Source organism: Aulostomus chinensis, chromosome 3 (assembly GCF_037954235.1).
Source record: "Aulostomus chinensis isolate RoL2024-O1b breed Wild chromosome 3, RoL_Achi_v1.0, whole genome shotgun sequence".
In the NCBI taxonomy this organism is placed as follows: domain Eukaryota; kingdom Metazoa; phylum Chordata; class Actinopteri; order Syngnathiformes; family Aulostomidae; genus Aulostomus; species Aulostomus chinensis.
Window position 1 is genome coordinate 28,080,340 of NC_141322.1, and position 231,885 is coordinate 28,312,224.

General features: G+C 44.0%; 5 protein-coding genes and 1 long non-coding RNA gene across 20 annotated transcripts; 2 read left to right on the forward strand and 4 right to left on the reverse strand.

Moving 5' to 3' along the window:
* Positions 1-14,960: 14,960 nt before the first annotated feature.
* On the forward strand, positions 14,961-58,532 carry LOC147268481 (uncharacterized). Of its 4 annotated transcripts, none has more exons than XR_015112160.1 (6): positions 14,961-15,187; positions 17,257-17,348; positions 39,347-39,518; positions 46,498-46,665; positions 52,151-52,267; positions 58,275-58,532. It is a non-coding gene; the product is annotated as an uncharacterized LOC147268481 (long non-coding RNA). The 4 variants fall into 4 exon arrangements; XR_015112159.1 differs by lacking the exon at positions 14,961-15,187 and adding an exon at positions 16,502-16,800; XR_015112157.1 differs by lacking the exons at positions 14,961-15,187; positions 17,257-17,348 and adding an exon at positions 37,516-37,594.
* On the reverse strand, positions 45,197-161,438 carry arhgef10la (Rho guanine nucleotide exchange factor (GEF) 10-like a). Of its 4 annotated transcripts, none has more exons than XM_086200107.1 (27): positions 161,172-161,438; positions 148,358-148,636; positions 146,650-146,677; positions 140,778-140,929; positions 138,372-138,464; positions 138,166-138,296; positions 136,836-136,931; positions 136,056-136,164; positions 134,545-134,645; positions 133,287-133,364; positions 131,969-132,148; positions 129,829-129,945; positions 126,203-126,295; positions 124,332-124,502; positions 121,059-121,204; positions 118,790-118,962; positions 115,192-115,307; positions 113,964-114,091; positions 98,052-98,152; positions 90,059-90,180; positions 73,011-73,097; positions 65,679-65,893; positions 64,052-64,209; positions 60,574-60,716; positions 52,468-52,639; positions 48,930-49,052; positions 45,197-48,504 (listed from the first exon to the last, which is right to left on the reverse strand). In XM_086200107.1, the coding sequence occupies exons 2-27, from the start codon at positions 148,629-148,631 to the stop codon at positions 47,960-47,962; spliced, it is 3,852 nt and encodes a 1,283-aa protein (XP_086056233.1). In that variant the 5' UTR covers positions 148,632-148,636; positions 161,172-161,438; the 3' UTR covers positions 45,197-47,959. The 4 variants fall into 4 exon arrangements, with proteins under 4 accessions (XP_086056233.1, XP_086056234.1, XP_086056236.1 ...); XM_086200108.1 differs by lacking the exon at positions 161,172-161,438 and adding an exon at positions 151,386-151,590; XM_086200109.1 differs by having other exon boundaries at positions 45,198-48,504; positions 138,166-138,293.
* Positions 161,439-162,891: 1,453 nt separating this feature from the next.
* chd5 (chromodomain helicase DNA binding protein 5) lies at positions 162,892-202,491 on the reverse strand. 8 transcript variants are annotated; one of them, XM_086200113.1, is made up of 40 exons: positions 202,334-202,491; positions 193,157-193,308; positions 186,919-187,137; positions 185,513-185,631; positions 184,740-184,981; positions 184,533-184,645; positions 184,239-184,365; positions 183,784-183,950; positions 183,292-183,510; positions 182,210-182,416; positions 181,732-181,943; positions 181,432-181,563; positions 181,138-181,246; positions 180,749-180,940; positions 179,865-180,065; positions 179,563-179,700; positions 179,346-179,467; positions 179,052-179,225; positions 178,031-178,172; positions 177,715-177,846; positions 177,507-177,624; positions 177,269-177,393; positions 176,937-177,183; positions 176,479-176,651; positions 175,911-176,085; positions 174,982-175,047; positions 174,640-174,728; positions 173,855-173,988; positions 172,301-172,445; positions 171,936-172,095; positions 171,778-171,851; positions 171,448-171,640; positions 171,267-171,356; positions 170,984-171,127; positions 169,625-169,733; positions 169,277-169,409; positions 168,930-169,125; positions 168,075-168,238; positions 167,176-167,302; positions 162,892-165,956 (listed from the first exon to the last, which is right to left on the reverse strand). In XM_086200113.1, the coding sequence occupies exons 1-40, from the start codon at positions 202,470-202,472 to the stop codon at positions 165,829-165,831; spliced, it is 6,048 nt and encodes a 2,015-aa protein (XP_086056239.1). In that variant the 5' UTR covers positions 202,473-202,491; the 3' UTR covers positions 162,892-165,828. The 8 variants fall into 8 exon arrangements, with proteins under 8 accessions (XP_086056239.1, XP_086056238.1, XP_086056237.1 ...); XM_086200112.1 differs by having other exon boundaries at positions 171,448-171,637; positions 174,982-175,068; XM_086200111.1 differs by having other exon boundaries at positions 174,982-175,068.
* Positions 202,492-203,122: 631 nt separating this feature from the next.
* Positions 203,123-205,254, reverse strand: rpl22 (ribosomal protein L22). Its single transcript, XM_086200869.1, has 4 exons — positions 205,207-205,254; positions 204,699-204,809; positions 204,374-204,498; positions 203,123-203,308 (listed from the first exon to the last, which is right to left on the reverse strand). Exons 1-4 carry the CDS (start codon positions 205,216-205,218, stop codon positions 203,167-203,169), a joined length of 390 nt encoding a protein of 129 aa, XP_086056995.1. The 5' UTR covers positions 205,219-205,254; the 3' UTR covers positions 203,123-203,166.
* Positions 205,255-206,678: 1,424 nt separating this feature from the next.
* Positions 206,679-225,648, forward strand: rnf207a (ring finger protein 207a). 2 transcript variants are annotated; one of them, XM_086200872.1, is made up of 17 exons: positions 206,679-206,938; positions 213,346-213,478; positions 213,608-213,752; positions 214,701-214,782; positions 214,857-214,932; positions 215,470-215,595; positions 216,118-216,164; positions 217,497-217,569; positions 217,645-217,713; positions 217,957-218,025; positions 218,896-219,002; positions 221,927-222,104; positions 222,747-222,932; positions 223,166-223,217; positions 223,309-223,426; positions 223,686-223,778; positions 224,219-225,648. In XM_086200872.1, the coding sequence occupies exons 1-17, from the start codon at positions 206,748-206,750 to the stop codon at positions 224,367-224,369; spliced, it is 1,896 nt and encodes a 631-aa protein (XP_086056998.1). In that variant the 5' UTR covers positions 206,679-206,747; the 3' UTR covers positions 224,370-225,648. The 2 variants fall into 2 exon arrangements, with proteins under 2 accessions (XP_086056998.1, XP_086056999.1); XM_086200873.1 differs by having other exon boundaries at positions 221,972-222,104.
* On the reverse strand, positions 209,935-212,283 carry zpr1 (ZPR1 zinc finger). Its single transcript, XM_086200871.1, has one exon. The coding sequence runs from the start codon at positions 212,095-212,097 to the stop codon at positions 210,757-210,759; it is 1,341 nt and encodes a 446-aa protein (XP_086056997.1). The 5' UTR covers positions 212,098-212,283; the 3' UTR covers positions 209,935-210,756.
* Positions 225,649-231,885: the final 6,237 nt, after the last annotated feature.

A 231,885-nucleotide genomic window follows, 5' to 3' on the forward strand; every position in this document is an offset into this window, starting at 1 on the left:
TGGACATGAAATTCCCAAGTATGTTCTAAATGCAGTATTTTCCTGCATCGTTGCTGCGTACTTTGGCACCGTCCTGCATGCTCCATCTACCATTACTACTCTCCTCGGTCCCTTTCAATTCTCTGACATTATACTGAGTATAATCAGTAGGAACTAGTGAAGATAAAAGCTTTATCACTCATCCGTGTTCCACTTTCATTCACTGAGCAGAATATATTATATAAATCATATACATTTGAATTATTCCCATATCAGTGGTTCAATATTTAATTTTGGGGATACTTGGCAGGAGGTTGGTTTCCCCTGACAGTGCTTTATGATGGAGGACATGCGCACACTTTGAAATCATTGTTACACAGCCACAAGAAACGGGATAATATTTCAAAAGGGAAGAAATGATTACATGACCCATGAACTTTGACTTCACATGGTCTGAGGAAAGTTAAAAGAGGGATTAATGCACTGCAGTCTATTTCATTCCACTTTCTAAGACACATTATGCTGCAGAATAATTGCTAAAAGATGGTCGCCCCAGCTTATTTCTCTTCATTTCAAAAGCATGTCTGTAATTAGACTTTATTTAGAATTAGCTCCAGTCTGTCCGTTTAAATGGAGTAACAGAGCAAAGTATGAATCAAGCTTTCTGTATCCTTGGCAGAACAGCTGGCCTGGCAGATATTAGCTCCTCAGTGTGCTGACCACTTCACCAAGTCTGATAACATAACTCTAAAAATTGGATATGGTCACTGAGGGACAAGCGGACTGAAGAAATCAGAATTACTCCTCATTTGTATGTGATTTACAATTTTTTCCATTGGCCTTTAAAAGGCCAGAATTGGACTCAATAAGAAGATTAAAAGCAAATATATATTTGTCAAACCAGGGGCTTGGGTGAGAGCTATTCACTTTCACGTCAGCTTTAAGTCCAAGATTTGCTGTCAGGCCTGGTTGCTACTGTAGCTTCTTGGGGGGATTTAGTTTTCTTCTCTCTCTCTCTCTCTCTCTCTCTCTCTTTTTTTTTTTTTTTTGGCAGAAGGATCTTTTTCGGCAACCGCACTTGATGCTAAAAGTCTTCATCTATGTAACTGTAAGTTGTTAGATGACGAAAAAATACGCACAAAAGTTCTCTCCAGTAGTTATTATTAAATTAAATAAATATTGTGTGTGGCTCTATTCATGCCGTACACTGAATAAATAATCCTAAAAAGTGTTTTCACAGTTGGGAGGAGTAGTTTTGCATGTCTTAAATAATTCATCCAGCAGAGACGCCGTGCACTCCTGCCATCCTACATATAAATTCTTATTGTTATAAAGATAAGTCTTATTTCAACTTTCTGCAGGGGCTAGAAACTTTTGGTGGAGTGCAGTGAGTGAATTCCTTCATACAACCCTCCTGCTCTGTAGGTTGTACCTTTATTTTTGCTCCCTTGTGATGTACTTTGTTGCATTTGTTTTGAAAAGTGCTATGTAAATAAAGGTAATTATGCATGCGTCAAAAAAAAAAAATCCCAATATCCTTTGCTGGCTCGGTACATATTTGCAGCTACTTCAGAACTAGGTTTGTGTATTTATGTGTTGCGGTGCAAACTTGGCCGTCCTTCACTGTTTGGAGGAACTTGTGTCATGTCTCACAATACTGGTTGCAAACAACAGAAGAGGCACAGAAATATGTCCTTTCTTTATCCATCCACAAAAGAGAAAAAGGAAAGAAAATGCTTTCCATCAGAACCTCCGGCAACGTCGCTGTTGGCGTTAGCCAGAAGCTCAACCGGACCAAACGTTGAAGGACAGTCCAGTCTGAATTGTCCCTTCTTACACAAAGTCCTGGTCCTCTTCTGTCTTTACTAAGTTCAAAAATGACACTGAAATAGAGAAAAGACTTAGTTTTTTCCCCGATCAAAAACATTGGCATGGACAGTGTTGTAGCTAAACTCTACATCCAACATAAGGAAGAAAGACAACAGAACCAAAGAGGACCTCAAACAAAGACAGACAGAATCCCCTTGGCTTCTGCTGCTTTTTGTGCCACTTTATTCTCGATGGAGATTGTTTGAAATTACCAGCTCTTAATAAATGAACCCGCCAGCTATTTAGGAAATGCATTCATCCAGAGCCAGACAAGAAGATAGTAACCTGTCCTTCTCTCTTTGTGTGCATGAGGGTGCTGGGACCCAAAGTGCTTGTTAGCTGAGTGCTAATAAGCATTGCTTAGTCAATAGACTTCTAAACACCTTTCACCAAACAGTCATTAATAAAACAGAAACAGGAAATTTTAGAAGGTATGATTCCGGAGTCAGACATGTAGCTGGAACTTTCCAGACTGGGTGCAGAGATTAGACGCAACACCTCAAAACCCCTGGTTAGCAAAGCAACACGATGAGCAAAGAGCTAATCTGCTACCTTTAATTGTAGCTGGCTTTGACAGCGAGAGTGAGGATGAATACTTCTGGACAAACCAGGATCCTGAACCATCTGTTAGAATACAGAGGAAGAATTACAGGTTTTGGAAGCTATAAGCGCCCGAGACAGAGGTACGCTATGCAGGCCGTGGGCTAACATGAGTTGTGTTAAGCTAAGTAGCTCTCAGCAGGCTCTTCATGGTTAAAACACTTGTAAATCCTACAGCCACACGGAGATGATGACAGATAAAACTAAAATGATGAAATATGGAGATAAATCATTTCTGTCTAGCATCAATATTAACAAGCAAAGATAAGCATCGTGACACTCCTGCCCTCAGTTTCAGAGACGGCCACCGAGAGTGGGGCACTTCTTCCTGAGGACGTGAGACAAGGGGAGCCCTTCATGTGGCAACTAAAAGTTATTACTCGCAATGCCACTGGACATCCTGTTGTGCCCTTTTCCCGTTCGCCTGAGCTAGCATGACATATTCAATATCAACAGATTCACTAAAATAATGAGTGCACTGCATTCTCCTTGGAGTGAGGTTTTTCTTTTTTTTTAGTTTTCTATGACGAGCAAACAGCCTTCATCAGGTTGAACTTGTCACATTCGCAGTGACTAACAGCGATGGACTTTTAGATTGGGACTCAGTTTGGACATTTTGTTGTCCTCCTGTGGTGTCATCAACTACAAGTTCACCCATGTTCCCAAATATTATGACAACACAAGTGATAAAGAAAAACTAAAAAAAAACTAAAAAAAAAAAAAAAAAAAAGCACATACACTCTTTTTAACAACCTTGCAACAAAATGAAATTAGCACAAACAGCTAACTGTGTGTATCCAATCAAATTTGTACCAAAAGTCTACTAAATAAAATGGCAATTCAACTAAAATGAGTGACTCAACACACACGCAAAAAAAGATAATGTATGGGCAAACAATGAGAGGAGTATTCTACACAAAGCCAGGCTGGACTCTTATATGCTAAATTTTGTAGCCTTATTACACATTTTTTTAATAGCACTTATTACATATTCTCTAGATCAGGGATGCCAAAACTTTTTCTCATGGAGGACCAAAACTAAATGGTGGGTTGTGGGCCAAAAGCCAACATGTACTTTTCTTTGCCTCTCAAGTTCACTTGCGCCAAACTTCATCCTGTGCAAAGTGTCAAGGCCGCATTTAACCCTGTAGCAGGTCGCCCCGGGCAGCAACGCTCGAGATCAGTGGGTTGCTTTTAAACGTATATCTTAATAGATGATGATATTCAAACAGTTCAGTGAGCATGGGAGATGCAGCCACATACTGGAGTCTTTCCGTCTCTGACTTTTACTAATGTCAAGAGCTGAAGACACAGTGACCGGGTTAAAAAGTTGGCAAATATGTCACAAGAGGGTGCAGCAGAGATCCCAACATAAGCCCTAACAGCTTAGGACAGCGGTGCTACTCTGTCTCCTGGCAGGGAAGTGTGTGCCACAGAGACATGTGCCCTGGGAGCCAGTCAAAGATCCGACTAGACTGTCATTTGGTTGACAGCTGACCCACGTCCCTCAAGTCCCCTGCAGTCATTGCAAAGACGATTTCACGCCATGAGTTTCCTGTCCTACCTGACTTACAGAATTCCAATGAGATGACAAATAGCGAGACTGACCTCTAGAAATGCTGAGTCCTGCAAGCGTGTCATTCACACCCTTCCTATCCACACAATATCTCATGTAAACACAATTACTGAGCATGTGCCACGCTGGTATTGGGTGAACTTGTGTTTTAATGAAAAGTTCTGGGGATTTACATGTATTTTCTCTGTTATTGTTATCAACAGAAATTATAATGTATGGAATATTTAAAGCAGGAGCTAAAGTAGAAGCCAAGAATACCTAATGTGCCTTCTAGTCTAAAAGTGTTTTCTTCTTCTTCTTCCTCCAGAGATGCTTATTGAAAATTTGATTCTAAGAGGCGGATCTATAAGAATGACTCGCGGAGGCTGTTCTCATTCTGTCTTTGTACTTATACCTACAAAAAGAAACGCGCATTTTATAATTCCAGAGGCAAGACATTGGGATATTTACAGCCGGTGGCAACAAACCAGTGTTCTTATCGAGACGTCGGGACACAAGTGTCTAGATTGGTGGTGGTGGTGGGGGGGTGGTTCAGAGAGAGCGAGCGAGACAGACACAATAAGCTGCTGGAGCTGGAGAGATTGTGTTCAACAGAAGAAAAACACATGTAGACGTTTTTACAACAATAAAAAATGAATATAAGATTCAAACTTGACATCATGAGTGCCTGAATACATGACCACTTGCGTGTCCTTAACAGCTCGCCGGTGTTTCAGGTTAGTTTGAAGTCAGTTGCAGTTGTGCAGTACTTTTTTTTGTTGTTGAAGTTTTAGTCCTGCAGTGCCCTTTAGTTCAAGAATTTCTGTAGTCTGGGTGCATCCTAAATTAAAGTGAGGAGAAGGTTATCTGGTCTAGTGACTCCTCTGAGTAAGGAGGCAATCAGGTCCAGAGGTCGCTCACCACCTCCTTCGTCACTGAGAATCCAAAATCTAAAAGCTGTTTATTCTCCAGGGAATTTCAAACCCGAGCCTGTGCAGAAACAAAGCTGTTACCATGTATAGACATCCCCTTCCCATCGCCGTCTGAACATAGTTTAATAGCAGCAGAACACGTAATATTCCAATGGGAAGATGGCCTCATGCAAGGAAGATAACGTCTCCCTCTAGCTGGTGACGAATGGTGATTGGCGCTCTGTGTGTTTGTGTGTGTGTGTGTGTGAAGGTGGAGCTAGGAGGCGAGCAGTATGCTTGTGTATACAACAGTGCACTGTACTTTTTAAAAGTTTGTCAGTGAATAAATGCTCCTACTTCACATTCAGAGACGTTTCTGGTGCAGCAGCATGTCGCCACGCCGAGCCCCATTAATCAGCACGAGCGGCCGGAGCTTTTTAAACTCCTGCTTACAAACCAGCTTGACCCCTCTTCTTCATGGATCTCACGCCCTGCAGCCCTGCTCCTCTCCTTGTGCCCACTCACCAAAACTTCTCTGTGGCCCCAAAAGAACATGATGGACGTGATTGGATCAGGTGTTCAACGGGAGTCACTGATGTTTCACTTATTTGTGTCTGTCCTTGCACTTTTACCCACTTCAGCTTGGCGATCACACAGAGTGATGATGGGATTATGTGACGATGGCGCTGCACTGGAGTTAACATGGGATGATGGGGTGAGCGATAGGTTGCATGTACGTATTTACACTTGGAGCTTTGGTAGTTTAGTATTCCTTTGTGCTCTTTCTTCCTGCCTGCCTGGTCTGTATTCATGCAAGATCACCTACAACAGAGAAACACTATTAAACACAGAGGCAGCACACACACACACACACACACACACACACTCCCCAGTGTGATACTGGCCAACAAACACTGCAAGCTACAGGCTGTGAGTTCTTGAAGAAAGTTTGCCTGCAGGTCGCCTCTGTGGAGGACCAACTGTTGCAGGCTCCAGCTTGACATCAGGAACAAAGTAGCCTGCCTCACAGACACCTGGCTGTCAGCTGAAGTACCGGAACCAGACCATCAGGCCTCCAGGATCCTCCGTCCATCACCCTGACGGAGACGAGTGAAGGCCCAGTAAAAGAGGGGCAAATTTGTACTTGTGCAGTACGTCTGCAGGATTGTGGATTAAAGAAAGCTTAAGATCACTTTAGTGAAACAAGGTATCACTGAAAATAATGTTTTACCGATTTTCCTCTAGTTTTACTGGAAGTGTTCAGTGAGCTATGTTTGCCTTACATGCAAACCCTCATTCTAAGTCAAATCCACATTGTTGAAATTGGCTCCAGCGTGGACTCGGTGTTCTGCACGCTTCGTAGGTCCCGCTGTGACAAAGTGTGTAGAAAACTAACACGCTTCAAAGTTTAGCTTTGCTGAGATCACTTGTGGACCATGATAACGTTTTTAGGAGAATCCGATCAAGCATCTAGGAGGGGTTGGTTAAAGTGAGACCGCATGAATTGCCTCAAATTCAGTTCAAAATGGTGGTTTGAGGTCATGTGCCTACTGAACTGTGCATGTAGGTGAAACACACGGCCAGTAGGAAGTACACACCTACATACCGAGTGGAAGCGTCCATACCTCCGTCAGCAAATCTATTTTCTCTGGTTCTTGTGTGCTGAGACGACAGCGCTCCACGTGAAATTGCCTAATCCAGCTGTAACTGTAGCAACTGCGCATGTAAACCCTCTTAGCCGAGGCTATGAAATGACCCAAACCAAAAATGTTTTCAAACACAAGCCGCCTGCCATGACTCAACATATTCCTCTGACAAACAACAAGTGGATAAAATGTGTTTTCTAAATAGGGGTGAAGGAGAGGAAAATACAAAGGCTCTGAGAGGCGCAAGTAAATAGTGCAGTCAAAAAGATAAGAGCAGGGACAGATGTGCCAGGTTTCCAGAGTTCTGCCGAGGTAAATAAAAGAAAAGTCTTGTGTTGGTGTCTTATTAAGGGCTACAATAAGCAACCAGAACAGCTTGACATAGACGTTATGAGTCTCTGGGACTACACTGGAAGGATGGAACACTATTATTCCGACAAAAAAAAAAAAAACTCCCCTTATTTTTGAGGATGTGGTGGAGAGTGATGTCAGAATAATTGGAAAAATTTTGTTTCCGACCTGGGAAAATGCATTGAGAACATGTTGGAACTCAGGGAAAGTGGAGCAGGAGTGGATGGCTTGTGATGTCACACGTGTAGATGAAAGTAAGTGTCATTGTGGTAGGAAACTTTTCAGTGATTCACATCGTTGTCGTCTTTTTCTTTTTGCTGGCATGTGGGCCTAATTTGGAAGATAATCATGATTAACACCACATAAGATGTCACGTTCTCGTATTGAAACCTAGAGGAGTAAAAGTGTGTTTCATGCAAGTGATTGCTGGCTTAAACGTGCTGCAAAACTCTGGAGTTCAGGTTTATTTCATTACTTTGTGTCAAGGCTGAAGACGATTTAGTCCTCCAACTTTTTGTCTGTTTTATATCGCAGTGGATATGTTCGACCTTTTGTTGTTGGACTCCATGTGACTGACGTTAATCTGTCTACACCAGGTTGAGGATTTTATCGTCTCCCTTTTTGACAGATTAAACGGAGATGACCTCTGGAGGGATCCAGGTGTGTGTCTGCTCCTAAACCACAACGCAGACACACACCTGGTTGTCACTCAGTTTGTAGACTGGCTCTCTGAGAGGAACCCCTACGTCACCAATGCTGAGAGGTAGTTTAAAGTGTCTTTACAAGATATTTAAATGGTAATTAAACTTTTTTTTAATGAAACCCATCAGACGCACATGACTGATCCCAGCAGAGAATCATTATAAATCATAACATGTCTGCAGGGGATGTTTAACAATGAAGGTTTCTCTTTTTCCCCTTCGCTTGCAGCATATGGCACCTGAAATTGAGGAGGTTAGGGAACATCAGGGCAAACAAACTGAGCAGCTAATTTTACTGTGGTTTAACGGAGCTACCAGCTATGTTCTGATCTATTAGTCATTGGACTGTTGCTTTGCCCGGTGACATGGCTGGTGCCCGTGTGAGCCTCCTGCAGACGGTTAGCGTTGTTGTTTGTGCTTCGTTGTGTCAGTACTCTAAGGATGCTGCGTCTTCTCGCTGGCGCGTTCCACTTCAGAGGACGTATGTGTTTAAACCAGCTGTCATGTTGGGTGCTCTATCACGTTTGTCTCCAGCAAACCTGACATCGTGAGCTAGTTAGAAGGGGCTGGCAGTGGTAACGTCTGACGCAGCCCCCAACGTCGGTCCTGCCCTGAGTTTCGGGCCCTAAGAGACCACATGCAGGACATCCTCTTGTGCGTGTGGGACATGGAACCAGGGATAAAAACGCAGTGCAGTCTTGCAGAAAACAAAACACACCATCTTCCCAGTATCCATGTTGTTTCAAGTTTACTCCCTGAAAAACACAATTCGGAACTTCTCAACTCTGGAAAATGGGAGCATCAGTGGAGTGCGTGAACGCAGCATAACGTGTTGGGCCAGAATCTCCCGTGGGTGTTCCGTTAGGCAGAGATCTGTGACCGCGCCTTCACATCCTCTCGAGAGAGGAACCCTCTCCCTCAACGGAAGCATCTGCGTTCGCTCTGTTTCTGCACTTTTCTTCTCTAATTTCTCACCCATTTCTTCTTTCATGCATTGTGCCTCAGTGATTCACAAGAAGTTAAATAATCAGTTTTGCAAATTGCTTGATCACGCCACGATATTCATACACTTTGCCGCGCATGGTAATGTCCTGTAAATTGAGAGAGGCTGCATCTTTTTGTATGCCAAGGTGGAGGGTGAAAAAATAGCATCATATTGACATTACATGGTCTAGTTTTCCTCTGTCAGCCTCAACAGGGCTTAATTAGCCATACTTCAGGCGGACAATGATCCTAAGCCAAAGTTGCCTTAGAAGATTATAAACTGTGTGCTTGCAATCCAGCAGATGTAATTGGGTGCTTAAAAAGTTAATAACTTTTGAATGAAAGTGCTTGTCAGCTTTTTAGCACATCACATGTAATCTGTGACCAGGGCTCCACAAGCTTGCATGCTAATGACAACTATAGGGATTTAATTAAACAATTTTCCTCCGCTCCTCGTATATTTGACTTCACGTCCCAAATACATTCCAACTTAATTTCTCACACGGAGTGATTTGAATAATGCCTGTGCGTAAACCAGTTTGAATTTAATTAAGATGCCTGTTTGTCTTCCCAAATCAACAGATGCCCTGGTCTTAGTTCAGAATTTGTGCTGCTTCCCAGAGAGAAGATGAAAAAAAAAGGGCCGGGCTTTTGTGGATTACAAAGTTTTCTGCTAAGAAGGCATGTAGGCACTCCATAAAATGTGAATCCTTAACCTTTGCCATTACATTTTCTTTCTCAGCAATAAATACATAATTGCATATTTTATTACTTGGGGCAAGGGAAATGTTTCTCCGTGAATCACACCGCCAGGAGAGAGTGCATTCTGATGACAGCCCCCCTTAAGTTTCAGTGGAGAATAATTGAGCAATGAAAATCCAAATCAGATTGCCAAAAAAAAAAAAAAAAAAAAATTGATTTGTTCTCTGCACACACAGTGTCGTGGGAGCTGTAAGGATATATCAAGTCAATTCAAGGTGTTCCAAATGTATTTATAAGGTCCCTTTAACGAATAGGATCATTGTTAACTTCTTTACCGACCAACATGACCATAAACATTTACAGGAGACGGAGTTAAAAACAAACCTGTGAATGTTTAGCAGCAAAGTGCTGGCGTGTAGCTGAGGAAATCCACAGAGGCGTCCAAGGAGAAACACGCTTCAGGATTGCAAAGTAAAAGGTAAAACAGTTCAGCCCTACTGAATCAAGGGTGTTGCATATTTGATCCTACTTCCAATCCCACTGTCCAATGGAAGCCCTCTCCCCAGAAGGCCTGTTAACACACACTTGATAAGCCTTCTTGTTACCTCCATGACAAAGCCATGAACCAGCAAACAGAAAAACCACAACAAAGCGACCCAGCAACAAAACAGGCCATTGCTTTGTTTTGTATTCATAAGCCTGATAAACAGTAATAATCACAGTAATGATGTCTGTTCAAGGGTGTTGGGGAGCGAGGGAGGTGGATAAGGTGCGTGCATAAGGGGAGCAGGGAGGAGACATATGTTGTTAATCTGAGAGGCTTGTGTGGAGTTTAGACGGATAGGGAGGGGTGCTGGGGCTGCTCGCGCTGAGATAAGGCTGCCTCCCTGCCTCTGGTTACCACAGCCCCAGCCCCTTCCCAATAACACTGGCCTAGTTGCGTCCTTCTCAGGCCAGGGATTTTGCCTGCGTGCGATAAGATGCTCCTGAGCATTGCAAAATAGCACAGGTATTAGCCTGCCCTCATCTCCACAAAGGAATGCCGTGGAATAGCATGAGGGGACGCAGAGGATGAACCTAGACGGAAGCCAGCCACTACTCTGGGTGAACAGATAAGTGGTGCTCTGACAAGGGGTTCAGAGAATGGCAGTGCCCAGCAGGGCTGCCAGTGGCACCCCTGCTGGGCCAGATGAAGACGAGCTCACCATGAGGTCCCATCATCCGCGGCCCACTCTTTACCCAGAAGCAGCAGATTACTTTTATGTGTTTATCTGCTGGTTTGTGAATGGATAAATGGAATCATCCTGGTGTTATTTCTCAATTACGTTTTGTTAAGATTAATCTGCGTGTCTTCAACCATACATTACAATTTCTAATTTGACTGAGATAGATTTTGTTACAACATAATCTATAATCTGCATCCAATCATCATTATCTATATATATATACACATATATATATACATATATATATATATACACATATATATATACATATATATATGTTAACAGATGCCGTCAGAGATTTGAGAGTGTAATAAATAAATGGTTTATATGCAAGACATGAGGGGACATAACTCAGATAGATGAACAGCAGACATGAGGAACGAGTGTTGTGTGTCTGTTTGTGTTTGACTGCATAATTGGCACCCAGCGAGGAGCCACCGTATCGTATGGTGCCACAAATCAATGGAGAAAGCTTTTCCCTCTCTGGAATTTGACAAATTCAACCATTTTGCAGGGAGAAGCACTATTAATTAAGGGGTGTTATTGTTTTTTTTTTTGTGTTTTTTGTGTGTTTTTTTGCATGGCAAAGCAACAAAGAGGAGAATGAATAGCAACATGTCTAACGTTTGACTATGTCGGTTAATCTTTATTCAATGCAACATGAATACTCCCATAAACTCCTGCAACACAAGCAACTGAATGGGGTAAAGGCTCTGGAAGTGCTGCGTCAGGGCTGTATGCCTTCGGAATGTGTGACTATCACAGTAACCTCAACCTTTCACCACCAAAAGTTTTCCTTGTGGATGTTTGTAGAATATTTGCAGAAATTTCCTGAAGGTCTCCCTCACCTCTTTTTATCGGAGGTATTCAATCCCACTGGATGTTTCAAGCAAAATTAAGAGACATTCCCTCAAGGCGTTTGAGCGCGATCGCGTTTATGTGAGCTTGACCTTTGACCCTGTAAACTCTGTCAGGTCAGTCTTCAGTCCCAGTGGATCTCTGAACTGAATTTTGAAGAAAAAAAACAACACCACCACCAACAAAAAAAGTCACTCCAGGTCTTCCTGGGATGTGGTGTTAACAGGAATGGGACAAATATCGTACACGTGTGAGGCGACAGGAACTCTGCCCTTAGACCTCTGAATACTTTGATTCTTGAGTTCCAGATGGACCTTTGAGCCAAATTTGGAGCTCTCAAGGTGGTCAAGAGACAGTGGGTCAGACAGATGTACAGGGAACCTGACAACATAGAACCCCCTGCATGTCTGTGGAGGCTTTAGAACAACAACAGATGCCCAAACGTCCTCAATAGCGGCTCCAGGCTGACTTTAACGTTAATAGTGAGTGATTGCCAGGCCATTAAGGAGTGTCGAACCCGCTTCTGGAAGATCGGCTTTACCCAAGACAGCATCTCTGTCTGCGGAACAAGCAGCAACACAACCAAGGACACTTTTCAGACAGAGAGGTGTCTTTCATTTAAAAATGTACTTTCAGGGTGACAACTCTAAGTGCCCCGGTGAACTACAGCGCTGACAGGCAGGAGGTACAACTCACTGCACCGCTGAAAGGGAGAAAAATAAAGCTGCTGATGCAGAAGCAAAGTGAATCACCAATAATTTTCAGGTGCTTGTAATTATTCTCCTCCATTTAAGCTGCAGACACTAAAATTCAATACCCTTGCTGCTCATCTTCAAAAAAAGAGAAGCACGCACATACACCCCCCCCCCCGCCAATGTATTGCCTATAGGTACAAGTAATGCCCTGTAGTAAATGCCCCCTTCCATGTGGATTTTTAATCTTCAGGGTATTCTTTTTTTTAATTCACACTGCATGAGAGGTGTTGATTTATTTCATGAATCATTTGTGGACTGTACCGCTTTATACCGAGAGTTGTTCTCCATATCATGACGGATTAACATAAAACGGCATGAACCCAAATGTTAGGAACCCCTCTGGGTACAACCACGACTCACGTTCTACCGAAAAAAAAATAAAAATAAAAAAATAACTGAAAAAACAACAACAACAACAACAAAAACCAAACAAATAAATCAGCTGATCCTTTCAAAGCTCCGCTCAAGTCATCATTCGTGTCCTCCAAATTGAAGCACATCTTCAACTTCCAGCACCCACATGGATTCCTTCATTCATTCGCAATGCTGTTCTACTGTAGAAGGGGTGTTTGTGTGTGCGTGTGTGTTTGTGTGTGTGGGGGGGGGGGGGTGCAATCCCGGTCCATTACACACTGGACATATCACTGGTCAATCACATGACTCACGCATAGAGACGGGCAACTATTCACAGTCACGTTCACACCTACGAGCAGTTAAGAGTCTTCAATTAACCCACTGACACCGCCATGTTTTTAAACTGCGGGAGGAAGCTGAAGCACCCAGAGGAAAAAAAAAATCCCACGCACACACTCGGATGCCATTCATCTCCCTCCGCATCTGAGCTTTAAGAAACGCAAGGTCTTGACTCGACGGTGTTCATGTTATAGGGATGTTAAATACATCCTCATCTCAGGTTGTAAGACATACCAGCGTGTCGCACTTCAGGATGGAACCATTTGACATCTGGAGTAACTCCAGTTGTGTTCATACTGGGCTTTTGAGGAGGGAGAACAGATAACATCATGACATCATCGTGTAGGAAGAAAGCCTCCATAGGAAAGAGATTCGTGTGGTTGTTGGTTTCCTGCCACTCCAACTTAAGAGTGACGGAGACTGTTAACACTTAACGTTTTACAGCTTTGCTCTCATGAAATATTTGTGTATCTTGTGAAAATCTATTCTCCGTTTGTCAAGAATGATCCTACAAACGTCAAGTCCTGGACAAAAAAATAAAAAATAAAAATAAAATCCCGGACTTTGCTTTTATTGTCAGGCCACAGTTATACGCCTCCACTGAACCTTGTCTCGCGCTTTGACCTGCGTTCGGCACCGTGAGAGACCCTCGTCCTCCAGTCCTGTCATCACTGTCTTTCACCAGGTGGTTTTAGTCTGCCTCCTCTGTCCATCTCATAAGTGACGCTCCGTATCTTCTCATTCGGCGTCCTGGGGACATGACCTCGCCATCCCAGCCTACGACTCCTAATCTCCAGGAGTATGTTGGCACTGTCTGTCCTTTTAAACAGTTAACGGCTGCAAATGTCCCGACACCTTGTTCCCGGCTCCTCTTTAACACGGGTGAAACATGAACTGCAATGACTGACTCTTCATGCAGGTAAACAAAGGAGGACTGGGTGAGGAGGGCCTCTCATGCATCGATGGTGGAGGTTCGATTAAGCTCAGGCACAAAGAACTGTCTGCAGATGGGTTTTACATTTCAAGCTCCGTACATCTCACACAGACACCAAAGGGTGCAGTGACACCTGTGCATCAATATTTGAAGACCCAGGGTGAGAGCGGACTGGAATGTACTCGTATGGCATTTTCATAACCAACGGAGGAGCAAGCAGGAGAGAGTTGTGGCTTCCTTACCTCATTTGAACAAAATTCAGGTTTTGTTTTTATTGGGGAGATAAATATAAGAGATAGTGAAGTCTATTAAAATTATTGTAATGATAAAGAAGCCTAAAGCAAACTCGCTAATAAACAAAACACCTAGCAGGTAAATACGCCTGATTAATTAAAAGTTAACATGTAATTATTACAATAAATCCACCACTGACACACACACACACGCACACACACACACACACACACACACACACACACACACACACAGTATAGGTGGCGGGAAGGAGGCAAACCAAAGTCAGAGAGGATTCTTGTGTTTTTAAAGTATATGATTATTTTATTCGGCCATTATTCAGTTTTTCTCTTTTTCTTTATTTATGAAGTATGAATTCTAGTCTCATATTCACAAGAGATTTTTAGAGATCTTCAGATGTAATCCAGTCGACTCAGAACGCCTCAAGCACCTGCTTTTTAATCCTCACATTTTTGGCAATATGAAGCTTATTTTATTGGGATTTCATAGCACTGGATGAATTCAAATTAATATCATACAATAGTAATTGCAATGTCCCAGTAAAATCAAACCATGAAGCGTGAAAGATTCTAGATTATAAACAAAAATTAAATTGGAGTATGTTTTGTTGTTGTTGTTGTTTTTTTTTGTGGGGGGTGTGTTTGTGTCTCAGATGGTAAATAAAAATCTCTAAATATTTGCTTACATACTCAAGAGACGGAGAGTAAAACAGTGCTTATTTAACTCAAAGGAGGGGGGAAAAAATCCCACTTCTCAAATCTAGTGAGCCTCATCGCTGGCGTCAGCTCAATGAATTCAGTAATAATAAATGAGAACAAGACTAGGCAAGCCTACTTATTAAGCCCAGCCTGGTACATGCAAGTGGGGCTGTGGTGAGCTGTAATGAGCTGACACCATTTATTCATTTGAGTAAATGAAAACAGGGGTTGGGCGCACGTCGTCGGACTGTTTTGGTGTAATAAACTGAACTCTGCGACAAGCAGACCATCCTCAAATGGAGAACGAAAGTACAAGAGAGCTAAAACGCAGGAAAACGGCTAAAAAGTCCTTAACAGTTCCTTGTGACAGATGCGGTGAAGGGCTGTTTGTGTGGTTTTCTGACAGGCGTCGCGAGATCAGACCAGTTTGTTTCAGGTTTAAACAGTCGGAAAAATACATCAGGCAAGAGGTGGGTGTAGGATTCCCGTTACCCTCATATAAATGGTTCTATTCTTGTTTTAATTCACAGTTAAACTCCATCAGTCCCTGCCGTAATTAGAGCCTGCAGATATCCCATGATGCTCTAGGCTGAGCAGCTCCCCCTGGGGGCTGAACGCTAGCACTAGTTTCTCCAAAATATTTGTAAAACAGCTATCTAGCTAACAGCGGGTTAGCTAGCAAACAGTTGTCTATTTAGCTAGCAAACTGACTATTTAGCTAACTGACAATCTAGCTGATTAGCTTGTGAACTATCTAGCTAACTATCTATTTAGCTAACTGACTAGCTAGCTGATTAGCTTGTAAACTATCTAGCTAACTGACTATCTAGCTGATTAGCTTGTAAACTATCTTGCTAACTGACTATCTATTTAGCTAACTGACTAGCTAGCTGATTAGCTTGTAAACTATCTTGCTAACTGACTATCTATTTAGCTCACTGACTATCTAGCTGATTAGCTTGTAAACTATCTAGCTGAGGCAAAGATGCAACATTTAGGAATTCTATAGAATGCGAAAAGCAGAGAGGTTCGCCTTGCAATGGAAAGATTATGAGTAATACCGCACCGTACAGTAGTTTTAACAAAAGTGCCAATTCTAACCCAAGGTCTTATTATATTATTTCTTAAAAAGTGATTTGGAATACTTTGGGACATGCAGTGTCTCCAGTAAGGTTACTAATAGTTTGTACAGGAAACGTGCTTGTGCATATGAGGGTAACCAAAATAACTTGCATGGTAATTTGGGTTGGAGGACATGTCTGTCCAAGGGCGAGCTGAAACATGCTAATCTACTCTTTAAATTATTCAAGACATGTTATGAAATTGATCCATGGCTAAAACTATCAAAAGTTGAGGAAGCAATGTATGTCACCCTCCCTGATCTCCGCCTTAGCCGCAAGAACTGTTCTGGTGACTTTGTGGTTTGCCACAAAGCAATTAATTTACAACCCTGCACTTGTGGCTGTGTAAATATTCGTCATCAGAGAGGAGGCTGTCACCACTGCACTGTACTTAATCAAAAACAACCCGGTCTTGTCGGGGGCTAATGCGAAGGTGTATATCACCCCAGGTGTCTGCCCTCTGAGTTGTGAGATGCAGGAATTGTGGCATTGTTACGGATAATAGGTCTCCCAGAGGGACTCGGCTGAAGAAGTAACGTTCCTGCTTGGACCTGTTCACTGTTGTAGTACCATAGATTACATTGATGTATCTGGGTAGAATTGACGGTCATTCATTACAGATTGTTCATGTCAGCAGCTCTCCAAAGGCGGGCCCAGCTTTTTTTGCGTTAGCAGTTATGGAAAGATACATCTGCCTAACAGTGGCCATAACCGCACTAGTGAATAAGGGAAATAACCGTCCACAATTTGTCTGCGTTGTCTACATCTAGCCTGAAGTGTTTGGGGTGACCTCCTTAAGGAGCTGATATTGGATTAGGCTGTCATGCCACCGGACTGATGCATGATCAAACACTTCCATTCTCCTCAGCAGACTTTATTACACGTATCTTTAGGAGGATGAATCATAAAAAGCTGAATCATTTACAGATGGATGCTTAGCCTGCAGAAATGGAAATGACAATGTGAGATGGAGGCATCTAATTTGATTTCATTATGTGATGATTGTGCCATTATCAGGTTGCTTTTTTTTTTTTTTTTCTTTCCGTGAGCCATTAACACGGTTTGGAAACCAATTTTCTTTCTATAGTCTCTAAATGGAGGTCTAGATGAGGCCTGTGGTCTATTTAGAGGGACTTCCTGGGGGCTAATGAGCTCATCGCACTGCAAAAACTCAAATTCTTGCCAAGTATATTTGTCTACGTCCTAGTCAAAGTGTCTCATTACCCTCCATGTAAGACACAATCACATTAATACAGGACACAGTCACCTCCCAAGTGGCGCTGCGGTGACAAGTGGGGACGTGTTTAAGACGGTTATAATCAATAAAATGATCTGCCTATGAAGCAATTTAAATAAATTGTCATATTATAAATTTAAATAGTGTCTAAATTGGGTCCTTTACTCTCACTTCTCATCAGGTGATTGTGTTCCGCTGTCGTGTTCCTCGACTCATGTAGAGGCCGTGGAGGTGATCCTCCCACTGGCGAGTACTAATACTTCATCTAAACAGGTAGGTACTTTCAGACACTTGCTAAGTCGTGTTCTGTCCGGAGTGGTATTATCATCTTTAACCTTCCCTAACCTTATTGGCTGTAGTTTTTGTTGCTGTTGAAGTATTCTGAGTTTTAGTTGTATCAAATATTCTACCTATTTTGTCTCATTTATATGAATTAAGGTGGCAAAATGGTGGGTTCATCTCCCGTGACAGTTCAAGTAAGTAACTAATTATTCAGCCTGATAAAGTGCTTCAATCCAACCCCTTTTCTGCCGATCTTTATTAAAAATGGGCTGTTAGATGTTCAGCACGGACCTAAAATAATCTCATATCTGTACCCAAGGACAACGAAGCAAGTGCTCCAGCATAGAACACACAAAATAAACAACCTGTAATAGTTCAAGTGGCCAGGCGGGCCGATCGAGAAATACCAAAGGGCAAATATCATAAAATAGCAACTGCTCCCCGATGCAGTCATTTTGTGTCCACTTCCTTCATAGCACAGGGAGCGAACGTCTTCTTGTATATGTTCCGCCTGACCCTTGGGACCCATATGGGAAGAGCTCGTGTGCTGTAGTGAGTGGGAAGTGTCTGCTCTTATCTGTCGAGCCTTGCCGTGTCTACAGCACCGCCAAATGTGTTGCAAAGTTGTTTTTGTGACTGACCAATCACCCTCCTTTCGATGCCGACCACTTCAGCCAGCTTGTTTTTGCTCTCTCACACACAAGTAGACATAGCTGGCTGTGATTACCTCGGCTAAGGGGGTCCTGTTCTGGTTGGCGTTTGTCTGTCTGTCGAAAGGATCATTGGTAGAATGTGAGGCCGGTTCTTACCAAACATGTTGGAGGAGCGGTTACCATGGTGAGGTGGTCAGTTTTAACATTTGGCTGTGGAACATGAGGCTAACTGGACTCCTCAGATCTTCTCCAGACTCCACACATTCGATGAGCGACCCGACCTGAAGACATGCGCTGGATCAAGATAAGTCAGAGCGCCAACTAGTGGTTACAGGAAGTAAGCTTCCTGTAACAAACATCATGATGGTTTTCATGTGATGTACAGCAACATAACATCTAGTTAGTGCATTTGATGAAGACCCAGTGCGCCTTTATCAAAAATCCTAATATTGCCAGGTTCGGCCTCCCTCTTTCTCTACCAGACACTGTCACACTGGGATGTACGTCGGGATGCGAGCGCCATCTCACCGCTGCTCAAACTAAAGGCGTGTTCACGCGTGTTATTCACGTGAATTTGATCGCTGGATCGTTTATTTTTATTTGCGTCATTGGCGCAAACATTTTTTCCCCTGCCATTTTCCGCCATTTCTTTCCGTCATCAGCCATGGCTGACCTAACAACCGTTGCTGGCTTGTATCTGTTGTGGAAGTCCCACATACGGCAGAAAACCAAACGCCACCATATCTAGAATCAATGCATGGAGGAGCACACAGCTGGGTGAATTTCACTGCTTTCTACGGGAACTGCACCTGGACGACGGCCGCTTCCAGCGGTACTTCAGGCTGACGAGGGCCCAGTTTGATGACCTGTTGGCTGGGATCGGTGGCAGGATATCACGGACGGACACCAACAACAGGCGCTAGGACCGTTGACGTGACTTCACCGATGCCAGGGGAATCTCAATGCTGATAGGCTGTCTCGACACAACGTCACGCCAATGTGTGGCAGACGCGAATACGCAAAATTCATGACGCAAAATTCATGACGCAAATTTATTCGCGTCGCCTGGCGAGTACACATGCGAATTTGAGTCTAATCACCTCTCTACATAGACTTAACATGTAACCCTATCGCACAAAAAATTTGCTTCGCGTTTGGTGTGAACACGCCTTAAGGCCCGAACATGAAAGTGACAGGGGCCAGAAGGTTTTTTTTTTTTTGCCTCAGCTGAGCGCTGTGTGCTCCTGAGTGCTTTGCAGTGTGATGGATGCTTTCAAGCAGCCTCCTCCGTGGCATTTCTAAAGATTTGCAGCCTGATAAAACCTGTTGTGGTTAGTGAGATGTCTGTGGTTTGGCCTTCCACATAATAAAGAAACCCGGGATTTTTCACACTGATAAGGAGTCAGGACAGCTCCTGCTTTTAATTTTTGGTTTTAAAAATGCAGAAAAAGCATGGACGCGAGGCACAAACATTGTTAAAATTCTGCGTTTTAAAAAGAAGCCTTATTATTGTGGCTGTAGCTAAACTTACTGTATCTGTTTGGTACGACACAGTTTAATGACTCCTCCGTAGCAACACTCAAAACCTGGCCTTTTCTCTTCATCAACTATCGGATCTCATCTCATCAAATCAGCTCAAGGGAGCAGATACTCTGTATTTCCCTTTGGAGCTTCCAAAAGTCAATTTAGAATTCCTCCCATTTCAACACTGGCATTTTTTGCGTGAGAAATGAAAGCGGTGGATCTTTTTTACATTTCCAAATGCAAACGTTGGCAGCATCCTGAGTTACCCAGCCAGTGGAAGTTGTTCTCTCATTTCAAATTGTAACGCCATTTCATTTGTCCCAATTCTTTCCTGGCTGTTTTTCTCTTTACTTGTTCTGGGCTTCTACCATTTGTTCCTAATAAGCTGCTATTCTCCTCTTCAGACAGGCCTCCAACACTTATCTTCATTTTATAATGCACTTTGTCAGCCCCGTCTATATCAGTCCTGATGATGCCCTCTTCAATATTCCTAAATGTTGCCTCCTCTCTCCCCTCTCCCTCTCTTTTGTATATTACTCCCCTCTTCTCCCTCCACTTCTGTTCCAGCTCTCCCTTCAAGCTGACTCCCTGACACTGCAAATCTCTCACTTTAAAAGATGATTTTTGCTCTGGCAGTATCTCTTTGACATTTTCTGACTCCCCTACTCTGTTTCAATAAAAATAACATAAAAATGAAGAAATAAGTGTAGAAGTGCGGGAACAGAAAACGATAAGATCTTTTTTTTTTTTCCTTTTTCCCTTTTTCTTTTTTTAAAGAAGCATAAATTGTTAATTAGATGGACATCCAACATGTTGCTCCCTGCAAACCAGCCTTGGTGATGAAGATGTTCGCTTTCATGACTGTACATTCTCAGCGTCTGTCGGTTATCGGAAGACTCAAATATTTCCGACTCAATCTCTCGTTTCCTCTGTGCCGGCGACAGCCCTCAGGGGCGCTGTGTTTTCAGGTTGTCCATGTGACAGTCCCATTCCCGTTAATGTGATGTAACCGGAACTCTAATGTCAAACATCCACTGGGACTCAAGGATGAACTGAAAAGATTTCGGTGGTCAGAGTGGCTGTAACAGGCAGCTCAGCAGCCGACCTGTCCTATCATATATGTTGCTGATCAGGGGAATATCGGCACGTTCGTGGAAACACTCTCCTCATTGGCACCGTCAACACAGTCATTTTTGGACTAAGATTTAACATACCTGGGTGCTGGGTGAGAGAGGATCTCTCACTGCTTCCTCACACAGATTCATCAGTACAAAGACAGAGCAGCAGATCAACTTTCTTTGTAGGCTCACATCTCCTGGAGCCAGTGACAAGATCATCTCTCTGTTTTTCAACTCGGTGATTCAGTGTCACGCTCTACAGCCTGGCTCAGCAGCCTTTCGCTGAAAAACAAAAAACAAACTGCAGAATCACATTCATGTTTCTACAATCTGAGAACAAGAGCACGCTCAGGCTCGCTTGGAACAGAGTCTCACACTCACACAAAAAGCAACACCGAGCTTTATCCTCCTTCCATTTAATTGCAGCAGACTTAAGGATTCCTAATCAGTCCTACTGATGAACCAACTAAACCCACGCGCCACTAAAACATCACTTTAACACAGAGGATTTAATGTGATATTTGCGTTCGTCTCTGGGGATGCTGCATGTGTAAATATATGCATGTGACGTGTGTTGCGAGCTATGAAAATGTCATGTGTGTAAATGTTTGCTCAGTCAATGTGTAAATGTTCTCCATGCAAAACAAACAGACTGGAGGACTGCATTAAAGCAGTGTAATAATCCAGTGCAGCAATAAATCCTTGGTTTACGGCGCTGTAATGTTGAGTTTTAAATGTTGGAGAGGGGTGTTTACTCCGATATGGCACGCCATGAACACGGTATTTTCTTGGGTAAATCAGGAAGCTGTGTATTTCTTTGCATCATAACCAAATTTATATTAAAGCTTCAACTGCAGATTCAGAGGAATGAGCATGAATGGGAAGGATTATTTGCTTTTGTACCTGCTAAAGCTCTCTCAATGTGGCCCACATGTGAATTACAGGCTCTTTTGTAACAGCCTGCCTCTGTTGCGAGAGAATGTACCTGTCAAATCATTTAAATTGTTACAACCTTTGTTGAGACAGAACTGCTTGGATCGGCGCTTTGACGTCGTGGAATTTCCAAGGCCATGAAAGTATGCCTGGCTGACTTTTGGTGTCTTTGCAAAAGAGAATTGTGTTTTGTGAAATGTTTCTGTCCAAACTTTGAATCAAAATTTTGAAAAAAAGAAAAAAGAAAAAAGAACTGAAGCGTAACTGCATTTTTAAAAAAAAATAAAAAAAAATGTGGAGACGACAGCACAAAAATACACATGAATAATTCCCTGCCTTTGCATGCCCTCCTCTGACATGGTGTCCCTAATGAGATCAGCATACATACAGTACAGTAATATGCTGGCTGCCACATTAATTACTTAATTTATGTTGCCACTTTCAATCCACATCCAAGATTTTTCGTCCAAAATTTTGACTTTTTGAGATTCATGTTCAGCACATGTATATTCTGGACATAAATTCTTTCAAGCCTTGAATATTTTAAACCTTATTACTGGTATTTTTTTTTTAACTTAATATGTCTCACTCCATGGTCCTTATGCCTAATGGCACCTTGCAGATCCCTCGTGAATCGGAGCTTCAGCTTGGTGCCATGACAGAGTGAACTAGCGGAAGCTGTCACATCCATGAATCAAGTGAATGGGACGTATAGATAGAGTGAGACAGTAGAAACAGCAGCGCCTACAGTATTTGCATGTCATTATTCCATGTCTCTTTCCCAGAACGGTGTAAAGCTGACTGTTGGTAACGGCTTCGTTGGGATTGGCCGGCGCAACATCGTGAACGGCTGCATTTTTGAGCCTAAGCTAGAGGGAGAGGAGGAATTCATCTTTAAAACATGCACACATCCAGATAATGTATTCTGTTAAGTCTCAACAGCTTTAATGCGTTTAAATCATTTAGACTTGAACATCTATATCTGAATCTTAACCTCGGTGAATGATTAGTTTAATTATTTAAGTAATTCAAAACCACATTCTTGGTAATAGCTTTTATTACCTCAGAGAAGAAAACCTGGACCAGGAAACTGCGTCCCTCGTCTGGGTTATGAACGTGCAGCTACTTCCCTTGGAGACTTGAATCCAATCTGCAGGTTATCATTTCCAAACGTGATGAATCTGAGAAAAGAACAACCAAAATAACATAGTTCTCAAAACAAGTTCCATAATTACAAGATGCATTAAAAAAAATAAATAAATCACACGGCTCATTAAGTCTTTGTAGAAAATCGTCCCATCTAGTTGATGGTGGCACACAGTGTGTTCTTAATTCAATACAACACTTGTGCTAAATGCACAGTAATTCCCCTGTGAGCAAGCACTTCCAGGTAGCACCAGCCAGAACCAGAGCGGCGTCGCCTGGGACGCCGCCCCCCCCCCCCCCCCATGTGGCGAGCTCATCCTATCTCTGTTACTCCAAACACGTCACGCGACACAATCCAAAATCATAGTGATTGTTTGTGGTTGTTGTTGTTGTTGTTGTAGAAAAGTTGTAATTAAAAATTGAGAAAAGTATGGAACTAGAAAAGTACACGAGGCAAAACTGAAAAAAACACATCTGGAATCAGAAAACATCTTTAAACATGATTAGAAATCATAAGAAAAAAGAAATAGACACGACGTAAAGACGGCAGCAGAGGTGGCCAGAGTCCCTCAGGCAGGTGGTTTCACAGCCCGGGAGGCTAACAGCTCCCCCTTTAGTCTCTGGAGGTTCCCGTAAACGTCTGTCGGGCGCTGTTTCTTTACACATTCACTCGTTCCAGTCCTCCTGACTGGCATTTATATTTGATAATATCACTGAATCAATCACTGAATGCACAGAATTTCTCGCCGCCACCTTCACCCACGACTGCAAATCGGACCAACAAAGACTAAACGCATGTTCGAGCTCGCAACTCCTCCCTGCGATGGAGCCGGCGCATTCTAGTGGGAGGGGATTGTTTTTAATGGGTGCATAATTAGCACACGCCCCTGGGTGCAGGATGACTCATCAAATGTCTGCCAGGCACGTAGGAGATAATATCCCAGCACGGCAGCGCAGGATTAAAACTTGGACTCAGACATGGAAAGTGTAATTTTCTTGTCATGGGACCTTTGAGTGAGAGGTGGGAGCGGTCGGCAGGTTCCTGAGCATTTGCGTACAGCTTGGTGCAGGGGAGCAACATCCTTCTCCTCTAAGCCTGCCTTCTCACGTCAGCTCTGCCTCTCTTGGTCAGACCTCCTCACATATCCAGCCTTAGAGATTCTGGGATGTCTCTGAAATGTTTTTTGGAGGTCCACTGTTGTCAAGCAACAGATTCTTGAAATACTTGCTGAGTAAAGCCCCCGCAGGAAAAACCTAGAGCGCCTCTTAAAGAACTGCTGGTGCCAACGCTGCGAAAGAGACGTATGAGGCAGTGGACATCCAATTGATTTTCAGTCAACACATCCCTCACATAGTCTTTTATGTGTTAAATTATTTAAGCACTGCAGCTTGAGGCAAGCGAGTTTATATCCTCCCAGAGGAGCAGGTAACTTACCTGTGCCACTGAGTCTTTCACGTCAGGTATTTAAGACATTCCCCCGCATTAGTTAAATAGGGTGTCTGGGTTGGCCTTGTCACCCATGGGTGGAGATGGTGTTTAACGGGTGCCTCAGGGCCACGCACATTATCATCTTAGAGAAGGTCTTTATCATTAGCACCACGCGCTAGGAAATGCTCCATTCCAGCTTCACCTCTTCAAGCATTGTTTAATCATCAGACAGTGGCCCAAAAGCATACTGGGTAAATGACCATATTCATTATTCATCAAGGATTAGTGTCATTATCAATTTTGTCCAAATGGTCTGCATTCCACAATGTATTCTTAATCCTGACCCCGAGAGATGCTGAACTTTGTCACATCTACTTACGTCACACCAGTCGGCTTCACTGAGGCAGCTTTTACCATTTCTCTGTGACATGCCTGATAATTGGTTGCCCCCTCCTAGATTTAATCAGCATCCCAATGTATTATCAGCACGGACACACTGTTACCATGACAGCATGGCACATGACACCAAAAAAGGTAAAGTAGTGTAGTATATGAAATGTGCTTTCTAGCAGCTGTTTCTCTTTTCTTTCTTTTCTTTTTTTGTTGGTGCGATGATGACATACGAGTTGACTCAGACGAGCGCTCAGGCCTTTTAAGTCACTGTGTACACTGTGTGTGTGTGTGTGTGTGTGTGTGTGTGTGTGTGTGTGTGTGATGACCATCTTGTTCCACATTCCCAGCTGCAAAGATGGACCTGGGGTTCATGTGACATCTGTATCTGCCAATGGATGCGCTAAGCCTGTCAGCTCGGCGGCGCTCAGCCTGTCAGTCAGCTTAACCACGAACAGCCCGGGACCACAACTGTCATAATGATCCAACGATAGAAAAGAACAATCTGCTGATTTTCTCTCACCGCGACTGAAACTATAACTCCGCTTTAAACACGAGGCAGTTAGTCTCTTTTTTTTGTTGTTTTTTTTTCCCCCAGCAGATACACACCAGAACTTTCTCTCTTCTCTTCCACCTCCACTATGATGATCATTAGTATTTCAGTCAGGACGACTCTGGTCGCCAACAGTTGCAAATTGCAGAATCCTGAAGAGACACTACTTAAAATTTCCTTAGCCGGCGCGGCGAATCCCAGGGGGCTCCTTTGTCATAGTGGCAAGTATGATTGGACCAATTTGTATCAGCTGAAACCTCCGAACGGCCCAGCAGCAGCAGACAGGTGTTAAACAGTGGTGCGTATTAGAAAATACATATGAAGAGTGCAAGGGATCAAAGCCCGCTGGACGATACGTGGAGACATGATCACACACTGCAAGCTACCGCAGCCGCCACCACTCGTATGGGTTTGAAAAAGTTAAGGAGCGTTAGCAAACACAAGCCAATCATCATCGTCGTCGTCGCCGTCGTCATCATCATCATCATCATCATCATACACCCTTGTCTTAACATCAGATAACTGATTAAATCCAAACTTAGCGGGGAAACAAAAAACAAAATTCACAGTTGTACTATCAAAAGTGTGATTAGAAGAAACTCAAATTACAGGGAAAAAAATTATGTGGTTTCTAATTTGGTTGTGAGTGTTTAGCCTATAGGTGTCATCACTAAAATGGAGTAGGTGGGGCTTAATGACGCATGAGGTTTCCTCTTTGTTTAGCCAAATCTACAGTCAGTGTCACTGAATGTTACCATAGATGATTTCTGTAATGAGAAGTGGTTTGCCGTTGTTTACGCCCTCTGCATCCGACCTGTTCTGATTCATGTTCAGGTTATATTTTGTTTGTGTTCGTTTTTGAGACAGATAGTTTGAGATGTCTTCATGTCACCTCGTACAAAGGGCAGATCCCAGTACTGAATCGTGGCAAGTTTTGGAAATAAATCCCATTGCTGGCTAGAAGACGGATATAGGATCGCATTATGATGCAACTGGTGATTTACAGCCCTGCTATGCATCTGAAATATTAAGTAACAGAGTTACAAAAGAACTGAGTAGCAAATGGAAATAAAAACAAAAGGCAACACTGCCGTCTTTAACCCTGAGTGCTTTAACGGATGTGAATTATTCCAACCGCAGATGGTCTTCCTCCTGTAAGGAAGTGAAGGAACATCTGTACTTGTGATGAAATGACAATTCATCATCGTCATCGTCATCATCATCATCATCATCCACTGATCAGATAACAACCATATATCTTCACTCAGATGAAGACAAAACGATCGGAGCAGCGGATGAATCAGTCTCATCTTCCCAGAAATGTCTCGCGTCGGATGTCTCGTTTTGCCGAAGGCCGTCATCGTCCTCATCATCATTAACTGTCCATTGTGTTCACTTTGACCTGAACAGAGCCATTGGTTGGAACCTTCCATCAGTCACGTCTGACATGAAGCTAAAAAAAAATAGTTGGCACCCCCCCCCCCCCACCCCGTGTGTATAATTTTGTTTTTTCTACTTTCCTTCCTCTTCCTTTGGGCTCCATGAATAAGCGTGATTAGTTAAACGCACCCTGCTTGCACTGCTCAATCTTGAGTATTTACATTATGGCAGACCGGAAGAGCGACGGTAGTTCTGAAGCGTGAAAACTGAGCATAAACTTGCTGGCATTAACGCAACAGACTCACTCGCTGCTGCACGAGCATCAGATGCGCCGCTCTGCCCCTGATTGGCAGGAGGGAGACAATGTGATAAAATGGCTCCTCACAGGGGTCACAAGATAATTTCTGGGGGTCACCAACAGAAAAATTACATTTTTTTTTTTTTAGACCAGAAACAGTTTTTTCAATGGAATTAGTTTGCAGGATATGTTTTGGGAGATTCCAGGAGTTGCAGGTGCGGCACTCTGGGGGCTGGACTGACGTAGCAAGGGAGAGTGATGGCACAGACTTGATCATTGATTGTGTTTCGTTTTCTTGTTTTGTTGGACACATCCCAGATGAGAGAGATTTTTATATTTTGAGGAGTATTTCTAGAATTGTCTGTACTGTTGTCTTGGTCTAGCGTTGAATGTGTTCAGTGTTGCATTTTGTCTTAAACGGCTTTTTTTTTTTTTGCAAACTGTTGCAAAAAAAAAAGGAAAAAACCCAGTATATTTTTTTTCCCCAACGTAATTGAATATAACATTAAGTTGTTCGTTTCTATTGAAGAGGAAAATATTAAAGCCTCAAGTCTTGAATGGCCTGGATATATTACGGCCTAAAAGGGATCAGTTGGTTATCGAACATCAATTTTCTGCAGGAATACATAAATCAGACTCAGTAGATTGCTCAGAGACTCTATTTTTTATATTTTGCCATTCAGAGATGATGTAAAGGTTAGTGTGTCGGCCCTCTCGGAAGGCAGTCGGTGTGATGGTACATGTCAGAATATAGCTTACAAAAATAGCCAATTATACTTTAACAAGCGCACTCTAGAGTGCTGATGCCTCGTGGATGTACGGAGGTCTAAAGCCTTGAATCCCAGGGGAAGATTGTAAATGTATAACAAGCCAGGATAAATTCTGACAGCCACTCATTACACAAACTGCTGATAAAACTTGATGACTTCTCTTGTCTAGTTTTAATTGGGGTATGATATGATTATGAGCTTCTTCCTGGTGTGATAGTGATGAGAGGTTTTTGTTGTTTTTTTTTATGCACAATTCTCTTGTAATTGCCTCTTCTTCATCTACTGATGTAGTACCTCGAATGCACCATGAAAGAAATCACACTGGAATTACAGCTGTGCCTCATAAAGATAACATTGACCATGTTTTACTAAAAAAAAAAATATATATATATATATATATATATATATATATATATATATATATATATATATATATATATATATATACATATACATATATAAGTATAAAATTCACTGAAATGCAAACAATTGTACAGACAAATCCTCACCTCATGAGCTGGGTGGCACCTGAAAGCCTCCTGGTTGTCAGCTGACCTGCGGTGACTCCGGTGACTGTGAGTAAGACAGCTTGGAGCACTCAAGGAGGATCTGACTGGAATCAGATATCCACCCGGGTCTCCTCTGCAGTCAGGCAGGATGTCCCACTGATTGACGGGTGAAGTCTTAGTTTTACTGTCCATCATCTCCTCCTGAGCAGACGGGTTCTGGGAAAGGAAGAAATTTGTGACAGAGAAGAAAGAAAACGTTTCTTAGAACAAGCGGGAACTTATCAGAATGTGCCTGTGAATTTATAAATACATGTAAATACATCCAAATGAAATCCTACTTTTCAAACTTGGCCTTAATACCTAGTTGGTACTAAGTATCTTCCGTGTGTGCCACTGAGGCCAACAAGGAGCTTAAATAGCTAAGGGGTTCAAGGGGGAGATCATCATGGCCGGTGAACCTACAGTAAAAAAAAACAAAAAAAAAAACAAAACCTTTCTGGACGGAGGGTGAGACAGTGTTGATGCTCTGTCAGCCTTAGCAGTTGCCCATTTGTCTTCGGCTTTGATTTTAACTCTTCTTTTTGACCGTCATGCTGCTTCCCACTTGCTAACTTGTTTGGCGAAAGAATGAGGGGGGGGGGGGGGGGAGGGGGAGTCTGCTTGCAGCCAGCCACGAAGGGCCATGCTGCCACCTGCAGTTCCAGGCATAAATCTGTGAATTAAATCAATCTTTCACGTTACACTTTATATTGAGACATGACAGTAATTCAATTCAATGACCCGATTGTGCTGTAGCTCGACTGCAACTGTGCATCCAAACCACTTAACCTGATTACTGACTGACCTCAGGTGCCTCCAGTCACTGACGCTAAACCAGCCAGCGGGATCCGCCTGGAATCAAAGACTCCATAGAATCTAAAGACCTGAAACTCTTCTACAGACAGTCGGGGGGGGGGGGGGGGGGGGGAGTCCCACGGATCAATGAGGAAAAGTCCTCAAGTGTCTGCAGTCAATTCCTGTCACCCTTGATTCATCCCTCCTTTGATCACTCGGCTGCATTTGCTGTCCTGCTTACTGATGCAGGTTTATCCTCCTTTTATTCGTGGAAGTTGTACATTTTTTCTGGTACGGATCACCCAGATTGTTGTCCTGACAACGTTTTGAGACCCTCTAATAAACCCTACAGCGATTTGATATATTGTTTAGACAGACGTGGCGGTGTCACTGTTCATATCTCGGTACAACGTGTTCATTGACCCAGTTGCAGCACGTTTAGTGCGTTGGACCAAAGTAATGTAAAGGGCATTAAAATGACAGCTCAGATTGTTTTCCTGTGTTTTTGTTCAACGGATTCTGCAAGGTAATGAGACTAGGAGTTGTCTTGTTTCCTGTTACCAAAAGCCGAGTTTTAACAAGGGCGTTGTGAAGACACTGCTGTCATACGGCTGCGAGTGTGAATACAACATTGTCTGCATTCAGATTGCTCTCTCACTATCCCTGCTCAATGAATAATGCAAAGCTAGCTAGTCAGGTGATAAATTCTCAAGTGTAAATCCACAAAGCACATCAGTGAAGTGTATTTTGACAGTACATCATCAGATGGAGTGGGTTCACACTAATCTGCAGAGAGCTGAGACTGGAAAGCACTTCAGTCTTAACAGCTCCACTGAAAAGGCTTGATGTCCTGAAGGATAAATGTTCGGGAATGCTTTGTTTCTAATTTGGCCCCTCTCTTAGTGAGCAGATCAAAATGTAATGAAATTTCATTCGCCGATAATGTGATCACATTGGGACGGGAACATTGCACCAGTGGCTTTGGATGACAGACGCGGAGCTACCAGTTAGCGTGATGCCCAATTATCTCTGCTGCTGATAGCAAACACGAGCCGCTGGCAGCGAATCAGGTGATGACACAACACAAACCCATACGTGTCCTCTCTGTCAATCACAAAGCTCATCTTCATTAATCAAGGTCCACCCCAGTTTCATGAAATGATGATGAGAAATGTACGCTCCAGTGCTACACTCACCTGACCCAACTGACCCTAGGAACTAAAAACTAAAAGGCACAATGTTGGTGGCATGACAATCTTGCACAAACCAATTGAAAAAAACGGTTCTGTAGTTTTCCTGCTCTCAAAACGACACAGAACGTCACACAATTCCAAAAAAGATTAACACAACACTCGTTTTCGCTTCCATTTGTCCTATTTTCGAGTAAAAAGAGCCAAAACCACTTGCATGCATACAAGAAGTTTCTACCACACCATTTTTTTCCCTCGCCAGTTTCTGACTGGTCACGGTAAAAAGACACTCTTGCACTCCTTCCTATGATTCCTTGAGGGAAAAGAGTTCAAATTTAGCTTCTGCAATATATTTTTAGAGGGATTTAGGGATAAACAAGTGGCTTCCAACTGAGTCTGTCATTTAAATATCAAGCAGATGCATGAAAAAAGAGAAGAAGAACAAAATAATCTGAATTTATATATTTATATGCAAAAAAAACCTAAATTCTGAAGTTTTCTGAAAGGGCAAATGTACCTGATTCAGATTCAGAAAATCTTATCTGAGGGGATGCTAAAATAAAAAGAAGGCACAATGGTACAATGTTTTTGATTTGTTTTGTTGTTGCTTTTAAGAAAAAAAAGTAATTAATTGCAAATTGTTTCAATCACAATATCATGAAAATTAGAGCAATTTAACAGTTTTAAATAATTTTTGCGCTTGTTCTTTTGTTTTCCAGTTACACTGATGATTACTCAGAAGGATCGCGGTAAGTCCTTCTCCCAGGATCTGCTTCATTTTCACCAAAACACATCTAAAGATCATTTAGGTCTTTAATTAGTGTCCAGCTCCCACCTTCGGTGTAACTACTCATGAACTTGAATTTGACTGTGGTACAGAAATTTAATGACCTGAAAGTAATCTAGGAAAACTGCGACGGACTGGTGACCCATCCAGGGTGAACCTGGCCTCTCACCCAGTGTTGGTAGGGTTAGGCTGTAGCCCCACACCCTGAACGGATAAGCGGTGTAGAAAATGGATCAATGTATGGGTGATCTTGAAAAAATAGGTTGTGTTTGTTTTGTTTACTTTTTTGTTGAGGAGGATAACTTGTATGACACCCAGAGTGTCACCATAGTGTCACCCCTGGTGTCAGATATATCAGGTTCAATTCCAACCGCTGAGTATTTTAGGAGCATTGGCAGGCCAGGCTCCATCATCTGGCCGAGAGGGCTGGCTCTGCTCTGGACTGCCCTCCAGATTCTCTAGAAAAGGATGAGTGAGAGGAGGCAGCAGCCTGGCTGCACGAGACTGGGAGCCTTCACCGGTTCCTTCAGCAACAGACTGCTGCACCCGCAGAGGAGGCTGGACCTCTACTGCAAGGCTGACAGCAGACTCTTTAAACAGAAAACTTTAAAACATTATAAAGGTATACTTTACAGCATAGGGTGACTTGTCTGTTATTTTGTCATTTATGTATTGTCATAATTTCCAACTGGTGGTTTGACTGGGGTCTGGGGGTAGCAGGGGTCAGGCAGAACTTGTTAAATTGGAAGATCCACTTAGAAAAAGCAACAACAACAAAAATGTATTTTTGCATTGGCCTTTGCAAAGGTTTGCACTTCATCTAAAGAGCGCCCTTCCCCTTATCTTGTGTTTTCACCTGTGTGCAGGAACTCTACTCTTCAAGGCTACTATGCAGTTCAACATTTTAGCACAATGGGTATGTTTACACTAGCAAGCCATATTTACCTCCACTAAGCAGGTTTTCATCCACATTCGCTTGTCTGTCCATCTCGCTGCCAGTTGCTGGGCAGGTTTTCATGAGAGGAGGGCTAGCAGGGGCCGGGGAAGGGCAGATAAACCCTCCTCAAACCTGCATATTTTTTCACTGGCCTCGGTGGAGACGCTCTACAGAAGGCCCTTCCACATTGCTTGTTAAGTTCCTGCTGTTTTTGAACGGATAGAAAATAGATAATTTTTTTATTGCTTATCTATTCTTTGCATATGTGAATTTTCCCTGTGGGGATCAGTAAAGGTTCTTATTATTTCTGTGTGTATTGAAAAATGGAGAGAGGGTCAGAGGAAACCGTTTGTGTACATATATTTAGCTCACTTCAGTGCAGGCTCTCCTCTCATCGTCAGAATCAGCACAAACATTTGATGGGTTGGTTTGATATGGTTTTTAGTCCAAACTAGTACACGCACAAGTGGTTTTTAATTATCATCACCACAACACGCCGAGAGCTGAGTGGAGTACACCGGTAGCTCTCTTGTTAAGTTCTGGAACGAAGAGACAGCTTTACATGCAGGCTTGTAGAAGGAGCAATTAAGTCCCCATGCCAGTGCAGACTGTGCTCTTTCCTATCAGTTTACATCATTAGGGCTCAAAGGTGGTTCACTCTGCCTGTGGGAACTGTCTCCCTACAACTCTGAGTCATCCCAGAAATCAAAAGGATGTTTTGTGCGCTCCCACAGTTTCAGAACAGGTGAAGCTACAAAAGCTGCATTCTACCATGAAACAGAATATCCGCCAAATATCACTTTCTTTCCTTTCATGGGTATGTAACAAAGGTTGTGTGGACAAAAAAAAAACAAAACAAAACAAAAAAAGCAGTCCATGTCGGATTCAGTCACATGGCCACCATAGGCGGTGGACATATGAGTGCTACACTGTATCTGCTGCTAGCGTGCCTTCACCAAAACAGTATTTTTTTTAAAATTTGCCTTTCACGCAGTAATGAATAAAAGTCTCAAGCTCACAAAGTCTTTTTGCATTACTTTTTTGTGACTCCAGACTCTAGAAAGAGCCAGCCACATAAAACTAACTTCAAGAATTTCTGCTCAGCCTGCGCTACCATGGCGGCTGTGAGAGTCGTCAGCAAGTTTGCTCAGCTGAACGAGCTAGCTGGTCGCACTTGCTGCTGAAGTGAACAAATGCAAACTGGAGCTTTTTTTTTTTTTTTTAACACAAATAGAAGTGTTGGTGGATAACTGAGCCTACAACTGGTCAAAGAGGATATTGCCTAAACTGGGGTGAGAGGTTGAGGGTCTGTGAACGGAACTTTATGAGCAGTTCCTCTGTGGTTGTGTTGCTGTAGATGTTGTTAGCTGTCAGTCACATTAGCGCCAAGCTAAGTGTATGTGGCGGGCTATTTCTGCATTGGGAAGTGACGCTTGAGGGGGTCAAAAAGAGGCCATTTGTAAGCTCAAGACACCTTTTAGCGAGTACTTGTGAGGCAAAAAAACATTTGTGGCGAAGTATCACATCACTATATACTGTATAGGCTACTGTAACAATGGGGCGACATGTCCAAATCCAGTAAACGCCAGCCTTCTTCTTCCTGGTTCTCATTAATAGTTTTGAACTGCAGGCTTGTTGTTGAATGTCTCCTTCTGTCTTCCAATAATATTTCTCTAACACTGCCTTTGCCTCTTTTCCTGATAAATACACTAATCATAGGATGTAAGACAATCGTACTCAACGGCTAAAAATTAAATCTAAATTTGTCTACATTGGTGGAGTGTGCTCGATGTTGTTCCAGATAAAAGACACTCTGAGTGACCTCTATGAGCGAGCCATGTTGGTAATTAATGAACGGATATAACTGTAAATGATAACAGCAAGGACGTGAGTACGAGAATATCAATCGACAGTTGAATGCGGTCGTAAGAAAAAGCATGGAAATTAATTCTCCACATGTCCGGATATCTTTCACGGGCTTAAACAACATCAAACAAGCAGAAATATTGTGTGCGGAATCACTTGAAAACAAAAGGATCGGCAAGTGTTGTGCGGGACAAGGTCAGTGGGGATTATTAGTGTGTACCAAGTATGAACCTTGAGATGAAGGGATATTAAGATAACATATAAATCTTTCAATCTCATCCGACTTCACCTCAAAAATGCCAGAAACAAAGAGATATGGCACATCCAGTACTATAGCGCGAAAAAAAAAAAACCCAAAACCAACAGCCACTCTCTTTAAATGAATGAATCAAACTGAGCACTAAAGGCTTGTGGGGAAAAAAAAGGTAAAACTCATCCAGCCAGTAACCTCAGGTCTCATAACATCATTCTTGCCAAAGGAAAATGAAAGTGAAGCTAACCTGTGTCAAAGCTTAACATGCAGACTTTTTTTTTTTTTTTGGTAACAAATACACACGCGCTCCCGTTCCAAACTCAACCAGCAAGGCTCCACAGCAGAAGATGTCTCTCTCCTGAGTTCATTCCTAACTCGCCTGCTCACCAGGCCTCTGATGTAGATGCCCCCGGGGCAGGATCCGCACCAGGTGACAGATAAGTCTGATGAGTGACCTCTCGGCAGTAAATGACCCAGCCTGTCAGGCCAAACTAATGTCAGTCCTACACCTTGCCTCTTAGTGCTGCATTTAAAATGCTTACTAAACTGCCAGGGGTCATTGACTGGCCGTGGTATGTTTAATACTTTCTTTAGAAGTACCCACAACACTGTTGAATTCAACAAATCAATATGGAATCAGAGAGCCAACTTTGTTAGAATGTTGCCAGTATCCTTGGACATCCATAGTAAGTTAACTGTGTGTATGGTCCATTTTAAAGATAAACACTGGAATAGACACAGTGCTCTTGTTTGGAGAGCTCTGTACGCAACACCATGCAGAGTCAAAGAGCTTGAGTCAGTCACATCGGGACCGTACCAGTCTGGTAAACGCCAGATGGGCGATATGATAAGATGTTGACCTTCCAGCTGTATATCACTGCTGCTGCATCGTCTCTGACCTGCAACCGCTTTGCCCTTTGGCACAGAGAGCTGCAAGACGGGCTTATCGTTTTTGGGTTGACTGAATTAAAATCGTTCTTCATGATGTTGTTAGCAAACAAGATGCCAAGGGGCTCGTTTACAAAAGACCAGGTTGGGGCCTTTATGGTCTAATTCCTAGAAATGGGAATTTATTTGGACTTTCCTGTAAAACTTCCCGGTTTAATTGTTAAGTAATTCACTAGTGCGAACCGTAACAAAGACAAACATTTGTGCTTCTGGGGGAAAGTGAGATCGGTCTGCTCGCTTTTTCCTTTCTTTGCTGCAGCCTTGCTTCTAATTAAATGGCTTCTTTCTTCTGGAGTTTGCCACCATTCTGAGATTCAGAGGCTCTTTAGAGAATCTTTAAGTTCATGTGGTAATGAATGTGAGTAGAACAGTCTTCTCCGCAGCGGCTCGCTGGTTGAACCAGCTCCCACCCAGATGATGGAGATTATAGAAGTATTCTCCATAATTACCCAGTCAAAAACCAGGTCTGTCAGCTTTGATCAGGCAGCTTCGGGGTTTGGACATTTCCGACATTTTTGAGTAGAACTTGTTGCCCTGCTGATTGCCCTCTATAGCTCAGGTAAGTGGCTTTGACGGTGCAAGATTTTATTCAGACTCCTTCAGGGGAGTTATTGGATATGTGGACCAATTATTAAAGATTACTGAGCAGTTTAATATAAGGTTTGTAATAAAAATTTGAAATTAAATGTGAAAAAGTCTTCTAAAGAGCACATTCTCGGAAGATGAAATTTTGTCTGGGAGTGTGATTTGACCTGCATTGAACCCTGAGGCTTTCATTTGAGCAACAAAGGGGAAAATGAACAATTAAACTGAAACAAGAGAACATTATTGGAACTGAAGAAACAAAAAAAATTAGCAATGTTTTAAAAAGAATCGATGAAAGAGGGGAAGCTCTTTGGTGCAGGTGAAGAAAGTTGCACCTGAAAATGCTTCTGAAGTTGGCGAGAAAAATAATGAGGACCTGGAAAATATAGTCGTGTGGACTACGAGTGACCTACTTTGAATATCTAGATGTATGATACTATACGTTAGCCTGACCCAGCAGCAGCATATCAGCCCCTGTATGGCGATTCTCCACCTGTGCTGTGCATCAGTACTGCTCAGATGTTTCTCTCTCCGGCGGAGTGGTTTTGAGGCGCCGTGTCATGTGATCATCTGTTTTCCAGTGATTGCAAGCTTGACTGGCCTGTCATCTCGCCGCAGATCCAGACTGGTGTTGTCCCCGATGGAGCTTCTGCTTAAGCTTCTGGCTTATCTTCGACTGTTTTCTAACCAGCTCACTCCTACACTCTCTTTGTTCTGAAACCACTGGTATGTTGCCATTTCACCAGCTCCTGTAACTTTTCCCGTGGCAGCCATATTGGATGACTGTTACATGCTTATATATCGTGCCTGCTTTGATGGGTTTGCGAGTGTTGTGAGTGACAGGTTAACAAGGACACGCCCCCTAAACCCACCCTACCCCAACCTTTTAACTCTGGATTCTACTATTACAAATTTTCTCGTGCGTCAACAAACATCTTTCACCAACCAGAGAATCTGATTCCTGCCTTATTACTGTCTAACATGTCGTAAGAACCAAAATAAATCAAGTTTGTAGATACTTGCACGCGTGAGGAGGGAAGCGACATCCGATGCAACGCTCTACCGCCAGGAGTAAACTGAGAGCAGTCCACCTCCGGGTCTAACCCTAACCCGGGGCTTCAGTTTCACCAACATGTCCAAGACTTCCAGGGGTTAATCCACAATTACTGCAGATTACAAGGAAAAGTTCTTATCTCCGAGCTTCAGTTTGGAAAGAAACTGGTAAAACTTCAAAATTATTGTTTGCTTGCTGAGGAATGTGGCTGTTTGGGTCGGGCCTGAGGCTCTACTTTGGTCTGGTACACTTGCACATATTTGTCCGCAGAGTAAACAGATATTTGTATGCGCTGATGAATGTTTTGATGCAGTCAAGCCAAATCTGTCCCTCATGCAAACACATTGGTGATAGTGCTCCCACTGGCCCATCACCTGTGTTTGAAATGAACAAATCACCTACAGCCTACCTCCATGATGTCCAAGTGTAATATTTCCCTCTCCTCTTTGAGCCAGCCAACTGTCAGAGTTACATTTCAAAAAAGAGCACAGTTTAAAAATAGAAACTGTCATCGCTGGTTACTGTGAATGTCCACCCTATAAAACAGACAGCTTCTTAGCTGCCAAACTCCCTACGAAGCCATCCTCTTTCTCTCCTTATCATGAGGGATTGCATATTAAATAAATATCATCACCGCCACCACATATATTGATTTCCCATACCTTTGAAAAAGTGAGCCACCTTTTTTGTGGCTGTCGGTCCCAATGCACCATGGAAAACATCTCACTCTCCTTCCTTTTTAAGTTGAGGATCTCATCTTGCTACGCTGGACTGAATAACGCAATCAAAACACTGAGAATCTCAGGTTAGTAACACAGAAATACAGCATCATAAACCCAGGAGAAGACACTTCTATGACTTCCACTTGCATCCTAGTGCTGTCTTGGGAACAGTAATATTAAGCAAAACAAGACTGTATTATTTACAGGGATAGAATGTGTTTGAATAGCATCCATCTGTCATGCAGAAGAGAAAAGCACTAAAAGGTACTGTACCCCATGCAGGAGTAAGAGGGGGAGTTGCTGAAGAAAGTCTAAGACAAAAGTGGAATGGAGACACGGCTATCATTAAAAACAAAAGGTCAGAAATGAATATTGTTCAGTATTCTTGTGAATTCCTGGATGCAGTTGATGCAAGCGTTGCGTGAGTGTGGCACACAGACAGAACGTGAAATTGAAGATGAGATATCGTTGCTTTTGATGCTGAAAACGATTCAAGTCATATTTTGCTTTTCTGATGAAATGCGGCCATGTTACTGGCACACTCAACACGATGTTTACCTCTGAAATGTGTGGTGGCTGCGATCCAGATTCAACACAGACGTGGAGGAAGAATGGACCCGAATTCTAACCTTCTTATTTTGTTTGAATAGTCAGAGAAACGTTGGCATAAAAGCCACTTGATTCACTGCGAGACATAAAATGAAATTGTATCTGCTCCATGGAGGTCCCACAGAGATAGTAGCCTAGAGTTATAGCTGTAGATGCAGTATATGAATTGAAGGTCACCCTTCAAAGGCCCAAAGAGTCATAGAAAATAAAACACTGCAGGAAAGCGTATAAAACCGCTATGTTTATACATATCACAGTAAATACAAAGAGAGAATATGAGTATGCAGTCTGAGGCGTAAATGTGTTTGCAGAAAATTGCCCATAAAACCCCTCAGTTGCACTTAACCTATTATGATTTTACGGAGTGTAAAATGGTGATGTCATAGCCAAAGGAAGGCACAGCTGGGGTTTTTAACCACTGGTCCAGGACCTCTCGGTCGTCTGTGAAGGCTTTGCGTGTGGCCATTGATCATGTCTGCTGTAGTGTAGTGGCGCTCAGTGGGGTCGCATGCACAGCTGCTTCAAGCAGATAGAGCTCAATTAAACTGGACTACTGTGGTGGTCCCAGCAAACGTGAACCAGCAAGAATCGATTGGTTCGACCAAGCGTGTCCACCTTCCACCAGAGCAGCAGGGGGCGATATGCCCCCTTACAGCTGGTTGCGAAGGTCTCCACGATACATGTCAGCTATGTATAAAGCCTTCAGTAATTCACCTCCACGCTCAACACAGAAACGGTTTGAACAGCAGAGTCGGAAGGATTTTAGGGGAAAAGGTCTTTTTAAGATTTTCAGTGTTGTGACATTGTTAGTGATATTTTGTTGAAGCCTGTTTGAGAGTGTTTCTTTTGCGTTGTCCTGATGTCTTTAGCCTCGGAGTGCTGCGTCGCTGGTGTGTGTAACAAATTAATCTTTGTGTAAATAAAGAAACCTTGAAGAACAGGAGGGCATTGATAATTGATGTCCATCCGTCAAAGGTGTAAATCCACGGAATATTTGTGACAGTGAATTGGAATGTGTATAGTTGGATTGGGAAATTAAAAGTTTAAAGATAATGTGATGAACAAAGATAGTGCCTGCAATATTACAAGATATTACAAACCTGTTTTTGCTGCTTGTGCTTCCACTCCTGCTTGACAATATAACCTGTAGCTGCAGCCTGCACCTTTGCCATGTTGCTGTTGTTCTCAATGTTTGTGCTGATCGACTGAACTAAATTCATTCGTGGTTCTGCTTCACGTTTAACGTAGCCTACCGAAAAACGGACAGCCCCTTTCAAGTGAGGCAGCAGGAGACTTTGTCAGAAAAGTCTAAATGAACCTACAGAACATGCGTAGAACACCGGGCCAGTCTGGGGCTGACTGGCGTGTGTAATCTAGATATGGTAGCCTGACTTGCATTTACATGTATTTTCATTCATAGTTTCGGTTGGACTCATACAAAAGTCCAAAAGAATCACCTTTTTAAAGCAAGATTTCAACCATTAATTATCTTTCCCTGCAGATACAGACACACAGAGAAGCAGACGTGACTTTCAGGATTCAAATAACGCCAATCCGGTCTGTACTTGTTGGACTGGGATTTCCATAACTGGGAACGCTGGTCCTCGTTTTGCTGCTCAGTCCGGATGGCGGGTACCCGGGTCACCACCAGTTCAACCCCCCTCCACCCTGAGGTACCGCGATAAAACGAATCACAGTTACGCTGCTTCAGAGCAGTGCATTTTCATTTTCTGCTGTAGCTTCATGGAAAGGGACTGACAAAGAGATGAATATTGTGGGCGACTGGCGGTGTGTATGCACTGAACAGGCGACACTAGCAGGGGTCACAATGATCAGGATTACAACAATGTTTTGCATGTGCTGAATAAAACATTGTAGCACTTAGAGTGTGTAAAGGTAGGTCCACGCATTGAACAGGCATCGAGGGAATTCACTTCTCAGATCCAGAAGTCTTGTGAGCCTGAAAACAATATCTGCTCTTGAATTATAGAACATATACTTATTTATATATTTTTTTTTGGGGGGGGGGGGTTATGCAAGATTGATTTCGCTAGGGGAGACAGGCACCAAGATGTGACCCACCGTCTCTCTGTGGGGCTGTGACAGACATCAGCTCTGAGCATTGATGGAGGCTGATAAAAACATCCGAGCTAGCCTTGTGTGGGCCTTATCCTTGCATTCTCCTTATGCAAATCATTTGCTACTGCCTCCTTTGTTGAGTAAGGTTTGCACAGTGTGGCTCTTCTTCCTGTATCATTCGTACTGCCAAGCCTGTGGAAATGAAAAGCAATGCAAATATGCCTGGCTCTTAGGAGTCTGCAGATAAAGAAGGGAGACCTTCAAACTGCAATGCTTCATCCGATTCAGTTTAGCCTTGACCGAGGCATGCAAATTATACCTTAGACGTCAGGAGAGTGACGCCGCAAGCTGCACGGGCGCAAAGCTGGGGCTTGAGATTGGAAAATCTTCCCTGGAGCAGGGTTAATTGGCAGAAAATATCTATAGAAAGGTTTAGAAAAAGAGGGTTTGTGAAGTTCCACCAGAAAAAAAAGTAGCTATTTATGTCCCATCCTGTTTGAGTTCCGACAGTGTAACACTTCCACAGCATTTTGAGATGTGATCTGTTAGTGACCCCCGTAAAGAACAAGGTTCTGTTCCTCAATAGTTTGTGTTTCAGGATGTTTGTGTATTTGGTTCTTCCAAAGCAGCATCCATGAGCCAAAAACTTGGAGGTAAGTAGTAGGGGAGAACAGGGTAAGATGAGCCATATATATATATATATATATATATATATATATACATACATATACACATACATACATACATACATACATACACACACATATACATACATATATATACATATATATGCACACACATATATATACACACACACATATATACACACACATACACATATATATATACACACATATATATATATACACACACACACACACACATATACACACACACACACACACACACATATACATATATATATATATATATATATATATATATATATATATATATATCCCTCTCTCTGTATACACATATACTGTATATACGTATATACAGTATATGTGTATACGAGAGCGAGAGAGAGAGAGAGAGCCAGAGAGAGAGAGCCAGAGAGAGAGAGAGCGCCTCAGGGCACAACTGGCCCTGAGGTTGGGGGTAAATTGAACCTTCCACGGTAAAAAGCCACACTTGATTAAAATGTTTTTTTTAAACAGTGACATAAAGGGAAAATATGGGCACAAATGAACTTTAACGAAGGCAAAACTCGCCCTTGTGTGAACTTATAAACATGCTGCTATGTTTGTTGTTTTTAATTTTGAGCATAAAACACGTGTTTTAACAGCACTTAAACTTACACTTCACTAAACCTTTCAGGACCGCATGAGAGTACAAGCTGTGTTTTCGGCAACACCATTGACCCATTCAGCGCCACAACCTCCATGTTCTCTACACACCTCCACGCAGCCGCTCAAATCCACTATTAAGTTTATGACCTTGTTTTTTTTTTAGCTCGCGCTGATTTGAATTACAATTCATGTTGTGGGAAACAAAGCTATTTCACTGACGACACTGGTTTGCTTCCCACTCTCTCCATGAGGTGAACTTAATTTGTGATTTCAAGTGTACCTCCTTAATGTGTGATCACATGACTGTTTTTGTTTACGGTAATGTACGGGGGGAGGGGGGAGGGAGACTTCATTTACCCACTCTCCCCCAATAAAGTAAACCCAGCTCAGGATGTCCACACGCAGGAGGACTCGTATTACTGGAAGTGAACACATTTCATCCCTGTGTCCGTCTCTACTGTGACTTCATCCATGCATGACAGGACAAAACATATTCATGTGAGATTCTGTGTCGCTGGCCGCCTAACACTGATTTACATGCAGCTAATGTGTGTGATATCGTGGACAATAATGAACTGTCAAGGCTCACACCTGACCCTCCGTCTCAGGCCGCTCATTTAGCTCTTCATTTACGGCTCATATTAGCGTTGACCTTTTCTGCTCATTTCCTGTGGGCTACTGATGAGGGTCAGGGTCAATGAATTTTCTTCTTATAACCATTCAGCTAATAACATTGGTACACCAAGATTTCTCCGGAGAAACCAAAATCTGACCTATAAACTGGACCGCGTGACCCGTACTTTGACCCCACTGCACCCTGAATACCATCAGATGTAGAGATTGGATAATTAAATTATCAAACACAGACAAAAAAATGGTAGAAGACAACGCAGAATTACCAGTGCATGATAGCATTATTAGCGGCACAGTGGTCAGCACCGTCGCCTCACAGCGAGAAGGTTCAGGGTTTGATCTTCCTGTGTGAGTCTGCATGTTCTCCCTGTTCCTGCTGGGTTCTCTCTGGTACTCCAGCTTCCTCCACAGTCCAAAGACATCAAGAGGGGACCAGGTTAATCCAGACTCTAAATTGACCGTAGGCGTGGCTGGGAGAGCCAATGGTTGTCTGTCTATTTGTGTTGGCCCTGCCATGGACTGGTGACCCGTCCAGGGTGAACCCCGCCTCTCACCTGAAGGCTGCTGGGATAGGCTCCACCCCCCCGTGACCCTGAACAGGATAGGAGGTAGAAAATGGATGGATGGATAGCATCATTAGCATTAGCTCCGGAGTGTAGCTCAAAACAATCACCTCATTCAGTCACTCAGAATAGACGATGCTTTCATTCTTACTTAAAGATGTTCTTAGTCGACAGTGAGCTCATGTTCAGACAGGTGCTGAAACTAGCAGCACCTTTCCACACACCAGTGAGGGACGCGGGCCCACCCGGACCTCCACTGGTGTGTGGAACTGATCTTACTGTATTGACTGGTTTGACCATGGTTACCATTGCCATCAACAAGTTAGAGGAGCAGTTGGACATTTTACATGTCCAAATTCACACAAATATCCTCTGTAAACAAAACATGAAAGAAAAATAAATGCATTTGTATATATAAAATATATTCTCATATATATATTCTCTTAACAGAGAAGCAGTGTAGAAAATGGATGATGGATATGTATGTATGTGTATACGTAAATGTGTATATGTATGGTATACAAATGCATACAGTATACACACACACACACACATATATATATATATATATATATATATATATCAGGGGAAGTATTGTTATTTTGATGAAATTTTACTTAAGTAGAAGTAAAAGTACTGGTGTAAAAATGTACTCAAGTAAAAAGTAGCTCACCTAAAATGTACTCAGCGTAAAAGTTACTTAGTTACTTTTTGGGGGGGGGGGGGGTCAGGAGTGTGTGCAGCAAACCATGAGCCACCAATGCTATCGAGCTGTTAGTTACCGACCCGTAAGGAACAGGGCTCCTGCAAGCTTCAACAAGTCAAACCTACGACCTTTGAAGACCGTTTTTAAGACTTTTTGGAATGAAATCTCAGACCTACTGGCGACACCGTGGGACAGCCTTTGGTCATCAGTGGGATGGTGGGATGTGCTTCCCAACACACTCAATGATTGTTGTGGTGCTGAACCCAGTGGATCTATACATGAAAAAAGAATCTCCAATGAGGAGTGGCCGCACCGACCGATTTGAAAAAAAGACAGGCACAGAATTCTCAATTTCACCATTTATTTTGGCATTGGAAAATGAGCACTACCACACTCCTTCCCTACAGAGAATACAATTGGAGTCGGGGAGTGAATTGAAAAGTAAAAAAAAAATAATAATAATTTTTTAAAAAGTGAAAAATTAATAAGAATTACTGTGCATATCAGTGACATATGTTGTACTGCGGTACAGGGAACCTGGGCAGCAGTCGCGGAGACCTGGGTCGCTGGAGGAGGTCGAGGCATCGCAGCAGCTGCTGGGTCCGCTGCAGGCGACGTCAGATTTCTGTCTCGACGCAGCCTCTGACTTGTGTCTCATGTTTGCCGGACTTCGCCTGCGACTCCAGAGCCTTTATCCCGAGTGTTCCCAGTTGAACTTGTTTGTTTCTGCACAAAGCGCAGCGGGCCTCGAGTTCCAGGAACTCTCTTCAGCCAGCATTTAAATTCTTCTGTCCAGCCGCAGATCATTGAATCGGCACTCGCCCACTTGAGATGCCCGGTCAGACTCGCCGCGCGTATCCACCACATGTAACCTGCTGGACTTTCTGTGCAACACGGAAATCAGACCACACGAATGTGATACGCAGCCTTCGGATTTCTCCTTTCATTGGTTCCACCTTGAATAATTTTTCGTTTAGGTGGTCGAACTGATTTTATTGTCGCACACTCCTGCGGGAACATTTTTTTAACACGATATATGTAATGTCAATTTAAGACTTGGCGCCTCATTTTTAAGACCTACTACCAAAATTTAAGACTTTTAAGGGCCTTAAATTTCAGATCGTTGAATTTTAGACTTTTAAGACTTTTCAAGACTGCGCGGGAACCATGAAGGTAGCATTGCTGACGTACACGTTCATGGCAACGTTAGCTACTGTACTGGGCCCCTGATGTAACGGAACGTTATCTCACCTGTACGTGCACCTGTACAGCTTTGATGCCGAGTTTCTGAGCGCAGATATGCGGGTGTCTTTGCGACGAAGCTGACACGGCATCACCAAGCCAAACCAAGCTGCCCCGCCTCTGTTCTCGACCTCGGATATGTCCGTCCAACGTGGCCAGGGATTCACTTGGTTTTGTTCATCTTCGCCTTCCTCAGCAGCTTCAACCGTATCCGTTTCAGTTGCATTCATTTTTGAAGTTTCTGTGTCATACGTTCACTCTCCAATGTCTCGCGGCAAGCGGCTGACGTCACTGACGTGCACCTGGGCTGGGGCAGACGCTGGCTCGCGCTGGCTGCAGCTGTTACCAGGGCGACCGTCGTGAAACTCTGGATTTATTTTACTCTGTAACGGAATCGATTGAAAATGTAGCGAAGTACTGTTACTTGAAAAAAAAAATACTTAAGTAAAAGTGAAATTCCAGATTTTAAAAAGTACTCAAAAAAGTAGGAAGTACACAAAAAGCAACTCAATTACAGTAACAAGAGTAAATGTAATCCGTTACTTTCCACCCCTGATATATCATAATATACTTATATATATACTATATATTTCACCCAAATCCTAGTTTAAGTCAAGCCCAATGTATAATCAATTTATTTTGTTAAACCCTTTTAATTCAGTTCTTGAGTCTCATTTTTGACCCATTCAAACAAAATATTGCAAAAGTATAAATAAAAAGAAAGCCAAACTTAGTGCGTAGGTATGAAAATCCAAAATTTCTTCCTGTAAAACAAATGCAATGTACCAGTTTTAACACGTGACATCCTGTCCTACACCTGTCAGTCAATGTTAAGTTTCAGGGACGGACCTGTGTAAACGTCTACGAGCTACTCTAGCTCGCTCGTGCCACTGGTGCGTCCGCATTTCTCAGGCCGCTGAAACGCTGCAGTCGGATGGAATGTATTCACTCAGGACAGTGAGATGTGCAGCATGAGGTGGTCTTCATCTCCCTGAAGGATCCTGCTGGTATCCTGTCAATGCACCGTCCCAGCATTCCCATCATGTTCCTCCTAACGATATTTCCCACCTTTTTATCTCCTGTTTCACTCGGAAACACACCAGGATGCGGCCGGGCTTTAATGAAGGCGACAAAAACTGTGTTTAAGAGCTGTGTGATGTTTTAATTCTGACCAGCTTCACGTTTCAGACAGACATGAGAGTTTTAGAACTCTGTTCGAACAATCGCTGGATTTCTCAACACGGCTGTCTCTGTAAATGCTGAGAGGTCGGAAGATGATGACTTTGTTACAATTACTGCAAAAAAAAAATAAAAATAAATTAGCCAAACTAGTAGCATGTAAACAAGCCAACAGTTTAGACCATCATGATAAGTGGGAGTAAAAGGAGAGGTTAGTGCACTCGTGACGTCAGAAATACACGGGACTTAGGCTTGGAAAGTGGTCCGCAAACTCCAAAGACGCACATTTTGTCTCTTCTTCTTTCTTAAAAAAGTAGCAGAACAACAACGAAGAATCTGGTTCACCTGGTGGGTTGTTTACAAGCCAACTCTTTTTTTTTTCTTTTTTTTTAACCGTCCGTGTCACTTTCAGTTACAACTGTGACAACGTCGGCCAGAACTGCAAAAACAAATGCAATTTGTGAGAATAAACAGCACGAACACCATTTAATACAGCAGCACCTCATTGAAAACGACACTTTGCACCATGGAATATTAGTTTAATTACAGTGTCAGTTCTTATTACAGTATGACCAGTCATGAGTATTTAGACTCTTCGCGGGGGGTAATACTTTTAGATACCTACTGTCTGTATACTTACATACATGTAGTGTTAACAAATGATACATCTGAGTCCTTCAAAGGTCAACATACTTGTAGATAACGGAGAGAAAAGGTGAATAAAATACAGTTCAACAAGCCAATTCTTGTAAAAGGAAAATTGAAATTTCATCAGGAACTCGTCGGCGGTTCGAGTCCGACAGACGACTGCGATAATGACCGTCAGGGTGCTGAATGAATTAGAGTATACATTTCTGGTGTGACACTGAGATTTACATTTAGATGACAGCATCCCAGCCGACTTTACATCAAGTTGTTTTGTGTGTGTGTGTGTGTGTGTGTGTGTGTGTGAGAATAGATGGATGTTTTATCTGTGATGAAGGGATAAGATGGAAATTCATGTGAGGTGGGAAGACAAAGGAGGAGAAACATATGACCTTCACCCCTGCTCTGTTTATTTCAAATCCCAAAAGCTCTGTTGGACTTGTGTGGCCTCCTCCTGCATGATTACCAACAAATTGGAGGGGTGAGTTTGTTTGTTTAGTTTTTGTTTTTTTTACCCAAAGCAATGTTTCATATGCGGCCTCATATTCTGATCATCAAATACTGATGCCTGTAATAAACTCCACATATTTAGCAACGGTCAAAACCTGGGGAAAACTTGTGTTGATGGAACTATCTGATGTAGTGGTCTAGGTTATTTACACACAGCATCTATTAATTGTAAATGGTCGTATTTTACCTAATATCATATAGTATTGAATATTAATGAGCACGTAATCAGTCTAGGGAGGTCCCGTCTGCTGAAACGCGGCAGCTCGCGTGGCTCCCGACCGCATTTCCTCATTCTCTGCTGCAGAGTTTAGCCTCTGTTGTGTACCAGGAGTTTCTGGTTAGTGGGAGTTCTCTGTACACACGTCTGTGTACACATTTGTTTTGCCTGGCTGATACATGACAGGGAAGAGTGATACGGATATCTGGAATTTGCAGTACTTGGGGGAAGAAATGAAATTTAAAAAAAAAAAAAGAAAAAAAAGAAGGTAAAACAAATGTGGCACTAAGACTTTCGGTTCAAATTAAACATCACGGGGCTTTGACAGAGTAAATACATATCCTTTAAGGTAGAGCAATGACTATCTTTCACAACCGTCACTTTTGCAAACAGTACAAGATTTGATCAGTCTGTGCAAGCATTACCTTGTAAGTCCAAGTATTTTTGCACCAGCTGTGGGAAGATGAAGAGCAGGGAATCCACTCTGAGACACTATAGAAGGTATCTTACATTCACATTGAATGGGATGAGAGACAGGCTGGCAAAGCTAATAAAGTGATGCTAATGTGCTTTGTGATGCAGTGGTAGTCCCCAGCTTTTATCTCTAAACAGATGGGGTCTCTCCCACAGGATCAGATAAAAGATGTCCATCTCCAGCTCGGCAGAGCATGGCAGATTCAACAAAGGCTGCCTCTCAAAGGCATGCTGTCCATGGATGCTCACACACAAGTCCTTCGCATTAAATGAATGAGGCAGAGCACACGCAGTCGTGATGAGGTTAATCTTAACTAAGGCAGGAAGTGGAACCAGATCAAAACAATCACAGGGAACTAATCTGTGGCGGCCCCAGTCACTGCTGGAGAGGTGATGGCAGGATCCTGCGACGTGTTCTGGCCTGACGGTACCGCTTGTGAAACAGCACGTGGCTAAATCATAAAAGCTCTGCAACACTGGCAACACCTTCGCTTCACACAAACAAACCCTTCACTGCAGAAGCAGCTGACTCGAGAGCAAGCCAGGTAGGCGTCTGTGGCCCCGCTGTGGAGGCTCACACCGTCAGAGGGAGCTGCCATACCATGAGCGTGTTCTCCAACCCTTCTCCGCCGGTCCTCGCTGGAGCTCCTTCTCTCAGTCTACGGAAGCCTTTCCCTCCAGAAATAACGGCTGAAGAAATCACCCTGTCTCTGCGACCCCCGTCCGTCTCCGAGGGACGACCCCGCACCCACATCTCTGGGTCATCGCTGAGCTCATATATAGACCCGTCCTCCACGCTGTGCTCCAGAGACTCCAGGGAGGAGTCTGATGCCTCATCGGCCAGTGCCGTTAGTGGCCGCCCAGGCAGCCTGGATGTGGAGCGGAGCTTGTACTGCAGAAGAACGCCGCGTCCTTTACCCCGCCCCTCCACGTGGAAGGAGCTGGACTGTTGCAGGGATTCCTGAGAGGAGTTGTTGCTGTGGTCCTCGCCTCCACAGGCAGAGTCTGGGCCATCCACGACAGAATCCCTCTTCAGCAGCTCAGGAGACAGGCTGCTGGTCGTCGCCACCAGGAAGTCCACAGGACCACAGTGGGAATTCAGAGAGATCATTCCCTTTCCTGTAGGAGGCGGCAACACAAATATCCAGATCCAAAGATTTAGAAACAAGAGCTGCCGTAAAACCACACACATTTAATCACTTCTTATTGTTAACAGTTATTTTTCTGCAGCTGTAACTGTAATAAATGTCTGTATCTTAGAGTAAGAGGCTCATGAAATAACAATTGTTCAAGTCTACAAGTCTTCACTTGACAAAATAAACAAAACGCTTCCAGGCACTTTGAGGCCCTGCAGGCGTATATTTAGTATGATCTGTGTAATATTTCGCAAGATTCCCAAAGCCAGAAAAATGTCAAGTGTGGCCTTAATGATGAACATACAGAGAGATTTTCTATGGTGAGAAAAATAAAATAGCCTCTTTAGTTTTCTTGCGACTTCTCAGATCCAGCTCAGTCAGAGCATGCCGCCTCCCTCGGATCCCTACCTGTTATTTTGGGGATGCCCTCCAGTTTGGGAACGGGGAGAGTGATAATTAATCCCCGGGCGGTACCGACCCATAACAGCCCCTGGCAAATTAAGAGACTGGTGACTCGCATGCTCTTCTGACCTGCAGAGCAGAAAACATGGAGAGAAAGTGAACATATTCCAAGCTAGCGATAGCTACCTAGCTTTAACTACAATGGAAGGATGATAGATGCATTGAGCACCTTATATATGCTGAGGGGCTTCTTAATCAAAGTGTGATGAACCCTCCACACAAATGTGGACTGAAATGTACCGACTCAAACTGGGATTGCTAACTTTAGCAGATTATCTCTGCAATACAGTACACGAAGGTTTCTGACAGGCCCTGTGGTTATTTCCTCAGTTCTGGTCCATAATATTATCTCTTTTGTTAAACTCACGTAGTCACGTAAGCATCTTTAAGTGGACTTTATAATTTTACAATCAATTGATTCAGTTGAAACCGTAAGCTTCTTCAGTTCTGTCACCTTTATTTGATCCTACATTGAACTACCAAAAAAAAAAAGAAGGATTTCTCCACTTATCATTGACACATGCAGTTAAAATGAAAACTCTACTAAGAGCACAATATTTTATGAGAGTTCATGGTAGCTGTTGAGAGAAATTCTGATTCCTGGGAATGAAAACAGAAACAAAAAGAGAGAAAACAATTCAGCATCAAGGTTTAGGTCACTTACTGAGATATTTCACTTAAATTTAGAGTTTGGATTTTAAAAAATGACTCCTCACTCATCTCATTTACAGCAACATCAACATTACTAAGTGTTGTAGGCTAGATTGGCGTCACTAGAGGAAAAAACAAGGAGCTGCGCATTTTAACTGCATTAGTTCTTAATTCACATCTTGCAGGAGGCTGATATAAATATTATGCCAACATGGCAAACAAAGGTATTTATTTGTTTGTAGATTTGTTTATTTACTTCAACAGATGATCAGATCCAGTGAGATATAGCACGTTGGTATTTGCGCTTCAGACGTGTGAAGTAATTCAGGGAGCAGCTCTTCCGCCCAATGACTTGCGCTGATAATCCTTGAGGATTATGTAGTTATGATTGACTTAAGCGTTCCTTTCTTTCTGTGCCATGATGCAAGTCAGCAAACATTTACTGCACTGGACCTTTTTTTGTTGTTGTTGTAGCGCTGCATTTGTGAGGGAGAGAGATAATTGCACGCACTTATTATACATGCACATCCTTTGTTTCCAGTTAACAAAGGGGAGAAAAAACATTGTTTGTTATGGATTTATTTTCTGCGTTCCTTCTGTGGTCCCTCCGCTCTTGGCTCCCATTGTGGCCTAGTTATCTATAGAGCCATTTACCATAATTTCCATGGTAACCGTAATTGAATTACAGCAGCACTCATGATCACGACTAAGAGAATGTTCATTTACACGAGGAGGTGTATTTATGCGTGTGTTCCATGTCATGTACAGATTATTATGATTTGCATAAGTGGCTGAACAGTGTCATTAATTCATTCATTTCACTGCTGAGAGATTAATGATTCTGTGGAGGAAGCTGATGCTGAGTGGATGAGGGAGTCTCGAGGTAGAGACCTTGAGAGGGTCACGGCTGGATGCTGGTACCGGCTCCTCTGAGTGTATTTGCACTTTGGTTGGAGCTTTAGTGAGAGAGTGATGCTGGTGAACGCCCACTCTCGGGGTTACCATGAAATTTGAGTTGGGTTTGAGGATGTGGGCGCTAGACATTGTCTTACAGCACAGTGTTAAAGAGGGATAATGACAAAAGCACTTGAGATTAAGGAGGTGTATCTTAACCTGAAGCAATCCTACACCTCCAATCTTTGCAGCGACGCGCTCGAACACTCGGCAGTGTGGCGCTGCTTTCTTGTGGGAGCCAGTATTTGTCTTAAAAAAATGTTTCCTTGTGATATGTCACAGAGGATTTTATTTTGGAATATTATTTTTTCACCCCAAGGATAGAACTATTAAAGGCATTAGCAGAGAAGTGATCAGCAGTTTCCTCTGACACAAAAAAAACTTCTCTGTTGTTTACTGCAACTGGAATTCCCTGCTGAGTATAAATCACATTAAGGGGAGAGGATTATGGGGTATATCATTACTGCATGTCCCAGCATAAGTCAAGGAGAAACCTAGGGGAGCAGAGACCCGTTGACAGAAAGAAACTATCAGTATTTCACGAGTAGTATCTCGGGTTGTCGAGTGTCAGGGGATCGTCTTTTCTCTTGTGAGCTCAATAAATCTCAATTTGAGTCAAAGATCCTCTTCCTTTTGTGGACCCTGAAGACATGAGCCTTGCAACTCTTTCTTTTCACCCCTGTAACTTCCCCCCGGGCCAAGCCTTGAGGCTGCCACCCTCCCCTTGAATCTGCTGCATATTTCAAGGAGAAGGACTGGCACTGGGTGAAAATGACCTCTGGGCCACCAGTTTTCTCTGGATACCAGGGCTACAGAAGTCTGTCCGCCTTAAAGTCTTCTCTTGAGGGAAAGAAAAAAAAGATCTGAAAAGCGAAGCACCAAAGTGAAGTTTGGAGCATGAAACACATGCCAGTTTCTACTCTTCACTTCTTACTCATCTCACAAGAGAAAACCTTTTTTTTGTGATGATATGGGGTGCTACAACAGCGCCGAGTACTGCTCTAAATAAATCAATCACAGAGAAATGACTCAATGAAAAGGACAAAATTGCAATCCAGATTCTATTCCCCGAGTATTGTTCCAGCGAGTGAATGAGCTGGTGGCCTTCATGGGAGGCCAGGTGACGCTGGCTCTCACCTACCGCTACCGCTGCTGGACGGGTTCAGGTGTGTTTGCTGCTACGCATCATCATGCGTCCCTCATAACCAGGAAACTTGTACCGCACTGACATTTCCTTCATTGTGAGGGAAGGCACACGGAAGGTAATGGGCTATCCTAAACGGACTGCAGTGAGAAGTGAAATGGGGGTGAGAGGATTTACAGCAGAGTGGATGAGATGAAACAGCAACTGAGGGGGAGAAAGTAGGACAAATAGAAAGCAACAAATTAACTCGAAGGGGAGGAAAACGGAGAGGTGCATGTGGAGACAAATAAGTGGAATGGACGTGATACCACGGAGGCATGGATATTTTACTAAAAGGCCAGTGTTTCTATCAGAGCCCTTGGTATTTACCATTTTATTGCTCCTCAATGACTATTTCTTTTTTTATGATTGCTCGTAGGTCACCCCCATGGGCCTCTTATGGCTTTGTGATGGCCTGTGATGGATACTTGTGCAGGTCGGTCCCCAAACAGGAGGATCCAAGGAGCTACTTGGACAAGACCAGTATATCTTTAAGGTGAGGAGAGCATCGTCACCGATGCCCTTTCTGTTACAGCTGAACAGAGAACAAAACGAGCAATGCAAAATGAAAGAACTTTTTGTTGTTGATTTGGAAGCGGTGGGCAGTGAATGGTGACCAAGAGGGAAAAAAAATGCAAGATGTAGTAGACAAATAAGAGGGCGAAGAGCAGGATGGGTATGGAAGGGTGTCCATACCAGTGCTGAGCAGCGTCGACGGTGTCGAGATGTTGATTTCCTGCAGAAGTTCCAGTGTTTCTGTGTGAAAGAGACGGATGGAGGAACCTTCTGAAAATGCCATCCACACCCCCCCGCCGGCACACGCCATGTGTGCCACGCTGACCATTGGGTCTGGATGAACCTCGAATTTCTGTCATAGAAACAGCAAAACAGTTAGAGGCAGAGGAAGAAAATGCAGAGTTGGCAGTTGACGCTGTCTCATATCCACGGTTGTGGTGGCGCGGTCGTGTAGTGATGGCCAACTTGTGTGTTCTCAGGCTTCCTGCCACTCACCAAAAACACACAAGTCAGGTTAACTGGAGACTCCAAGTTCTCCTGACACTCTAAACTGTAGGTGTGAGTGGTTGTTGGCCCCTGGGTACAGCTGGGATGGGTCAAGCCCCAACTGAACTGAAGGGTTAGATGTGGAATGAGACAGATTATTCCTGCTATAAGATCTGTGGACTGCAAAACATTGGGGCAGCATGTTAGCTGAAATAGCCACCGCTCGTGTAAGAAACAAAGCAGTGCTAACATCCTTAGCTTAGGCTGGGCACTCCCAATTTACACCCGACATTCATCAATGGTCACAAGCTCTCAGTGGCGGAAAGGAGGAGATCAGAGCCTCGGCCTTAGTCACTCCAGCTTGCATGGGAGTGTAGGTGCAGCCCTTTGCCACAGCTGCAGCTCCTAGCATGACAGTAGCTCACTAATGCCGGGTAAAAAGCTCTAGAGAGGGATTGGAGTAGAGCTGCGGCTCCTTCACGCTACAAAGACTCGCCTCTAGGAACAAAGTGGTATTATGAGACTAAACGTACTGGTGCTAGCTTGTTCAGGTGCTTACAATTTATCCCTTGAAGGGGATCATTTCAGCTTGGCATCCTGTTAGGAGTTTAGCAACATCACCACTATTTTCCCCCTTCTCCTTAATTAATTTAAAATGCATTAGGTTATTTTTCCAAACTAAAAAAAACAACAACCCACAACTGAAGGAATACAAACAGTAAATAGAAAAGAAACTGACCAGAAAGGAGAAAATACAGCTTGCTTTGAGGATATGTAATGTTGGTAATATATTTTTTTGTGGTGAAAGTTGATTATTTAGTAGAGTTCATTAAAACAAGAAGAAAAAAAAAGAAAAAAGAAAAGATCATATCATTCATATGAGGTCAGAAGAAGCTCAGTGACCCCTGCAAGCAGCAGCTGATTTTCTGTAAATAAACTCTAACTCTGCCTCCTAGTTTTGTAATTTAAAGAGTTCCTGACACACAGGGCCTGTTTTGGATAATTCCCCTGGCTTCCATCTCTTAAAGCACACAATGAAAATACAGTGTTTCAGGCGCACGCTCTTAATGAGTAGCTTGAAATAAATGCAATTAGCCTTATCATGGCAACACACGCAGCCCTTGCGGTCCCAGGCGTGACAAAGGTTGGTTTTGGGCATCATCTTGGAACTCCTATCACTGTCAGTGCATGCGTTGCACAAGGCTGGGCAATTAGTGAGAGCGAGTGAGTGACGATGAGAAAGCAAACCCCACCACCACCACCACCACCACCACCACCACCACCACCAACCCCCCCACCCCCCCCCCACCCCAAACACAGGCGTTCAGGCGGCCAGGGATTACCACCTGTTTGTGTGCCCTTGCCAGTGGGTCCTCCTTTGTTTGAAATGAGGGAAAAGGAGAGAAATCTTTGATGTGTTTTCTCTTTTAATTGACTCCTCTGCAGCGGGTACTCGCTCTGACTGAGAACCCATGTGCACAGCGTCTCTTTGTGCTTTAAGTGCAGCCATCCCAAAGAAAAAAAAAAACAAGAAATTCGATATGTATAATGGAGAAAATAAAATACTTTGTTAGGCATGGCGATGCAGACGAGTTGACGAGCAGCACACGGTCTGAATGTACCGGTAAAACCTGGTTGATACTTCTCCGTCAAACTGACACTTGAGCCACAGCACCTTCGCTCCAGGTGAGCGTTTATACCTGCGAGGTGGTCCGGCTGAGCCGCGCTGCAATTACACCTCCCAAATTCTAGTGGGTGGTGGGGCGTCTACGTGGCTGTATTGAGGATTTTATCATGTTCTTTCAAAGATGTCAGCTGAAATGGAAGCAAATATGGGAAAAAAAGATTTTTATTTACTGAAATAACTATAATACAAAAAAAAAAAAAAAAAAAAAAAGGAAATGAATGTGCAGCATCAGAGTGCAGCAGAAGTGTAAACCAGGCTCAACCATTACTCTGACACTCCCTTAGTTCAGCCATGATATACTTGGGAATTACAGAACAGAAATAGATAATTACCAATGATATTATTAGTAAGCAAATAATGATGCACGAAGGAAAACCTCCACTGACCGAACCAGTCACAACTCCATAGTGCACAGCAACTACGAGGCTGAGTCATCAGTGGTAATCACCTAGTAACTAGCCAAGGGTTTTAATTGTGCTTCTGTTTTTACCCGTTTATGATCACCAGTAATTATCCTATATCATACAGTATATATATCACATAATGTCATATATATATATATATATATATATATATATATATATATATATATATATATATATATATATATATACATACACATAATCTACTGTGAATTCAGGGTTAAAGAAAGCTTCATTTTCTGTCACACTCAATGTTTTTACCAGGCTTTAACATTTGAAATACATTGGTAGAAAACACAATGGTATTGTACAAGGATGAGATGCTGAAGGCGAGTGCAAATCCAACAAGTGCCCTGTACACCAGGGTTAAAATGTCCTTGCCGGCATCAAATGTCCTGAGCTTCCTCAGCAGGTGGAGGCGCTACTGGGCTTTTCAATCCATTTACTGAGAGGAGAGACGAGGGGGTGTCTTTCTTTGTCCCAAAGTATTTGATTGTACCTGCTCTACCTCTCCACGGATGCTGAGGGGCTAGAAAAGATGTGGATGATATTCGATTTCTCTGCTCCCACAGCACAGTTCCTTATTGGTTTTTGGTGATGTTGAGCTCCAGAGAGCTTTTACTGGGTACATACTTGATAATTAGGGGACTGTTAAAGGAAGGGTTACCACTATAATGTATACGCTGTAAGATTCACACATTAATCTTTATCAAGTCTGGTGGCTTGAGCAGGGACTTCCAGCTAATCGCTGGCTGGTGTACTATAAATGTTGAAAGGCATCTTGCTGACCGTATGAAACCGCATGGCCAGTTTCAGATATTGAGTGTATTATTTTATCCAACTTTAATGCACGTTACAGAACCTCAAGACTGGTGAATATCTGTCGCCCTGTGTCAAAACAGCCTTCACTGTTGGAACCAGCCTGCAACCTGGCATTAGTCTGGTCAATCCAGCGTTGCTTACAGAGATGAGGGTGGTCAGTGAAGCTTGACGGCAGTAATGTGCCCTTTACACTCAACTCCACTGTGTCACAGTAACAGCAACATCCCATGGATAAACCCTCACCCCGAGTGGGAAATAAGAGCTGAGCTAAAGCCACAAACACTACAGCTGGTCTGAACAGCTCATTAGGCCTTCATTATAGCAGGAGACAAGGTGTCTTTGTCCTTTGCTGAGTGCTAAGTCCACTTTCACTTCCAGCTATGGAGAGGGAGCTTAGAGGACATGTGACTGATGGGAGAAAATGGGTAGAAGAGGAAATTGTAATGGAAGAGGATGGAACCAGGCCTGCCGGTCAGTACTGATCAAGGTCTGTATATCCATGGACATCCTACTTTGTTAGGGTTTGCTTACATGCAGGGGCTCAGACCTCTACAGGTGTGTGTAGCTCCGTAATCATAATGCAGACGCTGGGGTTTTGAAGATTACGAAAGCCGATGACAGAGATTGTTGGCAGTTTTGAAGAAATTACATTTGCGTAATCAGAAATTTACATTCAGATCCAAAAGACATGTCTGTGCGATTATCTTGTTTGTCCTTATTTACTCCCCAACAAACACATTCTCAATGTGCGCTCCTGTTCCTGCAGCTACCGAGCTCTTTTAGTTGGCCTTACGGGAATGAGAGGTTTTATCATTTGTAGCAGCCGTGACAGCGTGTGGCCGTTTGTTTTCACCTTGTGAGTTTTCGTGTGCGGGTTTGTGTGTATGTCTGTGTGTGTGCCATCATGGTAAAATGTGTTCCTGGAGACACCTGCTGTAGCGAGAACTGCCACAGAGACAGTTTTGAGTACTTTGGCAGGTGTTTTTATGCCTGTCTGTGGACACATTTTGTCAGAGCGATAGCATCACCCTTACTCAGACCACAACTATTTTTCAATGTCGGAGTTGATCTCAGCCACCACCCCACCCCCAACCCCCGTTAGGTCTGACTGCATCTTACACAGTTGTGAGGTCACCCTGGTGACAAAAATGTCCTTGGACATTCGTAAAAACACACTCAAAACTAGGCCCCGTGGTGGCACCAACAACAGAATGTCAACAAGAACACATTTCGCCATGATCACACACTCACTCACTAAAGTTTTGAGTGTCTACAAAGACTCATACTAACTTTCTTTGGAACTTATCCAAACCACCAGTTCATTCTTAGCATGTGAGCTTATCAACACTTGCATAACCTTGGCTTTGTACTTAAAATGAGTGCATGAACGCCTTAAAAATCACAAAAGCAATGTTCATTTGTGAAGATTACTTTGCAGAACGCAATATTTAAGCCTCATCAATGATCATCATAGTTTATCTTCTGCAAAAATTACAAACCCAATGCAAAAAAATCCAAAGGCCTCTTGTTGGAAGGAACCCATGGTCTATAGCAGCATGTCTGCGGTTGCTTGTCATTGTTTTATTCATAAATTTAGTTTTACATTTTCAGAGTTTCCCAGTCCAGCCCTATTTAACCAGTACTGAAAATGGGTTGTAAAGTTATTCCACACGTTGCTGGTGTGTTGACCTCAAACTCACTCAGTCCTTCAACTCATTTAGTTCATCAAAAAAAATATTTTCATGAAATTTTGCACACAAAGTGACGGCCCCAAACATTCATGTTCTCCTTGGGTGGAGTTACACTCCTTTAAAAGATCCCTTAACTTATCTAATATCTAATTAACCCGGCTATACTTGGAAACCACTCGTGGTAGAGAGACCACAAGACTAAGATGGCAAACCAAGTTAAACATGTCCACATTCTCATGTAGACCATGTTAGCATGGCGGAAGCAAACTCTTCGAAACTGATTTCCCTTCCAGAAAACGTTACCAACATCCAATAGTCAAAACTGCCACGTGTCATTCTGGGGCTTTGTTCGTATTGTAGCCTCTTACAGGATATTAGCGTGCTGTGACTGATGATAGAGACCCTAAATCCTCCAGCACAAACCCCCATCATGATATGGGTTTTGTCAGCTACACAGTCTTTGCATTCCCACTGGGGTGAAGAGGCACATAATCTAATTGTTCAAAGCTGAGAGTACAGAATGGTTAACATCCTTTAAGTTTCTGTTGTACGCGAGTCTGTCATCATTGTATGTAGGCTACGCAACCACGGTTATCCGACTGTAAAAGGTTAATATTTAAATAATTCCAAGTCATCAAAGCACTGGCCGTGAAGATTCGCAACGAGAGATTCATGTCAAGCAGTAGGGTGCAGGGATAAGTGGTGTCAAACAAGACAGGCTAGGGTTTTAAAGCAAAGTCACATAAATTATTCAAAAGCGCAGAAAATCTGACAAAGTGGCAAAAGTCTATAGCGGGAAATAATGGGAAGATAAAAAAAAAAGTCAATATAAGACCATGATCCTCCAGCCACACTCTAAGCCATGTATTCTTGCTGCAGGTGCCAAGTTGTGCTTCTGCAGATCCTGGATATGAAGCGCAGCCCATGTGAAGTCTGGCCTCGTGAGTCCGCATTAGTGGGGGAGACAAGGTTAGCCAAGAGGCAACCAGAGCTGACCTGTTAAGCTCAGTGGAAGATATAGTGAACCAGAAGCAGATACAGTGAACCAGAACCGGGCCTCAACTGCGTGGCCACTCAGCTGATTAAGCTCAGGTCTCATGAGGACGATGCTCGAGGGAAAAAAAGGTGAAGGCATTAAAGGACACATATTTTGCTCAGCTCGCTGCTCACTCTGCCTCTCATTTTCCTGATACTTTATGTGATTTTACGACTATGTGCCTATTTTTATTGCTGCTGCACATTTCTAACAGGATATCACGCAAAACGTCTGCCATCATTCATTGGTGAACAGTGTTAAATAACGGCAACACAGTGGCCCAGTGGTCAGCGCTGTCGCCTCACAGCAAGAAGGTTCTGGGTTGGAGCTGGAGCACGGGGTCTCTCTGGCTGAGTCTGCATGTTCTCCCTGTTCCTGCGTGGGTTCTCTCTGGTACTCCAGCTTCCTCCACAGTCCAAAGACATCAAGAGGGGACCAGGTTAATCCAGACTCTAAATTGACCGTAGGCGTGGCTGTGAGAGCCAATGGTTGTCTGTCTATATGTGTTGGCCCTGATGGACTGGTGACCCATCCAGGGTGAACCCCGCCTCTCACCTGAAGGCAGCTGGGATAGGCTCCACCCCCCCCCCTTAACACAATAAGCAGTAGAAAACGGATGGATGGATGGAACCTGAATTCCATTTGATGTGTAGATAATTAGCATTGAAGACAGCAGTTGGACGCACGTGTTTCATCGTTTGTAGTCTAGTCTTTCTGTCTGGCGTCAGCTTTCATACGCTCAGTCACACTTCTTTTCAAGTCCTTTTACCAATGTAAACAGTGACACACACACACACACACACACACACACACACACACACACACACCTTAAAGCTATTGTTTAATTTAATGGTAATGGTTTGCAGTTGGGCATATTAACGTTACCCAGGGGAGTCGGTTCTCTGTCATTCATAATCGTGTACTATCGCTGGAGAAGTCGCCCCGTTAACACACCTCTAATGACGCCCAGCACAGATGAGAGGGGCGATGACACAGAAATGCAAAGCATGACAGAGAAAACAAGCAGGCTAATTTTCCTGAGATAATGGATGACGAGTCTGGGGCTGAGCTTATCTCTGCGTGTTACTGCTCCAACAAGTGTTGTTTGACTTGATAAAAGTGGTTAATTGGATGTCTGTGCTGCAGCCACTGACACTGAATGTTGGTGACATCACAGATAGGAATGCCAGCAAAAAAAAAAACACAGAAGTAAAATACTGTATGTATATATACATATATATACATACATATATATATATTTATATTTTTTCTTTGTGTATCCCTATCTGCTTCTATCGTTACCATACTCTGGAAGGGTTATGTAAAGATAAAAGTGTCCAGGAGAAGAACAAGTCAGTTGCCATGTTTCCATTAATGCATTTTAATTTGCATCATAAAAGGTTAATGGAAAAAATGTGAACTTAACAACAACAACAACAAAAAACTCCTCAGTTTTACGAAAAAAAAAAAAAAGGTTTTGAAGCTTGTTGGTGGTTTTTTTTTTTTAACACTGCTAATGCACCTCAAGGGTCATGGAAACTGCTTTCAACATAAGTTACATTTAACTCACATTAGAAAATAAAAAAAGGTGCCTGGAACAGTTTGACTCGGAGCTCGGGGTGAACATTTGCTATTTAAAGTGAGTAATGTGCATTAAAGTGGTAAATGCAGACAGTCCCGGAGTAACTAAATACTATCTGACCAAGACTGGGATTCTCATACGAAATCTCTTCCAATTAATGCCAGGAGAGAAGCTTTGATATGGACTCCATGAACGAGGAAATGAAACTTTGTGTCTGTTTGAGGGAGGAGAGGCAAAAAAACTCGCCACTTATCTTGATGAACCAACTCCAGACGTTCAATATTTGACTAAAATCTGCAATATTTTTGATGGACACTTGCTGATTCTAATACCCTTTCTACTTCCATCCATCCATCCATCCTCTACAACTGACTCAGTCAGGCCGTGGACGTAGCAGCTCTAGCAGGAACCCCGAACATCCTTTTTCTCTGACATGATTGTTCTGTGTTTTTTTTTCCATTTTCACCCTTTAAAGAGGATCTTTCAGCATGATTTCAGAATGAAGTCTCATTTTGAAGCAGTGAGATGCGATGAAAACACGATGGGATCTGGTTATTTACCTGAGTGGTGAGGCTGGAGACGTCCATGACCGTGACAGAGTTCCCGCAGCTCGCCCACACAGAGTCGTCCAGAACCAGGAGCGTCCTCACGGGTTCTGAGCCCACACTCACTTGTCTGCATGGTTCCATGTCCCAAAGATCATCTAGAAAAAAGAAATATGAATGAACAGAATGCAGACAATGGATAAATATCCTGGGACAGGACAAGGTTCCCAAAAAGAAAAAGTGGCAGCCCCCGTCAGGGAGAACCCCTGTCCTCATATCACCTCCTCGTGAGTAAACCGTCACTGTTTAGCTCCATCTACAATTCAAGTGTACATCCCAGACATTTCATCCTCACACAAAGGTGAGAGATGACTTTATGCGCTGGCGCAGCAGTTTTGCAGTACCCTGCCGTGCGTGGGATTTACCCCGGTGCTCTGGTGTTCAAACGGCCCAAATCTCTCTCTGGATGCTCTCCATTAATGTAGCACAGCGTCAACAAAGAGGCCGAGTGATCTATGGAAGCTGTCAGTTGGGCCGTCCTGCCTCTCTAGAGAGCCACTCCAAGTCTGGAGCCCTCATGCAGCAACTCAGAGTTTACACCAGGTGACCAAACCAAGGGTGACCAGACGCAGACAATCAGATGCGGACAAAGAGACGGATCCCAACCACGGGGGGTGTTGACGCTTAGTATTATGATTATTGAGGTGGACAGGAATAAATCAGAGATCAGAAATCCCGGATTGCTTTTGTTAACAACAGATTTTGGTGAAGGAACCTTTCTGCAGAAGTGTGAGCCGTGTTGCTCACCAGCATCATACTTCGCACTGACAAAGATGCAACGTTAAACCACAGACCCTGTGAGACGAGGTTCTCTCTACTCTGCCGCCCAGAACTTCATCAGGATCTGCAGGGACTCTAATCACCTACGACTGGAGCACTACTTCCTCTTTCCTCAGGCTAACAGGAAAGAGGAATCCAAAACCTCTGGTTGAGAGTAATTAACTGCTGACGGTGGCTGAGAGAAGTTTGAGAAGGTCAGTTTGGACAAATGTGGAATTCTGCACAAGTACAGTACATACCTAACACCGTTCAAGCTAGTTTCTGTTGAGACGTTCGAGCCGAGTCGGGCGTCGTTTGGTGTTCATGGAAGCACGAGGGCGACCACGGCCTGATCACATGGCCAATCGACTTCAGAAACGCTTGTCAGCTTTTGCAAAGAGCCACTTCCCTGACTCTCGGCTCGATGTGCTGCAGCAGTCATAGCTAGCACGGCCAGCGACAGCAGGCACACCTGACCATCGTCCTCTCATCACCACACTCGGGAGCAAGAGAAACTCTGGCTTCAACAACTTATACGACCCTTTCAAAATGGACTTCAAACAAATTATCGTTCCAGGTGCAACGCTTGGAGCTTTCAAGCAAAGCTTTATTAGCAATAACCAAGAAGCAGAGCGGCTCCGCAGCAGTACTGCGAGAGTACTCTGAACGTCAGCTTCTTCTTCACACAGCAAACCCCCTCATCCTACATCAGGAGTTGGAATTCAGCTTGTACAGTTTAGGTCCACCTTCACTCTTAAGAGTTAGAGGGGCGAGTCCACCAGGTCCTCTATGGCCACAATTATCAGATCGTACTATTAAGGAATCAGTGGAAGTTCTCGTTGGATTTTTGTGTCATATTTTAATAAGAAATCCCACAATGAGACTGTGGACTTCATGTGGAAATGCCGCTCTTGGTGCGGCCCGGTATTTAAGACCTTACCGCCCACATGATAATAAGTGTGGTCCACACACTTTTTTTCTTCTTCTTCATCATTGTTCTCTCCTCTCTCGCTGGCGCTCTCGTTTTGCTTAATAAGTGTGAAAATGAAGCAGACCTTTTCCCTTTGAGTTTTAATCACAGGGCACACGTTGCAGCTCCTGCAGAAGCACATTATAAAGTGAATTACATAAGCATTTCCTTTGCTGTGCATTAATGAAGCAAAATTAAAGTAGGGAGTTCACCCAGCCATTTAATTAACATATAAGTTGTTTATTTCTGCCTTTTGTAGTTGTACAATGCTTTTCGGCTCTCACAGGTTAATTGCTTGGCATGATGTAAAGGTCATTTTTCTACCTTTTACAAATGAAGCCTTGTAAATGTCCCTCCAGTTCTGTGCACTGGTGACAGTGATGCCCCCCCCCCACACACACACACACACACACACACACAAGCAGAGGAGGCTTGTCTCATCAAACCTCTTTGCCTCGTTTCGTTAAATATCTTTATTTCAAGTTGATGAGATCTCAGCGAGGACAGCTGATCGACCAGGATGGGCTCGTCACATTCATTCTGAGACAAATCCAAACTGAAGCTGGCTCTCCTGGCTGCTGCCGACATGTTTTGCTAGTCAAGGGCAACACAGACGAGCCGAATCCTCAAACATCCCCTCACCCTCACCCTCACCCTCACCCAGAGATTTTTTTTTTCATATAAAGCATGAATAATAATATTTAATCCACAAGCAGTGACAGGTTGTAATTAATCACCCTTTTTTTCTTTGCCTTGGAGGAGAGAGGAGCACAGGAGGAACGTCAGACGCCTTGATGCATTACTGAGGAAACCAGTGAAGGAGCTCTTGTGGTCCTGCTGGTTACCACTACTGGGTGCTGCTCAATAAACACGCCGCGCTAACAAGCACAGGGTGACAGCTTCTCTTAGACAGTGGGTGCTGAAAATCACTCCCGGGGAAATGTTTGAAATGTAACACCGATTTCCTGACAAATGATTTTCACACCTCACAGCAAATCACTCTTTAAACAGAGGGTCAAATTAATGAAAGCAGTTTCTATTTGAACAAAGTTGATAAATACATACGACGTTGATGCCACGAGGGGCACCGCAGCAGGCTGACCAAAAGCTGATGGGGATTTTAAATCATTGCTGAAAATAAACCTCGGTCAACAATAGTTTGTGAGACTCAGCGCAGTAGACAGAAATGAATTCTGAGGAGAGAGGGCACAACGCAACGTTACGTTATGCACAAACCACAGCACAGACGTATTCGATTCAAACATCTGTAAAACTAGCTTTGGGCTTCTTCGCGGCGCGATGACATTTACAGTCATTCAGGTACTTGTTAGCAACAACAAACGTGTTTAGGGATGCAAAATATAGAGGTGGTGACTTGTTTGTGATATTTTTCTATTTGGATTTTTACTCAATGGTTGGTAAATGCCAGAATTCTCACGTAATGGCAGGCCACATTCCCTGCATCTAAAAATATCCCCATTCAAATAGCAGTTAGGAAATGTACAAATACACGCTACTTTGTATCTGTATGTTTTTGTTGTGCCCTGTAATAATTTCATTTTCCTCAAATGCAGGTGGGAAAAAGAAAGTCGTACACATTCTGATGCAGCAAACAACCCCACATGGAGAAGCAAGAGGCAATACTGTGACAGACACTAAACTATCCATCACTGTGAAACCAGAGCAACCCTGGAAGTACCTTACCACTCTTATTTCTTCCATAAACCATCAGAGTCCCGCTCCGCAGGCCCGCAAACAGGAAGCAAGACGAGTGCTTCAGGCACAGCACAGGGCAGCCCTCGGGGTTACTGAGGGTCAACAGGCATTGGGCTGCGGTGTCCACGCTACCGTAGACCAGTATCCTAGAAGAACAAAGGCAGCACAAGCCAACATGATAAATGAGCGTCATTTGAAATGACAGAGTGCCTCGTTTTCATGCAGTTTGATTTAAAAGTGCACTTTGGAGCAAAACATTGTGTATGTGCAACCACTCCGTCATTCTCATGTTGGAAATGCCACCTGAACTTTGCTGCATCTTATTGTTGTCCTCAGAGTGACAAATGGACATCGTTGTTTGTTTCTCTGGGAGAAGAAAATGTTAAGCAGCATCGAAGCTGACAGTCCTTTCTGTGTGTGATAAAATGATGAAAAAGTGTTTCATTTGACTATGTTTTTTATACTGGAAGAGAATGAGTCAGCATAAACACACTGCTGACACATGTCCTCTGATTTACAAATGACTTAACACCACCGCAAATGAAATATAAACTCGTGGCAGCATAAAGCTGGAATCTGATATTCAAGAATGTTCACTGTCTGGGGGGGGGGGGGATAATTCACAGAGATTAAGTGGGAGACTGAGATTAATCCCATCATCTATTACACACAGTGGGGATCAGGAGGTTTATTGATTTGAAAATGAAACAGTGATCCGAGCAGTAGCATTGATACTGTGCTGGGGTATCAAATCTGATTTCTTGCTTTGATTAAATATTGACAAACAAATCTATAACGCTAGAAATACCAGGGCCACCACCACACGTGAAAGGTATGAGTTCAACAAACCCAAATGAGGAGTATTTGGTGCTCCCTGTGATTCATAAAGAATATATACAGTATATATACAGAATATATACAGAATATATATATATATATATGTTGTCTTCCTTGTAAGACCCGAGGCAACGTCTCTGCCATTTTTAGTTGTTGTTTATTGATTTTATTTCGTGAGCGGGCAAAGGTAAGCTTTTCTAAACAGACGCCAACAGTCTGAGAATTTTTAGGGGTTTCTTTCACGTTTTCGTCCGCTTCAGAGACGGATGAATAAGGGTTTTAATGGAGGTTGACCTCTCTCTTCTCAGCAGGTTGTTTCTAGGCATGTTTAGGTCTTCTGATGTCTTGAATTTCCAGTAACTGTAACCCTTCTTTCTCCCACTCCCTGTGTGTCCTTCATCATCACTACCACCCAGCGACTGCAGCACCACATCGTGGAGCCTGTGTGACCTCCACCTGTGTTCTTCAGACCTCCTGCCTCGACACGTTCCTGCATCGGCTCAGCTTCCCTGGAAATTCCTTTGCCCGGCTCCCTCCTGCAAACTTCCCACCACCCCCTGGAGGTCAGTAATCCAGCTCTCAGCTTGGTGATTCCCCATCCTCAAACCCGGCCCGGTCCGGTCCGCCCTGACTCAGCGACGATGCACATTAACAAAACAAGAGCTCTAAACCTCCAGCGACCCAGCTGTGTCCGTCACTTGGGTTCACCCTTCCAGTCTCAAACAGAAAAGCCTGCTTCTCTGGAATATTTTAATTTTTTGTGATATCAGCATCTCACCGTCCATCGTCTAATCCAACACAAATATTGGCGCCGATCCCCGGAGCAGCCTTGGGAACTCCGGCGTCCTCTTCCTGAGTCTGAGAAACGTCTGGCACGTATTCCAGACACCGGACAGCAGAGTCTACTTGCAGGCTCTTTACTGCTCTTGGCACGGGCCTGTTGAGGGAGAATATCTCTATCTGCCCCTGGGAACTCTCTCCTCCACCAGCCACCTGCATGGAGAAAAGAACACGACGAACTAAATCATAATTATCATCATAACGATGTTGAGACAGAATAAATAACAGGTCAAGTAGAAGCTTGCTAATCTCCTTTAGATCAGTTTAGATTCAAAAGGAAGTCAAATCAATTATCTTTTCAGGCCTTGTAGTCCCTTTTCACTTGTTTTGAATACGATTTGGAACCTTAAACACACTAAGCAATGGCTTCACAATGACATCTCTGGAACATCAAACAGTTCTGAAAACTCCGCAATCTTTTCATCAGAGAGGAGACTAAAAAGAGCTCTGGCAAGTTTTTCAAAAGGTTCGGTGTTGCTTAACGACGAGGGTTTATACAAGCTCCAGTGACTGATCTATTGCTGCTGTCAGTTAATGATCATAAAAGATAAAAATAAAAATCATTTTCATGTCATTAAACTGGCATTTGATATTAACTTGTCCAAGATCACACTAAAAACCTGACACTGTTCCAAGAGCAAAAGAAGTAAACGCATGCGATAAAAAACAAGAGCTGTTGAACGGCTCAGTTTGCAGAGAGTCTCCAACAATTAACGCTTGTGAGTGTCTTTTGAAGAGGAGAAGTGGTGAGGAAGAGTTCACTCTACGTGAGCGCCAGAGTCGGCAGATCAGAGTAGGTTTCTGCTCCGCGGGGGGATCTTTCAGGGGTGTCGGGGTACTAGAAGTCTTCTCCAAACTGCTCGCACCAAAGCTACCGGTCTAAAGGGAAGAGCCTCCCTCGGGTTTGGCTCTCGTGGCCCATCGCCGACTGATCCAGATATCAAGTGTCTTGTGTTCAGCCACACCACTCCAGGCTGTCAACAGTTCAAAGCGCTGCACATATTTAGCCTTCAGTTTTCACTCGCCAACCGTTTTTGGTGCTCACTTTAAAAAACAAACAAACAAAAAAATGAAATCGGAGGCAGGTTGGTGTTTGCTCGACACTGGTGGACTAAACTCCAGGAAGGCTTGCAGAGGAACGCTAGGCGTACCCCGAGTACGTCGGGGGCTAAAACAGTCAGCTAAACCAGTGACTGACCAGACGACAGCAGGACGCGATGTGAGGAAGGACAACTAGAGGGCTGTTTTTTGGGGGGGGTTTCGAACAACACGGAGCAGCTACTTTGTTTTGTTCTGAGCTATGAAGCAATTCAACACATTTTTTTAATTGCAGTGAGCATTTTTGTTTTTATTTTGTTCTGGTTGGCTTATTTTCTTTTGCACATTCATTTTTTTTGCTAAGCAGCCCCAGCAATCAGGGGATTGCGTTGAAGTGGTCAATATCAGTGATAACCACATATTTTGGGAGCAGAAACATAAAAGTAGCTGAAAGTAGAATCGCTCTGTCACATCAGTGTTCAATCTATTTGAAAAACCAATGAGCACATTTTTCCAGCCTCCAGCGTTTGCGTAAGCCCCGCCCACCACGGGATTTGAACGCACGACTGATGGCATAGCAGGCAGACATGCTAGCAAGGAGGCCGAACACCTGCAGTGTGTTGCTTCAGCTTGAAAACATTACAGGACTGGTGTTTAAAGTGTGCCACCAGGTACAGGTGGTTGTAGTTTAGAGCCCCTGGTGGTAAACGCCATCGGAAGGCTACACGTTGAACACGTGTGTGCCAGCGGGCAACATATCAACCCTCTCTCTCTCTCTCTCTCTCTCTCTCTCTCTCCTTTTTTTGGTGCAAATTACTTGGATCATTCATTTCTTGGGGTGGGTTGGGGGACACCCATTTTTCGACGCGTAACTTCCGATTTCGTTTCTCACAAGTGTTGTTGTGATTTTTTAAAAAAAATGCAGTTTAGAGAGCAGATAAGCTGGTGGGGGACTCCTCCTCCTGGTGAAAGACCGCAAGGTGTGTAAACCACGACGACTCACAGATTTCAGTTGGAGTTGTGCGTTTGTGAGAGTGTGAGCGATACTAAAGTGGTCTGACAACTCTGAAAGTCGTGTACTTTGCTGTGAACTTGGCGTAACCTTAGACGTTATCAAAAATGGTCGACCAATCATAACAAGCTCCCCGAGGCCCTCGCGTCTACCTCAATAGAGACCCTATTTCCTTTCTACCACATTTATATTGGCCTTTCTGTAAGCCTGTCAGCGCCGATGCTGAGAAAATGAAGACTTCAGTAGCACCTCGATGTACCTCTGATGAAATTCCAATTAAGGTGGCATGTCTGAGTGTTTTCAATATGACTGCAATTCACTACCGCTGTGTTGGGCCTTTGTGGATGTCCACACAAAATAAAACATCCTCCTTGGGAACAAAAAAAAAAAAAAGCACGTCTGCTTGCTGCTAGACACCGAAGATTTATTCTCTGTATGAATGTGACATGAGCTAAATATAGTCTTTAGCTCTTCTCCTCCACGCTCACCCTTATTTGCATGCAATCATTTGTTTGATTTGTATCAGTGTGCAGAATCTGGACAGGAGAGATCCTGTGGGCTCTCGAGAACGAGCCAGAACAAATAATGGTCTGTTGCACAGGGTGAAAAGAAGATAGGGAGGACTTATCTTGCAGCGAGAAGCTCAAATGAAAAAAGACACACACAAAAAAAAAACAGCTGCGAGTGACTCTGTGTAAGTAGAGCCACAGGCAAAGCCCTTCATCAACCAGACTTCTCCACAATTTATACACTCACGTGTTCGTCTGTACCTCCAAAACCAACCAGTCTCCCTCTCAATGAACACAGTCGCCTCCTCATTTCCTCTAATTCCCCCTCACGACACTGCAAATACAATGTCCCGAGAAAGTCATCACTACTTATTTAGAGAAACAGATATCTGGAGTCATGCCCTGGACACATTGCTCCTCTTGCTTGGGGGTGGAGGAGTGTGTGTGTGTGTGTGTGTGTGTGGGGGGGGGGGGGGGACTACCCAAACAGTATTTACTTTGCCAGCATTAATTAGATTGGTGTGGATGCAGCGAGGGAGCGTGGGAGAACGGTGATGACACAATCTGCTCGAGTGTATTCACTACATCAGGAAGCCAAAAGCACGGGTCACAGGTTGTAGTCTGGAATGGAAGCGTTTCAAGTTTCCCGTGGATGACCTTCCTTATGAATGAACGGCTGAATAAAACAACCGGCACAAAGGCAGATTAAAGCACTTTCCCACAAATGAATAGGAGGGTGTTGGGGAAAGTAGAACAAGGTAGGTGAAGGGAATCGCTGGGGTATCAGGGTGATTAAACACAATGTCATTACCCTGATCAAAGCTGAGAAATCCCCATAGCCCATCTTACTTTAATATGATTAGTGTCATCCCTTTTTTGACAAGCCTGCCAGGGACTGGGGGCGGGAACAATCAGCCACTAATTATTCTTGCTGGATCTGCAGGTCTATTATTTCTTTCACCGGATCCCAGGTTCTGTTTGCTTTGCACACTGTATGTTGTATAATGTGTAATATTTACCAACGCCACAGCACACTTCTAATGTATTGTTAACTAAATTCACATTATTATTTAAATCATTCCATATGTATTGTCTCTCATATTGTTATTTATTCATTCAAAATATAATTTTAAGGGGTATGTTGTTCAATGCTTTATCATCAACCTCTAAAGATTTTCATCCATAAAATTCGTATCCAATTTCTATTCCTAGACCTATCAAAAATAAAATCAATACAGTGACAGGCAGAGATCATGCTAGCTGCAACCGTCCCTGATACCCTTGTTACACAGTGTTAATCGGCTCCATGGGCAGTTACGTATTTAAAACTGATATAATATGAAGCATTTTTTCTGCAGTTTCTTCTACAGCAGCAGGGGAAGCTAGCAGAGTTCCTGTGCTGGACTTGCATGTTTCAGTGACATTTTTGAGTGAAAATCCAAGGTCTAAAGCAGGCAAGTCACAGGCTTCACTTCACTCACTCAGCACGCCTGCACAATGGTGAACAGCGAGGTAGCATGCATCATTAGCATAGCCCTGCAGTGCTGTATGTAGCCCGTAGAATGCATCAAATAAGATGTAGCTGTGGCGTTGTTTGACTACCCACCACCGGCCCGGCTAGCACGGGAGTGTTTATGGCAAAGTTTCATATTAAACAGGGAGGAAATTGAGCAGTTCCGCCAGGGTGTCCGGTCCCAGCTGAATGGCATGGAGCCGAATCTTAAAGATAAAAGTGAGTTTCATGCATAAAAATACAAGAAAACAACCTGAATGCTGTTGTATTTGTGCGTATCCGTGTCATGGTGGAGTCCAAGAAGTCACTTACCGCTGCGTCCTTCACTCATGTAACCATTTGACCCGTTAAATCATCAAAGCTTTAATGTGGAATTGCATATTATGAACAACATTGTGTCCCCAAAGATCTGGATCTTGACTTGCAGTGCCTATTAATGACTCGATGACGTGCCTAAGTCTGAATGACTCTGCTGGCAGGTCTCTGAATGACTAATAGCTCCCTGTTCATGAGCGCATGCAGGTGGATAGGAAGTGGAACCTTTTAATACAACACTTCATGACTAGTGTAACACAGCAGCGCCTTACCATTGTTCTGCAAAATGGTTTGGGGGGGTAATTTCTAGCTAATTAAGCCATGTAATTTTAATACGGAAGCTTCTATATGACCTACATAACCAAACAAGACCACCACCAGGCAGGTCTGCTTCTCCTGCAGTAAATCAGCAGGAACTGAAGGATAAATCTGACAGCAGAGCAGAAGCGCAGTTGAGTGACCTTCTCACGAACATCCTGCGACCTGATGACCTGTCCTCCGTCCACTCGGTCTCTTAAACAGATGCATGACCTGTAACTAACAATAAGAACTAGCAACTTTAACGTCAGAGGGCTCTTCATCGAGGGCTCTTTCAAAAATTGATATGACAGTATCTCAAATTCCAGATTCACCGTATTTTCTGAGCATCCAGAATCCTTTCAAATAAGCCCACAAAATCTATTAAGTCTGAGACACTGATCCGTACTCTGTATCTTGAGGGGCCTACTTTCGGTTTAGCCACATTAAGGTCAAAGGAGGATTACCTGATAAATAGCCCGCCTTCTCCAAAAAAAAAAAGAAAATAAGAGGGGAAATGAAAATGTTTGAAATTCTCTCCTTGCAAGTTCCCACTTGTTCTGGATCCCAAAACTCCAGGGATGAAGTGAAGAACCTGAGTGAGACCTGAGAGCAGAGGAATCTGGACACTTTGCCGCAGGAACTTGATGAGTTCTCACGTCTCCGTCCAGGGGGCTTCTTCAGTGGACCTGAAGCGTCTCTGGTGTCTGGCGTCCGGGTAGGAGCTAGGAGGAGTCACAGACCTCCTTCCCTCTGCCCATCCGTCCGGCCTCCCAGCAGTCAGAGTGACAGCATCTTGCAGCTGCTTCAGGATTTCTGTTGCTTTCATTCTTTGCATCTGTTTGTTAGATTGTTTCTTGCAGGATTATCCACACGGTTCCAATGCACTTTGTGCTTTCTGTGCTTCTTCTGCTGTTTTCCTCGTTTTTCTACGGAGGAGTTGTGTTTATGTTCACAGGTGACCAGCTGTTAGCACTCAACAAAACAGCTCTTCAGCCTGGGGCTACAGACCTGTGATCCCAGTGAAGCTCAGGAGGAGATGCTGGGGGGAGCAGTCGAGGAGTGAAACTGAGAGCAGGAGGGGGAGATTGAAGCTCTTGGCTCCGTTGATGATCAGAGAAGTGAGATCTTTGAGAAACTAGATGGACGAACTGAGAGCGCTGGTTTGAACCCAGGGGGAGCACTGGGGAGCAGCCTTTTGTACTTTACGGAGATACGGCTGCACGCAGACCACACTGCCTCCTTACCTGGCTTCAAGACAGTTTGGGCACACAGGAACAATGCTGAGCCGTAAGAAGAAATGCTCAACCTGGTCTTTCGCCCCGGTTTGTTCCTTGGTTCAAAGGCAGCCTGGTCCCACAAGGTCTGTGGCGAGGAGGAGAGAGGCAGCCAGCGATGTACTGCAGGACTTATCCACAGACAGCTGCTCTGTAACTATGTGGGGATGACATAAACACCGTCCAACCACTTCTACTAACAAGAAGCGGCTCAGGATGAGGGTCCTCCATCTTCTGGATTGATGACCATCTCAGAAAGGCTCCAGTCTGCATCTGACGTCATGAATACAGGAGCGGAATAGTCCTGTTTCCATATCTATCCTCCGTTTACAGAAGAAAAACAACTGTGGCCGAACCCATGAAGACCAAGAATGGGGAGAGATGAGCTGTATTTTCTGAGGACACTCAGATCCTGCAATAAGCAACAAGGTGTTGGAGATCTTCTGCCGCCCGTGGTTGTCAGAGCAGGAGCAGCTCCAGAGATGCCAGCAGGATCACTAAACTCATTTGCACGACCAGAATTAACATTTGTCTTAACTTAGAGGAGTTTGAGTATTTGAGCTAGCTGCTAGCTCGCACCTCCTCCTTCTGTTCAAAACACACCGAGGCTTTGTGCACCTTCTGTTACGGAGGTGAACATACAGCACTTCTATCAAAAGACTTGATTCTTCCTTCTGAGTCTCTTGTGCTGTGGAGAAATGACAGCAGTCCTCGTTCAGTGGCCTGACAGAGCTGTAACCACCACGCTAATGCAGCTGTGCGTGTAAACCCTACCCAGCTAAATACAGCATCTCACTCACTCACACACACACACACACACACACACACACACACACCTAGGCTGCTGTGTGAGAGGCACGTCTCTTATTAAGTGTAAACAGGAGAAGCAGCATAATGGCAGGTTCATGTTTATGGCGCTGTGTAGAAGTGGCTATCGTCTAAGGCCACAACACAATCATCATAATATACCAGCACCACAACTTCTAGTCTTTATACTGGAGTGCATTAATCCACAGTCTCTTAACAACACTTTACAAAGAAAAGGCGTGCATCTCCCATTCTTGGCCTTGGGATAGATTGCATATTCCTTTTCATATAAAACAGAGGAGAGTGTAGAAAGGGCATTCAAAATGTCAAGGTAACTATCTTAAAGGCTAAGATTGTCAGAAAATGTAAAATATGCACTGCTATTGATTTGAGTTACTTTGCATTAAATTGAATGCGTAGGCGCGTTTGTATGTGTGTATTTATATATATACAGATATAGCTATACATATATATATATAAACATGCAAGTACATACACTTACCCAGAGGTAGCCTTGAGGTAAGGAGGTGCTGGCTGCTGAGAATCCCAACAATGCACAGTGAACGGGATTGTGGAGGGCAGCTTCAAGCTAAAGAGACAAAATCAATATTGATGTATTATCATGGCTCAAGAGAGGACCGACTTTTTTTTTTATTGTTTTTATGTAGTCTCAAGAAACTTCATCTAAGAAACCACAAGTCGTCAATGGTCCTTTTCACTTGGATGCTTCAGGTTAAAACAAATCCTGCAAAGTGCTTCAACTCAACAAGAACCTGGTTACTTTACACTTGAGCTGAAAATGCAGGTTACATTTTCTGTCTTTCTTTCTTTCTTTCTTCACAAAAGCTCAGTATGAAGTTAAGTGGTTTCACAGAAAATCTTGACAGAAAACTTGGACTCTAAATATCTTTTCATCTCATAACGAATTCTGATGAAGGAATGTTTTGTGGGATGCAGATGTTGCAGTCCTAAATTAGAACCATCCGAACAGCTTCAGTGCACCTTGGTAGAGATTTCCCGGGGCTCAACCTGAGGAGTGGAACAGTACGGGTGCAGGGGGACAGGACCCAGCCCCTCACCAGAGAAGCCTCCCTCTGCTCCGATCTGAACTAGAGGAGAGTCCCAGGCACTTATGGGTTTATTCAACACGCTGAGAGTTGTCGAGGTCATGTGATTTGCTGACCTACACGGCCATCATCTGAGTCAGTATACTGCTGAGCTAAAGTGTGGCTGCAGGCTGTTAAGCTGCCTGGGGAGGGATGCCAGTAATAAGGCCCAGATCCCAATATGAATTTGGGAAAGCGTGGATAATGTGGTAATAATTGACATTTTTACTGCCCAAATATTTAATTAATTCTCCAATTTTACAGTTTAGCTAGTGAGCTTGGCCGACATAACTGTCAGTCACAGACACGGAGCAGCAATGAGCTCCACCAGCCGCTCGAGTCACGGTGCAGCTCCATTCTGTGCCACTACACTGCATTGCCAGTGAATATAAGGTCAGAAAATACGACATTTACCTGATCTAACCTGACATTCTGTAATCTAAGTGTTATGTTTTTTCATGCTCCTGTCTTTCATTGTACAGTAATTGTTTCCTTCAGTACAAAGGATGTGATTCACATCGTCTTCTCAAACCATTCAGTGAGTCTTCACACCCTGCGGATCTGGGCGCTGCCTGTTTCCCAGCTCGTTTACTCAGGTTTTTCTAATTTCTAAGGGGATCATTTCAGCCTGAACAAGGTAGCGCTGATCTATTTTGTCTCATTATGGGTTTTTTCCTCTAGAGGCAACAGTGCATCGCTGTAGCGTGAAGGAGCCACAGCTCCACTCAGATCTCTCTGCGGACCTTTTCATCTTGTGCTAAGTGAGTAGCACAAAGGGAGCTGGGACTGTGCCAGAGGGCTGCGCTTATACTCACAGAGTTACGGTAACTAACGATAGCTCCCAGAGCTCTTCACCTGATGGAAGACAGTCGCAGTGGCCCAAGCTAGCAATCCCTCAGGAAAAGTATTTGTTACGTTTGATGAAAGTAAATTACATATAAAAAAAAAATACTACACTGACAAATTAAACTACCCCAGTGAGAAGAAACGGTGCAAAATTACCGTAATAGTTTCTTTCTTTGATAAGATTTTAAAAGGCCTTTTTTTGTTTCTACACTGGGATGTTGCCTCTGCCTCCGCCTCTGCCCTCTCCACCTCCCTTGGGGTGGCAGCGCCTGTTGGCTGCAGCCTGCCCCGCCCGGGCTTGGTGGCGCGGCCCTGCTGCGATGCCTCACTCTCACTTGCCTCCATTTGGTCAACGGACTGCTCAAGTTTAGCGTACATACACAACAAATGTATATGTGCTGTTGTTAAATTTCTGAAGTGTACCATTATTACTTTCAATCTGTAATAATTGTGACGGCTTGTGATAGTTGTATCAGGCTTTGAGTTGAGTTGTGTAAAACAAATTTACCCTCGGGTACAAATAAAGAAACCTTGAACCTTGAACTTTGTGGATACATGAAGCAATATTCAGGTTCACTTCATTCTCCTTGATACTGCAGTATTCCCATGCATCTTATTGTTACTTGACTCAGGATATTGTAAATAGTGCTCACACATCTGAAACTGCAAATGTTGCGTTGAATGCTTAAAAGCTGTTTGTTGCTGAGGTTGCTCAGGGAACCTTACAGCACAATAAAACAAAAAAACACTGGCAATAATATGTGAAAAGTATCTTTTCATTTTTCCGATTATTTTCATAAATATTGAGTTCATGATTACAAGGTTGTCGCAGACCGTGTTGGAGAGACGAGATGCACGGAGCAGTGACAGAGATGTGACATTTACCTTTAACACCGAGGTGGGTCAACACTGGGGATGCGCAGGCAGCAGTTATCAGTTTATTATCAATACAAACAGGTCAACATCTTCCTAAAAAAGAAGGGGGGGGGTCTATATTTGACATTTTTAGCATTGACCCTGTGGCTGATGCATCAAACCTCCTGCAGTGAAAGCTCAGGAGGAGTGATTACAATTTTGATGGGGACAGACAGAGCAGTTAGTTGTGTATTTTTGGGCTGGAGGTAGGTGGGAGTTGGCAAGACGTGCGTTAGAGGGAGGTGGGGGTGGAGAAAGGGTCACCGTTGACTGCTGCACATCTTTAACTGTCACCCTGCGCGGCGGCAAGCATCAATCATAGGTAATTTATAGTCTCCCTTGGCCAGGACACGCCCCCTTTTCTCATTGGGTGTGTTTGTAAACAATAAACAAAGAGGGGTACCGGCCTGAGCTTTCTACGTGCACAGCAAGGTGATTCCTCCACTCGTCTCTCCATCAAATCCACTACATAGGCCCACTGCTCGTCCTTTCTTTTTCCTCTAACTTTTTTCTCTCACTTCTTCTTCTGCCGGTCCTCCTGTAAGTGAAAGTGGTTTTCTTTTCAGGGTTAATTAATTGGCAGCCATAAGAGCTGACTATACAAAAGCCGTGGGGTTAAGAGAGAGAGTACGAGACACAGGGGCTGCTAGTGGATTTGATGAGTACTATTTGAATCCATCTAATCCGTCAGGGTAGTACAGCCGCTTCATCAGGTTTCCAATGTGCACGAGGGTGATTTTGGTGAAGAGCTGGCGTTAACGTGAAAAGGCTTACCCCTTAATTAGATATCCACCATTTAAAAAATTAATGACTTTGAAAACTACTGCGTGAGGCAGTATGTTGTGTGAGAATGTCTTGAAGTTCCTGAGGTGAGAATGTACAGTAAGCCCATCAAGCGCCCAAAAACGACCATGATCGATTCAGCAAAGCACTGTTATTGCACATCTTTAAACAGCCACCAGCAAAAGAAACAGGGCGAGCAGAACCAAGGAGGCTCGCAAGATCGTTACCAACCGTGAAATTACATTGATTGACACACAAGAAATGTGGCAGTTCAGCACTGGACACATCAGTGGCGATCCCAATGCAAATAAGGCATCAGTGATGCACCATTTAAAGACCAATGTGAGCCAAGCTTCCTCAAAGTCAATTGTCAGTCTTGTTTACAGATCTCTGCTCGCGCTTGTGTGTGTGTGTGTGTGTGTGTGTGTGTGTGTGTGTGTGTGTGTGTGTGTGTGTTTGAGTGCCTGCAGTGCTGTAGGTGTGAAGCTGAGAAGCTTAAGCGATCCCCAGGTGTTGAAGGCAGGATGAGAGAGGAAGGTTCGCCTGTAAGCTGGTTGGGGGAGGTTTGATGGAGGACTTCAGGGAGCGCTGGGAGGAAACAGGCAGGTGAGCTAATTAAAGGGAGATTTGTTGATGTGGTGAGGGGGCATCCTCCCAGCTGCTGGTTATCAATGACAGAGAGTCCACCCAACCCATTACCCCAAGAGGGCGCCAGTCCATATGCTGGTTCCAGGTGGCAATGGCTAGCAGAGGAGCATCATTGTCTGGGGGATAAATGTACCACGTTTACTGAGAGCCAGTTGATGTGAACGAGTGACCAGTGGCCGTCTTTGTCAGCAGCTGAGTTGCAGGCAGGTGGACTGGTTGAAGTTTTCTGCTGTTTTCTGAGAGGCTACTTTGGTTCTGAACTGAGTAGTCAGGAGCGGTTGTTGGTAATTAGAACAAAGGATCAAGGTTCCATTTAGGTTGCCTTCACGCTGCAGGAGAACAGGGTGACTCATCAGGGTTACCATTTGGGATTATATCTGTAAACGGACCTTAGCAGATCGGCTCGCATCAGGAAAGCTCCTGTGATTGTCAGAGGGGGCAAGTCGGACCCCAAATGTGCCCAATTATCCTGTGTTGTGCTCCCAGCTTAATATGACAGCTTGTGTTTTAATGATCCCTGCTCTCAGCTGTTTGGCAAAGCGCCGCCTCTTTAGAAGGAAAGCCTTCCTCAACACCAGACACTGTAGTCTTGCTAACAAAGGCTGCTCAGGTGCACTGTACTTCCTTACAGCAATATTTCTCTGCAAGCACAGTGAAATCTGATAATGTAGAGAATTCACCTCACACCAGATTTGATAGAATTCCTCCCCTGAAGGGCTCCATGCATCACAGTCACAGGAGGGACCCTGTGTCATACAGTAAATGACGAGACTGCTGCCAGCGCTGCATTGTTCGGCCTCCGCCAAGTGAAAGCCCTTATTGTCACTGTATTGCTTTGCGTACATCAAAATTGGGAGGGGGTTCTCCCTCTCTGGTGGATTGCTAACTCTACTTCAGTGTCAGGGGTTAGTGGCTTCAGTTATAACCGTCACTCAGAGGTTTGCGGCGATCTGTAACTCCAACTCCTCCAGTGTGTGAGAGACGGAGCCAACCTTGGTGGGAAACCTGCTTCAGCAGGGGATTGTTGTGTTTGAGGAGACTCGACCGGCAACTTGGCTTCCTTCCAGGTCTCTCCAGCGCTTGACGGGCCCAATAACTACTGACAGAGATAGTCTCCTGTGACAGGAGACGGTAACCCAATATCGGTTAAATCCAGGTTAACTTCACAAACCCCAGCAGACAAAAATGAAATAAATAAATAAATAAAAACTGCCGCCATCTTGCAGCGAAGTAATTTAGAACCACTGCATCAGGTGAAACTCAGCAAACAGTTCTGAACTGTTAAGCAGAAAGAAAGTTTGCAAATATGATCTATTACTGTGTTGAAAATCAAATAAAAAACATTATCTCCATAAAAAACGGGCATACAGAGAGCTTAGCGCTGTATATGAGACCCAGGGAAAGAAAATATCCTTTTTTTTTTTCAAATTCCACAGTCACAGTGCTTTCCCCCAATTCCACATACCAACAATCTTTTACACGCACTAACAAGCACTAATAGAAAACTTCCACTGTTTATTAAGTGGTAATTGACTGGTGCTGGCTCTCCCTCCCCATCGCAACCCCTTTGCCCCGGGCTGCAGGCGGGGACGGCTGCAGAGAGAGCCAGTCAACCTGAAATTGCTTACATCCAGACCACTGCTACAGTTTATGTACACTAAACAAGCTCCTGAAATGAAAAGATTTCATAAAGTTGCTGCTTGGATTATCAAAAAGCTTGGTCCTAATGGAGAGTGGCATCACGTTATTGAATGGTAAATGGACTTTCATCTATATAACACCTTCTCTACCTTTGTGTTACTCAAAGTGCTTTATAGTGTTGCCTCGTTCGCACGTTCACACAGTGATGGCGGAGGCTGACAAGGTGCCAACCAGCTAATCAGGAGCAATTTGGGGATGAATATCTTGCTCAAGGACAAGTAGACGCCGTCTCTGTGGAGCTGAACCAATAGCTTTCAATTTACCAGCCACGCAGCTCACGCCAACTTTAATGCTGAGATATCAGAAGCCGAATCATGTTTGGATGCCGTAAAACTGAATCCACAAAGGCCTTGGTAACTGATTTCTGACATTGTGATCCAGGTCTCCTCTGTGCATTGGGACAACAGATAAATATATAAGTAATAAAATGGGACCTTTTCTCCTCCTCGTAGACTTTGACATTTTTCTCACAATTTTAAAATCTAAGTGGACAGATCAACAGCAAGCTAAAGGAGTGACGGCGCATATTATCGGACTTCCCGGGTCGTACACAAGTTTCAAGTTGTACTTTCAGCCGTATTTTGATCATTTCATGTAATGATGAAGAGAGTCAGAGTAAGTATTTTATCATATCCTGTCACAATACATCCTGGTAAAACCGTGTTGTGAGGTTCCTGCTGATACGCGGCGCTACTTTCAAATACATTAAAGATAAGTAACTGCCCTACGCGCAAACTGCACCTTGTTTTCAAGACACATATCCAGCTAGGACAATAAATTACGATTTAAAAGTTGAACCTGCGGGCCAAGGAGGGGGGGGGGGGGGGGGGAATAGTATTAGATTTTGATATTCACAGCACTGCGTTTCGATCCACGGTGGATCTTTGTCTGATCGATTTGAACACCTGTTCATTCATGCTTGTCTACCTGCAACATGCTGTCACTTCAAGAGAGGACACGGGTGGGACGTACGCAGACGAGATAAGCGCTCGTGTGGGGCGAAATAGAAATAAGATTGAAAAACGCATCAGGAATTGCATCAGTAATCTGGAATTACTCGATAAGACTTGGGCATGTTTTCTAAAATTGTGCACTTTATGTGCTTTATGGATGAAATTGAACGCGCAGCTGCAGCTGCCAATATCCACATTATCAATTAAAACATGGGGTAAATATTGTATGCCTGTCTGTCACACACCACAACATTATGAGCCCAAACTAATGCAATGCAAAGCCTGTCACTGTTTGGTGTGTTTTACTTCTACGTCACTCTTGTGTCAGAAATATCTCCCTCGGTAACACACGTATTATTACCAGCGTAACACTGGTGAACCCCCACAGAACTGGTCAGATACTGGGAGGATATTTGTTTTCATTACCGACAATGAGCTAATCCAGTCACATATTTTCACCCCCTCCCCCTCCCCTTTTAGCTCAGCTCAGAGTGCAAATATGGATAAAGAAAATGCAGTCACACAAATTCACAGACAGAGCCTTCAGAGATGCTGACAAAGTGACAAACATGTCTGTCGCCATCCTGGTCTCTTAAATCTGTGGACAACTTTACACTTTTGAAAATGTGTGTATTGCGGATGCCCCAATCAAATGTTGTGTGTGTATATTCCTTGTTTACATATTCACAAAACTGAATATTCTGGTGTTTAAAGATAAGTTAATTTTGTCAAAAATGCTGCCAGTGGCTGACAACTTTTGAAAAAAAAAAAGTGCTGGTGGGGGAAAACGGTTAAAGATTAAAATTAAGTTGTTTGGCCTCAGTGAATTTATGAAGAGTGTGTGATATATATATATATATGTGTGTGTGAAAAGTGCTCTGAAATAACTTCAGCCGTGTGTTAAATGATGCTGAATACTTGAATTAAATGTATTTTAAATAATGTATAATACCAATCTTAATCAAAAGCATTTAACAAGTACTGCTGTATAACAAAGTCGATGCCCCTGATATTAATCATGCAGTTCTTCACACACACACACACACACACACACACACACACACACACACACACACACACACACACACAGGATTCAGAGACTCTCACATGATGCCGCCGCATGTTGTTTGCTCATCACTGTTTTTCCAATACATCATTCCCTCTAATGAACCTGATGCAGAAGGACAAGAGGATCAAGGTTGTAACTTGCTGTTCCTCTTATGATTTCATCAGCTGGATGTCACAGCAATATTTAAATTCCACCCGCATCTCCAAGCAGAGATCAAAGGGTCAACCACCTGCTGTGCTCGCAGGCCGGCGCCACGCTCAAAATATTCAAAGTCATTCCAAGACAATAAGATTAAACCACCTGCACGAGAGGGCTGACTAGACAGCCTGACTTTTAACTCTATAAGCCTGGATCAGGTGCTTTAGAGGGGTTAGGAATTTGGGGGGGGGGGGGGGGGGTATCAGTTTAACAAAAGCTCAGGACATTTCCTTCAATTTAATAATCACTGTCTGTACAGTAATGATTCCCCGTCTCCCCTGGCTATGCCACAGATCATATCATCAATAAGTGGAATGAAGTTGGAGAGTGGTTTTGCATATCGCTGCTCAGAGCCACTGCCTGACATTGGTAGGACATCAAACTCATATTCATGACTCGACTGAGATTTTCTTCCTCGTGTCCTTCACCGCTCCAAGCTGAACGACTGCAACACGCCCAATAAATGTGATGCAAATTCGCTGTGTCGCTGTGCCCTCTCTTCACACACACATGCGCGCACACACACACACACACACACACAAATCCATCCACTCACACTGCTGACTCCTGCGGCCATGGCAGTTCCAAGTCTGGATGAAAGCGGTGTACTACCCTAGCATTAATGGGACTACAGGCCAAAACGCCTCTGTGTAGTCAATCACTTCCTCCATCTTCTCTTGTGCTGGACAGGAGACGTCTGCACGGATGGAGTAATCTCATCTCGCAGAGAGACACAACTCTTTGTCAACACAGGGGTCTTAGATGAAACCCTGGACACAAGAATGGATGGAGCTTTCTAGAATCCTTAATATCTGTTCGCAGGTGTAAGGTGCTGAAGTAATTGGGGTCATTCACAGAGCTGTGCCATATTTAGAGGTGCAGGGTTTGATGTTAGCCAGGCAGGCTGCTGTCTGCATCATAAGGAAGCACTGAGCTTAGTTGGGGAGTCGTGCTGGCTGGACACCAACTATCTTCTGGTGCGAGGCCAGGTTTTTTCCCTGGGGCACTGAGAAGCTGAGGTGGAGGCTGCATTAAATGGTGAATATAACTTTGTTTGAATGTGGGCGTCGGCTTGTGCTTCACATTTGTTTGTATTGAAACAGTGTGAGGGTTTGGGGAGGGTCACCTGGGATGCAAACCTTAGTGACAGAGCTTGGAGACTGGGATGTTGGGGTGTAGGGGTCAGGTGATTAAACGTCTTGGTCTTTTTATATCTTCAGGGGGAGTGGAAGCGGAGTGTCTGTTGGAACCTGGAAATCAATGTGACTATATTAAGGCTATTGTGCAGAATTGTGAACCATATCCAAGGCCACACCAGATGTAGAAGATGCATTTTTGGCTGTGATGAACAGAAAGCACTTTGAGATGTACAGTATGTGTCCCTGTATCCAGCATTTGTAAATTCTTTTTTCAGACCTCAGTTTCAAGACATTGTGTCAGGAGGCTACACTGATGGCTGATGATGGTTTGACGGCATGAAATGCAATGCATCTTCCTGTGAAAGTGCAGTACTCGGGTGTTCCGCATATGTCCTGCAGGTGTAGGTGCAGCTGGCCTCCACATTGCTGGAGCTGAGGAGGCCGGTTGCTGAAATTCGAGGCTCTACACAAGGAAGTAGCAAAGCTCCAGGGCCAAATGTAGGCGGCCAAATCCTGTGAGGCAGGAGTTCGAATAGCATTCATCAGGTCTGCCCATCTCCTTTAGATGCCGTGGTGTAGCAAGGACGTGCATGGGAATTCTAGGATGAGGCGGTCATGCTGGGACAAACGGGTCCGTGAGATTCTGGATCTGACAGTTCTTACTTTTTATCATTCAAAAGCACAGGGGATTCGCTGGTTCAGTTTGAGAGAAAAGCTTTGTCGTATGTTGGAAAATTCTTCTCAGCTTTAGTAAGATTTTGCAAAGGTGCTGGGCTCTGGTCCCTTCTGGGTCCTTGTGCTCTGTCTCAGCCTCGCGTCAGTGATGGTAGAAGAGGTACCGGGCGAGGGCTATTCTTTCTCAAGAAGGGTTATGAAAGTAAAATGGCTCAAGTCTTTTGTATTGGTGAGCAAGGAAAAGCATGAAAACATGGCATTGCTTCATATTACAGTCTAGAAAACCATATAGACATTTATTCAATAAAATTATTCACTTTAGCACACACGACATGTGAGAACCAGCCTCAGCAGTTACAAAGACCACCTTGATCTTGTCATTACAGCAACAAATTAAAAATCACAAATCCTTTTCACCAACCTTGTTCCAGCTGTTTAGTAAATTAATTAAAAGCTTAGGTACACAGGGAGTTTTTACAACATGACTATATTAGCATGCCATGGCTAACACACCCTCTTGGGTATTTGTTTTTATTTTTTCAATACATTCCCGTTCATGTCAATAAACACACAGCAGCAACTTTGCTGACTCCCCTGGCAGCAAAATCATTATTGCTCAGTGAGTAGGAGGAAGAAAATCTGTACTGCTGGCAAGCAAGAAATGATCTCACTCAGATCTGCAGCTGCACGTCTTGGACAGTCAGGTGAGGAGAGGAGCAGAGCTGTCAGTGGCTTGCCAGCTGGTGGTTAGTTGGATCAGGTGGTGGAGAGGTTTTCCAGTCACACCTCACCAGGTGGACTGGGGATGTCTGGTGGAGGGCCCTGTCTGCTGAGGGAGTTTGGGGTCCTGGGATCTGAACAGACCATGTTTACAGCCTCAAATTTTGAGGCGGCTGATACAAGCCGCAGTCAGAAGGTTGGCATGTCTGTCATGGAGGCAAGCTGAGAACCTCCACTTCGGGGACCAGGGGTCTCCTGAAATTGCAAACAGATACTGGAGAGCTTGAAGGCTAAAGCTAAGAGCTAAAACGCTATTGTGGGAGTAGTTCAGGAAGGCCATCCAAAAGGACCTACAGGTGGATTTGGAACAGGAAGCAGGTTTGGCGGTGTGCAGCAAGGAGGGAGAACTGCTGTCTTGACTGGAGATGTTTTTGAGCAATGAGAAGAACAACATGAAACCTCCCACCCAGCTGGCATGTCCTCTGTGGAGGAGGAAGACTTGGACGACTCTAAGCAAGCACCACTCAGACCCCCTTCAGGGAGCCTTGGTGTAGTTACGAATCTCCTTAAAAATGCTGAAGGCTCTGGACATTGGGAAGTAATCTTGGCTGATATACCCAGCCCCAATACGTCACATCAACAACCCTTACTCCATCCCTAATTCAAGTGTTAAGGACTGTAGACTGGCCGATTTGGGTGGTGTTTCCCATTTTGCAAAAAAGAAAAAAAAAAAAAGCTAAAGGGCCATAGGTGATGCTCTGATAAAGATCTTGGCCCTCAGCCTCCTGCAGAAAGCTGAAATGGAGACTCAAAGATGCTCAGTAGATGAAATATAGATTCAGGAGGAAGAATGAGACTTCTGTCCTATCGGTGGACGAGTGAAGCAGCTGTTTACCCTTGCAGGACTCCTGGAGGGGTCAGGGGACTTTGCCCATCCAGTCCACATGTGTTTGGTAGACCTAAAAGAAGGCAGTGTCTCTCAGGGTGGCTTTCTGGTGTGGCAGTGGGATTATGGTTAAAATCCATCCACTCCCTATATAACCACAGATGGAGCTGTGTCCGTAATCTCAGTAGAAAGTCAAACACAATCCCAGCCCTTCCAGCTCTCTTCCTCGCCACAGATTCTGTTGGTGATATTCATTGACAGGATCCAAAGGGAGGAGCGTGTCCAGTGGAAGGACCTCAGGATCGCTTCCATGCTTTTTTGCAGATGATATGCTGTTGTTGACCCTATTAGACTGTGACCGTCACGAGGCACTAAAGCTGTTTGCAACCGAGTAAAAAGCCATCAGAGAACAGTCAACACAAACACGGGGGATTGCTTCGTCTATGTCTGTAGTTCCAGCATCGGAATTCAGATCTAGACCTAAAACAGGAACGTCTAAACTTTGCACACTTTGTGGCAGAAGATGCTGCCACTTGTCAGAGCACCTCAGTTTTTTCTCCCCAATTGCCAAAGTTTGACTTCTGCCCTGACCCCAGCAAGAGGTCCTCTTCGATCTCAAGTGTTAAGCAGTCAGAGCTTGTGTGCTGTCACCGTTGCCTGTAGACATGACAGTGACACATGAGGTGTATTTGGAGTGTGCGTTTTTATCCTGACAGGAGCCACGCTGACCAAGAGCGGGCATGCTAGATCAGCTGCAGAGTGATCCTCTGTCATCCAGCCTCACACGGAGACATTAGACTGATTTATAATGTTTATTCTGCACGCCAATAACTTGTCTGTCGATATAAAAATCAGAGAAGGAGCATTGCGCTAGGTGTCCAACTGTGGCTCATACAATTTAGGAGCAGAGAGATTTAATCATCATGGCAGGAAAATGATGCCTATTTGCAGGAACACACTGCAATACAGTATATTTTGCTTTTTCACAACTCATTTGTCCTTTACAGAAAAGCTTATGAGCTGTACATCATTCTAAATGTCTTATAGGCAGCACAGACACAAAAGATGTAGATGAGAATGAGGTCTGAGGGAGACAGGTTTACACTTGTGTGTTTTTCTGTCTGCCTGAGAATATTACTGCAGAGTTTGTGAGAGCCGTTACACCCAGATGGTTCTGTGGTTGGAAGGAGCTGTTTATCCATGCTGTGGCACCTTTTCTCCACAAATCAGAGAAATGACTGATGTCTTTTCTGCTGGAAAACAAAGCAAATGACCTTCAACAAAAAAACAGAAGGACAAGTATTTCGTAAGGTAGCAATTTGAGGGCTTTGCTTTCAAAAGACATCATCAGAGAGGCATTGCATTAGGGAAAAGGCACTTCCCCACACCTTTTTTAAGCATAATTTATAAAGCAGCATCTCATTTGTGGTTGTGACACACACGCACACACACACACACACACACACACACACACACACACACACACACACACCCTTCAAACAGAGCTCCTTCCCTTATCTTGGCTGTAAAACCTTTGAGTCATTATATTCATAAATCAGTCATTCACTGGACAATGCTATAAAGGTAGACATGAACAGTATTTGCTGCTGCCAAGGGTGCAGCTCAACAAGCTCATTTTCTGTACATGCAGTCACTTTCACGTGGCCAGCTGAAAGCGCAGTGCTGCCGTCTTACCTCTCCATCAGCGGGGAAGATGGATAACACAGCAAGAAAGAAGGGACATGCACAACATGCCCCAAAAACACCACCTAAATAACCACAGACCCCAGCGACCTGGAACAGTGTGGTTCCACGAGATGACACGACAGAAATAATCTATAACATTTTTAATGGATTTACAGGCTGAATCACACCTCCCACTAAAAGAAAAATAAACACATCAGTCACTAAATAAATAACGATGATGATCTGTAGTGGAGTGTATTAGGGGTGAGCGAGCTTTGTGGGTTTTTTTGAGCTAAGACACAGCAACTAATCCTCTCAGAAAAAGAGAAAGGAAGCTAACCCTGATGCAGCCCAAACCCTTTTCCAGTTTGTCATTCCTCACTTCAAAGCATACATGATGAAATCCCCCAAGGTATTATAAGAGCTCTGGCATAGCAGTCATCCTCAACCCTGTCCTCGCCTAATGCCTCATAAACGGAGTCTGGAAATATGTCCCTTTACTATTTAGAAAGTCTTTGCAGCCAGAAAAAGCTGCAAAGACTTTCTAAAAGGCTTTTTTAGAGTTGCAGAGGAAGAGTTGCTTTCCTACTTGAGGAGATACGAGGAATTTGTGAATCATTATGCAGAGAAGGGATTCCTGTCCCCCTCGCTGTAGAATACTACACATCCAGGAAGCATATGGATGCTTTTGTGACAGAAACCAGGTATAAGTCTTCAAAACATTGCTGATTGAGCATTTATACAGAAATACGGAGCACCAAGAAATATGTGTCCTAGATAGCGACAGGCAATTTGGCTCTCAATGCACTGTGATGCCATTGAATGCATCAACGTGTTATACAGCTCCCTGAGCTGTGAGATTATGGTGTTTCATAAGAACATCCATTATTGGTGCCCATGCTTGCGGCCAGTGCTCGAAGGGGGGGGAAAAATTGCGGGTACTCCCCTTATTCATAAATCACGTATTGGCATGTGTATCAGCGGCTATCAGCAAATCAAAGTATGACACTCACACAATCCTGCGGTTGATGCTCGCAACATGAATTGATGTTTGGCAGATTGAAATGATTCCCCAACTATCAAAGTATTGGTTTGGCACCAAATCGGTCCTGCAGGAACCCACTGAAGTGAGTTTGAGCTGACATTTAAACTATTTTTGTCGAATTTATACAAAAAAACCAAACAAAACAACAACATCAGCCCTGTTAAACTTGACAGCCTGACTATTTTCAACTTGCTAGTTTTTCCATTAAATTATGTTAATTATTTGGCTGATGATCTCAAATAGGAATCTGGTCCAGCTGTTACCCGTTCTACTAGACTATCTCCTATTAATCCCTTAACCCAACCGTTCCTTTGGGCAAACGACCAGCCTGCTCTGTTCCATCACCAGTAAAACCGAACATGCACTGACTCTTAAAACAAGGACTATGAGAAGGCTGGTTTGTTTATCAACTGAGATTATGCCAGTCACCGTGTGTGCGTGTGTGTGTGTGTGTGTATGTGTGTGTGTGAGAGAGAGAGAGAGAGAGAGAGAGAGAGAGAGAGAGAGAGAGAGAGAGAGAGAGATTCAGACATTTGAAATAAGCAAACAGGAGATATTTTGCCATTTAAAAAAAAAAGAGAAATGTATGTCGGTTGTGTTTCCATCAGCTGGCTCTGGGCAAATGAAATGTGATGCAGCCAGGAGATGGCAGTATGCAGCAGTTAATATTACCCATGAGGCAACAGCCACAGTCATGGAGTAGAACCACAAAGTAGAAGAGCGAAAAATAGAGCGAGGTCTTGAGGAACCACCTTTGGTTGGACAGCCAAACGTGTTGCATGCTGCTCGGAGACGAGCACAAAGTTTGGGAATGTCTGTGAAGACGAGGCCGGCAGGAACAGCTGATGGAGTTCAAGATTTGCTCCATCAGAGCTTATTTTGTTGTGCATGTTTATGCTTTTTTGAAAAATTAAAAAAACAAACACCTCAAACAAACTTTTTTTTTTTTTTTTGCTGTTTCCATGAAGCTTTGCTCGCGCGATGTTTCAGAAACGTGCATCGTCGTGTGTTGAGCAGACAGAGAAACTGAGGGAGCCTTTGCGTCAGCAGATCTGTGATCAACTTTTGTCTCGGTTCCTAACACCTTCACCCAGTCGCCCTCTCCAGCTCCCACCGAGTGGACGGGTGCTCCGTGTAGGACACAGCCAGCCATGGGTTGAGCTCCCTTAGGGGACCTGTGTGTGTGTGTGTCTGTGCGTGCGTGCGTGCGTGTGCGTGTTCATGCTATGCTGCTTTCGAACTTTATTTTCTGTAGGAAATGAATTTGGCCCCTTCGGCCGCATCTCTTTTAATCTCGGATTTCTTTTTTTTTTTTGACTCCCATTCTTCATCCTTTCTACTCACTGTAACTCAGACTGCCAAGAGAAGCTGCAGGAGCTGGAGAAAGGGATGCTGTGGAGCTTTGGCACAGAGAGGTGTGTGTGTGTCCCGGAGGCAGTAGCTGAGGCAAAGATGGAGACACAGAGAGGGAGAGGCGGGCGACTGCTGAGTTAAGCCTCTAATCACAGTCTGCTCTGCATGAAGGACTTAAAGTCACTCCATTTAATGCTACCTTCTCTTTAGTGAAAATGGGAAAGTAATACGACTGCTAACTTCTTCAGCTTTCTGATACCCAGGTCCCCATTCTCATCACACACACCCCCGCCGATGACGCGCAACAGCACACATATAGGTAACTGTATAAAGAGGAGGTAAACATATGTGTCCATGTGTAAATACATGTTTCTTCAAAGGCTGGCAGCCATGATAACACTTAGAGCAATAGCTCATGATAACCAGGAGCGCGCTCCTCACCTGCAGCTGCTTCGTTTGTTTGTTCAGGAAGAGGAGAATCTGAGCAGGTCCTCACCGGCTCACGATATATTCACTGACTCGGCGCGGATTCCAGACAGGTGCACCGCAACACAACCCTGACAAAGTTGCACTCGCTGGGCTTCCAGCCGCTGTTTCACCTTCCTCTCTCGTCCGCGTGGCTAGCTGAGAGTATGGTAAGGCGTATAGGTCCTAATCTAATGTTTGAGGATTGATTTATGCTCGGGTGTCCCACAGCCATTAAGATAATTGCATGATCACTTTATAACATCCTCCCCTGGTGGCCAAAGTAATTTGCCCCCCTCTCACCCACCCACCTTGCTCAGTAAGACCCATAACCACATTATAGCCATAGAAATGTGGTTGGAAGTATCATCTTTCAGTCCCTGCAAATTGATTTCATACCATTTCCACTGACTCCTGAAAGCCCTTTAGTCTATCTCTCACCTGTGCTGACCATTTGATCTATTGAAGCCTCCTGCCTTTTAACAGCTTGTATTGATTGAAATTCTTCAGCGTCTTGAGGGGATGCTCTCATGTCACCTTGTTATTCCAATAATCTCTCTGTTTGAGAGTGAGATCATCCCAGAGACAATGTATTTTCAACACTTAAGTCCAGGCAAGTGTACTTTTTTTATGACACTGGATGGGAGATCACCGTGTTAAATAGCCCTCAGATCTCTTTCAACAAAATGTTATTAAAATAAAAACTCAGCGACCACTATGGGCAAATGGCTGCTTAGGATGAAAAGTTGGCACTGGTGAAAGTCGAATTGCTTTGACAGATTGATCCAGAGGGAGGCACTTTACTTCCTAGAGTATAAACACCGCCAGTCTTTGCAGCTTAAGCACAATTGGGAAGTCCAGGAAGATGCAGAGGATTAAAAATTTAAACTGACACCCACCATCGGATGACTCTGCCACAAACTTCTTCAATACTTCATGAGCTATTATCACTATTATGTTATTAGTATTGTTGCACATTCAAATGAGGGAACACTAATAGCAGGGGCACCGAGGGAGTAAGTTCCTTCCTGCGGAAGCACTTTTTACATCATCGGCTGTGATGTGGAAGTTGTTGGAGGTTGTTTTTTTTTTTTTTTGGTTGGTTTTTTTTTTCAGGAGGTGAGCCAGGGTTAGAAGCGCTGCACGTTTGTCAACCATCAGAAAATGTTCATCCTATTTTTCATCCCCACAAATTTGCTACTCTAAGCAACACTGCCCAAAGCTTAATTGGATTAAGGGGGCGCCTTGATATGTCGGGTATTTGAATCGCGCTTGTAAGGTGTCACACTCCTGTATGATTGCACTTGACATGCAAATGTGGAAAGATTAGGACGCTGAAGTTCCTCCTTGGAAGATTCTTACCTTTCTCTCCAGTGACTTTGTAGCAAACACAGGCATGTGACAGGCGAGCAGCGGACACCAGAACGGGGCCATTGTTTTCCCTTCATCCTCTCCACATAGCCAGCCTGGTGAATTCTCTTCTCCTGAAAATAAAAAAAAAAAAAACTTTTTTTATTTGGACTTCTGTACCGAGCTGGTACATCACGACGTTGCGGGGTTGTCAGTTAAAACGGATCAGCCGTTTAAACAGTTGAACGGGTCGATACGGTTCGAAGAAAGAGGAGTTTGACTGTTGCACGGGAGAAGAAAAAAAAAAGACAGCGAGTGAATCAGTATTTCAAACTTCAAACCACTTTTACTCTCTGATGAACACACACACACACACACACACACACACACACACACACACACACACACATTACATAACACATGAATTTATTTGCATAATTTGAACAATCAAGAGGATGTTACTCCAGCACATCTGTCCCCTAGGTCAGAAGTATTACTTCATCTGTGGAACACAACATTCACAGTCATTTGTCAACACAAAAAGGTCAAACCCTGTAACTCGTTATGCAGACTGGACATAAATTTAAATAAATAACCACTAAATATTTGTATTTTTGGTGCTTGGCATTTATGTCAAGAATGCAAGCTCTTCTTTATTGCCACTGCATATAAATCACTGCAGAGTACATCAGTCTTTGACAATGTAGTATAATGGATATAGGACATTATATCACAGGTAGTACAAGACTAACTGTATTTCACATTTTATTACATGTAGTTAAAGCTGTGGTTCTCCTGGTACTGCACCCCCTGAGTTATTCCTCACGTTGGATTTACCAACCAAGGAAGAAAAAAAAAAAAAACATCCATGTCAGCCGTCTAATGGTAATTACAAGACGCGGCCCGGGTCATGTGACTTGCTATGGCTTCCAATATATACTAATTAGTGTCAGGTTGCGGAAGTGTGCCAGCACAGGCAGCAAACTGAACAAAGCCACTAATGTCAGCAGTCCAGCATGATGAAAATCAAAAACACTCGTCGTGTTGCTGGTTATTGTGCATGTGATTGGTAATTAGGTTTAAAGTTAGTTTCTACACGATAACATTCTAGCCCAGGCTTTTTCCTGTCAGGAAATCCTTGTGGCCAAATGCAGCGCTCTCTCTCTCTCTCTCTCTCTCTCTCGCTCTCCCTCTCTCTGCCCCCCTCTCTCTCACTCACTCACACACCCTTTGTTATCAATTCATAATGCTCAGACTGTCTCATTCACTCTTCCGTCTTATACCCATGAAAAGTAATTGACCGTAATTTGTATGAAAGAGGGAGCAGGAGCGAGACATCAGGACACTTGCAGCCTGGCAACAAACCCCAGTGTTTAAAAAAAAAAAAAAAGAAAAGAAAAGAAAAAATTAAGAAAAAAAAAAAAAAGCCTGGGATCTGTGCAGCTCTTGTTCTGGGGACAAATTCAGCTGTTTTAACAAGAGGTCAGGACATTTTTAGCCATTGTTACGGCAACAGAATCAACTGATTTTAGTGAGACATCAGGAGGTTTCTAGCTGATATTCTGGAGACAAGCCAGGTGCTTTTGGCCGTACATCGAGGTCTTTGTACCTGATGGTCTGGTGATAAATCCGTGAAATTTTGAATGAAATGTCAAGACATGTGGAGCCAGGACGCTGTGAGAAAAAAAAAAGAAAAATTAAGTGTTTTAAAGAGACGTCGGACATTCGCCGCTTTTGTGAAGGCAGGAAATCCGGCTGTTTTTAAAGAAGAAACCGGGACATTTGCAGTCATTTTTCTGGAAATGAAAGCATCTTCCTTTAAGCGAGATGTCAGTACATTTATAACCGTAACAAAACCGTGCATTTTTAGTCAGACATCAACACATTTGCAGCCAGTGTTCCGGAGACAAAACCAGGCTCTTTTAGTGAGACATCCAGACCTTAACCACAGTGTTGCCACATCATGAAATATTACATAAATGAATAAATGGAGTGTCCCTGCGGGGGGGGGGGGGGTTGTGTTGTTGGACATTTGTGAAAAAAACTGCATGTAACTTTTTGTTACGAGTGCACAGCCCAACAGAGATAAGTCAGTCACAACAATACACCCATATTTATTCAAGCGAATCTAAATCGATTGACAAATCCATTCAAAAAAAAACAAAACAAACAATAATCATTTCCAATGTCCATTTTTTCAAAACAACTCAAATGAACAGCATATGAGAAGTCTCATCATAAAGGGTGGGGACCGACTGATTAAGGGGGAGACTGGAAGTTAATCATCGCTCCGCCGTGCTGCAGTTTACTCATCTACAATGTTAATTAAAAGCAATCAGTCTGGGATCCTCCGGGCTAAAGGTTGAGGTCAGCTCCATCGACTGCCGTCTCCATCCCAGCTACTGTAAAATAACAAAGCGCAGCAGTATCATTTATGAACGTGGAGGGCAGGAATATTTAGTAGGGAGATATAGTTCCTCATTTTGTTTATTCCAATCATGCTTTTGTCTCAAGTCTTTGGCTGATGAAGATTAATTTGCAAAGCATGGCGCTCTATCAACCCCAGTGACACAAAGGGCAAAGATATAGACTAATTAAATACACCAGTGCAATTGATATTTCCCATGGATCAATGCAAGTGTGGGATCTGTTAATTAAATCCGTGATAATGTTTACTCATCATAAACATTTCCCATGTTTGAGCATAGTGAGATAGGGAGATAATCTTTGCTGTCTGACAGATTAATTTTAGGGCTACGGAGAAATCCTTCCAGCACGAACGCAGTCAGTGCTTCTTTTTTTTTTTTTTTTTTTTCCATCTGTTGAGTAAAAAAAAAAAAAAAAAAAAAAACTACATTATTAAAAGCGTTATCAAAGGAAATCTTTTCAGCCAATTCAGTGGGTACACACACTTAAAGAACACAAAAGAAAAAGATTATAGTTACATATAAGGTTGAGCTAATGTTATTTTAACAGAAGCAGCAGTCGCCATAGCAACAAAGCAGTCTGAATCCCAGGGCTAATGAAAGTAAAGCCCTCGCAGTCTTCCTTGAAGCGCATGCAGCAGGGTGCATTTTGCATTCTCCCTCCTCTTGTCTCCGACGCCGTATACATCAGCGCGGCACGCGTTATCACACAGTGGATTAAGAAGGCGTGTCACAAAGTGTGCCAGCGCCTCGTAGCTGCACTCCACTCCTCCACTGATCCACATGCAAGTGAGGGGGGGGGGGGGGGGGGGGAGAAAACAAAAAAAAGCAAGAGACCAGCACAGTTAGCAGTGTAACCACAGGCAACAGCCCCCTGCCTGCCCTCTGTTCCCTGCAGTGGGACTGATTGCTTGTCTCAATCATCCTTTCACCTCCTCTCCCCACCTTCTCCTCCCTTCCACACATTAACACACACTACCACACACACACACACACCCTCAACATCTCCCTCACTTTTCCCCCCTCATTCATTCCTCTACTTATGTCTCCAGCTCAGCAGCAGTCTCTCATGATTTGACGCCCTCTTGTTCTTCTTGTGAGGGCCATCAAAGTCTGCAGCCTCAACCCTGTCTGAAAGGGCTAAGGCTGCTTGGTAGGAAGCAATTAATTCTGCTGTGAGGAAGCCCATTAATTAGGTAATGCTTCTGGCTATTTCACCGAGACCCATCAGAAACAGTAGGGCCACTTGAAGAGGCATAAAAAATGCAGAGGCACACCAGGTTATTAATGGACGCAGAGGCTCCCGGAGACACGTCACCGTAGGCCGACTCACTTTCTGTGTCAAGGCCATAAAAGTGCCCCCCAACACACACACACACACACACACACACACACACTGGCAAAGTGACAAACGCCACGTGTCCTGGCAGCAGTTTGTATGCGTATCACCTAAAACGCCTGACTACATCACCGCCTCATCATCCCGCTGAACCTCAACATCCTCCAGCTCAACTTTGAAATCAGCGGTTAGCGAAATCTCATTGAAATATTCAAGATGCAAACCATGAGAGGGAATCTCGCAGAGGCCAGTTTACCGGCTTCCATGCGGCATCTCCTCTTCCACGGGACAAGTTTAACTGAGGTTGAGCGGGGCCAAAGACATTTGAATGTATTGCAGCCATTACTGTGGAAAAACACCCTTGATAAAATGCTGCTAGCAAAGACATCGCCCTCAGAGATCTGCAGGTTTGCCCTCGCAACAACACAGCAACCCTGAGCTTTCAAAATGATACAGGGTCAGCAGAGTTTTCACAGCTCTGCGTTTTTAGGCTTTTATAATACCAGGTTGTATGGATGCAAGCCATCGACAGTGAATGTAGCATAAAACCCACTGGTGTTCACATGCTCAACACTTTCTCCTTCCCATCCTGTCAAATACTGACACTACAAACATCAGTTTTCAATGTCAAGTCACTTCACAACATGAAGGCGTTGGTAACAGCACAACACACAATTCTGCCCTGGAAGTACGTCACCTGCCAAGTAAATTCATCTTCAATAATAAGGATTTATCACGTATGAGCTTAAAAACCTGAATGCAGCACCAAACCACCATCTCCTGCTTCAAAGTCCAGGGGTTGCTCCGCCCACCTCTTCACTCCCCCTCCCTACACTCATGTCACTGCTCCATCAATGTCATCACACTCCATCTTTTGCAAACAACCCTAACCTGACACTCGAGGGGTTCCTACAGCGTCACATAATGACACCCAGAGCCTCCGACCAAGCATTGGAACCGGGTTGACAAAAGCCAGCGGAGGGGCAACGCTGTGTTTTCTCTTAATGACGCTAACAGGATAAACGCTGGTGTGAAGATGAGTCCGGCTAAATGAGTTTAGTGACGTCTAATCACTCACTAAATCATGCATGAGAACATTAGCTGTTTGTGGTGTCCACCATTCAGGGAGATTCCAGAGCACGGCACCCATTTCAGACTAAACAAGCCCATGGTTGGGTGCGTTTGAGATGCTGATTCAACTATAGGTCTCTCCTGAGCTCAGGAAGGGCCTGCGCCCGTGTGCAATGGCGAGGAAGCCTCGGTGACGGTGCACCATCCGTGAAATTAAATCAACAACTCCCTTATTGTAATTACATTTGGTTAAATGGGAAGGCAAAGTGTGGGTGTAATATAATTAACATGTAATTGTCATCCTGACCAGCTTGGTGCTGATCCACTTCCAAATGGGAATTCAATGAAATCATCACTCCATCCTCTTGTCTAAACTTTGTTTTCACTTTATTTATTTGATGAGGACCCATGGGTGGCAAAGTCCCCGTGTCATCACGCGTGTCATCCTGAGCTACATACGTGATAATGCGGCTCTTTTTCTTATCACAACGGAATGTCACTGAACGTCACCCAGTTTCCCGGGGTAAATGTCTTTAAAGCGACTCACGTACATGTGAAAAATGACAAATTACCGTGCCAAACTTTGCAGAACTACAAACTCACAAAGTCAAATTCACGACATGAAAATTAATTTGTGTGATTCTGTCTTTGTTTTGTTTTTGATCAGCTTTCCCCCGTCCTTTACTCCCACTTCTCTCACCGCTCCTTCTGATTTTATTAAAACCGAACCAGATCTTTAATTAGACAACATTTCAATTCTGACAGAAATGATTTCAAACGACCGTCCACACCACGAACCGCAGACACGGGGAACAGCAGAGAGGTGAGGCGTAAGGAACCTACATTTATATGAAATATGATGCGTTACAGCTTTGATACTTCCGTCAGGTGGGAAGGAAAGTGGTAAACACACACCACAGGAGCATGTCAACAACGATCCCTCGCTCCTCCTCATATGAGAGGTTCTATCACCGGGTCGCCTCGTGCGCTCAGACACGCAGGAGACACGCTTCAATTGTTTAACTAGACGATGATAAACATTTAACTCTTGAGTGAATCAATATCTGAGGGTAGGAGAAGAAGGTTAAGAAAGTCTCCGCTCTTCTCTGCAGCCCTCCAGTCCAGATCAGTTTCTTCAGTTTGACAGAAACCATGTCCCTCTTCCCTCAGTCCGCACAGCCGCAAACTCCCTTTTCTTTATTTCTCTCTTCGTCTGTTCTCTTCTTTTTCTTTGAAGCAAAGTTCAGTTTAATCCTCATGGTGCACTCACTGGCCTGTTGGCTAAATACCTGAAAAGTAAAAGTTGATTTATAAAATAAAAGAAACCATTTCAAATTTATTTGAATGGAACAGAAAAAGGCCCAGTGGTAATATATGTGATATTGTATCGCCCATTTTTCACCTTTAAAACTACTTGATTTACTTACGCCGACTAAGCCGTTAACTTTCTATTGCTGCTTTAATTGTATGTGTGTGACCTGAGCAGTTCATTTCCTGAATTTCCTTTCCATATGACAGTCACAGTACTGGAAATACCTGGATCACTTCCCACCGCTGTGAGACCTGACGCAATCGGGAATGTTCGATGATAATTTATTAGCGGTTTTCTCACTTTGGGAGGCAGAGCAACATGTTGCAGTCATACGCTAGAATGTTTCCAGGAGAGGCTGCATGTGTGTGAGAGACTCTTAACTTCCTTGCTACGCACTCATATTCAGATTCTCTGTAAATATTACCATTGCACGGGCCTCTTCACCCGCACAACAGCTATGGATAACTTGCATGATTTGACTTTTGAATATCAGTCGTGGCCACACAGCAGAAGGGGCGGGGAGCTGCATGCTGTACCTATGCCAGTGTCCCCATCAGTACGCCTGCTGTGTTGCTGATAAAGGTGTGAGAAACCAGGAAAGGCTGAGGATGCTGCGCTTCGCTGCAGCCACGCCATCCTCCGTGCTCAGCCGGATGTTTTTTGATGCCACTCTGACACAAACCATACACAACAAGCTCTACTGGAGAGCCTACAGATGTACGGCGTGCTTTATGCTTCTCTATACCTCTGCTGTGAAGGGTGAGCCGATGTGGGAAGAATGCAATGTCGTGTGTTCTCTTTATTGTAATGTGCAAGGATGAAGACGCTCTGAATACAAAGGGAGCAAAGTCTCAGGGAACTTCTGTAAAACACAAAATACTTGAGGCTTCCTCTCAACCTCATTGATCATCTCTGGGTTATGCTCGGGTGTAGATAAATATATCCCTACCCACTCATCTGCACAAAACATTTAATTGAATGTCCTTTCATATAAATCCTTGAATATTTCTGTGTGCTAGCAATGTACTCTGAGATGTACCAAGCCACAGTTGGAGCAACACACAAGTGCAGCACCGAGAGACACACCGCATGCACAACAAAGCCAGACTAAAGTGTGTGTGACAAGGAAGGAGGCTCGAGGCGACGCGGGGAGTAGCGAAGGATAGGGAAGGAGAAGTTAGTGGCTTGAATATGCGTGCCATCGCGGCCAAGTAAGCAGATTAATGTCCTAAGTAGTCCCGTCTCTGTTTTTCGCCACTGGATGACAGCGAGCATTGATGAAACCCAGAGAGGACCGTCTGTACTGGAGCCTGGTCAGGCCTGGGCTGGAGGAGGGAGGTACAGGAGATTAACTGTGCTGCTCCCTGCTGGGCAGGGTTGAGCTAGAGTCTCTATACCCACATCTAAAAAAAAAAAAAAAAATTAAAAAGGAAAAAAAAATAACCTTACACCTCCAGAAGAATTCAACACAACCTTAATGCTTTTAGAAGGTGATTTTGTGGCCCCCATCAGCGTGTTCAATAGATGACATCTAAGGACAGATGTTGTGAATTTAACAATAATTAAACAGTTTGCCTCATTAGTCAGCACATAAACTCATAATGACCCAGTTGAGTGTCTAGATTATATAAATCTGAACACCAGTCTTGCTCTCAGCCAGAAGAGACTGAAGCAAACACTGGTGATGTTCCTGAGCATCTGAATTAAATCATTGTTACTGCGTTTCATCGCGTTACATCATCCTGTTTAAATAGAAATGACTAGTAATACTATGTGTGTGTTTGACTCTATCTGTGGAAGCATCTGTGTGTGTGTGTGTGTGTTTGTGTGTGCGTGTGTGTGTGTTTGTGTGCTTACGTTGTGCAATCTTGGCCAAGTGCAGACGGTTGACCCAGGAGATTTTACTAAGGGGGTTGGGAGTGTTGAAGACCACCATGAAACTGACAGGACGGCCTGACCTGGAGGAGAACACATGTTAACACAAACACGCATGTTACAAGGTCAGATCAACGCGCACGCGCACACACACACACACACACACACACACACACACACACACACACACACACACACACACCGAGATGAAACAATACTGATTGTTGAGACCAAGACTACCCAAACTTTTTCGCTCAGAGGGCCAAAACTTAATGGCTGGCTGCAAGCCAACAACAGCACCATGAGCCAAAGTTCAGACAGCACAAAGTTATTTATGATGGTGAACTGATGCAATTTCCAGTTTTCTTCTGTTTCTGTTCCCGTCTGCTTACAATGCACCTGTCAACCCAAGTCAGTGAATACGAGCGAAAAACCAGTAAACCAAACAAGAAACAGCGCAGGCTGACCAACGTGTGCGGATGTTTCCATGTCAGCACAAGTCTGGACCTCAAATTAAGACTATCAACTCATGGCCAGGTGAGGGATTAAGCCAGAAAATAGAAACAAAATAAAAAAAACAGGGAATATTATTTTTTTACTGGTATGTCACCTTTCTGTAATCACTGCAGGGTTCCAGTCTAGTTTTGCTCACTCGTACCGGTCCTGCAGTAAACCTCGGACATTTTGGAAGATTGTGTTTTACTATTTGGGGTGACATGGTTCCGTGTCCTACTGTCACTCCCCAGCAGAGTCCAACTGATGCTGGCGAGTCCCCGAGCCAGGGGCTGGACCCCTAACTGCTCCTGCTGAGCTGGTTGGTCTCCCACGTGGAAGCGTCCCGCATCGGCGCGAGTCAATGAGTGAATGAACACTCTGAGTGCAGCAAAGGTAGAAATGTGCTTTATAAAATTGAACCTGATGCGCTGTTTCTCTGAGGCTTCTGGTGAATGTCAGAACCCGACCTGTTCAGAACCACTCTTGGGCTACGAGCTGTCAACCTTTGTCCAAATGAAAGAATGACAGCTTTATTGGTTCTGGCAAATGCACGTCCACACGTGCTTCTGGACAGACAATTCAGAAACGGAGATAGGGAACAAGTACAGGCCTTTACTTAGGGGTGCAGCTTTGAAGAATGTTCCCTCAAAAGTACATTTGTCACCTCAAAACTGAAATATTCTTAAAAAAAAAAAGTCCAAAATGATGTCAGAAGTGCATGTTTTGACACAGAAATGGTACAAAGTGAACTGAATGGTGGTGACAAGTTTGGCTGCCTCCATTTTTTGAGAGGGTGAGGACAAAGGACAAATGTGTTTGGGACTTTTTTTTTTTTTTTTTCCAGTCCCTGTGCTGACTTTGTCAGAGTGCATAGACAAACGTGTCGAGTCCAAGCGAAGCACCCGGCTGTGTGTTTATGCTTGTAGATGCTTTAAAAATATGTATTTGGTATGTATGCATATTACTGCTTCAGCTGTGGCTGGAGCTGTCAAGGAAACACTTGATGTATTCTGTATTGTTTGGTTTTGATTTCTTTTTAATCTCTCAGTTTATTTTTGTTCTTGTTTTATACACCAAATCAATAACTGCATTTTTTTTTTTAAATCAAGTATTAATTGGTTTCAGTGGGACATTTGTGTCACCTGAGGTGCACTAAATCTAACTCTGCAAAAAAATCAATTCTGCTGCATTCAGCGTGTTGAAAATCATCTCTCGTTTGTTTCTCACTGAAAAAGTTGAATAATTTAATCAAGCTGGCATTTAAAGGGTCTAAATCCTGAAAATGAAGGAAGATAACGATACACACCCTCGCCAAATTTCATGCCTTATGCATTAATGCGGCCAAAATCATCGCATATCAAAAGTGGAAGGGAACAAAGCGTGTCCCAAATGGAGCACGACACAGTAAAAAATGTGATTACTTATCCGCAATTTATTCAAAACTTCAGTTATGGTGAGGAATTCCAGTTTCCCTGGGAAATAACGACATATTTCACTCCCTTGAAGTAAAAATTAAAAATTTAACCTCACAGCTGGCAGACTGAAATTCAATAATGCTTAGGCGCCACTGATCTTCAAAGGTGCGTTTTCTCAATTCTGATGCATGTGTACTTTAACGTCCGGCTGAAATGAAAATGAATGTTGCGTCTGTCTTACGCTCCTCTGAAAAAAGAAACAGATCTACTCTGTTAAACCAAAAAGGACAAACAAGCCATCATGGTTGAGGTTGCAATGATTTTTATTAAATATTATGATGACTCTGTTCTATCTTTCCTACAGAGAAGGAGGCGTGTATCAAAGCGGCAAAACCGTATCTTGCATAAAGCATCGACGTGGCGATAACGCAGAGCAGATGGTCATAGATGCTGTCAATCAAACGCTGCTGGCTCTGAGCATCCATCAACATTTGCTTGCCAGTCAAAGTCTCCTGCTAATCTAACACACATCTTGTCATGTACTGTAGCTTGTCAAAAGACCCCACGCCCCCAAACACACACTTATGTTTCTGTAAATGCCACGAATGCTAGACGCTTGTGTTGCCGTTCCCCTAAACTGGCAAAGCGTGTCACTCCATGCTTGATTTTTTTTTTCTACTGTGTCTCTGTTTCCTCTGGCAGTTTTTAATGGTTCTCACTTCATCATACAAAGCGCGCATGGAAGGGGCGGGGCATTGATACTGCCATGAATACTTCCTCTTTTGATGTCGATACACTGGCCACATGTATTTGTGGAAAGCGCAACAGTAACATAAACGGATCCCATGTTAGCTGCCATGCTAACGCATGAATTATTGTATTAAAGGGACATCTAGCTAAGACTTTGAGATGAAATGATGGAAAACAGTTGTCAGAGTTTGGGGAACTGATATTTCTATGTTGTGTATTGAGAAATAACCCTGGTTTTTGGCCTCTTGGGATTTCCTCCTCAGACACAATGATGTGGCGATGTATTACAGATGAATAGTTTGGCAAATACAAAGATTGGTGCAGAAATGTTACATCGTGATTCGACCATTTTCAGCGCGGCGGTCGTGTCAAGAGATACTCTGTTACTGCTGCATTGCAAGTAGATTCAACACAACTCTGGCATTAGTTTCAACTGCAAACAGAGCGATGAAGTGGGATTCCAGTCGGGCTTTAAATATCCCAGGCAATGGCTCTGAGATCCGAAATTAAGATTACAAAGTGTGAATTGGGGACATGTTAAGTGCTTTTGTGTGTGTGTGTGTGTGTGTGTGTGTGTGAGAGAGAGAGAGAGAGAGAGAGAGAGAAATTCCAGAATGGCCAGGCAACTCTGAAGAGGGGTGGGATGAGGAAGAATACATTATCATATATTATAGGTTGGTGTGTTAAAGGCTGTGACAACCGTGGCCAATCATATTCGCTACTTTCATATCCTTTAAACACAAAGCTTTTTCTATTGTGGTGCCCTGACAGCTGGGGAATCCTGTGAAAAGTTTTCCTCAGGAGGAGCTTACTGTTGTATAAGACGTAAAGCGTTTCAAATATGGATATAGACGCTCAAATATACTGCCCAGGAAGACGACGTCTCCTTTCCTAAGTCAAGTTCACGTTTCTGGACACAGGGATCCTATGTGTTTTCACTCCAGTAACAGTTAGTTGTGTGAGTTGGTATCACAAGGATCGATCTACAATTCAAATTCACCAGCGAGACCGAGTTGCTATCCCCTCCTGGTCTTGATGTTCGTTCTCTGTGCTCCTGCCAAACAGTGATAGCCGGCCTTAGCGCTGGCGTACCGCGACTCTGCTCCCTCTCCAACATCCTCACCCAGGAGGAACGGAGCAACAAAAGCGTAATTAACACGGGAGATATTATCTCGCCAGCGTGTTACAAAAATATGTATAATGTCAGACCTCAAATTCCTCCCTTTGGAATCACAGCTCTTCACCTGATTTCTCCTGAGGATCACGAAGGAAGAGCGAAATAGAAGTAGGCTGGAAGCTTGATTTTATGGTTGCTTTGGAGAGGAACCTTGAGGCGAGTTTAACTTGCGACCTCAATGACAGGTGGAGCTCGTCAGAGCTAAATGCTACGTCTCAAAACCTACTGCTCCGTCCCTACATCTCACTCACTGATGATCTTTTCCTAGCAAATCCAGGCAAGCTGAGACTGAGGGTCACTGCGATTCAGATCCGGACCGAGTCATGGCTGAACTTCAGCATTACCGTCTCGAGCGTGGAGCTAACAGGCTGCTAACCGCACCAGAGATGCCGTCAACGCTTAACCTGCATCTAAACGGGCTCAACGACCAAAACAGCAACGTGGCAGAATGTGAAGTGAGGAGAGAAGTCCGTGTCTGCAGCTTCCCTTTCTGAACGTTAGCTGGTGACACGCTGAGGAGTGGGGCTGGATGTTATGGATGTCGTCTCACTCTGGAAATAAGTAGTTTATTAGTAGCCATCATATCATAAACATCCGGGGTCGACTCAACGAGAGAGAGCAGGTGATGAAACGATGGTTTCTGCTCCCGTAGAAGCCGCAAGTTTCTATATATGACAACAGTGTTTTAACATAACCAGAAGAGAAAAGACAGACTGAGAATAACTACACTACCCACAATCCCAAAGTGTGGCATCTCTGGTTGATGAGGTGTGCTGTTACCATGGAGATAGTTACTGAACTGCTCGATTTCAATTTCTTTTTAAACGTTCTCCTAATCCTGGCAGCAAAAAAGACAACAACAACAAAAAACATAATTTCTCTCTTCAGCAAAATATTTTGATAGCATCAAAAAAGGTCAGTTGGTCAAAAAACTGTAATCATTTTTAGCAAAATAATGGGTTGAAAATAACATTTGAATCGGCTGAGTGTGTGAGCAGTTCCTTGAGATGTTCCCAGTGATACTTTTGTAATCTAGTACCTTTGCCTTTTAATAACGATAATAATAATAATAATTGAAGAACACGTTTCACAACACCCAAGGGCGCCTTACAATCTTGTAGTCGCTTTTTGTTCTTGAGATCTGTTGAAACATCAACTGAACATTGGACATTTACTTGGATGTTTCTGTGGTTACTTTTGCAACATTGTGGATCCGTGTGCTGCAAATTCAGCTGGAGCAGAGCGAGAATATCTGATGCAAGCCGCTGTGAGTGACAGACGCTGGTAACAATCCCTCATTAATCTTTATTCTGTCTTTTAGGCATAACCAGAGAAAAGCGTTTGAAACACATAAATAAAGGGGCCTGTGTGCTTTCAGACAGGTTTCTACCGATGCGCCCTCACCAACTAAAGTGACAAAATATTATGAAACATTAAGCTTGCCGAGCTTTCCACCTGTTCTGAGCAGGTGGGCAGCTAGCGGCACAAAACGCACTGTTTCTCTGGACTGAGACGTCACGGGGCTGCAGCATCGACGAGTCACCGCCGTAGTAACTGAACGAGATAACCTCGGAACCCGCCGGAAGGATATGCGTCCACCAGTGTAACGAGGCGTCAGAGCATCGGTCACATCTTCTTCTACCAAGGTTTCATCCTCTAGAATTTCACAAAGGTGCAGGAAAGAGAAGGAGAGATTTTGGAGAGATTAAAAAAAAAAAAGCTAGGTTTTCGACGTATTTGTAGACACGCCATAAAAACACCAGGCAGAACAATACAGTCGGAGACAAAAGAGACACTGGGAAAATAAATTTTTAATTTCATGGGACTTTAAGTTTAATACGTGAGATTTTCTGTCGGAGCAGCTGCTCGCATGCTTGTAGTTTTTAAAGTGGTTCAGTCCAGTAAGCTGAGGCTTTATGATTCTAGGCTCACACGTCGGCATTCGGGGCAGGCTGTGACGAAGACAAAAGCCCGGTCACAGTAAATCAGTTCTGGGAGGGTCCCACTCTTGAATTGCCACTAATGTGTTGGCTCCACTGGGGAGAAGCACAGCCAGCACTCACTCTGATCAATTAAGGCTTTTTGGTTCCAATTTAATCTCAGACACTCTGGGACACTAGATCTGAGGCGTATCTGTGTGTGTGTGTGTGTGTGTGTGTGTGTGTGTGCGTGCGTGCGTGTGCGTGTCTCCGTGCGTGATTGAGAGAGAGAGAGAGAAGACGGCGATGTGATGGTGTGAGAGGAAAGTTTGTGTTACAGAAACACACAAGTGCTTAACAACGTTCTGTGTTAGGACCACACCAGGGTTTAAAAGCTTTGTTCCCTCTCAGCAGTAGCTTAGAACCTACAAATGGACTACAAACCCAACGTGACGTGCAACTGCTGACAGGACGGAACGTACAGCTACAAAATATTTAAAAAAGAAAAAGAAGTATAAATACTGCAAATATTGATTTGGAATATCAAAACCCCCACTCCACTCAAGGCTGCTAAAATATGTTGCTGAGAGGAACATTTGAAGCTGCACTCATGGCAAATGGAGACTGCGCATAAACAAACCATACTTGAGGAACCTTTGGGTTGAAATGGCATCACACACACCAATTAAACTCCGGCGCGCGTCCTAAATGGACATTATTTATGACGCTTCTGCGGTCTCGCACTGTTATGATTCCAATCTCAATTGAGAATTTATTTAGGATAACAAAGAAAAGAAAACTAGCGAAGAAAAGAACAAGAGTATTTTGCTGCAGAAAGCTATCGAAGTTTATAGATTTCTATGTTTTTTTTAACAACTTTTTCACAGCGAATGTTTAGCTCATTCTAGCCGTCTCAATGCAGGTGAAAACTCTACAGCTGAAAAGTGCATTTGATGACCTTTGAGTTGCTTTCACTGCTGCCCCACTGTTAGCGGCTCGGCTAACTAGCTGTCAGAAGGGTATCCATCTACTTGTGTGGCACGCAGGTCCCTTTAAACCTGCAGGGTGAAGCTTCAAATGTTTTGGTAGGGTTACCCTTTAACCCCATGACTCGAACTAATACTCAGAAAACAATGGATTTAACAAACAATCGCTGAATATAAAGAGAATTATTTGAGCTTCATGGCTTCAAAAAGATCACCATCAAATCAAACTGATGCTTTTTCAGTTTGATTCATAGTCAAGTGGCGATGAGGGACTTCGGTAAAGGACGGCCTCTGAGGTTGCCACCTCTCATTTTACCTCACAAGCTATTGGATGTTGTGTTTCCTTTATCATTCAAAGGTATTTCTCTCTAGGAGCTACAAAGAGTGTCTAGCTACTATTTTCTGGGCTGCAAAACACAAGACAAGGTGAGGTAAATAAAGCAGCAGCCAAAATGGGCTTATATAGGACGACTCTTCAGGGGTGCCCCATCCGGAGTGTCTCTCACACACTTTTACTTCATCTTGCTCCGGCTTGATTTGAGGATGTTGACTCTGCTGGGAGCTTAGATACTATTTTTTTTTTGTGGCATTCCATAAGCTAGCCAAGTGTTTTTTTCTATACAAAGGTCATGTTTTGGGTGACCATTCTTTTTTATTTATACTCAGGAATGAGAAGCTGCTGTGATATTTGGTAGCAAAAGAGGGTCAACGGTCCAGCCTCTCTGAATGGGTATTAAGAGACAGACATGTTGATTGATGACCCAGAATAAAAGACGTCACGACACTCACTCTCGGGTGAATTTATCATGAGGGCCTGGGAACCAAATGGTAGCTCACAGAACGACAGTGCCACGGTACTTTGCCAACAATAACAACAGTATCACGGCACAGCGGTTCTATGATCATCAATATATTGTAAGAAAATGAATCTCTTGTTATCTAAGGTTTGTTTGGGTAATGTGTCACAGTGCTGTGACATTTTAACACACGTGTACTACAAACTGTACTTGTCAGAATGGAATCAGCTCATCCTGCCAGCTGGTTTAGCGACAGGGTTATTATTATTTTTTCAGTACATGTGCATCGATACATACTGCTGGACAAAGTATCGCAATACACTGGGATATCAATAATCGTCTTCCCCCTGTTCATAAATCTAGTGGAAAAGCAGCCCTGACATTCACAGTCAATCCACGCCATCTGAGTAGAAACGTTCCAAAAAGTAAATTGCGTCTATGGGAAAACACGAGCAAGAGTGCTGTAGGAGTGGAGTGAGTAATTTAAGTTCCCACAGTTAAAACACACCAAATGCCGAACCACAATATCAAAATGAGCTGCAAAATCCCAGATCTCTCCAAGATCAAAGAGGTTTTAACATTTTCTCTCTGTGTTTAAATGAGAAAAATACTCAGAGGGTGCATAAAGAGGTTAACTCTGAACTCAGCTGGCATCCGACGTCAATTCAAAGTCAGGAAGATGTTGCACCTGAGGAGGAACGGATCTTAAATTTCACTTGAAAATGAAAACCTGGTTGACGTTAACGCTCAACATAAAACATCAAGGACAGAAAAGCGTCAACATTTGTCATTAAGCGGCGATTGTGACGTTAAGAAGACGCCGGCGTCTAAAAAAAGCCACTCCAAACCAACAAAACGCTGTCGCTGACGTACTGAGTTCATTAGACGCTGCCCTGAGATGGTGTTTGGTCCCCAGACGCCACCGCCCCCCCCACCCCCACATCCAACCAGATATCAACGTCCATCAGCGTGGACGGCCAGACAGGAGGAGGAGAGATGGAGAGACAAAAAAAAACCCATCCAAACTCGTCTCCTCGCTGCAACCTTCTACCAAAAAAACCTTACGTTTTCTTCAAAATTTTTCCTCCGTCAACTGGAAAGAAGTAACCTCTCTGTAAACGCTCTGCTCTTTCAAGGACATTTTGGAACTTCTCCTTTTTGTCGCTCTGTGAAATGAAAATGGTTGTGTGGTGGGCAGAGGCAGACTGTGAATGACAGCAGCAGACGCTGTCCGGATGTCTTGTACACGCCTGAAACCTCAGCCGCTGATGCTAACCCGTGCAAAGTGAGACTGGCAGCATCGACCCTGCGTCCCTGACTCAACTAGTGTGTGTTCATTAAGAGGGGCACTCTGTTGTCCAGATTGTTCAGGCTTTATTAGAACCACAACTAAGCTGTCTAACCACGGATGAGACATTTTTAAAGTACTAAGCAGCTTTCCAAACTAATGGCCCTGTCTTAGTCACCTGAACAACCCTTCCACAGCGACTCTGAAGCAATGAGAGAGTGCAGGCAACGGTGTGGAAAGCAGAGGAAGGGGGGGAGGGGAAGGTGAGAGGGGGAGGGTTCCAGGCACATAGAACACATTCAGACATCATTAGAAGGTAATTGAGTAAAGAACAGAACAGAGAGTGAAATTCTACGTCTGTCATACCTGCTGCTGCCCGCTGCAAATTCATTTTCATTTCCCAGAGCAAGAAGGAAAACGGCAGGCACACACATCCAGAGAGAGAATGAGCAGAATAAAGTAAGATCTCAAACTTCCTTGACATGCTGAAGAAGTGGATCTCTCACACAAAGGTGCAATTCAAATTCTTCTTTTTTCTTTTTTGCTTAAATATAGCAGAGGCAATTTGCTAAAAACGGAGGAGGAGACAGTGTGATGAGAATACAACTACGCACCTCGTTGGATACCTTAGGCAACACTTCATGCCCACAAGGCCTCAAACATGCGAAACCCAAGCACAGTCTCTGATCCCTCCCTCCTGCCTGGCTGATTGACAGCCGCAGTGCAGGTGTGGTGCACTGCCAGAATGGGGAACTAGGCTCGGGCACGCTGGCAGAAGGGAGGCGAGAGGTACGGAGAGTCAAAAGGGGAGGGGGGGCAGAAAGAGATGAGGGAGCAGAGCAAGGCGCCGGCGCAGCTGATTTATTGGAGCAGGTCAGGGCCAAAGTCCATGTGTGACACTAATGCACAAGGACGGGACAGATGTAGCAGTGAGTGCTGAGTGGCAGCCCGTCATGCACCTTCAGTTCACCTCCAGAGAAACAAACAAAGGCAAAGTCCACCCTGAGAGGACACCGACCAGTGTCGCAGCAAGAGTTTGTTTGACAAACTTGACAATCCAGTCCTCAAGAAGTGCGTGCAAGAACAGCTGCGTCAGTGTTTTACTACTCTCTGGTGCCTGGAAGACTCTGTTCCGTGCAATACAGATCAAAAAAGAATAATGGTGACATTCGTGCAAGAAGATGAAGGAGACGGGCTGCTTTGTCTTTTGGAATTATAAAGATATAGGTCTGCCTTCACACACTGAGTCCACAGAGTGACAACAAAAATGTATGTCTTGCAATGCAGCAGCAGAGAGTATCGGAGTCATGAGACCCGCGGGGACCAGACGGCTCCCATCAAGGTGTCTTGATGCACATTTTGAAGTATGGCATTAAAGCAGTTGATGGGAAGTGTGAAAACTTCCCCACACTTTGTACTTGTCACTTGACGATTAAATGGGAAAACCACTGCCGTGGGTGAATTCCAGTGGTTTATACAGAGTTGATGTGACCACTGCAGTGGCTCCAGGATTCACCCTGGGTGAACCAGGCCAAGACAGAGGGAGCAGAGGTTCTAGATCTAATAGGACTGACAATCACTCATTCAGCCAGCTTTTATATCAGCGCGCGCGTGCACACACACACACACACACACACACACACACACACACACACACACACACACACACGATGTCTGTACAGGAAGTTGAAGTGGAAAGTTGTTCATTAACAACTCAGAACCACTCTGTCCCTCGGAACATCTTTGGTTCACTTCGGCGATGATCTGAGGACTTTAGTTTCAAGATGTGAAACTGTTAGCTTTAGCGGGTTACATAACGATATCTGCAAAAACCTGAGGATCGCCTGGCAGAAGGACCTGGGGTGTAGAAACATTATCACATATTGGGAAATATATAAAGGCAGCTGGGGGCAAATTTACTCAGAATAGGTCAATACATAGGTTTTATTTTAGCCCTTCTAAGAGTCACAGAATGGGTTTGATGGCTAATCACCTATGTTGGAAATGCCAGACAGAAACGGAAACATTTCTGCACGCCATTTGGGAATGTAAGCCGGTTGATCCATTCTGGAAAAAGGCACTAGAATACAAAGGGAAGTGGGCGGGTTCAACACTTCCTGTATTGCCAAGATGATGCCAACTGGGAGACCAAACAGAAATGCCCAATTAATCAAAATAGGACCTTGCAGAGATAAAAGTGAGGGGGAGTAGTCACGGCTGCCCGAGTAATCCGCAGACTGCGGGAAAAGTACATCCTCTCCAGACAGGGGGAAAAAAAAGGATGGAATTAATGTTCGAGATGCTATCATATGAACACACGCTGGCTAAGATGGATGATGATGCTGAAACTTTACGAGGTCGTGGGACTGCTTACTCGCTTGAGACACGCTGATGATCTAATTGGCTGCGTTGATATCAGTATAAATGTTGAATATCTACTTTGCTTGTTTTGCATGTCGGTATTTCTCACAGGCCTTTAGGTGTCTTTTAATACTCTCTCTTTATATATGTTTTAGGAAATAAAAACTTTAATGATAAAGAAAAGAGTGAAACTGTCGTACCACCTCAGCCCTTTAACCATGTGCTGCCATCGAGGGAGTCACTAATAACGCTACACTCCAGCTTGTAATGCAAGTTAATGAACTTGTTTTCACCCGGGCTTGGCCTTCATACTGTTTATCACAACTTAATACCTGGTTGTCAGCATACCAGACCCGGCTGCTAAACCACAGCAGACCTCGTTTGAATCTGTCTGCTCAGCAATGTTATTACGTTCATTTTAAGTGCTTGCAGTGTTTAAAGTGAAGAAAGTTGCCTTCAGGCGGTGACCTGGTGTTACATTTACTGAATTATGTTTTGAATTTTCCGCACACGTTATGAGAAGTTAATGCAAAAACACACATTAATAACTTAGCAGGGGCCAAATGTCACACCCTGTTATCAACTTTGGGTTGGACAGTAGAGGCGCATTTACTGCTTCAGCCTTAGTTCCTTTGGAACAGTTTTGAATAGAGGCGGCATGGCTCAGGGGTAGAGGAGCAACCCAAGGATCGCTGGTTCGATCCTCACTTCCCCAGAGGACTGCGCTGAAGTGTCCTTGAGCAAGATATGTATGAGTCTGTATGTGTGTGTGTCCGTGTGTGTGTGTGTGTCCGTGTGTGTAAAAGGCTTTGAGTGCAACTAAGGAAGAAAATCACAATATAAACTTTCAGTAGTTCCAGTCGTCTCATATCTGAATTTTATAGTTTACTCAACTTATAACCTCTGTGGCCCTGGTTAGGATGTTGGTGCACCTCTGCTAGGCGTGTGACTTCCCATGAGCAGCACCCTCCATCAATGCAACGGTGCAAGCCAGAACTGGGTCGAATGCAGGCCGGTTCGTTAGACAGAACCAAGAAAACTCTGGAAAGGCACCAGTTCAACTCCATGTTTGAAAGCCAAGACAGCTACCGCTAAAAGTCGGTGCTTCACACCAGGAGTCTGCGGACTGGCAGGTGATGTCACACTGGCCATTACCTTGCACTTATAGAAAGGTTTCCGTACGTAAAGTCATCAGCGTGTGAAGATTTCATGAAGCACCACATCACTAAATCAGCTACTGATGTTGTTTAGACCTCTCCAGCAGCAGCACAAACTCTTCCACTGCAGTTGGCAAAAGAAAATGTAGAAGTTTACTGCACCTGCTGACTGACAGAGAGTCGAGGGCTGCAGTTACTCTCACTTGTGTCCAGGTGTGAACGTGTGAGGGGGAAAAAAAAAAAAAAAATCCAGCCAGCGGCCACTGACAATGGCGGGGCAGATGTGGGGGTGGAGTGCTTTTCACTTTCAATTATAGACTTTTGTACGGGAGAGTGTCCGATGTTAAAGGGACACTTTGCTGTCATTCATGGGAGCCGAGATAAGAAGAAAGAATCAATCGCGATGCAATCAGTCTGGAAAATACAGTAAGTGTGGATAGTTTGCCTTTAAAAGGGTAACAGAGACAGACTGCTGTTTTTTCCTCCCGTTGTCACATTGTTTCTCAGAGCTGTGAGCGCTCCAAATGAAATTCAATTCACCCCCATTGTTTTAAGGTTAATGCAAAAAATGAAGAGATGAATATCTCAATATCTAGACAGCTAGAATTAAAACTATCTGCAATGATTGATGTTATTCGAGGTGAACGAAAAATTACCTATTCCTGTAAATGTGAGACCAAAACCCTTGAAGTGGACTACCAGCATTTATCCATTGACAGCACAGCTCTTCTCAGATTCGTGCAGTCATATGAAAAAGCCCTCTTCTGTCCAGACACAAAGATAAGGTCATAAGGACTCTCCGGGGCCTCTGTGGGAGCATGTCTGTTTGGACAAGACTCTGTCAGAATGAACTGAGATTCAGCCAGGATCCATCAACACGGCTGCTCCTCCATATATGCCAGGTTATTGGAAAGGCAGGGAGGCAACAGAAACATTTGTTTAAACTATGAAATTTGAACTCGGTATCTATCGCTTGCCAGTATGGCCCATCTGTCTGTGCCTGTGGTTGCTCCAGCAGACACAGTAAAAGAGGATGTTAATGAACTCCTGTCACACGTAGGCTGGTGCCTTTGAGGCAGCAGTCAGGATTCTCTTCACGTACTCAGTCTGTTTGCAGTGTGGAGGCTGTGATGTGCTGCCTGACTACAGAGAGTCGCTCGCGGCCAGACAGGAGGGGACCAACTCAGTACAGGGGGTCCCTGCCGTGGTCCCACTCTCACCAGCAGAGCAAAGGCTCGCCTGAGTGTGTATGCGTGCGGGTGTGTGTTTCTGTCCCTTTATGTGTGTGCCTCTTTGTGTGAGATGCACGCTCGCCCGTGTGCAGGTGCATTTGTCAGAGGGCTCATGTGAATGCAGGTAGCGTGCACATGCAGACTCTGGAAACTCTGGTGTGCCCACTAGATTGTTACAGATTAGTAACAAAAAGGAGGATAACCAGTGCTTGTGTGTGTGTGTGTGTGTGTGTGTGTGTGTGTGTGTGTGTGTGTGTGTGTGTGTGTGTGTGCGTAATGTGTATACATCAGTGCAGGCGTGCTGATGTTGGTGCGAGAGGCAGAGTCAGTCCGCCTGCTGCTCTCCCCTGCAATCTGCCACGGCTGCACCCTGGGTAGTGTCAGAATGGTTTGAGCACCCACTGTGCCACCTGTCACCCCCAGCACCGAGACTCACTGCCGGTCCAGCCACCTGACACCTAAGCCCAGCCTCAATTAGATTGTTATCACACAAGCAGGATTGGCCCTGTTTCCCTAAAGGAGATTACTCTCTTTCAACTGACATTGTGATCTTTTACCTCTAAACACAAACTTTGTGGCCGACTCCAAGAATGCTCTCAGAGCAAAGTTTGCTCTACATTACCAAAGTGTTTATACAGATCCACATGCTGGACGTCTGTAGGGGTGGGAAATCTCCCCGTCATGGCAGTCGCTAATGACAGTATCACGAGAACTTAGCAAATAGGGTACCACTTGAAGGGGAATTCGGGGACTCTGACATCTGGCTCCATCAAACATCTGAGTAAGCAGATTGGCCCTGCAGGTCTGCTGTGACAGCCGACAAGGAAGCTGGGAGATGCAGGAGAAGTGATCTGCACAGCTCCGCTGCTCAAGCTGTCACTTTAGCTTGGCTTGGCACAGTTAGATTCTCCCCGGCTCTGAAGCATTAGGCCCACTCTTCTGGCTGCCACTGCCCTGTCGGCATCGAGCCAATAAGTCTTTCATGGGGGAGGTCAATCATCACTCTCACTCTGTTTCTTCTTCTCTTGCTCCTGCTTAGTCTGTCTCAGCAGGGCTCGGGCTTCTCTATCACAATCTCTCCCTCTCTCTTTTTGTCTTCCCCTGCCTTACTTATCCTCTCCCCACCAGCAGACACATCCAATCTGCCATTATTTCCATTCCTGTGCAGGACATAAAATTATTCATATGTTCTCTCCCCACTATATTTGTTTTCCCCTAAGAAGGTCACTCAGCCCACCAGGATCCACTTAGAGGTTTTAAGACAGCTCTTAAACGTTTTAAGTATAACAAGGCAAACTATGGATTCCCTTTTCATTTACTTTCGTTCCACTACTCCCTGAAAAGGTAACGCAGTGTAATTTGTGAGACGTCAGGACGTTTGCAGCTGTTGCTCAGGTGCCAAAAATCAGTCGTCTTTCGCAATACGTCGACGCATTTGCGGCTGAAGGGGGTTTGAGCTTAAACATAACCAACCACGGCCTTCTCACCTCAGTCTCCAAATGTTGCATTTTCCATAGAGAATAACCGGAGCGTCCAGCTTGATGCTCTCCGCAGGAGTTTGCACAATCACACTGGTCCCCTGTGCGTAACCTCATATACATCTCGGACGAATCGGTACCTGTGACTTCCCACAAGCCGTCAGTGAATGGAAGCTGAGTGTTTTCCCCTCAAAGCGTTTACTAGGGGTAGGTCATCACGCTCGACTCTCTTGCATCTTATGGCAGTTTACATTTTACACCTTTATGAGTGTTTTGAGTGCAATTTAAATTTCAGCCAACAGCCAGAGGACATGTTAAGATTGAACGCCATAAATCTTCGGCGATAAACATCATTGAGTTCAGGAAAGCAAAAAGTATATCTACCTAATTTAGTCCTGCCCAAAAAAAAAAAAAAAGAAGAAGAGTATTTTGCGGAGGCCATTTATTATTCCATTCAAGTACTGAAGAGAATGCATTACTTAACTCAGGTAATTACTTACTCATGACAGAATAAACTATGCTTCGCTTCTAATTTGCAAAAGGTCGGGGTGCCCTGTAGGACCACTGATCTAAATCCATGTAAAAAGTGTTATTGAAAGTAAATACAAAAAATAACTTTGAGATATTTTTAGGGGGTGCAAAGGGTCATGGGTACGCTTGTTTGAAATTCGCCCCAAGAGACGGCTCTTTCAAAATGCACAATCATGAACACGTTTTCTTGATCAGTGTTTAAAGTGCGTAGCAAATCTTTTTTACTCTTATTCATTTATGCACTCAAAAATCCAAAAATATATCACAGATTTCCATGACGCCACATCTGTATTTGCTGTAGTACTTACTTGTCTGGCCTGCCGGGTACCTGCAGCCGTAAGCGACATTTGTTAGCACTCTGGATCTGTTCTTCTTTGATACGAATAAGCCTCTGCAGAGCCAAACACCAGTCCTGGGCCACAGTGGTGTTAAGGTTCTTTGGTGAGGAAAAACACACAGTTAAAGCTCGTCTCTCAACTGCGTCTGGAGCAGACACGAGTGCATTAAGTGCACTACCCTGCAACGGACGTACTTACATATTGATATTCTTACACACAAAGGGAGAAACAACTCCTCATCCAGTCAAATAAAATTGCAGTGCCTTATTTGGAGCCACACGGTTGTGGCACTTTGAGTCTGTTCAATGTGATGTTGAATTTGCTCCAACACCAACATCAATTTTGCAGCAAACCCTCCAGTCAAATAGAATAAGATCAATTTTCAGAAGTCAGCGAGCTGTGTGCTTTGTCTGTTTGTTCGGCGGACAACATAACCGGGTGAGAAGCAGTGACTTAGCGCTGGGCCGATATCACTCCTCCTGAAGACACTGTGCTCATTAAGTGCACGGCAGCAACGGTGGTACCATTAGCCCGAGAGACTCTTTGTTGATTGCCGAGTATACCTCCCCGGCTGTGTTATGTGCTGTATGATCCTGTTAATGTGTTCGTGGAAGACTACTGGGGAGTGTCCTGATTTGAACACTGCAGGAGGTTCGCTGCTATTTTCTTTTGCAACATAGCAAATCTGACTTCTGCATTAAGCACATCGGAGGGAAGAGCACATTCCGAGCATCGTGGCAGCGTCGATGAAGAGACAGGTGAGTCTTCGTGCTTGGGAAGTAATGATTCACCAGCATTTGAGAATAGCGTTTAACAAGGTGCTCTTCAAGGAGGATAGCAGACGGATCCCTCATTCTAGCAATATCCATATTTTGGCCCCACTTCCCCTGTGAGGACATATATTTTCAGTCAATATCTTGAACTTACCGACTTAGACATCATTTACTTTCCAAAAAAAAAAAGAAAAAAACCTACTTGAAGAGAGAACAGTACTTTCAAAGTCAAACCGCAGTGGGTTTCTTTCACCGCTCAATTTGGATGAAGACTTTAAAAAGAACCCCCAGAGAAAAAGGCCTGTTTGTGTAGTGAAGTGATAAATGTAGTAAACTGAGTGGAGTCAGCTGTAAGTCTGACATCTTGAATTTTGTATCTTAGGCAGCCCAGCCACAATGACATTAGAACATGATGTAACATGTACCTGGTAGGTGCCCTGCAGGGTGCCCACCAGAAGAGTGACCTCCTCCACAACGGAGAGGTCGTGTTGCAGCTCCTGCAGCTCCTGGTAGAGTCGTGGAGGACCCAGGATGGCTTTGCCTGAGATGTGGGCAGCAAACACAGAGTTGAGGACACTCAGAAATATTGCACAGTCATAAAGAAGACCTGCAGGGCCACATACGCAGCCCGAGCGGCTCAGATATAACGACAGGAAGGTTGCAGGTTCATTGATTTATTATTTTTCTTAACACCAAAGAGATCATTTTTGGGAATTCTGTAACAATCCGCCATTATACACCATTAAAACAGCTACCAACGACTCTTTCGATTATTTATCAGTTTCTGTTCTATCAAATAAACAAATGAATCTTCATCCATGATAAGTTCTGTGTCATGGTTGTATCCCTCTATGATGTGTGTGTGTTGATGTTAGTAAAATTTACTAAAACGTGTGTTTCGTTTTATTAATATATTCAATAATAAATTTCAGCCGGTGACCAATCAGGATATCTTATAATCTGTCATGAAGTGTATGTGAAGTGGATGTTTGCGCCAGATGTAACGACATTGCCTCCAGGCATTCCTGAGCCGTCACGCTCGCGGATGTGAGGTCACACTGACCTTGACCTTTGACCTTAAACACCTTTTCAGTTCATGGGCGAGTCTAAGTGGCCGTTTGCGCCAGATTTGAAGGGCTTCCCTCTCGTCTGAAGCTTATTTAAGTAACACTAAACACGTTTGAACTCATTTTCATTACGGCGAAGGACACATCACGGAGGGGTGCGCCAGCGACGCAGTGTTTCTAATCTCTTGATATATTCATAAATCTGTTATTGTAAATATCCAATTCACAAGCAGTCTTTAATAGAACAATGAGCACACTGGAACGCTGTTGTATTTGATGCGGGAATAATCCCCCAGTTTATCCTTCCTATCAGGGAGAAAAATGAAGACAAAACCAGCCCTTATTCTGGGTAACGTTTATATTTCATGGCTTTTGCGAACCAACATGAAGCTTTGACGGTTGGCTATTAAAATCCAATATTTTCAACAGTGATCACAGTTGGAGACAGAGTTTTGCGTTTGTGTTTCCCCGCGACAAGGACAAAGACACAGACACAGAGATCTTTGTCTTGAGAAATCGTGAACTTAACCTACAGTAGCTTTCCTGTCAGTAGACGAATCATCCCACACTATAAACTCTAACTTTTCTGCCTGTGAACTCTGGGTTGTACACTGAGACAACAATAAAATCGCCTCAGAGATCTAGTAAAAGCACAGAAAGAAAAAATGTTGTTGTTTTTTTTTTTGCCAAAACTCCACAGGCACAGATTAAAAAAAAAGAGTGTGTAGATGGATCGATCTTCATTATTTGTGAAACTTCACCGAGTGCATTTATGAGTAAAATCTGATGGAGAAGCTGTAAATCCGAGATATGATGCCCTTTACTGGCCAAAGAAATGCAGGTGTCTTATTAGACACAAAATTCAGCATCGATTTGAGGCGCGCTACCTTCAAAGTCTGGCTCTCCTACTGCCACCAATCGATAGCTGTGTCTCCGCCTGTCCGAGCTCCCCTGGCCCACATCTCCCCAGCAGCCGGCTCCATGAGAAGTGCCTAATTAAATTCTGAAGGCAGATTTTGCTCCAGAGCTGTCCTGCACTGTCACTGCTGCCACGTAATAAAGTAACAGGAGATCTGAGCCAGTGGGCGGGCTTAGCGAGGCATGTACCTCTAAGGGGACCTGTCGCCTTTTGTCTATTCACGTGCATAAGTGGAGTCGGAGAGAAAAGCCGTGGGAGGAAAGAGAGTGAGGCAGGGAGAATGGTGGGCTGGCGATGTTCATTTAAAGAGCTTTATTGTACTATAGCTTTGGTGGTTTAATGGGATCTTTGACACAGGCAGCCAGTGACATCTGTCATCTGTGCAAGGAAATCAATAGGTGAAACATCTGAATATAAGGGGGGGGGGGGTATGAGTCGGGAGAACAGTGTCTTCCTCTCCTCTCCGGAGGGATTGCCTGGTCTCCGCACAGGTTCATTGAGTCCTCTGGAGGCCCTGCTGTTGGCTACGGACCAAGAGGTGAATGTGCTAAGTTGTAATCCAGCGTAATCCTGTGAAGCAGGATATGCTATTCACACTCAGAAATGGCCATCCACACTCTCCTCCAGGCATGCGGCTCGCTAGTGTGGAAGGCCGCAACCCACAGGGGTCCATCCCTGCTTTCTCTCCAATAAATTGGCAATCTAGCGCTCAGTTGTTGTGCCATTTATGCTAGCCAGTGTATTTTAAGACAATGCAGCTTCCATCGAACCTTCGTCTGATGCACAGCCAAAGCCCAGTTGTCCATATGTTACAAAAACACACTTCTAACAGCTGGTTAGAAGAGAAGCAGCAGAGAGAGAGGCTTAATGGGGGCTGAAGGTGAGATAAGGTAAAGGGGGGGGGGGGCATATACATGGGCATGCTCGCACTGACAAAGACCGTCAGATAAAAGGTACAGGCAGAGAGTAAAGGGGGAAAGCAGACCTGCATTTTCCTAAAGGGCAGATTTATTCAATATAGAAGGGCACAGGCGGCTGGCAGGGAATGAAAAATGTTTCAATTTTGAGCCTTTCTGAGAGAGCAAAAGATTTAGACTAGGAACCCCACTGAATGACATCATAGAGGATAGAAATATAAACAGATCGGACAGCCTGGATGAAAATTTGGCCCCACAGTCATTGAGGGGGGCTCTTTTGGCTAGACGTGATTAAGGTGACCGCACCACGGAAAAGGAAGAAGGAAGAAAATAAAAGTTAGAACCACAACAACCTCTGTGGGGTTTGACGTGCAGAGTTAGACACAGGTAAATCAAGAGAGAACCTGAAGTGATCCCGACGGCTCCTCGGAACGTCCTGAGCGTTCCCCACTGGAACAACAGTGAGAGAACTCTAAACGGAGGCTGCTAGCTGAGCATGACGTGTCACTTTGAACGTGAGAATCCGCGACTTTTAAAAAGCTTGTAGCAAAACACCCTGACGAGGCTCTTTATCTAACTTTACATACGGCAAGTTTATCTCATCAAGCTGTGCATACACGCGGGTTTTGTGAGGGGTGATGATGGAACCTGCGTTTCTACTACCAGTTTTTTATCTACTGCTACTGGCTCTCTAATTGGAGCTGGAAAGTGGTGGGGGTGGGGGGGGGGATAATCTCTGCAGATTGATGACTCCACTCTAGATGTGTTTGTGGTCTATCAGAGAGTGAAATGAGTCTGTGGGGATGCTGCTGCAGGGGGCTGTCTACCCCCTCATCTCTCTTCAAGATAAAACACCCCAGGCAGATGGGAACAAGTGACCGTCATCACTATCCTCCTCACAAACACATCCTCAATCAGAGTGACAAGCAGCACGGATGCATCTCCAGCCCTCCGTGGGACACTTGAGAACAGAAACAGATTAGCCTTGCTGAGTCAGAGGAAGGGGCTGAGACTAAAAGTCAGTCCAAGTGATGAGATTAATTTGAGGAAGACACATACGGGAGGGCAGAGAGATGGGTCTCCCTTTATATTTCTTCATTTTTTTAAATTTTTTTTTTACCTGACGAGTTGGTGCTACTCTGCCGTTTGGCTCCGCTCTGTTGGAAGAGGGTGTCTTTGTTTTGAGAGCCCTCCTGCCCCACCTCCACGACCTGCACCTGCTGCAAGGGTGCACTCCACTTCATGGTGTACTTGGGGCCGACGGGGACCAGGCTGCTGATATCAGGAGACCCCCTGAAGAGATGACAATGAATTAGAGAAGGGAGAAATACTGTCCCACAATCCTCCACACTCAAAAGCAGAGGCGCTAGTGAGCACATTAAAGGGTACAAATGATTCTGCATCCATCAGCTCACTTTTTGCGCTCTCTGTTCGTCAAACGTTTCACTTCCGGCCTCTTGAAGACCGATATTGTAAAACTGAACATACAGAACCTCCGTTTGTTGAAGTGCCTCTGACAATCAGTCCAGCTGCAGTTTCCATTCACGTTTGTCAGACTCAGCAGGTCCAGACTTGAATGAATCAAAAACACCTCCGCTGGTGTCGTCTCACTCTCACTTGAGCAGCAGAGGGCGGTTGTTTTATTGTTTTTTTCAGAACATTGTGAAGCCACATGGATGTTTACCTTCAACCTTTTGGATTGGATGTAAATTCATATACACACACATATATATATACACACACATATACATATATGTATAGTGAATTTACACTATATAGGTGAAGAGTTAATCCCAGAGACACTGTGTAGTTATGGTGACCTTGACCTTTGAACCCCAAAATCTTTTCAGCTGACCCTTGAGACGGAGCGGAGGTTTGTGTGAGCTTTGAAGAATTTTCCTCCTGGTGACGTCACCTTCATCTGAGGAGACAATTTTATTACCCTGGAAGGAGCGTGAGAAGAGTTAGTGACCGGAGGAATACTTGGACTTGCTGAACAGGGAGCAGGCAACATGCCTCTTAAAAGACTCTGTTGAAGTCCTGGAGGACTAAAGGGACCCTGCTCACAGTTTCCCCCTGAGACTTTAGCGTGTGTAAGAACCTTTTAACTGGTTCTTGGAGACACTCTTGCTCCCCCCTGTGCTATTAACACATCAGCACATTGTTGTTGATAATAATGTTTTGGTCAGAGTTTTGCTTTTTTTGTCGTTGCTTGTCATGTGTCGCTATGGCCTCATGTTCTCTTAATTTCCCTGCGTGCACACGTGACGTAAAAATAAACAGGATGACCGATAAAAACATGAACAACAAAATAAGACCTTGCCCTTTGACCATTCTAGAGTCAAAGTGGATGTTTGTGCTAAACTGAGGAAAGTTCCTCAAGGCGTTCCTGTGGTATTCTGTCAAACAGAATGAGACAAATATCACGTTCATGTGGGGTGACGGCGACCTTCACTTTGACCTTTGACCACCAAAATCTGTTCAGTTCGTCCTTGAGTCTCGGTGGACGTTTGAAGAAACCCCCTAGAGGAGTTCCTGACATATCACAAGAGTGGGAGGGACCTACGGATGGATGGACATACGCCGCCTCCCCACAGCTCCAAGGAGGAACACCCTGAGAGACGCTCTCTCCCATCCCACGTCTTCCTGCCATCACTGCACCCACCCCTCAGGCAAGGCTCTCCCTCACGAAGAAGACTCACGAACTGTATCATCACCCATGTTCCTCGCCAAAATTGTACCCCTGGTTGTGAGAAGAGCTCATTACTATTCATGTATTCCTGTAATCATGCAGACAATCAACATTGTGATCGGTTTGTCAAGATACTGGAGGGCAGACAAAGTCAACTTTGGGACACTTGAGTTGAATGATACATGGAGTGATAATTACTTTGAAGGCTGAAAAGGGGGGGCTTCAAGTGACATGTGTGACAGGCGCTCTGAAAAATATACAAAATCCCTCTCCTCTTTACTTCTTGTCACAGGGAGAGAGAGGGAGAGAGAAAAAGAGAGGGAGGGAGGGGAGAGATGTGATCAACGGGTCTGTCACAGAAGATAAATTGGACAGAAACCAAAAAATGTTCTATGTCAGTAATCTAAGACTCCTGTAGCTGTAGTTAGGCATTCTACCATTTGTTTAAAGCTGATAAAGCTCTTGCAAACCCAGATAGCACTCAAAACCCTCGCAGCTATTTCTCTATACTTTGCAGTTTGCCAAAATATCCTTGCAAAAACCGAGGGCTTCACACTGGAGCCCTGCACCACCTCATAGCAGACGTCTCCCAACAATGCAGTTTAGCAGACTCTCCCTTCAAAACGTACAACTTCATACTGAAGCGACATATCATGAGCACATTAGCGAAGCTTTTTTTGTTGCGAGAGAGACTTACTTGACATTTATGTTGGCGCAGATGAGTACATCATCAAAGAGGAAGACCTTTCTCTCCTTTGACTTCAGGACTTGTCCCCGCTCGCCGTATACTGTCTCAATGAGCGTCTCACAAAGGACCAGTGACCCCTGCTCCAAGTTGAGTTGCTAAAAGGGACACAGCAGTCAGATCAGAGGCGGAGGGAGACAGCATCACAAAGAGACCAGTCCTCCAGAGTTCAATGCCTGGAGGACACACAAGTCAGACGGGTAGAGGCACATGTCCCGGCAGGGATTAGCAACACATTCATGCTGCTGAAGGTTATATAATACATGTATATGTATACTCTGATGACACATTCACACACATCTAGACTGCTTCTGAAACAATCCCTGTATTCTCTTATCATTAGTGCACAGCTGCTATACAGTTGAGTCTGATAATATCATACATACGACAGAACTCCTACATACGGTATCAAAATGCGCTAAAATTTAAAAAATTATATGAAGCATAATTCAGAAAATGACGCCCTGGGTAACTGACAATCGTACACATTCCCAAGTTTATTAGTTTCAGGGCTCTGGTGCCATTTTTGGCGATTAATATTATTGGTAAACTGCTTTCATAAGCTATGGTTTCCATGGTTTTTTAATATCTACATTTGATGGATCATTGCAAAACAGATAGTGGCTGATATCTGCATTTTAAACTGTGTTAGCTCCTAATATTCGTACCAGCATCAGCCTCATTAATCCAGTATCTATCGAGCTCTAGTGAAGTGATGGTTTGGTTCACTGAGGTTCATCATTTTGGATGATGAATTACATTGTTAGACTATTAATTCTCCTGCTCATCGTTCCTCGTAAATAACTGGGAATACTGCAGGCACCACTGGTGATTTCCACTATTCACACATGAGGCTCCATTCTGGAACATTTCACCTTTCCACAAGTGCACCGCGATGCTGGGCAAGATGGCCTCCAGAGGGTGGTGACACGCCAAGATACCCGCTTTAATAGACAAAACAGCCTTCCAGGTATATTCGCTATCGTGTCAGGGTTTTACGGGGAAGCAGGACCCAAATGCAGACAGCAGTCAAGGGGAGTGCAACAAAAAGGTGTTTTTTTTTTTCAAAAAGGCAAGGTAAAACACGAGGAGTTCAAAGTCCAATGGAAGGGAATACGAAGTATCAACAAGAAGGGTCAACGGGCCTTAGTCCTGGATGAATTCAAAGTAAAGACAAAATTTAGTTTTACACAAAACTCACAACCGGGAACTGAAGGGAAACGCGGAGGAGCAGGGAACACGACGAGACTGACAAAGACAATGAGACAAGAGGGGAAACACAGAGGTTGAATACACGAAGAAACCAGACACGGGTGAGACACAGGACTTAACCACAGCAGGAAACACACAGGAAGACAAGACCTGAACTTAACAATAAAACTGGAACTGAAGACAGACCAAGACAAAAGGGAGCGCACAGGAAGACAGGACACTAACCACAACATCAAACAGGAAATCAAGGAGGTCCTTAGGTGGGAATTTGTGGCGGTGCCGATTTCCCATAACAATCAAAACATAATAACTCACACATGGACCCTTCTAGAAAAGGTGCTCCGAGACTACTGGGAAAGGCTGCACATGTGAATGAGGCTGTCAGCAAAGTCTGAGAACAGCATTTGCTAAATAAATAAATAAATAAATAATCATAAATGAATATATTTTTCGGCCGATAAATCAATATTGGAACTTTCTGCCCATAATCGGTGTCTGCGTCTGGCTGAAACGTCCCACCGATGGGTCGGGCCCTTCTTTGCGCGCGTGTTTGTCGTGATGCGAGAACTGAAGGACAACTTGTGTGAGATCATTCTTGGTCTGTGCAGCAGCAAATTGCTGTCCTCCATTGTGCTTCCACACACTTCAAACAGGTTGAACTTATGAGCACTGCAGCACGCAAGACTTTCAATGAGGCAACTATACATTTAATGCATAAACATTTGTGCTGAATGCACACTTTTACACACACACACACACACACACACACACAGGCAGTTAAAGACTCCAATAACAGATACAATTTATACAAGAGAAAGTAGCAACAAAATGATTTTTATCACATTGTCCAGCTTCTTTTATGTGCACCTAAATCAATACTTCTAGTTTTATGACTAGTGTGAGGAAAAGTCCAAGTGCTTCCTAATAATTTGATACTCCCGTCTATTCAAAATACACACATCTTAGCCGATAATAAATCACCAGTGTGTCTCCTCTACAACCTGCAGTGCAGTAATGCATCTGACTGTAGTTGGTAGAAGTGGTTGTCCAATCTGCTGGAAATCTTCAGCTGCGTTTGGCTGTCGTTCTGATAGCACACAGAATGAGTCATTAGTCTGACTGGGACTGCTGTTTGATGGCCACAAAACTGTATCGCTCCCTCAAGAGGTTGGCTGCCATACGAATAAACTCTTAAAGTCTTCAAACATCAATAGGCACCCAGGGCACGAGATAGCGTGAGTGCGCTTGTGTGTGTGTGTGTGTGTGTGTGTGCGTACGTGAAATAGATTCTCACTCACATTGTTATCTATCCTATCCTGGCAACTTTGAGGCAAAGAATGAATATTTCATTGGCTGGTTATGGGGGCAATAGAAGAGACTGTTTCCTTTTCTGCAGTGTCACTGCAGCAAATGGAATTCTGTGTGGAATGTAGGAGATTGGCCGAATCAGCTCATCTCAGAGTCCTGGAAAGCAAGGGCTGATAGAGAGAAATAAAGAGAGGGGGAGGTGAGAGCGAGAGGAAGACAGAGGAAGATGTGGTCACACTAGAGAACTGGGAGAAGAGAGTTTAAGTGGAGGGAGAGTGCGAGCAAGAGCAAGAGAACAGACAGAAGGGAGAGGGAGAGTGACAGGGTGAAAGAGATAGCTCTTACAGTTTCCAATTAGATGTCTCATTTACCCTCTAATTCCCCTTATTCAGAGCAACATTCGGTCAGATCTGCAGCACTGTAATTTCACTGGAATAATGGAGAGGCAACCCCTCTGCCATTGCATTCGGTACCATTTACGCATGATTATGGGCATCCTTTCTGGGAAATCATTTCTCTAAATAAAATGCCTCCCTGGATTAATGCGTGGGAAAGTGATAGACGTGATTGCCGTATACTAGTTTAATTTATTGGTGTTTGCCTCACAGTTGTAATGCCGCAGAGGATTTAAAGACACAGGGTTCACATTTGATTTGATTCGGCATACGTGCGCGTGCGAGACGGATTGCATTTGTGGCTCCTCACCTTACTGAGCAGACGATCGCTCACGCTGCGGGCGAGTTGTTGAGTCTCTGCAATCTGGTCGGCGACTCGCTTCTGTTCATTCAGCTTCTCAGCCAGCATCTCCAGCTCGGTCAGGGCGAGCTGTAGGGGCAAGCGATCCACGTGGCCTTTGGGTGTATTCTTAAGCATGTCCTGGAAAAAGGTCAGAAGGAAAGTTCCCAGTAATAACACAGTATGAGATTTGAATGGTTCAGTTGTGTCTCCAAAAATGTCACAGTGCGTGGTATTACCCAATTATTAATATTATCAGTGAAAAGGAGCCTGAGAGTACAGCTGAAATGGCGCCCTAACCGCTCCATCGTGATGAATTTCAGAGAGCAAAGGGGATAAAAAGGTTGGAAAGTATGTTGAGGGGAAATTTGAAATTTGGAGCACAGAGCAGTGGGCCTTTCCTGAGCGTGTACACGCAGAGCGTCAGGCCAGACCCCACAGGTATAGAGACGGGTGGCATTATCCTGCAGGCCAACAGACAAAGTCCATCTTGCGCTCTGCTTAGATGCTAAAGCAGCCAGAGATCTGAAAAACTCTCCTCAGCATGAATATTTGATTTAGTGGGCTGACAACAGGTATCAAAGGGGAAGAGAACAGGGTTGAAGGTGGAAAACAGACAGAAACACTGACGGACAGCTAACTAGAGGATCTTTGCCATAAACATATGGACCACTAAAAACTGAAGATTGATGGTATGGATTGGTATATGTTGTCATGAGCATGCATGGTCTTTGCAACTTTGCATAAAAAAATAAGGGGTGGAGCAGTGGTCAGCACTGTCGCCCCCCAGCAAGAAGGTTCTGGGTTCGAGCCCCGGCTGGAGCACGGGGTCTCTCTGTGTGAGTCTCCATGTTCTCCCTGTTCCTGCGTGGGTTCTCTCTGGTACTCCAGCTTCCTCCCACAGTCCAAAGACATCAAGAGGGGACCAGGTTAATCCAGACTCTAAACTGACTGTAAGCATGACTGTGAGAGCCAATGGTTGTCTGTCTCTATGTGTTGGCCCTGTGATGGACTGGTGACCTGTCCAGGGTGAACCCCGCCTCTCGCCTGAAGGCTGCTAGGATAGGCTCCACCCCCCACCCCCCGCGACCCTTAACAGGATAAGAGGTAGAAAATGGATGGATGGATGGAAAAAAATAAGAGAAAGAAGTTGATTTTGCTGAACAAGTGACCAAGAATCTGAGCTAAAGCGGTTGCACTTTAACAGCCGTCACCGGTGTTGTCCACAGCGAACTCACAAAAACCACTTTTTAAATTCGGACGGATCAAAGTCTTTCTAAGGATGGACCCTGTAGCTTCCATTATTTGTTGTGCGTCGATGACCTTGCGCTTTTCAGATGCACCTCAGCAGCTCAAGCTGGAGCTCCCAGTAATGTATGACTGAATGCACACACTTCCTTTTTGGACTACTGTGTTTAGACAGGACTAAAATGCCTGATCACATTCATAAGTCATCTTTGAGTTGATGTCTAATCAATGCCTACTGAGGAATGAAATGAGCTACTGCAGATAGACTAAGTCAAGCTCGAAACCAAATCTTTACTCAGAATAGTAAGTGGAGGAACTGAGATGTAAAGCCAGAAATATGAAAAACTTTTGTGGCAAGCGAGTGACGATCCCCAGTGTGAGGTGGGACTCGTTTCAGAGAAGTTGATATCCATAATTGATTCCTTGGCCTCGCAGCTTTGCATCTTTATCAGTGGACCTGCAGCTGAATCTTTAATTTGACTCCATGTTTCTCATAGTGGAATTGTCTTAGTTCTTGAGACAGAAAGTGATTAACTTTATAAAAAAAATTTAAAAAAATAAAAAAAAAATCAAAGAAATATTTTATTTTTTACCTGAAGGAGTAATATGAACTGAGGGAACCGCTGGATGGGTTTGACCATCAGGCCGTACAGGGTGATGCGATCAACACTGGATGCCTGCTTCTTCTGTGGGGGGGGGGGGAGACGTGGAAAAAATACAGAAATTTAGCGCCAAGGAAAAATAAATGTGCGCGAGTGAAAAATATTCTTGAAAAGAAAAAAAAATCATTAAGAGTTAAACAATTCTACTCCTACTTTGAGGGGAATTTGGCAGTATTTTGTGCAGGCATATGAGTGGGAGTTTAAAGAGGAGTTGTTGTTTTTTGACAGTGGTAATCATGCCTGCAGTGATCATCAGGGGACAAACGCTTCCACCAACAAATGCAGCCTGGACGAACAGCAGGATCATTTTGATTTGTTCTACCAGCGTTTGGTCTCCTCCAGGTGCAGTGGGAGACATCTGGTTCTCCGGGAACAAGCGAACTTGGGAGCTAACGTACAATATTTCATTCGGCGAGTGCCCCCAACTGTTTGGCTGTAAAGTTAGAAAATTAGAGGTCTTCACGGGACGAATCTTGCTCCTGGAAATCGATTCTGGAGTCATATTCATAATTCAAGCTTTCTCATTAGTCGTGATTATGTGGTGGAGCTCTCTCCCTCTCTCTCTCTCTCTCTCTCTCTCTCCCAACAAACACAACAGGTTCCGTTTTGGCATTGTTTTGTTTCAGTTCTGCCCAAAATTCTCAAACCATGAAAACTCCTGGTGTGAAGGAAGGGAGAGTGACTCCCTCCTCCTCCTCCTCGGATCACTGCTGGAGAGTTTACAAGCAACAGCAGCATCGCCTGCAGCCGTAGGGGTCAGTGCCATTTTCATCGCCATCGCTGATCCTCTGGGTAGCTCAAGCAATTAACCCACAATACAAACAAACTAAAGCCTGCAGGGCGCTGGCAGTCCGACACTCACAATAAGGGTCAGCCACACCCACAGTCGCGGCGCGGTGCCAACAAGATGGAGGGTGTCTTATCCTCAATCTCAGGGTGTTGTTGAAATTTCAAGGTTTTCTTTCTTGTAGATCATAAAACAAAAAGGCAGTTTAGCTCTGACTGCTTTAGAGAATTCAGTGCAGAAGAAGATATCTGCACAGAAGTAGAATAGGCTGTTGAATCTACATATTTTACCCATAATCACAACAGACAATTAATCAAGAGTTAACAAGAGATTTTTCTGAGTTCCCCAGATTTGTGTGGTCCCATATTAACTTGTTCTTTTGTGTCTGATTTATATCAGTGATATTCATGATGTTTCTTTACAGTTTGTTTCTCAGCGCCGTCGTTAAAGAGAGCGCGATCTCCGTGATCGCCCCGGTGGCGTATACTACATACTACTACTGTATCAAGCAGGAGCATTTAACATGTTGATACTGGCAGCTGTCTTCCTGTGGAACACTGCATTTGTTGCCAAGCAACCGTGAGGGGCTATCAAGAAGCCTCAGCATTTACAAGCACGCGGGAGCTGATGGAACTGTCCCTTCAGCTCATTTTTGATGTCAAGAAAAAAAGGGGGAAAGGAGCGACTAAGTCATTGGATCTGACAACTGGACACTTCCCTCTGCAGCTGATATGAAGTCGAGGGAGCCCAAGACACCTGCGGGAGGTTATTTATAAGACCTACCATCCAAGAATCAGCCGCCTCCACACTGGCTCGCACCGTGCAACTGAATAATGCCCCACTGTGCTGTATGCATGTATGCTTTCAATAATATTAACCTAATATGACACACACAAAAACAATTCCTTCTCATATTATTTTCTTTTGTGCAGCCAAGGTTTAAGGGCTTATGTTCTTTTGTTGTTGTTATTTCTCTACCGTAGAAAGCCCGGTCAAACATCTCTCCCCAACAATGCCGTTCGTTCCTTGTGCCTCATCTACCAACGCCAATCTGAATGGGAGATGAAATTTGGTTCCAAAAAGACGACGTTCATACAAAACTCATCTCGATGACTGCAAATCGCAGGATTTAGTGGAACGGTTCTTAAGTTATGGAGCAGAACGACAAGTAGCCTGGACGGTAGCAGTGCCAAAAACTGACACCTTTCATGCAGATCTCATATTGCATCATAATAGAAATTGCATTGAAACTCTATTTAATAGTCCCTTAAATAGCCCTTTAATATGTCCTTGCCTGTTTATGGTGCATGGTCAAGTGAAATACTGAATTTCCCAGTTCGTGCTTAGCCGAGTGGTTATCTGTTTAGCCAGTGGGAGCTGTAAAATACAGTGAGATGGGGAACTTTCAGCAGAAATTCAAGGGTCACACGTTATCTGAAATAGCACGCATAGCTGTCAGCTGTGCGACGTGGTTGTGAAAATCAGCATTACAGCTCAATGATCCAGGTCATACTCATGCATGAGTGCCGTGCAAACAGGGAATTCTTAATTAAACTCAACACATTAAAATCATTTTTTGGCTTCCTCGGTGCACCCTGGCACCGTTTCCCTTGTTTGCGATCCCTAATTAATATCTGACAAATGAAAACCACAGCAGAATGCATCCTGAATGGCTGTGAAAAGATGTCAAGTTTCCATTTCACATATAGATTAACAAGAAGTGAGTTGGGATTTGGAGATTCTTCCATTACTAAATATACACAGTTAAATTGTGGAAAATCCTAAGTGCTTGGCTTTATTTTTATTTTTTTTAAGATGCTTAAGATGAATCACAATAAAGACACTGAGGGGCCAACTGAGAAATATGTTGCTATTAAACTGATAACAATCCAACATCCTCTCACCTGAACAACAGATCCGCTCGACCTTGTGCTGACCTTTTGAACTCCTGCTAATATCACGAATCATAGCAACCGAAGCATCTCAGCTGACCCTAACAACCGTCTCAGTTGTGCTTTTATTCCGAAGACAAAGTTCCACCCCGGAACCAAACAACAGTCTCCTGTTCCTCATGCAACGGGAGACGGGAATCAAACAATGTTCTCACCTTAAAACACATTTGCTCACAATAAATCGACTGATTTGATTCAATGTGTGCCGCCACCTGGGTTTTATGATGCGACTGTCACCTGTTGGATGTTTGTTTTTTTCTTTTCTTTTATCCCAACCAAGATGTTCTCACAGAAATAAGTCAGATGACCACAACCTCTGAACACTACGTGACATGGCGGTGCCAATGATGTATTGGGACCCTTTTGGTTCCACAAAGTAAAAGCACGGTCTTGGTTGTGGTTTCACTTTATTTTGACACGATTCACTCACAGCAACACTGGTAAGTAGTGTCAGGTGACGTGTCAGTAGAGGTTAAGTCTGGTTAGGTTCGGGATCAGAAACTCCTGGTTTAGCTTTGAGAAGAAAACAACACTCGCTTGAGGTGAAGAAAACACTGTGCTTGAGGTACATGTTGCACCAACCGGACTTGAGCTCAAGTTTCCAGCTTCTCCATCCAGGTTTAGTGGCCTCCTGCCTGATTCCCAGGTTTCCATGGCACCACTAAATCATTTTAACACATTACATGCCACCAGCATGGGATGTGGTGTTAAAAGGTCATGCTCAGTCCACATATTTGCTGTGAGATCACTTGGCCTCAGCCTTTGCCTATGGAATAATTTCATGAAAGATTGCTGAGCGCTGATTGGCAGAGTCATACCTTTAGGAATTCCAGGAATGCCGGTTTGGACATGCAGGCCTTTTTTATGAGAGCCATGGCGTTGGTGAAGTTATTCACATAGTCACTGTACACATCCAGCACCATGGACTTGGAAAACTGTGGAAGCGCAAGAGGGCATCGTTATCTGAACGTTTAAACCACAGTTCAAGAGTAAGTGGGCTTAGTTCTCTGCCACCTTTGATTATTTTTGTATTTACACCAGCATCCACAAACACAATCATGTCATTTTCTCCAACATCTTGAATGTCTGACTAACCGCTCTGTTTGCCAGGGGAAGGGTTGGTCATTTCAACGCGAACAGAGAGAGACTGCAGAGCGCACTTAAAATAATGGTTTGTTTACAATCCCAGTTGCTGCAACACCCTTCACCAGCCACTTCAGAGTTTAGGCAAAGAGGGATGAGGTGGCAGAGTCTGAGAGCGTGCGTGCGTGCGTGCGTGCGTGCGTGCGTGCGTGCGTGCGTGCGTGCGTGTCCTCAGTCAAACCTGTACCAAGCAGCTGATGGCAGCACTTTGAGGAGTGGTGGAAAATTAGCAAATCCTGTGAATGTAACCATCTTTTCTCACACGTTCCTTCAGGGTCGTGCCTCCCTGATTAGGTACAGATATATTGTCATGTGAAAAACTGGCATCTTAGCACTCAAGTCCAGTACTTTCCCTCTCCAGGGTGGCCTCATTTGGTGGTCGATGTGAGGCTATCAATAGAACAGCACTTCACATCCAGAGGAGAATTTGAGGGACAAATAACTGACAAGTAGTGAGTGGACCTGATGGATGAGCACACCAGACTCACAAAAGTAAAACTAAGACTGAACATTATGATCCCGAAATTTGTTAGTGGATACAGTACCCAACCACGGCACTCATCCCAAATAAAAAGGAACCAGACAGCCAATCACCTCCAAGCAGCTCCTGCTGTATCTCAATATCAAGAGTCATGTAGCGAGGATGGTTTTTTTTCCTGCATCAAGAATCATGATATACAATGAAACGTTTCAAAAATCTGGTTTAAATTAGAGAAACGTTTCTCATTATGCAGGACTAATTTGATGAAGATAGATTTTTATTATCTGAAATCTGATTTTCCATACCCTTGCTAATATGATGGTATTTATCAGGCTGCTCTCATGAGAAATTAGTAGTTATTCCGATGAAAAAGTAATGCAGCGTAATTCATACGGTAACCAGCAAATGTGAGTGAAAGGAGCGAGAAGTTGGGAAACTTGCAGCCGTGCTTTGGGTGACAAACCTGCACATTTTCAGTTTTTTTTTGGGGGGGGGGGGGTGGGGTTCTGGTCACTAAACTGCTTGTTTTGGACGAGATGCAGACGTACTCTCAGTCTTTCTTGTTCATTTCTTTACCAGAACTTCACCACAGCATTTTCACATCGAGTTTATGATGTTGTGTTTCCCCCTCCTCAGTCCTGGTCTTCATCACCGAGGTTTACGCATCGGAACCATGCGACGTGAAAGCCAGACTCCTCTCGCTCCGGCCAACAAATCTCGCCCTTCAACTGAGAGGCGGGCGGCTCCCACAGAGCCCCTGCTCGCTAGCATCTGCCACCAGCAGATCTCCTATGGGAAACGTGAACTTTCACAGCCGCTTGGGGGACTCGGCTCAAAACAATCGAACAAGGAGGGAAAATGCAGGGAGATTCTGTTCCTGCATCGTACGTTTCTCACCAAAAATCGGGTCCAAAACACACCTCGGTGTTTCTGCCTGGTTGTAAATTGAGATTGTTTGCAACTCGGTCGCCATGTTGGGAAATGGTTCTTGTTGATAATTTGTGAGAATATGCATGAATAACTCAATGTAACTGAAAGACATCATACTAAGACTTCATGAGAACACGCGGTACTGTTCGATATGCTCGTGAACCTACCTGACCTTTAGCCACTGGGGGGGTAAACTATCCCTCCATACTCTCAACCTATTACCAAAGGCTCCTCTTTAACTGTGGTGGCAGAGATTGTGTTTGAATTCAGAGACAGAAATGTCATGAAGTAAAATACTGGGTTTGACACAGAGTAATAATGCACCTGTGCACCCACATAGCAAACAAAACCCCCAGTTTGAATTTTGTTTCACATCTAACAAAAAAATCCCTGACAATACCAACCGAGGCGACAAATAGGTCCCCGATTTTCTCGCTGCTGTCCCATTCAGCCACACGTGACGCCAGAGCAATCTGAAACATGGAGTGGCACTGTGTGATCTCCCTGATTCTGTAAAATATGGGCCGGATCTTCCGTGGGCTCAGGATGCGTGGATCTGCTTCCAGTAAAGGTCGGTGATATTCCTGTTGAAGAGAAAGAAACTATTGTTTGTTTGTTTTTCCCATCGCTAACATATATGTACATCTGTGCATGATATATGACGTGTTGAATATCACTGAGCAGTCCACCTTCCTCTACCTCTCAGCTGCACAAACAGACAAGTGAAGGGTAAGACAAATATTCTATGAATCGAGGGAAAGAAGGAAATAGAGTCACGGTGCCTGGAAGCACATCAATCCAAGGGATTCACCCATAAAACAGCACTTGATACTAGCGAACATGTTCAGAACTCAAGGTGACTTGTAATCATAAAAGCCAGAATAATAAAGGCAGAAAGCAGCTCCCAGCTTGGTTACAGATGCAAAGGCAGCACGGTGAAGTCAGCACTCGCGGGGATATTAATGCAGCCGACAGACACCGGTTGACGGCCTCTTTGTTGACGGCGAGGCTGTAAACATGACTTCTTTGAATCCGAACATGCTCAAGTAAAGATAATGCAGGACTATCTGAGCAAAAATTGGTGGTTATTTTTGTTGTTGTTTTGCAAGTAACATCCCAGTGAATCCATCACACCAGGCGGCACCAAATGACCAGCTGTGCAATCTGTTTTACAGCAATAATGAATGTTTCAACTCAATGTCTAATTGTGCATGTGGCCTTTCATCTTTCCCTGTCATCTGTCTGGACGGGCTGCATTTACCACTTGGATGGACACTCTGAATAACAAGATATTTCTAAAGAGCTAAAAGTCTGAAAGTATCACAAGCAATCATGGCACTTGACAACAAAAGTAGCACATTGTATCTTGACAGTGAAAGATTTCGCTGCACATAAAACAGCGACTGATTGCCTCTGATTCAGTAGGTGCTCCTCTCATTTTCCTGTGATGAGGAGATAACAAGTCTCCTTTTCTCGGCTAAAAAGGAAGATTGAGGAGGGGAGGCTGCACCCCCATCCTGCACCAGCGTGACAGTCGCTCTCTCTTAACATCAGCACGCTGCCACAAAAACCAGGACAGCTGTTTTATCAGCATTACTTACCCGGAGACACTTGTATAATTTGATGGATATCACTGCCTCTTATTTTAGCGTAATTCATAATGGCTAAACGGTGAAGATATTGCATGTGGCAGAGGACGACAACAGGGACTCAACGGCTTACCTGCAGGATTCTCCTGAGAGACTCCAGGTAGCTGCGCTCGCTCTGAATGATGGAGCCCAGGATATGGCGTCTGACAACCTGCAGAGACAACAGGCCAGTCAGGAAATCAAGCGCTAAGAGGACATGATGGGGCTGTAGTGAGCGCTATGCTTTCACTCAAGCCTGATGGATTGCACGATCATCACGTGTTCGTCACGAGAGGAGAACGACTTGAAGAGGAGCCGCGAATCACACGATTTACTGACACTGACGATCACGTGAACTTTCTCAAGTTTTAATCCTGCGCCTCTGAGTTCATTCATCATTTGATGTATGTCAACTACATGTAAAAAAAACAATAACAAACAAAAACAACGGTCTTTTCAGTTCCAGTTTAACAGCTTCAAACGTTTGATGGCTCATCTTGCACTCAGGGGTGGGTATTAGTCTTGTTTTAAATAAATGATGTGATTTTCATGCCTGGCCCCTCCTCCAGGGCTACAAATCGATATTTAAATGATCATATTTGCCTACATAGACATCATATTCACAGTACTGACCTGTTATATTAATATTGCACTTCAGACTGTAAGGCGTTTTTTTTCCCCCCGATAAATTTACAAAGAAAAACAAGCATCTGAAAAATTGTTGCTGAATTGTCTTGAACGTCACAAAACTCCAGCAAAAACGACTTCCTCCACTATCAGAAGGTTTGGAAATGTCTAACAAAGCCGCTCACTTTAATCATTTCTACACTTTCAAGTTAGCAGAGGTGAAAGAAATTGTTGTGAGTGTCACACAACTGCTGCCAAGTGACTTGTTTCACCTTGGGAATGTGAACCGTTTGGTCTGACACCATTTGGAAGGTGTGAAGGAGTGGAAGATTAAATCATGTATCTACATTTGAAGCAGCGTGCAGTTCAGCCGGCATGCAGGTTCTCCATCCAGCAGGGGGATTTATGAACATTCAGCCACACTGTTTCATGTAAACTCAATATCTGTGACAATTTCCTCCCTGGTCCATGATTTTACCGGAAATAAAAATACGCTGAAACGAATCTGACATCTGTTCCGTGGGGCCTTGAAAGTTTTTTTAAAACAGATTCAAAAAGGATAAAGAGAGAATAAATGAACATTTTTAACGAAGTAGCCTGAAGCCTTTGTCTCCAAACTACTGAGCTTAAAATATGTTCACAAAAATGCCTCAGTGCAGTCCATGCTCCAGCATACATTGGACTTATTTGTTCAGGAAAAGTAAGACGAGGTTTGATAGGCACACCTGGTGGATGGTCAACCCCTCTGGCATGGAGCTGAGCTGCGGGGGAGGATGCTTCACTTCTGACACCGCCACATCCAGGTATCCTGCGTCGTCCTCCTCTTCTGCAGACATTTAGAAATGAAGGAAAAAAGATACAGAACTGTTCAAAAGAGTGAGTGAGTGTGTGTGTGTGTGTGTGTGTTTGTGTGCACGTGTATGTTTGTGTGTGTGTTTGTGTGCGTGTGTGTGTGTATGACAAAGTATGAGACAGAGAGAGAGAGGAAAGAGAAAGGCATCCTTCAGATCTCACTGCAGCTGGAGACACGCTGCGACGCGCTAAGTTTATTACCTCTGAAATATGAAGACTTCTGTACTCAGAAAAAGAGACAGAGTAGTGTGTGTGTGTGTGTGTGTGTGTAAGAAAAAAAAAGAGAGAGAGAGAGAGAGACTGAGTGTGCAGAGAGAGTAAGACAGCGACAGAGGCATCGAGGCCTTGGGAGAAAAATACTTTCAAAACAATACTGTATCTCTCTTGGAGTAAAGGAGGCACACAGAAATGAATCTGCAAACCACGATCCAACATCTCTGCATTGGCACAAAGACATTCCACAGGAAAAAAAAAAGGAAAAAAAAATCCCCACTTCACCATAAAGACATAGATAGCAGAGGCTTTCACCGTTCCAATTAAAGACTTTGGAATGATAACAGAGGATTGGTGGAGAAGAAATAAAATGCTGCACAGATTACCCTCCATCAACACCTAAAAATAGCAGCACCGGCCTCTTTACCTCTTTGTGATTGCTTGGAGATTTGTTTGAGTCGTGTACGCTTTACGCAGCTGCTCGCTACGCCGTTAATGGATGAAAATCTCTATTGTCAGGCTTCCATAACACAGGGCTGCCCAAAATGAGGCCCGGGGATCAAATTTGGGCCAACATACGAAATTTAGCATGAGAATTATTATTTCCTATTGTGCTGTTTTCTTTTGGTGAGGTAAAAATGTTCTATTTATATAAGCGGGATGCCTGATAATTCAACTTTTTCTTTTCATAATTTGATCAGGCGGTGGGGTTCCAGCGGGACGGCGGTTTGCTGAGGGAGAAGTAAAAAAAAAAGTTAATGAAGAGGCAGAGTCGGTGGAACACAGACAAAAGTCATTTTAACAAGTTTGTGCTTGCTTCTGGCAAACAGCCCATCATTTAGTTCGATTTTTGGCCCTCTGAGGGAACACCACCTGTATTGTAGCACTGGCTCTCCAATATCAGGACTTCATTTAACCACCGTGTCTGCCTTTAAAATCTGTTGAATATAATCAGTGGTATCTTTCTTTTCACTGGCTTTCATTCCTCCCTGAAGGGATTTGGATAAAGAAAACCTTCAACTGATGCCTCAAACTTCTTCTTAAGCTTGGCAAGCTTTGCATACAAGCAACTGCCAGGGAGTCAACTGTAAGGAAATTCACAACCAATAGCCATTACTAAAAATAAAAACCTCAAAAGCCCGCCTGCCCTTACAAAGTTTTCAAACTTTACCCGCTGCATCTTTTCTGTGAAGGAAGGGAACCTTTCTCATGACAGCTATTTTGGTTTTCTCCAGCCCATCCTTTGTTCCGCTTCTCGCCGCCTTCATGAGCTGCTGAACCTGTTTGGAAGGAGCAGACACACACAAGAAAGGAGGGTCAGAGCTGGAGGATCAAAACAAAAAAAAACAAAAAACCCCAACAACAACAGAAACAACAACAACAACAACAACAACAACAAAATCAGCATGCAGTGGGGACTTAATAACCTATGACGCTCCTCTGGAGAGAGGTGGCGCTCACTGGGCTCATCGTGAATCTCACTATCTGCAACTCCCCGTGGGTCACTGTGCTGCCTCTAATCACTGAGTCTCCCAGCATATCATGGAGACGTTATGGTAACAGAAGGAGCTCCATATTAGAGCTGCGTTGCTCAGCGTGGGAGAATTTCAGCTGACCACGAGCTCCAGAGACCCTGCAACCAGACTCCACAGACCCAGAATACACCCAGGGTGGTAGTATTTTTAAATGATGCTGCTTGGGGAAAGTAGGTCATTATTTGGAAGCAACTTACACTGGTGTTTATATTTGTTAATATTTAATGTGGCCGATAAATGCATCTCAATATTATACCGGGCAAAGAAAGAGACCAGCGAAGAAAAATTCCAAAGGGAAGCCGGGAAGGATGGTGAGTGTAGTGAGGCTTGACGCAGCATACATCAGCCCTGGGTGATCATCAATCCTGTTTGCATAGTAATTTAATGGAATATAGCTCTTGCCTCCAGTGAGATACCTTAATGTCATAGTTGTGCCTGCCAGCCAGCCTCATGGCCAATTCACGTTTGGTCCGGGCGCAGCGTTCCCTCAGCCGACGCACTTCAGGAGAGAGCTACAGGTGTTGACAGGGTAGAGCACGGGGACGAGGTCGCATTTAGCCACAAGAGGTGAAGGGAGGATGAAAGAGTCGGAGAGAGGAATGGAGAAGGGAAGTGGAGGGAAAGTGATCAAAGCAAGCCCCCCAAAAAAAAGCCCCCCCCCCCCCAAAAAAAAAGAAGCCACGGGAAATAATCACAAGCACAGAAAGTGAAAGCATCAAGCGCTGGTCAAAGGGGTTTTACTATAGGAGGTGTGTAAAGTGTGTGTGTGGGGGGGGGGGGGGCTGCTGCCTCTGCTGCTGCCACTGCTGCTGGCAGTTCAGGGCAAATATTAAAGAAGTAAACTCTGTCACAGCTTTTCCAGGCTGCTCAAATTAAGCAGTCAACTGCAAAACTTCAGATACACTAGGCAAAAAATTAATTGGGTGAAACTAATTAAAAGCAATGTGTTTTTGAAGAGAGCTGTGCTAGCTGAAAAGCGGTGCCCGCCCCTAATAGTCAAGGTTTCTACATTAATTGCTCAACCAATCCAACTAAATTCTTCCTTTTGTTTAGTGGCCTGGGACGGACATGCGGAGCAGAACGGCGGGGCGGGGGGGGGGGGGGGGGGGGTTCCACCACGCACCCCCTCCTGTAATTACCTGAGCAACTCATTTTATGTACCAACACATCAAGCATTTGTTTCCCTCTCTTCTTGCTCTCCCTCGCTTTTGTTTAACTCAGGATTTTCTTGGATTACAATGCAGTGATACTCCAACACCTTCAGCATTTAAAAATATGCAAAGGCAGGTATTAATCTATGCATTACAGATTTTACTTAGCACAATACTTTTATATTACTTCAAATGTTCCCTGTGGCTTCACGCTGACGGCTGCTGAAGCATGATGGCAATGCGGCGCCACGTGAATGTGCACACAGTGCCATCATGTGGAGGAAGAAGGCTCTGGCTCCGCTGCACATCAGCAGCGTCCTTGGCAAAGACGGAGATCTGAGGCTTTTCACATACTTGTTTACACTCATCCCACAGTGAAAGAATAAACTCCTGACAGCCTGTGATGCATTTTTTATGTTCTTTATAGTTTCTTCCCAGCTCAACAAATGAATAAAGAAAACTGAGGTAGAAAAACAAGAGAATATGATTAAATATTCTCTATAATTGTTTAAGTGCTGGAACCAACAAAAACAACTTCATGTTGCCATTCAGGGGGAACACGGACGAGTCTGCGAGGGGGGAACAGCAGCACTACCTTGCTCCGTGTTGGTACTTTGCTCTCCGTGTCAGACTGCTCGTCGTAGCTCTCAAACTCGCTGGAGCTCCAGCCGTTGTCGGCGTCCTTACGACCGCCGACTCTCTGGACGTCTTCATAGATCATATCTGCTGAGAACATCACACTCATCAGTGTCTCCACACTGAGCTCCACCGGTGGGCACGTTGTGCGTTCGTCACTCTCACCTTCATCTGGAGAGAGGGGGTCCTCACACGGAACATCATCGTAGATAACCTCCGCAGCTTCAGCCGGCTCGGCTTCAGCCACGCGTGACGCCGCTGAAGAAAAGCATCAAAGTAAAATACGGGTGTGTGAACAGGAAAAGAACTTTCCTCTATTTGATGCTTGAAGCCCCAAACTGCGTCACCTGACAGGATGAAGCACACTGGACAACATGCCTACAAGCCACGCCACATTGAAATGCTGCAACATTTGCATTGGAAGGTGTTCCGTCTCAGAGAAGTACGGCATGTCTTATAAATGTTCCCTGAAAGTTTCAGTCCATGTGACACATAATTGTATCCGGCGTCTTGAGCTATTGACCCTTTCGCTCTCCACTCACCACACGATTTGTCATTAACTGCTTTAAGAGTGTTTCAGCCTAATTTAGCTTGGTGAGCTTTATTGATTTGGTTTTAAACTGCGATTTGTCTGAAACGCTCTCCCCTAAGCCTTGAACAGCTACAATCACTGTTTTCAATTAATCTGATTGGAAATGTGTATTCTGTCAGGGATTATTCTGCCCAGTTCAGTCTGAAATTCGAAATAACCTTGGACGTCATCCAAGAGATGAACAAAGAGCAACTGTTTTCTCCAAAAGAGGATTAGCTACACAAATGTTCTTTCTATCTCGCCACACTCTCCAGCGCTTGTGCATTCAGGAGGGATTCAGAATAAAGAAGAAAACAACTGGACTCCGGCTATCGGCATATCTGCAAAGTGACTCGGCCTCCTGGGAAAATGGCTTGCTACTTCTTACTTGTCACTTTTATTTAACTCTACAGAAACTCGATGACAGTCCAATAAACTGGTTCGTATTTCAGAGGGAGGCTGGAGATAATTAGAAACACGCAGCCATCATGAATGTGTCCTATTTATTAAACACAAAGTATTTACAAGTCACTGTCAGATGATCGCGACGTATTGTTTTTTTCTCTTCTGTACGGAGTGGCGTGGCCAAAGAGAATAAATATATGGTATATATGTACACGTACACACGCACACGCACGCACACACTGTATCTTGTTGGCATGACATATCTCTTGTTCTCACTCTTTCACTGTTCCGTGGCCATAAAATGCAACCTGGTTCTAAACTACCGACATGGCCACCAGTTATGACTATTTACCGAAATGTTTTTGTTGTGCTGCTACAACATGTAACTCATCAGTTTCAGTAATTTGTGGACACGCCATGTAACCCTTTTCCCAAATTGGAAAAAAATGACTGAGATTTGACTTCTTCCTATGTTTTGATTAACTTGTGGGAACAAGTTATGTCTTACAACCACAACCCCTCCCTCCCTCCCTGTGGCCACCGGAGGGCTCCGCCACTCGTCTTTTTCTTTATTATATCCTCTTCACTCTATTTGCTCTTTACAGCACGACAATACTGTGTGTATTATGTCCAATAATATGCAGATGTGTGAATACGTTTTATTCTATTTACCATTTATGCGGGCAAATGAGTAGCGAGGGGAGACGGTTGCTTCCACAAGCGGGAAAAACTTGATTATTCTTAATGATCCATTTCGAATGCACTCGATTAAAAGGAGTATACTTTAGATATGAAATGTAGGAGCGCAAATGTAGCACCTTAATAGATAAAAAAAAAAAAAAAAACAATCATGCTGATAAAGATATGCTGAAAAAAAACAACAACACAATTTCATTTTACATCAGTTTGTTTTTGGAAATGAAGCAAAAGCCGGCGCGTGAAGTGTTTGGTGTACAAATGTCACGCAGGGCCGTGGGAGTCTTGCATATCTCTCATTTCTGAGCCACCCTCACACAGCAGCAGCACAGCCGACCAAGTCACCGTCCAAAAGCAGCTTCTTCTTCTTCTTCTTCTTCTTCTTTTTTTTTCTCTTTCTCTGCATGGAATTGGTTCCCTATTGATCCTTGTGCTGTATTAATTTGATTCATGTCTGTGTAGAAATGAAATCATGTCATAAAAATTTCTGTGCATGAGCGTGTTGTGTTCAAATTGATTGTGTGTGTCTGAATGTGTTTGAGTCCCTGCACCGGCCGCTGTCTCCTTTGGATCAATGAACCGTAAAATGAGCACATAATACGATGTCGTTGCCACTTTTGATCAAGGTAGAGAAATGCAATGTGTAGCACTAACAAAATACTGGTGCACAATTTATATTGCCAATGTCACTGCTGTGTGGTCAACAGAACTGTTTACGCAACTCCGGCAGGCAGTTGGTTTTCTATCAGATCTGTCCACAGTGTGAACAATATAATACAGAGGTGGAATGGACCGGAATCCCAAGGCAGGCTTAAGTTTAATCTTGTGGTCTGAAATTGAACTCTTGATCTGCAATATAAAATGCATTACTTCCCTGTCAATGTAATTTGCTTCTGTACCTTCAGAGATGTCCCCTGAGCCGGAGCTTTCCTTGCTGCAGTCCCCCGAATCAGCCACCGCCACCGCAGCCGACGGTGCCACAGGAAGCCTCGGCAGCTCCTCTCCCACACACGGGGCTGAAGCACTGGGCTCGGCGGCTGCTGCTGAGGCCCTGGAAGGTACCCAAACATTAGCACAGTAAAACTAACACTGAGTGCTGTGTGCCTCATTACAACTTAATTTCAGTGAGAGGAAAGGGAGGTAGGGTATTAAGGGGTGGGGGTCCAAATAGTTCTCTGCTATCCAAGCATCCCTCCCTTAAGTCTGAAATAGAACATGCAGCTGACAAATTATTATGGGAGGGTTAGGAAGCAAAAAATCCCTTCTTCTTTTTTTTACAGCTGTGTTTTTAGCTTGAACAGAGAACTCGTCTCCTTCTATTGTTGTGTTAATTTAGCTGAAAATACTTCAGTCGGTCTGGGTAGAAGCACACGTTCGGCTTTTTGTTCCAACCTGAGATTCAAGTGCGGGTCCATCAATACATTTTAAATGAATTTCCCAGCGTTCAATATTGTCGTATAGATTTTTAGTTTTTAACATTTCAGTCATACAACTCAATATTCATTACAAAAGCAAAACATTGTGTTTGGAGTCTCGGCTGCGACCTCATCTCTCCTTGCGTGTGTTTACATCAAGATGTTGAGGAGTGATAAGCAAACTATTTGCCCCCCCACCCCCGCCCATCAGAGCTTGCAGGTGGACCCTGGCGTGCTGGTGGAGCTGAATAACAAGCAAAGAGGCGGCAGAGAGCCTGACGGGCTGACGGGAGGCGGGAGGCGGGAAATTCCTACAGGTTAAAAGAACACAACAACCTTTGGGGAAATAAGCTTACAGAGGGCAGACACCTTCAGAGACAGACTGAATGCTAGCTAGCTTAGCGCAATGAATGGTAGTGGGTGGTAAGTGTTAGCATACCTCTGTCAAAAGACACGATACCATTACAACTCCTGACAACAGCAGCAAGGGCTCTGTCGATGAGTAGATGACTGCTCTACTACTCACGGACGGAGACGAGGAGGACTTCCAGACAAACCAGGATTCCTGTAACTGTTCTTATTGTTGAATTTACAGAGGTACGCTAATACTTTCCACTCACTTCCAGTCATTGTGCTGAGCTAACTAGCGTTCAGCAGGTATAAGTATCTATCCTCTTGTCGGGGGCAAATGAGTTTATTTCCAAAAAAGGTGATGTATTCCTTTGAATAAATAAGTGGAGATATTTTCCTCACGGCCGTGGAAACTCTAATGTGGCTGCTTCTGTAATTTGTATGTTTTCATTTAAGGGACATACTGTTAAAAAAAAAATCTGTTTCTGCCACCCGTGGCGAGGTCAAACCTGGTTAAATAAGTAATAAAGGGACAATATTGCAGTGTATCAGCTCATGTTTGCTACTAATGCTTCCAACTGTCTGTGTTAACACCTCAGTAGTATGTAAGATGACTTATTTAGAATCAGAACCACAAGGCTACATGTGAAAAAGCTGAAATAAAATCTCCTGCTTCTTCCTGGAGTTATCTAACACGTCCCCGAGCATTGTCAAATTATGTGTTCTGCCTGCAGCTTTGTGAAGTCACTGCTGCTTCTTTGAAAGAAAACAGGCCCTGAACCAGCTATTAAAAATACACTCTGATATTACGGCTGAAAATTTTGTTGACATAGCCATCATATGTCATGTGTTGATGCTGCAAGTGAGGGATTTTCCTCCCCCACGGATGACAGGATCCAGCATGTAGGAGACTCCCTACAACAATAGTTTAATCTGTCCCTCTAAACCCGTGCCAGCAGCAGCAGCTACTCAAGATGGGCATCTCGCAGACAAATAAGAAATGCCAAGAGAATAATGCGTACAAAATGCTGTAATTTGGAGCTGTTGAGAGACCAAAGGAGAAGGCTGAATTCAGCAATCCTGCAAGCTATTAACTTTGTGTGTAGGTGAAGTGGGTATGAAGAAGGAAACGAGAAAATATGCGCGTTTGAGAGCAGACCTCGACATTACCACGGAAACAATGACAGCAGAAAGTCAAGCAGGATCCTGGCGGGCTCATGAAGCCCCTGCTTCAGTGTGCGCGATGAGCGGTGGTCCACATCGTTTTGTAGCTCAGGAAACTCTATTTTAACATCAGCAGATTTTAAATTTACATTTACTGCTGGAAAATAATGTTCTTTTTAGCACCAACAGAATAATAATTTAGATTGTGTCAATCACCAGCTATTCTGCAGTAACTTTGTTCTGAAGGTATTTCAGCGAACCCCTAGGTTCTCATGCCTGGTCTAAGAGAAAGTTCTATTAAACTGTGACAATGTGGCAGTGGATGTAATTACACCATCAGTCCTGGTGATGGTAGTTTGTGCCAAGTTCTGTCTGATGTTTGGACACTTTAATATTCTTGATGGGAAACTTTTCCTGCAGCCAGAGAGACGGTACAAGAACACTAGTACCTTGGACAAATCAAAGTACACACACACACACACACACACACACACACACACACATTACTGTGTACCTCTGGCTGCCACAGTGACCTTTGACCACCAAAATCGACGTATTTCATCCTCGAATCCCACCGGACGTTACTGCCAGATTGGGCTCCCTGAAGATGGTCCTGAGATATTGACTTGAAAACGGGACACAGATCATGGACATATGAGGTAACAGTGACTTTGACCTTTGACCACCTTGAGATCCAGAGTGCGTTTGTGCCAAATTTGAAGAAGAGAATCCTGAAAAGAAGACGCTGCTGTCCGTGACACGGAGGCATAAACAGAAAAGTAAATGGTGCTGTACTTGCCATTAGGCTCATATCAAGCAGCAGATGTAATGCACATATCACACTGGAGCCACTGCTAACACCTTGATTCTCTGTCAGAACACAGCAGGCATCGAAGTGTCGCTCTGCTCTCTATGATGATGGATCACCCGCCTCAATCAACAGGAACAAAAACCGTCTGAGCCCACATGGAAACAACACAAAGAGACATTTGTCAACACGTTTTGTATGAATAACTCATCTGTTGTCATTCAAATTGCTGGCGCGTAGAAGAAGTGAAGGCAGAACAACAGTGACGCGCACGTTTGTCAGCCTGACTGTACGCCGTCACATCAGGTATGAGCGATTTCAGGAGGGCGGCCATCGATCCAGGCGCGGTGCACCTGACGGATCTGTCCCTTTAAGCTTTAGTGAGTCGTAAAGCTCGAAAGCTGGAATCATTTCTCAATGCAAATGACATCGCTCGGGGCAGAGCAAAGCTCAAAGTAGAGGCTGCATGAATGCAAATCTCCATCTTCCATCTGTTTCCATTCCCTTCAGCTACTGTGCCAGGGCAGCACAGCCTGCCATGCCTCTACCTGCTCGCCCTCTGGTCTCTCCCGGGTATCGCGCTTCTTTGTAGCGGCACAAGTGTTGTCGTGACCATACTGATGGGGCTTTTTTTATCTGCAGGTCATACATGCCTTCCACAAACTATTCCTCGCATCAAACCACACAAAGTTATACAACACGACTCCAATTAGACGGCACCAGCGTGTCAGGCTCACAGCGCTTCTCTCTCCTCGTTCCATTTGTTTCTTCTGTTTTAATGTTTTTACAGTTTTCTTTTCTATTCAAAGAGCATTAAACCTGAGGTGAGAACAACAAGGTGAGGGGTCTTTTATTAAAAAAAAAACAAAAAAACAAAAAAAAAACAACAGCAGTGTGAAAAATAAATGTTGTCTGCGAGCCAACTGCTGCACATTTGATGAGCTGCTGGAGGAGGGCAAAAGTGCTGCAAGGCTGCAAAAGGGTAGAGTGAACATAAAAGTGAGTGAATCCGAAAAAAGAAAAAAAAAATTGAAGTTGCAGCGAACAGATGCACACATGCCCCGTTGTCATGGTTTCCGTTCATTGCCGCAGTTCAGGGCAATGACTTTAATGAAAACCATCAGTCAAGGAGTAAAAGTAAATGCTGGCATTAAATACCAGAGAGTAAGAAATAACTGGAGGGAGAGAAACGCTGCCTCAGGCCTAATAACTGTAACGAGCCGATGTGCTGTCACTGCAGCGCTATGAAAAACCCATATATCTATAATAACAATTGCAAAGTAATTTTGGCAATATTATTCCAAAACTGCTGACAGATGCGGTGGATGTGCTGACAGTCTTAACACCTTGATGGTGGAAAACGCTATTGATAGCGCTTCTTTAAAAGGAAGACTATTGACTGAACCAAAGTGGAAATGTGCACTCAGCAGAAATATCCCTGCATGAGAAACTGCCAAGACCTCCCTCTGACTCCACACACACACACACACACACACACACACACACACACACACACACACACACACACACACACACACACACACACACGCGCGCGGGCAAAAAGCCACACCTGTGCACAAAAACAGTCATTCTTTCCAGCACAGGAAAACCCACAGGAATCCAAACTATCAAGTCAACCATTGGTAAAGGTTTCTCAGCACACTTCCTAGAAGCCCAGGTGGGGGCCTCATTAGAGTCAGGGGCCCTGCGTGGCTTCGTCACAGAGAGAACGTGTTGGCTGGAACTGCACTGTCAGGCAAGTTCACTTGTGTGAAGTGTAATGCATTCTAAGTTACCAGTTACTGTCATTTACTTTTCCCCAGTTTCTCCACAAACATCCACAGGACTCAAGGGTTGCCTTTAATTGGTGGTTTTGGAGGTCAAAGGTCACTGTCACCTCATGTGAATGCGATATCTCTAGAGGACCTGAGGGGAATTTGCCACAAACATCTGCTGGGACACAAGGATGACTTCAGTTCAAAAATTGGGTGGTCAAAGGTCAAGCTTCCATTTCTATTTTACAAAATAGATTTCTGAGTGGGAGGCACGGTGGTGCACGGTCAGCACTGTCGCCTCCCAGCAAGAAGGTTCCGGGCTCGAGTCCTTGGCTGGACGGGATCTTTCTGTGTGAGTCTCCATGTTGTCCCTGTTCCTGCGTGGGTTCTCTCTGGTACTCCAGCTTCCTCCCACAGTCCAAAGACCCCCTTCATATATCCCACATGGATTTAATTTGAATGAAACCTAGAACGCCGTCTTTTTGACGCAGACCAGAGAACCAACAGCCTGCAGAGCGAGGAAACCTTTCAGAACGTACCAGGGACGAAGCTCCAAGCGAAGCCTGGACTCACAGAATCAAGACAGAGGGTCTCAGCTCCCCGACGCTCCTCTCAGGCCCTGGAGAGGGTCGCAAATAAACGCATCCCCCGAATAGTTGGCGTGTTCCTTTAGGTGCCATTTAGTCTGCGCACGCCTCAACATTTTACAGCGGAACCATTTCAACTCTAGATGAGGCCTTCTGAAGACAAACCTTTGAATAAATGACACCATTCCCTGATGAAGAGCTGTTGAGCAGCACAAATGATGGTGCATTTACTTTTGGAGTGGCAGCAGATTAAACTTTAAATGAGAAAATATGTTTAGTATGACTGAGTGAACCGACTTTAGATTAAATTTAGATTCAGCACTGTACTAATCTAAATTAACGCCACATCATTTTATACTGTACGCATCATTGTGCATGAGGCAATGCGGTGATTTCCCTCTTGGACTGTATCATCAACATCACTCGAAACATGACAGGAGCGCCTGTCACCGCGGGTGTCACAAACCATCTGGCATCGGAATGTTGTACAAATAGATGCAGCGGAACAGCGCAGTACCTCAAACCCACTGCGGTGTGTTTGGATGGGGCGCAAGCGTGACACTATGTCAGACGTAATGACATCACGCTGATGTGATATGGTGTTGAGTTTACCTCCTCCATTACCTCAAGTCATTTTCCCCACACTGCGATAGGAATCAGATGCAACTTACCAGCTGGGTGACTCATGAACTGGAACATCTGTCAAAATGAGGAAAATGGCAACCGTGAGACAAACTATTCCAGAGCAAAGGCAACACGTATTTTAAAACTGTCCTCAATTTTGACAGTTTTCTCCCTCGTGTCTATTTCTGTTTACCTTATTTCCCTGGTGTCTTCTCCTGTCATTTGATTCAGTGTTATACAGTAGGCGTGGCTGACTCTCTCTGCTTAGCTGATGTCAATAATTTTTGAAGTATTTTCATCACTCTTCGTCTGCTTGTGCTGCCGAGCCCTTTTCTCCAGGATTCCCCTCCACCTGCATCTTCTCTGTCTTGCCTCGACTGCCACCTGGCTGCCTCCCCTGCTCACCAGCCCTCTGTTTGGATTCAGTCCACAAGCCAGGATTCATTCACCACCTGCCAGCCAGCAGTCACGTCTTCAATTACCAAGTCTGTAAAAGTCTCTCCGCATTTGGGTCTGCAGAGTAAAAAAGTCCAAACCGCTACCGCAGTGACTTTGTGCTGTTCACTACCTCCACCAAGGACACAAGAGACGTTTGCCTCCAGGGACAGAGGGTCTTTATGAGAGCTTCTGTTTTAACCTGAACCACGACATTTTCCTAAACCTCGGACTGCCAGGAAGACTTTGGAGGAAACTTCTCCTCTGTGCCCACCAAGGAGGTCGTGCTCTCACTGGCGTTTCCTCTGCTTGACTGAAAGCCATGAAGCTGATTTCCACTGAGCCTGCTGGAGGGGCCCAGAGTGAGCAGAGGAGGAAATCGCTAGCTTTTGGGGCCCTTCTCACGTTCCCCCTGTATTTATTTATCTAATTATTGTCTTCCTCTCTTTCCCTTCCTCCTCCTCTTTGCTCTTCTTCTTCCCATAATATACAGCGGTCATGCGCAGTGAGTATTTCACCTAAACATCTGTTTATGTCCTTTGTCCTCTTTATGCATCACCGTTAGCTTGTTTTATTTTGTTTGGGTTCTCGTCAGGTTCTGCATCACCCCCAGTTTCTTACGTGTCATATATTTTTGTTGTTGTGAATCAAAAATAAAATAAAATTTAAGAAAAATAGAGCAGAATAGTCATAGCACCACCTGGTGGCAACAGGACACTACATGTGTTTTAGACACTGACGTATTCCTAGTGGGTCAACCAGATCCTTCTCCAACTTGGTGATAATGATGTTACTGTGTGGAGCAAGTATGGGGGGTGGGTGGCTTTAGTTGTTTTTTTGTATGTAATTTTTTTGGCACATGGGATGGAAAATATGAGGTTGTTGGTGGTTAAACAAATGCCGTTATCCCACCATCGTGTCATGGGCTCAGGGAGGGATCTGAGTTCTGCTCTGCTTTATTCCAGATATCCTCAAATGCTGATTGCACAACAGACCTCCACTGCACACTTTGATCACCCAGAATTCCCCTGTGCATCACCACCGCCCACTTAATGGATTACAACATGTAAAAGTTTTACATTTAGCCATTTTACATTGTCAAAAAGAACTTCTCTACAACTTAACCCCCCCCCCCCCCACACACACACACACACACACACACACACAGAGGCTCAGTAGGACCAGAGAGGTCCTGCAGAAGGTGAGAACCAGAGACTAACCCTGAGATGAGAGCATTTACATGTTTGAAGTTGCAGAAACTGAAAACTTGTGGTAAACTTTCACACAGTCACTCCACTACCTACAGTGGAGATGTGTTACCTGCAGCAGAGGTAGGAGCTCCATCACGGGTTCCCTCCAGTCCAGCAGCAGGAACGTTTCTGAGGTGGTGCTGTGAGTCGTTTGTTTGCGGCGCCTCGTCTGATGGCTCGCCGGCGCCCTTTTTTGACAACCGATCAGAGTCACAGCAGGTATCTTTACCATCCTCTGCGGCTTTCTCCTCATCGGCGCTGTCCTCAAACACAAATTCTTCCCCTTGCTCTTCCTCCTCCTCCTCATCCTCCACCGGCAGTTGCTGCGATGTGGCGGCAGACATTGTCGCTGAAATAGAGAAAGACGTCCTCTTATGAGTGAATTGATTTTTCCATTATGAGCTCAGAGTTGGGAGTGACACCGCTGATGACTATGCCCAACAACTGCAAATATTAGTCATACGAAACAATAAAGTTATGATCATGTTTATTCTTTCTTAAGGACGTTACAATCCCTCAACTGAGTTTAAAACAAATGAGCAATGACTCCCCTGAACTTGTTCATGGTTCCAGAGGGGATATAAGCCAGTCTGTGGGTTACTGAGCTTACGGCTGGATAAAGACAAACACGACTGGCTTGAGAGTTCGTAGGCAGGTGTTTCTGAACAGTTATGTTGTAGTTTGTCACTACAGCTAACAGGGCACCGTTAGCTTTAAGCTAAATATCCGTGGCTGGCTCTTTCTGCACCCTGGAGTCACAGAGAAGTGGTGCAGACGTGATCAAAAATTCCTCCATAACTCCTGACAGCTCAGAGTTTCGGTTCCCTTTTAACTCAAACTTCGGCGTTTATGGAATATTAAGCACACCGAATGAAGCTGACGCTCGAGGGTTTGGAAAATTATGTTTTGAAAATCTTTTCCTCTTTTTGTTAAATGTCCCTCTTCAGAAGCTTCGCCAGCAACAATTGTTCACCAAGAAGTCATGCGGGAGAAAAGAAAAAAAAATGATATTTTCAAGACAGCAAACTGCAAATACACAATGAGTTCCAACAGCCTTCATGTGGTCAGAGTTAAACTGCAGCGGTCGCAAGACTGGAATGTTCCCTGGTCTGTAAACATGCTAAAGCTGCTTCACACACACACACACACACACACACACACACACACACACAAAACAGCATCATGTCTGAAAAGGTCTTCCAAGATAAAAATCAGTGTTGTGGATGAATAAACTGTTGCATCAACAATGAAAGTTTGACTTAAATCCTCCCAATGACGCTGCAGGAGGCCGCCTCTGATTCCCTGCGATATTCAAGACTCACTAAATCACAGCAAGTGGATTTTTTTAGTTAAACTCCTTCATTGACATTACAATAAGAACTTCATTTGTGTTGTACTTCTCAAAGGAGTCATAAATAACTTTAAAGAATACAGACTAAAAAAAAATCTGACAAGCAACAAAAAACAACAACGCAAGTGTTAATAAAGTGGCAAATGCGTGTGTGTGTGTGTGTGTGTGTGTGTCAGAGACTGTTCTCTTCTGTAAGAATTTGTTAAATGTCTGGAAGTGGAGTTCTCAGCCAGATGGAGCCGGGAGGAAGCTGCAGAATCACGGGAACTCAGAATTAGATTCATCAGGAAACAAAAACTTTCCACGAACAGATCAACTCCACGCCAGAGGCAGGAATAGACAGTCAAACACTCCACAATAACCTGACATATGGTGGGTTGAAGGCTGTTAGCTTAGCAGCAGATTAATCGCCATATCAACTGATGAGGCGTTGCTGGAATCCCTCACTAAGGACTGAAGTGGTTTTTTCGAAAAACAAGTAGTTTAATTTAACCGTCATATAAGCGTGCTTTCAGTTTCATAGGTTGACTTTACACATTTTTTTTTTCGCTCATCTAATCTTAAATCATTTAATTTACTACTCGCTCGCCCTGGTCCCGTGTTCCTCTCTCTTCTCCACCCCCACCCCAAACCCCTCTCCTCCCTCTCAAACCCAACCGGTCCAGGCAGATGGCCGCCCACACCGAGGCTGGTTCTGCCTGAGGTTTCTTCCTGTTGAGAAGGGTTGGGGTTTTTTTTTCCTGCCACCGTCGCCGAGTGCTCGCTCATGTGGGAATGTTGGGTCTCTTTCATTTGAAAGAAAGAGTGAGGTTCTAGACCTGCTCTTTGAGTGAAGTGCCTTGAGATGGCCTTTGTTGTGATTTGGCGATGTATAAATCAAGATTGATAATTTACACAATTTTTGCTTTACAAAAATTTCTGGAAATGTTTTCCTTTGTTTTTGATTGTTAGAGGGAAAATATGATCAAACTGGAAAGAAATACTTTATTTTCCAAAAGATTTATCATCAGACAGTGGACACTTTCTGAGCGAGCGAGGACCACAATAAGATACTTTAGATCAGTGATCGTGAGGATGAAATATGGGTCGTAGGGCATCAGCAGCAGCTCCTGGGCCGGCGGACCCCCTGAAACGTCCTGAGGAGAGAGGGAAAAAAATGAGCATTGAGAAGATCCTTCAGGTTCGGAGCAGATGTGGAGCTGGTGAGTGTGCAGAGACCATCACAGACCCGTTGTGGTCTTAATCATGCGATCTGCTCAAAAGTCCGAAGGAGAAGCCGGACAACACGATACGGGAGACGCACCACAAAGACAGGACCCGTTTGACCAGGATCAGGTCGCTACTCGAGCGGACTCTGATGAACAAGGAGCCAGAGGGAGAAGCACCCTGAGGATTTCTGGCATGGGTGCAACATGATGAGACTGAGGTGAGAGTACAAGATATTCTGGTTGGTTGGCAGTCGGCTCAAGAGAGCGGGCCTGCAGTGGCCATCGGACTCTGAGAGCCAGAGAGAGGTGGACTACATTTTGCAAGTGGTGTTGTGAACTCTGGGCACTCCGGAAACCAAAGAAGGCCAACAAGAACACTGATCTCGGCATGTTAGGCTGATATCAGACATTAATCGTGAAGTGGGACAACACGAAGTCCAAAGGCAGGGAAAAACAAAGTCCCAACAAAAAGGGTCAGCAGGCCTAAGACAGAGTCAAAGTACAAATAAAACCAAGTACAACAGAAGGACGGAACTTACAGGAAACACATAGGAGCAGGGACCGCGACAGTGGGAATGCCGATCACGATGACCCAACGAGAGACAACTGCACGAGGAAACGAGTCACAGGTGGTGCAATCATACACAGGGGAGACACATGAGGTAACACACAGGAAAACAGGACCTGAACTTCAAAATAAAACAGGAACTGCAGACAGAACAAGACAAAAGGGAGTGCACAGCAAGACAGGACACGAACCACAACATCAAACAGGAACTCATGACATGGACCATGACAGACCTGTGTTTACTGTTTTAATTCACTTCAATACTGCCAGGTCCATGTTGCTCTGAAAAACGGTAAATTATCAAAACTTAACCTTTGACATCACAACATGGTACTGATGCTTTGTTCATCGATGCGTTGAGGGTCGGATCAAGCATCCCAGTGAAACCTTCAGCCAAAATATCTGCAGATATCAGGATATTCACGAAGTTTAGAAGACTCAAAAGTTTGGAAACTTTTTTTTTTATAAGAAACAACATTTCTCACGTCTTATCATTTAAAAAAAAAAAAAAAAAAAAAGCGGGGACGTCAGCAGCCAGTTTTAGTGAGGAATCAATAACCACCATGTTTTCTTGTAGTTAACTCAAGTTTTCTCGGTGTAATGACATGAGCAGCAGGTGTTACGAAGACGCCACAGTTTTTCCAGAATGTATCGACGTGTTTTTAAACAAAAAACAAAAAACACCCATCATAAGAAACATGGCGGTGATTTTTGGACCCGTGCTATTTTCTCAACAAATAACAGCATGTAAATTGTCAGCTGTAATGAAAGAAATTTAATTTGTTTTCGGTGTACTTTCTAAATAAATTTGCAATTTTCCGTGACAAGCGTTCCCTGGAGGTATTACTTTGCCTCCCACACTAATTGTTTCATTATTTCACCAAGCAGGGATATTTCCAGTGATGTACAGGCTGGATTTCTCCTCCTATTCTGAGTACCACCCAGTGAACCCGGAATCTGCTTTGCATTTTGATGAGTGCTGAATTGTTTCCAGTGCTGAAACATTCTTCCCCCTGTTTACTGGACTCCTTTGGAGGAGTCAGCGTGGAGTGCAGGCAGCTGAACACCAGCAGGACAACACCGCTAACACACCATGTTTGTGAAGCTAACGGTCAGCATTTATAATGTAACCTGGAGACGATTTCTAGCCTGAGCTCGGTTGTGGTTCTTGGTGTTGTTTCCAGAGAGTTCAGTTAGCAGGTTTGGGGTTCCCCCCCCCCCCCAGAAATAGGGGTGTTTTTTAAAATGATCCGATGACTAAGTTTTATAGCACTTCAATGACACATCGCCAGGTTGCCTCATCCTCACACAGACACACACAGATGGTGGAGCCACACGCTAGGCGCTAATCAGCAGGAGGAAGCAGGAATCAAACCAGCAGCATCCCAGTCCTGACTGCCCTGACTGGAATCTTTAAGTACCAGCAAAGGTGTCTGGAAGGTTTTTCAACTTTTGTTACAGTATTTTCTGTAGTTTTGCACCTCTTTTCATTATCATTGGAGTGATATATTTTATTTAGCATGCTTCTCGACACAAGCAGGGAATAAATTAGCGCTTGTGATCCCTCCATCCATCTTCAACCGTTTAGTACCGTTTAGGCAGCAGTTCCAGAAGGGAAACCTTTCCCTGGTTACGCCAACCAGCTCTGACTCGGGGGCCCTGTACGTTCCCAGGCCAGCGTGAGGATGCAGTACCTCCACATGGTCCTCAGTCCAACGAAACAACAGAAGTGACAATGGCAGCGACAGCAAACCATAATACAAACACTACTAATGACAGTGGAAACAGGTGGGAGAGACAGGAGGAGGGAGGGAGCTGACTGGAGGAGAAACACTAGGAACCAGTCTGTGTCTGATGAAGCCTGATTAACTGACAGGAAACACATGAAATACTCCAAAAAAAAGAGGGTTGATTTTCAAAATAAAACAGGAACTAACTGGAAAGATTGACACTGACGTAAAACTGTAGGAAACAATACATCAAAACGAAACTCTGCATGAAATAAAAGTCCAGAACTGAATCCATGACAAAAACAAGGGTGCGAAACTAAAGTAAATAAAATCAATAGTCCAAATGGGACTGCGACAGAGATAAAGCTTGTTTACTCACGATTACAGATTCATTATCTCCTATTTGTTTTGCTACAATAACAAGATAATAAACTCTGTATCTGGAGATGGCAGCTGTTTTCCTGAGATATCAAGCCAAATCAGCCAGATAAATTAAGCCATTACCCCACGAAAAATAAGCTTCATCATCTCAAGAGAATGAGAACATAAACTGGAAATAATGGCATTTATGGAGAGTAATTGCTTCTGTGTTCGTCAGGGGACCCAAAGGCATTTATGTAAGATAAATTATATATTAAAACAAAAGCTGGAGTAGTGATGTGTCGCAGCCTGATAGCCAGTCACATCCTCCACACACACACACACACACACACACACACGCACACAAACACGTACATACAGTTCACTCATTGGTCAAATCAACAATGACTTCTTTATGGAGGGAGAACTTCTGCTCTGCCTCAAACAATCATTGTTTCCACGTTCCTCACTGCAGTTCTGATTAGCTCACAGGTCATTGGGGCTGTGGCCGATGGGTCTATGATACGGCTGAAAAAAGAAAAAAAAAAACGCCCAAACAGATGATTTTGTAAGAGCAAAGCAGCTTTCTAGGAGTGTTATAATACAGTGGATGGTTAAATCGGATTTTTTTTTTTTTTGTCACTATCTTCCATTGCAGACTTGAACAAGCTGACTGAACTCATTTCTTTAATTTTTATTTATTTTTTTGGTCTGTAGTGAAAAGACCCAGGAAATTATAATTGATACTTTCCCAAATCAACAAAACAGCCTAAGTCAAAAACAAAAGTTTTAGTTTGCCAAACACAAAACTGTTTCCCACTTAAAAACACACACACACACACACACAAAAACACCCTCCTCAGAATCAAAGCGACAGGTAGTCTGAGCGAGAGTCTTTGAGGGAAGTGATTTGGACAGTTCATCAAACAGTGCCCAGCTTAGAAACATAAAGAGTCCCAGGAGTGTGCTGCGCTGCGGCTACTCTTGAGGGGAAAATAAGATAGATCATAGAATGGAGATGAAACCAACTCCTACACACCCCGTCCCTGACCTACATAGAGCGCTCAGACTCTCCCACTGTGTACCAAATGTGGTAATAATGAGTGGAGAGATGGAGTAGAGTACGTGTGCGCTCTCAGAGGCCCACCAGGTCACACACCGGCTGTGTATTCTCAGAAAAATCATTATTATTTTTGATTTTGTTGTTGTTGCCTTCTTTGAAATGATCGCAAGTTTGTCTCCATGTTTCAGTCTTTGGTTCAGAAGTTGGCTTTTGTGATGAATAAGAAAAGGGAAGATGAGCAGAATTTAGTTAGCTGATGCTAATGTACAGGCCTTCCTGATTGCATGTGTGTGTTTCCATCCTTCCATCATCTACCTCTTATCCTATCACGGGTCGCGGGGGGTTGGAGCCTATACCAGCGGCTTTCGGGTGAGAGACAGGGTGCACCCTGGACGGGTCACCAGTCCATCAGGGCCAACACATACAGACAGACAACCATTGGCTCTCCCAGCCACGCCTACGGTCAATTTAGAGTCTGGATTAACCTGGTCCCCTCTTGATGTCTTTGGACTGTGGGAGGAAGCCGGAGTACCAGAGAGAACCCACACAGGAACAGGGAGAACATGGAGACTCACACAGAAAGACCGCATGCTCCAGCCGGGGCTCGAACCCTCAGCCTTCTTGCTGTGAGGCCACAGTGCTGACCACTGCACCACCGTGCCGCCCCGGAACAAAAGAATAGTTTAGTAAACTGTTAATCTGTGGTTCCAGCTGCAGCTCATGTGGCGGTCCTGCTGCCTAACTGTGAATTTAGCACTCCGAAAAAAACTTATTCCAGGTGTTTTGATTTAACTGTGAAACGCAGAAATCCTGTCCCTGTGCTCCAGCCAGGGCTCAAACCCAGAAACTTCTTGCTGTGAGGCGACAGTGCAGACCGCTGGGCCACTGTGACGCCCCTTCTAACCTTCCTACTGTAGGCAATTAGAGGTTGAGTCATGGAGCAGGGTAGTAGAGAGCTTAACTCACCGCAAATTAGAAGACGAGCTGCAAACAAGCACAGCACAAGAGACGAAACACTGCAAATTCTATCGAGCAACAACAGGAGTGTTTCCAGTGTGAATGTCAAAGTGATGCACACGTCTGGATACACGTGGGTGGGTGGGTGCCGGGGGGGTCCTGAAGTTTCAGGATGGGGGCAAAGGTGTTGAAATCAAAGCTAAAAGGTGGAAGAGAAGCAACACACCACATGAATTACAATGGTCTGCCAGAATAAATGAAATGGGTGAAATGGGTAATGTTCAACCAAAACAATATATATTCAAGATTCAAGAATGTTTTATTGTCCGTCACAAGTAAGAGAAGAGTTCCTTTACGAGGCTCCACATTTACTTTATATCCCTAATACATTTCCGACATTTATAATACATTTAAAAAGAACATATACACATAATTTAAAAAGAGAGAAATGCCATATTCACATTCTCCACCTCCACTAAAATACCATGGTTACTGCAGCCTGTTAGCTTGAATCCCCTGGTGTTGAGGACAGCGGGATATGTGACGTTTGCTTTAGCACAGGCCGGGCTACATGTAGGAATACTGCTGTCCCATGGGTGCATAAAAGAGTAGTGATTTAGAGCAAGTGGAAAACATTGGTCGCCTGACTCCCAAAGCCATTTTCTTCCCTGAAAGTTTGATTTATTTGTTTACTGTTGAATTTAATTAATAATCAGCCTGTAACCCAGGCTGGAGTTAGCCAGTTGTGATGCTCAACTAGCCACAGATGCCCGATGATATCCCTGCTCTTCTATCCTGTTTTACTTTGAAAAACTCCCCAGCACAGCAGTCAGGCTCTTGAGAAGCCATTTCAGCTGGATGTTCAGCGGCAGGGCGTTTATAAAGCCTTAACTGTGAAGGTTTTGGTTTCAAATCCACGACTGGCTTAGTTCTACAGCTGCTCGCTTACTGAGCACTTCGTTGGACAAACGTAGCTGCCATTGGTCGGCCGGGTCTATCAATAGACAATGGCGGAGAACAGCAGCTGGCGATGACTGAATCAGCAGCACTGGAAATGCGACAGAACGTCACACACAGCAACTTTAGGCTTCTTCTTAGCAGAAGATCGCACAGCAAACACTCAGCAGACAATAAGAGGCCAACAGACCGGGACGACTACAAACGGTGCCAGGCGGCGACGATTCTGCCTCTGGCGCTTCTTCCCTGAGCGTCACTGAGGACTTCCGATGGAAAGGCGAGAGCTGTAAACTACTCCTCCCCAGAGCAGACCGAACACGTCTTTCTCTGCCCGTCAAACGGCACAACAATCGGAAAGAACTTTCATAGCGGATTTCACGGCTTCCCTGACACACTGTGAAAAGATGACGGAACACAGAGAAGTTACTGTCGTCTACTTTATGAATATTATGAAAGTATTTCACATTTTAAACTGAATGAATGTGGCAGTGGCCATGAGGAAGAGCACACTGCCAACGCACTACGTTAAGAAGGTTACGTAGACACGACTAGCATCGCACCCCCCTTCCTTCCAGGTTTGCCGCCACGTTGCAGCCGGTGCGTCCTTCCTATGCACTTTGCAACAAAGTGTAATTGGACTGCTTCAAGTCCACAATGACGGCCGTGATGTGCTGATGGTTACATTCGTCAAGGACGCAGGGAGAGCGCCGCGCCGCGCCCCCCCCCCCCCCTGCTCCCATCACACTAGTGCACTGGACCAGTGTGTGCTCTCCTGTGCAAATATTGAAGCGAGATAAGATGGCCCTGAATGTGTTGGCCAGATAATGATATCATTTATGCAGTGATTGGAAAGAAAGAAATACACACACACACTCACACATCAAATATAAATTGTGTGTGAAAATTCAAATGTATTCAGTTTTATGGCATGTTGCGATGTCTGGTAGTAAAAAGTGATCATAAAGCTCTGTCCTCCAGGGTCTGACTGGGCTGTTTTTCAGTGCTAATGTGATGTGGAAGCGATTCTGAGAGTCGGAAATGACAACACGCCATAAATTCTACACTGTGCAAAAATTATACCATATCCCGTGGTTCATCTCGCCCCAGAAGTTGGAATCGTTATCAGCCAAAAGTCAAATGTATTTTTATATCAGATTTTAGATTAATGCAGGAAATAAGCAATATCCACAAATGAACATCACTTTTAGTTTTAGTTTTTTTTTTTTTTTAATAGATGTATGAGTTCAGTCATTAGCAGTAAAATGCTAATGTCAGGCTGTGAACAGACTCCAGCACAGATGCGTGACTCTGATGTCATTAACGCTGCTTGTATTATCCCGATGGCGGTTAATGGCTTGGACAATTTTCGTAGATCCATCCAACCACTATTTAGAATCCGGGTTTTTTTGTTCAAGACCCCTTAAAACAAAAGGGTTTGGTATTTAGCGACGTATTTTACACCGTATCACCAAATAACGACAAAAGACCTAATTTTGGGCATTTAGCAAAAAAAAAAAAAACCTATTGGTATTCAGACAAAGGACCGGAGGTTGTGGTTTTAGGACTGATTCCTGTGCCATTATCGTTAGACATGTCCTCCTACATGATACTCATGAAAGCAGTACTTAACATGCTATTAGGTTTTAGGGGATTTACTAGGGACTAAAAAAACCCATATCAGCACTGTAGGGGCCTAAAAATCCCCACATGTAGCCCCTCCCCGTTATGGATTAAGCTCCAAAACACATTTACCATAAAAAGAGGTCAATGGTATATTGTCATTAGACGCCGTCTGCCCGGATGATGCGGCTCAGATAAACTGTGTGTCGTCTGGGGGCTAAGATGACACGATCAAGGTCATTTTCTCAGACTTGACGCAGCCTCCGCAAGATCAACAACAGGCTGAAGAGAATTCACCTTCAGTCTGTTCAATTATTCAAATATGAAGTCTTTCAGCTGTTTTATTTCGCATTCCAAGCTGAACCACAGGCCAGCTGTCAGTTTTAAAACAGACTTTGTCACTTTGTTGGTGATTCTTCTCGGAGTCGGTCTCCCTTTAGTTGCTTTATGTTTTAGTACATGATTTCTATGTCTTGTACACTTAGACACGGTGGACAGGGTTTCTGCGTTTCAAAGTTAAATCAAAACACCTGGAATAAGTTTTTTGTGTGCTAAATTCACAGTTAGGCAGCAGAACCGCCACATGAGCTGCAGCTGGAACCACAGATTAACAGTTTACTAAACTATTCTTTTGTTCCGGGGCTGCACGGTGGTGCAGTGGTCAGCACTGTGGCCTCACAGCAAGAAGGTTCCGGGTTCGAGCCCCGGCTGGAGCACGGGGTCTTTCTGTGTCTGTGTGCATGTTCTCCCTGTTCCTGCTGGGTTCTCTCTGGTACTCCAGCTTCCTCCCACAGTCCAAAGACATCAAGAAGGGACCAGGTTAATCCAGACTCTAAATTGACCGTAGGCGTGGCTTTGAGAGCCAATGGTTGTCTGTCTATATGTGTTGGCCCTGCCATGGACTGGTGACCTGTCCAGGGTGAACCCCGCCTCTCAGCTGGGATCGGCTCCAGCCCCCACGCGACCCTTAACAGGATAAGAGGTAGAAAATGGTTGGATAGATTCTTTGCTTCCATTGTTGCCTTTGACATTTGCTTAATTCCTCCTGCTGGTTAAAGACGCAGGAGGGTTTCATCACTTTTTTTTGGGAACTCCGCACACTTATTTGCCATCTTCCCCAGAGCCAGACAAGAAGTTAGAATACACCTCTCTCCTTTGTGAGCGCAATAGAAACCTAAGACCCACAGAGACCAGCTAACCACTAGCTAGCATAGCACAGTGAGTAGTCGTGAACGGGCTGTGAAGCATTGCTCCAACTTAGTTAAAACAGGCTTTGCAGGCGAGACATTGGAACTTTAGAACCAGCCGCGTGGTCGGAACTACTTTCCTGAGGGTGCCGGGATTTGACGCAGCATCTCAAAACTTTGCCCAATGAAACAAAACCTTTGTTGAATTTGAAAAGCGACTGCTGCTACTAATCATGGCTGACTTTGGTGTAGAGGATGATTGGATTTTATTGGACAAGTGGGGATCCTGATCTAATTGATGACCTGGTATCTTGACACTTCCCAAGCAAACTAACTTCCTCACTGCACACAATCATGTACGCGCAGGTTTTTCAGACCTGCTAATAAAGGACGATTGATCCTGTTTTCTTTGCGAGGAGACAAGGAGAACCTTTCTGAATTTTTTACTCCTGTGCATCATGGAGTGTAGTATCTTGGGCTTGCATACAATCTTTGGTAGCTGAAGTAAAAGCACCATGGAGGACAGTGACAGTTTTCGGTTGTATTTTTAAGTCGGGTCTGTTTTTCAAACACCGACAGGTTGAATTAGAGGCTGAGGTGAACGAGGGGAAGCACCAGCGGAGGTGACAAGCTTTCGTTGCTCCATGTATGTTGTTGATAGCCGAGCGCCGACCGCTCATCATGTGAGCCCAAAATTGGAAGCGCTGGCTACAAACGACCACATTCTCCAGGATTTCGTGTTTCCATCAACACTGATCAGAGCCGTGTCAATAGATGCCGTGTCTACTTTTACCCGAGAGTGAGTGCTAATTCAAGCTGTTCCCATTGTAGAAAAAACATTGTTAGCAGGTGCTAGCATGCTTTTTTGGCCAGTGGGAAGAAGCCATGTGGGTCTCTTGCTTCCTGCGTCATGCACAGAGGAGAGAGGGGCATCTTGTCTGGCTCTGGGGAGGATGGCAAATACTTCAGGAGTTGGATTCTAGTTTTCTGTTATGCAGTATTAAGCGTAAACATGAGGCAGATGCTGCACCGCGGCTTGCGTGTGTGCAGCATGTTGCATGAGTGCTGTTTTCGGGTGTGTGGCTAAATGGGGAAGGTTCCCATTGATAGAGAAGTCTTTGTGGTAGTTTCAGGCCGCGCATGAATGGATTCTTGATGTCTGTTGGAAGTGCTGGACTGTGACTGAGGAGAAAAAAATCTGGTACAGTGAATCCATGGAGTTTCTTAAAGAGAACCACTTGAGGAAGTGAAGACAACAGTGCCATGGCTCGCAATGTTAATCACTTGGTCCCTTAGCTCCCCCTTAACCCTTCTCCACCCATTCTCCTCTCTGTAGTCAACCTAAAGTACAGAGGCAGCGTGAAATCCATCCTGGGAGGGGTTATTGTACTACAGGAAGCAACCGTCAAATTGGAAGGCCAGGGCTGGGCCAGGGAATCTCTTTTCATCGCTTGAGGCTGTGGAAGTGCAGTGCAGCCCTGTTTAGAGGTGTGTGTGTGTATGTGTGTGTGTGTATGTCTGAGCCAACAACCGTCCTCCGTGGTGTCCATCTAAGGAACTAGTGCTATCATAACAAGGCCTCACCCTCTGTAGCCGTGCCGGTTCTCTGAGACCGGCTGAGGTTTAATCGTCCGTGATGGTGTGTACTCTTCCACAGGGTCACACAGTTATCTGCCATTTCCATCCTCTCCACCACATCCCCTTGTCCTCTCAGCTGCCCTGTAGCTGTCGGACAGAGAGGCACAAACCAGCACACCCACCCCCATCTCCACTCTATCAATGGCCCCCTTGGACAAAGCTGCTGTCTTTGCAAAATGCTGGGAGAGATGGAGTAAAGAAAAGAAACAAGGAGAGGGAGGACAATAAATATATACGGCTCTCACCTCCTTGTCCTTAGTCCTCTGAGAAGCTTCAGGCGCTCCCTGGTGACCTTTAGTCCTGGTTACATCCCATAAACTCCCAGTTTTTAGCACACTGTCGGTTCCAGCACACTCATCTTTACAGTCTCCTGCGAGGGCTGCAAGTAGAGAACACAGATTGGAATTCTGCTGTGCTGTTTACTTTCCCACAAGTTCTCTAAAGCACCGTGCACATTAGCTGCTCTAGATGAGGTAACCCCTCTTTACTCCCACCCCTTTCTCTCTCTCTGTCTGGTTCTGTTCCTCCCTCTATCTCCCTTCCCTGCCCCTCTCTTTTTTAGTTGTCCTTTCCCCCCATCAGCCCCTTCAGTCTCATTCTATCCTTTCTTTGCTTTACTCCCTCCCTCCCTCCTCCTACTCTTCAGACCCCTGCTGCTGCCGCCCAGACAGCAGCACAAAGCAGTGTGAGCACGCTCAGACAGAACTAGCCAATGGCAGAGCGGCAAAGTCAAGCATGCAGCCAATAGGAATCCTGAAGGGCGGCATTTGTACCAATCACTGGAAATATTCAGAAAAAGTGGGTTGGACAGAGGGAATTAAGGGCAATACTGTACTTCCGCGTGACGATTCTGTCCACACTGCACTTGAGGCATGGCTGAGATTTGAAAATGGAAGCGTTACTGAAATAGAAATGAAGACACACAGACACAGATTTTTAGAAAAAAAAACCTGAACACGTTGCACAAAGATTAAACATTCATTCTTTGGTTTTTAATGCTGAAAGCAAACATGTATTAACAAAAGAATGGATTTTCAATCTTTTCTGCTTCATGATCAAGACTGTTATCCACTGATTTCCCTCCACATTTGTTGCTCTGCCTCTCTGCGGTGCAGCCGAGGGCCGATTGTCCGTCTGTCCCTGCGGCCGTGTGTCCCTTTCACATTGATGCGACACCTCAAGAACACCTGGAAGGGGATTTCCTCAAATTTTGGCACAAACGTCCACTTGGACTCAAGAATGACCTGAGAGGTTTTGGTGGTCAAGCTGACCATCAAAACCTCACCTCTGTTTCATTCCTTGTGAACGTGACGCGTCAGACCTGCCTGGAGGAAATTTTGTTTGGCACAAACATGCACACGCAGTGGAGGGAGGGGAGGACAGGCTCAGGAATAAACCATTACATTTTCATAGAAATAAACAATCGGGGCACAGGCTGTTTTTTTTAAACACTTTGATGCCTTCCTTGTTGCAGCTCCACATATTAATTTTGGTCAGAAAAGCCTCAACAACTTGGCTACGTGTCACAGAGACGACTGAGGCTTATTGTTAGAGGCTGTTACCATGACGATCAGGCCAAATGTATTCATACACCGAGGAGCACACGACTGAATTTATTGGGTTCTGTACGGGCGGATCTTTCCCAGACGTCTCTCGTTTGCTGAGAAGACACATCCACAGGATGACTTTGACTGATAGCGCCACCCTCTGGTAACAGCAAGTAAATCAGATGTTCCAAAAATTACATGCACTCCTTCAGTAATTTGGTTCCATATTATTGTTAGTTTTATCTTGAGTACACGGCACCGACTCAGGGATCAGAGCGTCACGAGGCTATTTTTAGCACAAACTGATTTAGTACGTCTATTCGTGCTCTAATCACATTTAGGCTTGTGCAGATTGTGACGCGCAGCCCGAGAAGATACTGCACAAGACACACAACAACTTACACACGCGCTCGACCGGAATAAAAATCACACAGTGTTACTGTAAGATTTATTAAAACACACTGAACAAATACACAGAATACAAATAAAAAGATGACAATTCACTTTTTCATTCAGTTGCTATACAGCACAAATATCAGAACCATAACACAGCTTAGAGCTCATTGTCTGTAAATGCTAGATACACTACCGCCTCCCCAAAGTGAACCGTCATAGAAAACAATTCATATGCTGTGCATTCACTGCAACAAAGGTGCCTCTTATCAGGGTCTTTTGGTAGCTTTTGAAGCCATGTTAATAAGCATGTACATACATTGTTGTTATATTAGACTGAAGCCTTATTTTTCTAACAGACATTACATTCATACTGACTTCAGTTTGATTGCATTTGATTTGAGCGTTGTGTTTTCGATGTCATCTCGTGGTCATCACTCCAGAGGGAAAAAAAAAAAAAGACATGATTTTTGAATGATGAGCACATACTGAGCACACCGCAGTTCAATGGCAACACCATCCGGCAGACATTCATCTGTTTTTGTTTTTTTGTTTTTTTTTTTCCAGTTTGATACATAAATCTATATGAGATGGACTTAGCTCTGAAAAAAATCTTTCAAGTATTTACATGTTTCTGAGGTTCTATCTGTCGAGCAACCTAATGCATGTTGTAGTCAAGTAACTTGTGGCACAAACAAAAACACAACAAATAAAACAGCACGGATAAACACTAACAAGGAATAGTGCAAAAAAAAACCCAAAAAACGGATGAGACGCTGCTCAAGGTTCATAATCCTGGTGGTTTGAAGTTGAATTGTGTCCTAGACAACAGAGAAAGAGGTTGTAGTGATGCGAGAAGGGAAAAAGCGCCAGAAGAACGCATCTGATCACAATTTGAGTTAAATTTATGACAACACAGCCTCCTCTGTTTAGAGTCCAATCACGAATAAGTGCTGCTGCAACGGCAATAATAGAAACAGCTTAATGCCACTGGTCTTTGGGAAAAGAAAACAATTAAAATATAACAGGAAGAATTTGCACTTTGAGTCCAAAAACTTTTGAGCGTCTCACACGCACACACACACACACACACACACACACACGCGTGCGCGCGCACGCGCGCGCAAGGGACAGGATATTGTGAATTTATGGCAGATTCTTTATGGCATGGTCACTTTATCACATAATAATAGTACATGGAATGAAAAGATATGTATTAAAACCTGAAAGACCAGAACAGGGGAAGTGGAGGGGAGATCCGCAGAGTAATGCTGTGCAACATTGGTCCTCGAAGGAGGGTATACAGAGAATATTCCTTTAAATTTAGCGTAGACCGACTACCAGCCAGAAAGCACTCCGAGCTCCACCGAGGAGACCGCGTGGATGCAGAATATGAGCAATGATTCATCAACGTCCCTGCCCTACAGCCAAAGATAGTTCTTCTGTGTCACCGATCCAAAACGCAACGCACGGCTCCACCGGTCAATAGAAAGATTATATCAAACAGATCCAGATTACAACTGGGATTATTAACGCAAGCCGAGACATTCTTCTTTCAACCATTTCGCATGGACTCAAGATATTTGACTGAATTCATTTAGGAATCAATCTTTCCACCAAATTTCATCCAGAAGTGCCGTTTAGTTTTCCAGATATCCTTCCGAGTTAAAAAAAAACAACAGACAGACACACACACGCAAGTTATCAGATTACTTCCTTGGTGGAGGTAATTACAGTCTTCACCTCTGAGGAGGAAATACACTGCATTAAAGAACAGATTATACTGGATTATCCAGGTGGGGTTGAACCCCTTTATGGCACAAAATGACCAAATACATTGAGTTTTATCTGAACATAAAGAGAAGCAAACGAATGCTAGACTTGAGGTGACGTCGCTCCGTAAGCACCTATGTTCTCCGTTAGTTCTAACAATGAAAGTGAGCTTTGAAAGTCCCTGTAAGAGGAAAATAAAGCGCTCCTTAACTCTCCACTCGTCTCTCAGGTAGGCTTGAACATGAAAGCCCTGGACTGCGTGTGGGTGTCGGCCACACGAGTCCCTGTTTATAGTGCAGCTCTCCAGCCACCACTAACATTCAACTATAGAAGGAATCACAAGTAAACAGAGGTACTCAGTCCTCTCTCAGTTTTACACCAAGCTGATTTCATCCAAGTACATATTTTCACTATGATTAAACCTATGAGAGGTATAATAAACAGCAGTCTCTGAGTATATACAGTACAAGAGGCCAACCCTTGCGGGTGACTACGCATCTGCAGTTTTACTTTCTCCGTAGTACCAGCAGGTGGCAGACTTTCAGACTGTGTCCAGCTACTGCATACATGAAAATACCTTTTGATGTTTGTAAATCAATACTTTTATCCACTGGTCACTACATGAATGACAAACACAAGAATATCAGAAAAACCTTTCAAAGCATGACTGAAGACGTCTTCACTGGGATCCAGCAGGACACAGTCACAGTGGATAGGCAGATGGACGAAAGTATAAGCAGAATGGCAAAAAAAGTCATGGCAAGCACAAACAGAACACACATTCCAAGACTTGAATGAGCCCCAATGAAGGCCATCAGAACCTCAGTCCTGCCAACTTGTTTGAGTTTGGCCTCATAGTGCAGCGCCGAAACAAAGAAAAGTCCTCTCTCATCCAAGCTGCTCCGTTTTCCTTCCTAATCCTCGGCTCTCGAGCACAGGTTAACAAAATCAAATATCTAGTGAAATACTTCTACAGGATCCTTGAAAGATAAAAGTGCAATTCTTAAGATAGATACATCTGCATTAATCAAAGTGTTAATGGCCTCGTCCGCAGACAGAGAGCTTGATTTCGTAGATTTGAAGTCAGGAAGGACCAGGAGAGAAAGAGGAGGAAGAAATTGGCAGCTGTCATCTGCACACATTCCATCCCTGGGAGTCGATGATGTCACGTCAGTGTTACGCAGCCCGTCTAGTCCTCGATACAGATGACATCACTAGGTTTACCTGACTTCAGGTCAGGTGTGGCCACTTCTCGCAAGGAGTCAAGTGACTTTTTGTCCAAATGGCTTGTTGGGGGTGGAGGGCCATTAGAGGACACTAAAGAGGAAAAGAGTGTTCATGTTTTACTGGCTCATTATGACACAATAAGTTACATCTTTTTTTTTCTTTTTAGGTGGAACAGGCAGTAGATTGAGAAGCGCCTATTACAAATGTTAATCAAGTTCTGTACAGAGATTTTACGTTACACCAGTCCGAGTTACTGTCAGTCGAAAAAAAAGGATTAACTTTAATTAAGTGGACGAATTAACTGCATAAATGGGCAAATATTTAAATATTTGCTGTGAGTACAGTGTCAATATGAGTGTGATCATGGAGCCGATTTCTAATGTAACCAAACGTTAAACAGGCAGATGGTAAAAGCACGAATGGAGCTATCAGCTCGTGGAGCTGCCGCCCTATTTGGTGCCACGCACAAGTCAAGAAAACTCGCAAGTACTTCAGTTGTGTCATGTACTCCGGGGCTGTGGACTGAGGGACTCTGTGCTTTATCTTTTACCAACTGAATGAAGTGGGTTCTACTGACTACTGATGATAGCTCCGTCGATACCAGACACCGGTACCTGAGAGTGAGCGGCGAGTGAGTGAAGTATATTTTTTGGGAGTGAGAGAGTAAGACCATGTGACACCGACTCTGCAGCGTCTTTAAACCAAACGCAGTGTGTGTGATAACACTTGGACGTATATCACACAGCGAGGAGGAAAAACCTGGCCAAACGCTGGATAGATCTACAAGCTGAAGAATGAATGATGGAGGCTGGACTTACTACTACACATATATATACTGTATACCAAATTCCAGGTACCAATGGCGGTACTGATATGGCTCGGATGTGAACGGAACAGAACCCTGCTAATTTGTGCTTTTAAAGGAACAAATCAAACTTTTGGGATGGGGGAGTAGGGGTTAGCAGATCTCTATCTAAATTCCTCAAATAGATGAAGTTGAGGGTCTTGGGTTACCCAGATGTAATCCTCCTTATCCTCTCTTGCAAAGCTGTCGAGGTGCTGTGTGAAATCACTGCGCCCAGTCAGGAAAGTAGTTCCAACTATGTGTAACTTTATTAATGGAGGCAAAAACTGTTCTGGGTAAAAGTCTATTTGAAAACTTTTGAGGGAGTAATGCTACACAGCCTAAGCTAACTAGCAGCGTCCTCCTTTAAGTTGCTTACTGACTGCTACTGGTAGTCTGAGCAGCAACCTGCACGACCATCTGGTTCATCCACTGTCCTACAGGTCAGACCAGGCTGATTCTCACCACTGACGTAGGGTCCCAGAGGCATCTGACTGTAGTTGACCATCGGCTGTCCACCCGGACCCCTGAATCCACCACCAAAGCTGCTGCTGTACATCTGGGAGCAGCCAAATCCTCCCTGGCTAAACGTCTGAGAAACACAGATAAAATAATGTTCACACCACACAAACAAAGACAGTGGATTGGTCTGATGTCAGCGTTGTTGGGCACCGCCGGCGTAACTGCTACTGCGCAGGGTCACGCAGGTTCGAGCTGCTCTGGTAGAGCCGTTGTCCTCCTGTGATAGAATGTGTGTGTTTGTGAGGAACACAAACAAACAAAGGAGAGCGAGTCATAATGGTCTCCGCAGTTACAACACATTGGCATGGCAACCCCAACGGCAGAGTCAGAGCACGACCATTCGAGCTGCTGCTTGGCTACAGTGGTCGCTGGAGTTGGAGAGAAGATTCAGCTCTGGCCAACAGGTGCTGGAGACATGAAAGTCTCTCTCCTCAAACCCGCTGGGACGGACACAAGGAGCTCAATGGTGAGGGTAAACAACTTTTGAGTTGGCTGAGTCTTTTTTTCCCATGACACCTTGGGGAAACATTTCCAGGGGGGATAGGGAGTTGGAGTCCCCATGGGTTGTTTTTTTTGGAGAGAGTAATGCAGTTGTGACTGCAGAGTACTTCATAGCTTTGGGGCACTTTTATATTCCCTTTGCCTTTTATTTCTTAAATGTACTGAGCCCTGTAGCGTACTTAACAAAGCCTCTTACCCTTAAGAGCAAACAGCCTTGGCTGCGCGGTAATAACCAGCACACCACTTCATCCATGAGGAGAATCAAAGAGAAAGCCGGCTTATAATTTGCCTGAGAGGCTTTATTTTCTTTTTGCCCTCTTGACCACCGTGTCTCATCTCACCTGCTGCGGCGGAGGTTCGTTGCCCCGGCTGGTGAGGCGGCTCAGGATGCTCCTCTCAGACATCTGCAGGCGGGCCGACACCGGCGGGACCCTGGACAGCATGTTGGGCAGTCGTGTCACGTCTGCTTTCATGTCACTCAGAAGTTCCTCCAGCTGGTTCAGCACTGCGTGGTGCAAAGACACACACTGGTCATGTCAGACAGAGTGGCTCTACCTGTGATGTCACGCTCCCTTTCTCTCCCTCTCACACTCACACTCACACACACACACACACACACACACACACACACACACACACACGATTAAATTAATTAAAAGGGAATCAAACTCGTGATCCAGGTCATGAAACTAACAACTGCCACAAAATAAAGGGCATATGAACACCACATTAGTATACCACATTACATTTAACGGTGGATGACTAAATGAGGGTTTATTTTTCTGACAATAAGGGTCCATATTGTTTGTTTGGTAGCCACAGGATATAACTTGTTTCAAAATATAAAATAACCAAATTGAAGCAACAAATTATGATTAAAGTGAGGGAACAAGTTTTATCCTGCAGCCTTGAAATCACTAAACTGAGGCAACAGATGAATTAGAGGAGACTTGTTGAGCAAGTATTCATTAAGCTACATTAAAATTAATCTGCGAACATCATTAAAAGTCACTAGTGCTAATTTTAGGGAATGACTATCTGCTTTTGTTTGGCGTAAACACAGCACACACTCGTGACCCGTGGAGTGACAAGTGCATCGGTATTTCAGAGCTGTCCTTATTCCCCCGCTTTAGCTGCCCTGGCAGGTGAGATGGAATGTCTGACAATTTCAACAGTGTCTATTTTTGAAACTGGACCTTTGTGTAGCACGGCGTTGGCAGGCTTATTCCCTGCCAGAGACTCTTTGGACAGGTGCTGGTGGGACTCTGCCAGACATTCCACCTCGGCGAAGCGTGTGTTGAGAGCCATGGCGGGGTGGCTGGGGTCCTGGGTCATATTCAGGTAAGCTGCCCGCCTCAGCTGCTCCTCGATCACCAGAGCCTGTTCCAACAACTAAACAAGGACGGGGAGGGAGGGAATGAAACCCACATGTGACAGGCAGAGGGAGATATTTTCTCCATTCACATCCAGACAAAACAAATCAGTTCGTCCATGAAGCTTTTCAATGTTCAGTCGCCAGTTTAATTATAGACTTCACAATTGCCTTAAACCGGCGAGCCAGGAACTTGTTCTTCATCTCTAGGTAGTTGCCTTTGTGCATCTCCGTCTTGAAGGGCTCGTTAAGAATAGCGTAGCGAGGGTCATTCTGAATATCCTGCCAGCGGGCGTAGCCGTGTCTGGGATCGAGTCCAGGTCAAGGAAAACAAATAGGAGCACAGATACCTGCTAAAAAACAAAATATCTGGATAACTTAAAAAGGACAGTATGTTTTGACATCAGTCCTCGCATTCTGTAAATATGTATCACTCATCTGCAGCTCCCTCCCAGTCATGACTGATTATACTACATTGCCAGATGCTGAACTTCTGGCTCCACATCTGGGAAAGGATACGTGACGATGCCAGCCAACAGCCAGTAGTCATGGCGACGATGCCAGATGTCATGCATCTTTCCAGAAGACAGCGCGGCTCGCTCCTCAGTCTGCCAAAGGGTGTGCAACTCTGTAAGGGTTGACAAAAATAGGTGGTAGTCAAGGAAGAGGGTCAGTGACACGCAAAACAAAGCTGAAGTCCAAACTGCAGCAAAACTGAACTGCAGCACTGAGTTTGGAGTGAATTTAAAGGCCAGTTAACACCGGGTGGGGGCCTCACCCCATTGTCTCATCTACAGACTGTAACTACCTCTAACAAGGAAGCATGGGCTTGAAACACTGTGAGGGTAATTAATCTTTCTTTGCTCATCAGAGGTGTCATCAGCTCCTCTCAAAGGCAGAATTGCTACGGGGTTAAAGCCAGGAACAGAAAAGAGGGAAGAAATAATGCGATAATTTAGCAAAAGTCCTTTTTTAATGTTTTCACTGTTTCATTAGTGGTAGCACTGCAGTTGTAACAAGCAACTCCCTGCCAATGCTCTTATTCGTGCAGTGGAAGTGCAGCCGTTGCTATGGAAACGATACACTTGGTGTAGTTGCAGCACAGTAAACTGGCAGAACGTTGCAGACCCGGCGCATTCAAAGTATCTTCAACTTGTTCTGCTGCAAATCTTTGGTGTAAACGGGCCTTGAGAAAGTGGGGAGGTAATACACAAGCCTGTTCTTCCTCTATGCAAATGAATTTTGACAGTCAACAAGGCTTAAAAGTCATTCCAATAAAATCACTGCACGTGTGTCAAGTGACTTGTTCATCAAATCCCCACAAGCTCGTCTCGAGTCCCTAGTTAGCTGTCATTTATGGATGATGCCACCTGGTGTTCAAGAAAGTGCATTTCTTTACAGATGGACGTAGACGCCACGTTGCTAGTCTGGGGGTGAGACGCTAATTGTGTCTGTTTTCGCCACCTAGCCGTTGGAATACACACGAGAAACAGAAGCAATAGCGTGTTAGCTAGCAGGTAGCCTGTTAGCTTATTTTTGCTGGTGTGCTGTCCACGGCCTCTCCGGCGTCTGCAACCCGAAGCATTACAAGAAAGAGAATAAACAAAGAAGGAGCTTCACAAGCACATGAGAGAATGTGGAGGCTCCCAAAGGAATGAACAGACTCCAGTTGGCACACTGAAGGTCACAGACCGAGGCGTAAAAGTACATTTGGTATTAGGTTTAGAGCGACAGTATGAAACTGTCTCGCCTCTCCAAGAGACTACCTGCTCCACACAACAATTTCAACACATATCTCCCTGTTGACGCGCCATGAAGGGACCTGCTGAACCCCCATATAGAGACTTACTATGTGTTATATTGGTGTTTGGAGCTCACCTGTGAAGCCTCCATCAGCAATATTAAACATAAACTTGGCTTTGAATCCATTTTTGTCCTCCTTCCTGCTCTCATCCATCTCATCCAAAGTGTCTTTGTCTCCATTTAATCGTCCCTCTAATGCATCTTCACTTTTCAAGTCATCTGCAACATGAAAGACATGAACAACAGCACCATCTCTTTAGTGTTTTGAGATTAAATTGAGGTTAAAATAAATGAAGCTCACACAACAAAATAATCACCACTAAATCGGCTGATTATCTACCCGTATCATTCAGCATACCTGGCTTATTTTCTTTGTCCTCAGTTTTCCCCAGAGGAGATTCAGAGTCCCCTTTCTCTGACGACTTCTCTGTGTCTTTGCAGGGTTCCACTGAGCACGACAAGAACAGAAAAGATCAAATTAAACACGGCACAAGTCTGAAGATACGTTATGTTTTCAGCGGGAGTAATTCACCACTCACTTTTAGGTGAAACTTGAATAGATGACAGCTCCGCCGGTTCCAAGGAGGACTCTTTTGGGTTGGCAGATGAGTCAGTGTGTTTGGAGGGGGACTCAGTTCTGTCCCTCTCATCTCCCGTCTTCTCCTCTGAGCCGGTCTTGCTCTCTTCGCTGTCAGCTGCAGGTAGAGATGCTGCGTCTGCACTGGAAAGCTGCTGAGAGGAAAAGAGACAGGGCAGTCGGAGTTAGGGGAGGAGAGAAAGAAATACAAGTTCAAAGGTTGACAGAGGCGTCTATGAGTGTTGTTCAGCAGGACAATAACAGAAATTAGAATTACTGAGGAAAGACACACCTCCTGCTCTTTCTTACAATCAGGCTCTGCTGCCTCCTTTTCCTCAGCTGTACCCAAGAGAGACTCCGTCTTCTCTGTAGTCCAGACAACAAAAGATTCTCAACTTTTTTTCTGCGCATGAACTTTTTCTTCATGGAAAACTAAACATGGATTCTGACCTGGCGGGATGGGGGTGCCAGGCTGTATAGTGACAGGGCTGGCTGGTACTGGAGTGTTGGGATCAGAGGACACACTCTCAGTCAGCTTCTTCAGCTCCATACCGATGGGAATCAGATCCGGAGAACTCAGCTTCCCGTTGACATGCTCAAACTCTTGCACCTACAAAGATGAGATTAAATTGTAATGTGCAAATATGAGACATATTCAGTGCAAACTTTATTCGCAGATGGAGACAAAACACATCATCTAAAAAAAAAAAAAGTCCTTTCATCTGCCTCTAAGAGTTTGACCCATTTTGTCAAATCTCACAGTGTTAAAGCAAAAGATTTCATATTGCGTGTCAAAGACGTTGAATAAGCAGCACCTTTTTCCTGACGAGGGACATGACTCCAATCCTGGTGAGAACATGCTGACGGGATAGTCCCTCGCGTGGTACTCCGTCAGCGAACGTCTCTGCTCCGTCTGCCCCGGGCTCACATAGATGTCTCATGAACAGAGACACGTAGGCCCTGGTGAAGAAAAACACGAGATTCCTACTGCTATGCCATACTGCTGCAAGCGTCTCGTAGGAGGGGCTTTGAAGGGGTTCAGGTAGAAGCAGAAGACTAACAGTAATTTTCTGGTGCAGAGTTTGTAGCTGTCGCAAAATGAACATCAGCGGTGGTCGCCATGGCAGAGTAGGATGGTAGCTAATACTTCACCCAAAATGTGTGATCATTATTAGGCGTTTCTAGCTCAGGTGTTTTGTTTTAGCCAGACACAAATATTTAGCTTGAAGCTAATGAAGACTAACTGCTAACAGCAAAACTGCCCAAAAATATCACTTGATGAACTCTTAATGTCATTGACCGGAGGGAAGAAACTGAATGACCTGATGAAGAGATAGAAAGAAAGAAAGAGAGAGGGAGAGAGAGAGGAAGGAGGTGTGGCTAGCTAATTGGTTTAGTTGCTTTATCATGGTTATGTTTAAATGTTTAAAAGTAATTATGACGATGATTCACCGAATATTTTTGTACACTTGTTCATATTGGAGGCATCACAGCAGTAAAATGCATATTACTTGCTTACTTACTCACTTACTCTCTCTCTCTCTCACACACACACACACACACACACACACACACATGTATCATTCTTGTAAAGGTGAGTCACATCTTGAATCACTGAAAACATTTTTTGGTGGTCAAAGGTCACAGTGAAATGCACACGTCACGGAGGCAAACGTCACTTCCTCTGATTGGCTGTCACCAATATTGATATGTACTAACTAGCCAATCAGATGTAGAGGAGAGCTGTGGGCGGGTCTTCTGGGTCTATGTCCTTTCCGGGTCTAAAAAAAAATGAAACTCTTTGTGTTGCCTGCATTGCTCCGATCATAGATTGAATATCAGGTGTTTCATATGAATGATATCATGATGTATAAAGAGGTAATTTAGCTAAAACCTGAAAAACTACAATCTGATATTTAAAAATCTTCAGATCTCTCGTGAAAACACACCTGTGTCCATGGATGAGACTCTGAAACTGGTTATGTGAAGTCAGGTTCACGAAAGTAGCGTGACATAAATAAAATAACAGATAAATGCCAACTCGGGTTCCGACCTCTAACCAGTAGAAATGTGACTCAAACAGCTTGGACTTTTGGACTCGGAGTACTTATTTGAGCCAAAACTTAAATACTTCTACCTGAGTCTTTTGTTAAAATACACACATTTGTGCATCTACATCCAGTTAATACAGAACGTCTTTATTTTTGCCACCGCTGATTTTACATGAGTAACCCAGATACTGCACGTTCAGCTAGTAGCCATTTAAATATTAACATGCAGTATGATGGAAGAACTCTTGTTTCATCAAATACTGTACCACTGCTTGGTATATCGCAGTTATGGTATAAGAAAACATACCAGAGTATTACCTGAACTCACGCTCACTCTTCCCTCTCAAGTCCCTCACTAGCCAATGGGAGTTGAAAGCATCCTGAGGAGGCATGCCCCAGCGCATGATGGCGTTGAGGAAGGCTTTCCTCTGACGAGCGTTGAACCCCAGCACCTTGTAACAAGAGGAAGCATCAGAACGAGAAAAAAGACTGTACAGGAAGCCATAATATCCTCATCTCATCCTCATATCTGTGTGTGTGTGTGTGTGTGTGTGTGTGTGTGTGTGTGTGTGTGTGTGTGTGTGTGTGGGGGTGGGGGGGACGGGGGGGCTACAATGAAACCTGCTAAAACTGTCTTTTCCTGCATGGGATGATATCCACATATACATCCATTTAAAAGCCCAGTTTGTTTCTCTGCTGCTTCTTATTTCCACAACAACAACAACAACAACGTGATACTCCGTTAATGCTAACGTTAAAGTGGGCCTCCTCGCCATCCTTCCTGTCTGATGAGGAGAAATTAATGACGAATAGGAGCTTTTAAAGAACACGAACTGAAGGTTTTCCTCCGCGCATAAATATTCTATTTTGTACTATAATGTGGGTCTGACAGGTTTTATGCAGGAACAATGTATAATTACCACATCAAAGTCCTTACAATGCCACCTACTCCTTCTCAAGAATATATGAATCTGCAAACGTCTTTCATGGATCAAGTGTTGTAACTGTTGAACACAGGTTGTCTACATAAAGTCCATCGGAGGCTCCGCCTGCGTTCAGATGCACATGAACATGAAGAGAAATCGTCTTCCTGTCATTCATACCTCGATACTGCCTCCAACACGTGCCAGTAAGGGTGGAAGAGGTTTGTCTTTCTCACTCTTCAGCTGACGACGAGACTGTCTGCGTCCACCTACCAAAACAGAACCCACTCAAAAATGTCAGAAGGCTTTCAGTGATGTAACAAAGAAATCATTTCTCTGAGACAGTGTTATTATTGAATGTGGTGTTTTTCGGTGGTATGTTCGTTTGTATCCATCTGACTGACAACTATTCCATGCCTGGACTTTGCTATTTTCAAATTCCAGAACTCTACCAGGTATTTCATGACACCGTAATCTGTGTGAGGGTGATGAATGACCCTTTTTTATTTTTTTGCTGCCTACCTTCAGGCCTCTCCTCGAAATCTTCGTCCTCGTCCTCGGACCCCACGGAGTACTCCGACTGATTGTCTGAAAGATCATCCTGCCATTCTGAGCCACACATCAAAGAGAAACAGTACATTGCGTTCGCTTCTGTTGGTGGCCACCAGGGGGTGCCATGGCACTGCAGATTACTACAGACCACTACAGCGGTGCATGCACGGAGCCACTTCTGCCCACCCGTAGTGGGGTGAGAGTTGACTACTCTGGCTGACAATCACTTGAAACTTGGAGAGAGTGCTCAAAGCTGTGATGGGCTTTGAAATATTTACACTTTCATACAGCTGCTGTTGAACCGTGGCAATCAGGACCATGAAGCCACTCCTACAAGTACGTCTGAAGGATGACGAACTGCAATAGACACGGTTGAACTATCAAGATGAAGTGCTTTAAAATGAGATTACAAAATAAATGCACGAGATATAAGAGAGCTTGAACACAGCATAACTCGATACACCATGTTGGAGGTCGAAAACTCCAACTGAGACTTAAAACCAGAAGATTTACTGAACATGATGGCTGACTTCTGGACTGATCTTGTTACTGTTCCGGGCAGATCCCCCAAAGCATTATTTGTAATGATAATCAGTGTTGATTCTACACTAGAGAAGCTCGCGCACGCAGCAGCTTGAATAGATAGTTTTTGTGACTGAATTAGGCCAACAAACTCAATTAAAATACAATTAAAAAGTAATTGACAAGAGGAGCTGCTGCATTAAAGCCAGCAGAGAAAGTGTAACGCTGGTCTATGCAAAGTTACTGTGAACAAAACACAGATAATCACAGGCCAATGCACAGGCATCTAAATGAATTTCAGTGGTTTGAATTATTTCCTATTAAATCTAAGCTAAGCTAAGAGGACATGCAGGAGCTCAGCTGCTGGGAGGGCCTACCTTGGTCCTCCTGGGTTGTATCATTGTAGTTGACCTGCTTGCGGATGCGTTTGCCTTTGCCCAGGTTACGGGCCAGATCCTCCTGCTGTTGTTCATAGTGGTGGCGGAGGAGTTTTTCCCAGTAGTCTGGGTCCACGTTCTCCTCCTGCTTGATTATCTCACGCTCCACCTCCTCCTGCACACAGAGAGATATAAAATACTGAACCACTGTAAGTCTGCTATGGTCAGTCCCACACTCAGACTAGAAAAGAAGTTTGGGTGTAGTCCTGGGAGAGTGAAGTCCCTCAGCTCCCGGACACATGATGCCAGGAGTCACCGGAGGCCTCGGGGCAAATTACAGAGTAAAGCTAAACATGTTTTTACAGGAAAAAAATCTGACCAATTGTTCTAAATGCAAAAATCAATGGATGAAATTGATGACTATTGTCCACTCAATAGTCCAAAATCCAAAGATTACATTCTTCTGTCATAAGTGACAAAAGAAACCACCACATCCTCATGTTTACGAGTCTGAAACCAATAAACAAACTCCTCCTTCTCGGACGGAGGAGTCTGGGTACGTTCTCACCTCTCCATCCTCTTCTTTCACCACGTACTGCGCCACCTTGAAGGAGCTTAGGTACTCGTTCATGTTCTGAATCTCTGTGTCTTCAGTGGCGTCTTGGCTGCGATCTAACAGCTTTGAGATGGCGTCATCATCATAGTGGATCACGTTCCCCTCCTCGCCATCTTTGCTGTCACCTGTAGATGAGATTATTACTTCTAGAGCATATAAACTTATTAAAACTTAAAAACAAAACCGTGTGAGTTTCATTGATGAGCAAGAATGAATGTAGAATGAAAGGAGGCAACTCTTCCTCTCACTGAAGTATAAACTAGTCAGCAGAAACAACAGGCATATGTCTAAGAATGTATAAAGAACATTTACTCAAGCACTGTACTTATATAATTAGACATACTTGTACTTTGAACATTTCATTCATTACTTATTAATACTGTATATAGTATCTTGGTGTGTAGTCATACCCATGGTTCGTGCCGCCTCCATCTCATCCTTAAAAAGTTCCTCTGTGCCAAACTTGAGGATGTCATCCAACTCTTGTTTGGACATGGAACCAGTTTTGGAGCCCAAGCCGGGCCGGACCACAAGGTGGGTCAGCATCATCTTCCTCTTCGCCACCTGAGTGATCCTCTCCTCCACGGAGCCCCGGGTCACAAAACGGTAGATCATCACCTTCTTGTTCTGGCCGATACGGTGGGCTCGACTGAAGGCCTGGGAGTATCAAAGCAGAGGGTAAACAGAAGACACGGCATTCATGGAATAATGCATGCAAGTGACCGAGACCAGAACTCAGTACTTGAATGTCGTTGTGAGGATTCCAGTCAGAGTCGTAGATGATGACAGTGTCTGCACTCGCCAGGTTAATGCCAAGACCGCCGGCTCGTGTTGAAAGCAAGAAGCAGAACTGCTGAGCCCCCGGCGCTGTAACAGAGACCGAGACAGACAGTCGGGTTCTGTATCATAGAGAGGGGGAAAGCCAGGGGAAGAAAATTCTCAGGAACACACCCGGCTAGATTCTGGATGAACCAACTCACCATTGAAGCGGTCAATGGCCTCCTGTCTCAGGCCTCCAGTAATTCCTCCATCAATTCGTTCATACTTATAACCCTCGAACTCAAGAAAATCCTCCAGTAGGTCCAGCATCTTTGTCATCTGTAAAAAAAAACAAAAACAGAAGATGTTTTTTTTACCATTAAGTTATTGATAGTGGTTGAGATGATTATATGAGTATCTTTACTTCACCTGAGAGAAAATGAGAACTCGGTGTCCTTCATCCTTGAGTTTCTTCAGCATTTTCTGAAGGAGTGTCAGCTTTCCTGAGGACTTCACCAGCAGGTTCCCATCGTAGGAGCCATTTGGTAACACTGGAGCCTCCTGGAGGGATAAACATCCATTCCAGACATCAACGGAGCAGTTTGTTGAAATGACCTCAAGATGTGTTCAGCACGTCCGGCATCTCTGCACGGGATGTCTTTCCGTATCAACGTTTCAAGTTGCAAAATCTGATCGTTGGACCTGAGAAATAAAGTGTATGTACTAAAAGGTTGAGCAGCCTCACCACAGCGGCCACGGGGAACAGGTATGGGTGGTTGCAGCACTTCTTCAGGTCCATCATTATGTTGAGCAGCGATACTTGGTTCCCTCCACCTTTGGAGTTCAGAGCCTCAAAGTTCCGTGTCAAGATGAACTTGTAATATTTTCTACAGGTCAGAGGACAGGGATTGATTAGAAGTGGGAGGAGACACGAGAGGGACACATCATCTGTTCTAGCAAATGAACTCTCAGCACATTGTTTGATACATGCATTATTATGTATATTATTACATTATATATGCATCACTTGTAATGTAGTGAGATCTCGAATCAAAAGATTTTCCTGAATGCTGTTCATTTTTTTCTCATTTGTTACATTTTCTATACTATGAGACCAATGTTGTTGTAGGTACAGGAAAAACCATCGACGGCCAGCAAAAACAGAGATGATCCATCTGGGCGATTGGAAAAGACGTGAAAAGTCGCAATGCATTTTTCTCTTCAGTTTTAAATTGAAAGGTTCACGATCCATCAGTCAAATGTAGACTGGACCTGACCTGAATAAATACTGCCAGTCAAACAGGAGAAAAGAATCCTAAGAATGAATTGTATTTTTACTGAAGAAAAATGCTGTTTCAGGAGTTAACAGAGCAGCTGCAGACGGAGCTACATTTATTTAGTTGAGCTGGCAACATCATCACACATAAAATGATGCCAAAAAACAATCACTAGTACGTACAAAGTACGAACCAAGAAGCAACATTTAATAATTAACAGCTGTTTTGCTGCTCTCTATAAAGTCATTTAATCAAAACAGCTGGGACCATAGTGCCCGGGGTTAGAATGACAGACTTGTCCTCGAAGTTGCAAGAAAACCAGCTTTCACATTGAATATTAGATTAAAATAACACTAAAATATATCGGACTTGTGAGTACTGTTACTGTAGAGGTAAACGACGTGTATCTATTTTTGCTGTTTGTATTTGACCATTTTCTTATTGGCTCTGAAATCCTCATCATGTCAACTCCTCTCTGTGGGAGCGTACTTCTGCATGGGGCTGAGCTCCACTCTGACGATCAGCTCGGTCTTTGCAGGCATGTTCTTGAAGACGTCCACCTTCAGCCTCCTGAGCATGTGAGGACCGAGCAGATCGTGGAGCTTCTTGATCTGGTCCTCTTTAGAGATGTCAGCAAACTCCTCCAGGAAGCCTTCCAGGTTACTTACATATCACACATGAAACAGTAAAAGACAGAAATTATTACCTGTCCATCCATCTGTCTGTGCATCCCTCCATCCCTCTCATACAGGCTTAAGTCATTTATCTGATGTAGCAACTTACTTGAAGCGCTCTGGAGTGAGGAAATTGAGCAGGTGGAACAGTTCTTCCAGGTTGTTCTGAAGAGGAGTTCCAGTAAGCAGCAGCTTGTAATAGATCTTATATCCATTGAGGATTCTGAAAAACTGAACAGGACATATTTTATGATGCACGAAGCGCAATAAACCTCCTGGATGTCCTCTCGGTTGAAGTAGGTGGAGAAACACGAGTGTCGTTTTACCTTCGACTGGTTGTTCTTCAGTCGGTGGGCCTCATCTACCACCAGGCAAGCCCAGGTGATGGAGCCCAGAATGGCTTGATCGATGGTGATCAGTTCATAGGAAGTCAGCAGCACATGGAACTTGATAGGAGTGTCTTTCTGCAAGGGAAGAAGGTCATGTGCTTCCTCTCATATTTCCTACTAATATTGATTTTTCTAATCCCAGCCAGAACGAAGCATCAGAAGTTTTCAAATTCAGAATTAAGTGTCCGGCTGCAGATCTAGAATTGAACAGGTTAAAACAAACGACTGGATGAACATACCTTCATGCGGAACACCTTCCGTCCTAATTTCACTGCGCTTTCTTCAAAGGTGAACTCATTCTCCCGGATGATGGCCCTGCTGTCTTTGTCTCCAGTGTACGTCACAACATAAAAATCTGGAGCCCACATCTCAAATTCCCTCTCCCAGTTGATGATAGTGGAGAGGGGTGCGCTCACCAAGAAAGGCCCCTTGGAGTGGCCCTGGAGAGGAGAAATACATGTTTGGCATTCCAGGGATAAGACAGGATTTCTGGAATGGATGACTGTAAGGTCCCCGATTTGTTCCCCTTTGTGACTGACAGGTGACAGAAGCAAGAACTAGAAACCTTTGGAGGAACTGCCTCAGTTCCAAGTTCCAGGTAATTTATTCAAGCTTTTGGTTGCAACCGTATACAAGACGTGTTTGCTGACAAAGCATTAAATGTTGAAAAAAAACCTCAGGTCTCTTTATCGTAGCTTGATGACATCACCTATCCCATACCAGAGAGATAAATCAATCTAGCAAAGACTTGGACCCCACGCATGGTTCAAAATGTTTGCACTAACATCTCTGGAAGCTGCAAAAAAAATCATTGTTGCACTATTACCTCGTCGTCATGCTCAGATAATCTGGCTGCCTGTCAGCTGAAGTCAGTGGAAGACAGCTCCACTTGGCCCAGAGCCGCCTACTCTCTGGGGTCATGTCATTGTCAGTTGTCGACAGTGAACCAGTTTATTTATTTCTAATCTGCTACAACTTTACACTAATGTTTAAATGTCTCTGGAACAGTGAATGAATCCTTTAACCGTGACATAGAAGACACTTTTAAAAGCAAACTTCCAGAATTGCTATCCATACTTTTCATATTTCACTCCGGAAACCAAACGCATTTTTCCAGCCTCACCTCCTTGTAAAGGGAGTAGAGAAACACTATCGTCTGCACTGTCTTTCCCAGGCCCATCTCATCAGCCAGGATGGTATCAGTGCCCTGTGCCCAGGAGAATCTCAACCAGTTCAGGCCCTCCAGCTGGTACGGGTGCAGCGTTCCCCCGGTGGCGTTAATGTACCACGGCTGGTGCTCAAACTTAATTGTGGGCTGGTGATATGAGAATAGAGTTTAATCTTCTGCAGTCGGTACACAGACTTGTACACAGACAATCTGGGCAAAACAGAGGTAGATCGTGTTTCTCACACTGAATCACAACATCTATTAGTCTGAAATAACACTACACAATCAAAAAAAGAGTAAAACGTTTCTGAGAGAGCAAAGTGCATCTACATATCTCAGCTTACATCTATGATGGGAGCATCAGGAGGGATCTCCCTCTTTGGATGGTCGTCTTTGAGTTTCTTTCCTTTCCTCACCACCAGGGGGCGTTGGTCCTCCCCTAAAATTTGCTCCCTGGTAAATAATGGCAGCAACAAAAAGGAGTAATCAGAGATGGACTGTAGTGCAGAAACACTTTCTGTTGTTTATTTTTGGGTACCTGTGGATCACTGCGTTCATCTTAAATCTCCTGCTTACACCTTTACACCAAGAGAAGTGGCTCACACTAAAGTTGCCTCACGGAAGTCCAGCGGACCTACCTGTGGTCCCAGTAACAAGCTTTATGGCTGTCGTATTCTGGGACATCGAAATCATCCACCTCCCAGGTGCACTGGTCGTACGGCAGGTCTCGCCACTTGATCAGGTAGTGCACGTCCCCATCCCTGTCAAAACTACAGGGAAAATTCAAAGGTATTAACGGGACATAGTCACATTAAACATGCTAGCGGCCGATACGTTCAGCTCTCTCACCTATTTCCAGAGCAAAACTACGACAGTTAAGCAACATTAAGGTAGTAGAATGTTGATGTATTACAGGCTGAGTAAGACAGAGTCGTCACCTGTGGTTGAGTATCCGGTGGATGACCATCCACTCTGGTTTGATGCCGTAGCGGTAGAAGCGCTCTTCCATCACAGCATATTGAGGGTCTTTGCTCTTCCTCTTCTCACTGTTGAGCTCCTCCTCTCCGGACCCATAGTCGTAGGGGGGCGGCTCGTCCATATCATTTTTACGTTGGTAGTTCCGATACATGACTGTGTGGTACAGTTCCAACTGAGGAACCACAGAGAAGGTCCAACAGCGGAGTCTGATTACCCTCAATCACCTCTGGAGAGGTTTCTTTTTAGGGTAGGAACACCTCGTATAATGTCTCCATTTTCAGGATAGTGACATTCAAAGTTAGGATCGCTTACATACTTTAAGTTTTCATGGTTTGAAACAGTGTGAACGCGTGTATTCAAAAAGAGACTCACTATCGGCGGTTCAGTAAAAAGAATAAGTCTTCAGAACGTGCTGACACTTTCATTCCAGTTTCTCACCTGCAGCTCACTGACCCAGGAACAGTGCCAGAACGAAAGCCCAGCCCACTTTACGAAGAACTCCCTCTCTGGGTGGCCCTTGAGTGGCGGCTTGGTCAGTGGGTCTGTTGGCTTACCGTCAGGGCCTGGCTGTGGTTCAGCCGGCAGTGGCGGATCTCCCCACGTCCAGTGCAGGATCTTCTGGACCTTCCCCTTCAGGGGGGGACACTAGGAGAAGAGAAGGGTGCTGTTATACCATGGATGCAGTTGCAAGAACAAGCTCAGATACAGAATTACACATAAAACCTCTCAGCAAAAACACTTAAAGGTGAGAGTACAGTAGAGGGCAGCATGGCTCTGGAGGTCCTGATGACCAGGTGGCACCTTTCCTGGCAGCCATCAGCCTATTTTACCGCCCACTAGTGGATAAAATAATAATAATAAAAGACAGGGGCTGATGATGTTCGCAGCTAAGGATCACGGTAGTTGTTGTTAATGATGACTGTTGCTGATTAACCTGACGTGATGGAAGGCCGAAGTCCTGGTAACAGAGCAGGTCACCTGTCATAACTAACTCGATGAAGCAAATCTGAGCGCTACATGAAGGAAAATGAACTCGCTGGCCTGGATCTGACCGACAGTCTTCAGCTTTGTTTAATGTTGCAAGTTCAAGTCTGCTCTGCCTTCTTATCCGTGGTCAAAACCATCACACTAAAAAATAAGTTAGCGTAGACATTCAACACTGTTGTAGCAACAAAAAGAGGCAAGGGAACATGGAGCCGTTGAAAGGCGACCAAATAAAAGCACCCGAGTTAACATGAATGGCATTAAGAATTTCTCTGGGTCTGAAAAATGCTGGAAACCTTTGGACTCAGTGAAGTAGGCAGCACGAAAAAAACACGACTTAGATTTAACTGTCTTGTGTTTTTAATCAATATTTGCAACTCATTTTCTTGTGCATCGGGAGGCACGAAAGCTTGACTTAAACCGTATCGTCTTTATTTAACATTGACTACTTTAAACACTCTGCCACAGAAATGCCAATGTTCAATACATCGTTTTGAACCTGTCCTTTGGTATTCGTAATGTAAAAGTCGTCTCACCATGCAGCGTGGACACAACCACTCCCCGTTGGGTATCTCAGGCAGAGGCGGATTGAGGCAGTGGATGTGGTAGGATGATGGGCAGGTGTCACAACACAGCAGCTCTCCTCCATCTTTACATACTCTGCAAAACTCCATGTGGTCATCCTCTTCCTCTCCTGCAGGCTCCTCTTCATCCTCATCATCATCTTTGGCTTCCCACTGGATTCCCTCCTTCTCCTGAGGGATACAGATACTGTAAGACAGGTAACCGGTAAAAAGACCTGTCCCGCACGTGCACCAGCATGGAACGTGGACATGGTGTAATCTGGCAGCTCAGTGGACAAATTCCAGTGGTACAACGTTGACAGAATAATCCGCTTTACACCAAGTAGCGAACTTACAGTTTTGCCCAAGGAAGATTTAATGTTGTCAAAAATTAGACACCGGCAGAACTTAAAATCACCACAAAAACACTGAACTTTCATACAGGGGTGGAACTTTTCTACTCACACAGTGCGGACAGCTCCATTTACCCTCGGGGGCCTTCTCCAGTTCAGGATCCAGGCATACCAGGTGATACGCTCTGGGACAAGTGTCGCACAAGATAATCTCCCCCCCCTGCTGGCAAACCTCACAGTAGTCCTGGTGGTCCGTCTCATAGCCATCACCGTCCTCCTCTGACGTAGGAAGAGGAGGACACATTCCCACGTACAGACAGTTATTGAATGCAGACGATTAGAAACCAGCAATACAAGAATTAAGTAATAAACACGAGAGGCCTTTCAACGTGAGTGAGTGTGTGAGGGTCACGTGATTCCATCAAACATTCCAAAAACACTATAACAAGCTTCGGAAAATGAATTTTTATTACTAGTAATCAAAGCAAACAATCTGGTTTGAGTTTTGGGGTTTAGTAGGAAAAAGAACCCACCACAGAGCATTGCGAGTGAAGAGAGTAAACATACTTTTCCTTTTTTTCCGCCCACGTCGGGCCTTCTTCTTGGTGGTGGCCCCCGAGGTATCAGAAAGCACAGAGGCACTGTGGATGCTGATGTCATCAAAATCTGACTCCTCCAGGAAGTCCTCCTCGCTCTGGAAAAGCACACACACAGAAAACTAAACCTCCGAGCCATGCCAAGAACTGAAATAAACTGACTTTCAAAATAGTGTGTGGCCAGTCGCTCTGATTCCATTGAAAATATTCAGAAGCTGAGAGGAAAGAAAATGCTGCTGCAAAAAAAAAAAAAAAAAAAACATACCGAGGATGCTTTCTTTTTCTTCCCACTTTGGCCTGTCTTTGATTTGGTCTTCTTCGGCTTCGGTTTCTTCTTCACCTCCTTCACAGTCTTGTTTCTCTTCCTGACTCCTGGCCCTGAGACACAGAGATCCACATGACAGATGGGTTAACTGTTTTCTCACTATTATTTCTAAAAATATGTGTTCTGTCACACTTCTTCAGGCCGTACCCTTTCCCTCTTTGGTTTTGGCTTTTTTGATTGGCCCCAGCTGAGAGCTTGGCTGGATGCTGCTGACAGAAGCTGGCTGCGCCACGGTAACAGTTTCCACGGCGGCAGCCACAGCCGCGGCCACAGCGGTGGCAGATGCGCCTTTGAACGGGTTGTTGGCACTGAACTCTCGCCACTTGGCCCCTAACACTGTCATCATCTTTGACATGGGAATCTTCGGGTTCTTCTTGGCAATGAGAGGCCTGAATAAAACCAGAGGGAAAGGAGACAACAGCAGCTCTATTATGTCACACTTGATTCCCATCGATGTAATTTCTATTTCACCACAGCACCGGAGGGATCGGGGGTCTTGATTCACTGACATGCCATTACCCTTTACGTTTTGTGTTTCCTGCTTTGCTGTGTGTTTGTCATGTTTGTGATTTGTCAGGCAACAGCTTGAGGTTTGGCACACTGGCCTGTGAAAGATAGTGGGTCAGAGCGGCGAGTCCCAAAGCCTCCCAGCTGTCACAGGCATCCAGCAAGCAGCTGACTACTCACAGCGGGCACCGCAGGAGCTCATGCTCCACTTTGTCAGAGCAAAGGCTTAGCTGAGCCAGACAGCCCCAGGTGAGAAAGACTCTTTATACCAACACACGAGTTTTCTAGCTCAAACAAAAAGAGCAGTGTTTGCTCGTCACACCACACACTATAGTCTCAGTGTGGAAGCCTCTCAGTGAGACTGAGATGACGGAGAGGTTAACACGGGAGGGTGATCCAAATTAGATGCTTGCCTGAGGAACTGGCTGAAAGCCTTGTAGTTGGTAATGGTTTTATAATCATCCTCAGTGAAGCCATACTGGACGTCTTCAAGACCCCACTCTTGCATCAGCTGGCTGGATGATTTGGGTTCCTAGAGATACACAGTAACAGAGATGTGCGTTAAACTATCACCTGTCAATAAAATAATATAAATCATAACCCTTAACTATACACAACGGTTTCCAGATGGTCCATAAAATTATAAAATACACACAAGCTGTAAGAACATTCAGATAAAAGGTTTTCAAGGATGTTATTTTAGGTATTCGGGTGGATTTGGATCGACTATTTTTGAAAAAACAATATTTATTCATGTATTAATACCCCTATTTTACATATTGTAACAAAACGTTTTATAGTACAAAGTGGTTATGGAAGTGTTCGCTTCTGGGTAATACAGTCAAATATTAAATCAATTATTAAAAAAAAAATCTAATTTCTATCAAATTAGATTGTCTCATTTACCATCCTCTGAGACCCGCAGAGATCAGCTGGCTGATCGTTAGCTTAGCGCAGGGTTGAATGGCCCGCATTTACTTATCAATTAATATGTCAGCTTTTGATTTTGAATTTTACAAAGGAAATGTTTATTTACAAGTCTTTATTGTGTGGGAAAATCCCACTGAAAAAAAAACACCAACCGCCATAACATTCTTTTTTTTATCTCGCACACCCCCTAGTGGCAGCTCGCGCACCAGCATCCCTGGCTTAGCGCATCGTCAGTATGCCTTCCTCAAAAGTCATCCAGCAGCTAAGGTTCAGGATCTTGGTTTGTCCAGAAGAAATTATCTTCATCTTCTTTTCAAAAGTCAATGCATTAGGAGCAGCAGCAGTCGCTCTTCTTCAAAAAACACTTTGCTTTGTCGGACGAAGTTTTGATTTGCTGCGGCAAATGACTCATTCACCTCATCCAGTGCGCTAAGCTAACACTAGCGGTCTGTAGGTCTGAGTGGGTCTCAGCTGAGACCTTACTGGTTGCAAATTGATCAGTTGTTGTTGTTTTTTTACCCAGAAAACTCATCCTCAGATTATGTGAATGGAGCGGATCAGCTACAATGTTCTAATTAGATTGAAATAAAAAGACATAATCAACCGAGCATCATCAAAGCCTCCTATTGAAACAGACCCTTTTCACAGTTGACATGCTCTACCTTTCAAAGCAGGAAAAAGGCTGCATTCATTTATTTATTTTTTTTCAGTTAGTCACGCCAGCGAGTGAGCATGCTCAATACACGGGCCCGGCAACTGGCTCACCTAAATGGAATGCAGCCTCCTCCTTCATTAATCGCACCTGGGCTTGAATGCCTCCGCCAGGCAAAAAGAAGGGTCTATTAGCATCCTCATTTCAAGGACTCATTAAAGAAAAGCTGCCACTTACTTTCATGTTCCCGTCGTCGTCGTCGTCATCGTCATCTTCCTCGTCTCTCTTCTTCTTCCTGGGTTTTTTCTCCTTTTTCTCCTTGGGTTTCTTCTTTTTCTTCTTGGTAGGACCGTACATGCTGCTCTCGCTCTCAGAACCTATTTCTGGACGCTCCTGTTCCTCTTCCACCTCAGAGGTCTCGTCCAGTTCGCTGTCGATTCTTGTCTGGATTCCACCCTGAGGCATGTGCAGAGGGACACGGAAGCATCATAGAAATGTACAGATAAATACATATTGTCGGTTAGCTGTAGGCGTTGGTAGGACTCGGGCAGGTTCATACGGCATCTCAGTCTCCAGTGCATAAAACCCTGTACGTGTGTAACTTCACCGATGTAGTCAGAATCTGATGCAGTCAAGAGCAGTAGCAAACATGTAAACATGCATCCAGAACTGAGAATCATTCAAATCCTTTCATATTTACTGGCACCTTTAAGTCAAGACCCGGTCTTGAATGATACATTTCACTGTACAGATCGAAAAACATCCCAACCGAATGAAAGTTTCTTCATACATAATATTACAAATCTTTGGCTGGACTGCTGCAATTAGCAGGTATAACAGATGATGTTGATGCTGAATTTGTGGAAAGATCAATATTTCTGCCTCGAGTACCTGAGGCAAACACACACGCACTATTCTAGATTTCACCAAAAATCCACTTCAACTTCTACTTGTGTTAATCAAACGTATCCAGAGAGCCTTTTCTGTTTCCTAATACACACCTTGCTAGTAGATACTACGTAGCATTCATGCTCACGCCAGAGTAGCATTTCTAGCTATTCAGTGTGCAAACCTTTGTTTGCAGAGCTGAACGCCATCGTCCCTTGGATGCTGAACTTGACATGCGCTAATCTAAATAACAAGCCCTTGGTTTCTTCTTTTTATTATGACATTAGTGGTGCAAGTTTAACACAGCTTTGCATTTTAAAATTACATGTAAACCTATTTTACATTTAGTTCGATTAAGTTGCCTCAGCAGGGTTAGCTGTCCTCCGCTAAAAGCCGTTTCGCATCTCAAAAAAAGTAACTGGCAACTTGGAGATGAAGGTAGTGAGAGTTGCTTGATAGTATTGACGTGAGTCGGATGGACCATAAAAGTATCCAAGTTAAACACTAAGTCCTGCTTTGAAACTGGCTCTTACTCTGCAGCCGAGGACAGGTTCCGGAGTCACAGCTGAAAGTAGCAGAGGAAATCTCTCTGCATTTGGGATCTCTCTACTGAGACAGAATTTCAACTACAGTTGTATAAAAAAAAAGGGGGGGGGGGGAATAATAAAATTATGAAATTCACAAATACGCAAATTAGCATGGCATTAATTTTGCCAGGCTTCAGGATTAGAGCTCCCACTGAGACAACCCATGCTGAAAACATATGCTGCATTACTATCAAACACTCGGATAAAAGCTTCTACTTGACGGCATTTGCATAAATTAAATTACATCATTCCAAACAGTCACTTCTTAAGGAATATAATTCTTCTTCCTGTGATAATATTATATGGTACGATTATGTGAACAGCTGGCGTCGAGTCGACGAGGGTGTCAAGTCAGCGCCACCTTCAATACAAGTTCCAACCACAAACCAAACCAAGAAAGATCGCAGCCAATCACAGCTCAACGCTGATCCGTAGGCTTCGCTCCATCCTGCCTGTTTAATAAGAGACATCTGGAAGGCTGTAACAGCTAACAGGCGTTGTTGTGTGATCAGAGTGTTGCATATGAGCACATTCACTGGCATGTACTTGTGAGTGTATGTATGTGTGCGTGTTTGTGTGTGTGTGAGCGAGAGAGCAAGAGAGAGAGATAGAGAGAGATAGAGAGAGGAGGAAGTATCTGCTGTTCCTCTCATTAAGCACTTCTCATCTAATTATTTGCGTCCGTGCTTGTGTGCACGTCCCTTGTTTTTGTATGAATTTCTGAACGCGCGCATTTTCTTTCTTTTATTTAAATTTTTTGTGTCATCGCAGGCACGAGTGTCTGTCGTGCGGTTTTTTTTTTGTCCCTCATTTTCCTGTGCGTTTTTGTGTTTTGACATGTTTGTGTGTCTTGTGTGAGTACAGTGTGCATGTACCAGTGTGCGTGTGTGTGTGTGGGGGGGCATGCTATGGAGTGAATTAGTGCACAGCAGCGTTGTGCTCTGCTCTCTGCCTGTTGCTCAGCAGGCCTGTGTGATTCCATGGAGAGACTTGCAGGCGTTTTGCTATGTAGCGCAGTGGAAAGGCTCACATTGCCGCAGCACCCGCCAACCCTACCAGCAGCCAGGCAGTGTTGCCATGGTGACCAAATTTGAGCAGTGTCTGGCTCTAGCTCTCTCTCTCTCTTCCTAGTTTCCTCTCTCATTCTCATACCCCCCCTCCACAACCCTCCCTCACGTCTCGCAGGCCCCCCCCATCATTTTTTCTCTCTCTCTCTCTCTCTTAACAGCCCCCCCTTACTTTTTCTTCTCTCACTCTTTCTTCCTTTCTATCTATCCACCACTACAATCTAGCCACACACACACACACACACACACACACACACACACATTCTCTACAACAGTGGCAGCTAATGGAACGGCGCCATCCAATCAGGCACGTTTGCATAACGAGCTTGTTATGCAGAGGCCTGTGGTTGCAGAGCCGGCGCTCCAGCACCCGTCTAGACAAATCTCATTTATGCATAAGAAGAAGAGGGGAGAGCGAGAGACAGAGAGAGAGAAAGCGAAAGAGAGAGAGAGAGAGTAAATTGAAGATTGTGGATGGGGGATGGGAGTGGAGGTGGGAGAGAAAAAGCAAGGAAGCAGAACCACTGTTGAGAGCTACTGCAAGGACACGATGGAATTGAGCAACAGCCTCGCTGTGGCCCCGAGTTCACATCGCAGGATCAAAGAGGACACTGGCGGCAACAAAGACCGTGTCTCTAATTTCAGAGGGAAGAAAATCAGATAACTGCTGATAACCTAATCAAATTAAATGCTTCACCATAATGGCTCTGCATTAGGGAGAGTGCAGGGCATGCCACAGAAAATTAGCAAAGAAGTGGGTATTCAATAAAATCCAGTTCACTAAAAATACTGCTGTAAAAACACATTAAGTTTCTAAAACAACCGTCCCCCTCTTCTTTTTCCCAGAGATCAGTAACAGCTCTTTGTTGACTCAAAATCCCAAAGGGAACATAGAGCTCAGTTTCAGCAAAATGTCCACTCCTTTTCCAATAAAACCAAGTTTCTGTACATTCAAATCCCCTTTTTTGAGGTCGCTTTGTTCTTAACAGGGAAAAGTAACATCATTTTAGTCTATGTAGTTCCTTTGTTTGCTGAAATAGAAGGTGTGTTCTATGATACCTTCGATCAGTCACTCTGACCTGAGACAGTGTGTGACCCCAGTCACCACCTTTCTGACTCCAGAAGGGAAGGAAGGAGAGAGGTAAGTAAGAAAGACAGACAGAAAGAGAGAGAGAGAGACAGACAGACAGACAAAAATTCCTAAAGGTCAAGGAAGAAGCAAAATCAGCAGCATCGCGGCACAAAGGCAAACTAAGGTGATGTGTGTGGGAGATGCAAGGAGAGGAGAGGAAGGAGGAGAATACCGAGCAGGGTCTGTGCGTGAGGGAGGGGAGTGTCACAGGGAGTCCCCCCTCATTAGCCCAGCAAGACCCAAAGCTCAGTGTTTACCACAGGCAGCCAAAGGGCTGGATGGCTGGATGGAAGCCTGGCCAGCGAAGCTCCTCACAGCACTGCTGGCATCTCCAACCAGCAGAGGGGAGCGTCCTGGCCGATGTCACTGACACCGCTCAAACCGTCGCCAACACAGGCGTGAAACACACAGGGAATACATGCAATCATTGAATAAAATTAGGATAGCCGGTGGATGCGGCTATATTTACAGAACAGGAATTGACTAAAGATATCGTGGAGATTTTGAAACTGATCCAGCTTGTATTATTTGTCGTCTGCAGTGCCTTAGAACTGCCTCCAGGATGGTCAATGTAGGAGCAGCACTGACGTAATACGGTAATGTATTATCAAAAAATCCCCCATCCCACAGTTGGCAGAGGTCAGACGGCTAGCTGACATTAGCTAAGCTAACGAACAAACATCCCAAGTGTGCTAACGTTGCTCATCAACAGAAATACGATCCAAAAAAGGTCCTTCAAAATCAGAGTTTTTTGATGTCTTGACTGGAATGAGGTACTGCAACACTACCACCCAAACTGACCGTATGGGTCATGTGAAAGGTGTTTCTCCCTTAACTGCAGTACACGTACGTCCTCGCTAGCCTCTCCGCCTCCTTTGGACAACTGTTCTTTTTTTTTTTTTCTCTCTGTACCACATTATCACGGAACACTTCAGAATCTCTGACTTGTTCTTTAGGCTACTCAATATGTTTTGTGTCAAAAGGGAAGCTCCCCCAACGGCAAAGGCCTAATTTATGTTATAATTAAACAATTCAGTGGAGCACTTAGCAGCTAAAGAGACATATTTTCTCATCCAGAGCAAAAAGGACTGGACTCACTTTGGTTCCGTGGCAAGAAATACGAAGACATGCTAGCTTTGCTTTTTGTCTGCTGAATCTGTGGCCAATTTTTGTGTTATCAAAGTCAGGTGTTGTTCTTTCTGCGTGATGTGTTGCCCCCATATACAGTCAACAAATTATCTAGTGCAGCTACAACTGATATTAGGTGGGCATCACCGTTGAACCTAGAAAGAATTATCACTCAACTCCGCGTCTCCCCCCCCCCCCCCCCCCGGCCTTGCAGTGCTTTATACTGTAGCTAATTTCAGCTCAACTGACAGCAACTTTAGCATTTTGATACACTCTCGCTGCTCTCATTGTGTCGTTTTAGCCACAGCAGGTGGTTGTTGTCACAGAAAAAGCCCTAAAAAAGCCACAGCACAGCTTCTGCGTCGCACAGGGCCCCCCCCCCCCCAAAAAAAAACCCACACAGAAACAAGGCAGTAGACATGAGGAGAATTTAGAAGCTAAAAAAAAAACAACAGAAATTTCCCTCTGAAGTTGATCAGAAACTGATGGGAAGTGAACACTGAATGTGTATTCGTCAACTGGACACGAACACAACTCGAATGATAGCGTTACTCCATAATGTGGAGTGTAGTTTGTCTGTTCGGTTCCCCTGAGTTTATGAGGTGATGACGTATTCACTTCTTTCCGCTGCCACAAAAAATACGAAGATTACCCTACATTAAAATAAAAAACAACTAGCTTCCATGATTGCGATGGCGTCTACAAAATACCCCGTGTAAAGAAATCACTGCAATTGTGGTGCCAATTCTGCCGCCATGCCAATTATGTTGCCTACCAACAGAGTGCTTCAGTTCCCTGTCTTCCCTCTGGTTTTATTGGGGAATTCATGCATACACAGTTGGCCGTATCTATGAGGGTGGGGGAAGTCGGACAAGGGTTGGTATTCTAGCGCCACCTCTGGTTGCCCAGAACATCTGCTCAGGGGTCAGGGTAACTTCGGGGGGGGGGGGGGGGGGTAGTGGAGTGCTTAATAACTTCTTCTCACAATCCTAGAAGGATTGACTGCATTTGTACCAACTGAAATCTCTGGCAATGAGAGTCAAAAAGATACACCTGCATGTAATACAGAGGTATTTCCACATAACTCTTGACATTTGAACTCTTTGCGTGACATTTTGACTTTAATCTAAATATGCCAAACAAATTCAAAATGGTGCCCCCCCCCGCACACACACACACACACACACACACACACACACACACACACACACCTGGCCCTAATACTCTTGCACAGTTAAAATGTCTGACCAGTTGAGTAAGTGTACGTATAAAAGTAAAAAGGTAGAAATGCTTGGCTGTCAAAAGCACTCGCACAGACTCCCACTGCAAGCTTGGCACACACGCTATACTTCTGAATTACAGTCCCTGCCATCAGCGCCACAGGCACAAATCGACACTCTAAACTGGCCCTTGGCGCCCATAGCTTACACTGGCAATGACGGTGACACTGCTGCCAACCTCCACTAAGCCCGAGACAGTCCAGTGCCTCCATTTAGATTACAGGGGCAATCCAGCAGCCAAAACACACCTTTGATCCAATTGCGGAGACATCAAAAGAGCAATGGCTGGAGAAACAGAGAATGCGAGGTCGACTACAGCTGGAGCCAAAATGCCTGCCAAGCTAATGTATCGGAGGTCACGACAGATGGTGCTGAGTGGGAATTACGCCTTACCTCCTTTTTCCTCTTCTTAACTTTAAGCATTTTTCCCTCTTTCATCTTTTTGGGCTTCTTCTTCTTTTGTTGTTTGAGGGAGTCATCATCGGAAAAGAAGCTGTCGAGCGGCGTGAGAGGAACGGTGTTGCGCTCACCTTCATCATCCTCATCTGAACACAGAGAGAAAATATCACCATTAAAAAAAAAAAAACCCAAAAAGAGCACGTTACTGTTTGCCGCCCAAAGATAGACGGGAGGATACTTCCGTCTGCAATGAAGCAGATCAACACGGACAAAATACTAATACTGCAATATATCCAAATACTTCTTCTTGCAATATAATCCCAATACACAGTGGTCATATATTGATAATTTGTGGTACAAACCGATTCACCCGGTGCCATTATGTCTTTACCAGTTTGTGTGTGTGTGTGTGTGTGTGTGTGTGTGTGTGTGTGTGTGTGTGTTCAAGAGGTTCTTAAACTAAGACTACAGACTTGGTGGGACGTTGTTTTCATCCCAGTTGACAAATGGTTTGAAACTGACACCACAATGCAGTACATAAATACACCACCAGTGCTTTTCTGAGGAGTATTTCTTCTTACAGTCACACAGATACCCTGGTGTATGGATGACTTTTTCTTCTTCTAATACAAACTGTTTGTTTTTTTTTGTTTTTTGTTTTTATAGAATGGGAAGAATACCTTACCATGTCAGATATCATGACTTTGTACACTCTGCGTTGGTGGAAGAAACTTATTAGAAACTATAAACTTATAAGAAACTCAACTTATTATCTATTAAGATAATAAATCTATATATATATATTCTTTGTAGATTTGATTAACTCTGTCCAGGAGATAATATGATTACCAGCGTGGGTTTGTTTGTTTATTACCAGGAAAACAGATGGTTAGACTGTGATGAAATGTGAAGGAATGATAATGATGAAAGTAATCTGGATGAAAATGTGCAACGTGGAGCTTCAGGACTAAACCACTGGCAATATTGTTCTCCACGTCACAGGAAGGTTTCAATCGAATTTCTTGGGTCCATGATGAAAGAAGGTTTCAGCTTCCAGAAATGATCTTAGATCGTATTTCACATCTATGATCCAGAGGACTCATTTTCCGTATAATGGTGCCTAACGGCAGGAGGAATAAAGCCCCTGGAGATGGAACGCATCATGTTTTGGATCAGCAATCCAGAAGATCTAGTTTTGGGGCAGTTGGGAAGAAAATTTATGAACGGGTTTTACGATGCCAGGTTAACATTCTGTATCCAAGCAGCCTCCGTGACGGGCTGCACACGCACCCTCTGACTACTTTCTAGCACTTTTTTATTACAATTTTTAGTAATCTACTATCATCCCGATCGCCATGACTGCTACTGCCTTGTTTTTATTTCTTTACTCTACAATGTAGAAGAAAACTGCATCAAAAATATTTTTTTTTAAATGTGCTTGTTTTTGTCTGGAACAAATACGGGACTTTGCTGCCTTGTTTCAAATACCTGCGTTGCAGGGAGGACACCGCAAACGACTGACGTCACCTTGGACCTTGAAAGCTATTTTTTTTCTAGCGTATTAGAGTCACCACAGTTAATCCAGCAGATGGAGTGAAAGAGCAGCGGCTTGAGAAAATAAAGCAAAGACGAAAGTCAATCAACGTCAGACCAGCGGGAGGCAAAACAAACTGAATATCACACACCGTTGAGTGTGGATCGGCTCCAAGTATCAAAGCACAGATAGATGGAGTGTCTTCACTGCTGCTAAATGGGAACTCCCCGGAGAACCACTGGGATGGACTGACTATATCTTCTGCCTTAATGCTTGCTGGGACTAAAGCGACCCGCTGTTGATCGTTGCCTCAAAGTTCCTGTGTAGCAGCATGCCGACTGCTGAGCACAGCAGACTTAAGTGATGCCATAGTGGGTCACAGAGGAGTAAGTAATGGGGAGAGACGGTCCCAAACAATACATCACTAAAGAGACACACAGGATGCAGCCGCCCTTTACAGGTTAGTCTCAATCTCCTCCTCCGTCTGTGACTCGGCCTGTCTTTTAAATCTCTTTCTGTCTGCGTGTCTCCCTCGCTGTCTGCAGACACACTGGAGGGCATGAAATATGCAGCGCATGTATCAGAGTCAATCTGCCAACACTAGCCCTGGAGTCTACCACTTCCCTGAGAAGCTGAAGTGAGAGATCGGGGAGGAGGGATTCCTGTGTAGTAGACACACAAACCTCACCAACCACTTATTCTCTCTTTAGCAAAGCAAGCAGGAGGCACCCTAGACACTCGCCTACTGTACATTACATACTCGTCGGTGGCTACACAGCTTTAATCAGTGGTGAAGAAAAGACGACTGTGTTTTCTAAACTATTAAATATATGTTGTGCGGTGTTGATATGCCAGATGAAGTCTGTGTCTTTTGCTCTGCTGTTGACTCGACAGCGGCACAGCAGGATTTAAAGTTTGATATATGGAATCAATGAGTCATGCTTGCAAAATGGCTGAAGAGATGGTCGTGCTGAGGTTTGAAACGAACGCCACAGCATTTCTGCAAAGCAACCCTCAAATTAGCATCATCATGGGTTCCCTTGACCAAAAATTAACTGGATTCTTACCTTGGATTTTGGATTATTGCAGATAATAAACTCTTGTGTATGAAACTCACATGTTTTGTTCTGCCAGATAAACTGCTTTGTTTTAAGATTTCTGAAGCATAAATGAAATCGCTGAAGGAGGAACGTTCACGGGAAGCGTCCGCACAACCAGCTCTGTGCTTCTCCGCTTTTCGCTGCGATGACGTTTAACGTCAGCGCTCATTTCTACTGCCTGGTTGAGCTACTTGTCAGCAACCACAGTTTTTAAGACACGCAAATACTTCGAAATACAGAAGCGCTGTACTTACTGGAGCATTTCGTGTTGTGGAACAAAATGTTACGAAAACCATGAAACAAGTGTGAGCCACTGACTTAATTTCATTGTCATTAAGCCGAACACTCGCTCATGAGCCTCACCAGACATTCAACAATGCTAACTTCTTTCCAGGTTTTAGGACTCAGTCATGCACCACTTTATAAGGCCACCGCTTAGGACCAGAATGAAAAACTGTAAACTGAATCATCCTCTACAGACGGCCGTGGCCCCAGGATTCATTCTGAATCTTATTTGAAAGATTTCCCCAACTTTTCACCCTCCGTCTGTGAGCACGATAGCGCACAATTAACCCTGCGCGCATCTTTCAGGGAAATGTTAACAATAAAACTGGGTAGACAACCTTGAAGTTCGCTCATTAAGATTATTTTAAACTACTTGACTTCGAGTTTCAACCTCATCATGGGGGCAAAATTTTCATGTGTAGCACCTTGTGACTAAATACCTGCAGCGCATGTGGTCTCTCTGTAATGTATCTCCATATGCAGGCTGTGACAGCGATGCAATTCATTGGAAAAACAGATGTCTGTGTTCAACACCTGCATTGCCTTATACTCTGAACCCTTCCGGCAGTAAATGGCCTGTAAAATCCCCCAGGGGAAAGCCACCAGGGGAATGATAATCTTACTGCTTGCTGAGTGGATCAGGCTGTGCCAGGTGTTGGAAAGGGTGAAGGTCGCTCAGTCATGTGGCACGGGGAGGTCTGGGACCTGATTCTATTAGGAAAAAGACCAAAGCTCTGCTTGGCAAACAAGCCTTGTGTAAAGCGTGGACTGGTGGCAGAGACAGAGTTTTGACCTTCCTGCAAGGGCTTGGACTGACCCATTACAGGGGAGATTCATGAGCAACTCCCAGGCGAGGAAGCTTGATTACTGGAAAAGGCATTAGCTCTTTCTCTGTTTGCCCTCATGTGGAAACATCCACCCTGCATTACTTGCCATGACAGAGGAAAGACAAAGGTTTTCCCCTCCTCACCGATCAGATGATTATAGATCCGTCTTTTACTACCTCCAGACAAAGACATCCACAGACTATTAGAAAATCAAAGGGATAACAGGAGGAAACTTAAATGATATCTACCAACAGGACTGGGCACAACTGTATAATACATGCAACATAATGCAGATGTAAGAGACCGGAATGCGGCACAAATCAGCTGCAAACACACATTGTAAAAAAAAAAAAAAAAAAGCATCTTTCATGCATAGGCTACGTGCACGCACAGCCAGAATAAAATGGTGTCAACTTTCACAGAGAGAGATCCAAAAATAGACCCTTTTCCATTTGGGGATAACATTTGTAGGCACTGGAAATCCCATGATAATCTTTCAATTTTTAGGGAAGGGGAGAAAAAAAAAAAACAATTAAAACTGACAAAACAATGGAACAATCTGTGACAGTGTAAGCACCCAGAGTGAAACAAAGGGATTTAGGACACTTTATGTGCCACAACAAATAAAGGCTGTGTTAGGACAACTTTTGGGGGTCTTAAGTCCCCTCAGGACTGGTTTTGTCATTGTTGAGTTTTAATTGCATGCAAGCGCCTTGATGATGGGAAAAAAATCTGACCTGAATTCCCAACCTTGAAAAACTGAAAGTCTGAGAAATGCTTCCAAATAGCAGCAGGATAACAATGCATAGATCACGCTATTTCACCCACAGTCGGTAAATATAAATCTACATGTTCTATGTTGGCTTTCAAAAAAAAACAACAGATCATCGCCCACCCTTTATTACCTTCGGGAGTCATCAAAAAGCGAAATGGTGTTACGGACACCGTGTGATGACATTCAGGGAGCTCATAGAAGAGCTCAGTAAAACCCAGTGTCAAATCAAACAAACAAAAAGAAGCAAACAATTTTTTGCTTCGTTTAATGGATCTGTCCAACAATGGAATAAGCGCTGATGGACGCTACAGACGCTCCTTCAAGTTTGGTGATATTTGGCCCGCGAGTTTTTGTGTCATCAAACCAGCAAACCTTCAAATGCCACAAAAAAATACGTCAAGTTTGACACGAAGCCGGCACAAGAATTTTGTCCGTCCAGGGCCGAGAATTTCTCGAGTTGCGTAGTAAGAAAGTTAAGACTGTGGAAGCGACGACTGTGCTCACAGTGAAGCTAACGGTGGCATGACATCGGCGTTACTTCTTAAGGAACCAGAAGCTGCGCTAATTGTGAAGCTAATGGTGACTCCGGTGTTGCTACCAGCTACGAACCAGGGACGTGGAACCAAACTGTAAAAAGAGCGCATTGCACAATGTTCAACCCGAGGTTCAATTTCCACATGCGAACCGCAATTTTCCTCTTAAACAAAGAAGGAACAGTTCTATTAGATTGTGTGTATCCGTGGTGGCTCTTCGGCTCTGCCCATAATGAGAAAGTGCAGGGGAGAGCTCAGACACATGCACAAATGACAGAAAAACACTGCAGTTACTCTTTCTGTTTATTTTTAATCATTTCAGCTCAGCGTGTGTCTCTGCTGTCATTTTGCTGAGGATGTTCTTCTTCTCCTTAATGAACAAAACAAACCAAACTGAAACTGTGACCCAAAAACCACAAAACAAATCCACCCTTGGGCCCGCTGAACTGTTGCTCCCCTACTCCAAACTGCTCCGGTTTCTCTCTCCGATTCATCTTTCTTTCCCCCTGTTCTTCATTTTCTTTCGGCTCTTCTCTTCATCAGAAAGCCAACGCAAAAAAAAATCGCTGAATATGCACAAGCACACACGGCAGGTTTTTTTTTTTTTTTGAAAACCTAAAATGCTCGACGAGGCTTAGCGGCTGCTACATTGATTTGGGATGTGGATTTAGCACCTCGGTGATCGACCTCGGTTAAACACTGTTCTTGACTGACACATAAAAGTGTCCTGATTTTTTTTTTTTTTTTCAAACTGCACCTTTTTCGCTGTAAACATATTTGGGTAACCAGCTAGGAAGCTACTGGGGTCATGCATCAGTGCTCAAGTTCTCCCTCAGGCTATGGCTGATTCCCAACAACACTCGTCTCCTTTCTCCCTCGCTCTCTCTCTATTGAACACCTGCTGGTGCTAATGTAGCTTAACAAAACCATTGAATATACTCAGAAAAGACCAAAAAAAAAAAATCTCATGATATATTTCTTTAATACAATACGACTGCAACTTTTAGCTGTTATTTCTGTTACCCAAGGTGAAAAAAAACAAAACATCTCTCATAGACAAAGGCTATTGAAGCACGAATCATAATACTAAGCTACAGCGAGGAGCAATAAATCATAAGCTCCCCTGTAGCCTACTTGGCCGTTACCGTTTCTGTGAAACAGTGGATAAATTGTTTGTAGCATCACACAACCCACACAAAATGACTTGCTGCCAGAATTTGACGGTAAGATTATCCAGACAAAATTTAAGGGCTAACTGGAAGTTGCTAATTCAGCCATAGCGCTACTGTTCCTACTGTAAAACAGCGGGTTAATTGTTTTTTGAGCATGGCGCAATCCGCACAAAATGACTTGCTACCCCAGCAGAATTGGATTTTTTTTTTTTTTTTAAATAATTTGTCCACATTCACGTAAACGGCAGGCTTAGGTCCAGTGAGCGCAGGTTCTTCATGAGCATGCTCAGTCTGCACCGTTCCGGTACAAGGCAGAAAGATTACCTCTGCGGCAACGGGCACAATGAACACTCATTTAGAAAGGGTTTAAACATACGGGACGTATATTAACGTGAAAAAAATGATGCACTATAGATTACAGTGATATCCCTCCCACCCCACGTAAATAATAGTGTCTCCATTATATGACTTGTACATTGGTTCCAACGTACTTTTAGTGACAGGCTATTCCAGCGTATTCCCTCAGAAATGAAAAATGAGTACAAACTGAACCATGGAAACTCGTTCGTGTGGTAATTGCTGAGGAAATTTTAGGACAGTTAAATCTATGCCGAGCCACCATGTAATATAATCAGTAATTAAAGTCTTCATCTTTCTTTTTTTTTTAAATTTTTGTCTTGAGCCACTTTATTAAATGACTCATGCACATTATTGTGCATATTTATCCCCAAACCATCCCTATACCTGGTGTGTCACACAGAATCTTCCATGAGAAGGTAGGCCGACTGCTGGAAGTAACGCTGGGTTTGACACTCAGCCTTTTTGCTATAACCAGAGAACTGTTTCGCACTGTGGTGTGAGAGTCAAGCGCAGGGCAAAGCAGCATCTTGTAAGTCATGCCCTTGACATTAAACCATCATCTGATGCTCAGAGCAAGCTGGAGGGGGAAAAATATATGAATCTATTGACTGCACTGACACCAGGCATAAAGATTACCGCACCACTGTGCCCAGAGCTCCTGGACCAAGAAACAGACTTTACTCAGTCTTATGGATGCACATGGCAGACATCCCTGTTAGCTTTTATGTTATTGTAATTTAATCAAGTTGTTCTGAACTGGAAATTTACCGCACTGTTTGAGTGTTGTGTAGCATTTTGTAGCCTTGTTCTTCAAAAAAAAAAGACATTTAAATGTATTCATTTTTTTGATTTAGTCTCATTTTAAGTCCATAACTTTTCCATGACGTTGGGAAATGATTTTCTGAGATGCGTGGAAAAACAAAATACAGAGAAATCCGTGTCTTAATTTACCAGCATATAACTTAGTAAGTGTGGCTTGACAACTTAGCATTAAATAAATCGATATCAACAAAAAGGGAATTACCTGAGTCAAACTTTATCGAGCAACATGCGCAGCAGGTATTCTTTCTCAAGCGAATTTTCACGACTTTCCCCCAAAAGATTTTCTGGCTTAATCTTTATTTTTCAACCACACACAAGGCCTTGAAATTGCTTGTTTCAAATTCCATGATGACAAATTTTGTTCCGAGCTCACTGGCGATTTATTAATCCCATAAGTAGAAAGAAAACATTCATTTCAAGGAAGTCAGCTCAGCTCTATAAGTGGGACATCACGAACTGATTTGATTCATCTTTCAACTGCAGGACAGAAAACCTCTGACTGTATGGAAACCTGCGAAACACAAACCCATATGACCCTCATGTGGCAAAAGGGGGGGGGGGGGGGGGTCCTGTCACAGGTCAGGTACATGCCAGACATCCTTTACAAGTTGACCAAACAATTCCCCACTGGGAGAGGAAATATTACCCATTTATTTTTGCACAAAGCGGCTGAGCTGCATGTCAGTAATGTGGGTTAGGGCTAATGTTGCATTAGCTCCAGATGAGCGATGCTGATGGCCTCATCGTGGGTCACCAACAGTGCACAGGGCCCAGGCACAAGACTGACAAGCAGTGTTTACTGTGGCCCACACGTGGCTACACCTCCATGCAGGGATGGACAAGGAGGAAAAAAAATAAAGTTGGGAGCAGCTTGTGAAAGAGCACCTCAGATGAAATGCTGTGTTCCCTGCTTCTATGCATGGATTGTGCAGCAAACGTCGCGGCGTCACGGATCTCTGAAGCAAACTTGTTTTTTTTTTGGGGGGGGGGGGTGATCTAACCTGGTAAAGCAATCGTACTCGCATGCAGCCTGTGAAAGAAATGCAGCCGTCATGAACCATGCAGCAGCAGCAGCAGCAGCAGGTTTTCCATCATGCCACGACATCCGGCTGGATGTGAGGACAGCCGGAGGCTAACACAGAAACACCTCTAAGGTCGTGCAGAAAACATAATAGCATAACTCCGCTTATTGCACCCCACCCCTCCTCCTCCTCTCTGGTCTGAAAAACGCAGGACAAGCCCTTTCCCCCGCATTCAAGGCGTAGCGGCGCAAAATCTGAAGGACACCCCGCCTCCCCTTTCCCTCACCTGGCATATCGTCTTCAAAATCCATGTCGTCTTGTCCCTCGTCTTCATTACTCAGCGACCCCGGCATCTTTATCTCATAACCCCCAAACCCTTTTAGGCTGTGAATACTGGAAGTTAACCCTCCAGACGCCGCAGCCCCGTTTCTTTCTTCACCCAAACAGAAAGCCCAGTTACATTATCATTTTTTGTTTGTTTGCAAGTAAATCTGGGAGCTCTCGCTCCAGTAGTAAAAAAAAAAAAAATGATCATAAAAATATATTTATATATATATTCCACTGATCTCTATCCAGGTCTTCCAGTCTGAAAAATAAGAAAGACAAAAATGGAACACACATGCCCAGATTGTGACGTCTGGTCTGTTGCCATGACGATGCATCCCATAATTTCACCTACAACTAGTTAGTCGTGCTCTCCTAGTTACCACGTTAACTAGCAAGTGTGCAAAAAAAACACACCGTGCGGCAACGCTGTGTGCCGATAGCCGGATCCGGTGCTGTCGCCTGCCCATTTCCCTTTGGAAGTCCGGAGACACAAACTTCTTTTCTCCTGCAGCCTCTGACAGAACGCACAGCACAGCAGGGCTGCAGAAGACATGTGATCACGGTGTCTGACCGTAATCGAATTCATATTCCATCGTGTCATTGACACTTTTTTTTTTTTTAAATTGACGCTATAAAAAAATAAAACCTCAGGTGGACATTGCACACCTTAAAGTTTGCTCTTTTTTTTTTTTTTTTTTGGTACCGACATCCAGTTTTTCCACACAAGTGGAGTCTCATGACTGCACGCTGTCAAGAGAGGAGTCCCGGGCTGCCTGCGGTCCCCTGGTTGTCAAGGTTACCACAGCTGTAGCACGGGATGGCCCGCGGGGCGCTTAGCAGACAGCACGAGATTCACTTTACCAAAAAGTGAATACATAAATAAATAAATATACTCAGTGAGTCCTGAATGAACATGCTGACATCTTAATTTTAAATTTAAAAAAAAAAAGTTATGTCAATTACACTAACCGTGTTAGTTTTGTTCAACTTATGATTATTTAAAAAAAAAAAAAGTTTTTAAATCCCCAAAAATAATATCACAGCTAGAAAAATACAAGCAATTTAAATAAGTTTACAAGTGCAGGTATGAGCGATTACACAGGAGGGTACTGCAACAGCTCCGACTTTCTGTAGTTAAGGAAATGTGCTGTGTAAGCCAGAAGAAAAGTGTTGTGGCTAAAATCAAAATACAAACAAGCTGGGTTTTTTTTGCCGCTTTTGAAATTTTATTAAAAGTGGTATCCACTTTAATCCTCCTCTTCCTCCTCTTCGTCCTGGTTGATCTGGAAGTAGCGCAGCTCGTAACTCTCCTTGGTGTTGGCTACCACCCGCAGCCAGTCCCTGAGGTTGTTCTTCTTCAGATACTTCTTGGTGAGATACTTCAAGTACCTTAGAGATGAGTGGAGGGGGTAAACATCAGAGACCCCCTTTAGAGTTAACACCTAGTCGACTTTCATCCTGAGTGTGTATCCAAGATGTCTGCATAAAATCACACACGGGTTAGCTACAAAGAAGTAGCTTGACTTCAGGTAACCTTGCGAATAAGGAGCTCTGAATTTAGTTTCCATTTATTTCTCAGAAAAATATATTTTAGATCAGTGAATATTGACAGTTTCCAAGAGTAGGACATAGCCACCTGGTGGGCTGTGGGGGTACTGCAACTTACAATGGATAAAATGTTTTAGGTTAAAATCCTTAAAAAGGGGGTTTGAAATCAACATCAAATACTTGCACATTTGCAACTAATTATTAATAAATTAATAGTAACTGAATGGGTTATTAACATCTGAGTAATTGCTGAAGTCCCACATCCAGGGATTTATTTTGTTTGTGAATTAAAGCACACAAACACGTCACTCATCTCTTGTGTTTGACTGGAGCCGTGACTCACGGATCCGGTGGGCTTTAGAACTACTTACTACTTCTCCCCGGGCAATTTCAATACTACCAGTGGACGGGTAATGACAGCAGCTCAATGTTGTGAATTGAGGGGACTTTATGCGGCGGTGTAACAACACCACCTTGTGCTCCATGGGAAGACGAGTGAGGTGATGGTGTTGGACCTGAGGGGCCATCGGTGGTGCAGACTGCTGTGAAACATCAGCAGTATCAAGGACATCCTTTGAGTATGAACTGTTGCACCTCCGTGGCAGAACACCATTCTGCATGATGCTACGCGTGATACATACTTGTTTGTTTACAGCACCTTGTCTGAGGTAAACTGATTAAACAGAAGTGCTATTTTGAAAGCATAAAACATTTGTTCTTGTCTGTTTACGGCACTTCATCCTCAAGTGCCTAAAATGTGGTACTTTCCTGTTAAAGTAATTGTTCCTCTACCTCAAGTGTAGGCAGTGACATCAATTGGTGTGGGTAACAGATTCGATGACCTCCTGACCTTTTTCTTTAACCATCATACACGAGTTTTGTTAAAACGTCACACTCTTATTGTACCTCTTCGAGAAAGGGACTTCAGAGTTGACAGCAATTTTGCTCTTGCTCCTCTCGATGGACACCACGCCACCTCCGAGGTTTCCGGCTTTACCGTTCACCTTGATGCGCTCCTGCAGGAACTGCTCCTACGAGAAGAGGAACCACAGGAAGTCACGTACAACATCGATCAAGAGGGTTACACGCAACCCGGAACAAAGATGCGTTCAGGAACAACTGGTGTCTAGGACGGATAACACATTTCCTACAAGTTGAGGCTGACACGACAAACTTCTACATCATCAGTGACTGACAGCTGCTTGACACATCTCAAATGATGTCTACTCACAAAGTTAGCAGCGTCCATGATGCCATCCTCAACAGGGTGAGTGCAGTCCAGGGTGAACTTCAGGATCTGCTTCTTCCTCTTCCCACCCTGCTTCCTGACCAGCTGCTTTTTCTGACAGGTATTGAGGGAGAGATTAGCGATATTTCGACGTATTCATGGGCACACCGTTGTGCTAGCAACGCCAAAACAGCTAAATGAAACACACAAGCTGGTACAGCAAATCCCACAGAGTCCCCCATTTCTACAACACCTCCTAATATATCACCCATGTAACTTTTATGTTACACGCTTGAAGTTACCTATAACGCTAGCAATAACAGCTAGCTCAACGTGTTTCAGCGAAGAAGAAAAAAAAAAACCTGTAACTTCGCATACGAGGCTGAAAACGCCCGCAGCATATAAACCAACGTTCAAACCTTCACTACACTTCGATAAGTACGAAGGATAAGATCAAATCAATCGACTGCACGCAGTTTATTTCAGTTTATTTTATCGTGTGACTACTTACAATTGGAGCCATGGCTGACACGTTCAGCGAAAAGGAAGGAGGAAAGGCAGCGCAGGAAGTATAATGTGTCGCTGAAAAATCGATTGGATCGATTTATCTGGAGTCGATTAAGCAAAGAGTAGCTAATTTGTGAGCTAAATATGATGCAGATAAGATGACTTTATAAATCTTTAAAGAAACTAAAGTTCGAGAATGTCCTTTATTAAACTGACCCAACGCAGAACTTTTTTTTAATGGTTGATTCTTTCTTGTGATTTCCCCTTATTTTTCCAATAATTTAGCTTTTTAAATATGTATTTCCTGACGTTTTAAATAAGTATTTATGAATTCAATGTGAAGGCATATTTAAGTCCTATTTCAGCTTTGTCATCGATTCATATGTAGCTCTGTCTACACTTTGTGAACCAGTTTGGTTACAGATTGTTTTGTTTTATTTTATTTTGATTATTGAATAGAGGGGAAAAAATACTGTACCACCAGATGTTTAATACATATATATATATATATATATATATATATATATATATATATATATATATGTACACACACACACAAATATACATATATGTATTTTAAAAAGAATACAACATACTAAAACTACTTATCTCAGCGAGAAAATGTGGACATTCCAGTAATATCAAGTTAGTGTGAATCTCATAGTTAATATCCCAAATAAATGAACTGCTTTGTCAGTTTAATCATTAGATGCGTGTACGAAACTTTTTAAGTGAAAGTATTTGAACTGCCAGAGCAGGAAACCAAACAAATTCATAAAGTGCCTTGTAGGTGATATCAAACCCAGCCATCTCATGATATAATACTTAATATTGTTCTAATATCAGACACATTCATTAACTACTACGCCAGATCGGATAACTCTATCGAATTAAATTTATACGGCAGGCTAAGTGCTGATACTACATTAAAAATAATCCCCAGTGACAAGTTGGTGTCTCACACTTGACAAAGGCTAAGACTGTGAGGAGCTATAATGTCCACACCATTCTCTCTAGTCACCAAGACCCTTTGCAGTCTGACATTTGAAATAGGACAACTGTATTTCTAATCTGTATGAGACAGCAATATTGAATGTCCCTTTTGCACTTTGGCAACACTTGGGGGCTGGCATGAGGTGTATACTGTCAGCTGCCTGGCGGAGGGACCCCATCGGGCTACTATTGAAGAGTTTGTGCATTGTTGTCATTCCTGCTGGGGGTAGCTGATAGCGCCACTGAAAGGTAAGACAGTGGCTCTCTGTGCTCTCTGCCCACTCCATTTACAGTAGGTTTTCTTAGCTGGGCATATTGTTAGTGCTGACAGCCTTTGATGTTGACTTGCCGTCTGTGGATTTTGTGCTGTCTCCTTCCAGTTACATGCCAAGGTAAGAGAAAAGCTCCTCTTGTTTAACTCCCGTGAAATGATGTGTTTGATATTCGTCAAGTTATCTGCTTTAAAGACGCAGGAAGGGTTAGACTGCAGCTCTTTACCAACACACCTATCACATATCACATGGCATTTGTCCTCACTCGTTCTGTCTCCAGATGGCAGGAGGAATCTTCACCAATTTAGACAACCTGTACAACGTGGACTGCACTAACCTCCACCCACTGGTGTGTCACCTGTGTCACGAACAGTACCAGTCACCATGTCTGTTGGACTGCTACCACATCTTCTGTGCCCGCTGCTTACGAGGCCGGACCAATGACAACTGTCTCAGCTGCCCCCTCTGCGGGTAAGAGACAGCACAGTGAAACTGATCAGAAACAAATGATCCATGTTGTTCATTCTGGGCAACTTGAAAACAAGAACATCATTTATTTCCTTCTTTTGCAAACGCAAACTGTATTTCAGGCTGGAACTCGGGTTAATTTTTTTTTTTTCACCTGTTCCATATGTATTAATACAACAGGAAAACTATAAACGGGTTTTCCAAAGTGTGGAGTGGTGAACATTGCTTTGCTTAAAGTTTTTTTTTTTTTTTTGCCTTTCAAGTACTCATAAATATGTTTCTGTGTCTTGCATCACTTCTTTGATACTTCAGAATGCGGGAAAAGCCCAATTAGCTTGAGGCTCATGGTAATTTTTGGCTAACAATCGCTAAACCACCCAAAAACATCACTTCATGAACTCTCAAGCTCATTATCTCAGATAATCCATGTACTCTTTTTAGAGCTGCGCGCCCATTAATCCACAAAAGCTTTGATTTGTGCTTAAAAACTAATTATATCAAAGTTTGACGGCTGTGAGTGAGTTGGTTGAACTGTTCCTGTGAGCTAGTTGCGAGCAACGTTGTGCTTGGTGTTACTGTGAAGCCAAAGAGTAATTTGTTCATTTCCAGCTCCTATCAGTGTTTGTGTATTACCGAACATGTGGGTGTATTAAATAAATGTGGTTAATATCCGAGGATGCACTTGAGAGTTTGAAAACAGACATTTTTAGGGTGGTTTGGCTGTGGTTTTGTCGCAGTCGATGCTGTTAGCCATCAGTCTCCATTAGCGTCAAGCTAAACAAACACGGCGATACTGTGCACATTTTGGAGTTGCAAAAAAGTAATGGGGGGACGGGGGGAGGGGGACGGACGGACATCCATTTTGTGAAAACTTGAAAGTCTTACCTTTGGGGAAGAAAATCTGCTTTAAGAGATACAGTGGTTTGGGGGTAATTTTACTGCTTAACTACGTTTTCCTGAGTGTCAGACATTTTCATGTATTTCTTTACTCTGAAGTTCTATAAATCAGTCCTATTGGGCGGACTGTCAGCTGGATCAGATAACATAACAATGATTCTAGAAAAGCATCTCGAAACAAAAGAAGAAATAATGTAAAGAGGTCTAAAGGGGTTATCACATTCCAAGCTTTGTCTAAGCAGGGGCAAGGGTTCTGAAGGTAGGGGTCAGGACCCCCGGGGGTGGCGAGACAAGGATAGGAGGTTGCAAAGTATTCAAATTAAATAAAAAAAAATAAAAAAAACAAGATTACTTATTCTTTTCTAAAGATAAAATGGTACTATAAAAATGGCAGCTGAAATTTAAATGATTTTAAATTCGGCTGAGCTTGGAAAGGCCTTTTAGTGTGTGCAGCCTTTTTGAACTCTTCATGGATTGTGTGTGTGTGTGTGTGTGTGTGTGGGGGGGGTTCTTTTGTTCCTTTATTTTGGAAGTGTTGAGCTGAAAAGATTGGGAACCCCTCGTCTAAGGGGAGGTCCACCATCTCAGACTTTGCAAACCCCTGAGGGCTATTAGACCACCTATATTTGGAATACATTCGGCCAGAGGTCAAGGATTGTTTTGGTGTTTTATAGGCACATTCAGATTGAATTACAACCTCTCGCAGCTTGTATGGTGATGATATTTAACAACAAGGTGGTCTCACGTTGCTCAAAGATAGTTAAACTGAGATTATGTAACTAAACACCTTGGGGATTGTGTGTGTGAATGTGTGTGTGTGTGTGTGCGTGCGTGTGTGTACAAGCCAAAAACTTTTCCACAGGCCCCAGTTTTGGCCAGTTCAATGAGGTTCATCGCACATAAGTCGATTCGTAGATAGGTTAGGTTCATTGAGGAAATGTGATGAGATTGCTGTTGGTTTTTGTTTGGAGGGCTGCTCAGACACCATTGCTGGCTCGGTGCGGGCAGATCAAGCCTGAGTGGCTGGAGCAGCTGCAGGGTTATCGCAGGCTCTGATTTAGCCATTGGCCCCAACACTCAGCGGGGCCAGCAGGTTCTGCTAAGACCAGTCACACAGTAAACAAAGCATGGTGGTATTTGGCACCATAGCCAACAGCTTACAGCAATCAAAAGCAGTCACATGGTGCCAGTCCTTTTCATCCCTATCAAGGAATGACTTGTGGTTTATAGTGACCTTCAGCCCTGCAGTACGAACTTTCATTTCATTACCAGGATGGCCAGGGAAGCGACCCACGGCGATTATATCATGAGTCTTTCCTGCAAGGTCAGATAACCCCCGTGTTTCAATCATCTTGGTGAAGAAATCAGCTACTACAAAGTTGATGAGTCTTGTTTCTACATTATTACATCATCCCAGATGAGCAGCTCCTGAATTCTGATTCTGCCACACGCGTCTCTGCTTTTTCTTCCTCAGTGTTTCCCCCCAGTGGGCAGAAAGCCACTGTTCTCTGCTGTTTGGCCTCAGGCTACCAGGGCCTGCTGCCCGCTAGATAGCACTTCCAATAGCAGCGGTCAGCCACCACGCAGCAGCTGCTCTCTCAACAACTATGCCATCTAGGAATTCACTACTCTGCTATTAGTAGAACACAATAGGTTTATGTTGCTATAAAAATAAGATAAAATGTGCGCAGTAGAGAGGAGGAGCACCTGCATCAGAGCAGTCAGGCTGAGGGGAAGTGTGAGGTCCCACCCTTTCTCTGCAAGCTGCAGAGCCAGCAGAGGCAAGCAGGGTATAAATGTTTGTTTTCCATTGTTCTTGAAGTCGCTCTTTTAACGTGGCAAACCTTTACTTAATCGTATATTAACAGCTGTTACACGTTTGTCTTGTCGGGTGTGTAAACTACTAGCAGAGTACCATGAAGGAGTATTTCTAAACTCCAGCGTGAACTGTCAGTAGTTTTCAGATTTGAGCTTTGGAAAAACGAGTAAAATGCCTCACAGCGGGACGCCTCTTTAATTTGGGAGTTTTTAAATTATATTTGTCATGTAATTAACAAAGGGATTTTAATTCATCCAAATGTTACATAAATAGAGACATCCATAATCATTAATACACACAGTTGTAACTTGTTAGGCTATATAAAAATGCTTTAATTAAAGTCATTAATTCCTCAATTAATTCAGTATCTCTCCTAAAAAAAAAAAAACTGCTAAGAGTAACAACTTTACAGATTGATTGAACCATAAGTAAAGCATTAATTCATATATGTGCATATATTTTCCATTTATTAATTAGTCACGGCAAGTTATGTAATATTCCTCTGCTCATCATTTTATCCAGGTTATTATTTAAACTGCGTTGTTCTATCATTTTATAAAAGCGTATCTAGGAACAGTTTAACTTCACGACTGGTCAGTCATTGTCACAATGAACCTTGAAGTTTGCACTCAAAATTCGGCAAAAGCTGACGATTCCCTTTGAGTCTTTGTGCTGCGAGTTACAGCTTAAACCTGAAATATTAAAAACAGAAAGAAAGCTGAACGTCGAGCGTTGTGTCAAAATCATAATCTGTCACTGTGTGGTCCTCATAAATCCCTATTTTGCTCAAAGACAGCAGTGCCATCCTGTGAGACGTCACAAGAATGCGTCCTACACGGGTTTCAAGGGCTCATCTTTAATGACATCAGTGTCTGCGATGGAACTCAAAACAAGAGCTTTATGATTTTTATGTACAGTTCGACTTTCGCCGTGAATGGGGACAACTTAGAATGTCTTTGACTGATTCACATCATGATGGAAGCCACCGCTCAACTCAAAGTGTACGAAAATGCCAGAAAACTTGGAGAGACATGATCACACTGGTTTTCTAATACGTAATTATGAACTTAACATCAGATCCAGTCCTTTCCTTGGGGCCGGCAGCTCAATCCCGCTCCTGATATCCTTCTGTCTTCATGTCGTTCAGCCCGAGCTCTTCGTTCTGCTCAAACGTGCGAGTGTATTTGACGGTCGTCATCTCAGGATCCGGGTCTGGAGCAAAGACATTCTGCAGATAGCTGTTCCCCGCCGGGTCGTCTAGGATGATGCAGGCGTCCATCTCACCAGCTATTATCTTTTCAATCTTCTCTCCGAACTCCTTCAGCTTGTTGGCCCGCTCCGAGTTGCCGCTGTCACCAGAGACAAAGGGGTTTTTGGAGACGGTCAGATCCTTGATGTCTTTCAGCAACCCCTCCAGAGTGGTGAACTTCCCTGACAGCGCCGCCATACCCAGCTCGAACTCCAGCTCAGGGATGAGGACGGAGCAGGTCTCTGACTTCAGCACATCCCGTGTCATGTCTGAAGGGTCGGTGACATGCAGGGTGATCTTGGTGCCGAGATCTTCAGTCGCGCCACCCGATTTCACCTCATTGGTCCGATGGCCACAGCTGTCACAGTTAGTAGCCATGATGATGACTTCTTTAAAGTGAGGGATCTGGACGAGCTTCATGTTGGTTGAGGTTGGTGCGTTGCACTCTGGACAGTTGGTGGCGAACATGAGAACCTCACCTCTCATGGTCTCCAGGTTGTTGCCAGGTGGCTCCTCCTCAACATCGTGGTCGTCATCTTCAGTCTTTAATCCCAGCTGAATATCCTGCTGGACTGTGCGCTTGAACCAGGACACGGTGAGAGCTCCGTCTTTCTGAGGGGCAACCGGATTCTCCACAAAGCTGTTGCCAGATGGATCCTCAATCACCAGAGTGAATTCAGTCTCGACATCTTTTAACCTCCTCAGCTTCTGGATGAATTCATCTATTTTAGCAGCCACCTCCGGGTCGGTGGCCTGTCTGACGGGCTGATCCTGCTCCAGACCTGCCACTGCTCTGTCTACAAGGCCCTCCACAGTTGACAAGGAGCCTTTCTGGGTGAAGGGAGGGATTTCAAAATCCAGTTCAGGTATCCTGGTTGTGGCACTGTCAGCTTTCACCACCTCCCTGTTCAAGTCCTGTTTTGTTTTCACCTTCAGTGTGTAGCAAACGCCCTGTTCCTGAATCCGACCGGCGGACTGGATTTCAGTATTGGCCCAACTGCAGTTTTCACAACTGAACGAGCTGACGATTATTTCCTTGAAGAAAGGTATTTTAGTGAGAAGCAGGCGTGTGGTACCATTCTGGTAGCAGTTCATGCACAAGCTCTCGATCTCCGTGGGCTGCCAGTCGTCGTCGTCGGCGCTAATATCCTTAAAAACGGTCCCTCCGCGCACAGCTTCCTGGGAAATGACGGACATTTTCTCACGTCAAATGTATTTTCCCGGTGGGCAAACCGTTCGCTATCACCTTCGCTGGTTGTCCGGCGTTGTCGTATCATAGAAGTTTCTGGAGAACAGCCCGTATGCACATGCACGTCCTGGCGTGTTTGACAACTCGGACGGGCAGCCTCTTCCGGTTCTTCTTCTTCTTCGATTGCTGCTGTGTCATGGTGTCACTGCTGCCCCTATAGGTGTCCTGTAGTACTGCAGTGTATTTAGTTCATGAGTGCTTTTATAAGTCGTTCCTTTATTAGTCCCACGACGGGGAAATTTACAATGTTGCAGCAGCGAAGTGGATAGATTAACGATATAAATATAAACAATATAAGAGAAAAGTAATATAAATATAAATACTATACAAGAATAAGACACACAACAACAGTAAACAGCAGTTGCACATGGGGTATTAAAAAATTGTACTTAAATTGTAATTATTGCAGACTGAAGATATTGCTCATATGTTTATTCAGTTCTATGTTTGATGTGTTATATGGAATTTAGGTTGATCTACAAAAAAGATAATAGATGAATTTAAAAAAAAAAGGTATAGATAAAACCCTAGTTTCATTTTTAAATCTTATCTTTCATGGAAAAGTATCTATTTGTAAGCCTAAATGGACTGAGAGAGAAATGAAAGCATATTTGTTATACTTGCACAAAATCAGTCCAGAGATGATTTCTAGGGTAAAATAACAAAGAAGAACGAGGAGATTTTCAGTGTCACTAATGGAAATGACTGAATGTGTTAAAAGCTTTTCTCATAAGAATCTGGTCAACTGTAAATGACATACCTCAGTTTTTAAAAAGATTAGACTAAAAGAGATGTGAAAATTCTATTGTCTGGCAGATTTTGTCATTCTTCAGTTTGCTTCTGGAGTAATTGATTTAGAATTGGATTTATTTTTGCTTTCAGGATTTGATTTTTTTTTTCTTTAGGGATGGCATTTTCATCATTTTTCATTAAAGAGTTATTTTTTATTAATTTCAGAATGGGCCGCTGGTCAGAGTATAGTTTCATGAGTGTGTGCTCACAAGCTGCAGTCTGTTTTTGTTGTTGTTGTTGTTACTTTTGCCTTTCAGTGAATGAAAAATGAGTAATTCATTGAGATGATAGAAAATACAAACTTTATTATCAAATCACACATTTTAATGACTCCTGAAATATTGCCCTGAAAGACTGAAACTGATCATCTGGTACTGAAGTCTGCTTTTTTTTGTCTGCCACAGATACCCATCCATCTTAAAAGGGAACAACGTCCTCCCACCAGAGGACCGTCTGCTGAAGTTCCTGGTTGATAACAACGCCGACGCTGAGGAGACGGTGCAGTGCGCCAACTGTGACAAAGAAAGTAACAAAAAGGTATGAAATCTACGTCTGTAAAGGTGAGGGTGTGACTGAAGTGGGCTTGATTACATAATAACAAATAGAAAACATGACTATGTTTGTATTTTAAGATAATCCTGATCTTTATATTCCTTGTCTGTGCAGGACACAGGAGGGATGTTCTACTGTAACACCTGCAGCCAGCCGCTGTGTGTTGCCTGCAGGGAGCTGACACACAAGGCCAGAATGTTTTCCCACCATGACATCGTATCACTGGCTAAACGCACCAAAGCCAAACACAGGAAGTGCCGTGAGTGGCGCCTGAACACACTGTTGTTGTTTTATTTCGCTGCTCTGCTTGAACCTCTTTGGCATCATTTTAAAGTAAGACATCAACTTTTTTTAAACAACAACAACAACAAAAAAAGTTGTTTTGCCATCTTCCCCAGAGTCAGGCAACGACATCTCGCCGAGAGGCCAGCTGACTGCTTGTTAGCTTAGCAGAATGAATGGTAGTGGGTGGGAAGTGTTAACATACTTCTGTCAGAGTCACTAAATAATCTTTACCGGCATTAATACAACTAAGGTTGTGCATAACATTCTTTATGAAGTCACAACTTCAAGTTTAAACGTGCTGTAACTTTAGAATCAGACACATCATCAGAGTAACTTTTCGGGCCAAAACGCTGGGCACAGGGATTTCATGGTGCTCCTCAAAAACACCATGTAAGCCATCAACATAAAAAAAAACCCAACAACATCAAAAAAACCTTTGCTGATGACGAGAAGAACAACTGCTCCTACTAATCATTGGCAGACTTCGTTAGAGAGGATGAAGTGAATCATTTGGAGAAACCAAGATCCTGAACCTTTTCTGCTTCATGACTTCTGATGGAGCTATGCTAACACTTCCCACCCACCACCATTCGCTTATGCTGAGCTAACTACCAATCAGACGCTCTCTGTGGGTCTCTGGCTGCCGAATACACGTACAGAGGAGAGACGAGTGTCTGTCTTCCTGTCTGACTCTGGGGCTGGGGCTATGGTAGCATGTTCCTCTAGGAAAATCTCACTCAGAGGGTTTTGGTTTTTTTTAATGGATGATTGCTCAAATTAATAGGAAAAGTGTATGGTCAGTACTTGAAACAGGTGGGAGACATGTCAAGTCTCAAAGGTGTGGCATACTGTAAACCTGCTTTTTCAGAATAACTGACTGATGCTCCCACTGGCTGATGTTAAAAGACGTCTGTCTCCACAGCTCTCCATCAAGAGCCTTACATCCTGTTCTCAACAGAGAACAAGTCGATGCTCTGCATCAAGTGCTTCAGAGACATGCAAGTGTGAGTGAACCTCCTCTCCCCTCCTCTCCTCCTCTCTTCTCTTCTCTAAATGTGGCGTTATTTGTTTACCACAGGGAGAGCCGGACACACTGCATCGATATTGAAACCGCTTACGTGCAAGGGTGTGAGATGGTGGACCAGACTGTACTGGTGAGGGAGTTCTGTCTCTACATCTACGTACTGTATTCATGAAATTAGCCAGAATGTAAGCAGCAGTTCATCAAATAATTTCAGTGGGTTTGCGTGTGTACGAGGGATGTATGATCATATCAGCATGACACCTGTGTGGTTCCAGATACCAGTCATTTTTTAATAAATCAGTATCAGTCCCATGCCCGATAATCACTGTATGATGTATTGGTGTAGTTTTGCTCCTCTGTGCTTATCATCAGTGATGAGGAACCAACTTTATATGCATGATTTATGGGTTTTAAAAAGGTTTCAAAATGAAGAAAAACACTTCATGTTGTATAAAACAAAACAAAAAAATCAGATATACCTGTTTTTACACACAACATTGACAAGATATAAACAATCGGCAAACTCAGTTATAAACTATTGGTATCAACAGAAAAAAAAAAAAAACCCAGCATTCTCTGAGTATGCGGCTCTGACTCAGCTTGTGATTGTTCTGATTCCGACGAATGATCACAAGTGTAAACGCCGAGCTTCCGTCTTCCTGTGTAGGTGGTGAAGGAGCTGCAAACTTCCACCAGAGAGGCGATCTTTCTGCTGAGAGCAATGATAGGAGAAGTGTGCCTGAATGTGGAGGAGGAGGAGAACGCAATCTGTTCTCTCTTCAACAGTTTGCAGGTTAAAGAACAATTTCATATGTATTTTCTTGTTTCCTGTCCACGCTTTGATGATAAATAACATCCTGTGCATGTCAGAGTGATTTAATATAAAGGTCTATAATGGAAACTTGACACGTCACCCACAGAACATCACCCGAAGGGACTTTTAAATGCCAGTTCTTTTAACGTTTCTGTGCTTGTCTGGACATTGTGGGGTTCTCTATGCAGGGGCAAGCCTCAGTCTAGGGACTAGTTCTAGCTGACAATAAAAAAGAAAACAAGTAAGCGCTGCAAGCTTCTGTCCTCTCCACATGGTGCCAGTAGCACTGCCTGGCCACTGGGTGTCTCTCTTGAGCTAATCGTGAGGAAAGAATGCAACTTCTTTGAATAATGAGCAATTTGAGAGAGCAGATGCCTCACTGAGGATTTGATTCAATTCTTCTCAGTAATCTTGAGAACACGTCAGGTATTAGAGAGCTCAAAGGCCTGTTTGTCAGCGGTGTAAGTAGTAAAAGGCTGTTTTTCTGCTCTCACCTTACAGGAAAAACTAGCAGAGAGGAAGAAGATTCTGCTGAGAGCAGCTCAGAGGTAAAGTAAAAACACATCTTAGCTGATGTTGCTGCACCAAAGCTCACATGACATGATTACCGAATTGAATCCTTTTATCCTGCTGTCACCGGGCCACTTGACTGGTTTCTGCATTGTATCGTCCTGCATTGTACTCCAGGAGATGAACAGCAGCACCCAGCTCGCTCTGCAATAAGCTTCCCTCACCAAACTCTTTTCTTTTGGGTCATTTTCATTCTAACAACTGAATCATAGCTTTCAAGCCGCTGTTAGCTGTTGGTGCCTGGATCTCATCAGCGAATATGAAGCCAGCTGAAAAGTATCATTATACAAATATGTACAATGTAAATACTTTTTCCAAGTCCATAATAAACAACTGCAGCTGCTGCAGGAAAATTGGGATGAGGCCTATTTCAACCAATTTAAATGACGAAATATGCAGAGTGGGATGGAATAATGCTGTCTTAAAACCTGTACATATTTAACCTCTTCTTCTTTTTTCTTTTTTTACAATTAGAAGAATCAAACTTCTAATCTGACATTAACCCAAGTGAACTGATGCGACATCATCATCACGGTTGTTGTACCTTTTAAAACCCGAGGCAGCATTCGCTTGAGGACTTGATGCGACGTCATCATCGTTTTCAGTGTTTTATGTTGGCAGTTAATTGATGAAAAAAGTCATTTTACATGGAATCAAGAGGTCTCAGCTGTTTTTGTTTATTTGTTTGTCACGTGTCTATCTACTCCATGGGCAGAGAAATAAAAGATTTAAGTGGATGTTGAGAATTCTGTCAGAAAACCCTCAAGATTGAAGAGATTATTTAGAAAAATGCCTGAGTTTTGGTTTTTTTTTAAGTCTAAATGGGTTCAAGTATGAAACAAGTGTCCTTATATGATTTATTATAACATTTAATCAATACCGGTGTAATAATAATAATCTAGTAATATCCATATGGAAAAATTACAGCTTGATTCCGTGTCAGCAACGGTTTTTCATTTATTAGTCACAGTTATTGCACGTTGGTGAGTGAGTGAGTGAGTGAGAGAGAGAGAGAGAGAGAGGCAGTGCTGGGGATCTTTAATGAGATTTGTTTATCTTGATTGTCCTCCATCTCTCTCTCTTTGTGCCTGGAAGTCATTGAGTGGCTGGCTTCCTAGAAGAGAACAGTGTTAACAACTATTTATGTCAGGCTTTTGTGTCCGACCCTGCGTCTGTGCCTGCGTGATGTAGCAGCAGGATACACGCAGATTAGCTTTTGTTGTTTGTGGTGGCACCTCTGGAGCCGAATCCTCTGTGTATTTCAGCGGGCATGGACTTGACGGTGTAAAGTTTTGTGTGTCTGTTTGCAGTCAACATGAGGAGAAGGAGAAAGCACTAAAAGAGCAGCTCTCACATCTGACTGCCCTCCTACCAACCCTCCAGGTAGAGAATAAATAATAACATGGTACACAAGAGCTCACGTTCCATCTAACCTTCATACCTCCGTGTTGTTTCCAGGTTCATCTCGTCACCTGTTCAGCCTTCCTCAGCTCAGCCAACATGTTTGAGTTTTTGGACATGGGCTACGTGAGTGCGTCCTCACACAGAGGAATTATTTTTAATTAATTTTGCATTCCAAGCTGCTTGTGGATCCAGTCCCAGAACTGTAAATTATGCTGTTATTTTGGGGAGGAAGACTAGAATTCTGTTCAGTCTAAGCAAGTTTCTCGGCAAGAACGAAGTTCCAGTGTTAGCTTAACTGAATAGGGCATTAACTTAACACCTCAGTGTAGTGAAACAGGTCACTGAATCTTGTTCTTGCTTACACAGCAACTCATGGAGAGGCTGAAGAGGATTGTAAAGCTCCCTCATCGACTGAGACCAGTGCAGAGCAGCAAAGTGAGTAGGACGGGCCCCCGTGCAGAGCTGGGAAAGGTTACGTTCAGAATGCAATCTACTGCTGTGTACTGATAAGACGTTTTCGCTCGTTAACAATACAGTAGGACTTGTGATGTGGTCTGAAAGCCAAGCTGGGCTCACTGAGCTGTGGTATTGGGACACAATCACACGCTGCAAAATGTGATTTCGAGATGACATTTTAGCACAACAGCTCATTTTTACCTTGGCAACAGTAGTTTAACTGAATAATTTCAACCCAGCTCGCTCACTGGAGCTGCTCCACTCTGTAAATGTGTTCCAAAGCATTGAAAGGCTAAAAGATGGCGAAGTGGGACAGCTGAGCCAAAGCAATGCATTCAAAAAGTTTTTTTTTTTTTATTTCACCTGTAATTGGATTAAAAAGAAAAAAAAAATAGAGCCTGATAATTGTAAAAATGCTGAATTATCAGTTTCAATAATGGGCCAGACCGCTAATGGGCCACCCCTGTAGGCCAGCACACATTTGACAGGTATTGACATAGTAAGTCACGACTGTGGTAGATGAGACGTAGCAGCCATCAACACGAGAGTATCTTATCCTCTGGTGCAGTCAATGCTCCAGAATAGGTGTCAGAACGGGTCGCGACATGCTGGTTGTTAGAAAATACGATTCATATCATTTTCAACCTGGTTGAAGTACAGAAACATCTGCATTCTCCATGGTTCCCCGCTCATGTACTCCTCTGCGATGAATGAGTCACAGCTTCTTTTTTTTTTCTTGAAGTGGCACCTTCTTGCCGTTCCGATAGAATCTGATCAAAGAAAATATTTGATGGACTCAGTTTTTGTTGGCCTCAGTTCGACGTACTTGATCTCCCTGTCTTTCATCAGATCAACACTGACTACCGAAATGAGTTTGCACGTTGCCTGGAACCCTTACTGCTGATTGGACAGCACTGCCCTCCTTCTGTTAATGGATCGTCGAGTGTGGCAACAAGGTAAAATCATATTTAAAAATCAGAGACGGTGCTGCCAAATATCTTTGGATCGTAATCCTTTCTTCCTGTAAGGTTTACTTTTGTTGTCTGGATATCACCATGGCATCGTTTTAACTCTTCCAAGAAAGCAAACAATCTGGGAAGAACATTTCACACTCGCAAAGCATCCAAACGCAAAATCCCCAAATGGCTTGCAAGGACAGACAGAAGAGAGTTGAGTAGAGCTGCAGTGAGAGGAATGGAGGCGCCATGTTGAATCCCTTTATGACAGTTATTGTTCCTGTCTGTAATCTCTGTGCTCTGATAGCGTTACACTTTGCTGCATGTGTGGCAGTCGCCTCTGTTTGACAAAGTCCCAGTCGTGCGTTGATCAGACCAGAAGCACAGCAAATAACAGTCAGGAGGTGGATGGACGGTGCGACGCGGTTCATTAATGATCAGTAAATACCACCTTTATTATGACACAGCAAACAAAGGGTTTTGTCCTCTATTGTGTTTCATGTCCCTCTCCACGTACACGCCACCCACTGTCTGATTTTTTTCCATATCAGTGTCTCCCAACTGTTCACAGGTCCTTAAGCCCACCCACTAATGCCATTATACTGACAACTCCGCTCTCCAACTTGTTTAATGCTCTGCCAGTGCAAGATGCAAAGAGGGTAGGGATTGGTGACGGGCCGACTGGCACTATTTTTATCATAATTTCATAGAACTCTCCAGGATTCATCTGGAAGTTGGCACGCAGGAGCAGCAGGTCTACTTCAGGCCACTGATGTCACTGCTTTAGCATGGGCAAAGTCTTTAGTTGGCGTCAGTGGTGGGAGGACGGGATCTGGATGCGCAGAGGATGATATGTGCACGGCAGAAAGAGAAGGATACACGCTTTCAGCAAATCGTCTGATGCGTCAACGCTAGACAAAAAAGTCAGGAGTACCAGACCCCAGGTAAATTCACAGATATGTTCTAGAACGTGTGAGTCACTCCAACTCTGTCCTCTTCTCAAGACATCATGAGAAAGGTCTCTTAACTTGTAGTGTAACCTTGTCGTGCGTTTATCCTCTCCGGAAGCGATAAAGCAACTTAATTTGTTTTGTAGACTAAATTGTATCCAAGATCAAGACGGGCTCGCCCCTCTTTGGTGCTGTTGACATAAGAAGATGGTAAGGCGCTTATCTGCTTAATCTGTCGATCACGATTGTAGGAGGAACCTGGTCTTTCCTGTCCGTGCTGCGTCAGTTGAGACCACGTTGAAGAAAGGCGGCCTGTTACTCAATACGGCTTTTGTGTTGTTGTGTCTGCTACATCCCGAAGTGGAGTTTGAGAGCACTTTCCACCGCAAGACTGTCGATAATGCAGCATGTACATCGAGCCAGGACGAGTGCGATGGCACAGCGATGTTCTTTCATGCAATTGATGTGGCTGCTTTTAATTGGTTGTGTTGGGATTCAGCCTGGAAGCTCAGAGGACCACATTTGTATGGCAGCATTGGCCTGAAGCTGTTCATCTCTTGTACTGTAAAATAGCTTCAGGGCGGTTATTCAGTATTAGGCAGGTATATCTACCCCCATAGCCATCATTAATGTATGTTTATCTAATATTTGCCGACATACTGCACACATATTTGCCCTGAAGGTGACAACGAGGGCAAAACTCAATGTTTTAAGTGATCAAACGGTTTGTTCTTGTGCTTTTGCAGTGCCGGTTGGTTGTTATTTTATGTGGGTAGTTTCCTAAACTGAATTTTAACGTGAATACAAAATTCTAATGCTGGGGGATTTTATGTAAAATTATTTTGTGACCAGACACAAACGTTCATGTTAGAAGGTGTGATTTAGTGGACCAGAGCAGAGGCGCTCCGACTCTGGTGGGGGAGGTTCCCCAGCAGAGACAGAATGTAATGTGTCAGTGGCAGGTTCCTTGTGGCGAAAGTGGTTTTGTTGGGTTTTTAAATGCAATGAAGTCGATCGTCCATCCTCCCCAGAGCCAGACAAGAGGAAAAATACCTTTCTCCCCTTAAGGAGTTGAGACCCCCAAAGACCGGATGACTGCAAGTTGGTTTAGCACAATGAGCGGTAGAGGGTGGGAAGAGTTTGCTTGGTTCCAGCAAGTCATCAACAGGCTCAGGTTCAGGGTCTTGGTTGGTCCGCTAAGAAACATACTTATCCTCCCTTACAAAGTTAGCCATGATCAATAGCAGCGGTCATCAACAGACATTTTTTTATGTTTATATTATATTATATTGTTTTATATGTTATGATTGAGTTGCTGCATGAAACCACTGCACTCAACCAGGATATTAGTTTCAACAATGCATCTGATTCTTGTGCTTTCATAAGCAATGTTATGCTAAGCTAACTAGCGATCAGCTGGCCTCTGTGAGTCTCAGGTCCCCGCTGCAGCACAGAGGAGAGAAAGTTATCAATCCTTTTTGTTCAGTTCTGGAGACGATGGCAAACAGGTGAATTTCCCAAAATGTTAACGGACACAGCTTCCAAAGATCTGGGCACAGATTGCAAATCTGATTATAAACTGTATGCACAGATTTATGAACCAAGAGTACAGATTTCCATGCTCTGTTTATGTTTCTCAGGAGACTCCAGGGGTGCTCTGTAGATCTAGAACCAAGAAAACAAGGTCAGCTCAAAACAGTAAGAATGTTGCATTGAGTTACGCTAGAGAAAAACCCTCTGTTGGCACACTGGAAATCTCTAATATCGCTACAGTCCCAGCAGAGCTGCAGGCATGTGGATGGCAGCGACAGGGTGACATTCATTCACCAATACAGTCATGAATGGAGGTACTGCGCTTCTACCCTCATGTCAAGACTTGAGGGAGAATCCGCTCGTCAAATGTCAGTTACTAAAGAGAGAAGAAGAAGAAGAAAAAAAGAAAAGCAGCCATGATATTTTCCACCCTCACCTCAGGCTCCAGTCACCTCTCTCCATGTCTTGCCGCTCCCCATCTCTCAGTGAGATGCCACTGGGCTCAGTGTTCGGACGAAGGCCCACGTCTCACCGCAACATCTGCACCAAAGTTCTGCTGGCTGAAGGGAAGGAAACACCTTTCACCGAGCACTGCCACAACTATGAGAACTCTTACAGGGTGAGTGTTTTGTGTGTGACCAGCAACGAGTGTTGAAAATGACCCGATGCTTTTGTCCACATTTAAGAGTGGACGCAAGGTGCGCTCAGTTTGAAATACGAGTCAGAATCGTTCTTTAAGAGCTGCTCAACTTACTTTGTGCCCCTTCTGTTTAATGTCCTTGACAACCGCGGTGGTCCTGGTTAGCCACTTGTTGGCACCTGATCTTAGGACACATAAATGAAAAAGAAAAAAAGTAGAGGAGCCATGTTTGATCTTCAAGGCTGTAAAAATTCCGCAACATAAAATCCTGCGACATTTTTTAGTTTGAAACTAAGAAATTAACCCTACAACACTGACATTGAAATTAATAACACCATTACGAACACCGGGTATACTTTACCTGATATAATATTCCTGATTATGTATTGTTTTCATCAGAATATATGAAAGTGCAGCACTTTATGCCAAATAGAAGTACTCTTCTTTAATTTCCCAACATGCAATGTCACATAAAATGAAAAAAAGGGTACCATGGGGGAGCCTAGATAATGGCATGACAAGAATGGTGTGGGTGAAAATCCCCCGGTGTCAGTCCTCTAGGGTTAGAACACATCTTACATCCAGTGTCATGTCCTCTGTACCGTGCTTGTGTGTTCCTAGACTCTCCAGACAGAGATTCAGAATCTGAAGGACCAGGTCCAGGAGCTGCATCGGGATCTGACCAAGCACCACTCCATCATCAACACAGATAAAATGGGCGAGATACTGGACAGATCGCTGCACATGGATAGCCAGATAGCTGCCCAGTACTCCAGTGTGGAAACTATGAGAGTCATGTTTGAAGAGGTGTGTCAAGTGATACCTTGATGTTTTGACCTTTAGTATGCGCTGGTGGTTGCCAGACTAAAAAGCTTCTACATTTGTCCTCAGTTGGCGCCCCTATCTGCACGCTAGCAAGCCATCGTTATGTAGTCAAGCTGCAACAAACGCTAACAAAGAGAGGCGGAAAGGAGCAAATGTCACGTGATTTTGGGAGTTTTTTTTTTCTGAGAGTCAGCTTTCATGCTTTTCCTTCACAGATCTGGGATGAGACTTTTCAGAGGGTCACTAATGAGCAGGAGATCTATGAGGGTTTGTATTCAAGTCCCAACGAAAAATGATAGTGTTCTTTTTTTTTCAATCCCTAATTTTACTCGAATGTTTGTTTGCTCATTGCTTGCAGCTCAGCTTCATGATCTGATGCAGCTGAAGCAGGAGAACTCTTACCTGACCACTGTCGCCAGGCAGATTAGCCCGTACATCCTGTCCATCGCCAAAGTCAAAGAAAGGCTTGAGCCCAGGTGTTGTACCCAGAGATTTACTTTCATATTCTCCACCTGCCGCCATATGAACTGGCTAAGGACAGTAAGCAGGAGCAAATGGAGGCCTTTCTCTTCTCTTTACTGCATTGTGGGGGCAATTTCCTTGTCGAGATAATTGTTGGTTTGGTTCTTCTACTGGGATTTGTGTCGTGCAAACAACATTAACAGAATAAATCATGTGGTGTCATTTTAACAGCACTGACAGCTCAATTAAGTCAATTTTGAATGTATTTTCTAGGTTTCAGGAGCCCAAAGAGAACCGTGATGACCGCACAGAAACTATGCTGAAAATATATGAGGACAGCACATTAACTACAGAGAGTCAGGACAGGTGTGGCTCTACGCAGTACCGTACACAACTGAAGTTATTCTGTGAGAAACTCTTGTGTGCAGTTACATTAAAAGTACTTCTTTGTTTTCACCATGTCAACAAGTGCATGTAACTGCAGTTTTGTTTTGTTTTTTTCAATGTAAAGCTAAATTTGAACCGAGCACAAACAGAATGAAAGTGTCTTTGTAGGGAACCTGGCAGGGACGAGTGGTGATTCCTGTTCTGTAATGTCAGATTCTCTCACCTGTCGCACGTTTGGTGGAGGCCAAACATTCTGAAGTAACTGACAGGAGAAAATCATCTCCAGGCGTTCTGTACACTTGAAACATTACATGGAACAACAGGGTCAGGTTCAATCATGACAGTGTCCATAAAAAAAGTCTTGAAATTGTTCATTCAGTATGTCGGGATTAAAACGCAGCGTTTATTTTCTTTGACAGTGACAACCAGACCCGTGTCAAAGACCAAGACAGGGACAAGAACAGTCGCTCGCTGATTCTGGAGCCCGCCGAGGGTTCAGTGAAGAGCAATCGGCCGGGGAGGCAGCGAGGCCCTGCAGAGACATCCAGCCTTAACGAGATGCCTTCATAAAAGCTGTCATCTGATTTCTGCTACCCACCATCCCCCCACCCCCGTCCTTGTGCCATATTCAAACGTAACAATCAAGGGTGGCATGTGACTTCCTTGTCTGTCAGGATACTGTACATTACGTTCGTAACATTTCTCAGCAGTCGGGGGCTGTCAACAGCTCCGAGGTGGGAACCTCTGACGGACTCTAACGGCGGGCAGTAATTGGACGTGTGTAGGTAGCGGTCAAAGGTCGCCTGTCGTCAGTGCCGGGCGTAGAACTGCTCCATGGTTGTAAACGGGAGAAGATACCAAAACGATAGTGGAACGTTTGGACTGCTTTGATGAGAGATCTGGAGTGAATTACCCACATTTTACTCTGTGTTTGGGCTTTGGCTGTTAACATGATAAGTGTGCTGAGAATGTGAATGATTGCTCTGTCTTTCTTTTTACTGTGTATCTGGAATATCTTTTTTTTTTTTTTTTTGGTGCTGTATCCATTCTTTGCATAAAACATTTTTTTGGAGGCTGTTGATGGATGAATGCCCAGGTCCGATTACACAGAAGATTGCTGAACGGGTGTGACAGCACAGATGGAACACAACAAATGCAGTAATGTGTGTATGTGTGTGTGTGTAATTGTGGGTGTCAGTGTAGGTCATACGTGTTGATGTGTGTTTAGTGAATGGTCCCATACGTCTGTTCTCTTTGAAATAAGGCCATTTTCCCCAGGATGTTGTCTGCACTGGTGTTTGCTGCAGTTGCACATCTACTGGAAAAGCTGGAATGTCGGGGGTATGTGAGTGGATCTGGCCTCGCCTCCACCCGGAACTCTGGCCTCTTTAATCCCAACCCGGTCAGTATTCCAGCTCTCATACCAGGGAACTTTGTTCTGCTGCTTTGCGAAATGTCTTTCTTTTCTTCTAAAAATTCTCCACGTCAGAAACGTCAGCGCGCTTTAGGGAAAAATTTGCCACTTTGAGTGTGTTGAGGGAGAATGTGGTCTGTGCTGCGATGTGGCTCGGTCGACACTGTGAGCAAAAGACAGACCCAAGCAAAATATATAAAATAGGAACCACAGAAACTCTTTTTCTGCCCTGAACAGAACAGAAGGCACGGGGCTCAGTCTCCCTCAGAAACTCTACTTCACCCAGAAAGTGTGCTTTACCTTTTGAAAACAAACGTATTTGCGCTTCCATGAAAGGGTTTTGATGTGCATTTCGCCATTTCTGTGTGTTTTGCTTTTTATGGAAACAGTAAACTGCATGCTTCGGTGCAACTTGAGAAAAGAGTAAATGCACAAAACGGGAGATGTAAACGTCAAATTCGAATAAACTTTGGTGCAGCGAACCTTTAACTCCCGTGACTGAGCTGCTGTTTCAGCCGCTGTCATCGTCCTGGTTACTCAGCAACTTGAGCTCTTGTGTACAGAGAAGCAGCAGCATGTCCGATAGCAGCTGGAACCAACTTGTCCGACCGATGGTCCTGTTGTGCACTCGGTAACCTGGTGAATTTGCTTCATACCGCCCGATGGAGGTTTGAACCCGGAACCTTCTTGCTGTGGGGCGACAGTGCTGACCACCGCACCACTGTGCCGCAATCATTGTTTTTTTTTCGCAAATCAAAGTGCGTATTACTGAGAACACGGCTGGATAAAGAAGATGTGGATTGTAGTGAACAGTTTTGCTGTTGCTAGCTGTTAGACACCGTTAGCTTGGAGGCGTTTGACCTGCAGGACATCAGCAGGGGTCTTCCCTCCTCCAAATCTCTAACCCCAGAATTATTCTCCTTAATACATCCGGTTAGTGGTTTGGACACATCCCACGTTGGACCTGACACCAAGTGTTTACTGTTACAAAGGCAGCGAGATCAAGGGGAGCTGCAGTATTAAACCTGAGATATTTGAATTCATTTCAGGACAGCGTGTGTGTGTGTGTGTGTGCGTGTGTGCGCGTGTGTGCGCGTGTGTATGTGCGTGCGTGCGTGTGTGTGTAAGTGTATGGCCGAGAGGAAGGAATTTTTATTCTGTGGAATAAAGCACAGGAGCAATCCAAGGTGAAACCTGCCCACCACACAGGCAGGGCCCTGCGTCTGTGCACAGCTCTGGATAACAATGAGGATCTACACTCAGCAAACAGACGGAGGGAGGAGGTTATTAGCATGACGTAGACAGAAATAAGGGCTTTGTTGTTTTTTTCAGAGCAGCCATCGCACAAAATATCGGGGTCATGTTGGCCTTAAGGAACAGTCCTGCTCTGCAGAGGAGTCAGAGGTGCAGATTCATTAAAAATACATTTGTGACAGGAGAGTAACAAATGGCTGTGGCTGTGCTCTGGTCCTGGACTCCCTCCCCATGGTCATTCATCATCTGCTCTCATCGAACCACCAGGTCCATGTTCATCATTCTCTCTCTCTCTCTCTCTCTCTCCGCTGTGCTCCCTTACCTGGGAGAAAATACAACCCAGAAGGTTATTTCACTTCAAGAAAAAAAAGAAGTTGTTTTTGAAAGTCATTGGCTGCGCATGCCGAGGTAAAGTTTACAGAGAGATAATTCTGGTTTAACGGCCCACACGCCTTCACCCGGTTTACGGCAGGCGCCAGATTCCCCAGGGTTCTCAGAAGGAGGAACCCTTCCTCCGAGGCGAGTCTTAAGTCTTCATCATATAATTGAGAAAACATTAAAGATAGAGGAGAAAGATAAGATAAATGAAAGTTTAATGATCTCTGTGGAAAAATTGGGTCACTGAAGAAATAAAAGAATATTCCATTTAAAAGAGTGAAATTAGAGCAAATACAGCAGATTGAGACCAAAAAAAACATGGAAATGATTGTATTATGAGGAAGAAAACTAGCAACCAGCCTTTACTTGTTAAGTGCACGTAACTGCAAACGGTCCCTAAATAATTACGGGGTCATGTATTCTTTTCTTTGCACTCTCAGTTGTCTCTGTTTGACAAGATGAGAGCAAGATCCCGCGCAGGTTAAAGGTCACACTCTGCGCCGCAAAGCGCGGCAGCAGAAGTTTCTGCCGGCACAACGACCCCAACCTTCACGGTTTGTACCACTTCGTGCATCCCTGAGCGTACACATTCCATTTTTAGCACATGCCCGACAGGGGCGGAGCCAGACGATGGCACGTTCATCATGTAACGGCAGCTGTATGCCGTATAGTCAAACTCCCCCACCTCAACTGTATTTCAGTTAAATGAAAAGGTCAATAAATCCCATTTTTATGCCTTTGTTGCAGAAGTTTAGTGTAAAAAGTCTCCAGACCATCCTGAGAATTTTCAAATTTTTAAAAAAAAATCTGTTTTAACATTCAAGCTGTACGTTCAAGACTGTGTTGGACTAAAATCATGTGATGTGAAGGTGCATTTCAATGTCAGATGGATAAACCTGACAGGAGTAAAGGTGAGTTCTGACTTAAGTGTCCTTTTTGGGGGGGGGGGCAACAAGTCGGTCCAAAATAAAATGTTTCCATCCATCGTACCGTAACTGCTCGGCGGGCCAAGCAAACTTTGGCGTGGTCATGTGAATTTATGTGAAAGTGGATGTCACGTAATTCGCCGCCTGAGCTCTAAACTGACTGTGGGAAGCTTTCGGCCGACTTTTTGTTTCGGAATGCTAACACTTCCTGCCCACTACCAGTCATTGAGCGAAGCTAACTAGCGGTCAGCTGGTCCTTCGTGCACACTCACAGGAGGTGTCTATCTCCTGGACAAGATGCAAGTGTCCTAAAGAGGACGTTTGTTCGTTTTATCAAAATTTGGGGGGGAAAATTCTCATTTAACAAGAACCAAACCACATCAGTTTCTTGCCCGACATCAAGGGAATCACGGCATCTCTGATGATGGCTGTTGTGGACTGGAAGGTAATTGAAATCAATTTCGATGGCGTTATCAGTAGTGACAGGTGCACGGGGCAGCAGTTTTAGAAGGTCAAGGGTCAGAAGAGCCCTCCCTAGAGACTCTGAATGCCTGAAACATAAAAATGTCACTCCTAAATCAGAGCACAGGGGTGTAGTCTTGAAGTTGGTTAGGGTTGAGCAGGAAGCGTGTGACACTTTGTAACCTCTCTCCACAGACAACTTCCTACCCCCAGATTCCTCGCTGAAATGATCAGAGCTCCTCCAGTAAACACCTAAACTGAGACACGAAGGTCAACACAGGTCAGCAGCTCCACCCCTCAGTGCCCCCATGTCATACGATTCACTCGGGTTTTTAATTTGACAGCAGCAGCAGCAGCAGCGCTGAGGCTCGTGTTATAAATCCGGTCTTTTTGGGAATAATTGACCAGTCCAGAAGGAAGACAGCGTCTAATACACGAATACGAGAAAATATAATCCTCCTGAAAACAAGTGTGATGACGTGGTGTCCAATTAAGGTTGTGTAATGAAAGTGTACTGTATTTTCTTTGTTTTTTTTGTTTTTGTTTTGGATATTTCTGATAAATAACACTAAAACCTGCTGCTGCATCCCTGACGTTTTTTTATTCCAGCCACCACAGTCAGATCATGTAGCCAGAGGACAACTTCATTTTGATGTTTTAGTTTTTCCGAAGAATAAACGACATAAATTCCCTCAAAAAAACAACAAAAAAAAATCAGTTGGCCAACTGGATTCAGTGATACGGGCCACCTGAAGATGCTGTAAATGAGACATGTATTGCATTGGATGTCTGCGCTCCTGGAGCCCATAATGTATTCTTTCAAAAACCTCTCAGGGGATCGTCGCTAATGCAATAACAGAGCTGACAAATTGAGTTCCTTTTATTGCATCCACCAACAATGGTAGTGAGCGCGCGTGTCCTTGACTCGCAGGAATCGGGTGTGAGCCGGAGGATGTGTCAAAGCTGCACGCCTGCAGGACTCAGGAGAGGCCAGTAGCTCCTTATTAATCAACAGCTTGTTGGGCTGCTGGCCATTCCTCCCTCCCCCCTCTCTTTTTATTTCTCCTCTCCACCTTCACCCCCATCTCTCCTCCTCACCCTCCCCCTCTTTCCTCATTCACAGGCGCAGCATCCAATTCTGGTCACGAGCTCGGCACAAATGAATCATTTACAGGTCTGTATTAATTAAGACTTCTCACCGACGCTCTCTCCTCACCGGAGAACGAGGCGGAGCACAACAGGATAGAGAAAGGAAATTATGGAAAAAAGCTAAACAAAACAGGGAACACACTGATTATTGTGAACAATTTTAGCAGATACATCTGTCACGCTACAGTTTGCCAATTTGGCAAATATCTTTAACATCCTGCAAAATCAGAATAACCACACTTACTAGTTGTGCAAATCCTGCTTCAGATTCTTTGCCAATTTTGTTTGCAACAAATAAATGTGTTTCATCTCCATCGTTTACAAGTCTGCAATGTCACGCAGGTTTACAGGCAGCTCCTGGCTCCAGGAAGTGGCAAATAACGCGTGTAGTGTAGATGTGCAAAATTCAGCAATCTGTGCAATGAATTTCTTTTTTCTGTTTTTTTCCCATTTTTGTGCTGGAGGTTTCTTTTGAGTCAAGTCCTCTGTGGGCGTCACAGTGACTACATCTTACTTACTGATGAACTTTTCCTTTCTTTTCAAGGGTGAAATACTTTTACAAACCTGTGGTTTCCAATTATTCCAGTAAACTTCCCTTGATAAGAGCTATTTTGTAATTTGGTATAAATTAGGGCGGCACGGTGGTGCGGTGGAAGGTTTGGGTTCAAGCCCAGGCTGGAGCATGGGATCTTTCTGTGTGGAGTCTCCATGTTCTCCCTGTTCCTGTGTGGGTTCTCTCTGGTACTCCAGCTTCCTCCACAGTCCAAAGACATCAAGAGGGGACCAGGTTAATCCAGACTCTAAACTGACTATAGGCGTGGCTGGGAGAGCCAATGGTTGTCTGTCTCTATGTGGACTGGTGACCTGTCCAGGGTGAACCTTCCTCTCGCCTGAAGGCTGCTGGGATGGGCTCCAGCCCGCGACCCTTCAGAGGATAAGCAGTAGAAAGTGGATGGATGGTACAAATTAGAGGGAAATTATGAAAAGGAAACAAATTTTCTCAGAAATAAAATGCAATTAATTCAAGTAAATACTGAGCATTGGAAAATGTTTTCTCTCCAGATGTTTAATTGAATGCCATCTATTGTGCACTGACTAAAAGACTCTTAATTTATGGTATTCGAAGCAGTACAACATTCTCTATCCTGCTCAGACGCGCCACTGAACCCAAGCTACCTGTTTCTGTAGCCGATGGTCGTACCTGACGGTAGTTGAGTGGCGTTTGGATTCATCCTGCTGGTGCAGCATTGAACAGCCGTCTCACGCCATCCAAACAAAGATAAAACAGTCAAACAGAGGCTCCTCGTGTGTATTTTCACCAGAAGCACTGAACCTCTAATGACTCCTGTCTCTGGGCGTTTCTATTATATTTCACAGGAAATGTTGACATGGACCTTGGCGGAGGTCTGCGCTCTCCTGGTGCACCTGTAGTTTATTTAATTTATCGGGGTGAACTTGTTCTCACCTGGAGTGTGACGGGAATATTAAAATCAGGTGTTTCACATTGCAGGAGCTTACAGTCACGTCACTGTTACTCATAAATGTGTTATGGAAGAGGAGGAAGAGAACAGATAGTCGTAGAGGGGACCGAAGCTCTAGGTTGAACCGGTCTAAGTTCAGTCACTAACTGGAAGTAGGCGGAGCGGGATGAGAGTAGCGGTTTGGAAATAAACAACAAAAATTTCAGTTTATACGTGACGAATACTTCATGTCACTGTGTACTCAGATGTACATATAATGTGTCGCCAAGCTCACGTTGGCCGTGTTTTAATTCAGAGGTTTTTGAGCCGTAGGTTTAACAAGCCTCTTGTACTGAGTTTTTCTCAGCAGGAAAAATGACTCTGCAACAACGACGAGCTGGTGAGAACGAAAACACAGCTCCCGTTGTGTTCTCACAGTTCACAAGAAAAAAAGAGAGATGTTAGTACGAGTCGATGTTTTCAGCCTGTCGTCTTCCACTACAGGACGCTAGCTTACGGGATTCGAGGCGCCTGTGACCGGCGTACCCGGGGAATTTCCTCTCATTGAGGCTGAAACTGAAATGAGAACAAACCGGGAAGATTTTGTTGGTGAAGAGCATTAAATGAACGCAGTGTCACAGGACTCAGGCACAGTGAGGCAGTTTCAACAAATTCTGCCCAGCATCCGCTCGGACCTCGGGGTGAACTGAAACGATGTCGGTGGTCAAAGGTCAAGCGCACATTGCGGACGCGTACAAATTTCTAGTTTTATTTAAAACAAAACCAAAACCAGGAACTGCATCAACAGTGTTGTTCAATCCACATTTAACACCTGGCGGTTGAAAAGACGCAGTTGTGAATTCTGAGCTTCTCTCATGAATGACGTCATGACCGCTGGCAGGTTGGATCACATGACTTCCTCTCAGGCGCTCCGTGTAGCCAGGAGTAGGATGTGAACACAACCATTATTTTTCCTGGTCATGTGGCCAACACGGTTACCACATCTGTCTTTCGTGTGAGCGAAGCTCAAAACACAAAATTCA

Coding starts and splice junctions, on each gene's coding strand:
- arhgef10la (XM_086200107.1), bottom strand. CDS start 148,631: ATGTCTGCCGCCACATCGCAGCAACTGCCGGTGGAGGATGAGGAGGAG. Junction 140,930..146,649: donor GTTCATGAGTCACCCAGCTG/GTAAGTTGCATC, acceptor GGTACCTTCCAG/GGCCTCAGCAGCAGCCGCCG. Junction 136,165..136,835: donor GGCACAACTATGACATTAAG/GTATCTCACTGG, acceptor CCTTCCAAACAG/GTTCAGCAGCTCATGAAGGC.
- chd5 (XM_086200111.1), bottom strand. CDS start 202,472: ATGTCTTCTGCAGCCCTGCTGTGCTGTGCGTTCTGTCAGAGGCTGCAG. Junction 177,847..178,030: donor TGTTCCCCGTGGCCGCTGTG/GTGAGGCTGCTC, acceptor TTATCCCTCCAG/GAGGCTCCAGTGTTACCAAA. Junction 176,086..176,478: donor TGAAAGAAGAGGATGGAGAG/GTGAGAACGTAC, acceptor CTCTGTGTGCAG/GAGGAGGTGGAGCGTGAGAT.
- rpl22 (XM_086200869.1), bottom strand. Junction 204,499..204,698: donor TCATGGACGCTGCTAACTTT/GTGAGTAGACAT, acceptor CTCTTCTCGTAG/GAGCAGTTCCTGCAGGAGCG. Junction 203,309..204,373: donor GAAGTCCCTTTCTCGAAGAG/GTACAATAAGAG, acceptor CTCATCTCTAAG/GTACTTGAAGTATCTCACCA.
- rnf207a (XM_086200872.1), top strand. CDS start 206,748: ATGGCAGGAGGAATCTTCACCAATTTAGACAACCTGTACAACGTGGAC. Junction 214,783..214,856: donor TGCTTCAGAGACATGCAAGT/GTGAGTGAACCT, acceptor TGTTTACCACAG/GGAGAGCCGGACACACTGCA. Junction 217,714..217,956: donor AGTTTTTGGACATGGGCTAC/GTGAGTGCGTCC, acceptor TTGCTTACACAG/CAACTCATGGAGAGGCTGAA.
- zpr1 (XM_086200871.1), bottom strand. CDS start 212,097: ATGTCCGTCATTTCCCAGGAAGCTGTGCGCGGAGGGACCGTTTTTAAG.